Below are 277,246 nucleotides of genomic sequence, written 5' to 3'. Positions count from 1 at the left end.
CAGGTTGGGTTGACCTCTCTCTTGTGTGTCCGGTTGCTTTGTCATGTCGTTGGTATGCAGCCCGCTGTCGACTTTTGTTGCTACTTGGAACCACTCAGAGAGTTGATTTGGGATGTCTCAGTATGCAGTTACTTGGGCAATTTGCTTGTCCAGGCTTGTTCTGAAAAAATGCACCAGCTGCCACTCTGGTAAAGGGGGTAGCCTTCCTATAATCCTCCTAAATTCATGGATGTGCTCTTTGACGGGGCTGCCCCTCTGCTTTAGATTGCTGAGTTCCTCATCTGCATATGGGTCCTCCTTCTCCACCTCCTCAAACCTGGCCTCTAGCAGTTGCAGGAAGTCATCTATGTCTTGTAGTTGCAGGACTCTCCTCTGTTGGAGGGCTGTTAGCCATTCTCTTGCTTCTCCCTCTAGACCCTCTGCGATGGCATTCACCATGGCTCTGGGGGATGTGTAGAGGTGCCCATAGCATTCTAGGTGGATATCAGCTGAATCAAGGAATAGGGCTAGCTGGTCTGAGTCTCCATCAAACTTTCCCCTGATGGGGTAGGTCATTCAGCCCTAATCCCCCAGCCTCCTGTCGGCCTTGGTATGCTTGCACGTGATATGGCTGGTCTTCTTCACCCCTAGTTCAGAGAGAGGGAGGGGGTTGCCTGCTCTTGGCAGCCTGCCTGCTGCGTGGGAGAGGCATTGGTTGCCATTTTGGGCTCCTTCTCCTTCTATTAGGAGGGGGAGGGGGGCTGCGCTCCAGTCTGCATCTCCTCCCTTCAACAGGATCAGATGTCCCTCCCCTCTCTTTTGGGCAGCATGATCATGAAGGGTGGCTTGGTAAAAATCCTCCCTCTGTTGCTTTTTTGCACTCCCTTGGGATTCCATCTGGGGCTTTGGGAGCCTGACTTGTTGTCAGTCCCACCTCCAGTCCACCCTTGCCAGTTTGATTGAGACCCTTCCCTGTATCTGGGGACTAGGGCAAGGGAATTTCCACCAGTACTTATCTTCTCTTGCTTCTGCTTCTTAGAAAGGTATGCTTGGCATTGCCGCATACCTCCAGCTGCAATCAATCTCTTGTTGCCTGATATTCCCTCCAAACAGCCCAAACATTAGGGGAGTGCTCAAAGAGCCTGGGCTTCAGGAAACCTAGATTTTTTTAAAAGATAGTTTCGGCTATCTGTGAAGTTTCCAAGAGTTTGCCTAATTAATTTACAAGCCTCGAGACAAAGTTAAAAAAAAACAACCACATTAATTTATTAGGACTAACATGTTGGCACAGACTTCTGTGTAGACACTTAATGGTGTCTGACCTTTACCCCTGTGCCCCCTCCCCTCTGGCTGAGGTCATCAGTCACATTCTCCAACAGGACGTTACGGCAGGGTTCTGGACATGCACATTCACATCCCAGTACAGAAATATGAGACTTTTACTCTGGCCAAAAGTATGCATGGCATTCCCCCCCCCCTTCTCAAGTTGATAGTAGTCATGAAAACGCTTTAGGCGTTGACAATCTGCCCAAGAACTTGTTTCAATTTCAAGTTCCTGTACCTTACAAATCAGTTCTGTTGTGGCTCACATCATGTCAATTCTGGAATATGATAAATATATATTTAAATAAAAAGTACCAGTATATTGTTTTTAGTAGGATTTCTTTCCCTCCAAATATCTCTAAGATTTATTTCATCTGTCATATTGCAATTAAAAGTATTTTCTTCGAATTCTCCATAATTTCCAACATCAAGATTCTTCCCTCGCCATCTGTATAAATTTGTTTTGCTGGAATTATATCTTTAACATAGAAAATCACTCCTCTTTTCTTACAGCTTGCCAATGCTGTAAATAATTTCCCCAATTTTGATTGCACCAATAAATGTTCATGCTGTTTTGAATATGAATTTCTTGTAAACAGATTATATCCAATTTTAATTTTTCTAATTTATGAAATATTTTTCTACTTTTAATTGCAGAGTTAAGTCCATTTATATTAATTGAGATCATTTTTTTCTCTTCCATATCTATATTTTATAATTAGGATTTATAGCTCTAATTGATCTCTGTTCTTGTTGTTCTCTAATGTCAATGCCACCTGTAGCTCCCACATCTGAATCCCACCTACTGCACCTTCAGGTTTCTCGATCTCAACTGCACATGCCTCTTGCAAGTCTACCAGTAGATCTTCTCTTCTGGTCTCAGCCTTCTCAGCCTTTCCTCTCAGATGTTCATTGAGAAATGCTTCTGCCTTATTGGTTGTGTCTATTCTATATCTTTGTCCTTGCCATGTAAATATTAATCCTTCTGATATAAGCCATCTGTAATTAACACCTTTCTTAAGTAGAATCTTAGTGAAGAATTTATATGTTCTTCTCATCTCTCTCACTCTTATTGGAATTTGTTTCAACACTACAATCTCCTTCCCTTTATATTCCAATTTTCTATCTCTTGTTTTCTGTAGAATTTGTGATTTAATTATTTTCTTAGTAAATCTTACATGGACTTTCCTCGGGAGTCCATTTCTCGCTGCATATCTCGTGTAGCTCAAAACACCTCGCCTATGCCATCAATCATATTCTCTTGGGTTATCTCTAACATATCTTTCAATAATTCTGATATTATTTGTACCAAGTCCTCATCTTTTTCTTCTTCTATGTTTTGAAATCTTAAAAAGAATTCTGACCGATCAATTTCCCATCCCAGTATTCCGCTATTGTCTTTTTCCACTGTATTCAATCTACTATCAATATTCTCAATTTTCTTCTCTCTTTCTTCATCCCTTTCTTCAATTTTTATAGTCTGTCTTCATATTATATCATTCACTGTTGAATAGTTTCAATTTTTCTTCTGTTTTACTTGTCTTTTGTTCAATATTTTCTAACCTCTTTTCGATATTCTCCGATCTCTTCTCAATACTCTCTCCTCTTGCTTTTAGTTTTTGTATTCCTTGCATAATTGCCTCTAATGTTACACCCTTGTCCTTTCCCTTTTCCTGTTGAAGCATCATCTGTATTGATCTCTGCCCTCCTGCAGGTGAAGAGGAGGGGGTTGTTGTTGCAGAGTCAACAGTTGCTATTTTTCTGCTCATCTTCCTTTTTGTATTTTGGTTTTTAACCATGAAGGGACAAAGAGAAAAAAAAATAAAGCAGTAACTAATAGTTAAGGCAACAATAAAAGAAGCCAAGGGGAGAGAAAAAAAAGGGGGGGATGGGAAAGATATGCAAAACCAAAAACCAGAAAGATAAGAAGGAAAAAAAATTCTTTAATCTCTTCTATGCAAAAAGTTATAAAAAGAAAAAAGGGAAGGAGAAGGTAATAAAAAAGGATTTTAAAAATTTTTTCCCTTAGTCCAGCACCCTTGAACACTCCAACAAAGAGGAAAAAAGGGGAGAAAAGTCAAAGTCAAAACAAAAGAAGTAGACAGAGTGAAACCACAGCATCCAAAACAAGGTAAGATAAACACTGCCACCAAAAGGGAACAACAACAAAAAAAAGAAATAGTTCAAATTCTTTAAAGGGTGAAAACCTTTCCAAGGTCACTCTAAGCTTCCCCCTTTAAAAGGAAAAAAATTGTTTATTCTTTCAGAGAAAGAAAATTTTCTCAGCTGCTGATAGATTCCAAGAAACAGCTGTGTTCCACTCACTATCATATCTAACTGAACAGCCTTGTACAGCTTCTCTCCAAACATTCACACCAAAAACAAAGCAATGTTCCAAAACCACAAGGTTTCAATCTCAATCCTTGTTACACTGTTACACTCTGCTTTTAACTTTCCCTTAAAAAAAGGAAGTGATTAATAAAAAGGGAAAGGATTGTAGGTCAATTCCAACTTAATTGTCCAAAAGATCCAACAAAATAAGTAAGAAGAAAAGCACAATAAGCTAGTCAAAGTCAAAGTCAAAATCCAAGTAAAAATCCAAGTCAAAATCAGATCGCTTTTTAATTCCAGTCAGGTTTCCGGCATTAAAAAGGGAAAAGAAAAAAGGAAACCTTCAATTAACTATTTCTTACATCCACCACTTATTTTCTTATCAGTCTTTTTTTCTTTAAGTAAAGTCACCAAGTTTTAGAGTATTCTCCCTCCAACCAAAAACACACACAAAAAATTAAAATTCTCACCAAACCGACTTGCTTCTCTCCAGCGCTTGCTTTCAGGGCCGTCAGCAGTTTCAGCAGCCAAGAGGGGCTGACTCTTAGTCGCCGGCAAGAGGGGCTTTTCCCGGATCACCAGAGACTTTGCTGGTGTCACTGGGATCAGCAGGACATACCCCTACCTGTCACCATCTCTATGGGTTGGTTTAGGTCCGAATAGACCATCTGGGCGACCAGAATTCAGCGGCGATCCCAGGATGCCAGGAAAGTCTGACAGTTCTACCGCGATGCCATGCAAGTTCCCCACCCTGGTTTTTTTTTTTTTTTACCTCTTAGAGGTCAACTTTTTCATAGCTGTGGCCCATTTTAAATAAGGCAAAGTGAATGGCTGGCTAGTTTTGCAAGATTGCTATTCTTGGATATTTTTGCTGCTCATTTAAGAGAGTTGAGGTGTTTGAAGTCTTATGTATACATTCTGCAACTATAAAAGCCATATTTTTATATCTCTGACATTTAACATTCCTATGAGGAAATCATAGCTAGTGTGAAGTAGTGAGCTCTCAGTGGGATACCAACTTGGACTTGTGATAAATGTAGTTTTGGACAGCTGGAACTGCATGAAATTTAGTTACATTCCCAATTACTGATGGAACTCCTGAAGCTGGAAAGTATGAACTGACAGTTTACACACAATAAATACCATGTCTTTGGTAACTACAGGGGAGTTGGAACAGCCAGGTTCAATATGATGGACCACCAGCTGAAGCAGAGGGGGCACCTCTAGGAGAAATAAAAAGGCATTCCAATGTGGAGTCAATTTGAAGGAGGAAGGTCCACATTCAGACCCTTAGAAAAACGAAATGCACAGGTACAATATAGGTAGTATATTGCTCAATAGAAGTAACTGTGAGAGGGATCTTGGAGTCCAAGTGGATGAATCACTTAAACATGAGCCAGCCATGTTCAGCAGCTGCCAAAAAAGCCAACACAGTTCTAGGCTGCATAAATAGAGGGATAGAATCAAGATCACGTGAAGGGTTAATACCACTTTATAAGGCCTTGGTAAGGCCACACTTGGAATACGGCATTCAGTTTTGGTCACCACAATGTAGAAAAGATGTGGAGACTATAGAAAGAGTGCAGAGAAGAGCAGCAAAGAGGATTAGGTGACTGGAGACTAAAACATATGAAGAATGGTTGCAGGAACTGGTTATGTCTAGTTTAATGAAAAGAAGGACTAGGGGAGACATGATAGCAGTGTTCCAATATCTCAGGGGTTGCCACAAAGAAGAGGGAATCAAACTATTCTTCAAAGCACCTGAGGGCAGGACAAGAAGCAATGGATGGAAACTAATCAAGGAGAGAAGCAACTTAGAACTGAGGAGAAAATTCCTGACAGTGAGAACAATTAATCAGTGGAACAGCTTGCCTCCAGAAGCTGTGAATGCCCCAACACTGGAAGTCTTTAAGAAGATGTTGGATAGCCATTTGTCTGAAATGGTATAGGATTTCCTGCCTAAGCAGGGGTTGGACTAGAAGACCTCCAAGGTCCCTTCCAACTCTGCTATTAGATTGTATTGTATTGGATAATATATGAAACCTGATGTTTTTTTTCCTAAAGCCGTTATTGCATCTAACCATTGGTACAATTGTTCACACTTCCTAAGGTACAGCTCACTGCCACCATACCCCATTAGCACACATTCTATCTGAACATACTATGGCACAGGCCAAACTCCATCTTGTCTGCAAGTATTCACTTTCAGGTAGTTCAAAAAGTCAACTTCACTTTGATTCCCAAGTCCATCAGCTCTGTGGATTAGCACTAAGAGGCACAAATATGTTTTTCCCTGTCTGGTGTGCAAACAACATCCATTGCCCAACAGATAGGACAATTGCTTTCCCCTCCAATTATTAGAAGAACAGTCATTCTTAATGTATCCCCTGTGGATTTCAACCCATAGAAATCTTCCAGGGTTAAACCTGCTTTAAAAAATATTCTCTGAGTTCTCCCTGTGTTGGAGGACTTTGCCTTGTCTTCCAAAGAGCTAACTGGGAGGTTTGGTGAGACTCTGCTGGCCTTTGTGTCAAAATCCAAACATAGGTAAGAGAAAGCATGATTGATATAATAGTAGTTTATTGAGGGATTAGTCTTGCAGCCTTATCATTAGAATAAAATAAAATAAAATACAGAACCTAATCTAACTTTAGAAAAGGAACTAAAGTGATAAAATTCAAATGTGTTAAAGCAAAGAGACATCAGATAAATTTGTCCTGAGGCCACCCAGAAGGCACCAAAGCTGGCTATTGTGCTAAAGCTCTTATGGTATTTCAAATACTCCCTGCAGTTCAGCTTCTGCATAAACCTTGATTTCTGATCTAGGAGGGAAGGTGAGAAGAATGGCTGGGCTGCCTCTCCTGCTGCTGCTGCTGCTCTTCTGGCTTCTTCCTTTAGTTACTGCTAAGAAGATTCAAACCATGTGTTCCTTGCCAAAACGTGTACGTCAGTGGGAATTTTACATGTCTGGTGATCTGATTATTGGAGGGAATCTGCCCCTGACAACTTTTGTAGAGTCCAAATCACCAGATTTTCAAGGGGACCCATTGCGGCTTATTAATGACATGACGTAAGTTTTACCTGGAGGGGAAAAATGTAGTTGATTGTTTTCTTTTCTTTGGATTCAGGGCCTCTTTTAAGAAATAATTATTCTAGGGATCTTCAGATCTTTGTCCTTTTCTCAATAGAGGCAAATTCAAGACATGGGCTAGAATTCCCTGTCTTTCCAGAATTGTTCCTGAGGACAGAGAACAACAACAGTTTATACATAAATTAAATGCGGGGGAATGATTGTCTTTCCAGACATTTTCATCAGGATGATTATCAGCCATGTAAAAGTAGGTGTAAAGCCAAGCCTCACCCCCTTGTTCAAGAAAGTGAAGACTTTTGAAACTTGGTATTTCAAAAGGAACCTTTTATTGAAAAGAGGTGACAACAGGGCAAATGCTCAGGGCATACAGATAGAATAAAGAAATTAGAGACCCCTCCCAACAGTCCAATATGGATTTAACCAATCCGCAGGTGAGAAGATGAAAATATGAAATGGATACAAATAAAAAGGAACATTTTTTTCTTCCTGTTTTAGGCCCAGGACTCTTCAACATCTTCATCAATGATTTTGATGAGGGGATAAATGGGGAACTCATCAAATTTGCAGATGATACCAAGCTGGCAGGAACAGCCAACACCCCAGAAGATAGGCTTAAGATACAGAAGGATCTTGACAAACCTGAACATTGGGCACTATCTAACAAAATGAAATTTAATGGTGAAAAAAGGAAGGTTCTACATTTAGGCAACAAAAACAAAACGCACAAGTATAGTATAGGTGGTGCCTTGCTCAATATTAGTAACTGTGAGAGGGATCTTGGAGTCCTAATGGACAAACATTTAAATATGAGCCAGCAGTGTGCAGCAGCTGCCAAAAAAGCTAACACATTTCTAGACTGCATAAACAGAGGGATAGAATCAAGATCACATGAAGTGTTAATACCACTTTATACTGCCGTGGTAAGGCCACACTTGAAAAATTGCATTCAGTTTTGGTCGCCACAATGTATAAAAGATGTGGAGACTCTAGAAAGAATGCAGAGAAGAGCAACAAAGATGATTAGGGGACTGGAAACTAAAACATGAAGAATGCTTGCAGGAACTGGGTATGTCTAGTTTAGTGAAAAAGAAGGACTAGGGGAGACATGATAGCAGTGTTCCAATATCTCAGGGGTTGCCACAAAGAAGAGGGAGTCAAGCTATTCTCCAAAGCACCTGATGGCAGGACAAGAAGCAATGGGTGGAAACTAATCAAGGAGAGAAGCAACCTAGAACTGAGGAGAAATTTTCTGACAGTTAGAACAATGAATCAGTGGAACAGAAGTTGCCTCCAGAAGTTGTCAATGCCCTAACACTGGAAGTCTTTAAGAAGATATTGGATAGCCATTTGTCTGAAATGGTGTAGGGTTTCCTGCCTAGGCAGGGGTTGGACTAGAAGACCTCCAAGGTCCCTTCCAACTCTGCTATTCTATTCTATTAGGACAGGGACGGAAGGGCACATTGGTGCGCTTGTGCACACCCCTTACAGACCTCTTAGGAATGGGGTGAGGTCGACAGTAGACAGTCTAAGGTTAAAGTTTTGCAGGTTTGGGGAAGAAACCTCAGGGTCAGGTAGTGTATTCCAGGCGTTGACCACTCTGTTGCTGAAGTCATATTTTCTGCAATTGAGTTTGGAGCAGTTTACCTTCAATTTGTATCTATTGTGTGTTCATATATTGATGTGATTGAAGCTGAAGTAGTCATTGATAGTTAGGACATTGTAGTTAATAACTTTGTGTACTACGCTTAGGTCAGGCCAAAAGTGGCATAGTTCTAAATTGTCTAAGCCCAACTTTTCAAGTCTGATGGCATAAGGTATTCTGTTGCAAGCAGAAGAGTGCTCGCCACAGAATAAAAAAAGCCAAAAGAGCACAATGAAACTTGTGACTTCCTGCTGCAAGAACACACACAAAAGGCAAGGCCAACTCCACTAGAACACAAGATCTTTCCTATAATGTTCCCCAATCTGTTTCTCACTATAGACCCCTAATGAAAAACTACCATCAGTTCCTGGCCTTGATGTTTGCTGTCATGGAGGTGAACAGGGATCTGCTTCTCCTCCCCAACATCACCCTGGGCTTCAGCATCTATGAAAATCAGAAGATGGAGAGCAAGATTTTCTCACAAAGCCTCTCCCTGCTCTCCACATGGAACCGAATGTTTCCAGGTTACAAATGTGACAAAAAGGACCTTCTGCTATCTGTCATTGGAGGTCACAACTCCAAATCTTCAAGGCTGATGTCCTCCATTTTCAGCATCTTCAAGGTCCCACAGGTAAGGGGGCTGCACTGGATACAGTATGGAGTACACAAACACATGAAGCACACACAGTATCAAAGGATGAAAACAAAGTTGTTGTTGGGGACACAAAATAGGGGTATATGACTTAGATAATCCATCTTAAAGTTGAATTGATTTTTGTTTGTTGTATGTCAAGATACATTTTTAAATAATTACAAAAAGATATTGATGTAATTCTGACAGGCTGTATTTGCCAAGAGCCTTTATTACTTCCTGAGTTTCATAAAAGTTTATCATCTTTCTGCACCTTTGAGTCCGGTTTATTCTCTATATCAGGTTGTTCCTTTGACTTCTGATCTATGACAACTGGGCAAAACAGGGAACTGGTGACTCTTCCTAAGAAGGGAGGGAGATGAAGCTTGTGAGTCACCTTCACTGGTGGGGCATTAACTAGACAATGCTGAGCTTTAAAATCAACATAAAACTAAACTTTCTTTTTTAAAGACATTTCTCATTTTTCTCCAGCTCGGTGTTGGCTTTGAGTTCTCTCAGGGAGAGAGAAGAGTTCATCCTTCCTTTTTCAGGATTAATCCCAGTGAAACTGCTCAGTATGAGGGTCTAGTCCAGCTTCTCCTGCATTTCCAGTGGAACTGGGTCGGGGTGGTGGCCAACAAAGATGATGGTGGGGAACATTTCGTCTCTTCTCTGATGCCAATGCTCAAGGAGAAGGAGATCTGTCTGGCCTTCACTGAAATAATGAAATTTGATGTTTACACTCTTGAAGATACAAATTTATATCATATTTTCAACACTTTGTCTAAAGGTGAAGTGATTATTTTTTGGGGAGACTACAGTAGTTTTACACATGCACAGATAGTTTTGTTTGCTTTTGAAAAAGAGATATATGCATCATTACTGAAAGTTTGGATCTTTACATCCAATTGGAAACTTAATGTGATGAACTCTGAATCTACATTGCTTGTTATAAAGCACTACCATGGGGCTTTGCATTTTAGGGACCACACCAGAGAAGTCCCAGAATTCAACCATTTTCTCCTGTCTTTAGACCCTCTGAACCCACGAGGGAATTTCTTTCTCCCTCTATGGTGGGGAATGAACTTTGCCTGCAGGATTCTCAAACCAGGAGAGATCCTTCAAAAGGATGAAAAACCATGTACAGGAAAGGAGAATTTACAGAGTCTGCCGACTTACCTGTTTGAAACAAGCATGACAGGTGAAAGTTACAATATCTACAATGCTATTTATGCTGTGGCACATGCATTTCATGCAATGCATGGATCAGGAGCTCGATCAGCTATGATGAGACATGGAAAAAAGATCTTAGATGTCCAGTCATGGCAGGTAATCTCTGTGTTTTTTTTTTAATCCAGTCCACAGCTCCTTAGAGCCAACATAGAGAGGAAGTGTCCCATGTGTAGAATGTAGAATAATGGAGTTGGAAAGAACCTCGGAGATCTTCTAACTCAACCCCCTGCTCAATCAGGAGACTCTATGTCATTTCAGATGAATGGTTGTCCAGCCTCTTTCTGAAAGTCTCCAGTGATGTAGCACCCACAACTTCTGAAGGCAAGCTATTGATTGATTTCTCTCACTGTTAGGAAATTTCTTCTTAATTTCAAGTTCCTTCTCTCCTTGGTTCATTTCCAACCAGTGTTTCTTGTCTTGCCTTTTGGTGTTTTGGAAAATAATTTGAACCCCCATCTTTGTAGAAGCCTTTCAAGTATGGGAACACTGTTATCTTATCACCCATGTTTCTTCTTTTCATTGGACTAGGCATACCAAATTCCTGTAACCATTCTTCTTATGTCTTAGCCTCCAGTCTCCTAATCATTTTGTTGCTCTTCTCTGCAATCTTTCTATAGTCTCAGCATCTTTTTAATGTTGGGTGACCAGAACTGGATGCAGTATTCCAAGTGTGGCCTTACTAAGGTTTTGTAAAGTGGTATTAGAACTTCATGTGATTTTGATTCTATCCAACTTCTAATAAAAGCTATGATTGCATTGGCTTTTCTTCACTGCTGCCACACAATGTTGTTGCTTCCATGTAGATGTAGTTCTGTGGAGGAGTACTTGTTGAATACAATTTGTCAGCCAGTAAAAAACCACCTGGTGGTTGTGCTGTCTATCTCACATATTACTAGCTTGCCAAGAAATAGGTTGTGGTCTACTTTACCAAATCCTTTATTGAAATCAAAATATGTTATATCCACAGCATTTTGTTGACCTACTAATTTGAACACTTTGTCAAACAATGAAATAGAATTTGTTTGGCATGATCTACTTGTTATGAACCCATGTTGGCTTCTGGTTATAACCTTGTCCATTCTAGGTGTTTGCAGGTTTGTTACTTGATTATCTTTTCCAAGATCTTCCCAGGTATTGAAGTCAGGCTGATTGGTCTGTAATTGCCAAAATCTGTTTTTCCCCTCTTCTTTTCTGAAAAAGGGAACCACAGCTCTTTTCCAGTCCTCAGATAGTCCCCTGGTGATCAAAGAACCTTGAAAGATGAATTTCAAAGGTTCTGAAATCATGTCTGCCAGTTCCTTCAGAACTCTGGGATGTAGTCCATCAGAACCTGGTGATTTGAATCTTTCTAGAGCTGACAAGTGTTCTGTTACCTTATTTTTGCATAGTTTAATGTTCATTCCTAATCAGTCTTTATGGTTCTGTTTTTGGTAAGCTGCATACTGTATAGGTTCTGTCAGGTTACACTAAACGAATTAAGCAGTTCCTCTTTCTCCCTGTGCTCGTTGCCTCCTTGCCATCTTCTCCCTTTAGTGGACCGATTGCTTCTTTTACTTTTTTCTTATTTTTTTGTGAAAATTGTTTTTGACATTTGTTGCAAGTCTTACTTTGTTCAAAGTCTTAGGTTTCTTAACTTAATCTTTGCAGGTTCAAGCTATTTTGGGTATTCTGCCTTAATTATGTCCCCCTCTTTCTAGTTTTTGTACTTGTCCTTTTTTCCTTCAGTTAGTTTGAGAGTTCTTTGTGCCACCATGCTAGATTTTTCTTGGTTTTCTTTTTTAGTGGTATTGAACTAAACAGGATATTTATAACTGTATTTTTCAGTTTCCCAAGCTTCTTGAGTTGATTTGCCCTTTACATTTTTCATCCATTCTTCACACACTCTCTTTGTGTTTGTTAAAATCAGATCTTTTAAAGTCTAAAACATTGATTTGATTATGTTGTGTTCGGTGGCCTGTAGTATATGCCTATGACAATGTCATTCTTTTTTTCCTTTTCTGTTGACCCATAAGCATTCTACGAGACTTTCATCCTTGGTTGTGATGAAACAGAGGATGTGATCTCTAACTTATAATGCAATTCCACCTCTCCTTTTGTTAGGTCTCTTTCTTTGAATAGTTTGTATCCTTCCATCACTACATTCCAGTCATGAGTTTAATCCCACCAAGTACACCTCATGTACTAGTATTTCAAGTTCAACCTCTTTTTCTTTTTTTTCTCTCTCTCTCTTTACTCCCTACATCCTTATATGATAGGATATCTAATGGTTTTTACTTGGAATTAAATTATAAAAGTCATGAAAATCAATCCCTTCCCCATTCAATTTTAGCCTAAAGCACTTGTGATAAAAGGAACCACTAATTTTCCGTATATTTTCTTTCCCTTTCTTGTGAGCTGCAGTTCATCCCTTGCCAGGAGCCTTTCATGTAGGTAATGCAGACCATGGTCTCTGAAACCATTTTCTTGATGACACCAGTTTTAAGCTTTAAATCCTTTCTAAAATCCTTAGCTCCCTCATTGGATGTTGGCCTTTTGTTGGAAGTATAGATGAAAACACCATCTGTGTTCTTAATTCTTTAACTTGTTTCCCTAGCTTGTTATTGTTTTTAGATTATTTGTTGTATTATTGGTCCCCTGCATGTAAAACAAGGGCAAGAAATGTGCAATAATCCATGGGGTTGATTATTTTAGCAAGGTTCTCAGTGGTATCTTTGATTTTTGCTCCAACATACCTGCCTAGATTCATTGTTCGGTCTGTAGACTATAGTTTCTAGCTTATTCTCTTCCCTAAGAATTTTCAGGGAAAAGTATCTCTTGAATTATTGGTTAAATACCAGTATGGTATTATATCATTGCATCTCAAAGAATATTAAAGCAGAACTATTTTTAAAAAACAACAATAACACAGATTAAGTATAGTGTTTGATTCAATAGGGGTAGAAGGGGGAAGGAGAAATAAAACAAACTAATTGTAGCTAAGATTCATGGATGTATGACCTTTCCAAAAGTTTTTAGAAGTATTCAAAGGTTGTGTGACTTTCATGGAGTGGCCATTGCATAGAGGGATCCAGAGCAAGATGACAATTTTGCCAGGTACTTCAGCAGGTCAACTGAAGTCCTAGTAGGCATATTTGCAGAACCACCTCCGTTTCCTTCATGTTGTAGCCTAAATCCAATTATAGAAAGACACTTGACTGAACTCATTGTAAACCTGATTAATGTTACTGTGGCTTAGCATGCTGTGTGATCCCATCCCATGTGTTTTGTTTGCCATTTGTTGCACTTGAACTGCTTGTTGTGTGAAACCAGCCTTGGTCAATTTAGCACACAGAACAGGACTCAATGTATTCATATTTGTTAGTTTGTCAAACATGTACAAGATAGCAGGTATAAATATTAACATGGACATGGATGAAAGAAATTAATACAAATAAATGTCGTCTGAAAATCATGAAATTGTCTTTTTGTTCTGCATCAAAGCATAAAGAATGGACCACTATGACCACTGAAGTCACAAATCAGGGCAGGCACTGTGAGGAAAACAAATTCTTAGAGGTGTGGAAAGTATTAGCAATTTCTGAAGGTCTCTTTTCATTCAGCTTCTTCCCTATTTGAGGAATGTCCACTTCAACAACAGTGCTGGGGATGAAATCTATTTCTCAGAAAATGGACTCGGATCTTCTCGTTATGATCTTTTCAACTGGGTTCTCTTCCCCAATGAATCTTTTTTCCCTGTGAAAGTTGGACGAATAGATCCCAGGGCTCCTGTAGGACAAGATTTCACCATTAACTCGGATGCAATTGTCTGGGCAAAAAAGGTGAGCTGGAAGGTAAAATAAATACAGCAAAACAGTCATTCTCTTCTGGGGATTCAAAACATCTCCCTTCTGGAGAATGGGTTACGGAATCAAAAATTTGGCAACCATTTGATGGAAAAGCTATTTTGGTTGTAACATACTTGAGGTATGATTTGTGACATATCAAAAATTCTGCTTGAAACCCAGGATGCAGATGGAGCAGCCAATAGTGGTTTCCATGGACCATTCCCCTTCAGTTGGATCTCCATCACTGATTCCTTCAGAAAAGCTATAGCTCAATTCAGGACCCTTCTTTTGCATGCCAAGCCCTAGTTCCAATCTCCAGAATCCATTGGTGGTTAAGAATGGCACTAGATTTAATCCCCCAGGAGCTTTTCCTGGTTTGTGCTACACTTGGATTAACCATTGCCTTTGAAGATATTCTAATCATGGAAAGAGAAATATAAAGGAATGAATAAGTGAAGTATTAATGGAGACATCTACAGTATTTCTTTTTTTCTTTTTTAGAAGGTGCCCTTTGCTAGGTGTGGCATGAAGAGGTGCCATGCAGGAGAGAGGAGAAGAGTTCCAGAGGGAGAGCTGGTTTGCTGCTACCAATGTGCCCCTTGTCCAGAAGGGACCATCTCTAATCAGACAGGTAGAGCAAACTTTCTGTGTAGATCTTCCAGGATTGAGGAAGCCATTCAGTAGAAAGAAATATCATATTTTGGTCATTTTGAGTAGATTAACCTTCTTCAACACATTCATGCTTTTCAACAGAACCTCTGTTCAGGGATCTAAATTGGCCTTTTCCCATCATCAGGCCACCTTTCCTGCTCCTCAGCAATTCAATGCAGGATAGTTTCAGGGCACAATTTATGAGTTCCTTACTAGACTTTCTAGTCTTACTCTTACATCTAACTACATCCAGGAAAACCAGATACCAAACTTTTCATGAAGCAGTGGGATGTGAGGTTGAACCTTTGATTTTCATTATTTAGGGTGTTTTTTCCGTCAGGGCTATCAGTCTCCCAAGAGCTTGACAGACCTGTTGGGGAAGAGGGAGATCTATCTAACCCAGTCTTCCTGCCCTTCCCTGCAATAAATGAATAAATATCTGAGTTGATGCAAAATACAGAGAACTTGATCCCAAAAGGTGGAAACATCCTTGTCTCAAACTAACCTATTCCCAAAATAATCAATATTGAAGAATGATTTGTTCTTTTTGATATTCCATAATATTGCAAAGTACCCTTGATTTCAGATTCTGCAAGCTGTGATCCCTGCCCAGAAGACCAATATCCCAACATGAACAAGGACCACTGCATTGCCAAGAAGCTCCATTTCCTTGCCTATCAAGAGCCTCTGGGATACGTTCTATCTTCTCTCACACTTTCTCTCTCTATGATCACATTGGCAGTTCTGGCAATTTTTCTTAAACATCACAATACACCAATTGTCAAGGCCAACAACCGAGATCTCACCTACATCCTCCTGGTCTCCCTCCTGCTCTGCTTCCTCTGCTCCTTCCTTTTCATTGGTCGACCTGGGAAAGTCACTTGTCTCTTCCGACAAACTGCCTTTGCCATTCTATTTTCCCTTGCGGTTTCCTCTGTGTTGGCGAAAACTGTCATGGTGGTTCTAGCCTTCATGGCTACCAAGCCAGGGAACAGGGCACGAAAATTCTTAGGAAAACCCCTGGCCAACTCCATTGTTGCATCCTGTCCCCTGGTTCAAGCAGTTCTTTGTGCTACCTGGCTGGTAACCTCCCCTCCTTTTCCCAACTTGGACTTCCAAGCCTTGACTGGAGAGACCATTTTGGAATGTCAGGAAGGTTCAGCTTCAATGTTTTATGCTGTCCTCACCTACCTGGGTTTCCTGGCCCTCGTCAGTTTCACTGTGGCCTTTCTGGCCAGGAAATTGCCTGATAGCTTTAATGAAGCCAAGTTCATTACATTTAGCATGCTGGTCTTTTGCAGTGTTTGGATCACCTTCCTCCCCACTTACCTGAGCACCAAAGGGAAGTCCATGGTGGCTGTGGAGATCTTCTCCATTTTGGTCTCTGGGGCTGGTCTCTTGGCTTGCATCTTTTCCCCCAAATGTTACATTATCCTACTTAGGCCCCACCTGAATTGCAGAGAGAATATAATGAGGCACAAGAATCTCTGATTTGTCCTGGGATTGGAAATTTTTACTTCTGTTGGAGCATTTTTGCACTTATCCCTAGTAAGATTCCAATGATCATCTGGGTAATATACATCGATATCAAAGTTGTGGATATTGATTAATTAAACAAATTTGTCTAGCCACCCAACTCACACTCAGGTGACTCTGGGCAGCTGAAATTTTTTTTTGTAAAAATCCATCATATAATAAATCCATGATATTAAAGAAAACCCGTAACCCATCAATTTACAGCAGGGAAGTTTCCCACTTTAATCACAAAAGGACTGATTGCTAATTTTTTTAAAAAAGAGTCAATGTAATTGTAAATTGTGAATATCTTCAAGTAGTGCAGAAATTAAGTCTGCAGTAAAATATAATTACCTGTGTTTATATAGTGTATATAAAAATATTTAAATATAAAACACTATTTCCTATGATAGAACATCAGTGGAGCTTGTTATGAGCTCTCTTTTAAGTTGTATTTGATTAGATTGTCCTGGACTCAAGAGATCAGCAAAAGCACTGTACCCTGGACTGGTGGACGTTTATAAATTCCTATAAGGGTTGGGAGATGCTTCATTTTGATAAAAAATATCTAAGATACAAGAGTGAACGATTAAGTTGTGAGTTCTTTCTATGTATGTGTGAAGTTTCCAAGAGCTGACCTAATTAATTTTTGAGTCTCGAGACAAAGTTAAAAAAAACCCATTCATTTATTAGGACTAACATCTTGGCACGTACTTCTGTGGAGCCAAAACTAAATCCCACTTAATGGCATCTGAACTTTATCCCTGTGTCCCCTCCCCTCTGCCTGAAGTCATCAATCACATTCTCCAACAGGACGTTACGGCAGGGTTCTGGGCATGCACATTCACATCCCAGTTACAGAAATATGAGACTTTTTACTCTGGCCAAAAGTATGCATGGCATTCCCCCCACCCCTTCTCAAGTTGATAGTAGTCATGGAAACGCTTTAGACATTGTCAATATGTTTTCTTACATTTCTATCACTATTGAATAATATATATTACATATATATTACATATATATATATATATATATATATATATATATATATATATATATATATATATATATATATATATATATATATATATATATATATATATATATATATATATATATATATATATATAAATATGTCTATTACTAGTATATAATTGCTACACCACCACCACCACCACCACCACCACCACCACCACCACCACCACTACTACTACTACTACTACTACTACTACTACTACTACTACTATTTATATACAACAGTGTTTTCACTCAGGTCCGTCCTCTCTCTCCAAAGAGGAACTTTAGGGGCATTATATTAGTGTGTTCCCCCCAAAATAAGATCCAACCAGAAAATGAGCCCTAACATGATTTTTCAGGATGCCTGTAATATAAGCCCTACCCCCAAAATAAGTCCCAGTTAAGATCCTCAGCCAGATGGATGCATTTAGCACTGTATTTCTCTGAAAATAAGACCTAATCGGAAAATAAGCCCTAATACATCTTTGGAGAAAAAATTAATACAAGGCCGTGTCTTACTTTGGGGGAAACACAGGTAATTATGGCACAGTGTACAAATTGTTCCTGGAATTTAGAGCCAAATGTGCTGACTGCTGCTAGACAAAGCAGATGCAAGCTAAGCATTATCGATAAACAATGATAAAGTCATAGGTTGATCTCAAAAAGATGGCTTCCAGAGAAGTATGTATAAACACTGTACTGTTGAAGGAGCCCCTTTGCACAGGCCCAATGGGAATGATCCCTCTACGTCTTTTCTCCCATGCAGAATAAAACTTTTTAAAATCTCCATCTCAGTGTGTGTTTCATTGAGCATTGCATGCTAGACAGAACCAGCTTTCTGGGACTACACTGGAAAACCACTGACCACCTCTATCAGGGTTGATGGTACTCTTCCCCCACCAGCTGACAGCAGACAAATTCCCCAGCCTTTAACCAGTTCTAAGGCAACATTCCAGCAGAGTTTAAATTGGCCATACCTCTCAAGTACCTCACCTCATGTCAGGTCCCAGTCAGGTCCCTAAAGGGATCCTGGAATTTTAGTGGGAGGAAGGTGGGAGGAATGGAGTGGCCTGTATATGAAGTTTATGTTTCTTCTATTACTGTGTTAATCTCTATATGGAGTTTCTTTTCCCTGCAATGCTGTTGTGTGGGACGGGTTTGATTAGCATTGCTTTTTTTTTTTAAACAAAGTTTTATTGGTTTTTGGATGTTTTGCAAAAGGAAATGGTATGGGGAAGGTTACAAATTGTGGCAGCCACAAACTGCGGTAGGTATACGCCCCCTCCAGACTCATTGTGTACATTTGCATAGCATTCAAATATTACATAATATAACATATAGTCAGTGTGATAAATTCAAAAATAATTTCAATCAATTTGTATCCTGTGGATTTTCTTACTTATTTGTGTGATCTGAGCTTTCTTGATGTCGCCCCATCTCCCCCCTTTGGCAGTGCTCCGGCCCCTCCCGTGTCTTGTGTATCTACTGGAATGTCTTCTGGTTTTTCTAGTAATTTATTTTTTTCCATAAAGGCCTGCGCCTCTATGGGTGTGTTAATTCTGACCCTTGTCTCCTCCCAGAATATTAACATACCTTCAGGCAGCAACCAACGAAACCACACCCCCTTCTGGTATAATTTATTCGCCAATTGCAAATAATATTTTCTTTTCTCCCTCACTTTCTTGGGGATCTGTTTCAGTATGGTTATCTCCTTATCTTTGTATATCAGGGCTTGTCCCCTTTGTGTATTCAGAATTTCATCTCTTGTGCTTTTCCTAAGAAATTTAATGTGCACCTCCCTGGGGACATTGTGTGTTCTAGCATATGTGGAGTTCACTCTATAGACCAGGTCTATTTCCCACCCCATCTGTTGTTTTTCTTTCTGGGTATACTCAGCCAAGATGGTTGTCATGATGTCCCTAATGTTTTCATCATCTGTCTCCATCACATTCTGAAATCTAAGATAAAAGGACATTCTCTCAAACTCTATTTTCATTTGTTGGGTGTCAAGCTCTTTGTTTCCCCTTTGCACGCCTTCCACCCCACCCCCTCATCTCAGCCACCCCCTGCTCCAAGTGATCCAATCTCTGTGAGTTCTTATCAATTTTTTCCTGGTTTCCTCTAATTTCTTCTTTCATCTCCTTCAGCTGTTTCTTAATTTCCTCTAGTCCCTGTAGAATTTGTTGAAACATTTGGTGAAGTCCAAGTCCGTAGTTTTAACTTGTTTAAAAGCTGTCAATGTTGATTGCATGCTCGGACTTGAGGTTGCAGATGTCGGGGCAGAGGCAGCAAAGCTGGACTTTCCAGGAGGTGGTCTTTTAGATGTCATTGTTAGTAATAAAGAGTCCAGACAGTATAGAGAAGAATCAGTCAGAGTGGTAGAGCAGCCAAGGGAGTTCGGGGGGGTAGAGAGACCAGGCAAAAGGGAACTCTCTATCACCCTGGCAGGGAACAGATGTTTTTCACTCCAGAAAGTTCAAAAGCAAACAATCCACAAGAGGAGTATCCAAATAACACGGAGACAAAGACCGGAAGCCTGAAGTTAAAAGGTGGAGTCAAGTTCAGCTTTCATGAAGACAACGGAAGTGTGCCATCTTGCCCTGCCAACTTCGAGAACTGAGGCAACAAATAAAGTTTTCAAGATTCAAAGTTCCCAAAGATCACATTTTCTTGAAAGGGTTAAGTCTGAAGATCCATTTAGTTGGAGTGTGACCTCATTGGTTTGGCTCTCCCCCTCCTCCTTCCCTGGGGCTACGAGCACTTTTGTTTCTAGCCGCTTGTCCAAGGGGGGGGGAAATCCCCCTCCCCTCCAGCCGCACTTCTCCAAGTTAAACAAAAGTTCCAATTAACACCACTGACAAGTTTTAGAATTGATAATAGGTATGAAGGGAGTCTACACCTCACCGCACCGCCGCTGCATTCTTCAAGTAGCTTTTTTTTTTCCGGACAGCCTCACAGCGAAGACGCTTCAGCGCTCCTCCCCTTCGTGCTCCTCGGTGCCTGGAGCGAAGCGGGAGCCCCCCGACGGCCGCTGCCGATGCAGGGGTCCTCCCGCCGTGCCGCTCCTCTGGCAGAACGCCTCTCCGGGGCGTCCTGTGCCCCCCAAGGGGTGGGGAGCCCACTGGGGATGCGCGGGGCGAGCAGTCTCTGCCCGTCGCCGTCAGCCACCGGAACCGGACGTCTGATTAGCATTTCTTTAAATAGCTCGTTTTAAGAGAGAAGCTTCGGTTCTTGCCTTGATTTCTTGTTATCACAAACCTTCTAATAAAAGCTCTTTTTGGAATCACTGCAGTTTCATGAGTCCTGCTTTCTTGGGAAGATTGGAGAGGCAGGACCTTACACCTCACGGAGAAATGGGCATCCAATTTCATCTCTTACCATACAAGAATAAATACACCAGTTCTTCCACACAAACACCTACACTATCGCTCACTCTTAGATGGCTACAACGGATCACTAGAACCTTGCCCTTCACTCTAGTTGAACAATCTATGGTAAAGACTCCATCTTGGGTGCAGGGGCTCATTTTCAGGTAGGCTGAACTCTAACTACACCCTGATCCTCAACTCCAACTTCTGTTTTGGTGAACAGCAAGGAAAACAAACATGTTTTTCACCTTCTGGTTGTATGAAGAGATGCTATTGCTAAGTGGGTAGGATGTTATTCTTCCTTGCAATTATTGTCGGACCTTTTCCCCCCATTTTTAAAGCATTTTTTTACTACTGGTTCCGGTGAATACGTAGTAAAAAAATGCTTTTAAAAGTGGGAAAAAAAGTTCTGACAATTCCGTGGCACAGATGAGTGTCCCAGAACCTTTTCTTCACTTATTAAAACATTTTTTTACTATCTATTCACCGGAACCGGCAGGAAAAAAATGCTGGCAGTTCCACCCATCCAATTCTGGTCAGGTGTAGAGGTGCAAAGACAAAGGATGACCTTGGCTTTTGAGAAAGAATTTTGTTATGGCTACATATCATCTAACTCCTTACATTCCCCCCTCCCATTTTCCCACAATAGAAAATGCATAGTAGAGTAATAGAAAGTGTGGCATGCCAAAGATCCAAAAGACAAGATGGCTGCAGGCCTGGCATAGGGTAAAATTGATTCTCATGGACCACACCATGCCTCATAACACTCACACTTTCTGAAGAAACTATGCCAAAGGCCAAACTCCATCTTGTGTACAGGTGCTGCGTTTCATGTAGGTCAAATACACAACTACACAATTGTGATTCTCAGCTCCCTCTGCTCTGTTGCTGACAAGAGACATAAACATGATTTTCCCCTTCTGGTGCACAAACAAAATCTAATGCTAAATGGGTAGGCTATTGCATCTCCTTGCAATTAGCAAAAGAATAGTAATTCTCAGTGTATACCTTTGTAGATTTCTACCCCCCAAAACCTTCCAAGATAAACCCTGCTTTAGAAAATATGCACTGAGTTTCCCTATTGCAGCAGGACACGTCATGTTACTTTGTCTTGCAAGCAGCTAATTCCTTGGTTTAGTGTGACTCATCTAGACTTTCTTTTCTCTTTGGCCAAAGCACAAACAAAGGAAAAACATGGTTGATATAAATCTCCCCTAAGACCTTCCAGGTTGCATGGCCAGGCTGTATTCTGCTGAAGCTCCAGTGAGAGTCCAAGTTCTACCTGCAATTCTGCTTCTGCCCAAACCTTAATTTCTCACCTAGGAGGGAAGGTGACCAGAATGGCTGGGCTGCCTCTCCTGCTCTTCTGGCTCCTGCCTCCAACTTCTGCCAAGAGGATTCCAATCATATGTGTGTTGGCCAACACTTTCCAGAGTCAGCAAGACTATCACATGCCTGGTGATTTCACGATTGGTGGGAGTTTGTTCCTGACAAACATTCTTGACTTCAAGCACACCGACTTTAAAAACAAACCATCCATGATTTCTCATACACTGGCGTAAGTTTCACCTGGGATGGAAAGAGATAGATGACTATTTGCTTTGTTTTAGTTCCAAGGTCCCCTTTTCAGAGTTACTTGTCTCAGTGGCCTTTGAAAGTCCTAGTGTAGCTCAGATCTTTGTGCTTTTCACAATAAAGTTGTCACCTTGATAGTGAGGTGGATGACATGTAAATGTAGTTAATAAATTTTAAAAAAATAGTCTACAATTCCTGATCTTTTCAGAACTCATCATCTTCCTGATGATAAACCATAACTGGGGAGAGGGGGGGAACAGAACTGAAACTGTGCTGGCCTTGAGAAGAAGCTGAGCTGTAGTATTAATGGAGACAGAAAGTCATGGTGGAAAACTGAAATAAAAGCTCATTCCTTTTCCAGTGTGGGACACCGAAAAGAATAAAACTCAGTTTTAGAATCAGCAGTGCTCTGGTCTGATCGCCTTCTGTAAATCTATGCTGTCACAAACACACACACACATCAGAAGAAATATCCATCTGGTTCTGTTCCAAGCTGGGAGAAAGACACTGGAAACATGGAGGCTGATTGGAAAGATGGTTTAATGATGGACAGAACCCTCAGCATTTATGGTTCTAGTGCAGCTGACCAGTTTTTTTGACGAGTACATGGATTTTTGTACAGTTTGTTCTACAGCATTTCTGTAATTTGGAGGCTTGTTTTGTGTACGTTGTTATTTGATTTTAACAACATTGTCTCGCAAAGAACGCTGGCAATGAGTCTAAAGTGCCGGCTTCCTTGGATTTCTAATCGGTTAACAAGTGCAATTATTAATTCTAGATGCTGGTTTCCTTGGGTTTTTAATCCTGTCTTGAATGGATTACCAAATTTGCATTTCTAAAAAAAGAAGTTGCCTCCTCAGTTTCTGCTTGGGGGGCAAGGAGACTTGGGGGCTGCTTCCTGCCTCTAAAAAAACACATGTTTCTCCATTTCTCATTTAGGAAAATATAATATTCTGTCTTTTTAATATTTCTCAAAATATTTCATTCTTCTAGGTGGGAGGTTGACTGAACACACACACACGCACACACACAAATGCACATTGGAGTTTTGTGTTCAGCAGGCGTGAAGAAGCTGCTCGAAGACACAACCAAGTTGATTTGGGCCGTAGAAGAGCAGCTGGGAAGGATTAGAGTCACTGGAGGAAAGGGACGAGGGAGGGATGATAGAGGGGTATACAGGCTTCTCTCCTTTCTTGCAAAGCCATCCAAGGGCTTTCATTTATTTATTTTTAAAATGCTAACCTAAGGAAACATGGGACTTTCTGGTCTAAAGATGAGCAAAGTAAGGCAAGGCAAACTCTATCACACATAGAAATTGTTTAATAGTGTTTCCCCAATGATTGTCTCACTACAGGCCTCTAAGCAAGAACTACCAGCATTTCCTGACCTTGAAGTTTGCAGTCACAGAGGTGAACAGGAATCTGATTCTGCTCCCAAACATCACCCTTGTCCTCTACATGTATGACAATGATGACACTGAGAGGAATATTTATCTCTTCAGCCTATCCTTGCTCTCCACACGAAGCCAAACGGTTCCAAGTTATCAATGTGGCAGGCAGGACCCTCTGCTCTCTGTCATTGGTGGTGACAACCCCAAATCCTCAAGGCAGATGGCCTCCATCTTCAGCATCTTCAGGGTCCCACAGGTAAGGGGCCTCCTCTGGATACAGCATGAGGTAGACAAACAACACAAACACTGTTGTTGATGAAGATAAAGCCAAAGGTGTTTGGTGGTGGGATGGGCACTTCATGGATATAACATGTAGAGACTCCATACTGTAGCTGAATTCAGGTTTATATGTTTATATTCTATATATGCATTTTTATATTATCCCAAGACTGAAATGCTGTACTTGCCCAGATTTCATAAAAGTGTAGCCACTCTTTCAGTGAAGTTTAGATTGAAATTCAGAGAGAATCACCCCGATTGGTGCACTAACCACAAAACTGTAATTCCCTAAATCACCATAAAACATTACTTTGCTTTGAAAAAAAAACTCACTTTATCCAGCTCGGTGTTGTCTTTGAGTTCTCTCAGGGAGACAGAAGAATTTATCCTTCCTTCTTCCGGATCAATCCCAGTGAATCTGCTCAATATGAGGGTTTAGTCCAGATGCTCTTGTATTTCCAGTGGAACTGGGTTGGGTTGGTGGCCTCTAAAGATAACAGTGGAGAACAGTTCATCTCATCTCTGCTGCCAATGCTGAAGGAGAAGGAGATCTGCCTGGCCTTCCCTGAAATATTCAGTTCTGATATTAAGGAGTTGGGAATACAACTTATTTTCAAAGTTTTGATTGAAGTTGAAGTGATTGTCCTGTTTGGAGACTCCCATACTATTATGTTGGTAGGGTTCACTCTATTTCGTTATACAAAATCCATATCACTTCAGAAAGTTTGGATTCTACCTTCCTATTGTGAACTTAGTGTGTTGGAATCTAAAGGAATATTGCCATTTAGAAAGCCCTTCCATGGGACTTTGCATGTTAGGGACCAAACCAGGGATGTCTCAGGATTCAGCCATTTTGTCTTTAGACCCTTTGAACCCAGAAGGAGATGACTTACTGCCACTTTGGTGAGAAAAAATATTTGGCTGCAAGATCCACAAACCAGGAGTGAACCCTAAAGAGCAGTAAAAGCAATGTACGGGAAAAGAGAATGTACAGGACCTGCCGTCTTACGTTTTTGAAACAAGCATGACAGGTGAAAATTACAATATCTACAATGCCGTTTATGCCGTGGCACATGCATTGCATGAACTGCATGGATCCAGAGGGCAACCAGCCATGATGAGGCTTGGTAGGAGGATCTCAAATGTCCAATCATAGCAGGTAATCTCCGGGACTTTTTATTCAGGCCATAGATCCATGTAGAGGAAGCTTCCCATATGCATTTCTTGAATTACTGATTAAATATCTCTATGCTACCAAATCAATGAATCTAAAACACATGAAAACAGCATTTATTTAAAACAAATGAATGTAATATAACTATTAGTTGGGAAGGAATAGAGTAAGGGCTGAAATTGGTATTAATGGAGCAAAACCGTACAATAAAATTTCATACGTGACATTAAAATTTTTGTAGATAGGTATTATTATCATAAACCTGGAGTTGAAGTAGCCATGGTACAAATTTTCCAAAATAAATAGAAACTGTTGTTGTGTTGGGGAAGAAGTCAAATATTTGGTGTTGTTCCTGATTGCTCAGGTATCAACCAAGAAAACTCCTGCAGCTTTTCAGATATACAACTATCTCTGAAAATGATGGCCAACATACAATGATAGAAGCCTTGATGTCTCATTTGTGACTTTCAGTCAATTATTCCAATTTCTGAAGGTCTCTTTTCATTCAGATTCATCCCAATTTGAAGAAGGTCCAGTTCAACAACAGTGCTGGAGATGAAATCTCTCAGAAAATGGACTGGGATCTGCTCGCTATGACCTTCTCAACTGGGTTCTCCTACCCAATCAATCATTCCTCCCCATGAAAGTTGGTCAAATAGATCTGAGGGCTCCTGCAGGCCAGGATTTCACCATTAAGTCTGATGTAACCAACTGGGCCTCAGAGGTGAGCTGAAACATGGAGTTAAGTGTTTTCTTTCTTGGTTGCTGGTGGAGGCTGCCATGACAATATTGCATGCAGTTATGACATATTTTGCTCATCCACCTCAGGAAAATTCTGCCTGAGGAAGTGTAGCGGATCTGGATGTGAAGGGGATTTATACTCTACCATTTTAAAAATAATGGAATAGTGGTAGGCAATTCAATAAAGCCTCAGATATCTAAGGAAACAACCATATTTGCTTAAAAACACTAATACTGAACACATCCCCTTAAAAATACAAACTTAAAACATGAACTAAATTAAAGGAAAAAATGAGAAAATTTCTTCCGTAAAAATAAACACATCTTTATGAACAAGGTTTCCATCAAATCAGAGCACAGGACATCACTGAGGACATTTTGAAAACATAATAAGCAAAGACTGGATGATAATTGCTGACCATAAGTAAAGTATAACCAGTTGCAGCACTTGGTAAGGAATTCATTAATATACAGGTTCCTCCTTCATGTCATTTTTTAAAAATTAACACATTCTAAACATGCCTCACAGACAAATATAAATGAGTGCAGTCCATAGATTAGTTAGAAATTCTTGTTCCTTACTATATTTTCTCTACAATTCAAGTCAGGCCTCAGTAGAATAATGTAGCATTTGGGGAAAAAGATACAAGTCAAGAGAGCACCTCCAGAGGCCAAAATGGAGAAGATCTCCACAGCCACCATGGACTTCCCTTTGATGCTCAGGTAGGTGGGGAGGAAAGTGATCCAAACACTGCAAAAGACCAGCATGCTAAAAGTAATGAACTTGGCTTCATTAAAGCTATCAGGCAATTTCCTAGCTAGAAATGCCACTGTGAAACTGATGAAGGCCAAAAAACCTAGGTAGGCAAGGACAATGTAAAACATACTAGCTGATCCTTCCTTACATTCCAAGATGATTTCTCCAAACACGGAGTGAGAATCCCAGCTATGAAATGGAGGAGAGGTTACCAACCAGGTGGCACAAAGAAGGGCTTGGACCAGAGGACAGGCTATGACAATGGAGTTGGTCAGTGGTTTTCCCAAGAGTTTCCTTGTCTTGTTCCCTGGCTTGGTGGCCATGAAAGCCAGAACCACCACGACAGTTTTTGCCAACACAGAGGAAACTGCCAGGGAAAAGAGAATGGCAAAGGCAGATTGTTGGAAGAGACAGGTGACCTTCCTTGGCTGACCAATGAAAAGGAAAGAGCATAGGAAGCAGAGCAGGAGGGAGACCAGGAGGATGTAAGTGAGATCTCGGTTGTTGGCCTTGACGATCGGTGTGTCGTAATGTTTATAGAAAATCACCAGGACTGCTGAAGTGATGACAGAGAGAAATAGAGCAAGAATAACTAAAATGTATCCCAGGGTGTCTTGATAGGCAAGGAAGTGGATCTTCTTGGCAATGCAGTGGTCCTTGTCCTTGTTGGGATATTGGTCTTCTAGGCAGGGGTCACAGTGAGCTGCATCTGAAATCAAAAGTCTTTGTCTAAGGATTTCTTGAGCAACTACCATGCACATTATCCCTCCTGCAAAGATGATACACATGTTGCCTTTCTACTGTTGACCTACACACATAGGGAATGATGAAATAACCCATGTGCACAGGGGTGAAATTCAGCAGGTTCTGACAAGTTCTGGAGAACCGGTAATGGATATTTTGAGTGGTTCAGAAAACCACCAAATACCACCTCTTGCTGACCCCAGAGTGGACTGGGAATGGAGATTTTGCAATATCCTTCCCCTGCCATGTCCACCAAGCCATGCCCACAGAACCTGTACTAAAAAAAATTGAATTTCCCCACTGCATGTGCAATTTATGAGGCATCAAAAAGACCAAATTATCCTTCATTTATGATCAAGGAGATATATCAGTCAGAGACAATCCCCCCTCCCAGGCTTGAAGGCCCAATGTAAAAGTTCTGACACTCTGCTTTTTACCTCGAATCTGTTCAATTAGACTTTTTCCCCTCCCTTCTGCTCTATCAAAGAGACATAGATAGATGAATATCCTCTTTCCCGGGCAGATCTATTTCCTCAGCAGTTGTTAGTGCTGATGGAAAAAGCATATTCTGATTAATAAAAATTAAAGCTTGGACCGCACACCCCACTTCCTCAGGAAAGATTGGAAGGCGGTTTTTTGCAATTGGAGGTTAGAGTAGCAGTGGAATTCCTAGTTAGACATTCATAACTTCTACCCTAAAGCTATCCTGCCTGGAACTGCTAAGGATCGGGAACGGTGGCCTCTGTGGACAGGGCGGTTTATATCTGTAACCTGAAAGATTTTGCTGAAAAATATGATTTCATGTCAATCTTATAAAAAATGACAACAATAACCAAAAAATGACTTAATGAATGTCTTCTTTGATCCTGAAAGATTAACAATTGAAGTCTGATCTACCTGTCTGGTTAGAAATGGTCCCTTCTGGACAAGGGTCACATTGGTAGCAGCAAACGGGCTTGCCCTCTGGAACTCTTCTCCTCTCTCCTGCCTGGCACCTCTTCATTCCACACCTGGCAAAGGGCACCTTCTAAAAGAGAAATACTTGAGATGACCCAAGCAATGAACCTACTGCATTTGTGCTTTTCCCCACTCCTATTTCCCTTCCTCATTTTTACTTCTATGATCAGAATCTCTTCTAAAGAAATATATTTCCACCGTCTATCAGAAATCAGGAACAGTCCCTGAGGTAATCAGGCCAATGGCATTCCTGACACTCCCATGGATGTGGGAGATTGGATCTGGAGTCTCAGCCTGCAGAGAAAGGCTTGTGATGAGTTGAGAGCATTTCTAAAAGAAAGAACTGTGAGGATACAACTAAGTGGAAATGGACCATGGAAATCATTGTTACTTGATGCAATTGCATCCTATGTTTCAAGCAGGAGTCATTCCAAAGCCTAACCATTTGTGGAATGACACAGATCAGATATATCATGGCCATGATTGCCATAATTTTTGACTCAATTGATTATTTTTCAAGTTGGAAAGTTTTTCTTCATCTCAGAAAGAAAATGAATCTTTATCTCAACTTATAGTATTTCCCTGCAGTTCACCTTTGTGGCCCAAATGATTCCATCAGAGTTAATGGTGAAATCCTGGCCTCGGGGAGCCTCAGGATTTACTTGTCCAACTTTTATGGGGACAAAAGATTGATTGGGAAGGAGAACCCAGTTGAGAAGATCATAACGAGCAGATCCCAGTCCATCTTCTGAGAAGGAGACCTCATCTCCAGCACTGTTGTTGAACTGCACATTCCTCAAATAGGCAAGAATCTGAAAGAAAGGAGATTTTCAGAAATTGGAGAATTTGGGCTAGAGCTACAAATGAGACATCATGGCTTCTATCATCACATAATGGCCATCTTGAGAAGAAGGATTTCTATTTGAGAAGCCAGTTCCATCTCTTGGTGCTGATCTGAGGAGTCAGGTATATTTAACTCTGAAACTAAAAGTTTTCCCTTTATCACTGGGCATGGTTTCCAACTCGAATTTCACCAAAACACAAAAATTTTAGTTCCACAATGTGTCAGAATATTCATGAACTGGCAGAGACATGGTAACAAGGTCAGCCAATGAATAAGGCATAGCAACTACCGTAAGCTCTTTGGGAGCTGAGACAGGCAGCGTCTGTGGAATGAAGTAAAACTAGTCTGGATATGTCTGTCAGCTCTGCTGAAATGAAACTAACTGTTCTCTTCTGTTTGGTTTTTTTCTTGTACTCTCTACCACATTGGAAGAACCACCTGTTGGTATTATACATTTACTTATGTTTGATATTGTACATAAAGAGAACTCAATGAATCCTGCTGAATCAATCACCTGTGTGTGCCTTCTGGATTTGATTTTTTGCAAACAAACTCTGACACAATCTAAATTTAATTTTAGGATTTTCCTCATGTGAGACTTGGCTACATGCACTTTCCAATGGTTACTTTAGTCCAAAGTCTTGTTAACCTATTAATGAATGTTTGAAATGAATAAATCATTTATATCAGAACCATAGAAAATTCCATTGGTTTTCTCTAGCTCATTCTCAAAGGCAGAAGACTTCAGGGACCAGGTTTGATCTACTGGGCCACGTGGAAGAAAATATCTGGCTTGGTTGGTCACCTCACTATTCAGAAAGGTCCAACATTTTAGCCTTTGATGTAGGACCACATTGAATCTTGTCATAGAAAGAGAATAGCAGTATCGGAAGGGACAGTGGAGATCTTCCAGTCCAACCCCCTGCTCAAGCAACAGACCCTCTGCAATTTTAGACAAATGGCTATCCTGTCTCTTCTTCAATGACTCCAGCAATGGGGCATCCATGACTTCTAAAGGTAAACCATACCTTAAGAAATTTTCCTTAATCCTTGGTTAGTTTCCATCAATTATTAATCACAAGCTGTTTTCACACAACAAACTGAGTAGCACAATAAATGCTAAACTAAAACAAGGCAGAGTCTCAGAATCATTGGTATGGGAGCATGCCAGGGATGGGTTCCGGTGGGCACTGCTGCCGATTCACTTGTGTGCACGCGGTGTGCGTGCATGCACAGTGCAATAAAAAGTGTTGTGTGCATGCACAGAAGCAAAAAACAAGCTGGCGGCACCCAGAGAACCAGTTCAGGGACATGGCAAACCTGGGTCACTGCCAGTTCCAGCGACCCAGGCCACCAAACCACTGCTGGTTCAGCTGATCCGGTCCAAACCAGTAGGAACATACCAATGGAGCATGCATACATATAATCCGTAACTGATTAGGTTTAGGTTTTATTAAATTTATAGACCGCCCCCTCTCCCCGTAGGGACTCGGGGCGGTGTACAGACCGTTCGTGTAAAAAACAACAAAACATAACATAAAACATCAGACAAGACAATGCAAACATACCGTCTGTATATACAACCCAAACTAATTAAATAATTAAAAACAATTCTAAAACCAATTTAAAACCCCAAAATTTAAAATTTAAAAAGCCATCCAGGAAGGTCAGTAGTGGGTGTTCTCTGTAAGTACAATTACAGTTACAATTAGGCCAAGCCGGCTAGTTGAAACAGGTGGGTCTTGAGTTTCTTGCGGAAGGAGCGGAGGTCCAAGGTGGTTCTAATATCTAATATTATATGCATGAAGGTAAATATAATTGTTCAAAGGATCATTGGTTGCCCTCTCCCCTCTTTGGAAGAGCTCTATAGGTCCTGCTCTGTGGTGAAATCCAAAAATGTTCCCTACCACGGCCAGCCAGCCCTGACATCCTTGCCTCCCTTCCACGCATCCTTCCACTTGCCTGCCTTCGCAATCTGGGCACAGGGGCACCAGAAAGGCCAAGTGGAAGGCAAGCAAGCATGCAAGGGCTGTGGGGAAGGGAGTAGGCTGCTAGCTCCCTTCCCCTGAGCCAGACAGCCCTGACATGCTTGCCTGCCTTCCATGCAGCCTTCTGCTTGCCTGACTTTGCAAGCTCTCCACAGGGAGAGTGGAAAGGCTGTGTGGAAGACAGGCAAGCGTGGCAGGGTTGAAGGCCACAGGGAAGGGAGTAGGGGAGGAAGGCTGGGACGGTGGAAAGAAGAGACTGGGTAGGGCAGGGCAAGCAAGTGGGGGACCAGTTTGGGGGCATTGCCAGCCAGCAGTCCCTACCAGTTTGGCGACCCAGGCCCAATGTCCACTACCGGTTCTCCTGAACCGGTCTGAACTGGTAGGATTTCACTCCTGCTGCCTTAAGAAAGATCAAAACATTCTTAAGTATGCATCTCATCCTGGGTACCCGTTTTTTGAACTATTACCGTCTGGCAGATGGTACAGGAAATAAAAACAAGGACAAATAGGCTCAATAAAAGCTTTTATCCCAGTGCAGTAACTATACTGAATTCTACTGTATAGTGAAATATTAATGCAATACCAGGAGTTTTCAATTCAATTGTATAGAATGTGAAGGATGTGTGTTTTCGTTTTATTTTTATATATAAAATACATTGAAGATATCTTTTAATTTCATTGTACAATTTGAAATGACAATAAAGTAAACTAAACTAATCTGAAGAAATTCATATGGGGAGCTTCTGATCTAAGCTTCTTTGGATTAAGTCAGAACTTACCTCCCATGACTGGACATTTGAGATCCTCTTTCCAAGCCTCATCATGGTCAGCCGGGATCTGGATCCATACATTGCATGTAAAGTGTGTGCCAGAGCATAAACAGCATTGTAGATATTGTAACTTTCAGTTGTCATTCTAGTTTGAAAAGTGTAATTGGGTAGATTCTGCACATTCTCCTTTCCTGTACACTGTTTTCCCCCCTTTGGAGGGATCTTTCCTGATTTATGGATCTTGCAGCCAAAGACTCTTTCCCACCATAGAGGGAGAAATACATCTCCTTGGGGGCTCAAGGGGTCTAAAGACAGGAGGAAGTGGCTGAATTCTGAGACATCCCTGGAGTGGTCCCTAAAATGCAAAACCCCATGGAAAATCCTTATATATTGCAATATGTCCTCAAATTCTTGTATACCAAGTTTCCAATGGGAAGTAAAGATACAAACGTTCCTAAATGATATTTTTCTGTTTATTTCAAAAAAATGTACTGCCACTGTTACAGTGCTAGTAACAGCTGAGTCTGCAAAGAGAATAAACACTTCTGTTTTAGACCAGGTAAGGAAATTGAGAACAAACTTTTTCAGACGTATTTGAACATTATCCAATTCGAGCATTAGAGTGAAGGCCAGGCAGATCTCCTTCTCCTGGAGCATTGGCGTCAGAGCTGAGATGAAACGTTCTCCTCTGTCATCTTCAGGGGCCAGAAGCCCAACCCAGTTCCACTGGAAATACAGGAGCAGCTGGACTAAACCCACATACTGAGGAGATTCCTTGGGATTAATCCGGAAGAAGGAAGGATAAACTTTTCTCTCTTCCTCAGAGAACTCAAAGCCAACACCGAGCTGGAGAAAGTGAGATTCTTTTATCAAAGACAAAGTAAAAGTTGTATGCTGACTTTAGTAGTGACCATTGTGTGGTTGATGGCCCTCTCGGTCAGGCTGACTCACTTTGACTGGCAAACTTAATCTTCTTCCCTTTTTAGTCATTTTTATTGATTGTGTTATATCAGAAGGCAAGAGAATAGATCAACAATCTGATGTAGAGAATAAATGACACCAAAATGATGACTACCCATCATTTAGATAAAGAATTATCTAAGGGTCACAAGTTCATTATCTCCCCCCTCCCCGCAAAAAAACCCTATTTTTAATTTCATTTTAGGCTTCTGTGTGGGCTTTTGATCTTTGTCTATTCCATACTGTATCCAAGAGAGCTCTCTTACCTGTGGGACCTTAAAGATGCTGAAGATGGAGGCCATCAGCCTTGAGGACTTGGCACTGAGACCACCAATGATGGACAGCAGAGTATCTGGATGATCACATTTGTAACCTGGAACCACTTGGCCTCGTGAGGAGAGCATGGAGAGGCTATTCAAGGAAATAAATATCTCCCTCTGGAAATGGCCATAGATGTGGAAGCCAAGGGTGATGTTGGGGAGCAGAAGAAAATCCTTATTGACCTCAGAGACAGCAAACATCAATGCAAGGAACTGCTGGTAGTTACAGGTGTCAAATCTGTAGTGAGAAAATCATTGGAGAACATTACAGGAAAGTTTGTGCATGTCTTCAGAATTTGATTCACTGTTTAAGGGGAATTTGGGGGGCAGAAATTCTGAAATTTCATTGGGTTTGGGTTTTTTATAATCAAGAGTAGAGCTCATCATATATGGTGCCTCTGGAAGTACTGATAGGCTTTATGTTTGCCATCCCATAGGAAGTCAGGCCCCCCATTTGCATACCATGACCTTCCAACGCTAATAGTCTTCTATTTTTAAGTCCTATCCAATCTTTTACCCATGTTAGTGCTGCTGCTTGATAGTATTTTTCCCAATTGGGCAATCTGAACCCTCCTTTTTGCTTGGAATCCTGGAAGAGTTTCAGTTTTATTCTAGGCCTCTTTCCTTGCCAAATAAATTTAGATACCAGTTTGTTTAAATTTCTGAAATATTCTTTCTTCATCTTATTGATATATTTTAAAATAAAAAAAGGATTTTGGGTAAGATGATTATTTTGACTGTTGCTATTCTCCCCATGAAGGAGAGCTGTAAATGTTTCCACCATTCTAAATCCGCCTTAATCTGGTGAAACAGTTTATTGTAATTATCGGCTTTGAGTGTTACACATCTCACCGGTAATTGTATTCCTAAATGTCTCACTTTCTTTACTATTTGAATGTTTATTCTCTTAGCCAATTCTGCCCATTTGTCATATTTTTCACTGATATCTTAGTTTTTTCTTTATTTACCCTCAAGACGGCTGCCTCCCCATATTCTCCCAGGACTTCCATTAGCCTCATACCAGACTGCAATGGTTTTTCCATAAGAAACACCAGGTCGGCTGCAAACACTTGAAGCTTAGATACTTCCTTTTTAATTTCTAGTCCCTTAATTTGCTCATCTTTGGGTTTTTTTTTCAAAGGATTCCCCTTGGCTAAACTTGGATGACTTTCTGAGACAGGAGACAAACCTTCCTATAAATAACATGGACTGTTTTATCCTCTCTATCATCCCTGCCATATTCACTTTGCTGTAGTGGCTGCAATCCTTTCCAACTGCTCCCCTTTCAATGTAGTTATTTAAGGTCTTTCTTGGAGCAGCTTCTTCGGGGGTGGGGGGTGGGGTAAGGATTGCTGAGCACAGGACTACAGTGGGGGTCACCTCAGAGATTTACTGAAGGCCATTAATCATGAGCAATTCTGATTCCAACACCGAGATGAGTTTTTGTAACTCCTGAACACTTGAAGATTGCTGAGCTTTTATTTGTAATTTCTACCAGTTACCATTACTGTTCAGATTAATATTACAATTTGACTTCTTCAATAGGTCAGCATAGCTTCCCTTTTCATTTTTGATTTTTATCATCATTCTGATGAAGAGATTGAGAATTCCAGCCTATTTGAAGAGCTTGCAATTTTACTGAGAAAAGCACAAAACGTTCACTACACCAGGACACTGAAAATACTAGAAGTATTTCTGAAAAAAGTCCCCCAATTTAAAGCAAAAAGAATAATTATCTGCATGTTTCCCCTCCATCTGAAACTTACATAATATCTAAAACAAGATTCACTGTTTTAAAGTCTAGGACAGGAGACTTTGCAATGATTCCCAAGGGCAAATTGCCAGCAATAATGAGATCACCAGGCCTATAGTAGCTTTCATATAGGTCGATATAATCCCTGAACACACATATGGTTTGCAGCCTCTTCGCTGTAGTTGGAGCCAGAAGCCAGAAGAGCATCAGAAGCAGCATGACTCCTGCCCAGTCTTTCATGTCTCCTTCCCTCCTAGAACAGAAATCAAGGTTTTTGCAGAATTTGATTTGAAGGTTGCTCCTGAAAGCTCACTGGAACTTTAGCAGAGCAGACACCACCTGTGCCACCTGGATGGCACCAGGACAAATTTACATCAACCATGCTTCCTCTTACCTGAATTAGGGCTATGACCATGGGGGAAACAAAGGCATTCAAGTCTCCTGAAACCCAAGAATGAGCTTTTTGCCTGGCAGCCTAAGGTGACATCTTCTGCCCCCATCTGAACTACTCAGAGATATTTTTTTAAAGCAGGGTTTATCTTGGAAGATTTTTGTGCCTAGAAATCCACAGGGGATACAAGGACAATTACTGTGCTTATAATAATTGCAAGGGAAAGCAATTGTTCTACTCATATAGCAACAGCTTCTCTTCATGTAGCAGAATGGAAAGAAAACGTGTTTGTGTTTCATGGTGAAGTTGTGAATTTGACCTCCATGAAACTGACCCCCTGGAAATAAGATGGGATTTGATCTGTGCCATAGTTGGTTAGCTAGTATGAGAGTAATGGGGTTTGGTAGAATACAGCTATCAGTTGTACCCTTATAATTGTGAGCAGTCATGCCAGTGCTTGGATGGAATAATCAGTTTTTTAATAACCACATGGCAGGGATGAAATTAGAAACTGGGATGACAAAGAATGGGCATATAGTGTTATGTGAGTCTTTCCTTCATTGGAAAGTGGTTCCATTCAGGGTTGGTTGCTGGAGTGAGATTGAGCCAAATCCATTGACTTTCAGGGTGCATCTGAAAAGCCTGCTCATTTTGAGGTCAGGTATCATTCATATGCTGATAATATTCAGCTGTACAACCACCAATTGACCAAGCAGTGCTATCAAAGTTTTGCCCTAGTGCATGAAGGTTGGATGGGAAGAAACAGTTTGAATCTTAGCAGAAACAAGCAGCTGTGCATGATTGATCCTCCCAGAAGTGGAATTTTTATTTATTTTTGGTTCAGCATGACATTAAACTGTAATGCATAGGACTCTTATTCACTCTAGGATCTACCTGGGCTATAAGTTTCTGCTCAAAGAACATTATGGTACCTAACTCAAGATTTTTGTAAATGTTGTATCACATGCAATGCATTGGAACCAGACGTCATTCGAATTAGACTGATTAATTACTAGTCATACAAACGGGTACTTACTGAACAAATGGTTAGCACTATCTTGGTGTTAGATGAAAATCAATGGAATTCATGAGGGATTGGACTTAGTTCTTTTGTGGCTATGTAGAGACTTCTTTTGACTCCAGATTCTGTCACTCCTCCAATAGATTAAGTTTGTTAGACAGAATAAAATTGAGGTGTAGAGAATCTCAGCATCCATATGAGCAACAGAGAGGATAGAGGCAAGAGTGATGGAAGAGTGGAGGCAGAAAGTCAGGAGTTATTGGGAACAAATCTAAAGTTGAGAGGCACCCAGCATGAATTCATCCCTGAGAGATGGAGTTGTTCACCCACCTATGAAGGATTACTTGGTTTGGCTCGTACTCAAGAAACAATTGCTGGGTCAAACTATAGAGGACAATTTTGGTGGACTTTGGATAAATCCTCATTTCTGTGAAGGTTCAGGACTGATATAGGATGGAAATGGTATTGGTTGCACTTTTAGATGAATGTTGGAAGGAGCAGGATGAAGGCAGTGCATCTATTCTGGATCAACATGACCACTTGGTGGTCTTTAATGTCATCAAGCACCACGCATGGGCAGTCAGGTGTCCAGGCAATACAAATTAAAATAGGCTTATTTCGTGCTGATGCTCTCTAGAAGAATCTGATCTACTAACATCACCACTGTCATCATCAGCCATTCTGTTGTGTCCAACCCTTGGCTGCTCACACCACATAGACCAAAAATCACTGTTGTTGACACCCACTTGAAACCCCACCAGCCATGGGAGATCCAAAGATTTCCACAATACTGCATAGACTGCATGAGAAAAGCAGAATGGATGACAATGTCAAATGGCTGCATGGCACAAGTAGAGAAATGGCCACCATTTTCCAAGTGATCAAAAGACTGCCTGGACACTGGACCTGTCTCGTCCAATGACATTGCCCGTCATTCTGCAAAGGACTCCACCATCAAGCAAATCTTGAACTGGGTGTGTAGGGGGTGGCCCAAGGGGCCTGTTGAGGCCGAATTTAAAATGTTTTTTTTAATGAAACATGATGAGTTGTTTGTTATCAAGGGCTGTTTACTGTGGGGGACAGGGTGGGTGTTCCAAACAAGCTGTGCAAGGCAGTATTGGAAGCGTTACATGTGGGGCATCCTGGAATTGTCAGGATGAAGTCTTTGGCTAGGAGCTACGTGTGGTGGCCTAACATGGACAGGGAGATAGAAAAATGGGTGGCTACCTGCACTCCGTGCCAGGAATACAGACCAGCTCCCCCAGAGGCACCTGCTAAGGAATGGGAGTGCCCTCAAGCACCCTGGTCTAGGGTGCACATTGATTTTGCAGGCCCTATTCATGGCCAAACTTTCCTTGTAGTTATGGACGCGTACTCGAAGTGGTTAGAGGTAGCCCTGATGACCTCCACCATGGCAGAGGCGGTCATCAAAGTGCTGCGGAGACTTTTCTCCATGCACAGCCTGCCCGACGTCTTGGTCTCTGATAATGGGCCCCAATTAATGGCCATGCAATTCGAGACCTACTTAGCAAGTCAGGGAATCAGGCATGCCCTGGTCGCACATTCCATCCGGCTTCCAATGGTCAGGCAGAGAGAATGGTGCGATCTGCAAAAGAGGCCCTCGCTAGGATGGGCCCGGGTGATTGGCAAACACGGGTTGATCACTATTTGTTAATCCAACATATCACGCCAAGTGCCACTACTGGGAGAAGCCCCTTCGAGCTTCTCATGGGTCACCAATTAAGGTCCCACTTAGACCGGCTACACCCAAACTATTCTGCCACATCACCCCCTGACTCCACAAGCAAGATTCAAAACTTTAGTGTAGGGGACTCAGTATACGCCCACAACTATGCCAGGGGACTCTGTGGATCACTGCCACGGTGATAGGCATCACCGGGCCTCGCTCTTATCTGTTAGAACTAGAGGATGGTAGAAATTGGAGGAGGCATATTGACCAACTCTGTGGTCGCTTCTCCCACTCCAATCTTAGAACACCAGACGAAACTCCTGAACAAATCAGCCAAGGCCCTACCCAAAAGGAGCAAACGCTCACTCCTACAGCCAGCTCAAACCTGAGGGTACCAGGAAAGCTATCTGAATTTGTTGCAGACCCACAGCGAGCTCCAAGTGAGCAAATTCTAGAAGCTCCAGCCACAGCGTGGGAAAAGTTCCAGCAGGTTCCACAGAGTGGAGCTGGAGAGCAGACAGGTCCATCCGACCTGCCTGAAGAACCGGTTCCAAATGAACTGCACAGGTCCGGTAGAGTAAGACAAAGACCCACCTACCTACGGAACTTTGTAATCAATAGGAACATCCCAACCAAGAGGAGAGGGGTGTTAGATATTCACTCTAGCTATCAGAGATTCCACTCTGGTCCTCTATTCCGGTGGGAACAGAGGTTTAATCCTATTGGCTAAGAGATCTGACAGCTCCCTATAAAAGGGCTGCTGTCAGACCAAGCAGTTGCTGGATTGTACATACTTGTCTTTCTATAATAAAGAGCTGTTGTTACATTAAGCCGTGTCTGCCTTTTTATTACCCAATCTAACACTGGCCTTCATGGCTACCAAGCCAGGGAATAAGACAAGAAAACACTTAGGGAAACCACTCCATTGTCATAGCCTTCCCCCTAATTCAAGCAATTATTTGCACCTTCTGGCTGGTAACCTCTCCCCGCTTTCCCAACATGGACTTCCACTCCTTTGTAGGACAGACCATCTTGGAATGTAATGAAGGCTCAGCTTCCATGTTTTACACTGTCCTGGCCTACCTGGGATTTTTGGCCCTTGTGAGTTTCACAGTGGCCTTTCTGGCTAGGAAATTACCCGATAGCTTTAATGAAGCCAAGTTCATTACTTTCAGCATGTTGGTCTTTTGCAGTGTTTGGATCTCATTCCTCCCCACCTACCTGAGCACCAAAGGGAAGTCCATGGTGGCCATGGAGATCTTTTCCATTTTGGCCTCTGGGGCTGGTCTCTTGGCTTGTATCTTTTCCCCCAAATGCTACATTATCCTACTTAAACCCAATGTGAATTATAGGGAAAATATAATAAGACACAAGAATTTCTAACAAATTCAAGGTTCACCTTCATTTATATTTGTCTTGGTATCCTTTCACACCAAGGGACAATTCTGATGTCATACTTCACAAGATAAAAATAGTAAACAAACTTTTCCGGCTCCAAGCAGTTATAAGACAACACTCTTGTAAAGTTTAAATTAGCCTAATCCCTCTGAGATCTATTTTTAAAGATCTATGGCAGAAGTCAGTTTCTTATTTCATCCCCTGCTATGGGGTTTAAATAAAACAGTGAATTAATACAAATGTTGGTACGATTGTTCACACTTACTAGGGTACAAGTGATTGTCTTGTGCCATCCTACTTCATTCATACCATCTAAACAAACTATGGGTCAGACTCCATTTTGGGTTCAGGTGCTCAGTTTCAGGTAGGCCAAATTCCACCTGAACTTTGACCCTCAGGTCCATCTGCTCCTTGGATCAACAACAGACTTCTGGTGTATGAAGAGAAGCTATTGCAAAGTTGGTAAAATATTAGTCTTCCCTCAATTATCAGAATAACAGTAATTCTAAAAGTATCCCCCATGGATTTCAACCCAGAAAAACATTCTGAGATAAAATAAGCTTTTAAAAATATGCTCTGAGTTACCTCCTCCTACAAAGGTAACTTCTGGCTTTGGTGAGACTTAGCTGGTCTTGGTTTTCTCTTTGGTTATAGCCCAAGAACAGGTAAGGGGAAACATAGATGGTATAAATTTGCCCTGGGTCCATCGAGGTGGCATGGTCTCTCTCTATGGTGAAGACATTTGGGTGTGAATTCAAGTGCTATCTGCAGTTCAACAGCTGCACATATCGTGATTTCTCATCTAGGAGTAAAGGTGTCAAGAATGGCTGGGCTGCCTCACCTCCTCCTGCTGCTGCTCTTCTGGCTCCTGCCTCCAACTTCTGCTAAGAGGATGCCAGCCAAATGTGTGCTCACAAATCCTTTCCAGAATATGAGAAAATGGGATTATTGCAAGTCTGGTGACCTCGTTATTGGTGGAAATTTGCTCCTGGAAACTATCATTTCATCCAATATCCCAGACTTTAAAAACAACCCATATCAGCTTTCTTTCAAGATTTCGTAAGTTTCTCCTGGTGGGAAAGATGTAAAGAATTCTTTGGTTTGTTTTTGGTTCAGGGTCTCCTTCTAGAAATATTTGTTCTAGTGATACTTATAATCTCCTACTTCTTGCTTTTCTCAATGAAGAGGGAAGCTTCTTCGTCTCTCTGTAACTCTTCATCAGGAAGATAATCAACTGTAGGAAGGGAACTTCACCAAGACAGTGTTGTACCAGGAAGACCAGGCCAGAAACCTCAGAAAGAGTATTGTCACAGCAACCAGACTAGAAATCACTAGAATAGCAATACAAACGTTGACTCACAAATACCCAAGCCAGAGAAATAGATGAACGCATTTTAAAAGAACCTCCTGAGAAGAATTACAAGGTATCAGAATAATTAGAAACAGCTGCAGAGTGCAAAATGATACAAAAAAACTAGGATGTGCAGGAAGAAGTTACCTTTGAAATAGCGGAAGGTCAGAGTGTCAACCAAGAATTGATTAGCTCAGGGCGAAGATTTAATCATAAAACAGTTAAGAGGGAAATACATTGGACAAACGATTAACACACTAGTAGACACTAGGACTCACCCCTGCCCCGTGGAGATTACTTTAGGGCAGAGGAATAACAAATGCAAGACAGAATTAGAACCATTAGCAAGGGCAGACACAAAAGGGAAGTGCACAATAGCACAAAGAAGGTAAAAGGATTTCAAAGAGGAAAATGGTATAAAAATGTACACTTTCTGTAGATCAGTGTCAGCTCAGCCAGAAACGCTGGTCCATGTCACTGTTGGTCTTGCCTTCCTCAAACATAAAGACACCTTGCTTTCAACGCAGCTGCTTCGGTCTTAAATTCCTCCACCTTGCTGGTGACACTCTCCCTGTCAGGAAAACCGAACCCATGAAGGAAACTTTCTTTCCATCCAACAAAACAACATAAAATATAAGCAGGAACAACATCTTAGAAACTGAGGCATCCTTGCTGTTGTCTGAACTTGGAACTTGTTTCATTGGAAATCTTTCATTACCAAAACCAGGCTAAGATCCTGATAATGTGAACTACTTTGGGTAATGAAACATCTGCAAGAAACCAACCAAGCTCTGAGAGTATCAAGGACCCTTCATTTCAACCCTGAGCTACAAATATTCTCCTTTATTGGTACCTGAGAAACTTCAGATTTAATGAAACACAACTTTTAAAAAAAACATTTGTACTTTGGACTTCTTGTTCCACGCAAAATACAAGAAAGGGGGCAAAATACAAGAAATACATCTCTCATACACACCCATCACACACCTATAATGTTTTTCTCCCTTGTAGACCCATACCCAAGAATTATCAGCAGTTCCAGGCTGTGGTGTTTGCTGCCAAGGAGATCAACAAGGATCCGGATCTTTTGCCCAACATCACCCTTAGCTTCTACATCCATGACTATCACCAGATTGAGTGGCAGGTTTCCAGAATCAGCCTCTCCCTGCTGTCCACACAGGGCCAAATGGTTCCAGGTTATAAATGTGGCAGGCAGGACCCTCTGCTCTCTGTCATTGGAGGTGAAAACCCCAAATGCTCAATGCAGATGGCCTCCATCTTCAGCCTCTTCAAGGTCCCTCAGGTAAGGAGGCTCCTTTAGATAGAATTATGGAAGCACAACTAAAGCCAAAGATGGAACCAGAGGTGTTTTGCAGGGTTATATGAGGACTCGAATTCATTTTTATTTTTATATTTTGATATATATAGCTCTAATGAGATAATTCTGAAATGCTGTACTTGCCAAGAGGAATTCCTTCATAATTTACTCTTCATTGAAGTTTAGCAATCCTTCCAGTGCAGTTTATTCTCTGTATCAGGTTGATAGTTTGTTGGCCTTTCACCTCTTCCAACCAGGCAAAATATGAAATTATGGGAAGAAGCTTCAGCTTGTCTCTTGAAGTGGGTCAGCTGGTTGTAGGACAATTAACCACACAATGGTGACCCCTAAAATCACCATAAAACTTTATTTTGTCTTTTAAAGAGGATTCTCACTTTCTCCAGCTTGGTGTCGGCTTTGACTTCACTCATGAAGAAAGAAGAGTTTATCCTTCCTTCTTCCAGATTAATCCCAGGGAATTTCCTGAATATGAGGATTTAGTCCAGCTCCTTCTATATTTCCAATGGAACTGGGTTGGGCTTCTGGCCCCCAATGATGATGATGGAGAACGCTTCCTCTCATCTCTGGTGCCAATGCTCAAGGAGAAGATGTGCCTGGCCTTCACTGAAAAGTACAAATTTGATATTGATGCTGTAACAGATTTGAAAATGTTTCATCTTTTCAAAACTTTTTCTAGCGCTGAAGTGATTATTCTATTTGGAGACTCCCAGAGTATTGCAAATGTACTGGTGGCATTGTATTGTCATGAAGAATTGACAAAGAAACCATTTTTGAAAGTTTGGATCTTAACTTCTCATTGGAAAGTTAATGTGATAGGATGGCAGGGGATAATGAAAGATGTAAAGCGCTTCCATGGGTCTCTGCATTTTAGGGACCGCACGGCTGGTATCCCAGAATTCAGTCATTTTCTCCTGTCTTTAAACCCGTTGAACCCAGAAGGGGACACCTTTCTCCCACTATGGTGGCAATGGGTGTTTGACTGCACTCTCCACCAGATACCAAGGAATGGGAATGTACAGAAAAAACAATGTACAGGAAAGGAGAATTTACAGAATGTGCCACTTTACCTGTTTGAAACAAGAATGACAGGTGAAAGCTACAACATCTACAATGCCGCTTATGCTGTGGCACATGCATTACATGCAAAGTTTGGATCAGGAAGGAAGCCAACTAAGTTGAGGCTTGGAAAGAGGATCTCTAATGTCCAATCATGGCAGGTAATCAAATCCACAGATCTTTATACAGGAAACTTCCCATATGTATTCCCTGAATTACTGATTTGTAATTGTAATATGTGGCTGAATTTGTATTTGCAATTGTGATGTGTTGCTTCCATATGCAAGCATTTCAGAAGAGTTTAAAAGAACAGTTGTTAAAAAACAATATCAATGAAGTGTAAAATTTTGTTGAAAAGGGGTAGAGGAGAGAAGGAGAAAAGGAAACAAAACCAGTTGTCCATAAGCTCTCAAGAGGAAAGATCTTCCTATAAGGTCCTGAATGTTCTTCAGTGGTTACCTGTGTTTGAGAGGGAGAAAAATCCACGCTGGAGGTGTCAGCTCTGAGCAAGATGAAAATCTGGGTGCTTCAACGGGTCAATTGAAGTCCTAGTGAGACATTTGCAGAACCACCTCAGTTTCCCTCATTATGTAGCCTGAATCCAACCTGTAAAATCAGTCATTATCAACCCAATTCCTTTTAATCTTGGTTCATATTTTTATGACTTGGCATTTCACATGACTTCACACCACGTTTAATTTGTCATTTGTTCAATGGCTCTGCTTGTTCATTTGTGGTTTTCATCCAAGTATTCCAATGTCTGAAGGTCTCGTTTCTTTCAGATTCTTCCCCATTTGAGAAAAGTCCAGTTCAACAACAGTGCTGGGAATGAAATCTCCTTCTCAGAAAATGGGCTGGGATCTGGTGGTTATGATCTTCTCAACTGGGTTCTCCTGCCCAATGGATCTTTTGTCCCCATGAAAGTTGGGCAAATAGATCCCGGGGCTCCCTCAGGCCTGGATTTCACCATTAACTCAGATGCAATCATCTGGGCCACAAAGGTCAGCTGGAAGGAAATGTTGTAAATTTATGCAAAGATTCATTCTCTCCGAGACATGCAGAACATCTTTGTACTTGGAAAATAGGTCTCAAGATTGAATCGCTTTGCTTCTTTCAAACCCTAATGCTTCTCAACTTGCCAATGAACTGGAGGGGGGAATGGAATGGGGAATGCCAAGAATGTAAACAGAGATTGAGAGGTCACAATTGCAGGTCTTGAGAAAGAGATGGACTGTTCCCATATCAGAAGAACGTCTCATAATTAGACAATGTGATTACCCAGGAGTGGGGGCAAGAGAATGTTATTGTTTAACTAGACAAGCATTTGTGTGGTAAAACCAGCACTGGTTTTGTTTCTTCAGTCCAAATATGGTGTATCCAATAAAGTTTCACTTTGAGGAATTGAAATCTCCCGAATGTGTTTCCTTGTATTGGGTTAAACTACAAGGACAGCTGACAATAAGTCTATTGAATTAGAAAACATGATAACCACTTGATGAAATGGTTTGTATGTAAAACACTTGAGGTCTGATTTGTGTCAATTCTCAAAGAGTTGGGCTTTGGAAAAACGTCTGCTAAAAAACCAGAATCCAAATAGAGAAGACAACAGTAATTTCCATAGATCGTTCATGTGCAGTTCTATTGTCATGATTCTTTGCCTTAGAAAAGGTGGAGCCCAGTTTCACTAGCCTTCCTTTGCATGCCACAATCCCAATTCCAATCTCAACATCCATCAGTGGGTTGGCTGCTCCTTAGAATTCCCTAGGAGCTGTTCCTGGTAGACCTTAGTGAACCATTATAGAAGATGGACTTAGAATGTGGAAATGAATAAATGAAGCATATTCATTGCTGAGGCCCTCTCAAGCATTTCTCTTTTTCTCTTTCAGAAGGTGCCCTTTGCCAGGTGTGGCATGAAGAGGTGCCAGGCAGGAGAGAGGAGAAAAGTTCCAGAGGGAGAGCTGGTTTGCTGCTACCAATGTGCCCCTTGTCCAGAAAGGACCATTTCTAATCAGACAGGTAGAGCAGATTTCAAAGGATCAAGAAAGACATTCCTTAATTTGTTGTTGTTGTTGTTGTTGTTGTTGTTGTTGTTGTTGTTGTTGTTGTTGTTGTTACGGTCATTTTTTTACAACATTGACATTCATTCAGACTTTTCAGCAAATCACTTCAGTTTATGGATCTAAACTGCCCTGGCCACAGAAGACACCTTTCCTGATCCTCAGCAGATCCATGCAGGATTGTTTTAGGGCAGAATTTATGAATCTCCAACTTGCATTTCCAAGGCTACTCTTACATCTAATTTGGAAAACCAACTTCCAATCTTTTCCTGAGGAAGTGGGGTGTGCAGACCAAGCTTTACTTTTTATCATTTACAATGTGCATTTTCTGTCAGCACTATCAATCCCCTACGTACCAGTCCTGCCAGAGAAAGGGGATATCCATCCATCTGTCTCTTTAGAAAGAGCAGGAGGCAGAAAAAACTTCTAATGAACACATTTGAAATACAAAGCAGAGAAGTTAAGGCAGGGATAATATACTAGAAACCAAACTGCAGCACTCTTGGAATAAAGATCTATCCATTATAAATTGAACACAGGCAGCACAGGGGGGAGGGAACAGGCAACAATCTCAGACTGAAAGCCACATAAACACTGTATGTGCCCCTTGTCCAGAAAGGACCATTTCTAATCAGACAGGAAGAGCTCGTGTCAAATGTATATCTTCTAGGATCAAGGAAGCCATTAAGTAGGAACAAATATTTTGTCATTCTGGTGGATTGATATATTTCAAAATATTCATGATTTCCAGCAGAACCTCTGAGTTGATGGATGTAAACTGTGCTGCCACTCTCCCCCGGCCATCTTTCCTGTTCCTCAGAAATTTTATACAGGGTAGTTTCAGGTCAGAATTCATGGGTTCCTCACTAGACTTTCCACTTCTTCTCTTACTAATCACCAGAAAATCCAGCTGCCAATCTTTTCATGCAGGAGAAGAGTGTGAGCTTCAAGCTGTAATTTCCATTATTTTGGGTGATTCTCGATTTCAGATGCAGCCCACTGTGACCCCTGCCAAGAAGACCAATATCCCAACCAGGACAAAGACTATTGCATTGCAAAGAAAATTCACTTCCTTGCCTATCAAGACAACCTGGGATACATTTTAACATCTCTCACTCTTTCTCTAGCTATGACCACACTGGCTATTTTGGTAATTTTTCTTAAACTTAATGACACACCGATTGTCAAGGCCAACAACCGATATCTCACCTACATCCTCCTGGTCTCCCTCCTGCTCTGCTTCCTCTGCTCCTTCCTCTTCATTGGTCGACCCAGGAAGCTCACCTGCCTCTTTCGACAAACTGCCTTTGCCATTCTCTTTTCTCTTTCCGTTTCCTCTGTGTTGGCAAAAACTATCATGGTGGTTCTGGCCTTTGTGGCAACAAAACCAGGGAACAGGGCAAGGAATCTCTTAGGAAAACCACTGACCAACTCTATTGTTGTGGGCTGTCCCCTGGTCCAAGCAATTCTTTGTGCCAATTGGCTGATAACCACTCCCCCATTTCCCAACTTGGACTCTCATTCCTTGGTAGGAGAGGCCATCTTGGAATGTAATGAAGGTTCAGCTTTGATGTTTTATGCTGCCCTGTCCTACCTGGGTTTCCTGGCCCTTGTGAGTTTCATGATAGCATTTCTGGCTAGGAAATTGCCTGACAGCTTTAATGAGGCCAAGTTCATTACTTTCAGCATGCTGGTCTTTTGCAGTGTTTGGATCTCATTCCTCCCCACCTACCTGAGCACCAAAGGGAAGTCCATGGTGGCTGTGGAGATCTTCTCTATTTTGGCCTCTGGGGCTGGTCTCTTGGCTTGTATCTTTTTCCCCAAATGCTACATTATCCTATTCAGGCCCCATCTGAATTGTCGAGAGAATATTATGAGGCACAAAAATCTCTAACTGAGGCATGTTTATACGTTATGACATTTCTGAAACATGTTGAGAGACAAAGAAGAACATATCCATTAAATGACACCTCATCAAGTGCTGCAGCTGGTTACAATAAGAGTCACTTGTTTGAGGTGGGCAGATATAGAAATTGAATGAATGAGACAATGAATAACTAAATAAATAAACCTGCTATCCGCAACAATCATGCAGCCATTTTCATCCTGTGTCTTCCAGTTGCCCATATTGAGTCCCAGCGCAATAGATAGAAAGCTATCTTCTTGTTAAAGATATGTTTATTATTTGAAGGAGGATATTTTCTCATTTTCCCATGGTGAAACAGTGGTTAGTTTGTGGTACTGCAGGCTATTTCTGCTGCCTGCCAGCTGCCTGCAATTGGCAGTTCAAATATCACCAGATTCAAGGTTGACTCAGCCTTCCATCCTTCCAAGGTTGGTAAAATGAGGACCCAAATTGGTGGGGGCAGTAGGCTGACTCTGTAAACCACTTAGAGAGTGCTATAAAGTGGTATATAAGTCTATTGCTATTTGCCCTATGTAGAAAGAAAGCTTTCTGTTAAACATCTTTGATCTTTGGGCGTTCAGACTCTCCACAGCTCAATCTCATCCTGTTGAACAAACTGAAGCTTTACAAACACCTACCATAACTAACCTCTGCTTTTTGAAGAGGAGATAAATATCCAAAGAGACATTTGGAGTCCTAAGCAAGTCAGTGCAATGTCATGCAGGACCAATGAAGGAAAGTTCCAAGTACTGGGAGGACCAATCATCCACAGCTACTTGATTTTGCTAGCATTAAAACTGAGTTTCTTCCTCCATCCATCAGACCTCAGGCACTAGGACAAAAGCCTGACAGCATTGCTTGCTCAATCAATGATCGTATAATTGAATATTATCAGGGTGATACTTGACCTTGAAATGAGGAAGCCTCTCTAAGATATCTTTCAAATGAGGGGTTTGGGTTCAATGTCTCCCCTCCAGTCAACACTGAATGGAAAGAGCTTCAGATAGTGGAGAGAACACCCATGTACACATTCCTATTAACCCAGTTAGTCCAGAGGTTTTCTATGGGTGATGGTTTCCCTCCCACACCAGTTCACAATATTGAAGACATACTTCACAACACAAACACAGAAGACAAAATTTGTTGGCTTCAGCTAGTTGTTAGACAACCTTTAGATTAGTCTGATACCTTCAGAGATCCTCCTGCCAATTTTTACATTTCATAGGAGAAGTTAGAATCTAATTTCATCACCCACCATATTGGTATCTACAGTATACAGTACTTTTTCCATCTGAGCAGTGGTATGATTGCCTAGGCTATCTAGGGTTAGACACCTGATTGTCAAGTGCCACCATGCCCCATGAACACTATCCGAACAAATATAGCTCCACCTTATTCAACATTTTGTGCACATGCTCAGTTACACACAAATCAAATACCCAACTTCACCTTGATTCTCAACTGCATCTGACTAACAACAGGAGACTCAAACTCATTTTTCTCCATCTGCTGTATGAAAAGTAGCTATTGCTCAGTAAATAAGACAATTGCTTTTCCATGCAATTATCAGAAGAACAGTGATTTCTAATGTATCCCCTATGGATTTCTACACAGAAAAATCTTCCAAGATGAAACCTGCTTTAAATTAGATACTTGGAGTTCTCTTGATGGGAGCAGGACATGTCACCTTGCCTTGTGTTACAAAGATCCAACTCCAGGGTTTTCTGAGACTCACCTGGCCTTAGTATCCTCTTTGGTCATAAACCAAACACAGGTAAAAGAAAGCACAGTTGCACAACAATTGGCCTTGGGATTTCAAGTCCTCCCTGCAATTCAACCTCTTGATTTCTGATCTAGGAGGGAAGGTGAGAAGAATGGCTGGGCTGCCTCTCCTTCTCCTGCTGCTGCTGGCTCCTGACTCCAACTTCTGCTAAGAGGATGCAAACTGGGTGTGTGCTGATAAACACTGGACACACTGCGAGAGACTTTTACAGGCCTGGCGATTTCATTATTGGTGGGCATTTCCCCCTGGGAGCTATCCATAAATTCAACATCCAGTCCTTTAAAAAAAAAAACCCATCTCTACTTCTGGAGAATATTTTGTAAGTTTCACCCAAAGGGAAAAGATGTAAATAATTATTAAGTTTACTTTGTGTTCGGTTACTCTTTTCAGAAATGCTTGTTCTAGTGATGTTTGCAATGCCCTGGCATAGTTCAGATCATTGTGCTTTTCTCAATAAAGAACCAAACTCATGAAATAACCTAGAATTCTCCATCTTTCCTGAACTCTTGATCAGGAAGCAAATGCACCAGCAAAAAGTTGACGTACAATATTAATTTGAACAGAAATTCCTGATGAAAAACTCAATGATGAGGTCAACCCATTTATAGTGTGGAGGAGGAGTAAAAAAATCCATCTGTCTTGTGCTCAACAATGGTTTTCAGACCTAAAAAGCTGCTTCAATAGGGAAACAAATTAATTAGGGTGAAAGAAAACCAATTGGGAAGCATTGCAATCACTGAAGGAAAGTGAAGGGAGGGCGGATGGAGGGGTATAAAATGATCCATGATATGGATAAATAGGGTTTTCTCTTTTCTGTCAAGGCCATTAATCAAGGAACAGCCTTAACAATGAAACAAACCCAATGGAATTTGAAACTTCCTGCTACAAAGAATATTAAAAAAAAAACACACAACAAACTCCACCAGCACACACAAGCTTTGCTTAAAATTTCTCCGATGATTTTCTCACTGTAAAATCATACCCAAGAATTACCAGCAGTTCTTGGCCTTGGTGCTTGCAGTCAGAGAGGTCAACAAGGATCTAGTTCTCCCTTCCAACATCACCCTTGGCTTCCATATCTATAGCAATTCTCAGGTTGAGATGGAAATTTGCTCAAACAGATTCTCCCTGCTCTCCACCCGAGACTGAATGGTTCCGGGTTACAAATGTGACATGAAGGACCCTCTGCTCTCTGTCATTGGAGATCTCAATCCCAGATCCTCAAGGCAGATGGCCTCCATCTTCAGCATCTTCAAGGTCCCACAGGTAAGGGGGCTGCACTGAATACAGTATAGAGTACAAAAACTATTGAAGCCAAAGGTGTTTTGGAGAACATATATTTACCCACCTGTTTCGGCTAGCCGGCCTGGCATAATTCGACAACTTTTCCACCCCTAGGCCATTTTTAATTGTCAATTTTAGTTTTTAAACTATTAATGTTATTGGGGTTTTAACCTTTTTCAGTATTGTAATTATTTATTTATTTTTTACCTCCTCTGTATGACACTGTGCTGACTGTTGCTTGTGTACGTCGCCCCGAGTCCCTGTGGGGAGAGGGGGCGACTAATAAGATTAAAATAAATAAAGAAATAAATAAATAAAAATATTTTTGTGTCAGAATATGTTTTTATAGAATCCCAAAGTGATAGATAATGAGATAATTTTGAAATGTGGTACTTGTCAAGAAAAAATCATTTTTAATCTATTCTTCATAAAAGTGTAGTAGTCTCTGTATTAAGTTGACATATGGTTCCCTTGTCTTCTGACATGTCACCACTAGTCAAAATATGTAATCTCTTCTTCCTAATGCGTAATCCTTCTTCCTAAGGAGGCAAGAAAATTAAACTTGACATTCAAAGTGACTCAACCTCACTGGCGGGACAATAATTTACATAATGGTGACACTAAAATTTACTCTATCAAGAATCTCACTTTCTCCAGCTCGGCATTGGCTTTGAGTTCACTCAAGGAGACAGAATAATTTATCCTTCCTTCTTCCGGATTAATCCCAAGGGATTTGCTCAGTATGAAGGTTTAGTCCAACTTCTCCTGTATTTCCAGTGGAACTGGGTTGGGCTTCTGGCTCCTAAAGATGAGAGGGGAGAGAATAATCTCATCTCTAATGCCAATGCTCAAGGAGAAGGAGATATGCCTGGCCTTCACTGAAATATTCAAATCAGATTTTCTTGGTACTACAATTGTGAAATTACTTCATAGTTTGGAGACTTGGTCTAAAGCTGAAGTGATTATACTATTTGGAGACTCTAATAGTATTACAAAAGTACAGGCAGCAATGAGTCTCCATGAACATTTGAGAAAGACATCATTCTGGAAAGTTTGGATCTTAACTTCCTATTGGAAACTTAGTGTGCTAAAGAATCAAGATACATTGAAAGTAGTAAAGCCCTTCCATGGGGCTCTGCATTTTCGACACCACACTGGGGATGTCTCAGGATTCATCCATTTCCTCCTGTCTTTAGACCCCTTGAAACCACAAGGGGACGTCTTTCTCCTGCAATGTTGGGAATAGTTGTTTGGCTGCATGATGGACAAACCAGGCAGGATCTTTCCAAAGTGGGTAAAACCATGTACAAGAAAGGAGAATTTACAGAATCTACCTTCTTACATTTTTGAAACAAGCATGGAAGGTGAAAGTTACAATATCTACAATGCCATTTATGCTGTGGCACATGCATTACATGCGATGCATGGATCTAGAGGACAACCAACCATGATGAGGCTTAGAAAGAGGATCTCAAGTATCCAGTTGTGGCAGGTAATCTCAGTGAGTTTTATCTGGTCCACAGATGCCTAGGTAGGAAACTCCCTATATGCATTTCTTCAATTACCAATTAAATACCTTTACGTTATCAATATATCTAAGTAGAGATTAAGATAGTACTATTAAAAATATTTTTTCAGAATCTCATTTTTTTCTCAGCCAGTAGCCTGAATTCACTCTATAAAAAGATACTCAATTCATTTCCATGTTACTGTGGCTTAGAATTCTTTGTCACTCCACCTCATTTTTAAATTATGCCATTTCCTCTACTGTTTTTTTGTTGTGTTAATCCTCTGTCAACCTCAGCATATGCAGAAGAAGATTCAATATGTGATCCTAAGGGGTTCCTGATCTGAAATTCTTCAGACTTTTCAACATCAAAGGCTCAATTATTCATGTCTGAACAGGGAAGTGACAAACCAGGGCACAACAAACCTTCCACATGGCTCTCTTGGTCAGATCTCCTCCTTCATTCTGTTCTCTTTGACCATCAGCTAGAGAAAATCAGTGGAATGTTATGACAGAAAGTATTTACCAATAAAGGAGAATATTATAGTTCAGCGTTGAAATAAGGGATCCTTGGTGTTCTTTGAATTTGCTTGTTTTCTTGCAGACTTTTCATGACCCAACTAGGTAGCATCATCAATGCTAGAACTGAATGATATCATTATCAGAGTTACCTAGTTTAGGTCATGAGAGATCTGCAAGAAAACAACAAGGCTCAGAGAGCACCAAGAATCCCCCCAAAGTGATTGAATCATTCCTAAAATGAATTTTGCCATTTACAAAACTAGGAGTCCAAATAAAATAAAAAATGTAACTTCCCGAGTATCACAGAGCAAAACTAAACAATGTAATTTGAATATGGCATTAAAATGTATATAGTTGTAAGACTGGAATTGAAGGAGCCATGATTGAAATGTCCAATAATAAAGAGAATATGTCATCATTTTGGGGATGGATTTGCATATCGGATGTTACTTCTGATTGCTTAGACCTCCATCAAGGGAATTCATTTACCTTCTCAGAAATAGACCTGACTCCTAGGTTGATGGCCATCACATTATGATAGAAACCAGGATGTCTCATTTGTGGTGTTCAGCCAATTAATCCAGGTGTCTTTTCTTTCAGATTCTTCCCTATCCGAGAAACATCCAATTCAACAACAGTGCTGGAGAGGAAGTCTCCTTCTCAGAAAGCGGATTGGTTTCTTCTCATTATGATCTTCTCAACTGGCTTTTCCTTCCCAATCAATCTTTTGTCCCCAGGAAAGTTGGGCAGATTGATTCCAAGGCTTCCCCAGGACAAGATTTCACCATTAACTCTGATGCGATCACCTAGGCCACAAAGGTGAGCTAGAAAGAAAAGTTGTAAATTCAGCAAAGGATTCATTCCTCCAGGGGATGCATAGCACCCTTTTCACTGGGAAACAGTTAAATTCAGGGGTTTGATGAAAAATCACCTTTTGATTTTAACATATTTGAGATTTGACTTCCGAAAAGTCCAAGATGGGGCAAGATTGGGAAGATCTCTTGCTTGAAACCCTGAGTCAGAATTGCCAGTGGCCTGAATCCCTCTGGAGCTTATCCCTCTGGTAAGCCCTGGTAGATCATTTATTTTGAAGACATTCTGGGGAGGGAAACAGGAATATGCAAATAAATAATCGAAGCATGTTCATTGCTTAGGTCATATCAACTATTTCTCTTTCAGAAGGTGCCCTTTGCCAGGTGTGGCATGAAGAGGTGCCATGCAGGAGAGAGGAGAAGAGTTCCAGAGGGCAAGCAGGTTTGCTGCTACCAATGTGCCCCTTGTCCAGAAGGGACCATTTCAAATCAGACAGGTAGAGTATATGGCAAAGGTAGATCTTCCAGGAAGTCATTCAATGGGGAAATATTAGTTTTGCCATCGGTTTTGGTAGGACGCTTTATTTGCTTCAATATATTCATACTTTTCAGCAGAATTCATGAATTAAAACTGTAATAATGGCCATTTTTCTTGCCCCTCAGCAATTTAATATGTGGATGTTTCAGGGCACAATTTTTAGGTTCCCTAGTAGAATTTCTATTCCTACTTTTACATCCCATCAGCAAAACCAGCTACTAATTTTTTGGTGAAAAAATGGGATGTGAGATTTAAGCTTTAATTTTCATTAAGGACCTACTTCTTCTATCACAACTCTCAATGTCCCAGGAAATTCATAGACCTGTTGGAAACAGAGCAGGTCCATCAATCTATGTCTGTTAATCCTTCCCTGCGAAAAAGATTGAATGAGTGGATTTGAAGCATAAAGCAGAGATGATGAGCCAGAAAACAGATCCATTTTTCTAGCTAACGTATTCCCAGCATTGTCAGTATGGATGGAAGGGTTGCCTTTGTTGATCCACCATGAAACTCACACCAACTCTTGATTTCAGATGCAGCTCACTGTGATCCCTGCCCAGAAGATCAATATCTCAACGAGGAGAAGGACCAATGCATTGCCAAGAAGATCCACTTCCTCTCCTATTGAGACCCCCTGGGATACTCTTTAGCATTTCTCACTATTTCTCTCTTTGTGGTCACATTCACTGTCCTGGTGATTTTCCTTGAACATCATGATACACTAATCGTCAAGGCCAACAACCGTGATATCATCTACATCCTCCTGGTCTCCCTCGTACTCTGCTTCCTCTGCTCCTTCCTCTACATTGGTCAACTAGGGAAGATCACCTGACTCTTCCGACAAACATCTTTTGCATTTGTCTTTTCCCTTGCAGTTTCCTCTGTCTTGGCAAAAACTGTCATGGTGGTTCTGGTCTTCATGGCTACAAAACTCGTCTTAGTCTGTCCTCTGGTCCAAGCAGTTATTTGTGCCACCTGGCTGGCCACCTCTCCTCCATTTCTGAACTTGGACTTTCACTGCTTAGAAGGAGAGACTATCGTAGAATATAATGAAAGCTCAGTTTTAATGATTTATGCTGTTCTCACATATTTGGGTTTTCTGGCTGTTGTTAGTTTCACAGTGGCCTTTCTGGCTAGGAAACTGCCTGATATCTTCAAAGAAGCCAAGTTCATTACTTTCAGCAAGTTGGTCTTTTGCAGTGTTTGGATCACCTTCCTCCTACCTACCTGAGCACCAAAGGGAAGTCCATGGTGGCCATGGAGATCGTCTCCATTTTGGCCTCTGGGGCTGGTCTCCTGGCTTGCAACTATTTCCCCAAAAGCTACATTATCCTACTGAAGCCCAATTTGAATTGTAGAGAGAATATAATGAGGCACAAGAGTCTCTGATCATACTATTTATGAAACATAGTTATATTGCCACTGAACGTACACATAGGGGACTCTGGCTGGATTTTAACATTAAAAATCACAACATAAAACCCCATTAAAATACCCCATTACTCCCCCATTTAGGCAAGATTTTGACTTTGGGTAAATTGATTTTGATTGGGGGGGGGAGATATCCTCTTTTCTTCTACAGAATCCAATCTGTTTTTTAATCTTTTTGTGGTTTCTATATTCTATTTCTGTTCTGTCAAAGTCTTTAATTTTCTTTGTTTTTTCTACTTGTTTGCTCCTTCTTCATTCTTCTCCTCTTCCACTCTTGGCTCCATCTGAGGGTAATTACTGGAAGGACTCAAAGGTGCTTTTTCAAGAGGCAACTATACTTTCTGGTTTTTCTTTGAAGACGCTTTGCTTCTCATCCAAGAAGCTTCTTCAGCTGTGACTGGATGGTGGGGAATGGAAGGATTTCAATCCCCACCATCCACTTCCATTCAAATCCTTCCATTCCCCACCATCCAGCTATAACTGAAGAAGCTTCTTGGATGAGAAGTGAAAGGCCTTCAAATAAAAACCAGAAAGTCCAGTGGCCTCCTGAAAAAGCTCCTTTGGGACAACCATGACCTGGATAACTGAGAATCTCCATAGACATTTACTGGAAGGACTTTTCCCTCCTGCAGGTTCTGAGGGGAGGCAATCAATGTCTCCCTTTCCCTGTTTTTCTCAGTGGCTTCCTCCCTCCTGTTTGCCTCTTCTCATCTTTCTCTGACTCCTGGGCTTCAGCTCTGTCCAGCTTCTTCCTTCTGAGGCCTCACAAAGTCTTCTTACTCTATTTTGCATTCTTTGCTGGGTTTGTCTCCCCTTGATCTCCCTCCCTTTGTTCTTTGGTAACAGTTATCTGGATATTAGTTTACAGTGGGACAGTCCCCATTTTATTTCTTTTAATCAAAAGAGCTTTTATAAATGGCTTAAGCTGTGTTTACAGCCAGCATTTTAAGCAAGTTTGTTTACAAAGATCCCTAAGTCTTTGCTGACTTCCCAACTATTTTGTCATTGAGCATTAGAGGGTTGTCATTTTTTAATTATAGTGTCAGGATACCGAGTAATGAACCCAACCAGTCCAGCAATTCTGAGACTCTTAACTTGCTCAAAGAACTGCTTTATTGAGTATATAATTTCGGCACAGTTGAAATAGAAAGCTTTCATTCATGATGGCCATGCCCCGAAGCGAAAAGATATTGGTTGAAAATACAGAATAGGTTGCAGGAGTTAACTAAATGTCAAATAGAATTCACACCAGAAATGTTTCTCCTGGGGATAATTAAGGCAAAGTACAATAGAAACTTAAACTACCTGATGTTACATATAATAACTTTCATGCAGTATCGGAAGAATGATAGTATTCCGCCAGAGGGATTAGTAATCCAAAAACTATACGATTGTGCAGAAATGGACAAACTTACATTAGAGTTAAAGGAAAAAGATAATTCAGAATACTATGCAGAATGGGAGAAATGGTGTGAATGGATAGACAATAGAAATAAGAAATGGAAATGTACATAAGGTCACAATGTTTGGAAATAGAAGGTTTAAGGTTTATTGAATTTATAGACCGCCCCCTCTCCCCGTAGAATGCATATAATGTATTGAATATTGATTCCAGTTGTATGGATAATGTCACAGATCTGCTAATCATGTGATAGACATGTATGGAAAATGTGCAATATGTATGTATGTATGTATGTATGTATGTATGTATGTATGTATGTATGTATGTATGAAAACTAGCTATGGCTATTTCCTGTACTTTCAGTACAATTAAAGATTAGACAGCTCCTTCTGGTCACAGGTCGCATTGTCCAATTAGGTCTCCTTGGTAATCTCTCCCAGTCTCTGGCCAGCACCTGTTGTGGTGACCTGGGTTCTCACGAGAGAGTAAGTTGTGGATGTCTGACCTGAGAGTCCAAGCTCTCCCCCGCCCAAAAAATGTGTCAAGCTGAGAAACGGAGAAAACAGCTGCAACAGACCTGATCTTTTTGAAGTTGACATCTAGAGATTCAATGAACCTTATTCTTTTACTCTTTATGAACTTAGTAGAGAAACATACTTTATTAATAATTAAGATCATGTGAATAAATAAGTTGCATTACTACTACTATTAGTCTTCTCATCCTTCCTATCACCCATCTCCTCCTACTTATGACTGCAGGACTGTAACTTTGGTGCTTTTATCCTTACAATTTATATTGATATTGATTGTTTCTTGATTGCGTTTTTGTACCATGTGACTATCATTAAGTGTTGTACCTTATGATTCCGGATGAATTATTATCTTGCCTTTTTATGTACACTGAGAGCATCTGCTCCAAAGACAAATTCCTTGTGTGCCCAATCACACTTGGCCAATAAAGAATTCTATTCTATCCTATTCCAACTCTGTTAATCTAATCTAATCTAACCAATCATCAGGGCTGCCCCAGTCAATGCTGTGGGAAAGTGGGAGGGGTTTTGCATGAAGTTAGATCTATAGCCATAATAACATTCCTTGTTAATAACATTAACAAGGACATTCAGCCTGCACCTGGAGAGGCGTGACAGGGGATCCTCTCTGGGTGGGATGGTTATTGATTAGGCATGTGATGGACATGTGGGTGCAGGGAAGGTCCAAGGTGGCATCTCCAATAAAATAGAATTCTGAGGAATTGTTGGCTTCAGCATTTCCTTTGGTTGGGGGTCTTAATTGGAACCCTGTCATGTCTATGGAGATTCTCAGTCATCCAGGTCAGGGTTTTCCCAAAGGTGCTTTTTTTTTCAAGAGGAAACTGGACATTCTGGTTTTTCCTTAAAGACGTTTTGCTTCTCATCCAAGAAGCTTCTTGTTAGATATTAGCATATATCGGGATAAGTCTTCCCTCAGGTCCGCTCCTACAGCGGGAAACAGGTATTCCTCTGATTGGTCAATGGGCGTGCCTCATCCCTATAAAAGGGGAACCCTCCGACCACAGAGTAAGCTGGATCACTACTATTACTAATAAAGAGCTGTTAAGTCACGTCGTGTCCGCAGTCTGTCTCTCGTTGCCCAGATCTAACATTGGCGACGAAGGTGGGATTGAGAGACAGATAGGACGAAGAACGCTACTTCAAGAATCTCCGGATTTGATCCAGCCCAGGAATTCGGCAGAAATTCCGGCAGCCATCTCAGATCACCGCAGCGCGGCAAATTCAAACTGAGAAGATGGCGATGCATGCTCCCCCCGCTCCTTTCGACCCAGCAACCGACGAATGGGAAGCCTTCATGATTCGCTTCGAGTGTTTCCTCGAAGCAAATGAGTACACGGGGATCACCGATGCAAGAAAGAAAAATATCTTCCTCGGCTACTGCGGAAAGGAAGTCTTCAATACGGCCAGAGACCTCACCGCGCCTACTCCAATACAAGCAGTACCATGGGCGACGCTGAAACAAGCCTTGGAAACACATTACGCGCCAAAACCGTCCCGCCATGTCAGCCGCAAAGAGTTCAACATGAGGACTCAAAAGGCGGGAGAATCCATTAACCAATTTGTTGCAGCTCTACGAAGAATAGCAGCCCACTGTGAATACAGGGATTTGGAAGAGCATATCTTAGAGCAATTCATCTGTGGGGTAAGAGACATTTCGTTGCAAAAGAAACTGTTAGCCAACCCGAATCTAACCCTACAGTCAGCATTGAACAAAGCAAGAGCGTCGGAATCAGCGGAGAAATCAGCAGTGACCATACAACGAAGGGTCAACGAAACCCAGCCAGCACCGAGACAAACCAGAGTCCACTACGAAGACGCAAGCCCCGACTACGTGGATCCCGAGTTCGAGGACAGTCACCTAATGCAGAGCAGTCACTGGAGGCCTGGGGGGAAACCCGGATCCCGTTTGCCGCCCTGCGCAAGCTGCGGAGGGAATCACCCCAGGTCTACTTGCAGGTTCAGGAACGTTGTTTGTTCGCACTGCAACAAACTTGGGCACATCGCACGAGTGTGCCGGAGCGGAGTCCCTGCCTCACGGCAGCCACCCATGTACCGCCAACAGAAGCCCAACCCAGGGGCTTGGCGAAATCAAAAAGGGCGCCCAGAGAAAAATCCACAAGTGTTTACCCAGAGAGAAACTCCCCAAAGAGCTGAACGAGCGTATTCCCAGAGAGATTACTCACAAGAAAGTGAGCGAGCGTATCCCCAGAGAGAATTCACACAGAGAGCCGAAAGAGCGTTCTACCAAGACGCTCAACGAGAGTATTTTCAGGATATAGACGATGAGATAGAGTTGACCCAGAGAGAGGAGTTGCGAACGTATCTCACCACGATACATCAGGTCCGCCCTAAGCGGCCCAAAAGGCTGAAAGTCACAGTCCTCTTGGAGGGCTCACCCTGCGAGCTGGAGGTTGACACAGGATCAACCCTGACGATCATTTCATGGGCATCCATGAAACAGGCCATTCCCAGCCTCAGAAAGAGCCAACTGCGCGCTCCTGACGTCCTGCTACGAGACTACCAGGGGAACCAAGTCCCCATCGTGGGCCAAGGCACATTCCACATCCAGTTTAAGGACATCGAAGCCCAGCTGCCCGTGACCATCTCCAGCGCGCCATTGCAGAACCTCCTGGGGCTTGATTGGTTTGAAGCCCTGGGATTAGAAGTCACCGGAATCAACGCCGTGAGAAACAGCAGCGCTGAAAAGATCTTTAAGGAGTTCGAGGATGTGTTCAGCTCCGGTCTTGGTAAGTATGTGGGCAAACCAATATCGTTCAATTTAGATCCAAATGTGGCGCCAATCCGGCTTAAACCGAGACGAGTGCCTTTTGCACTCCGCCCAAAAATAGATAAAGAGATAGATAAGTTAGTGGAACAAGGAATCCTGGAGCCGGTAGATCACGCGCGTTGGGAGACACCTATCGTGACCCCAGTTAAGTCAGACGGATCAGTCCGCTTGTGCGCAGACTATAAATGCACAATTAATGTCGCGCTACAACAGAGCGCATATCCGGTGCCCGTAGTACAGCACCTATTGCACTCATTGGGGCCAGGAAAAGTTTTCGCTAAATTAGATATGGCACAAGCTTACCAGCAACTGCCAGTAGATAGCGCCACAGCGGAGGCCCAGACTATAGTGACGCACAGAGGAGCGTTTAAATGCAACCGGCTACAATTCGGCGTAAGTATTGCTCCAGGATTGTTCCAGAGCGTCATGGAACGACTGTTGCAAGGGATACCGGGAGTCGTCCCATATTTTGACGATATCTTGGTGTCCGCTGCAAACGAGGAGCAACTAAACAAAAGAGTCAGATCGGTTTTGGCCAGAATCAGAGAGAAGGGTCTCCGCCTGAAAAAAGAAAAATGCCAAATTAACGTGCCTAGCGTAGAATTCCTGGGTTATAGAATTGATGGTCAGGGAATTCACCCCACTGAAAAGAAAATTAAGGCGATCCAGGACGCCCCCACACCACGAAATCAAACCGAGTTGCAGGCCTTCCTCGGACTACTTAATTTCTACAGCGTTTTTCTGAGACAGAAGGCGACCGTTGCTGAGCCACTACACCGTCTACTCCAGAGGAACGCACCATGGAGATGGGGACGAGCAGAAGCTGCAGCATTCGCCGGGGTAAAGCGCCTGCTCACCACTGACTCACTACTTGTACAATACAGTCAGACCCTCCCGCTGGTATTGACCTGCGACGCATCGCCGTTCGGGGTTGGAGCAGTCCTCAGCCACAGGATGCCCGACGGGAAAGAAGCACCCATTGCTTTCTACTCCAGAACTCTTTCATCGGCCGAAAGGAACTACAGCCAAATGGACAGAGAAGCATTGGCTGCCGTTGCAGGTGTGAAACGTTTCCATGAATACCTCTACGGCCGCGATTTTGAACTCATTACTGATCACAAACCGCTGTTAGGACTTTTGGCGGGAAATCGCCCCACTCCGGTCTCCCTTTCTCCACGTATGACCAGGTGGACTGTTTTCCTGGCTGCGTACTCTTACAAGTTAATTCATCGACCGGGCTCCACTCTAGGGCACGCAGATGCGCTCAGCCGTTGCCCATTACCAGACATTTTGCCAGACCCCACTCCAGAAGTACCGGTATTGCTCATTGACTGTTTGGATTCGGGACCGGTTTCTTCTTACGACGTTGCAAGGTTCTCCTCGAAGGACAATTTAATAAAACAAGTGCAAACTTGGGTATGGAGGGGGTGGCCAAAGGGAAATGTGGGCCCGGAATTCAAAATGTTTTGGTCTAAACGGGACGAACTCTCCGTGTTACAGGGATGTTTGTTGTGGGGGGATCGAGTTGTTATTCCTTTTGCGCTACGAAAAAAGGTATTGAATGCTTTACATATGGGGCATCCGGGGATCGTGAGAATGAAAGCGTTAGCGAGAAGTTATGTGTGGTGGCCCAATATGGACAAAGAAATAGAGGAGTGGGTGGCCACTTGCGATCCATGCCAGGAGTCGAGACCAGCACCCCCGGAAGCGCCCGCCACAGAATGGGAGAAACCCAAGGCACCCTGGTCACGCATTCATATTGATTTTGCAGGGCCATTCCAGGGTCAAACCTTCCTCATAGTTGTAGATGCTTATTCTAAATGGTTGGATGTAGTCCTAATGACATCAACCACGGCAGAGGCAGTTATAAAGGTTCTTAGGCGGCTTTTCGCCACCCATGGTCTACCAGATCTGTTAGTATCGGACAACGGGCCCCAATTCACGGCCATGCAGTTCGAAACATTTTTAGCAGGGTTGGGAATCAGACACGCCCTCATCGCGCCATTCCATCCAGCGTCCAATGGTCAGGCAGAAAGAATGGTGCGGTTCGCGAAAGAGGCCCTCGCCAGGATGGGCCCGGGGGATTGGCAAACACGCATTGACCATTACCTCCTCATTCAACACATTACCCCGAGCGCAACGACGGGTAGAAGCCCCGCTGAACTACTAATGGGTCGCCGCCTACGATCTCACCTGGACAGGCTCCACCCGAATTATTCTACCTCGGCTCCCCCAGACTCTACAAGTAAGGTCAGATCTTTTAGAGAAGGAGACACTGTTTATGCTCAAAATTACACAGGGGGGACATTGTGGATACCGGCAAGGGTCATTGGCATCATGGGCCCTCGATCGTATTTGTTAGAGCTTGAAGATGGGCGGAATTGGAGAAGGCACATCGATCAGCTTCGAGGTCGCCTAGCACACTCCAACTTAAGGGATGAGGGCGAAAGTTTCCTGTCCACAGAAAGACAACCGCAGGGAAACTTCATCCCAGGAAACGACGACACCGGCGAGCTAAGCGGGGGACAGGACATCACGCACGCAGCTGAGCAACCCCCCGTCATCACAGCCGCTGAGCAAACCCCCGTCATCGCAGCCGAACAAGATACCAGGGAAAAGAGCATCGAAAACGCAAGACCTCCAGAAACAGAAAAAGCACCCGATCCTGCAACTACTTCAACCCAACAGGAAACCAATCCTGCAAGTACTTCAACACAACCTGAACTCCGACGTTCCTCCCGAGCAAGACAAACACCCACCTACCTAAAGGACTATGTCACCTACCGCAACGTCCCATCTAGGAGGGGAGGGGTGTTAGATATTAGCATATATCGGGATAAGTCTTCCCTCAGGTCCGCTCCTACAGCGGGAAACAGGTATTCCTCTGATTGGTCAATGGGCGTGCCTCATCCCTATAAAAGGGGAACCCTCCGACCACAGAGTAAGCTGGATCACTACTATTACTAATAAAGAGCTGTTAAGTCACGTCGTGTCCGCAGTCTGTCTCTCGTTGCCCAGATCTAACACTTCTTCAAGCTCTGCCTTAAGGAATCCCCCAAATCGTGTTTCAGGTTCAATATTCACCGACTGGAATCAGCGGTAGAGAAAAAGGAGAGCTATATTGCTTCATGTCCTCCATCTCACTCTAGGCAACAAACCTAGAAGAATATTGTCTTTGATGGTGTTCTTCCCCTACCAATGACAGCAGACAAATTTCCTGGGCTCTAACCAGTTGCTAGGCAACACTCCCACACAGTTTAAGTTATCCTTCACCTCTCTGTTTTTAACTGGCCGAGGAGAAATGAGCTTCTATATCATCCCTAACCAAGCAGGAATATATAATCTATTTCTTCAACACACACACTTGCATTATTGACCACTCTTACAAGGCTACAGCTGATCACCCTGCTTATCCCCCTCCCCCTCCCTATCTGAACAAACTCTGGCTTAGGCTGAACTCCATCTTGGATGCAGGTGCTCAGTTTCAGGTAGACCAAGTGCCACCTGCACCTTGACCCTCAGGTCCACCTGCTCCTTGGATCAACAACAAAAGACACAAACAGGTTTTTCCCTTCTGGTGTATGAAGAGAAGCTATTACTAACTGGGTGGGGTGGCAGTCAGCCTTGCAATTATCAGAAGAACAGTAATTCTTCTTGTATCCTCCATAGATTTCTGCCAAGAATATCTTTCAAGACAAAACCTGCTTAAATGAAGTAAGGTCTGAGCTCTCCCAAGGGGAGCTGGACATGCCACCTTAGGTTGCTTGGCAAAGAAGTCATTTCTTGCAGTCAACAAATCTTAACTGGCCTCAATGTTTTCTCCTGCAACAAGTCAGATAAGAGAAAGCACACTTGATATTAATTTGCCCCCAAAGCCACCCAGGTGCCACAGTCTGCTTCTTCTGTGCTAAAGCCCTGATGATATTCCGTGGGAGGCAGCTCAAGTTCGGCTTCTCAACAAGCATTGATTTTTGGTCAATGGAGGAAGGTGAAAATAATGAAGGGGCTTCCTCTCCTGTTGCTTCTCTTTTGGCTCCTGCCTTCAACAACTCACAATGAAATGCAAACTGTATGTGTACCAAGGAACCCTTTGCGAACTATGGAGGACCACTACAGGCCTGGTGATCTCATTATTGGGGGGAATTTGCTCCTGAAAAAGATGTATGACTATGATGAGTTGAAATTTGACTGTCAGCCATCAAAGACCCAAACTTCAAGCAGGTACGTTTCACCTGGGAGGGGATGGTGTTAGAAGATTATCTGCTTTATTTGGGATTCAGGGATTCTTCTTCTGGTGATGTTTGCAGATTCTGCTGCAGTTCAGCAGCTTTGGTGCTTTGCAAGATAAAGAACCATTTTAATAAAATAGATTACCATGTTTCAGTTTCATCAGGAAGATCATCAGTTTCATCATAAAGTGAGCAAGTCTTGTTAGAAACTGTGTTTACATGTTAGAAACTGTGGTGTGAGTGAAGACATTGACTCATAATATTAATTTGGACAGAAAGTCATGGTGGAAAACTCAAAAGGCTGATTCATTTACAGTGTTTGGTATAGCAAAAAAAAAAAAAAGGAGAAACTGTGCTTTGGAATAATTAATGGTCTTTTGTGATCCTCTTTTGCAACTCTATCTTATAGCCTCCAGTGGAGTCCTGTGAACAGCAGTGGTTCCTAGAGCTGAGAGAGCTTTTCAAAAGGACAAACAAACTGCTAAAGCTTCCTTAGATATTTCTCCCTTGGATGAGCCATGGCTGTTCAGAGCTGCAGAAGGGGTACTTTTGAACCCCTCCCCACACTGACTATAGTTTCAGGGCAATACCATCCACACAACCTCCTTAATCGCATGTTCTTGTCCAAAGGCTCACAACAAATGGATTCACCACTTCAAAGTCCAGGAGAACACACACACAAGCAAACAGATACACACACACACTCAGGAAAAGCAAACTCCACCAGCATACAAAAGGTTCCCTGTAATATTTTGAAATATTTTCCCTTTATAGCGTTACATTCAAGAATTATCAGCTGTTCCGGGCCTTGGGATTTGCAGTAACAAACATCAACCAGGATTTGGTTCTGCTGCCCAACATCACCCTCGGCTTCCATATTTATGACAATAAGGAGACTGTTAGGAGGGTTTCCTGGAACAGCTTCTCTCTTCTGTCTACACGAGGCCAGATGGTTCCAGGTTACAAATGTGACAACGAGGACCCTCTGCTCTCTGTCATCGGAGAACTCAGCTCCCAACCCTCAAGGCAGATGGCCTCCATCTTCAGCACCTTCAAGGTCCCCCAGGTAAGAACAGAACAGAAGCACACACAGAACTCATGCGAGAGTGGCATTTATTTTTATATTTTATGTCTCAGGTTATGTTACTTTATGCTGCCATCCGAAAGTGATAACGTATTTCTGAAATGCTTTCCTGGATGAATTCTTACCTAACTGTAACCAGGCTTCAGTGTGGTTTATTGTGTGAATCAGGTTGATGGTTGTTCTCTTAGCTTCTCACATGCAGAGCCAGGCAAACTATGCCAGTGGTGGCTCTTCATAATAGAATAATAAGAATAATAACAACAACAGAATAACAGAGTTGGAAGGGATCTTTCAGGTTTTCCTGCTCAGGTAGGAAACACTATATAATTTCAAATAATTGGTTGTCCAATCTCTTCTTGAAAACCTCAGTGATGAAACACCTGCAACTTCTGGGTGCAAGTTCTCCCATTGGTTGATTGCTCTAACCATGGAAAGTTCTCCTTAGTTCTAGATTGCATCTCTCCTTGGTTAGTTTCCATCCATTGTCTCTCATCTTGCCTTTAGGTGCTTTGGAAACTAGTTTGACTCCATTTTCTATGTAGGAGGCCCCTCAAATACTGGAAGACTGCTATCATGTCTCCCCTAGTTCTTCTTTTCATTGGACTAGACATACCCAGTTCCTGCAACCGTTCACCGCATGTTTTAGCCTCCAGTCCCCTCATCCTTCTGGTTGCTCTTCTCTGCACTCTTTCTAGAGTCTCCACATCTTTTTTACATCATGGCAACCAAAACTGATGCAATGTTCCAAATGGGGTCTTACTAATGCATTGCAAAGTGTACTAACTCTTACCATGATATTGAGTCTATCCCTCTGTTAATATATCAGTGAGGATTCAATCATCCAGGCCAAAGTGTCTGTCTTGAATCCTGGCAACCGGACCAAACTTTGTTCATCTGAGATGTTTCATTGCTCATCCAAGCAACTTCATCAGTCAGAGCAAAATTAGCTAGGCAGACTCAGAGAATCCCTGGGACGTATCAACTCTTGGCAAACCAACTTGAGAGGTTTCTCTCCCCAAATGCCTTGTAATATGTCAATAAAGATTCAGCATAAAGTATAACCTTGTCATGAAAAAATATCACTTGTAAAACAAGACTCTCTCTTTCTGCAGCTTGGGTTTGACTTCCTCAAGTTCACTCAGGCAGACAGAATTGCTTTTCCTTCTTTTTTCCGGATCAATCCCCATGAATTTCCTCAGTATGAGGGTTTAGTCCAGCTGCTCCTGCACTTCCAGTGGAACTGGGTCGGCCTTATAGCCCCTCAAAGTGATGATGGAGAACGTTTCACCTCAACTCTGATGCCGATGCTGAAGGAGAAGGAGATCTGCCTGGCCTTCACCCAGCTTTTCAAATCTGAACATGCTTCAAGTATAGCAAGGAAATTGATTCCTTCCATTGTAACTTGGTTGAAAGCTGAAGTGATTATTTTGTTTGGAGAACCCAAATCTATTAAATCTATATATACTGCTCTTAAGTATTATGGAAAACGCACTACGAGTCCATTTAGAACTGTTTGGATCCTGACTTCCCATTGGGAAATCAGTGCATCTCCCAAGGTTTTGGGACTTCTAATGCCCTTCCATGGAGCTTTGCATTTCAAGGACCACAGCCATAACGTCCCAGAATTCAGGCAATTGCTCCTGTCTTCAGACCCCTCGTACCCCCAAGGAGACGTCTTTCTCCCTTTATGGTGGGAAAGGCTCTTTCTCTGCAAGTTCCACAAACCAGGAGTGATCCTTGCAAAGGGGGAAAGAGAATGTACTGGAAAGGAGAGTTTGCAGAGTCTGCCTTCTTATATGTTTGAAGCGAGCATGACAGGTGAAAGTCACAATATCTACACTGCCGTTTATGCTGTGGCACACACCCTGCACAACATGTATGGATCAGGAAGGAGACCAGCCGTGATGAGGCTTGGAAAGAGGATCTCCCATATGCAGTCATGGCAGGTAATTCTGAAACTTTCTATCCAGGTTTGTTTTTAGGCTTCCTCATGGATGTTTAAATAATTCCATGCCACCCATGAAGATAAACAAAATGAGCAATTATTAAAGCACAATAAGTATGATGATTTGATTTTTTTAAGAAGGGAATGGTAACCGTACAAATGGTCAGTAAGTTCCAGAATGGAAAGTTCTTCTTACAAGGTCTTCAGTGGTTGCTTGAGTTTTAGGGGATGAATCATCATTCCAGGGAGGAGGAAGATGACAAAATGGGTTCCTTAATGCTTGGTGCTGTTTCAACAGGTCACTAAACCGTCCTTCTGGCCACTTTTGCAGAACCACTAAAGTTTCTTTCAGAATGTAGCCTGAATCCAATCTCTAGCAGGACATTTTATTTTCATTTTATTTTTAATGGTTTAGCATCCTGTGTGAGCAGAGACCATTTGTTTAATTTAGTATTTGTTGTGCTGTTTAGCTTGCTGGCCGAAAGGAGCCTCTGTGAATCTCAGCTCCCACAGAAGGGCCCTTGTGCAAAATGGTTTCTGACCTTCATCAAGGCTTAACCTGAGTTGCTTCTCGGTCATGGAGGGACAAATGCAGTCCAGGTGTTGCTTTCGCCTGACTATGTCATATGTAAGTCAGAGACTCTGCACCGCAGACGACCAGACCCAGATGCTACATTCAGTACTTTTTGAGTATCAGAATAAAAGAGTTGGAAGGGACTTTGGAGGTCCTCTAGTCCAACCCACTGCTCAAGTAGGAAAACCTATACCATTTCAGACAAGTGGCTGTCCTGTCTCTTCTTAAAACCTTCAGTGATGGAGCACCCACAACTTCTGGAGGAAAGTCTTTCCATTGATTAATTGCTCTAACTGCCAGGAAATTTCTCCTAAGTTCTAGGTTGGTTCTCTCCTTGATTAGTTTCCATCCATTGCTCCTTGTCCTGCCTTTGGGTGCTTTGGGGAATAGATGGACCCAGTCTTCTTTAGATCCTTGTTTTCATTAAATTATATATGTCCAGTTCCTGCAACCATTCCTTATATGTTTTAGCCTCCAGTTGCCTAATCATCTTCATTCCTCTTCTCTGCACTCTTTCTAGAGTCTCAACATCAGTTTATATCATGGCAACGAGAACTGGATGTAATATTCCAAATGCAGTCTTAACAAGACATTATAGAGTGTTGCTATTATTTCACGTGATCCTATCCTTTTATTTTTGTAAGAATTATTCTATTGGAATTGGGTGAAGAAACCATGATACAAACACCCCATAATAGAATATTTTTGCAATGGGGGTCACTCTCTCATGCCCCATGATACATTCCTGTGATTTGACATGGCTCCTGATGTCCAGATTCACAGGCTTGCAATTATCTCCTAAAATGATGGTCACCATGGAATGCTAGAAGCCATAGTTTCTCATTTCCAATCACCCCAGTTGCTAAGGATCTATTTTTTCTTTCAGCTTCTTGCCCATTTGAAGAATGTCCGATTCAATGACAGCTTTGGAAATGAAGTCACAATCTCAGAAAATGGACTCGGAACAGCTCAGTATGATCTTCTCAACTGGCTTTTCCTCCGCAATCAGTCTTTTGTCCCCGTGAAAGTCGGACAAAAAAATCCCAGGCTTCCCTCAGGCCAGGATTTTACCATCAATTCTGGTGCAATCACCTGGGCCAGAAAGGTAGGCTAGAAGGAAATGTTATGAATCCAGGAAATGATACATTCTCTCCTAGCAATGCAGAATTTCCTTGTCATTGGGGGGGAAAAGATGGATTGAACCAGAAAAATTGACATGGTGAAAGCTCTTTTCATGAAATGGATTCAAGTCTGATTTGTCCCACAGCCAAGGAGGGTTGGGATTAGGAAAAAATAGCACTAGCACTTATATACTGCTTCACAGTGCTTTCCAGACTTCTGTAAGCGGTTTACAGAGTCAGCCTATTGCACCCAACAATTGGGGTTCTCATCTTACTGACCTCGGAAGGATGGAAGGCAGAGTCAACCAGGAGCCAGTCAAGATTGAACTCCTTGCAGTGGGCAGGATCACCATAGATACCATGAATTCCAAGCACTATGGGTCACCATAGGTCACCATGAATTCCAAGCACTATGGCAGCACAGCCCTCCCTCCCTCCCTCCCTTGTTCCTTCCTTCCTTCCTTCCTTCCTTCCTTCCTTCCTTCCTTCCTTCCTTCCTTCCTTCCTTCCTTCCCACTTAGCACTTAAACTCATGTACCACTTCACAGTGCTTTACAGCCCTCTCTGAGTGGTTTACAGAGTCAGCCTATTGCCCCCAACAATCTGGGTGTTTCTTTTGCCATCTTTGGAAGGACAGTTGGTCAGGATCGAGCTGCTGGCACTTTGCAGAATCAGAATGCATTCTAGCCACTGAGCCACCATGGCTATTTCTTTCTTTCTTCCTTCACTCCCCCCTCCCTCCCTCCCTCCCTCTCTTTGCACTTAGATTTATATACCGTTTCATGGTGCTTTACAGTCCTCTCTAAGCAGTTTACAGAGTCAGCCTCTTGCCCCTAACAATTTAGGTCCTCCTTTTACCAGCCTCAGAAGGATGGAAGGCTGACAATGAGCCAGTCAGGATCAAACTCCTGGCAGTGGAATGCAGAGTTTCCCTATAGTAGTGCATACTAATAACTGTGGCACCATGGCTCTATCTTAGTTGAAACCCTCTTGAATCCTGGTTGAAATGCAGGGTATAATTCCAGAAGGCAACAGAGAAACTCCCTGGATCATTCCTGTTTGATTGCAGCATTATGATTCTTTCTTTTAGAAAAAGCTGCAGCTCAAAGGGAGATTATGCTCTTCCACTTCCAGCTGACCTTCACCATCTTCTTCCTCCCACTGCTGAGGATGCACACACCTGGCCTGCCTAAGTCGCTCATGGGGGTTCACTCAGGAGACCTTGGGAATCAGGACTTGGGTAGCTGCCTTGTGAAGGGCTCATCCTGACATGCCTCATCCATAGCAGGAGGTAAAATATGGTGAAGGTCAGCAGAGGTGATGGAGTCCTGGATGGCAGCAGGTGAAGAGCAGGGCTGTAACTGGGCCTACGTACCATGCTTCTGGGCTGGGAGAGCTGATCCTTCATGCTGTAATGTTTGGACATCTGGGTGCATTATGGCTCTGGGTCTGCTTGACATTCTGCGGCTCAGGGGCCTCTTGGCACACCTAGGCAATGACAGTGCTTTCCCAGATGCATGGCACAAGGTGACACTTCTTTATTACATTAGAAAGCCCAGCATATGGCAGGAAAGACATAATGATTTGCCAAGGAGAACAGGAAGGAAGGTCCATTGTGGCATTAGAACAATGAAACAGTGGAACAACTTGCAGCCAGAAGTTGTGAATGCTCCAACACTGGAAGTTTTTAAGAAGAGATTGGAGAACCATTTGTCTGAAGTGGTGTAGGGTTTCCTGCCTGAGCAGGGGGTTGGACTAGAAGACCCCAAAGGTTCCTTCTAACTCTGTTATTCTCTTATTTTGGAAATTGAATGATCATTGAATGGACCATCTCGAGCATTTCTCTTTTCTGTCTTAGAAGGTGCCCTTTGCCAGGTGTGGCAAGAAGAGGTGCCGGGCAGGAGAGAAAAAAAGTGTTCCAGAAGGCAAGGAGGTTTGCTGCTACCAATGTGCCCCCTGTCCAGAAGGGACCATTTCTAATCAGACAGGTAGAGTGTACATCAAATGTAGATCTTCCAGGATCAAGGAATAAACCCAAGTATGAAGGGATTCTTGGTCATGTGTGGTAGGTATAACCTGCTTCACAACATGGATGGAAATCATTCTGAACCCCTGTCTAATTCTCCATATCTGAGGAATGATAGGCAGAACTGCTCTCCTGACCCAATTTCACACAAGGTGAACTCAAGGCAGACATTTTTCTGATTTCTTACTGCTGTTTCCCATCCTCCTGTCACATACCGGGGGTGGGGGGACGACTCTGATCACTTTTCTGAATGAATGACACAAAGTGGTGGTTGAGTACTCAAATGTTGTTGTAAGGACCCCCCCTCAGCTAGTCCCTCAGGAAAGCAAGGCTCTTGAATCCATTAAGTTGAACGAAAAGAAATTTTACTGAGAGAAAGTGATTGCACAAAAGCAAGGCAAGATCTGAAAAATCCCACACAAAGCACACAGCATTCATTTGTTTCCCCAAACCCAGCCCCCCTGACCAGTCCACCGGCAGCCAATGTGATGTCGCAAGATTGTAACGGAAAGTCTGAGATGTTAGGCAGATAATGGCTCACTCTTAGGGCATGACTGCCTTGACGTCAGGCTGTAAACTGTAATGAGTCACAGTGGGGCAGTGGTTAGAGTGTAGTACTACAGGCTACTTCTGCTGCCTGCCGGCTGCCTGCAATTTGACAGTTTGAACTCACCAGGCTCCAGGTTGACTCAGCCTTCCATTCTTCCAAGGTGGGTAAAATGAGGACCCACATTGTTCGGGACCAGAGGCTGACTCTGTAAACTGCTTAGAGAGGGCTGTAAAGCACTGTAAAGCAGTATATAAGTCTAAGTGCTATTGCTAACTGGCTGGGAGGGGATCTGCTCCATCTCCAAAGACAGTCCCTCTCCCTAATTCCCAAACAATGACAGTCCAAGCAAAAGCAAGTGAAAATGCCAGCAAGCTTCCTCTCCCCCTCTTCCAGCAGAAGGGCAGGACAGGATGGTGAACCTGACAGTTGTGTTACTTATCATGTGCTGCTTCTGTCAGGACTATCAGTCTCTTTGGAAACATTCAGGCCTTTCAGATCTATCTATCTATCTATCTATCTCTTCTCTTCTCTTCTCTTCTCTTCTCTTCTCTTCTCTTCTCTTCTCTTCTCTTCTCCTCTCTCTCTCTCTCTCTCTCTCTCTCTCTCTCTCTCTCTCTCTCTCTCTCTCTCTCTCTCTCTCTCTCTTGCACATATTTGCATCTACTGATGATCTTATAATGCACCAAATGAGTAACTAGTCAACAAAAAGTAGGATTCCAGACTGAGAGGTCAATCTTCTTCAACTTCCACTATAAAGGGGGAAAAAGGTGCCATTCTGACAAAAAAGCCAAAATAACAATGCAAGTGCCCAGATATTGGAGTGGGAGAAATGACAGCCTCTGACAAATGCTGCCCAGGCTTATTTTGAACCAGGAAGATTTGCACTTTTCACGGACACAAGTTGACCAGGGGTCCTTCCACCACTTTCCTTTTGAGTTGGCCTCTATAGATGGGAGTCCCACCTGAGACCCTAAGTGGGAAGGATAAAACTCACTGTGGATGCCCATGAAATACTAGAACAAAGACTCTTGATTTCAGATGCAGCTCGCTGTGACCCCTGCCCACAAGACCAATATCCCAACAAGGACAAGGACCAATGCATTGCCAAGAAGATCCACTTCCTCTCCTATCATGACACCCTGGGATACACTTTAACTTCTCTGGCTCTCTTCCTTTCTCTGATCACATTAGCTGTTTTGGTAATTTTCCTTAAGCAATGCGATACACCGATTGTTAAGGCCAACAACCGAGATCTTTCCTATATCCTCCTGGTCTCCCTCCTGCTCTGCTTCCTCTGCTCCTTCCTATTCGTTGGTCGGCCCATGAAGGTCCTCTGTCTCTTCCGACAAATTACCTTTGCCATTCTCTTTTCCCTTGCAGTTTCCTCTGTGTTGGCAAAAACTGTCATGGTAGTTCTGGCCTTCATGGCTACCAAACCAGGGAACAAGGCAAGGAAACTCTTAGGAAAACCACTGACCAACTCCATTGTCTTAGTCTGTCCTATGATCCAAGCAATTCTTTGTGTCACCTGGCTGATAACCTCTCCCCCATTTCCCAATTTGGACTTCCACTCCTTGGTAGGAGAGGCCATCTTAGAATGTAATGAAGGCTCAGTTTCAATGTTTTACACTGTCCTCGCCTACCTGGGTTTCCTGGCCCTTGTGAGTTTCACAGTGGCCTTTCTGGCAAGGAAATTGCCTGATAGCTTTAACGAAGCAAAGTTCATTACTTTTAGTATGCTGGTCTTTTGCAGTGTTTGGATCAGCTTCCTCCCCACCTACCTGAGCACCAAAGGAAAGTCCATGGTGGCCGTGGAGGTCTTCTCCATCCTAGCCTCTGGGGCTGGTCTCTTGGCTTGTATCTTTTTCCCCAAATGCTTCATTATGCTACTGAGGCCCCATCTTAACTGTAGGGAAAATATGATAAGGAACAAAACTTTCTGATGCACGCAAGGGAGATATTTAAATTTATCTTTAAGGCACATTAACTCACATCCTGTGAGTTTTCTAAAACATGGTGACCATGAAACAGGAACATGTCCATTAAATAATGCCTTATCAATTGCTATAACTGGTTTCAAAAAGAGTTGCTTGTTTGAGGTGCACAGATATAGAGATTGAATGAATAAGTAAATGAATAAATAAACAAATAAACCTCCTATCAACAGCAATAATACAGGCATTTTTATCCCATGCCTTCCAGTTGTCTATGTCTGGGCCCAGTTCCCTATGTAGAAAAATGCTTTCTGTTAAAGATAAGTTCATTATTTCAAAAGGTATATTTTCCATTTTATTCCTTTTAATTAGCTATTCTAGTCTTTTGAAAAGTTAGGTGCCATATCAATGCGTATGTATGTATATTTGTTTCCATAGTCTTCTGACTCTTTATATAATTTCCTGCTTGTATTCCTTTTTTTATAGTAAAATTAAATTTTAAGGAAGCCAAGCTCATTACTTTCAGCATGCTGGTTTCTACAGTGTTTGGATCTCCTTCCTTCCCACCTACCTGAGCACCAAAGGGAAGTCCATGGTGGCCATGGAGGTCTTCTCCATTTTGGCCACTGGGGCTGGTCTCTTGGCTTGCATCTTTTTCCCCAAATGATTCATTATCCTACTGAGGTCCCAACTATAGGGAAAATATGATAAGGAACAAACATCTCTAATACAGGAATAGAAAACATTTATAATTATATTGTGGTATGTTTATTATATCATGATATTTCTAAGAGATAATGACAGAGAAGGAGGAACACATTGATTAAATAATACGTTATAAAGTGCTGTAACAGGTTACAAAATACATATATAGTCACCTCCATCTCCAGATGTCCTCGAATTTTTTAAAATATTTGGCTTTATATTTATTCAGATTTTAATGTATATGTTTTTATATGTATAAGCTACCCAGAGTTACCTTAGCCAAGGTGGCACAGTCATTATACTGCAGTATTTCAGGCTAATTTTGCTGACTGTCAGTTGTTTGATCCTGACCGGCTCAAGGTTGCCTTACCTTTCCATCCTTTTGGGGTTGATAAAATGAGGAGTTAGATTGCTGGGGGAAACATGCTGACTCTGTCAACTGCTTAGAGAAGTCTGCAAAGCACTGTAAGTCTAAGTGTTATTGGTGTTGCTATTGCAAATATATAGGATTGTTGTACTAAGATAATAGTCTGTGGCATTAAGCCTCTAAATCTCTATTTGTTTTAATTTATTGCACTTGACTGAGAAGTGCTATTTGGCACATAACAGATGTACAATTTCCATGGCCATCCTTTGGCCCATTTCCTAGAAGACTTTCAATCAGATGGGACCCTCTTGGGCTTCATCAAAGTGGAAAAGGTCTATCTGTTCTGTGTGACACAGGAAGAGGATGTGTTGCAATTGAGGTGGACATCCAATAATTCAATTTCTGTAGGGTTAGGGTGCAGATGAGTTTTAAAACTCTGTAAGGAAAACAAATACCCAAAGGAAGGGGAGTACATAAATAGAATAGAAATATGGAATGCTGCATGTATAGTGTATCTTTATGTGTCTCTGTGTTTCTGTGCAATTCCAAAGTCTGGCTCCTTATATAATTTGTTGTGTACATTATATGAAACAATTAAAAGGGGAGTAGTTTTTGGGATACCCTGTATATGAAAAAAATAAAATAATTTTGATTTTCTCTTGCTGAAATGGGCAATATTTTTTTGCTAACATCCAGTTAAGTTTCCAAGAGTAGTTCTACTCTTTTCCTTTCCTCCAAATTGATCTTTGTATCCCATCTTCCTTCCTTCCTTCCTTCCTTCCTTCCTTCCTTCCTTCCTTCCTTCCTTCCTTCATTCATTCATTCATTCATTCATTCATATATTCATTCATTTCAGCATCTTATTCAGAACATTTTTTAGGGAACATGCTTATCAATGTGGATAATGAACCCAATTAGAAAAAAATAATTCAGGACTCTTTGGATTAAAATAAATGAAACAAGGAACTGTCCTGTTGGGAACTAATATCCACATATTTAAGACAAAAGTTTACTTTTATTGTTATTACTGGGGCCAGCAAGAAAGAATGAAGAATAAAAGGATGGGTGATTGTTACTGATTAAGTAATATTTTGTGATTAGTCACATCATGTCATCTTCAATTATTTAACGGACCACATTTTCTTGCACAAGAGGCAGGAAGATTTCTCAAGATGTCAGGCTCACTTAAACTCTCCAGGAGAGTTATCCAAAAACTAGTTAGAGCCAGCAATGATTCTCTACTGCATTTTTCTTGTGAAGTGGGTTTTCTTCATTGTTGACTGTTCTGGGAAAGATATAATCACTCATCATAAACCTCTTGATCTGGCAAAGAACGTGTAGTTTTATAGAAATGAATCTATTTTACAATTATATATGCAGCAAATTAGACAGCCAGGCAAACAGGAGCATCATGAGGTAAATCAGGGCACACGGAAGAAAAAAGCAGGACAAAAAGGGAAACTCCCCCTCCACATCAACCAATCACAGCACAGATTGCCTCACGTAGGAGCTGGCACTCTGGTGTCAATCAACCATCACTGTGTTCTGGCTCACTGCAGAACCCCTCACTGCTCCAGCTACTAAATTTAAACATCTTCACAGTATACCCTTTAAATGAGAAAATAAAATACACATATTATTGACCTCTTGATTTTCTCCGGATGAAATGGGGAACATCTAAATGATTTTATGGCTGAGTTCAGTTTCCCAAGTGGTTCTACCCTTTTCTTCCCCTCCAATTTGATCTTCTTATCCCACCTTCAGTCTGTCATTCTTCCACTTCAGCTTCTGTGACATCTGCAATTCTTCTTTTCTCCTGGAGCAGCTTTATATGAATAGATTAAGATGGATGTTTGTGAAGGTTTAATTCCCTTTTAGAAGGAATTTCTGTCCAGCACTGTTGTAAAGTTGGGGGTGACTGTGCTGCAGGATTGTTTTTACCTTTCTCACATCAAGCCTGGTACCTGAAATCCTTTAAAACTCATCACCAACTCCCCCCCCCCCTTTGCATCTGACCCACCTACAGCAAACAACCAGAATTAGAAACTCTGGGAAAAAATCATTTGGCTACAAAAATTGGTGACGTGAGATCATGTCACTTTCCCAACTTTCAACGAGATTTTCAGAACAGACAAATGTGCTTTGTTCTAGGGCTCAAAAAAAGGCCAATCATTCTTCCTTATTAATGACCTCAGGATAGGTTTCCAAGAGACGTGGATCTATTCATCCCCAGTTGGCCTGGTCAGTTTGCTGTGGAAAAAAGGCCCTGTCTATTCACTGGACCCTTGCATGATTACTTTGACTTTCAATGTCAGAGTGACGGATTTCTGCCACTTTATACTGGAACTATAGAAAGACTGAAACATCTATCAGCCAGAAATCTTGCTCTTTTGTATTTGTACATTATCTTTTCATGTGTGCTGAGAATGTCAACAACAATGTAGCAGAGGAAGAAAAAAAAAACATGCACTGAACATCATGAGAGAAAATGGTCACCTTTCCTGATGCAAATTAATTTACAATGAAATCGGTTACAAAGAGAAGGACATAGAATCATGCACCAAGTGTTCTGAATGGGAAAAGTTTCGTGATTTACAGGGGAAAAGGAAAGAAAGAACCAAAGGCACAATGGCACTGAGAGCTTTTTGATGAAATACCAAAATTTGGTTACATTTTCATCAACAGAGAAACCCCTGAGCCAAAATCAGCATCTTCAGGAAGCTGAGCACTGGGGAAAAACTGCACTTCAAATGTATGTCTTAGTTTGTATCCTGCCTTTATTATTTTGATAAAGATATCCTGATGTATCAGATGAGCTGATAACCTCATAGGAGGTAGCTTTGATAATAGTCCTGGGATACCACATAAAGCCCTGAGACTGACATTTTTGGCATGTGGAGAAGCTGCAGATGAGTTTTACAACATTATCAGGGAAATAAATTCTCATAGAAAGGGGAATGTAGCAAGAGAATAGAAACTCTGTGTGTGTGTGTTTGTGTGTTTGTATGTAGCACAAAAGTCAGTCACCATAGGTAATTTATGATATAAACTCCATGACATAATTTATAAGGGGAGGGGCTTTTGGTATATGTCAGGGAATTGCACAGCCGGTGTCCCAATGGAGTCAGAAATGCTGACACAAACTTTTAGTTTATAGAAATGAATATATTTTATGTAAAAGTTCCCTTCACACATATGTGCTAGTCGTTCCTGACTCTAGGGGACGGTGTTGGAGGAAAGAAACAAGGGTCAATGAAAGAAACCAATAAAGCTCAAAAGTAGAAGTTGAGGATTACCATGTATATATGCACTCAAGAGAGTTTAAACTTATTAGAGGTAATCACCCAATATACATGCATGCATACACACACACACACACATTTAAAAAATGGATATATTTTTCAACTATATGTACAGAAAACTAGATATTTAGGCAAACGGGAGCAACTGAGGTAAATCAGGGCCCACAGAAGAAAAAGGCGGGGGGAAAAGGAAACTCCCCCTCCACACCCAGAGCAACCAATCACAGCGCAGATTGCCTCATGTGGGAACCAGCCCTCTGGTGCCAATCAACCATCAGTGTGTGTTCTTGCTCACAGCAGAACCCCATTGCTCCAGCTATTAAATTTAACAGATTAACTGAGTTGGAAGGGACCTTGTAGGTCATCCAGTCCAACCCCCCGCCCAAGCAGGAGACCCTACACCATTTCTGACAAATCATGTGACTGAGGGGCCGTGACCTTGCCCACTCAGTCACAGGACCCCCCACCAAACCACGCCCACTGAACCGTTAGGGGAAAAATGTGAATGTCACCTCTGTTTCTATTCTTTTCCTCAAATCCGACTTTCCTGCCCAAATTAAATCTTTTCTTACATTGTAGGTATGTGAGTTTGTTAGAAACACATTCTTCTTATTCCAATTCTCCTTTTGACTTGAGTTTAGGTTAAGTTTGGCTAAAATATATGGTCTGAATGTAGGTCCATTAGTTTGGTCTCAGCATTATTTCTTTTCTAAAGGAAGTTTCCTGAGCTGACATCTTATTTTAAAGGGCCACCAGGTCTTTCACCAAGATCAAACCAGAAGGATCAAAGTATGGTTTTAAACCTGGCTACACAAACCTTCCTCTTTCTTTAGCATCTTGCAACTATTCATATTCCATATTTTTGTGGCCTTTGCCATGTAAACTTAGAAATAGCCTTTTGCCATTGTTTCAATGAAATATCGGTCACTGGTATTGGTAGTTTCTGGAATAAAAACAACATCTTTGGTAAAAACCTTCATTGTAATTACAGAAATTCTACTCAAAAATGATAATCACAATTTATTTCCCCTTAGTTAGTCTTTTTGCATTTCATTCCATGCAGACACAAAATTATTTTGGAACAGGTTAGAGTTTGCATTTGCAAATGTCACTTTAAGGTATTTGACCTTTTACTTCACCTTAAAATGTGATGTCTTCATCAAAATTTGAAGAGCAACAAATGTGATGAGGGGACTGGAGGCTAAAACATATAAATAAGGTTTGCAGGAACTGGGTATGTCTAGTTTAATGAAAAGAAGGACTAGGGGAGTGTTCCAATATCTCAGGGGCTGCAACAAAGAAGAGGGAGTCAAGCTATTCTCCAAGGCATCTGAGGGCAGGACAAGAAGCAATGGGTGGAAACTAATCAAGGAAAGAACCAACTTAGAACTAAGGAGAAATGTCCTGACAGTTAGAACAATTAACCAGTGGAACAACCTGCCTCCAGAAGTTGTGATTGCTCCAACACTGGAAGTTTTTAAGAAGATGCTGGATAACCATTTGTCTGAAGTGGTGTAGGGTTTCCTGCCTAGACAGGGGGTTGGACTAGAAGACCTCCAAGGTCCCTTCCAACTCTGGTATTCAATTCAATTCTATCTTATCCTATCCTATTCTTATTCTATTCTATTTTTATTCTAATTCTATGCTATGCTATGCTATGCTATGCTATCCTATTCTAAAATTTCATAATCTTTAGTCCTGTTTTAAACCAGCATTTTTCCCTGTGTTTATTTTAAAACTGGATATGTCCCAATATTGGAAGGACCAAGCTTCCACAGATCCCTTGTTTGGGTTTTTGCTAGGATTAAATATGAGAGTTTCTTCACATCCAACAACCTAGGACAAAACCTTCACAACATTGCTTGGACTTCAAAACATAGCAGAACACTTTTTCTAACTCCAATTTTAAATTAGTCCAACTAGTTTCAACTCTTTCCAAAGTCTCAACATCTTTTTTGGGTCACCCCATTTCTGAAAATGTTCAGAAAAGAGCAACAAAGATGATCAGGGGAGTGGAGTTATGCCTGGTCTTCTGAGAGGAAGAATGCCATCATAGTAGGCCTCCAATACTTGAAAGGCTGTGACAAGGAAGAGGGGGACAAATTATTTACCAAAGTAGCAAAAGTCAGGACCAGAAACAATGGATGGAAACTAACCAAGGACAGAAGCAATATAGAACTAAGGACAAATCACTTAACCAGTGGAACAAATTGCTAAAGGCTTTTAAGAACAGCAATCAACAATCAGCCAATGGAAGAGAAGTTGCTTTCAGAGGTTGTGGGAGCTTCATCACTGGAGGCTTTCAAGAAGAGACTGGACTTCTATCTTTCAGAAATGGTGCAAGGTCTCCTGCTTGGGCAGGGGATTGGAGTCAATGACCTACAAGGTCACTTCCAACTCTTAATATGCTAAGAGTCTGGAGAGCAACCCATCAGAAATAGTATAGGTCTCCTACAAGAATAAGGGGTTGGACTAGATGACCTCCAAGGTTCCTTCCTTTCTATTACTCTTAATCTGTTAAATCAGCATAACATCTTGAGAGATCTTCCAATCTACTACTTCTATGGGAGAAATTAATTTCTAATTTTACCTGATAACAAGTATAAGTAAACCAGTTATTTGGAATAAACTTTGGAATGATTGTTCAAATTTACTGGACTATCACTGATTGTCCTGTGCCACTATGGCCCTTTAGCACTCAATGCTATCCAAACAATCTATGGCTCAGACCAAACTCCGCCTTGTTTCCAGGGGTTCCGTTTCATGTAGATCAAATACTCAGCTTCACCTTGACTCTCAAATCCATCTGCATTAGGGATGAACAACCAAAGACACTGTGCTGCCCCACAGTATATAGCAGTGATGGCGAACCTATGGCACACGTGCCACATGTGGCACGCGGAGCCATTTTTCAGGGAATGCGAGGCGCTGCCCTGTCAGCTGGCCAGCGCGCATGCCCTCGCTGGCCAGCTGAGTTCACCTTTCTAAAAGCCATTTTTTGCCCTCCCCAGGCTCCTGAGGCTTTATAGGAGCCTGGGGAGGGCGAAAAGAGCCTCCCCCGCGCCCCCCGGAGGCCCTCCGGAGGCTTCAGGGACCGTCCGGAGGCTTCCCTGACGCCTTCGGAGCACTTCGGAGTGCTTAAAACAACCCTCCGTGCAAACCGGTTTGCTCGGAGGGTCATTTTAAGTGTTCCGAAGGCTTCAGGGAAGCCTCCGGACAGTCCCTGAAGTCTCCGGAGGACCTCCGGGGGGCGGGGGAGGCTCTTTTCACCCTCCCCAGGCTCCTATAAAGCCTCTGGAGCCTGGGGAGGGCGAAAAAAGCATGTAAATTAGGGGGGTCGCATGTTGTGCGCGCATGCGCACTGGGGGGGTGTTGCATTATGGGTGCGGCACGCTCACACACGATCCCCCTGTGCTCCCCCCCTTGTGGCAGGCGAGCCAAAAAAGGTTCGCCATCGCTGGTATATAGGTAGTGTAGGAATTAAGAACTGTATCCTTTAAGAAACTACCTCATGGGAAATGTAGGCAGAGACTGCCTTATGGGAAATGTAGTTCCATGACATGTGATCACATCTCTGTTTATCATCCTCTTTTTACACTACGTGATGGGACAGAGCATGGAAAGTCAGAAGTATCTGAACACTGAACTGTAAGTTTTGCTCTTAAGAATGCCTGATAATAAATTTGATCTGAAAGAGATTCCTAAGTGTGGAATTAACTGCGTGCCCCGAGCAGGCCTAAAACGCTTGAGGCAGAACAGACACAAACATGTTTTTTCCATTCTGGTGTGTAAATAAAATCTATTGCTATGTGGATATGAGAAGTCCTTCCCTTTGCAATTATCATAAGAGTAATTCTTAATGTATCCCTCTGGATTTCCATCCTCAAATTATTCCAGGATAAAACCTACTTTGAAAACCTGTTCCAAAATCTTCCACTAGGGGCAGGATCTGTCAAATTACCTTGCCTTGTCTTGAAGAGAATCATTCTTGGGTTTGTTGAGACTCAGATGTCCTCACTTTTCTCTTTGTTCATGCCTGCAATTCAGCTTCTGCATGAATCTCGGTTTCTGATTTAGGAGGGAGAAGAATGACTGGGCTGCCTCTTTTGCTGCTGCTCTTCTGCCTCTTTCTTCCAATTACTGCTAAGAGGAGGCAATGTGTGTTGAGGAATTTGTTCAAGCCTAAAGGAAAACAGCACTATTACAGGCCTGGTGATCTCATTATTGGTGGGAATTTACCATTGGGAACTCTTATGTCTTCCAGTGTCCCAAATTTTCAGGAGGAACCATTCAGGCTTGGTTTTTATACTTTGTAAGTTTCACCTGGCAGGGAAAGATGCATGAATTATTTGTTGTGTTCTGGATTCAGGACCTCCGTTCAGAAATCCTTGTTCTACTGTTCTAATGTCCTAGTGTAGTTCTTGTCTTTGATCATAACACAGAATGAATTCTCAATTATTTTAAAATTCTATATCAGGAAGATGATAGACCATATAAAAAGTGAGGAAGGAACAACAAACTTGAAATTGTGCTGGCCTAACTGTCTGGTACTGTAATAATACCAGTTTTGTATTGTGGTGACCAGATCTGGTCATCACCTTACAAAAAAGATTTTGAGACTCTGCAAAGAATGCAGAGAAGAGCCACAAAGATGATTAGGGGGCTGGAAGCTAAAACCTACAAAGAACAATTAGAAGAATTGGATATGTCTAGTTTAATGAAAAGGACTAGGGGAGACATGAGAGCAGTCTTCCAGTATCTCAGAGGCTGCCACAAGGAAGATGGAGTCAAGCTCTTCTCCAAAGCTCCTGAGGGCAGGAGAAGCAGCAATGGATGGAAACTTATCAAGGAGAGAAGCAACCTAGAACTGAGGAGAAATTCCCTGACAGTTAGAACAATGAATCAGTGGAACAACTTGCCTCCAGAAGTTGTAAGTGCTCCAACACTATACGTTTTAAGGAAGGGATTAGAAAACCATTTCTCTGAAGTGGTGTAGGGTATCCTGCCTAAGCAGGGGGTTGGATTAGAAGACCTCCTAGATCCCTTCCAACTCTGTTATTCTAGTCTAATGAAATGTAGGGTGGCATGATAGTACTGTTCCAATATTTGAAGGGCTTCTACAAAGACTAGGTGGGCAAACTATTTTCCAAAGCATCAAGATAAGAAACAATGCTGGAAACTAAGAAGGAGAGAAGCAACTTAAAACTAAGGAGAAATTACCTAATGGTGAGAGCAATTAACCAATGGATCAGCTTGCCTTTCTCCTTTGTCACTAAGCCATAAAATTTTAATCAGAGTATATTTTTAAAAAATCTCAATGAAATCTGAGATTTGCTATTCCAAACAACATCAAAAATATGGCTAGGCAAATTTAAACCACATACACATGAACATTTTCCCTGTAATGTACCCAATGTTTTCTTTCCTATAGACCCATACTCAAGAAGTACCAGCAGTTCCTGGCCTTAGTTTTTGCAGTCACACAGATCAACAAAGATTTGGTTCTCCTCCCCAACATCACACTTGGCCTCCACATTTGTAACAATGATCAGTTTGAGAGGAGGATTTCTTTAATCAGCCTCTCCTTTCTCTCCACATGGGGCCAAATGGTTCCAGGTTATAAATGTGACAGGCAGGACCCTCTGCTCTCTGTCATTGGAGGTGACAACCCCAAATCCTCAAAGCAAATGGCCCCCATCTTCAGCATCTACAAGATCCCACAGGTAAGCGGGATCCACAGGATACCTTATGAAATAGACAAAGAACAGAAGCACACAGAAAAATCAAGGATGAAAACAATGTTGTTAAAGGGGATATCCTACAGTTGAATTCATTTTTATATTTCAGGATATATAACCCCAACAGACAGATAATGAAATAATTCTGAAATGCTATAGTTGCCGAGAATAATTAATTTCCAACTTTCATAAAGTTTAGCCACCATTTCACTGCAATTTATTACCTGTATCAGGTTGATAAACTTTTGGCTTCTGACGTGTCACAACCAGACAAAATATATAATTATCAGTTCTTTTAGGAAGAAAAGAAGCTTCTTACTTTAATCAAAGTAAGTCTGCCTGACTGGTAGGTTAAAAAAAGCATGTGATGTTATCTCCTAAAGTCAGCACAAAACTTTACTTTGTCTTTGAAAGAGAAATCTCTCTTTCTCCAGCTCGGTGTTGGCTTTGAGCTTCCTCAGGAATACAGACCAGTTTATCCTTCCTTCTTCCGGATTAATCCCAGTGACTTTCCAGAGTGTGTGGGTTTAGTCCAGCTGCTCCTGCATTTCCAGTGGAACTGGGTTGGGCTTGTGACCTCTGAAGATGACACTGGAGGACAGTTCATCTCGACTCTGATGCCAATGCTGAAGGAGAAGGAGATCTGCCTGGCCTTCACTGAAACCTTGAAATCTGATCAATTTACTGTTTTAATGAACAAATTAATTTACAAAATTTTGTTTAAAGCTGAAGTAATTATTCTATTTGGAGACTCCACTGCTATTGCAAATTTTTTAACAGTTTTGAATTTTTCTGTAAAATATGGGAAGATGCCACTTCAAATTATTTGGATCCTAACTTCTCACTGGAAATTTACTCTGGTTGGGGATCCTTCTGAAGGTTTAAAGAATTTGCATGGAGCTTTGCAGCTTAAGGACCAGACTGGTGATGTCTCAGAATTCAGCCATTTCCTCCTGTCTTTATACCAGTTGATCAAAGAAGGGGCCAGCTTTCTCCTGGATTGGTGGGAAACACTCTTTGATTGCAATATCCCCAAACCAGGCAAGGTCCCTCCAAAAGGGGAACAACAATGTACAGGAAAGGAGAATTTACAGGATCTTCCAGATTTTGTTTTTCAAATGAGCCTGACAGGTGAAAGTTACAACATCTACAATGCCATTTATGCTGTGGCACATTCATTACATGCAATTTATGGATCAGGAGGACGACCAGCCATGCTGAGGCTTGGAAAGAGGATCTCAAATGTCCAGCCATGGCAGGTAATCTCTGCGATATTTTATCCAGCCCACAGATCAAAAGAGAGGAAGCTTCTCATGTATATTTCTTGAATTACTGATGAACGATCTCTATACTGTCTCTATATCATTGCATCTCAGAACAAATTTAAACAGCATTTTTTTTTTAAAAAACATATGAATTAATTATAATGTTTTGTTGAAAGAGGGAGCAAAAGAGAAGTAACCTAAACCAATTATAGATATCAACAGTATTGGAAATATCTTCATATATGGTTCTGAAAGTTCCCTGAGATTCATGGGGTGACCAGGGAGGAAATGTCAGCCTGGAACAAGAGGATAATCTGTGTGCATTTGTGTCAGATGCTTCCAGAACAGTTGAGGTCTTAATGGGCGTATTTGCAGGATCTACTTATTTTCCCTCAGCATTTAATCTGAATCCAACCTGCAAAAAGATACTCAGCTCAGTTAATTTTCACCTTCTTTTATGTTTCTGTGAGTCAGAATCCTATATGACCTCACAAGATTGGTCTTCTACTCCAATCCCCTGCTCAAGCAGAAGACCCCATTCCATTCCAGACAAATGGCTCTCCAATCTTTTCTTTAAAACTTTCAGTGTCGGAGAAACTTGCAACTTCTGGAAGCTAGTCATTCCACTAATTAATTCTTCTCACTCTCGGGAAATTTCTCCAAAAAGAGGAGGGGGTCAATTTATTTTCCAAAGCACCAGAGGACAGTATAAGAAACAATGGATGGAAACTAATCAAGGAGAGAAGCAAGCTGGAATTAAGGAGAAGCTTCCTAACAGTAAGGAAAATTAACCTGTGGAACAGATGGTCTCCAGAGGTTGTGGGTGCTTCATCCCTGGAGGTTTTGAAGAAGAGACTGGACAGCCACTTGTCTGAAATGGTATAGGATCTCCTGCTTCAGCAGGAGCTGGACTAGAAGACCTCCAAGGTCCTTTCCAGCTCTATTCTGATTCTAACTTTTGTTCTATATTGTTTCTCTCCTTGGTTAGTTTCCATCCATTGCTTCTTGTCCTGTGTTCTTGGTGACATCAGCCTTCATCAGCCTTAATCGACAGAAGAGTCTCAAAGTGGACCTAATAGGTTCCTGGTTTGAAATTCCTCAAAATGTCCTGCATTGTTTTGGCTAAACACTGGACCTCTCTAGGCAATGAAGAGAGAATTCAGGCCTGGCAGTTCCTTGCAGTTGTCCTCACTTGGTCACACCTGGTTTCTGCATTATTTTCTCTTGGATACTAGAGAAAGTCAGCAGAATTATGCACTCTTCTGATATAAATTATTTAACCATTCAACAAAATGCAAAGTGGCTTATGCAGAAGCCACTACATGTACATTTAAAAATATACTGTACAGCCAAATATCACATGAGTAAAACCACACAATAAAAATTTGGAATGTGGGCTTAACTTTTTTGTATGTAACTAATTCTAATTTTGGTTAAAACTTGTGGAAGCCAAAATATAAATGCCCAATTATAAAGAGAATCTTGTATTGTTATATCAAAAGAGCCAAATATTTGGTGTTACTCCTGATTGCTCATATCTCAACCAAGGGACCAACTCTTATTTTTTAGATTTATACCTGTTTCCTATGATGATGGCCACCACAAAATCATAGAAGCCATGATGTCTCATTTCTGCCTTTCAGCTAATTGCTCCAATTTCTGAAGATCTCTTTTCTTTCAGATACTTGACAATTTGAGGAATGTCCACTTCAACAACAGTGCTGGAGATGAAGTCTCCTTCTCACAAAATGGACTGAGAACTGCTCGTTATGATATCGTCAACTGGATTGCCCACCCCAACAAAATTTTAGTACCTGTGAAAGTTGGGCAGAAGGATCCCAGGGCTGCCCCAGGCCAGGACTTCTCCGTTAACCCTGATGCGATCATCTGGGCCTCAAAGGTGAGCAGGAAGGAAATGTTGTAAATTCAGGAAAAGAATCACTCTCTCTTGGGGATGCTGAACATCCTTCTTAGATGAAAAGAGGTCTAAATATGTAGGAAAGCACTTTGGTATTTGGTGAATTATTTGCATTTGAGGTTAACAAATTTGAAGTCTAATTTGTGAAAGGTCCAACAATGGGTGGGAGTAGGAAGAACTTCTGTTTAAAGCCAGGATGCTATTAGATCAGGCTGTGATTCCCATGGACTGTTTCTGTTCAGTTGGATTGTCATCATTCTTTCTTTTAGAAAAACCATAGTTCAATGTAGCAACTTTGAAGTTCAAGATCCAAATTTTAGCATCCCTTGGTGTATTACTAACGGCACTGATCCCCCCAGGAGTGTTTCCTTTTCCTTCTTTTTCTATTAGAACTTGGTGAACACATTTTTATGCAGACATTCTCAACAGGAAAATGGGAAAGTGGAAATGAATAAATGAATTGTTTTCATTGCACAAGGCACTTCAAATATTTCTGTTTTCTCTTTCAGAAGGTGCCCTTTGCCAGGTGTGGCAAGAAGAGATGCCAGGCAGGAGAGAGGAAAAGAGTTCCAGAGGGAGAGCCAGTTTGCTGCTACCAATGTCACCCTTGCCCAGAAGGAACCATCTCAAATCAGACAGGTAGAGCACTTTTCAAATGCAGATCTTCCAGGATCAAGGAAACCATTCAATAGAAAAGGTGTTAATTTTTTCATTTTTGTTAGGATTGACCTATTTCAGAGATTTCATACATACCTACATGCCTACATGCCTACATGCCTACATGCATACATACATGCCTACACACACACACACACACACACACACACAGAGAGTCTTGAAGTTACAACAATTCCCAAGATTTCTTTTGTTAAATGAGGCATTTCTTGAGTGTATTTTAATCTGTTTTGTGACCTTTCTTGTCTCAGTTGTTAAATGAATCCCTGCAGTTGTTAAGTTAGTAATCTGGTTGTTAATTGAATCTGGCTTCCCCATTGATTTTGCATATTGGAAAGCCATAAAAGGGGACCATATCACCCTGGGACGCAGCAATGATCCTAAGTATGATCCCATTGCCAAGCGTCTGTATTTTGATCACATGACTATGGGGATTCTGCAAAGGTTGTAACTGTGCAAAAAACGGTCATAAGTCACTTTTTTTCAGTGCAATTGTAACTTTGAATGGTCACTAAATGAACTGTTGTAAGTCGAGGACTACCTTTACTTTTCAGCAGGAAGTTTATGGACCTTGAGCTGTTCTGCCCCGTCAGGCCATTTTTCTGCTCCTCAATAATTTGATGCAGGAAAGGTTTAGGGTAGAGTGTATGGGTCCCCTACCAGCCTTACCTGTTGTCACATCCCATCAGGAAAACCTTCTGCCCATTCTCTGAAAGAGTGGCTTATGAGAGCCAAGGTTTAGCACACATTCTTTAGGGGTCCTTCTTCTGTCTGCATTTTCTGTCTCCCTAACCCTAACCCTGTCAAGCATGAGGAAATCAGGAAATTCAGGAAGTCCAAATAAATATAAAGGATTATTTTAATCTTAAATTCCATCCAAGAATCTGGACTACTAATGGTGAAAGTGAATAGGCGGTGGATAAGAGTCCATGGAATTCAAAGTAGGCTGGACTTGGATCTCTTGTGGGTATGAAGGGACTCAAGACTAATCATGCATTTCATCCCTACCTCAGCCTAACCCTCTCGTCAGAGCCAGAGGAAAGCCAATAAACAATGTGCACACATAAAATACAGCATTCCTGGCTGATAGATCCATTCATCTTCTTGGGGTTCCAATTTAAAGTAGAAAAGAAAAGTTTGCAAAGTCTCTCACACTGAAAGCCACAGCAGTCGTAAGTTAGAAGTGACTGGAGATGACCTTTTCTTTGTCACAAAAACTGACCAGGCCAGTTAGAACGGAACAGTTTCTATTCTCTGGCTTACCTTGCCCTAGAATCATCCTGAATGAAGGATGGTTTCTTTCTTTTCTTTTTCTTTTTTTTTGATGCACCAATTGCACTGTATCACTACCAATATCATTAGTGGGTTGGCCAGAGCAAAAAGGAGACAGTTATGTCAATCCTTGCAGAGGCATAATGATCATGGCAGATGATGCTAAAATCCTTACACAAAAATTCTTATTTTCAGATGCAGCCCACTGTGACCCATGCCCAGAAGACCAATATCCCAATAAGGAGAAGGACCAATGCATTGCAAAGAAGATCCACTTCCTCAGCTATCAAGAGACCCTGGGATATACTTTGACTTCTCTAGCTCTTTTCCTTTCTCTGATTACATCTGCAGTACTGGTGATTTTCCATAAACATCATGACACACCAATAGTCAAGGCCAACAACCGAAATCTCACCTACATCCTCCTGGTCTCCCTCCTGCTCTGCTTCCTCTGCTCCTTTTTCTTCATTGGTCATCCTGAGAAGCTCACTTGTCTCTTCTGACAAACTGCCTTTGCCATTCTCTTTTCCCTTGCAGTTTCCTCTGTGTTGGCAAAAACAGTCATGGTGGTCTTGGCCTTCATGGCCACAAAACCAGGGAACAAGTCAAGGAAACTCTTAGGAAAACCTCTCACCAACTCCATTGTCTTTGCCTGTCCCCTAATCCAAGCAATTCTTTGTGCCATCTGGCTGCTAACATCTCCCCCATTTCCCAACTTTGACTTCCACTCCTTAGTAGGAGAGGCCATCTTGGAATGCAAGGAAGGCTCAGATTTGATGTTTTACACTGTCCTTGCCTACCTAGGTTTTTTGGCCCTTGTCAGTTTCACGGTGGCTTTTCTGGCCAGGAAATTGCCTGACAGCTTTAATGAAGCCAAGTTCATTACTTTTAGCATGCTGGTCTTTTGCAGTGTTTGGATCAGCTTCCTCCCCACCTACCTGAGCACCAAAGGGAAGTCCATGGTGGCTGTGGAGATCTTCTCCATCTTGGCCTCTGGGGCTGGTCTCTTGGCTTGTATCTTTTCCCCCAAATGCTACATTATTCTACTGAGGCCCCATCTGAATTGCCGAGAGAATATAATGAGACACAAGAAACTCTGATTTATATCTCTGATTTGTGTGGGGACAGAGAACCTTATTTTGACTTTGGAATATTGTTATATTTGATGTTATTTCTGATAACAATGTATCTGTTAATCAAAAACAATCACTCACCTTTTCATTTTTCTTAAATAGCAATTGTCACCAGAGAGGTCGAGTGATCAGCTTAGGAAAAAAAAATATTAAAGAAGTGGATATTAGTTTCCAGCATGACTGTTTCTCACTTTATTTATTTGAGCCAAAAGAGTTATTCAAAATTTGTCAGCTTGGCTTCATTGTCAATGTTTTTAAACATGATTGTTTGCATAGATTCCCTCAGGCTTTGCTGAGTTCCCTACTAACTTTTTCATTTAATTGTGTATTACAGTATTCTAAGTTTAAATGAGCCACATTGTTTTATTCTAACAAACTACAGAAACATAAATTATTAATAAATAAGATCACGTGAAATAGATGTCAATGGATATTTTCTTATTGTTGGTATTGTTAATATTTTTATCCATTTCAAATATTATGAAGAAGGAATAATGGACAGAGGGATCAATAGAAGCAAGTGAGCAAGAATGGATAAGAATAAATGGAATAAATCATGATTTGTTCATTAGTAAAAAGGGAGGAAGACACAATTATAGGTTGTTGTCTTGTTGTTTAAGAACTTACAGATAAAATTACAGAAAATGCTTAGACGTTTGTTATTTGGGAAGGCAAATGTCTCTGTACTTCTATAGAAAGATGCCGGTATGTTATCTAAGGACTCAAATAATTCCCACCAATATTCCATAGATTTGATACATACAGACTTTTTAAAATGCATTTGCATATCAAATGACAAGATAATTGTCAAGCCTGAATCTCACCTGGCTGTGGCCGGTTCCATTTTGGTGGGGATTTTGTTTCTGTGGTGGGTTATTCTCACATGGATTCAGGTTGACACACTTTGGAGCTGAAGGCAGAGAGAAGAGGTGGATGGGGTCTTCAGCCTAAACAACATAGCTATCTGATGAGTCAGATACATTCCAATGGCTGACTAGCCAGAGGAGGAGGAGGAGAGAATTCACCTAGCAGTCAGTCATCCCCATTGGACAATGTTTTGGGGAAATGAGAATTTCTTTTACTTTGTGAGGTGGAAAGCACAGGGACCTTTAGTACTGGCTTTTCACCAATTCATGCCAAGGTGATGCATCAAAGTAAGCCTGTTCTTTGAGGAAACGGACTGCCTCAGAGTTCTGTTTGCAATGGGTACATTAATTGGAACCTGACAATAATCATGATTGGCAGAGAAATGGAATGCCCAATAAAGGAGAATATTTGTATCTTCGGGTTGAACTGAAGGGTCCTTGGTGCTCACTGAGCTTGGTTGATTTCATGCAGTCAATTTGTTATCCGAAATAGGTCTCCTCATTAGTGGTACGGTTGATAAGCAAACACTTGACGATGTTACCCAGTCTAGGTAATGAAATCTCTGCAAGAAAACAACCAAGCCCAGAGAGCCACAATGACCCCTCAAGTGGAAGGACCAATTTAGAAGATGTCTTTGTCTGAGAGCTGCACAACAGCCATTCCCAGAGTCTGCCTAGAAAAATTCAGTCCAAGAGTAGGTGGATGACTTTGTGTATCGCGACAGAGGCATAAAGATTGAAAAATGGCTGGAAGAATTAGGAGATGTGAAAACGTATGTAGGAAGTTGATGACTTTTCCTCAAAGAACCTGAATGAAGGAAAGACAATTATTGGAGGTGTATGGATTTCTTGGAAGCAACTCTGCTCTAATGGAAGGAAGGGCAGGGAGAGTGAAACTGAATGGGGCTGTGGAAACTAGTTCTTATCTAGGCAGACTTTGTTCATTCGTAATTCCTCCCTCCCTCTCCTTTTTCCCTCTCTCCCTCTTTTTCCTTCCTTCCTTCCTTCCTTCCTTCTTTCCTTCCTTCTTTCTTGCTTTCTCCCTTCCCTCCCTATTTTTTCCCTTCTCTCTCTCTCTCTCTCTCTCTCTCTCTCTCTCTTTCTTTCTTTCTTTCTCTTTTCTTAATTTCTTCCTTCCTTCTATTTATTTATTTCTCCCTTCCCTCCCTTTTTTCTCCCATACCTCTTCCTTCCTTCCTTCGTTCCTTCCTTCCTTCCTTCTTTCTTTCTCCCTTCCCTCCCTTTTTTTTGTAATGAAGGAGTATATGAATCCATATGAATCAATATTGGCTGTTTGCTTTTATTATGAATTGCTTATGTTACTATATAATTATTACTGATTAAACCAATATTTGCTGTTTGCTTCTAATAGGATATACTGCTAAAAATCGCTTATTAAGAATTAAGCTTTGTTATTGGCTTCTGCTTATATTATTGTATACTGTCAAAAATGAGTTGTTTTCTAGCCTAGCAAACTGTAACCTTAATACTGGATGGCATTACTGCAAATGTTATCTCATTGCTGCCTCTCGCTTCTATTCTTGGCTCTAAAGCTAGGCACATTCTTGAAAACATAGAAGAAATTGTTACACGGGAATGTCAGGCCCCATAGGTAAAGGAACCAAACTAGGGAGTTTTCCTGGCTCATAAATCCTTAAAGCATTCTGCCAAAAAACAACTTGGCAAAGGGAGGCTGCCACCCCCTACACAAGACTATAGGAATCCTCCATAGATAAGGGAGACAGAGACAGGAGCTTGAACAAAAGGACACTTTCAAGATCACGTTGATAACGAATCTTTGTCTCTGATTGGATAAACTTTGCTTCCCTCTGCCTAAAATGTGTATAATACTCTGAGCCCCTTTTGCAGGGGGCGGCTGTTCCTTCCATGCATTTGTTTGTATGTTTTGCATATAGTTTGGTCACCCAGCTTTTGCTATGGGCATCAATAAAAGCTGATATTTTTTAAGCCTCATCTTTGGCATTTCAGTGGCTTTGGGAAACTGCTGGAAACTTATACTCCCGTACCTCTTTCTTTCTTTCCTTCCTTCCTTCCTTCCTTCCTTCCTTCCTTCCTTCCTTCCTTCCTTCTTTCTTTCTTTCTTTCTTTCTTTCTTTCTTTCTTTCTTTCTTTCTTTCTCCCATTCCTCTTTGTTTCTCTTTCTTTCTTTCTTTCTTTCTTTCTTTCTTTCTTTCTTTCTTTCTTTCTTTCTTTCTCCCTTCCCTCCCTTTTTTCTCCCATACCTACCTCTCTCTCTCTCTCTCTCTCTCTCTCTCTCTCTCTCTCTCTCTCTCTCTCTCTCTCTCTTTTGCAGCAAATGGTTTTTGGCCTAGCAGGCCTCAGAGAAGCCTCCTGGGAGCAAAAATGCCCCCCCCCCCCGGTTTTTGGCCTAGCAGGCCTCAGGGAAGCCCTCTTTCTAGTTGTGACTTTGTGGCCATTTGCATAACTTTTTATAGATTGCTAGTCGGAGGTTTTCCTGAATCAGGAGTCCCAGCACTCAGTCACTCTTGCCCTGGTCCTCTTGCCTTTGAATCCATGCAATGTCCTCTCCATAGGGCTCCTTTCGAAGAGCATTTGGAAGCTGGTGCTGAATGAAGGAGGGTGGACAATGTCATCTTCCCCTAGAATAGCCCATGTAACAGCCCTGTTTTACAAGCTGCCTTGGTTTCTGCTTTGCATCCATCTCCAACTGAAGGTTTGGGTGATCACATTGAAAGCCCTCCATGGCCTTGGACCAGGAGAGCTAAGTTACCACTCTGTGTTCAGCTCTTGCGAATGGCCTTCATCCCTGCTTCTTGGCCAAGGGAAACAGTGTTGCCTGAAAACAATTTCCATGGTGATGTGGCCATTATGCCTAGACCCCAAAGGTGCATAGATTTTAGTCTTCCAATATTGGAGGGATTGTCAGAGAGAAGAAGGGATCAGCCTATTCTCCAAGGCGCTTGAAGGAATGACAAGAAGTAATGGCTGGAAACTTATCAAAGAGAGACCCAACCTAGAATGGGGGATTAATTTGCTGAGAGAGAGAATAATTACTAATTTGAAATAGTATATTTTCTCCTTTTAATGTAAGATAATAAAAGAAATAAAAATAAAATAAATAGAATAGAATACCAGAGTTGGGAGGGACCTTGGAGGTCTTCTAGTCCACCCTCCTGCTTAGACAGAAAAACCTACACCACTTCAGACAAATGGTTATCCAATCTCTTCTTAAAAACTTCCAGTGTTGGAGCATTCACAACTTCTGGAGGGAAGTTGTTCCACTGATTAATTGTTCTAACTGTCAGGAAATTTCTCCTCAGTTCCAAGTTTCTTGATTAGTTTCTCTCCTTGATTAGTTTCCCTCCATTGCTTCTTGTCCTGCCTTCAGGTGCTTTGGAGAATAGCTTGACTCCCTCTTCTTTGGGGCAGCCCCTCAAATATTGGAAGACTGCTGTCATGTCATCCCTGGTCCTCCTTTGAGAGTGAATGTGTGGCTGGCTGCCACACGGTGACCTCGTCTGCTTTTGTTGTGGAAATTGAGAACTCAAAGACCAGCTCTTTGCAATGCAAGAAAGTTTATTGCGCAGGTTCAAACAGCTCAAACAGCATAAAGGGGTTTGAACCCCGAACAGTCTCAAACAACAATCTTATATAGTCATTTTGACGTAAGCATATACGCAGGCATACATTTGCTAAATTGATAAAAGGAGAAATGGAAAAGTACAGAAAAAGCCGAGAATAAAAATACGTCAAGGAACATTTAACATCTGCTAGACAAACACGGGACTATCCCCTGTCCTAGACAGATAACAGGATACACCCCTCATGATCTGTCTGAACATAAGATAAAAATATAAATGTCTACAGCCAAAAATATAATGTCATGCCCCAGTGATTTCACCCTGCAACTGTTTGCAACTATCTTTTTCCTTGACCAGTCTTTGCATTGTTATAATGAACCAAAGTTTGAACCAAAATTCGGGGCCTGTCTTCCCTCCTTCCTACTTTGAGTGTGGACCCTTGCAAAGGTGAGCCGGAGCTAGGCATCGAAACCCCTGCAGAGGTGAGCCTGACTGAGCTCGGCTATGGGACCCCAGCTGGGGTGCGCCTAGGTTAGGCGGGCCTGATACTGCCAAGGAAGTACGGACTCCATGATGTGTTGCAACGCATCAACCAGCTCAGTAAGATCAAAAGACCCCGGCTGGCCAATTGAGACGGTATTTATTAAAATCATACAAAAGGTTTCTGTCTTACAGCGTGTTATTACATGATTGGTTAAAACACTTGTTACTGGGCAGGCTTTGTTCACTTGTCACGTATACGTGTTACCTGGCAAGCTTGTTCACATGTTACAAAAAGATGTTACAGAAGACTGTTGCATAGAAATGTTGCAAAGCGAAGAATGTTGCATAGAAATGTTGCGAAGCAAAACCTTGAGCAGGCTTTGTGTAGGCTTAACAAGAATGTGATGCGGTTAGCAACTTTAAACATGATCGCTACATCTCCTCTGTTTTTACTTTATTAAAGCTGAAACCATGGAGCTTTTACGTCCATGGAGGTGAGTGCTATTTCAGGTTGCGTGTTGCCCTCCGACCCCAGGCTTCCTGTGTCCGCACCTACCATTCTTTCAGCGTCATCTTCTGAATCATTATCCGGGGAGAAATGTAGCAAGGGTTGCTTACTTTCATCTGTTGGTATCAACATATACGCATTATTCTCAAGCATCATATTAATTTGTGCAGTAGTTTTTGCTTCAGCAATGGCATTCAAACTACGCTTAATCATGAATACAAAAATAGGCAATAAGCAAGGTAATAGTATACATCCCATAGCAATCATTGCAACAAATATAAAAACGGCTTTTAAACCTGGGAATTTGGGTAAAATACCATCGAACATACCTCCAAAATCAAATCCATTCCATGTTTGCACAGGAACATGGGCAATTTTCATCATTTTGTCAGTAATTTCCTTAATTACTTTACCACTTTCATCAATTTCAATACAACAATTAGTTAAATTGAATTTTCCACATACTCCTCCTTCTTTAGCAAGCAGGTAGTCTAGTGCAAGTCTATTTTGCATTATGTATGTTCTAGATTTTACACTTTCTTTGGCTAATTGTGTCAGGCCTTTGACAGTCTCATTTGTTATTATTTCTACTACAGCCTGTAAACGAATAAGTCGGTTTAATAAGTAGATGGGTGTGCGATATCCATACATACCATCTTCGGCCCATGTGGCAGGGCCGTATACTTGTATGATACGTTCAGCTGGCCATTCATCATTTCCCCATGTGCCTTGGTTCCCTCCCACGACAACTTTACCTATTGAGGAAACAACGTCCTCGCGCTTTCTGCGGTAGTTCCCTATTTCGTCGTAAACGGGGACCCCTAAGACTTGTCGTGTGTTTAGTGGGAGGAGAAAAAACCCAGGTCTAATAATGCCCAAGACACATGTTCCGCACCAATTAGCTGGGAGGTGTCCATAGGCCATTTTTCCACATATCCAATGCAGCCCATCGGGTGCTAACCATGTGAGTGATTGATGTTTGGGTTTGTCAAGAACTTTTTCATGTTTGTGACTTTAAACAAAGCAGTTTCGTCTTGTCCAGCTGAGCTATTTTTTCCTGACCACCATATCCCATTTTCCCATTTCACAGTACAAATTAAGTTCCCTACTTTTGTACATTTGGAACCAACAGGTCTGGAGAAACAAACATTTCCCACAAGATTTGTTGTAAGAGTCCAGTCCCCATCTTTCCCTTTTGTGTATGACACATTACCTAGCCTGTCCATTTCCAATATTTTAGAATAATTCAGTTCTTGGGCTTCCCAGGGCCATTTTCCCCCCATACCACACTCGTCCCTGCGACCTATCCGCTCACACAGGGAGGGGCTCCTCCTGGTGCCGTCCGCTAGGCAATGCCAGCGGGCGACACCTAGGAGTAGGTCCTTCTCTGTGATGGGCCCAACCCTCTGGAACGACCTCCCCCCTGATATTCGAACTACCACCGACCTCCGCTCCTTCCGTCAAAAGTTAAAGACTCACCTATTTCAATCAGCTGGCTTGGCACTTTCTTAGTTTTACCTCCCGGGGATTTATTTTAATTGGGTTTGGGGTTTTAATTGGGATGTTTTTAGGTATTTATTTCTTGTACAGTCTATCTCCCCCTCTAATGTATTTTAAATGTATTTTATTGTTATGTCTGTATTTTATTTGCATTGACTGTACACCGCCCCGAGTCCCTTTCTGGGAGAGGGGGCAGTCTAAAAATCTAAGAAATAAATAAATAAAATAAATAAATGTTGGTTCCCCCACATACAAAACAATTAGTAACATTCAATGTGTTAGCAATGTCCTCTGCTAATTGGACAAAAGTGTTAGTAACATGTTGTGGTATTTCGGGGATATTCAATTTCTCAATTTCCTGATAAAATGACCAAAAAAGTCCTTTAGTTGTTCGCAATTGCCTAGTTTGCATGGTTACTGTCCAGCGTAACGCAATGTGTGGGTCTCTACCATTTGCTTCTATGGCCAAGCCATATTCTACTTCCCATGTTTTGATAGGTGTGCAAGTTATGGTAATTGGGTTGCACGAATTTCTTGGACACTTGCTGTTGGCTATGCCCGTTTCCAACTTGCATTTATGGTTTCCACCAGGTGGATCCCCAGACCACATGCTGACACAGGACCAATATGGACAAAAGCTGTAAGTGTCCCATTCGGAGCAAGTCCCTTTGTTATTGTAGCACATGTATTTTCGTTCAAGCATGAGACTCCTTTCCCATTGTAATGTCCCACAAGTTGATTTCCAACAGTTGCGATTGATTGCTAAACATGCGTCAAAACTGAGGCGGACTTGCGTGTTGAGGGATTTAAACTCAGTTTTGTTGAGTAATTCTTGTCTACCGCATTCAATGGTGTAAACGGACATCACATATGTAGTAACGGTTTTTGCTTCTTTTGGGTTGTAACATTGAATCTTGTTGTTAAGGGTACACATGTGATAAACAGTATTATTAACTCTACAAGTTGATGGATTAGTAATTTGACAATGTTCAGGTTTGATGGTATGATATATCAATGTCTTAGAGACCTTGCCACTGTGTATTGTGGTGGTGATGCAATCACTACAACTTTGATTGTTAGACGCAAGTGATGCAGCACACCGAATTCGTGAGGAATGAGTGGATTGTTTCTGGAACAACAATAAGGTCAATCTGGCAGAAGTGGCAAGTCCTTTAACTATCTTGGTAATTTCACACTGATATGGTCCCAAATCTACTGCCTTAGGGTTTTTGACAGTCAATTGAGTAGTACGGAAATGAAATGTTTGTAAATAATGTTCTGAATCTTCAGGAAGCCATGTGTTGTTAAAAAACCATTGCCAAAAAGTACCTTTTTTCTTGATAGGAGATCGTTGTCGACACGACATGGTGGGAGCATATGGCACTCCTTGTATGAAGGTGTAGCGTACCTGGTGTGTTCGTATGAGGGAATTATATTTTGGAAAGTCAGGTGCGTTTCGGCGAATCCTTGCTCCTGGGAGAGGCTCGCTTACTCCTGGTGCATAGTCTGGAATTTCTTTGGCTTTCCATAAACAAGTATTCACATTGCATGGCTCTGGAAAACAGCATGAAAAATGGCGAAGCAAAGTTCTTGAAGAGGGGTGAGGAGAGGTGCGGACAAGAGTCATCCAAGAAAGAAAAATTGAAGATAATGGAGGATAAACCACAGAGGGTGTTGAGTAGAGATAAACAGTTTGGTTAAAATAGGTGTTATTGTCCGATGCACGAGTAGGAGCCAATAGTTTGAGGAGTTACGTGTAAGGAAAGACGAACTTGACAAGAGTCATGATACAAGTATTGAATTAATATCAAAGGTTTTAAAGAAGGGAAAAGAAATTGGCCCTGATGCTGCAAGGCATAGGGGCAAGCAGTGAGAAGAGTGTCTTTGAACACAAAAGTCACATGAGTGTCAAGAGGTGCAAAAATCACCTGAGGGTGAGCAACAAATCGAGCAGAGGCATAAGATAACAATGAGAGAAAGAGTTTAAAGAAAAAGGAGTGAGATGTCAGGGGGAGAAGAAAAGGCAGGGTCATCTTGATCTTCTTCTGGTATGCGGTGATACGGACGAACACAACGAGCAGGAACCCAGAGAGTCTTGTCATCAATTTGTACCGCTGCGTAGCCTTTTCCCCAAGTAATCAATTGAGCCGGACCTTTCCAGTGTGGATCCGGCAATTGCCTGTAGTAAACAAGAGGTCGGGAGGCAGGGATAGGAGGTTTAGAAAAGTGACGAGAGGCTGCAGAGGAGGCAGGTGTGCCAGTAAGGTTAAGAAAGTTGATAGTATAAAGACAAGTATTTAGAATGTTTTGCAACATCGGGAGATTGGGGGGGTGTAACCCTTTTGACCTCATATGCGGATCAAGAGCTATTTTCAAGGTTTTATTTGCTCGTTCTACAATTGCTTGTCCTTTTGAATTAAAAGGAATTCCAAATTTGTGAATAATGGACCACCTATAACAAAATTCAGCAAAAGCAGAGGAGGTGTAGGCAGGACCATTATCAGTTTTTAAAATTTTTGGACACCCCAATGTTGCGAAAGATCGAATACAGTGATTAATTGTTTGGTATTTTCACCCCTTTGCGGGGTTACCATAATAAAACCCGAAAAAGTGTCCACTGAAACGTGAAGGTATTTCCATAGGGCAAAGGGAGAATACTGAGTGACATCCATTTGCCAAGTTTCACAAGCCTCAGTACCCCTTGGATTTACTCCTTGCGGGATACTATTAGCTTGGAGACTACACGTGGGGCATTGTTGAATAATGGCAGTTGCTTCTGCCATTGATATGCCAAATTGCTTCATCAAGGCTTTTTTGTTTTGATGAAAAAAGGTGTGACTTTCACCTGCTGTCAATGGGGCAGGCTGAGGTGAAACAATAGTTAGAGGCATCATTTTGCAGGCCTCGTCTGCCATGTGATTTCCTTCAGATAGGAACCCAGGCAGATGCTGATGACTACGAATGTGTGCTACAAACAAAGGTTTAGTCCTTGCGTGTAGTACTGTTTGCAATTGTGTAAACAACATCAAAAGGGAAGGTGTTAACGAGGGTGAGATATAGGCATCAAAAATGTGTAAAGTTAATTGAGCAACATACAGACTGTCTGTGATGATATTTAGAGGTTCGGAAGAAAATAATTCCAAAGCTAGAATAAAAGCTGCCAGCTCAGCCTGTTGTGCAGATGTTTGTGTATTAGTCAATTTCTTATGCCATATCTGTTGTGTATTCCAAGTACATGCACCATGATTTTTGGACCCATCTGTGAATACGGTTAAAGCATCTTTGATGGGTTGTGATGTTATTGGTGTATAAAATTGTATCGGAATAACTTGTAGCCTTGGGTCAGCTGGCAGATGACATGAAATTTGACCAGGCCATTCCGTGAGTGCATCTTGGAGAAGGATAGAATTTTAAAAAAGAGGTTCCCATTGAGATAACTTGAAAGGGAGATAAAGCGTAACAAAATCCATTCCCATTAAGGCACGGGTTCTTCTTCGTGCCTTTTCAATGAGCAAAGCCATGTGGGCTACTCTGGGTGTGAGTGAATTATGAGGTGTGTGTGCTAGATGTAACCATTCTAAAATGTAAAGTTTAGGTTTTGGGATTAAATATGTAAAAAGCAAATTTTCCATATATGCCCCCAAGTAATTAAAGGAATCGGTGTTTTGTCTGGTAAAACAGTAAAAATATACCAGAGGGAGAGGCAAACTTGTTTTTTGTTGAAAATGCCTCTGATAAGTGGTCAAATTAGAAAGTGAAAAATTCAATTGATTGAAAGTAAATAAACAAGGATTGGGTTTTGAATCATCCATATGCCAGAGTTCACAAGGCCTCACATACACAAGTCCTCACATATTCATCTTCTTTAAAAACATATCTCTGAAAAAACATATCTCTAACTTTCTTTCACTTTCTGAAATCCTTTCTTGCAATGACCAGTTGCTGTACAAAATGCACGTTGATTTGGTCCCAAAATGACGTCACCAACTGCCAAGCTTCAACTGTCCTTATCAACTTTGCCTTCCATTCAACAAAGCACATATTGTTCTTTTTCCCACGTCCATCCTGACTTCCAATTTAGGTCAGATGCCTTTTACAACATTCTCTTCCCATCTATATACAAAGTAACTTTTTTTTCTGGCTCCAATATCTGATCGTCCCTCAAAATGTCCGTGTGAAACTGATCTGGATTCTAGCAAAAATGTTACTCATTCTTTCTGACTGCATTTTGTATTTTTTAGGTCATCTCTGTTAAGGTTCTAAAAGTGCTACCAGTGCTACCGATAAACAAACAGACAAACAAACAAACAACAGACCAATAAACAATTGAACAAACAGACGTGACATCTGTTAAGCATACAAAGTGCGCGGAAACATAAAAACATAAAAGAGCTTCAAAAATAAAACAAGCAATTAAGATATCACCCTTAACCCCGCCTTTCTGATGCTGGCAGGGAGAGGAGAGAAAAAAAAATGGTGAAAAGAACACAGCCCCCCCTCCTCCTGCCTTCTCACCGGAGGCAAAGAGGGGGGTGAGAGGAAAGGAAAAAATGTTTTGTTAAAACGACAGGCTCTTTTAACACAACACGCTCTGCTTTTTCAGCCAACAAAGCTTACATTTCAAGCGTCCAATACTGACTACATACACACCCATTCACACCTATAGTTACATTTCTTTTGCCACATTAATTTTACACACTATCATTATAGATGCAAAGAACGGTAAGTCAAAGGAAATTAAATGCACAGCGGGGGAGGATTGCAAAAGCAAAAGTCAGGAAAGGGGAAGCGAGAGTTGTATCTTTTTTCCAAGGCAATTTACAATCCATAGATACACAAATCATTTTATACTAGGGCTTTGATCCCTGATGAAAGAGAGGGCGAGATGTTACAGACATGCCCCTCCTTGGATTTTTACACTCCTTTTTAAAATAACACTTTCCTTGAGGTTTGCTGCCTTGTAATAAAGCAGCTACTAACAAATTAGTTTTATAAGAAGATATTCTTATGTCCTGACACACTTTAATCATATCTACCAAATGTATTTTAAAAGGTAAATCAAATTCTTTTTTGATATCACTGGCAGGACTTTCCCATTATTTTTAAAATCAGTCAATTGTTTTTGTTTATTGGTGAGTTTGCCATGATTAAGACAGAAGGTCAATTAATTCTTTGTTTTTCAAATGGGGAAGTGTTTTTCCGCCATTAGAAGAGATTTTAAGGCAGGAGGCGGTTAACTCTCTCATTTCCTTTAGGTGCGAGACCAGATACTGAGAGAGTTTTCCACCTATACTCACGATTATCCAACCGTGTTTCAGGCAGGACGAAGTAGACATGCTCGTAGATTCTTTTAAAACACGCAGTTCAATGTTGGTAAGGACAGGGGGGCTGGGGGCGCCCGGCACAAAGGTAAGAGGATAGGCGGCAGGGAGATCGGAGGAGTCAAGGGAAAAGGAATGAGAACAGAGAAGGGAGGAAACGTGACCGCCCTGGGAGGGAGAGGGGAGGCAAGAGGCAGAAGAAGGAGAAGGGGAGGAGGAGGGTATTCGGGAGCCGTAGGTGAAGGATAGGGAGGGGGAGAATTAACAGTTACAGGAACATACAAAGAGTGTTTTTCAGAGGAGGAAACAGAAGGGGGGGTGTGGGAGAAGGAAGTGAATTATCAGATTTAGAAAGAGGATAGACAGTAGTGCCATTAATTTTTTGCAAATTATTGGCCTTCTTGATTAAAAGTGAAAGTTCATCCCTATCTGAATGAGACTTTGAAAGTGAGGAGCTCATACTCACGATGCGCTTGCCCGCCAGGTGCGTGAGATGAGAATCAAGGCGCCGAACACGTAGACACGGGACTCGGCGTGAGACGTCTGAAAGGCAATTCGGCACGTCGGGGTCACCAGTTGAGAGTGAATGTGTGGCTGGCTGCCACACGGTGACCTCGTCTGCTTTGAGTGTGGACCCTTGCAAAGGTGAGCCGGAGCTAGGCATCGAAACCCCTGCAGAGGTGAGCCTGACTGAGCTCGGCTATGGGACCCCAGCTGGGGTGCGCCTAGGTTAGGCGGGCCTGATACTGCCAAGGAAGTACGGACTCCATGATGTGTTGCAACGCATCAACCAGCTCAGCAAGATCAAAAGACCCCGGCTGGCCGATTGAGACGGTATTTATTAAAATCATACAAAAGGTTTCTGTCTTACAGCGTGTTATTACATGATTGGTTAAAACACTTGTTACTGGGCAGGCTTTGTTCACTTGTCACGTATACGTGTTACCGGGCAAGCTTGTTCACATGTTACAAAAAGATGTTACAGAAGACTGTTGCATAGAAATGTTGCAAAGCGAAGAATGTTGCATAGAAATGTTGCGAAGCAAAACCTTGAGCAGGCTTTGTGTAGGCTTAACAAGAATGTGATGCGGTTAGCAACTTTAAACATGATCGCTACACTCCTTTTCATCAAACTAGACATATCCAGTTCCTACAACCGTTCTTCATTCTTCATACGTTTTAGCCTCCATTCCCCTAATCATCTATGAAATCACTGTTGTTGACTCCCACCTGAAACTTCATCTTTGCTGGAGCTCCAGAGTTTTCTGCAATGCTCCACAAACAGCAAGAGGGAAGCAGAACGAATGACTTTGTCACATGGCCACATGGTGCAATTACAGAAGCGGCCATCATTTTCCATGTGGCAACAGCTGAATTTGTCGAGCCCGAATTTGACATACATGTAGCCATTTTATTTAGCTCTCTATTATATTCATTTATTCCTTTGATTTCTCTTTACTATGAGAGGGGGGTTTTCAGGCTCTCCACATTCTTAAGGTGGGGGGGGAAGGAGCGAATAAATAGTGAGGATTGTTTTGTCTAAATGACCTTCCTTCCTGTGGGAACAGAGGCTGCTCCTGGTGAGAACGGAAGGTGGAGTTTGAAGACACCGGTCAATGTGGATGGAGTGTTTATTGGAGAGAGTGACTTTTGAGGGATGTTTCTAACTTTCAATATTATGTGGTGTCATTCTGGTTTGTCTCAGATCCGGAATTATAACAAACTTTGCCCATTTGATGTCTCCCTAAATAAAAGAAATTTGTTTTCGAAGGTGGACTTTGCACATTTCTTCTTTGAATGGGTTTCATCACTTGGAAACCTGACACCATTGGTGGCTGCCACCAAAATCATGCTGGAAGTGCTTACTAAGCAAATCTTATGGAACAACATCAGTTTTTATGCTTTATAGACCTGAGAACATTGTCAATGTGTAGTCTAGGACCCTTGGCTGCAGCCACTTCATCCCAGCCCCCTCACCCAGCTGACCCATGGCATTCACCCCTCCCGAGCTACTATGGTTCATGCCCCCCTCTTTGCAAAATGGACATGGCAGGAGTGACCGTGCTTGCCTTTTGACTCCCTGTGAGCTGCCCCACTTTGACTGAAGTCCGTAGGGTGAGCATGTAGGCTAGACAGCTTCTGTCCCCACCAAGCAGCAGCCAATCCAGAGCTTCAGTTTGGTGATCAGTTCTGTAGTCTGGGGTGTCCATTTTGCAAAGAGGTGCTTGAAAACTGTAACCTTGTCAATGGAGGGCAGGACTTGCTCTCTGTACAACTATCTGTTGGGGGGGGATTCTCAATCTCTCCTGGAGTGACAGAGCCTCCCATCTAGGAAGCTTCCTCTATGGGTCTCCAGTTGGGACCAAAGGTTGCACAATACCTTTGCTGGCCTTGCTGGCAGACAGAATGTCAGGCCTGTCACAGCTTAGACATTTAGGAAAGAAAAATCCTTGAATCTATTTGTAGAGTTGAGAATACGTTTCCTAAAAGTCAAGTGGTTACAGCATAAGCAAAGCCAGATCTGAAGATTCCTCCATAAACCATGTAATTTTCCCTTCTCCCGGGCGCTCCCCCATATGTCATCTTGTCCAATGAGGTTAAATTTAGCTGTTTTTGTTCCTAAAGTTTGGAGTCTGTTTGATGGCCCTTTGCATTCAGTTCCCATGCCTGTGTCCTTGTATCATTCAATCGTTGTCTCTGATTGGTGCTTCTCTTTCCTGTCATTCCCCCTCCCCTATCTCCCCCCTCTCATCCTTTATGGCAGATCTGACATACAGACTCTTATTGTCTGCAACTCACATGGCCCCTGTCCCTCTTCGCTGAGAGTGGTTCTTGTGTGGAAGGAGATGGAAAAAATGAGGAATGGGCCCCAATTCCAGAAGTCAGTAGAGGAGGAGGAGGTTGGTTCAGTGGGAAGGACCTTATAGGAATAGTTTCTTTCTGGGAACAGTTGAGACACGTAGGGCTAATTGTCTCATAGTGGAAATCTGCAAGAGCAATTTGTACTGCAGTGAATTGCCCTGGTGAGGAAGTGGGGGGGGTGTTGGCTGGGGAATGGTGGTTGGGGAGAATCAGCAGGAGGGGATAATAGGGAGGGGCTATTGGGGAGGGACTGATGGGGAGGGGTGGCCATGGTGGGTTAACTGGGATGGGGAGGCTTGGGTGAGAGGGCCAGGGTGAAGCGACGGCTGCCAATTGTCCTATCCCTGTCAATGTGATGGGTTTCAAAGTTACTATTTCATCATTGCTGCTAAACAAGGACTATCTGTAATATTTATGTAGCTGTTATATCTGCATCAGGCTTCAAATGCAGGACCAAAAAGCAATAATCAAGTCTCACAGCAGTATTGTTTGTTAAGATGATGCCAGGGATAAATTTTCTCCAGAGAATAGTGGGAGGGATGCTTGATAACCAAAGGATGCAGTCATATTCATGCATTTGAGAAAGGAGGAGAAAATGATATATGCACAAGGAGTAGATGATGTAAGCATACCTATTCATAATTTTGAATATCAGTTATTTTCCCACTCTTCTACTGCTCCTTTCAACAAAGAGGTATTTTTTTAAATTAAAAAAACACACAAATCAGTTGTGCTGCCATGGAAATGTTGATAAGCTGATTCAACATGAGAGCTTTTATGTTTGCTATTGTATGGGGCAATTAGCACAGATTCCTTTTGTTTCTTCTTCCCACATGAAAGACCATTTGATGGAAAGGGAGATGTTTTCAAAAATAACTGAATACTGATAGGGATCTCCATAAAGCCTCAGACCTCTAAGGAAACAATCTCACATGCTTAAAACATTGATACTGAACTCAATCCTTTCAAACACTATTTTGAAAGAATAATTAAACGAAAAAGAATAAAATGAGAATAAAAGGATACCTGAAGGATTAGAGCATACACAGAGAGCAACCGAATTCAGCTTTTGTTAAATTGCTGCTGAAAGAAGCTCCATTGTAACCTAACTTGCCAACTTCATAGATAACTTCTAGGTGAATTGCCAAGCTTAGCCTAGCAAAGTATTCTGCCAAGTAAATTGGCTTGTAACTTGAAATATGTGTTCAGCATTCCCTAACAAAGCTCTGACTTATACGACAGAAAATGTATTACCGTATTTTTCGGAGTATAAGACGCACCTTTTTTCCTCAAAAAAGAGGCTGAAAATCTGGGTGGTTCTTATACATCAAATACAGAATTTTTTGCCTCCTGAAGCCTCGCCCCTTCACCAAAATGGCCGTGCATACCCTTATGGAGGCTTTCAGAGAGCTCCTGGGCCAGAGTGCAAAAACTTTTTTTTTTCCCTTTTGGAAAGCTCTTTAGATGATTGATGAAAATTACACTGATCAAGTGCTATGCCAGCAGAAACAAAGTCTTAGGTGCTGCAGATTGTCAGCTATTTCCTTCTCCAGCACATAGATAAATACACCTGGAAACATCTACCTACCCACCTACTCTCTCTCTCCCTACCTACCTTTGTACTGTATTTCCCTCTATTTCTTTCTATTTCTCTCTCTCTATCCCTCTACCTACCTACCTACAAACACTCTCTCTTTCCCTCCCTCCCTACTGTATTTCTCTCTCTTTCTCTCCCTCTCTATCCCTCTACCTACCTACTTTTTTTAAAAAAAATGACTCTTCAAAACCTTGGTGCATTTTATAATCTGAAAATACAGTACTTTTCCTTTGTAAGGTCCATTGTTTTCAGAGTGCTGAGAAAAATCATGAGGTTTGCGTAACATGAAATAATGTTTCTAACACTATGACGATCTGTGCAAGCTGTGTAAGACTATAAGAAGTTTGACAAAAAGTTTTTTTTTCACCATGACGGTGAAGCGCAAGCCTATTATTTTTCTCTCTCTCTGCCTGCTCTGTTAAGGTGGGAGATTAAAATGCCGTCAACTCTTTTTGCTTTCTGCAGAAAATAAAAACTGATTATGAGTAGCATTGTGTTCAGAGTTTCATTGGAATTATCAGATTCTGGGCTGAATTAAAAAACCTTATAAGAAAAATCCCAACTCCTTGAAATAATAAATACACCTTTAAAAACTAGCTTTCCATCCACATAGGACATTGGAGCTCACCAAGATACTTTTGTGACACAATAAAGAAAAGACATGATAAAAAAAAATGTTGGGTGTTTGTTGTTGAAAACAAGTATATTGTAACCAGTTGCAGCATTTTATAAGGAATTCCTTTATGGACAAATTTCTCCTTAATGCCATCATTTCTTAGAACGTTTATCATATTCAAAGATAAATATAAATGAAGCCAATCTTTGCATTAGTTAGAAATTCTTGTTTCTTACTATATTTTCTCTACAATTCAGATCGGGCTTCAACAGAATAATGTAGCATTTGGGAAAAAAGATACAAGCTAAGAGAGCAGCTCCAGAGGCCAAAATGGAGAAGATCTCCACGGCCACCATGGACTTCCCTTTGGTGCTGAGGTAGGTGGGGAGGAAGCTGATCCAAACACTGCAGAAGACCAGCATACTAAAAGTAATGAACTTGGCTTCGTTAAAACTGTCAGGCAATTTCCTTGCCATAAAGGCCACCGTGAAACTGACAAGGGCCAAAAATCCTAGGTAGGCAAGGACAATGTAGAACATTAAAGCTGAGCCTTGCTTACATTCTAAGATGGTATCTCCAAATAAGGAGTGGAAGTCCAAGTTAGGAAATGGGGGAGAGGTGACCAGCCAGATGGCACAAAGAAGGGCTTGAACCAGGGGACAAGCTAAGACAATGGAGTTGGTCAGTGGTTTTCCTAAGAGTTTCCTTGTCTTGTTCCCTGGTTTGGTAGCCATGAAGGCCAGAACCACCATGACAGTTTTTGCCAACACAGAGGAAACCGCAAGGGAAAAGATAATGGCAAAAGCAGATTGTTGTAAGAGACAGGTAAGCTTCCCTGGTTGACCAATGAAGAGGAAGGAACAGAGAAAGCAGAGCAGGAGAGAGACCAGGAGGATGTAGGTGAGATCTCGGTTGTTGGCCTTGACGATCGGTGTGTCATGATGTTTATAGAAAATCACCAGGACTGCAGAAGTGATGAAAGAGAGGAAAAGAGCAAGAAAAACTAAAATGTATCCCAGGGTGTCTTGATAGGCAAGGAAGTGGATCTTCTTGGCAATGCATTGGTCCTTGTCCTTGTTGGGAAATTGGTCTTCTGGGCAGGGGTCACAGGAAGCTGCATCTGAAATAAAAATGTATTTTTTCTAAGTAATTCTTAAGCAACTGGCATTCACATCTCTCCCACAATGGTGACAGGTGTGTTTCCTTTCTGCTGGTGACCCACTAACAAAGGGAATGATGACAGAACCCATGTGCAATTTATGGGGCAGAAATAGAACAAATCATCCTTCACTTATGATGACCCTGGGGATAGATTAGCCAGAGAAAAGGACTGAGTTCCAGCTATCCATTCATTGTGCCTTTCCATAAGTAATACATCTTTCAGCCTGAGATTCTTGTCTATTTTTTCTGCCATTTTATAACGGAACACACAGAAGATCGATGGATCTGTTATCCAGGAATGTTGCTGGATGTTGAATATTGAATGTGGCTGTTTTGTTTCTGAGTACATTATCCCTGCCTTAACCTCTCTGCTTTGTACTTCAAAAGTGTTCATTCAGACCTTTTTTTGCTCCCTCCAACTCTTATCAAAGAAACATAGATCTCCTCTTTCCCTGACAGGTCTATTTCCTCGGAGGTTGATAGAGTTGCCAGAAGAAGTATATTGTAGAATATCAAATAAAAGCTTATACAACACACCCCACTTCCTCAGGAGAAGATTGGAAGTTGGTTTCCCAATTGGATGTAGAAGTAGAAGCAGAAATGGAAGTTGGCATTGATAAATTGTACCCTCAAACTTTCCTTGCTGAGGATTGGGAAATGTGACCTCTGTGGCCAGGGCAGTTTGGACTTATAAACCTCAAGGTTCCTTTGAAAAGTATGAGTGCATGTCAATTTTAAAAAATGACACAATAACAAAATTATACTGATTTAAAGAATGACTTCCTTGATTCTGGAAGATTTAAATTTCATCTCTGCTCTACCTGTCTCATTAGAAATGGTCCCTTCTGGACAAGTGTCACAGTGGTAGCAGCAAACCTGCTTGCCCTCTGGAACTCTTCTCCTCTCTCCTGCATGGCATCTCTTCCTTCCACACCTGGCAATGGGGATTGTCTGAAAGATAAGCATTTGAAATTACTTAAGGAATGAACCTGCTGCATTCATTATTTTCCCTATTCCTGCTTCTATGTTCAGATTCTCTTCTAAAGAGATACATTGCCACCGTCTATCAGAAATATAGAACAACTATATTTCCTGAGGGATTCAGGCCACTTGCATTCCTGAGACATCAATAGATGCTGGAGATTGGAACTGGGGTTTCCTCCTGCAGAGGATGGCTTGGGACTGAACCACAGCATTTCTCAAAGAAAGAACCATGAGGATACAACTGAGTGATAATGGTGCATGGAAATCACTGTTGCTTGCTGTACTTGCATTCTGTTTTTCAAGCAGATGTTGTTCCCAAGCCTAAACCTTTGCGGAATGACACAAATCAGACCTCAAAGGTGTTACATGCAAAGCAGTTTTTTCACCAAATGACTGCCATAATTTCTGACTTAGTTGGTTATTTTTCAAGTTAAGATGTTCTGCATCTCAGAAAGAGAATGAATCTTTCCTTGAACTTACAACATTTCCTTGCAGCTCACCTTTGTCGACCAGATAATTCCATCAGAGTTGATGGTGAAATCCTGGCCTGGGGGAGCCTCTGGATTTACTTGCCCAACCTTCATGGGGACAAAAGATTGATTGGGGAGGAGAACCCAGTTGAGAAGATCAAAACGACCAGATCCTAGTCCATCTTCTGAGAAGGAGACCTCATCTCCAGCACTGTTGTTGAACTGCACATCGCTCAAATAGGGAAGAATCTGGAAGAAAGGAGACCTTCAGAAATAGAGTATTTGGGCTAGAGCTACAAATGAGACATCATGGCTTCTATCATCACATAATGGCCATCCTGAGAAGATGAATTTATATTTTGAGAAGCTACTTCCATCTCTTGGTGGTGATCTGAGGAATGACGTGTAACACCAAATATTTAACTCTGAAACTGAACATTTGCCGTTTATTACCGGGCATGGTTTCCAACTCAAATTTCACCAAGACTCAAGAATTTTAGTTCCACAATCTAAATTTAATTTTAGGATTTTCCTCTTGTGATACTTGGCTACATGTACTTTCCAATAGTTACTTTAGCCAAAGTTCTTGTTAAGTGATAAATGAATGCTTGAAATGAATAAATGATTTCCATCAGAACCATGGAAAATTCAGGAGAGGACTTTCAGTTGAAGTCTTAGTGAAAACAGCTGGAAAATGGTGGAGCTCTACCAGCTCCGTGAAATGCTCAATAGCAACTGCTTCCTGGGAAACCCTATGGGGTTAATCCTTCCTGGAGGGGAGGTGAAGAAAGGAAAGGCCCTTCATCGATCACGAGGAAACTGCAATTTCCTCAATGATCTGAAAAAAGCACTAGCAGGAACGACAGTCATTTTTGGTCAGTCACAAGATGGGAGATCTGAGACACTAAGATCTTGCACTGGAGTGGTGTGTGGACAGAGCACTGAATGAGAAAATTTCCAACAGCTACTTTAGAGAGTTAATTGCAATGGCACTTAGACTTATATACCACTTTACAGTGCTTTACAGCCCTTTCTAAGCGGTTTTATAGAGTCAGCCTCTTTCCCCCAACAATTTGGGTCCCCGTTTTACCCACCTCGAAGGATGGAAGGCTGAGTCAGCCTTGAGCCTGGTGAGATTTGAACTGCCAAATTGCAGGCAGTCAGCACAAGTAGCCTGCAGTACTGCACTCTAACCACTGCGCCACCATGGTTCATAAAACTTTGAACCTAAGTTAAAAGTTCCACCCACAAAATGATCTCCAAATGTTAAAAAAGTGGTGACTGGATTTACGGAGAATGATTAAAAACTAAGAACTAAAGAGGAAGATTAAAGATTCAGAAGAAAAGAAAAACCCTAAAGTATGATTTAAAACATAGAAAACCTGGAAACAATGTTGTGAAAAGTGACTTATTGGGAGAAATTGTTTTTCTTTTTTTAAAATTTAATATTTTTATTTTTAAAATGCAAATAATACAAATAGCAACAAAGCAACAAAGAATTATAAGAATTTGTTGGGAATGTTTATAGTAGTGGCCAAAATTGTGGAAATCTTTTGAGAAGAGTATATTGTTGAGGTTTGATGGCTAATAACACCCCTTTTTTTGGAGTTTCAAGAGAATCATATTCCAGTGCTGGAATGGCCTGGGAATAGGCCAGACCTTAACCCAATTGAACATTTATGGATCGGACTAAAGAAACTTGTTAGTCAAAAGCAACCCAACAATAAAACCCCAGTCAATAGAAGCAATCATTCAATCTTGGTTTCACATTATAGCAGCTGCAGAGCCAAAAGACTTAGTTCATTCCATGGGAAGACGTTGTAAGGCCGTAATTCATGGTAAAGGTTACCCAACTAAGTATTTACCGACACGGTGATAATTTTTGTATATCTCGTTTTTTCTACGTATTTCACTTTTCTTCTTTATACTCTAACTGCTATTCTAATAGCAAATCCATTATAAAATCCATTATAAAAGTTATTGCATTACATTCTTGATTAAAATATCTTTCCATTGATATATATGTTTATGGTACTACTCCAAAGAAAAGTGGTGTTATTAGCTAGTTTTAGAAAATACACTTTTCCCAAAAGGTTTCCACAGTTTTGGCCACAACTGTAAAGATAAAGATGTGAAAGTAGAAGGCTCTCAACAAATGGTGGGAAAAGATGAATATAACATACAGAAGACAGCTGAGGAATTAGAAGGAGTGGTGGAAGGGACAAAGCAAAATAAAATACAAAAAGATAAAAACAGATACAAATACTGAAAAGGCAGCCATAATAGATACTAGAAATCAAATGGACAATACCCGAAAAGCTTATAATAGAATAAAGAGGGGGGTGAAAGGAAGAACTTTCAAAAATAATGAAAGGAACATGGATGGATATTCAAAAGATGCAGCAGTAGGAAAAAAAACGGTAAGACAGAGGGAATAATGAGTTTGTGTAAAAATGCTAGAAAGACATATAGGATTCCAAGAGATAAACATAAAAGAATCTCTAAAAAATTGATAAATGATGAAATCCTAAAAAAGCTGAGAGATGATGGATAGAGAAGTAAGATTTTGCAATATAGTAACAATAGAAATAAGTGAAAAGTTTAAACTGGGAAAATAGTAGTCTATATATAGACATATAATGGAATTTATTATAAATACAGATACATTAAGATTAGGAGATGGAATACTAGGATTAGGTACTGTATATTTAAAGGCATTATTATGATCAATGAACAGGATATATATATGGAATGATTGGTTGTGTGGTTGTATCATGATTGGTAGATTGGTGCTGATTGGTGCAGGTTGTGTGTGCATTGTTGTTTTGTATTTTAACGGCTTGGGTGGTGGGTGGTGTTTGTTTGTTGGCTAGGGCTGGTTTCCAGATGTTTGGTAGGCGGGAGGTATCATCACATTTGTTCATGCTGTGGGGGTGTTTCTCTATTTCGATGGCTTCCATGATTATTCTCTTGTGGAGGTGTTCTGTTTTGGAGATTAACTTGGCTCCTTCAAAGTTGATTTCGTGTCCTGTAGCTTTAAGGTGCTGGAAAAGGGAAGAAGTTTTTTCTTTTTTTCTTACTGCATTTTTGTGTTCTGTGATGCGTGCATTTATTCTCCTGTTTGTTTGTCCTATGTATATTGCTGGGCAGATTTTGCATGGTATTTCGTAGACTCCTTGGTTTTCTAGCTGGATTTTGTCTTTGGGGTTTCTTAAGATGTTGGCTATTTTTTGGTTAGTGGTGAAGGCTGTCCTGATATTGTGCTTATATATAAAGTTGAGATATTGAAAATGTGTTGGAACACCAAGTGATCAATTGGGAAAATAGTATAATATTGATTGATACAGAGAAAAATATATTAGTTTAGTTTAGTTTATTGTCATTGAACCTTGTACAATGAAATTAAATGCGATCTTTAGTGTACAATGACAGTTCAGGTTGTGGTTGTTAAGGAATCATGTGCAGTCATTAAGCACACCATCAGGGGGTGGCTGATTTTCTCATTGACTTGAATTATTGGAAACTGGCAGTGAAGATCATAATTTGCGATGGTGTGACTGTGGGAAGCTGTGACCACTGTAACTGTGTGCCGGTTGCCAAGTGCCCCAGTCATGATCATGTGACTGTTGGGACACTGCGACAGCCACAACTTCAAGGACCAGCTATAAGTCTTCTCGTTGAGCACTGTTATAACTTTGAATGGTTGCTGAAAAAGAAGTCAATAAGGGAGGACTACCTGTATAGTCAAAAGCTCTTCCCTGCCTTTCACGGTTGACAAAGCATAATGATAACCCTGATGACAACAATCGGAGCAACCACTTGGTGGGTGGGGTCTCTGGCCTGTTGGCAAAAACATGTCTTCATGCTTTCTGAAAGAATGTCTTGGGGGGGGGGCAACCTTATTATTTCTTCAAAGATGATATTATACACACACACACATATATATATGCTGTTTTTGTTGTATTCGGGTCTTTTCCCGTGTAGGATTGTCAATCCTACATGGGAAAAGACCCGAATACAACAAAACCAGCATACCTACACCCGTGAAAATCTACGATGTTGCCTTTTTATATTTGTGTTGTATTTGTGCTGATAAATAAATAAAGGGAGACTAGTATAGATCTATTTCAAGCTATTTAGCTCTCATCAGCTAGCCATAAATAGCTTGAAATAGATCTATACTAGTCTCTATTTATTTATCAGCACAAATACAACACAAATATAAAAAGGCAACATTAAAAATAAAAATATGGTTTTCTGCCTGGATGGTTTTCTGTAATGAGCCGAAGGACAGAAAGAGGGAGTAGTGAGCTTCCTCCCATATTTGGGCATACCAGGGGTTGTAACACAAATGCATACCTATTTCCCAGGCTCAGCTGATAAGGAGGAGAGCCTGTGGCTTAGTGGCTGACTCCTGCCTAATATGTAATACAGCCCAGGTTCAAAAATTATGTCTATGTAATTGCAATATTACTGTGAGCACTGTGTGAAAAATATGTCAACCCAATTATTACACTGTCCACAAAAAATGTTCATTATTAAAGAAAAACTAAAATAAAGCATATGCAAAAAAGCCCCATGGAAAATTAAATTGATTGACTGTAGCTCATTGTCAAAGACAGCAGAATGCAGGAAACAAGTTTGATCTACTGGGCCCTGTGGAAGGAAGCATCTGACCTGGTTGGTCACTTCAGTATTCAGAGAGGACCTACATTTTAGCCTTTGATGCAGGAAATTCTGATGACTTTCAGACTGGGAACTTATTAGGACCACTTTGAATCTTGCTCTGTGCAGTGGTTGACATAGAAACAGAATTAAAGTGTTGGGCGTCCTCTAGTCCAATCCCCTGATCAAGCAACAGACCCTCTACAGTTTTAGACAAGTGGCTATCCTGTCTCTTCTTAAATGACTTCAGCAATGGGGCACCCACGACTTCTAAATGTAAACCGTTCATTAAGGAATTTCCCCTTAGTTCTAGGTTGCTTCTCTCCTTGATTAGTTTCCATCCATTATTAATCACACAACAAGCTGAGTAGCACAACAAATGGTAAACTAAAAAAAGGGCAGGATCTCAGATGAATTGGGATGGGAGTATTCAGACATTTAATCAGTAACAAAAGAGATTTATATGGGGATTTTCTGATCTAAGTGGCTGGACTGAGTCAAAAGTCACAGAAATTACCTGCCATGACTGGACAGTTGAGATCCTTTTTCCAAGCCTCATCATGGTCGGTCGGACTCTGGATCCATACATTGCATGTAAAGCATGTGCCAGAGCATAAATAGCATTGTAAATATTGTAACTTTCTCCTGTCATTTTCTTTTCAATAGTGTAGTTGGGCAGATTCTGCACATTCTCCTTTCCTGTACACTGTTTCCTCCCCTTTGGAGGAATATTTCCTGATTCATGGATCTCACAGCGAAAGACCAATTCCCACCATATAGGGAGAAAGACATCTCCTTGAGGGCTCAAGGGGTCCAAAGACAGGAGGAAGTGGCTGAATTCTGAGACATCCCCAGAGTGGTCCCTAAATTGCAAGACCCCATGAAAAAGCTTTATATATGGCAATGTGTATTCAAATTCTTTCACACCAAGTTTCCAATGAGAAGTGAAGATAAAAACTTTCCTAAATGATACTTTTTTGAATTGTTCATAAAAAAGTACTGCCCCTATTAAACTGTCAGTAACAGTTGGGACTGCAAACAGAATAAACACTTCTGCTTTTTTAAACCAGGTACGGAAATTGAGAATTAACTTTTTCATAATGATTTGAATACTATCCAATTTCTGCATTAGAGTGAAGGCCAGGCAGATTTCCTTCTCCTGGAGCATTGGCGTCAGAGTTGAGATGAAACGTTCTCCCTGGTCATCATCAGGGGCCAAAAGCCCAACCCAGTTCCACTGGAAATACAGGAGCAGCCGGACTAAACCCACATACTGAGGAGATTCACTGGGATTAATCCGGAAGAAGGAAGGATAAACTCTTCTCTCTCCCTCAGAGAACTCAAAGCCAACACCGAGCTGGAGAAAAAGAGATTCTTTTTTCAAAGACAAAGTAAAAGTTTTATGCTGACTTTAGTAGTTACCATTGTGTGGTTGATGGCCCTTCAGTCAGACCGACTTTCTTTGACTGGCAAACTTAATCTTCTTCCCTTCTTAACCATTTTTATTGGTTGTCAGAAGACAAGAGAAGGAACCAGCAACCTGATACAGAGAATAAATGGCACTAAATTGATGGTTACCCTTTAATAAAGAATATATTAAGAGTCACAAGCTCATTACATTCCCCCTCCCAAACAAAAATATTTTTAGTTTCATATTTAGCTTCTGTGTGTGCTTTTGATCTTTGTCTGTTCCATACTGTATCCAAGAGAGCTCTCTCACCTGTGGGACCTTAAAAATGCTGAAGATGTTGGCCATCAGCCTTGAGGTTTTGGCATTGAGACCACCAATGATGGACAGCAGAGTGTCCTGCAGGTCACATTTGTAACCTGGAACCATTTTGGATTGTGAGGAGAGCATGGAGAGACTTTTAAAGGAAATATCCATTTCCCTCTGGAAATGGCGGTAGATGTGGAAGCCAAGGGTGATGTTGGGGAGCAGAAGATCATTCTTATTGGCCTCGTAGACAGCAAACATCAATGCAAGGAACTGCTGGTAGTAACTGGTGATGACTCTGTAGTGAGAAAAACATTGGAGGACATTACAGGAAAGCTTCTGCATGGCTGTAGAATTTGCTTCACTGTTTATGGGGGGACTTTGGGGGGAAGAAACTCACAACTTTCATTGGGTTTGGTTTTTTTCAAAGGATTTCCCTTGACTAAACTTGGGTGACTTTGTGAGAAAGGAGAGAAGCCTTTCCATAGATATCATGGGCTGTTTTATATTCTCTATCATCCCTGCCATATTCACTTTGCTGCAGTGGCTGCAATCCTTTCCAACTGCCCCCCTTTCAACATAATTATTTAATGTCTTTCTTGGAGCAGCTTCTTCAGGCGGGGTAAACATTGCTGACCAAAGTGGGGGGGGGTCACCTCAAAGATGCACTGAAGGCCATTGTACATGAGCAATGCTGACTCCAGAACTAAAGAGCTATACTGGTAACTCCTGAACACTTGAAGAGTGTTGAGCTTTTATTTGAATCTTCTACCAGAATTTGTTCTGCAAACTATTCAGATTATTATTACTATTCAACTTGTTCACTAGGCCAGCACAGCTCCCATCTTCATTTCTGTTCTTTATCGTCTTCCTGATGAAGAGATTGAAAATTCCAGCCTATTTTAAGAGCTTGCTATTTTATTGAAAAAAGCACAAAATGTTTACTGCACCAAGACAGTTTAATACACTAGAAGTATTTTTGAGAGGGGTCCCAGAATTTATAGCAAACAGAATAATGATCTACATGTTTCCCCTCCAGTTGAAACTTACGTATCATGTAGAGGATGATTCAATGTATTAAAGTCTTGGACAGGAGAATTGAAAATAATTCCAAAGGGAAAATTCCCACCAATAATGAGATCACCAGGTCTATAGTGGTTTTCATCCTACGTGATATAATCCCTGAGCACACAAATGGTTTGCAGCCTCTTTGCTGTAGTTGGAGCCAGGAGCCAGAAGACCATCAGCATCAGAAGCAGCATGACTCCTGCCTGTCATTCTTGTCACTTTCCTTCCTAGAACAGAAATCAAGGTTTATGCAGAAACTGATTTGAAGGTTGCTCCTGAAATCTCACTGGAACTTTAGCAGATCAGACACCACCTGCTCCACTTGGATGGCACCAGGAGAAATTTACATCAACAATGCTTCCTCTTACCTGTGTTTGTGCCGTGACCATAGAGGAAACAAAGGAATGCAAGTCTCTTCCAACCCAGGAGTGAGCTCTTTGCAAGACAGGCTAAGGTGACATGTCCCCCACCCCAAAGCTGGTAAACCTCAGAGATATTTAAAGCAAGTTTTATCCTGGAAGATCTTTGTGTCTACAAATCCACAGGGGATACATGGACAATTACTGTTCTTCTGATAATTGCAGGGAAAAGCCATTGTCCCATCCTCTTAGCAACAGCTTCTCTTCATGCAGCAAAATGGAAAACATGTTTGGGTCTCTTCTTGTAATTCACAAAGAAGATGGAGTCACGGTGAAGTTGTGACTTTGACCCCCATGAAAGTGACCTCCTGCATACAAGCTGGAGTTTGGCCTTTGTCACAGTTGGTCAGCTAGCATGAATGATAATGGGGTTTGGTGGCACATGAGAATCAGTTATACTCTTGTAACTGTGAACAACGCTTGGTTGGAAATAGTAGTTTATTTGTAACCGCAGGGCAGCAGATGAAATTAGACACTGGAGTAACAGAGAATTTGTGCATCCTGTTATGTGGTTCTCTCCTTCATTTGAAGGTGGATCCATTCAATGTTGGCTGGTGGGAACAGGTTGAGCTCAATCCACCAACTTTCAGGGTGCCTCAATAAGGCCTTCTCAGTTGACATCCTGTATCTTCCTTATGCTGATGATATTCAATTGTATACCCGTGGTCTAACCAAACAATACTGTCAAGATTTTGCCCTGGTGCACGAAGGCTGTTGGATGGGGAGGAACCGTCATCTTTACATCTTTGTCTGCTTTTACAGAGGGATCGAATCAAGACCACGTGAAGTGTTAGTACCACTTTATAATACCTTCTTAAGAACACTCTTGGAATACTGCATCCAGTTTTGCTATGATATAAAAAAGATGTTGAAGCTCTAGAAAGAGTGCAGAGAAGAGCAAGAAAGATGGTTAGATGGCTGGAAGCCAAAAACTAAGATGAACAATTGTAGGAACTCATGTCATAAAGGTGCTTTTTCAAGAAGCAACTGGACTTTCTGGTTTTTCTTTGAAGACGTTTTGCTTCTTTTTTTTTTTAAGAATTTTATTGGTTTTTTTAACATTTATAAGGGAAAAGGTAAATGGAAAGGTATACAAATTTTGGCAGTTGCAAAGTGTGGCAGGCGCCCCCTCCCTCCAATCTCATAGAATACATCTGAGTATAAAACATTAATACATAGTCATATATAATCAGCATATTAATTCTATTGGCATTTTCAATCAGTTTATACATTGTAGTATATAATCCACATATAATTCCATTACTACTTTTGGTCAGTTTATAACAATGAGATTTTCTTATTCATTTTTGTGATCTGAGCTTTCTTGGTATTGCCCCTTCTCCCCCCACTGGCAGAGCTCCGGCCTCTCCCGTGTCCTGCATATCCGTTGTAGGATCTTCTGTTTTTTCTAGGTGTGTTTTGCTTTTTTCCATAAAGGCCTGTGCCTCTATGGGTGTGTTAATTCTAATTCTTGTCTCCTCCCAGAATATCAGCATACCTTCAGGCATCAACCATCTAAACCACACCCCCTTCTGGTATAATTTATTCGCCAATTGCGAATAATTTTTCCTTTTTTCCCTAATTTTCTTGGGGATCTGCTTCAAGATGGTTATTTCCCTATCGTGGTATGTCAGTGCCTGCCCCCTTTGTACACCCAGAATTTCGTCTCTTGTGCTTTTTCTAAGAAATTTAATATGGACCTCCCTGGGTACATTGTGTGTTCTGGCATAAGCTGAGTTCACTCTGTAAACCAGATCTATCTCCCATTCCATCTGTTGTTTTTCTTTGTGTATATATTCAGCCAAAATGTTTGTCATAATGTCCCTTATATTTTCCCCATCTGCTTCTATGACATTTTGAAATCTAAGATAAAGGACATTCTCTTAAATTCTGTTTTCATTTGCTGGGTATCAAGTTCTTTGTTTCCCTTCTGCACCGCTTTTACCCCCCCCCCCTCACCTCCACCACCCCACCCTCCACAAGGTCCAGTCTCTGTGAGTTCTTATAGATTTGGACTTGGTTCTCTTTAATTTCTTCTTTCATTTCCTTTAATTGTTTCTTAATTTCTTCCTGGCCCTGTATAAGTTGCTGAAGCATTTGTTGCAAATCCATCTCTGTGCTCTTAGGTTGCATCAGGTCTGTAATCTTTGACTGTGTGGCAGGACTGGATGTTGCAGATGTCGGGGCAGAGGTAGCAAAGCCAGGTTTTCCAGGGGGTGGTCTTTTAGGAGACATAGTTTATAAAATAAAGAGATCAGTCAGTATGGAGAATGGACATCTGGAGACGCAGAGCAGCCAGATGAGTCCAGGAGGCAGAAGATCCAAGCAGAAGAGAGTTTCTCTAGTCAGTCTGGCAATAGAGAAAGATTTCCTCCCCAGAGAGTTCAAAGAAAAACAATCCACAAGAGATTCTTCTGGGTGGCATGGAGACAAAGACCGGAAGCCTGAATTTTAAAGGTGGAGTCAGGTTTCACAGTTCATGAAGACAACGGAAGTGTGCCATCTTGCCCTGCCAGCTTTGGGCTCAGAGGCATAACAAAGTTTTAAAAGTTCCCAAAGTCCTCAGATCATCAATAAGTTATGGAGCTAGATTCAATGAAAAATCACTTTTGCAAGGGTGAGGCATCATTGGTTGGCTCTCCCCCCTCCTCCTTCCCCTGGGGCTGAGAGCAGAATTGTTCCAAGCCGCTTGTCCAAGGGGGGGGGGAAATCCCCCTCCCTCCAGCCACGCCTCCAGAGAAATCCGAAAGTTAAAGTTTTAAAATGCTGAAAGGTCCTTCAAGTCAAGAAAGGGAATGAAGGGGGGAAGCGCCTCACCACACCGCCGCTGCTTTCTTCTATTTTTTCATTCTCCGATCAGCTTGTTGCGAAGACGCGAAGCGCCCTCCGAAACTGCTCCCCGATGCCTAGAGCGAAGCGGGGGGCCCCCCACCAGCCGCCGCCGATGCTGGGATCCCCCGCGAAGCTGCTCCTCCAGCAGGACGCCTCTCCGAGGTGTCCTGTGCCCCCCAAGAAGTGGGGAAGCCCACCAGGGAGCCGGAGCGGGCAAAGGACTTGTCCGTCGCCGTCAGCCGCCGGAACCGGAAGTGCAAGACGTTTTGCTTCTTATCCAAGAAGCTTCTTCATCTGTGATAAACCTCAAGTTACTTCCCTGAACTTCTACTGTTACTATCACCAAGAAAAGGAATTCTCTTAATAAAAGGAACATATTAATTACATTGCCACAGCCATGTTGATAAGACACTTCAAGGTTGCTTTGAATGTGACAATTGGCAAATATTCCTTCTCTGTTCCTGCTTTGCTAACACTACCTCACTCCTTTAAGGTTTTCTTTTCCTCGCAGTGCCTGCCCCGGTTTGTGACTCCCCTGGCCAGAGAGATCCGTTCTTTAGCCTTGGATGCAGAAAAAAAAGACATCTGATGAATGTTAGTCTAGGTTGAGTCCTCTTGGGTGTGCTGAAGTTGACAGAGGTTGCTTTCACACAACAAGCTGTTCAGTGCAACTCATTGCAAAGTAAAGACATGAAATAGGTTCACCCAGGGTGCTAAGCCATGGAAACATACACCAGGGTCAAAATGAATTGAGTTGAGTACCTCTCTACAATTGGTTTTCGGAGACAACCTGAAGGAAACAGGTGGTTCTGCAAATATGTCTACTAGGACTTCAGTTGACCCATTGAAGCATCTGGCAGAACTGTCCTCTTGCTCTTCCACACATCCTCCCTGCAATGGCCACTCCATGACATTCAGACAACCTTTGACGGTCTTTCTAGGAACCTTTTAGGAAATTCTTACCCACATGAATAATATAGACAACTGGTTTGGTTTATTTCTCTTTTCCCCTTCTACCCCTATCGAACCAAATATTAGACTTAATGTGTGTTGTTCTTTTCCTTTAAATATTTGCTGTTTTAATCTGCTTATGATAATTGCAAGGAAAAGCAAATTCTCCCATCCCCTTAGCACTGGATTTGGTTCACGCACCAGAAGGGGAAAAACATTGTGTCTCTTGTTGTTAATCCACAGTTCATACAGACTTGGAGTGAAGGTGAAGTTGGGTATTTGAACTCCACGACCTCCATACACAAAATGGAGTTTGGCCTGTGCCATATCTAATGGGCTGCCCCAAAGAAGAAGGGGGTCCACTTATTTCCCAGATCACCTGAAGGTAACAGAAGAAGCAATGGATGGAAATTGATTAAAGAAAGAGCCGACCTAGAACTAAGGAGAAATTTCCTAACATTGAGAACCATTAATCAATAGGATGACTTCCCTCCAGAAGCTGTGGGTGCTCCAATGCTGGAGTTTTTAAAAAGAGACTGGACAGCCATTTGCCTGGAATGGTACCCAAGTAATCCAGCTCATTGCAGTTGATTTATTAGAAAGTATATACTGGAGGAGGTGTCCTTGAAAAGAATAATGGGAGACATATCCTGTAGACTAACTGCACTCATGTTGATGCCTTTTAGAACAGAGAGGGAAAATGATGCATGGATACACATTCATAAGTAATAATAGATCTCTGGTTACTTCTTGTCCTTCGTTACTGTCTCCAAAAAAATATCATAATAGAAAGAAACATATCAGTTGTGTTGCCATAGAAAACGCACTGAGCAACCCGGAACTTCAAGGTTGCCCAAACTGAACACACTCCGTCTGTCTTTTTATTTTGTTAATATCTACAATGGACTTCATAGGCAAGATGGAATTTGGCCTGGGCTATAGTTTTTTTTCAGATACTATGATAGTATAATGTGATTGGTGGCATATGACATCGGTTGTATTCTAGTAAGCTTGGCCAATCATGTCAATGCTTGGATGCAATAGATGGTTTATATATACCCACATGGAGGAAGTGGAAGAAGAAACTAAAATGTCCCATAGACCATAAAATAGGGAAGAGGATCCCTCAAGATATCAGGCTGCACAAAAATGTTGTCTAACAACTAATTAGACCCTCAAAATATTGTTTGTTTGTCTTGTGAGGTATGTCTTCAGAATTGCCACCTGGTGTGGGAAGGATACTGTCTCTGCACTTGCTCAATTTTATCAATATTTAAGTGAGGACTCCAGAACTGGACACAGGATTCCAATTCCTTGCAGGTTTTGTCCTCAGTGCCTCCAGGCTGTTGGATGGGAAGGAACCATCTCAGGTTGAATCCTCGCAAACCCAATCAGCTGAGAATGACTTGTCCTCTCAGTATTGGGGCCTTTCCATCTTTGGTCCTGCATGAAATGCAGGAAGAAACATCAGAAGATAAAGAAAGAAACAGGAAAGAAGAACAGAGGCAAGAAAGAGAGAGAGCAGAAAAGGAGGGTGCGAGAGGGAAGAGTCAGATACAAACTAGAAGTAACAAGAAAAACCCCATCTAAAGATGGACCAGGAAATAACAGTTATCTCATTAAACTTGAATGGATTGAATGCACCAAAAAAAAAGAGTGCAGATGTTTAACAAACTGAAGAAACTAAAGGTAGATATAATTTGCATACAGGAAGTGAATATTAAAAGGGACCATAAGAACCTATTGGAAAATAAAAAACTAGGGAAATTATACACAACACTAGCAGAAAAAAAAAGAGGGATAGCAACCTACATAAAGGAAAAAATAAATTCCAAAGAAGTCTACGCTGATGAAGAAGGTAGGATACTAATGATTGAATTAGAGACAACAGAAAAACCGATACTATTAATAGTCATATATGCACCAAATCAGAAACAAGAGGAATTTTATGGGAAACTACACAACAAAATAAATGAATTAGAATATGAAAATATTTGCTTAATTGGGGACTATAATGCAATAGCGGACAAAAAAATGGATTATGAAAGCAAAAAGAAAAACAAAACAAAAAAAATATGCTGCCCAAAGCCTTCTTTGAGATGGCAACCGAATACAAATTACATGATATTTGGAGAGAAAGGCACAAAACAAGAAAGCAATATACCTTCTATTTGAACCCCCATCAGTCACTATCAAGAATTGACATGGTTTGGATCTCATCTGGACTATGCAATCAAGTAGATGAAATTGAAATAGAACCAAATGAGTGGGCAGATCATAATCCAATAAAATTAAGATGGAAAGATGAAAGAAGAAGAAAAAGATGGATGATGAATTCAAGCGTCATAAACGAAACAGAATACACTCAAATGCTGGAGAAAGAACTAAAACATTTTTTTAGAATAAATAAAAGAGAAGATACCTCAATTCAAATCTCTGGGACACTATGAAAGCATACATAAGAGGCCTTACGATTGCCTATATGGCAAGGAAAACTAGAAATCAAAAAAAGCAACAAGAAAGTATGCAAAAGGAACTTATGGAAGCCGAAGATGAACTCCAGAAAGACCCAAAGAATAAAAAGAAAAAAGAAAAAAGAGAGATAATCAAACATAAGCTCAACCTAATAAATCAAAAGGAATTAGCGCAGAAAATTAAAGCAGCCAGACAAAACTATTTTGAACAAGCCAATAAACCCGGACGATGGCTGGCATACAGACTGAAGAATGAAAGAGAAAAACAGATGATATACCAATTGAAAGACAAGAAGGGAACTATTCAATACAAAGCAGAAGAAAAGAAGAAAATTATACATAAATACTTCACAAAATTATACACACAAGACAGTATGGATGAAAATAAAATAAAGCATTACTTAAACAAAGCAAAGATAAACCCAATCTCAAAAGAGCAAAGGGAGGCGATAAACAGGACAATAACATTAGCCGAAGTGGAATCAGCTCTGAAAAACCAGAAAAGTAATAAAACACCAGGACCAGATGGAATACCGGTGGAGCTATACAAAAATAATAAAATAATACTGGAAGAATTAGGGGTAGACATGTTTAATGAAATCTTAGGAAAAGCCAAGATACCGGAAACATGGACAGAAGCAATAATATCGCTAATCCCAAAAGAAGAATCCAGCCAACAAGAAATTCAAAATTACAGACCAATTTCATTATTAAATTCTGACTATAAAATATTTGCAGCAATTATGGCGGGAAGAATCAAACAGGTTTTAAATGAATGAATGCACCCAGACCAAAATGGATTCCTACCTCATAGACACATTAGAAATAATATGAGAATCATCCTAGACATAATAGAATACTATGAGGCGCACCCAGAAAAACAAATGGTACTGATTTTCCTTGATGCACAAAAAGCATTTGACAACGTAATCTGGAAATTTATAATAACAATATTGGATGAGATGAAATTCGGTGAAAAATTTATAAAAATGATAGAAGGATTTTGTAACAATCAGACAGCCAAAGTTCTGATGAATGGAGAATTAACAGAGAAGATCAAAATAAAAAAAAGGAGTCAGACAGGGATGCCCCCTCTCTCCTTTGCTGTTTATATTGACTTTGGAAATTTTATTAAATGAAATTCGGAAGGACCAGGGAATAAAAGGTTTAAGACTCAAAAATGAAGAATATAAGACCCGCCTATGCCGATGACCTAGTATTTGTACTAGAGGACCCATTAGAATCCAGTTGGAAATTAATTGAAAAATTAGAAGAATATGGCGAAGTGGCAGGATTAAAGATCAATAAAAACAAAACAAAAATGATAACCAAGAACATGACAAAAAAGCAAGAAGAGGAACTGGAAGTAACAACCAGAATGCAAATAACTAAGAAAGTGAAATACTTGGGGATCTGGGTGTCGGCAAAATGTTCCACAATTAAAGATGATAACTATAATAAATTAGTGATACAAATAAAGAAAGAGTTAGAAAATTGGAAAAATATTCAACTATCACTCATGGGACGTATAGCGACAATTAAAATGAATATTCTACCAAGAATCTTATTCCTGTTGCAAGCCGCACCTATTAATCCGGGTAAAAAATTCTTTCAAGAATGAAACAAAATAACCGCTAGGTTTATTTGGCAGGGACGAAAAGTGAGGATTAAACTAAAGTCAATGCAAGACAGCAAGGAGAGGGGAGGTTTAGCATTACCAAATTGGGATTTATACGCATCGGCAGTATCAATAACATGGGTGAAGGATTGGATAGAGTTAAAGAATAAAAGAATTTTGACTTTGGAAGGCCAAGATTTGCAAGTAGGCTGGCACACATTCCTATGGGATGATAAAAATAAAACGCACAAATACTTTCAAAATCATTTAATTAGAAGAGCATTATTGCAAAAATGGCTCAAAATAAAAAAAAACCCACTATGTGAAAATTCCGAATTGGCTATCACTGACAGAAAGGACGACTCATCCAAATTTTATAGATTGGAACAAAATGGTAAGATATAGAGACTTAATTGATAGACAGGGAAACTTAAAAACAATTGAAGAATTGGCAGAACAGAACATGAAAGTTGACTGGCTAACTTACCTTCAAATCAAAACTAAATACAATAAAGATACCAAATTATATGACATTGAAACAGAACCACACGAATTGGATAAAATCATTCAAAGCCCAGATAGAAAAATGATAGGGAGAATATATAAATTTCTCTTGAAGTATAAAATGGAAGAGGAAATTGTGAAAGAACAAATGATAAAATGGGTGCAGAACTTTGGATATAATATTGACAAATGGGAAAATATTTGGGGAACAAACTTAAAAATGACACTCTCAGTTGCATACAAGGAAAACCAGTATAAAATGTTTTATAGATGGCACCTGGCACCAACAAGGTTAGCTAAAATATCATCAAATACCTCCCCAAAATGTTGGAAATGCGAATCGATACACGGAATGTATTACCATTTATGGTGGACCTGTGAGGAGGCTAAAAAGTTTTGGAAAAAGATCAAAAATTGGCTCGAGGCAATAACGGGAGTTAAAATAGAATGGAAACTGGAAATCTTCTTATTAGGAATAATGTCTGCGAAATACAAAAAAGAAATCCAGTATTTAATACTACATATAATAACGGCGGCAAGGATTGCCTATTCCCAGAAATGGAAAAACAAACTAACTCCAAGTGAAGATGAAATAATAAGAAAGGTTATGGACTGTGCTGAAATGGACAAACTAACTAACGAAATTCAGGGAAAAGAAGAATCAGAATTCTACCAGATATGGGATAAATGGTATAGGTGGATGGAGGAAAGAAACAAGAATCAATGAAGGAATGTAACAAAACTTAAAAATAATAGTTATGGGTAAAATAAGAAAGTTAAGAATGGTGAAACCCAAATAAAACATAATTGAATGGGGAAAAAAATAAAATAAAAATAAAAATAAAAACTTAGTTAATTCTTGGTGATTAATAAGTAGAACGTTGTAGCTGCTTATAGAATGTTTTTGTTTTTAAAATGTTTATTCGTTAACAGATAACCCATCATGACAATAATAATGAAATAATAACTAACTGGTAAAAACAATTTGGATATAAACTATAATATGGGACCTGGGGAAAAGATTTACTAATTTTATTAATATATTTTTTGTTTAGATTTTGTTATAAAGATGTAATCTCTCCTGGGTACTTATAAATTCTAGCAATAAATTTTTGTCTAGATTTATTATAATATAAATATAAATGATTCTAGACAAAAGCACGTTTAAACAAATATAGTTAAATGAGAATGATGGTATATTGATAGTACAAAGATTTTTGATTTAAAATGTACAATTCAATATGAATGAAATATAAAGAATGATTGTAGTAACACATGAAATTTATTTGTAACCAATCGACATGCTTTCTGGAAGCTATAATAAAGAATGTTTTGTGTGTGTTTTTTGTTTAATTATAACAATAATATATATAAAAGAAACACAACCAGTTGTTTTGCAATAGCAATTTTTGATCATATGTACTGAGAGGCAAGGAGTTCTGGGTCCCAAAAAGCAAACCTTCCTTCTATGCTTCTGACTTGCTAACAGGCTCCCACTCCTCCAACAATGTGCATTCCTCTCAGCTCTCCTCCATTTTGACCTCTTGGAGGGCAAAATATGTGTCTGATAGGACAGGATTTAGCCCCTCTCTCTTCTGGAAACAATGCTTGAAAAGATCTAATGCCAGGCAGAAGAGTTAGGCAATCTAGAGCCATCCTGTCTCAGGTACCCACAAGGAAAGCCATTTTTTCCCCCATATAGTCGCTTTTATTTTCCAGTAATAAACATACATAATTTGTGAACATTGCATTGGCTGAGTCAAATTTTTTGGACAACATTAACAATAATACAAATAGCATTTGAAATTCTTATCTTCCAACTTCGACAATATTTATTTCATTTCATATTTCTTTTATATTTCCCCATTAATTCATTTAAACATAAATAACATTTCTTTGTGCCCTATATTTGTTATCCCTTCCTAGGTATTGTCCTTCAATATTATGAAAATCACTCATTATTCCACCATAGCTTCAATGTTCCAGATGTGTGGGATTACTAATAACACCAATTATTAATATTCAATCCATCATGGGAGTACAATATATTTTAATACACTATTAATATTAATAATATAATTACATTAACTAATCTTAGATTACCACCTACTAATCTGAATTATTGGGATTGTGGTATTTTCCCATGTTATTAATATATTTTCTCATTATCCATCATCTCTTAATCTTTCTAGAATTCCATCATTTATTGATTTTTTTGATCAACCTTTTATCTCTTTTGAGCTCTATTATCTCTTTTTAGTTTTCTGTATCTCCTTTTTTGTATCTATCTTTCCCCCCTGAGTGTCTTTTACCTCTTTTTGTTGAATCATTTGAACACCCAACTCCAAGATTTCCTTTTGTTGTTGTTTTAGCAAGGTTTTTCTCTTTTCTCTCTGCACTGTTATGTACTGGGGAGCTTCTTGCTTCTTATTTCTATTTTCCCCTTCCCCTTACAGCAGGGGCCCCCAAACTGTGGGATGCAGCCCACTACCTGACTGTGGTCTAATTGTCATCGGGTGGCCAGCCATAGCACACAGGTCTGCATTCAAGCACAGCCCCACTCATGTCAGTGTCGCCACAGGTGGTCGCAACCCCACTCACGCAAGGCTCTTCTCAGGTGGCTGCGGCTCCATTCATGCAAGCATCATCACGGGCAGTCAAAGCCCCACTCACACAAGCCTCGTAGTAGGCAATTTTGGCCCCATCAGTCACTAAGAGTGGGCTGGTCAAATAGATCCTGCCTCCCTTCAGAGAGGGGCAGCATAAAAGAATATCAAAGCCATCAGGACATGATCTGGGCAGGACAAAGGGGCCAAGGATAGCTCCTCCTCAGATCACGTTGGAAGTGGTCTGTTTTGAGTTGAGCCAAGAAGGATGGTGGCCATGGTGAGATGCCTCTAAGGCCAGCCCTGGGGATGCCAAATGGACCTCTCTCAAGACCATCAGTCTGGGGAACCCCTCAGTCAACTGTGAAATGCCCTCCAGAGGCTCAGACACGGAGGTTGCTGTGCAGCAGGAAGGCTGGTACGGAAGTAATGATCCCAACTGGTCCTGTCAATGAATCTTCAAGGAAAGAGTTTCAGACCTGGCAATTTGGAGAGGAGCCCCGCAAAAGACCAAAACAATTGCTACCCTTAGGCTAGAGCAACAGAAATTTGTAATTCTTGCCAAAAAATGCAATTAATAACCTGAGATTCTTCCTCAAATTTCATTTCTGCTTTGTGCCTCTATTCCCAAGTAGCCCTCCTGTTATCTGACCAAACTAGGGCAAAGGCCAAAATCCATCTTGTGTCCGGGGGTCACTTTCACCTAGGTCAACTAGACAACTTCCACAGGACTCCATCTGCTCTGTGGATTACAAGAAGAGACACAAACATGTTTTCTATTCTGCCGTATGAAGAGAAGCTGTTGCCAAGGGGATGGGACAATGGCTTTTCCCTGCAATTATCAGAGGAACAGTTATTCTTCATGTATCCCCTGTGGATTCCTAGACACAAAGACCTTCCAAGATGAAAGTTGTTTTTTTAAAAATCTCTGAGTTCACCAGCTGGGAGGAAGAACGTGTCACTTTAGCCTGTCTTGCAAAGAGCTCACTCCTGGGTTGGAAGAGAGTCACATGCCTTTGTTTCCTCTCTGGTCACAGCCCAAACTCAGGTAAGAGGAAATATTGTTGCTATAAATTTGTCCTGGTACCATCCAGGTGGCACAGGAGGTGTCTGCTCTGCTAAAGCTCCAGTGAGATTTCAGGAACCTTCAAATCGGTTTCTGCATAAAACTTTGATTTTTGTTCTAGGAAGGAAGGTGACAAGAATGACCAGGCAGGAGTCATGCTGCTTCTGATGCTGATGCTCTTCTGGCTCCTGGCTCCAACTACAGTGAAGAAGCTGCAAACCATTTGTGTGCTCAGGGATTATATCAACTTAGATGAAAGCTACTATAGGCCTGGTGATCTCATTATTGGTGGGATTTTGCCCTTTGGAACCATTTTAGGGTCTCCTGTTCGAGACTTTAATACACTGAATGTTCCTCTACTGAACACGTAAGTTTCAGCTGAAGGAGAAACACTCCATATAAATCATCTCTTTGCTTTAATTTCTGGAACCCTTTTCAGAAAATCTTCTCCTGGTGTCTTGAACTGTCCTGGTGTAGTGCACACAGGTTGTTCTTTTCTCAATAAATAAGCAAACTCTTAAAATAGGCTGGGATGCTCAGTCTCTTCATCAATAAACAACAAGAATGAATGGTGAAGCTGTGCGGGTCTGGTAAGGAAATCAAATTATAATATTAATCTGAACAGTAACTTCTGGTAGAAAATTCAAATAAAAGCTCAATACTCTTCAAGTGTTCAGGAGTTGCAAACATTCCTCTCAGTTTTGGAAACAGCTTTGCTGGTGAATAAAAGCCTTCTGTAAATCTATGAGGTGACTCCCACTGTAGTCATGTGCTCAACAATCTTTACCCCACCTGAAGAAGCTGCTCCAAGAGAGACCTTAAATAATTACGGTGAAAGGGGGGCAGTTGGAAAGGATTGCAGCCACTGCAGCAAAGTGAATATGGCAGGGATGATAGAGAGGATAAAACAATTCATGGTATCTATGGAAAGGCTTCTCTCCTTTCTCACAAAGTCATTCAAGTTTAACCAAGGGAAATCCTTTGGGGAAAAAAACACCAACTGAATAAAATTTGGACGTTTCTGCCCAAAAAAGTTCCCCCAAACAATGAAGCAAATTCTATAGCCATGCACAAGCTTTCCTGTAATGTTCTCCAATGTATTTCTCACTACAGATTCATCTCCAGTAACTACCAGCAGTTCCTTGCATTGATATTTGGTGTCTCTGAAGTCAATAAGAATGTTCTTCTGCTCCCCAACATCACCCTTGGCTTCCACATCTACGGCCATTTCCAGAGAGAGATATTTATTTCCTTAAACAGCCTCTCCATGCTCTCCTCACGAGCCCAATTGGTTCCAGGTTACAAATGTGACCATCCGGACACTCTGCTGTCCGTCATTGGTGATCTCAATGCCAAATTCTCAAGGCTGATGGCCTCCATCTTCAGCATCTTTAAGGTCCCACAGGTTAGAGAGCTCTCTTGGATACAGAGTGGAATAGACAAAGATCAAAAGATGAAAGTAAAAGTAATTTTTTTAAAGCGGGGAACATAATGAGCTTGTGACTCTTGATTTATTCTTTATTAAATGGTAGCCATAATTTTAGTGCCATTTATTCTCTGTATCAGGTTGTTGGTTCTTGTCTTCTGACAAATCACAACCAATGAAAATGGCTAAGAAGGGAACAAGATTTAAGTTTGACAGTCAAAATGAGTCAGCCTGACTGAGAGGGCCATCAACCACACAATGGTCACTACTAAAGTCAGCATAAAACTTTTACTTTGTCTTTGAAAAAAGAATATCTTTTTCTCCAGCTGGGTGTTGGCTTTGAGTTCTCTCAGGGAGAGAGAAGAGTTTATCCTTCCTTTTTACGGATCAATCCCAGTGAATCTCCTCAGTATGTGGGTTTAGTCCAGCTGCTCCTTTATTTCCAGTGGAACTGGGTTGGGCTTTTGGTCCCTGAAGATGACAGGGGAGAACGTTTCATATCAACTCTGACGCCAATGCTCCAGGAGAAGGAGATCTGCCTGGCCTTCACTGAAACATTGAAATTGGAAGATCTTAAGAATACTATGACAAAATTAGTTAGCATTTTCAAAACTTCTTCCAAAATGGAAGTGTTTATTCTGTTTGGAAACTCCAATAGTTTTACTAATGTACAAATATGTGTGTTTTATCATGAAAAACTCACAAAGACATCATTTCAGAAAGTTTGGCTCTTAACTTCTGACTGGAAAATTAGTATGGTGGGATCTCAGAATACGTTGGAATACATAAAGCCTTTTCATGGGGTCTTGCATTTTAGGGACCACTCTGGGGATATTGCAGAATTCAGCCACTTCCTCCTTTCTTTAGACCCCTTGCACCCCCAAGGAGATGTCTTTCTCCCTATATGGTGGGAAAGTGTCTTTCACTGCAAGATCCATAAACCAGGCAAAATTCCTCCAAAGAGAGAAAAACAATGTACAGGAAAGGAGAATCTGCAGAATTTACCAAATTACACTTTTCAAACAAGCATGACAGGAGAAAGTTACAATATCTACAATGCCATTTATGCTCTGGCACATGCTTTACGTACAATGTATGGATCCAGAGCCCAACCGACCATGATGAGGCTTGGAAAGAGGATCTCAAATGTCCAGTCATGGCAGGTAATTACTATTGCTTGTTACTCAGTCCACAGATGCTTAGAGAGGAAATTCCCCGCATGAATTTCTTCAGCTAAAGATGAAATGTCCACATGCTCCCATATCAATCTATCTCACAGTGTATTAAAACAACAATTATAAAAAGCAGTTAAGAACAATATTTTATTGAAAGAGGATAGAGGGAGGGGGAAGGAGAAATAAACCAAACCAGTGGTCCATAAGTTCCAGAGAGGAAAAACCTTTATAAAGTCCTGAATAACCTTCAACAGTTGCCAGAGTTTCAGAAGGCGACCATTCCAAGGAAGAGGTGTCAGTCCAAAGCAAGATAGCAATCTGGGTGTGTTTGTGCAACACATTTCACCAGGTCAGTTGAAATCTTAGAGGGCGTCTATGCAGGGCAATCTCTGTTTTGCAAGAAATGTCCCCCGAATCCAACTTCTAAATATACACTCAATTCATTTTAATCTTGTATTTTGCTGCCTTTGAGAATAAGCTAGAGAAAATCAGAGGAATATTCCATGGTTCTGATAGAAATCATTTATTCATTTCAAACATTCATCTATCGGCTAACAAGACCTTGGGCCAAAGGAACTATTTGAAAGTGCATGTAGCCAAATATCACAAGGGGGAAAACCCTATAGTTAAATTTGGAATGTGAAACTAATTTTTTGGCATATCTTGTATTTTGATGAAACTGGAGTTGGAAACTATATGCCCAGTAATAAGGGGAAATGTTTGTAGTGTCAGATTCCTAAAAGTGATACTGCCATTCAAGTGGGAGGGGGGGGGGCTTGGAGTCGATTTATTAGCAGTGCCTGTGACAAATGATATTTTACAACTGGTTTCCTGGTGCCGAAGTGCCTTGAGATCCCTTCACCTTTTGGGGAATGTTTATGATGGCCAAGTGGGATGGTTCACTTTAATGTCTAATGGAAGACAGCCATGGGAATGGAGGCTTATCCGGTTCTCAAGGCAGCTGGTGAAGGAACCACCTTCACAGTTTTGTATTGGCTAAAATCTGCATTCTGACTAACGGGAGGGGTCTCTACCGCCTTAATTCTACTTGCCTTGCCTAAGGGGATCCAGACGTTGCTTTGAACTTATTGTTTTCACTTCTGCTTAGTAAAAGCTTCCTTTTGAAATACTTCATTTCAAGAGTCTTCACTTTCTTAAGTTAGGAGGAGAGGCAATCCTTACAGAGTTATCCTTTCAATTGCAATCCTTACAAAATTATCCTTTCAATTGGAATTGGAGTTAGAATTGAAATATGGAATTGTAAGTTATCCTTACAATCCTTTCAGAGCTAAATACTGTATTTTTCGGAGAATAAGACGCACCGTAGTATAAAACGCATCTTCGTTTTTGGGGAGGAAAATAAAGGGGAAAAATCTGCCTACCAGGTATTCATCTTGTCAGCTTCAGCACATAGTCCTCTTTGGGAGAGGGGGCGGTCTAGAAGTGTGAAGAATAAATAAATAAATAAATAAATAAATAATAGTTTTGTGGGCGCTGCTTTTATCCGGGTTGGGGATAAAAAACGACATCTAAAGCACAGCTGATTGTTAGAGAGAGAAGCAATAAGAAAAGGAAGCAAAGCACAGAAGACCGCTTCACTCGGTAGCGCCTCATTAGGGCTGAAGAAGCTTTGAAAAAGCTACATTCAGAGTATAAGATTTTCAGTCTCCTTTGGGGGGGGGGAGATGCATCTTATACTCCGAAAAATACAGTAGCTGGTGTTACTCCTGATTCTTCAAATCTCCACCTCCACCTCTAGTGTCAGGGTTCCCAGTAACATACCCACAGCAAACAAAACTCCAAGGCAGGTAGATTCCTCCAAGAATAGTTTTATTGGATATGTTATATTGGTACAGACTGGTGAAAACTGACTCTAAAGGTTCCCACGGCTTTTACCTAATTAAAAGTGAAGGTTTTCCCTCAACCCCAAACAATCAGTCACATGATCCAATAATAATAATAATAATAAATATTTATTTTTTAGCCGCACCCTCTCCCGAAGGACTCGGGGCGGCGTACAATAAAACATAGGAAATAAATATATAGACAAACGTACATATAACAAAAACGTATACCAAGACATATACATATACAAGGAAATGTATAGGAAATAAATATATAGACAAACATACATATAACAAAAACGTATACCAAGACATATACATATACAAGGAAATGTATAGGAAATAAATATATAGACAAACATACATATAACAAAAACGTATACCAAGACATATACATATACAAGGAAATGTATAGGAAATAAATATATAGACAAACATACATATAACAAAAACGTATACCAAGACATATACATATACAAGGAAATGTATAGGAAATAAATATATAGACAAACATACATATAACAAAAACGTATACCAAGACATATACATATACAAGGAAATGTATAGGAAATAAATATATAGACAAACATACATATAACAAAAACGTATACCAAGACATATACATATACAAGGAAATGTATAGGAAATAAATATATAGACAAACATACATATAACAAAAACGTATACCAAGACATATACATATACAAGGAAATGTATAGGAAATAAATATATAGACAAACATACATATAACAAAAACGTATACCAAGACATATACATATACAAGGAGGAGGTGAACTGATGAATAAAAACAATTAAAAACACAATGTTTAAAAACCCCTAAATAATTGAATACAGTTAAAATACCCCAAATAAAAAACCCGTCAGGAGCGATATAGTTGGATCAAAGTTGAGCCAGGCCAGCTACTTGAAATAGGTGGGTCTTGAGCTTTACACGAAAGGAGCGGAGGTCAGAGGTATTCCTAATATCCGGGGGGAGGTCATTCCACAGGACTGGGCCTGCCACAGAGAAGGCTCTACTCCTAGGCGCCGCCCTCCGGCACTGCCTGGTGGACGGCACCTGGAGGAGACCCTCTCTGTGCGAGCGGATTGGTCGCAGGGATGTATGGGGCAGAATACGATTCCGCAAGTAACTAGGTCCTGAGCCATGGAGCGCTTTGAAGATCGTTATCAAAACCTTGAAACGCACCCGATAGACCACAGGAAGCCAGTGCAGCTCGCGCAGGAACGGTGTCACATGGGAGTACCTAGTACTCCCCATAATTACCCGCGCGGCTGCGTTCTGGACCAACTGTAGCCTCCGGGTGCATTTCAAGGGAAGCCCCATGTAGAGAGCGTTACAGTAGTCCAAGCGAGACGTCACCAGCGCATGAAGATGCAGTCTCATTTCCTGGTGCCCTTACTCCTCCTTCCTCTGGCCAGATATAAGAATGTCCTTGGTTCCCAAGAAAAAAATATTGTATTTTGGCTACAAAGTCCCAGCTATCTCTAATTTCCCCTCCCTATCCCTCAGTTCCAAGATGGCTTCAGTCAGGTCAGATTCAAGGTTGACTTCTAGCTTTTCAGACAAAAAACTCATCTTCTCAAGATTGTAATTTCAAATTACATATTTTGTGTTATTCCTGATTTCTCAGATCTCCACCAAGATCACACATCTAGCTTCTCAGACAGAAATAAAAACATCTTATGAAGCTGGTCACCCTATTCTGATAGAAAACATGATGTCTCATTTGTAGTTCTAGCCCAAATATTCTAATATCTGAAGGTCTCCTGTCTTTCAGATTCTTCCCTATTTGAGCAATGTGCAGTTCAACAACAGTGCTGGGGATGAAGTCTCCTTCTCAGAAGATGGACTGGGATCTGGTCTTTATGATCTTCTCAACTGGGTTCTCCTCCCCAATCTATCTTTTCTCCCCATGAAAGTTGGGCAAGTAAATCCTGAGGCTCCCCCAGGCCAGGATTTCACCATTAACTCTGATGGAATCATCTGGGCCACGAAGGTGAGCAGAAAGGAAATGTTGCAAGTTTGGGGATAGATTCCTTCTCTTCCTGAGATGCATAACATTTTTCTAACTTGAAAAATAATCAATTGAGTCAGAAATTATGGCAGTCATTTGATGAAAAATCTCCTTTGCATGTAACACCTTTGAGCTCTAGTTTGTGTCATTCCACAAAGGGTTAGGCTTGGGAATGACTTCTGCTTGAAAGGCAGGATGCAATTACAGCCCGCAACAGTGATTGACATGTACCATTTCTGCTCAGTTGTGTCCTCATACTTCTTTCTTTTAGCCACACCTTAGTTCAGTCACAATCCTTCCTCTGCAGGCTGAGATCCCAGTTCCAATCTACTGCATTCATTGGATGGAATGTCACTGGCCTGAATCCCTCAGAGCTTTTCCTGATTTCTGATAGACGGTAGCAAACTATTTTTTTAGAAGAGAATCTAAATGTAAAAGTCAGAATAAGGAATGGGGAAAAGAATGAATGCAGCAGGTTCATTGCTTAAGTAGTTTCAAGTATTTCTCTTTCAGGCAATCCACTTTGCCAGGTTCAGCACTATGGTGAACAGGTTATTCTGAAGATCTTTTGAAGATGGAGATGTCAATGTGGAGATTTAATGATACATGATCATTGAATTGACCTTCTGAAGTATTTATCTTTTCTCTTTCAGAAGGTGCCCTTTGCCAGGTGTGGCATGAAGAGGTGCCAGACAGGAGAGAGGAGAAGGGTTCCAGAGGGCAAGCCAAGTTGCTGCTACCAATGTGATGCTTGTCCAGAAGGGACCATTTCTAATCAGACAGGTAGAGCAGACTTCAAATGTAAATCTTCCAGGATCAAGGAAGACATTCATTATTATTTTGTGTTATTGTTGTCATTTTTGATAAGATTGACATGCACTTATATATTTTAGCAGAACTCTTCAGTTTACAGTTCTAAACTGCCCTGGCCACAGAAGTCACCTTTCCCGATCCTCAACAATTCCATGCAGGTTAATTTTTGGGGCATAAGTTATGAATCTCCAACTTGCATTTCCACTCCTACGCAAACATCCAATTGGGAAAACCAACTTCCAATCTTTTCTGAGGAAATCCAAGTTTTAATTTTTTATCATTTAGAGTGTGCTTCTTGAATGGTGGCCTAGAGGTGGAGCTCTTGCCTCACAATCAGGAGGCTGTGAGTTCGATCCTAGGTAGATACAAACATTTCTCTCTCTGGGCACAGTGAGTAAATATCTGCTGCGAACTCTGCATTGGTGACAGGAAGGGCATCTGGCCAGTAAACTCTCAGCTCTATTCATTGCTGTGACTCTACTCACTCCATAATACAAGGGATTACAGGGTCATTAAAGGACACACACACACACAAACATCAGAGTGTGCTTCTTCTGTCAGCTGTATCAAACTCAGAAGAAACAGACCAGCCAGAGAAAGAGGAGATCCATCCATCTATCTCTCTTTGAAAGAGTAGGAGGGAGAAAAAAAAACATCTGAATGAACCGATTTGAAGCACAAAGCAGAGAGGTTAAGGCAGGGTAATGTACATGTACACAAAACAGCAGCTTTGCTGGATAAGAGGTCTATTGATCTTCTGAGGGCTCCATTACAAAGTGGGGTGGGGGAGCAGGCAGCAACCTCAGACAAAAAGCCACATTACTCGTGGAAGAGCACAATGAATGGACAGCTGGAACTCAACAAATCTTTTTCTCTAGCTGCTCTGTTCCCTGGATCATCATGAACAAAGGGTGATTTGCTCTTTCTGATGGTCCATGCATTGCTCAGTGGGTTCTTTCATCACTCCCTTTGCAGGAAGGTCAGCAGCAGAAAGGTAACAGGTGTATCATCCTTGCAGGAGGGATATTGTGCATAATAGTTGCTCAAGAAATCCTTTGACAACAAAGACTTTTGATTTCAGATGCTGCTCAATGTGACCCCTGCCCAGAAGACCAATTTCCCAACAAGGACAAGGACCAATGCATTGCCAAGAAGATCCACTTCCTTGCCTATCAAGACACCCTGGGATACATTTTAGTTTTTCTTGCTCTCTTTTTCTCTGTGATCACTTCTGCAGTCCTGGTGATTTTCTGTAAACATCATGACACACCGATTGTGAAGGCCAACAACCGAGATCTCACCTACATCCTCCTGGTCTCCCTCCTTATCTGCTTTCTCTGCTCCTTCCTCTTCATTGGTCGACCTGGGAAGGTCACCTGTCTCATACGACAAGCTGCCTTTGCCGTTCTCTTTTCTCTTTCAGTTTCCTCTGTGTTGGCAAAAACTGTCATGGTGGTTCTGGCTTTCATGGCCACCAAGCCAGGGAACAGGACTAGGAAGCTCTTAGGTAAACCACTGACCAACTCCATTGTCTTAGCTTGTCCCCTTGTCCAAGCACTTATTTGTGCCACCTGGCTGGGAACCTCTCCTCCATTTCCCAACTTGGACTTTCACTCCTTGTTTGGAGAAATCATCTTGGAATGCAATGAAGGCTCAGTTTTAATGTTTTACATTGTCCTTGCCTACCTAGGTCTTTTGGCCCTCATCAGTTTCACAGTGGCATTTCTAGCTAGGAAATTGCCTGATAGTTTTAATGAAGCCAAGTTCATTACTTTTAGCATGCTGGTCTTTTGCAGTGTTTGGATCACTTTCCTCCCCACCTACCTGAGCACCAAAGGGAAGTCCATGGTGGCTGTGGAGATCTTCTCCATTTTGGCCTCTGGGGCTGGTCTCTTGGCTTGTATCTTTTTCCCCAAATGCTACATTATTGTACTGAGGCCAGATCTGAACTGTAGAGAAAATATTGTAAGGAACAAGAATTTATAACTAATGCACGGATTGCCTCATTTATACTTGTCTTTGAGGCATGTTTAGAATGTGAATATTTTTTTAAAAAAGGTTGACAAATAGGAGGAACTTGTTCATTAAAGAATTCCTTACCAAGTGCTGCAACTGGTTATACTTTACTTATGGTCAGCAACTATCATCCAGTCTTTGTTTATCATGTTTTCAAAATATCCTCAGTGATGTCTAGTGCTTGGAGTTGATGGAAAGCTTGTTCTTAAGTTTATGGATAACCTTGCTAGGAACATATACTAATTAAGGAAATTAGATTGTGATTCTGGGCATCATTTGAATTATTCCTGGGCAGACTATCTATGCACCCAGATCTCATAGAGCATCATGGATTACTAAGAAAGCCAAAGAAATGAAATGTCACAAGAGGTGATAACATACTGCATATAATTATGACATATTTTCCTCATCCAGCTTAGGAAAACTTTGCCAGACATTGACAAGGAAGTATAGCAGATCCGGATGTGAGAGGAATTTAAACTCCGGATGTGAGAGGAATTTAAACTTTTCCAGCAAGCCGGCCTGGCCTGTTAATTTTATCTAATTTTTTAAATGTTAGTGCTCTATTAATTGGGTTTGTTTTTTGGATTGTTTCTAATTTCCTTTTAACTTTTGTATGAGAAGTACAAGCTGGATTGGACAAGATGGATTGACTATATTCAAAACATATACCGGACTAAAAAATTTCAGTTAGCTTATGAATGAAGGCATAAAGGACACTACAATTAATTCAAAGTTAGTTTAATAAAGGGGGAGTTAAAGCACAAGAATAGTAGCATGCTAAAATTAGTTAGCTTATGTTAGCGTATGGTTGTTAAATGTTTATACCATGTACTTTGCTCTGGGAGGTCGGGGGGAGGGAGGTCGGGAAAAAGGAAGGGGTGATAATTGTTAAATTTATTAAAAATTTTAATAAAATAAAAAACAGGGAGATTCATCCCAGCTTCCTAAGTAAAGGAAGCGTGTGCAAATCACCCCGTCCTGTGACCTGTAGTTATTTAAGGGTGATAACCAGCACCTTCAATTGTTCCATGGACGAACTTTGGAGCCACTGCAGCTCATGCAACAGAAGTCTAATATGGATGAACCTGGAAGGGCCCAATATTGTGAACACCTGTTCATTTTGGACCAGATGCATGAAACAGTAGAGAATATTCATAGCTCAGTTTAGATAGTGGCAGTGGTTTCTTCTCCAAGCTTCCCATTTAGCTCTTGGACATTTCATTACCCGGCTATGTAACATCTTCAGTGGGACTTTGTGTAAAGTGTCTTGTTCAGTTTCTTTCTCTTTATATCGGCCTTATGCAGTGTTGTGGTCAGTTGGTTACCTGGCTGGCTGTTTGTGTGGCACAAACCAGTGAGGAATAGGAGCCAGCAGTGTGCAGCAGCTGCCAAAGAAGCCAACACAGTTCTAGGCTGCATAAACAGAGGGATAGAATGAAGACTACGTGAAGTGTTAATGCCACTTTATAATGACTTGGTAAAGCCATACTTGGAATACTGCAGTCAGTTTTGGTCGCCACAATGTAGAAAAGATGTGGAGACTCTAGAAAGAGTGCAGAGAAGAGCAACAAAGAGGATTAGGGGACTGGAGACTAAAACATATGAGGAACGGTTGCAGGAACTGTGTATGTCGAGTTTAATAGAAAGAAGGACTAGGGGAGACATGATAGCAGTCTTCCAATATCTCAGAAGTTGCCACCAAGAAGAGAGAATCAAACTATTCTCCAAAGCACCTGAAGGTAGAACAAGAAGCAATGGGTGGAAACTAATGAAGGAGAGAAGCAACTTAGATCTGAGGAGAACATTCCTGACAGAACAATCAATCACTGGAACGACTTGCCTCCAGAAGTTGTGAATGCCCCAACACTGGAAGTCTTTAAGAAGATGTTGGATAGCCATTTGTCTGAAACGGTATAGGGTTTCCTGCCTAGGCAGGGGGTTGGACTAGAAGACCTCCAAGGCCTGTTCCAACTCTGCTATTGTATTGTATTGTAACCCTATAAGAGAGCTAAAGCAGATGGAAACCAGGGTTGAGGTAGGACATGACACTGCTGAGCCTGATGGAAGGGTCGAATGCTCCATTCACCTCAATTCCCCAAGAAGTCCAGTCCAAATCTGTTGACTATTATTTAGTGGCAAATTTGCTTCCACCATTAGTAGATCGGATTCTTACACATTGGCAACAAAAATCAGAACACCAAATACAAGCTGGGTGGATACGAGCTCGTAGACGACCCTTATTCTGTCAAGGATTTAGGAGTACTCATCTCAAACTTTAACCTTAAACTGCCTACCGTGGACCTCACCCAATTCGTAAGAGGTGTGTAAGGGGGTGTGCATTAGCGCACCAGTGGGCCTATCGTCCCTGTTCTACTGTTCCCATTTATTTATACTCATTTCTTATGTCTATACATATACCTGCTTATACTTATATGTTTATGTGTTATATTCATAAATTTATACTCGTTTTCTCATACATGCTTGACAAACCAAATAAACTAAACAAAAAATAAAATGTGGAAAATATTAGCACGCAATAAACCTATATTCATTTCGGTTGCTTAGACTTCTGATTTCTTGAGCTAGACAGTTGATGACATTAAAGAGTACCAAGAGGTCACATTGAGACAGGATGGATGCACTGCCCTCATTCTGCTCCTTCCAAAGCTCATCTAAACGTGCAACCAATACCATTTCCATCCCACACCCAGTCTTCAATGTTAACAGAAATGAGGTCCAGGGTCCATCAAAAGTATCCAAGTATGATGTGGTCCAGCAATTGTTCCTTGAGTAGGGGTCAGACTGAGTCCTCTTTCAGAAATAGGGGGACAACCCCATCTCTCAAGCATGAATTAATGCTGCCTGCATCTCTACTGTGGGTTTGTTCCCAATAACAGAACACTTTCTACCTCCACTCTTCCACCAGTCCTGCCTCCATCATCTCTGTTGCTATCGTAGACATTCAGAATCTCCACAGTTGAATTTTATTCTGGTTAACAAACTGAAGCTCCAGGAGGAGTGACAGAACCTGGGCATGGAATCAAAAGAGGTATCAGCCTAAACTCTCTACATAGCCATAAATGGATTAAGTCCAATCCCTCTTGAATTCGATTGACCCTTAACAAACACCAAGATAGGACTAACCATTACTTTATTAGTTCCTATGGATAGGCATGACTAGTACTAAATCAGTCTAATTGGGACTTCATGGGTGGTCTCAATGTTTTGCACTTAATGCAACATTTGCAGGCTTTTTTTGAGGTAGCCACCAAACTACTCCTTGAGAAGAAACTCATAGTTCACAAAAAAACCCCAGATTGCACAAGAGTCCTAAGAAGGACAATGAACTCTCAGGCAGAACCAAAGATGAAAAATTCCACTTCTGGGAGGACCAATCATCCACACCTGCTTGGTTTTAACACAATCTTGCATTCTGAAAATGCTTTCCTGTTCTTTGCATTAAAGCAGAATAAGAGAGTTGGAAGGGACCTTGGAGATTTTCTAGTCCAGCCCTCTGCTGAAGCAGGAGACCCCATACCATGTGAGATGAATGGTTGTCCAGTCCCTTCTTAAAAGTCTCCAGTGTTGGAACTTCTGGAGACAAGCCATTCCACTGATTAATTGTCCTCGTTTTCAGGAAAGTTCTCCTTTGTTCTAGTTGGATCGCTCCTTGATAAGCTTCATCCATCCATCCATTGCTTCTTGTCCTGACTTCAGGTGGGTCACTACTGCCTTCGCTTGAGTGCATGTTGCACGCCCATGCACAATGCAATTAAAATTGTTCTGCACATTCGCAGAATCAAAAAACAAGGTGATGGTGCCAATGGTGCCGCCCGGGGAACTGTTTTGGGGGGGTGGCAGGCCTGGGTCACTGCTGGTTCCAGCGACCCAGGCTACCAAACCACGACCGGTTCAGCCAAACCAATCCGAACAGGTAGGAACCCACCACTGCTTCAGGGGCTTTGGAGAATACGTTGACCCCTTTTCACTGTGATACATCCTCAAATATTGGAAGACGGCTATCATGTCCCCCCTCTTAGATTAGACCAGTGGTTCCCAACGGGAATCCCAATAGGGGGGGATTTGATTTTTAATGGGGGCAATTATTAACTGAATGTTTGAAAGCCTGCTAATTGTTGTTATATTATTTATTTATTTATTTATTTATTTATTTATTTATTTATTTATTTATTTATTTATTTATTTATTTGACTTCTTAGTCGCCCCCTCTCCCCCAAGGGACTCGGGGCGACGTACACTAGCAGCGGTCACAACAATACAATATGGAGGAGGTGGAAATAAATAAATAAATTACAATAATTTAAAACAATTAAAAACCCCAATGATAGTTAAAGTTTAAAAATTAAAATTAACAATTAAAAATGCCCAACAGGTGGAGAAGCTCTAAATTAAGCCAGGCCAGCTAGTCGGAACAGGTGGGTCTTAAGTTTCGTGTGGAAGGAGCGGAGGTCAGTTGTTGTCCTAATGTCTGGGGGGAGGTCATTCCAAAGGGTAGGGCCCATCACAGAGAAGGCCCTACTCCTGGGCACCGCCCTCTGACACTCTCTGGAGGACGGCACCCGGAGAAGTCCCTCTCTGTGTGAGCGAATAGGTCGCAGGGATGTGTGGGGCAGAACGCGATCCCGCAGGTAACTAGGCCCTGTGCCATGGAGCGCTTTTAAGATGGTAACTAACACCTTGAAGTGCACCCGGTAGGCCACAGGAAGCCAGTGCAGCTCGCGCAGGAGAGGTGTTATATGGGAGAACTTCGTTCTCCCCATAATTGCCCGCGCGGCTGCATTCTGGACCAACTGCAATCTCCGGGCGCACCTCAAGGGGAGCCCCATGTAGAGAGCATTGCAGTACTCCAGGCGGGACGTCACCAGCGCGTGAGTGACTGTGCGCAGGGCATCCCGGTCCAAAATGGGTCGCAATTGGCACACCAGGCGAACCTGGTGGAACGCCCCTCTCGCCACTGCTGCCACATGGTCATCCATAGCCAGCCGGGCATCTAGGAGGATGCCCAAATTGCGCGCCCATTCCACCGGGGCTAATTGCTCGTCCCCGATGGCCAGAGATGGAATGTACTGGTTGAACCGGGAAGCTGGAAGCCACAGCCACTCTGTCTTGGAGGGGTTGAGCCTGAGCCTGTTGTCCCCCATCCAGACCCGCACGGCTTCCAGACACCGGGACATCACTTCGACGGCCTCATTGGGGTGGTTTGGGGTGGAAATGTACAGCTGCGTGTCGTCAGCGTACAGATGGTATCCCACCCCAAAACCACGGATGATCTCGCCCAGCGGCTTCATATATGTGTTGAACAGGAGAGGTGAGAGGATCGACCCCTGCGGGACCCCACAAGTGAGGGGCCTCGGGGTCGACCTCTGCTCCCCTGTCAACACACATTGCGTCCGGCCAGAGAGGTAGGAGCGGAACCACCGCAGCACGGTGCCTCCTACCCCCAACCCCTCCAGACGGCGCAATAGGATACCATGGTCGATGGTATCGAAAGCCGCAGAGAGGTCTAATAGGACAAGGACAGAGGAGCAACCCCTATCCTTTGCCCTCCAGAGATCATCCACCAACGCGACCAAGGCCGTCTCCGTGCTGTGTCCGGGTCGGAAGCCGGACTGGCGTGGGTCTAGATAATCAGATTCCTCCAGGTGATGTGGGAACTGCTGAGCCACCACACTCTCAACAACCTTCGCTAAGAAAGGAAGGTTGGAGACAGGACAATAATTTGCTAGCTCCGTTGGGTCCAGAGAAGGCTTCTTGAGCAGGGGCCTCATCACCGCCTCTTTCAAGGTGGCTGGTAGAAGGCCCTCACTCAACGAAGCATTCACCAGTCCCAGTAGCCAGCCTCGTGAGCCCTCCCAGGATGCCAGTACAAGCCAGGAGGGACACGGGTCCAATAAACATGTTGTGGCTCGCAGTCGCCTGCGCAACCTGTCCAAATCTTCGGTGACCACAGGGTCAAACTCCTCCCAGTGTGGTCTCTCAAGACTCGCCTCGGACACCCCCCCTGGAGCACTGAAGTGGGTCCATTCCCTCCGGATCTGATCGATTTTATCCTGCAGGTATACCCGAATTCCTCTGCCCTGCCCTGCAAAGGGGGATCCCGCTGCCCCTGTGACAGAAGGGAGCGGGTCACCCGAAACAGGGCGGCAGGGCGGTTCTCTGCAGACGCAATAAGGGTGGCACAATATCGGCATTTGGCCACTCTTATTGCCACAAGGTAGGTCCTTAAGTAGGCTCTTACCTGTGTTCGGTCAGATTCGGAGCGGGAGGATCTCCACTTGCTCTCTAGGCGTCTCCTGTGGCATTTCATCGCCCTTAGCTCCCCGTTAAACCAGGGAGCCTGGGTCGATTGTTGCCACCGAAGAGGCCGCAAAGGCGCAACCCGGTCTAAGGCTCCGGCAGCCGCACTATTCCATGCAGCTACCAGGTTCTCTGCCCGGGAGCGGGACAGGTCTGCAGGAGGTGGCCCAAGCTCCACCTGGAACCTATCTGGTTCCATCAGACGCCTGGGGCGGAACCATCTAGGACAATCTGGTTCCGCCTCCCCGCGGCGGGGGGTAGCGCCAGGGAAGTCCAGCCGGAGAAGTGAGTGATCTGACCATGACAGGGGCGTGATGGCTAAATCCCCTATTCCCAGATCACTCGTCCACTGGTTGGAGACAAAAACAAGGTCCAGTGTGTGGCCTCTCTCGTGTGTGGGGTCCTGAATTACTTGAGTCAGATCCATGGCTGTCATGGAAGCCATGAATTCCCGAGCTACCTCGGATGCTTCTCCCATCGACGGCAGGTTGAAGTCCCCCATCACTAATAGCTTGGGGGTCTCAACCGCCATCTCAGCGATCCGCTCGAGGAGTCCGGGCAGGGCCGTTGATGTATAGCGGGGAGCCAAGTATACTATCAACAGGCCCAACTGTCTCCCTGGACCCCATCTCACGCCCAGAGACTCACACCCAGATATCTGCGACACAGAGAATTCTCTCGGCACCAGATCCTCCCGAATGATTATCGCTACCCCACCGCCCCTACCCTGGGCCCGTGGCTGGTAGAATACACGGTAACCTGGAGGGCACATTTCCCCGAGGGGCAACCCCCCCTCCGGGCCCAACCAGGTTTCCGTTATTCCTGCGAGGTCCGGCTCCCCCTCTGTGATCAAGTCACAGATGAAATTTGTGATGAAAGAGCTGTGTTTCATTTACCTATTGTTGTCTTTGTTAAAGTGCATTTGCTAGGGCCTGGTCTGAAAACAAAGGGAGCAACTGCCAGCCAATGAGATTTGTTCCAACTAAGGATCCTGGGACACACACTCTCTCTCTCTCCCTCCCGCCCTCCCTCCCTTGGCTTTGTTGCTGGGTGGTGGTAGGGAGAGCTGCTCTGTGGGGAGACAGAGTGGATGGTTGCTGGGGGAAGCCCAGCAGTGGGGATACAGAACCAGGATCCAAGTTCGTTCTATTATTTTTCCCTTTCATGGATGCCACGTTCTTTGGAGGCTTGTTTAAACAATGGCCTTTTAAGTGACGTGGTGGCTCAGTGGCTAAGACGCTGAGCTCATCGATCAGAAAGGTTGGCAGTTGGGCAGTTTGAATCCCTATCACCGTGTAACCGAGTGACCTCCCGTTACTTGTCCCAACTTCTGCCAACCTAGCAGTTCGAAAGGACATAAAAATGCAAGTAGAAAGACAGGGACCACCTTTGTGGGAAGGTAACAGCGTTCTGTGTGCCTTCAGCATTTAGTCATGCAGGCCACATGACTACAGAGACCTCTTCGGACAGTGCTGGCTCTTCAGCTTTGAAACAGAGATGAGTACCGCCCCCAGAGTCTGGAACGTCTAGCACATATGTGCAAAGGGAACCTTTAGCTTTACCTTAAAGGCCTTGTAGGCTTCCTACGCATGAGTAGGAGTTTACTTTTTGAACTGTAAGAATTATATGTCACAGGAGGGTGGGCATCAGGATTTTAGAGATGCTTAGGTGGGGCGTAGCCAAAAAAGGGTCGGAAACCACTGGATTAGACATACACAGTTCCTACAATCATTCGTCATAGGTTTCAGTGTCCAGTTGCCTAATCATCTTTCTTGCTCTTCTCTCCACTCTTTCTATGATCAAATCTTTTTTTATAACTGAATGCATGATTCCAAGTCTGGTCTTCCCAAGGCATTATAAAGTGGTTGTCAAGCCTGCAGTTTTCTTTTGGGTCTTTGGCCTGCCACACTTTCTATTATTCTCCTATGCCTTTTGCTATTCTCGGGAAATGGGAGGGGGGATTGTTCGGAGTTACTTACTGGGTAGCCAAAACAAAATTATTTATAGAAAGCCAAGGTCATCCTTTGTCTCTGCACCTGACAGGAGCTTCCAGCATGGCAGTGGAACATTGGACCAAGTGATGGAATTGTGGGTGTGGGGGGAAGATCTTGAACTTTCAACTGGGTGGGGAAAACCTTGAAGCTCTCAGATTTGGATTTCCCCAGATGTGCCAACATGGCTCTCTTAATAAATTGGAACTTTGAGCGACATGTTGCCTTGGACTCTGGTTTATTTTTGGATGCTATTTGGAACCCTGACAGTGGTACTAACACTTCACGTAATCTTCATTCTATCCCTCTGTTAATGCAGCCTAGGATTTAAACCATGACTGCTCCTCCCCATCCAACAGCCTTAAAGCACTAGGGCCAAACTTTGACAGCACTGCTTGGTCAGTCTATGTATATACAACTGATCATCATCAGAATACGAATGATATCTGACTCCAACTTAGAAGGCCTTTTTGATGCCCCCTGAAAGTTGGGTGCAATCTCTTCCCATCAACCAACATTGAATGGAACCATCTTCAGATGAAGGACAGAACCGCATAACAGTATGCACCCATTCTCTTGTTCCTCCAGTTTCTAATTTCATCCACTGCCCTGTGGCTACACATAAACTAGTTCTTCCATCCAAGCATTGGCATGACTGCTGACAGTTACCAGGATACAACTGATTTGTTGTATGGCAGCATGGCCCATTAGCTCTCATACTACCTGATCAACTATGGCAGAGGCCAAACTCCCTCTTATGTGCAAGGGGTAAGTTTCATGGAGGTCAAATTCAGAACTACATCATGACTCCATCTGTTCTACCTAGGTAGAACAATTGTTTTTCCTTGCAATTATCAGAAGTACAGTAATTCATAGTGTATCCCCTGTGGATTTCTAGACACTTAAACGTCGAAGATAAAACCTGCTATAAAAAATATGTCTTGAGTTATCCGGATGGGGGCAGAAGGTGACACCTTACTCTGTCTTACAAACAGCTCAGTTGAGGGTTTGAGGAGACTCGCATGCCTTTGTTTCTTCTATAGTCACAGCCCAAACACAGGTAAGAGGAAATATTGTTGCTATAAATTTGTCCTGGTACCATCCAGGTGGCACAGGTGGTGTCTGCTCTGCTAAAGGTCCAGTGAGATTTCAGGAACCTTCAAATCAGTTTCTGCATAAAACCTTCATTTCTGTTCTAGGAGGGAAGGTGACAAGAATGACCAAGCAGGAGTCATGTCATTCCTGATTCTGATGCTCTTCTGGCTCCTGGCTCCAACTACAGCGAAGAGGCTGCAAACCAAATGTGTGCTCAGGGATTATATCCACTTAGAGGAAAGCCACTATAGGCCTGGTGATCTCATTATTGGTGGGAATTTGCCCATGGGAATCCTTTTCGAGACTCCTGTCCTAGACTTTAATACAGTGTATCTTCCTAGAGATAATGCGTAAGTTTCAGCTGAAGCAACAAATGGAGATAAATCATGTATTTACTTTAAATTTTGGGACTCCCTTCAGAAATACTTCTCCTATTATTTTCCACTGTCCTAGTGTAGTTCACATTATGTGCTTCTCTCAGTAAAGTAACAAGCTCTTAAAATAGGCTGCAATTCTCAATCTCCTCCTCAGGAAGATGATGAAAAAACATGAAGAGTCCAGTAGAAACTGTGCGGGCATAGTGAAAAAGTCAAATTATAATATTAATCTGGACAGTAACTTGGGGTGGAAAATTCAGATAAAAGCCCAATCCTCTTCAAGTATTCAGGAGTTACAAAAATCCCTCTCAAAATTGGTTATCAACATTGCTCGTGTATACAGGTGAAACTCAAAAAATTAGAATATCATGCAAAAGTTCATTTATTTCAGTAATGCAACTTAAAAGGGGAAACTAATATATGAGATAGACTCATTGAAGCAAAATAGTTCATGCCGTGATTTGTCATAATTGTGATGATTATGGCTTACAGCTCATGAAAACCCCAAATCCACAATCTCAGAAAATTAGAATATTGTGAAAAGGTGCAATATTCTAGGCTCAAAGTGTCCCACTCTAATCAGCTAATTAAGCCATAACACCTGCAAAGGGTTCCTGAGCCTTTAAATGGTCTCTCAGTGTGGTTCAGTAGGAATCACAATCATGGGAAAGACTGCTGACCTGACAGTTGTGCAGAAAATCATCATTGACACTCTCTATAAGGAGGGTAAGCCTCAAAAGGTAATTGCAAAAGAAGTTGGATGTTCCCAAAGTGCTGTATCAAAGCACAATTAATAGAAAGTTATGTGGAAGGGAAAAGTGTGGAAGAAAAAGGTGCACAAGCAGCAGGGATGACCGCAGCCTGGAGAGGATTGTCAGGAAAAGGCCATTCAAAAGTGTTTTGGACTTTCACAAGGAGTGGACTGAGGCTGGAGTCAGTGCCTCAAGAGCCACCACACACAGACAGATCCTGGACATGGGCTTCAAATGTCGTATTCCTCTTGTCAAGCCATTCCTGAACAACAAACAACGTCAGAAGCGTCTTACCTGGGCTAAAGAAAAACAGACCTGATCTGTTGCTCAGTGGTCCAAAGTCCTCTTTTCTGATGAGAGAAACTTTTGCATCTCATTTGGAAACCAAGGACACAGAGTATGGAGGAAGAATGGAGAGGCACACACTGCAAGATGCTTGAAGTCCACTATGAAATTTCCATAGTCTGTGTTGATTTGGGGAGCCATGTCATCTCCTGGCATTGGTCCACTGTGCTTCCTTAAGTCCAGGGTCAATGCAGCCATCTACCAGGAGATTTTGGAGCACTTCATGCTTCCTTCCCCAGACAAGCTTTATGGGGATGCTTACTTCATTTCCCAGCAGGACCTGGCACCTGCCCACACTGCCAAAAGCACCAAAACATGGTTCAATGACCATGGGATTACTGTGCTTGATTGGCCACCAAACTCACCTGACCTGAACCCCATAGAGAAGCTATGGGGCATTGCCAAGAGAAGGATAAGAGACATGAGACCGAACAATGCAGAAGAACTGAAGGCCACTATTGAGGCATCCTGGTCTTCCATAACACCTCAGCAGTGCCAAAGGCTGATAGCTTCCATGCCACACCACATTGAGGCAGTAATTGCTGCAAAAGGGGCCCAAACCAAGTACTGAGTACATATGCTTATACTTTTCAGAGATTCGATATTGTTCTATGTACAATCCTTGTTTTACTGATTGCATGTAATATTCTAATTTTTTTAGATTGTGGATTTGGGGTTTTCATGAGCTGTAAGCCATATTCATCACAATTATGACAAATCACAGCTTGAACTATCTTGCTTTTCATGTAATGAGTCTACCTTATATATTAGTTTCACCTTTTAAGTTGCATTACTGAAATAAATGAACTTTTGCATGATATTCTAATTTTTCGAGTTTCACTTGTAATAGCCTTCATTGCATCTGTGAGGGGATCCCCCCCGTAATTCAGTGGTCAGCAACATTTACCACATCTGAAGGAGCTTTTCCAAGAGAGACCCCAAACTACTAGCCTGAAAGAGGAGCAGTTGGGAAGGATTGCAACCAATGGAGCAAAATGAAGATGGGAGGGACTTTAAAGGGCTAGAAAACACTCCACGATATGGATGGAAAGCCTTGTCTCCTTTCTCACAAAGTCCTCCAAGTTTAGATAAGAAAGATCCTTTAAAAAAAACCAATGAAATTTGGCAGTTGCTTCCTCCAAAATCCCCCACCCCCCAAAAAAAACAATGAAGGAAAATCTATCAACACAAACAAGTTTTTTTTATAATGTCTCCTGATGTTTTTCTCACTATAGGTTTATCCCCATTAACTACCAGCAGTTGCTTGCCTTGATGTTTGCTGTCTCTGAGATCAATAAGGATTTTCTTCTGCTCCCCAACATCACCCTTGGCTTCCACATCCATCGCCATTTCCAGAGAGAGATCGACATTTCCTTAAAAAGCCTCTCCATGCTCTCCTCACGAGGCCAAGTGGTTCCAGGTTACAAATGTGACCATCCGGACACTCTGCTGTCCGTCATTGGTGGTCTCAATGCCAAATTCTCAAGGCTGATGGCCTCCATCTTCAGCATCTTTAAGGTCCCACAGGTAAGAGAGCTCCACCAAATACAGCATGGAGTAGACAGAGATCAGAAGGTTACTCTGGAACCAAAGATGAAACCAAAGGTAGTTTTTTTGTAAGTAGCATAACATGAGCTTTAACAATTTATATGTGATAAAAGGGTAGCCATCATTTTAGTGCCATTAATGGTTGATGGTTTCTACCCTTGTTTTCTGAATTACCTCAACCAATCAAAATGGGTAACTTGTAGCTCTTCCTAAGAAGGTTCAGTTTGCCACTCAACTCAGATTGACTGCTGGGGCCATCAATCACACAATGATGACCCCTAAAGTCAACATCAACATTTACTTTGCCTTTGAAAAAAGAATCTCTTTTTCTTCAGCTCGGTGTTGGCTTTGAGTTCTCTCAGGGAGAGAGAAGACTTTATCCTTCCTTCTTCCGGATTAACCCCAAGGAATCTGCTCAGTATGTGGGATTAGTCCAGCTGCTCCTGCATTTCCAGTGGAACTGGGTTGGGCTTTTCGCCCCTGACAATGACAATGGAGAACGTTTCATCTCAACTCTGATGCCAATGCTCCAGGAGAAAGAGATTTGCCTGGCCTTCACCGGAATGCTGAAATTGGATGGTATTTATATTATTGTGAAAAAATTACTTCACATTTTCCAAACATGGTCTAAAATAGATGTGTTTATCCTGTTTGGAGATTCCACTGTTACAAGCAGTGTACAAGGAGCTGTGCTTGGTTATGATAAAATCAAAACCATATCATTTAGGAAAGTTTGGATCTTAACTTCCCATTGGAAACTTAGTATGGAGGAATTTGAACATGTATTGCTATATATAAAGCCTTTCCATGGGGTCTTGAATTTTAGGGACCACTCTGGGGATGTCTCTGAATTCAGCCACTTCCTTCTGTCTTTAGACCCCTTGAACCCCCAAGGAGATGTCTTTCTCCCTCCATGGTGGGAATTTGTCTTTGGCTGCAAGTTCCATCTATCAGGAAGGATCCCTCCAAAGGGGGAAAAACAATGTACAGGAAAGGAGAATCTGCAAAATCTGCCCAATTACATTTTTGAAAGGAGCATGACAGGTGAAAGTTACAATATCTACAATGCCATTTATGCACTGGCACATGCTTTACATGCAATGTATGGATCCAGAGCCCAACCAACCATGATGAGGTTTGGAAAGGGGATCTCAGATGTCCAGTCATGGCAGGTAATTAATGTGACTTTTGACTCAGTCCAAAGATGCTTTGAAAGGAAACTCCCCATATCAATTTCTTCAGTTACTGATTAAATGTCTGCATACTCCCAAATCAATCCATCTCAAATCATATTAAAATATCAATTATTAAAAGTAAAGGTTCCCCTCTCTAGGGGCGGTGCTCATCTCCATTTCAAAGCCGAAGAGCCAGCACTGTCCAAAGATGTCTCCATGGTCATGTGGTCACCACGACTAAACGCTGAAGACTCATGGAGCACTGTTACGTTCACACCAAAGGAGGTTCCTATTTTTCTACTTGCATTTTTACATGCTTTCGAACTGCTAGGTTGGCAGAAGCTGGGACGAGTAACAGGAGCTCACTCCATTATGCAGCACTAGGGGTTCAAACTGCCGACCTTTCTGATCTATAGGCTCAGTGTTTTAGCTATTGAGTCAATTATGAAAATTATTAAAAATTAATAAAAATGGTTTAAACCATGTTTTATTGAAAGAGGGTAGAGGAGGGGGGGAAGTAAATGAAACCAATGGTCCAGAGGATCCACAGAGGAAAGACTTTTATAAAGTCCTGAATCGCCTTCAACAGCTGCCCGAGTTTCAGAAGGTGACCATTCCGAGGAGGAGGAGGAGGGGTCAGCCCAAAGCAAGATAGCAATCTGGGTGTGTTTGTGCCACATACAGCAGGTCGGTTGAAATCTTAGAGGGCATCTATGCAGAACAATCTCAGTTTTGCTCAGAATGGGCCCCGAATTCAACTTGTAAAAATTCACTCAAATCGTTTTAAGCTTGTTTTATGTTTCCATGGTTTAGTAGCCTGTGTGACCCTCTGCCTTTTTTGCTTTGTTTGCCATTTGTTGCACGAGTCAGTTTGTTGTGTGAAAGCAGCCTCTGTCAACCACAGCATACGGCAGGATTCAAAGTGGTCCTAAGGGGATCCTGATTTGAATTTTCAGTACCAATGGCTAACTTTTGGACCTCTCTGGACAGTGAAGTGACCAACCAGGGCAAATGCTTCCTTCTACATGGGCCCACTTGGTCAGACATTCTGGTTCCTGCATTCTGCTGCCTTTCAGTCAGTGGTGGGTTCTGGGCGGTACAGCCTGATACAGGCATAACGGTAGTAGCTGGAAGCAGTGACCATCATACCACCGTACCGGTTGTGACGGGATCCGGAACCCACCACTGCCTTATGTGTGGGGTAGAGAAAGTCAGTGGAATGTGTATGAATATGAGTAGCTGATGTTGGTAGCTAGGCTGTTGTTCTGAGCTCCGAGCTTGGCCATTTTGTTACAAACATTTTGTTACCATTGGAGGAGACATCGTCAGTGTGCTTTGAATTTTGTTGGTCTATCAGAACACTGGCCTTTAAAGTCAATGGAATTTTCCATGGTTGTGATAGAAATTATTCATTTCTAAAATTCATTTCTCAACTAACAAGAGTTGGGCAAATATAACAATTTGAAACTGGGTGTAGCTCAGGGATGAAATGCTACCGGTTCGGGACGGTTCACCTGAAGAGGTAGTAAAAAAAAGTTTTAAAAAAGGTTTCAGGATCAAGCGGCACAGCTGATTGTTGCACAGCTGATCATCGGAACTTTTCTGTAACTTTTTTTAGCATTTTTTTTACTACCGGCTCAAGTGAACCAATAATTACAAAATGCTCTAAAATGTTTTTTAAAAGTCCTGACAATCAGCTGTGTTACAATCGGCTGTGCCACGCAATTTATATTTACACAGCACAGCTGTTCCCTCCCCCTTCACTGTTCTACTTACCTTTGCAGACTCAGAAAAGGCTTCTTAGCACTTGGTGGCCCAAACGAACCGGTATCAGACTTGAGAGGATTTCACCCCTGGCTATAATTAAATTTGGAATATGGAATTAAATTGTTGTTTGTATTGTATTTTGATAAAACTGGAGTTGGAAACCATGCCCTGTGATAAAGGAAACTTTTGTAGTCTCAAATATTTGGTGTTACTCCTGATTCGTCAGATCTCCACCAAGAGAACTCCTCTAGCTTCTCAGACATAATCTCAGGTTCTCAAGATGGCCATTATGTGATGATAGAAGCCACGATGTCTCATTTGCAGCTCTAGTCCCAAAACTCCAATTTCTGAAGGTCTCCTTTCTTTCAGATTCTTCCCTATTTGAAGAACGTCCAGTTCAACAACAGTGCTGGAGAGGAAGTCTCCTTCTCAGAAGGTGGACTGGGATCTGCTCGTTATGATCTTCTCAACTGGGTTCTCTTCCCCAATCGATCTTTTGTCCCCATAAAAGTTGGGCAAGTAAATTCTGAGGCTCCTCCAGGCCAGGATTTCACCATTAAATCTGATGGAATCATCTGGGCCACAAAGGTGAGCTGCAAGGAAATGTTGTAAGTTCAGGGAAAGTTTCATTCCCTTCCTGAGATGCAGAACATCTTCTTAACTTGATAGATAATCAATTGACTCAGAAATAATGGCAATTATTTGGTGAAATGCAGCAGTTTCATTACTTAGGTCATCCCAAGTTTTTTTCTCTTTTCTCTTTCAGAAGGTGCCCTTTGCCAGGTGTGGCAGGAAGAGGTGCCAGGCAGGAGAGAGGAGAAGAGTTCCAGAGGGCAAGCCAGTTTGTTGCTACCACTGTGATGCTTGTCCAGAAGGAACCGTTTCTAATCAGACAGGTAGAGCAGACTTCAAATCTAAATCTTCCAGGATTAGGAAGACATTCATTAAGTCATTTTTGTTATTCTTGACATTTTTGATAAAATTGACATGAAATGATATTTTTCAGCAAAACTACCTTGGCCACATAGGCCACCTTTCCCGACCTGCAGCTGTTCCAGGCAGGGTAGCTTTAGGGCAGAATTTATGAATGTCCAACTAGGATTTCCACTGCTACTCAAAGATACAATTGCAAAAACCACCTTCCAATCTTTCCTGAGGAAGTGGGCTGTGCGCTCCAAGCTTTAATTTTTATGATTCAGAATGTGCTCCTTCCACCAGCTCTATCAACCTCTGAGGAAATAGACCTTCCAGGGAAACAGGACATTCGTCTACTTATGTCACTTTGATAGAGCAGGAGGGAACAAAAAACGTCTGAATGAACAGATTTGAGGTACAAAGCAGAGAGGTTAAGGCAGGGATAATGTACTCACAAATCAAATAGCAGAATTCCTGCATAACAGATCTGCCATTCGCCTGTGCGTTCCATTTGAAAATAAGTGAAAAAACAGACATCAACATCAAACTGAAAGCTACATTACCCCTGGAGGTGCATAGTGAAAGAATAGCTGGAACTCAACAAATCCTTGTCTTTGGCTAGTCTATCCCCAAGATCATCATAAGCGAAGGATGGTTTGCCCTTTTTGATGCCCCATAAATTTTATAGAGAGCCCTTTCATCATTCCCTTTGTGGATAGACCAACAGCAGAAAAAGGAAGTCATATCACCACTATAGGAGGGATAATCCATATGGCAGATACCCCTGAAATTCATAGCCAAATATTCTTAATTTCAGATGCAGCTCACTGTGACCCCTGCCCAGAAGACCAATTTCCCAACAAGGACAAGGACCAATGCATTGACAAGAAGATCCACTTCCTTGCCTATCAAGACACCCTGGGATACATTTTAGTTTTTCTTGCTCTCTTTTTCTCTGTGATCACTTCTGCAGTCCTGGTGATTTTCTATAAACATCATGACACACCGATTGTCAAGGCCAACAACCGAGATCTCACCTACATCCTCCTGGTCTCCCTCCTGCTCTGCTTCCTCTGCTCCTTCCTCTTCATTGGTCAACCTGGGAAGGTCACCTGTCTCATACGACAAGCTGCCTTTGCCGTTCTCTTTTCTCTTTCAATTTCCTCTGTTTTGGCAAAAACTGTCATGGTGGTTCTGGCTTTCATGGCCACCAAGCCAGGGAACAGGACAAGGAAACTCTTGGGTAAACCACTGACCAACTCCATTGTCTTAGCTTGTCCCCTTGTCCAAGCACTTATTTGTGCCACCTGGCTGGGAACCTCTCCTCCATTTCCCAACTTGGACTTTCACTCCTTGTTTGGAGAAATCATATTGGAATGCAATGAAGGCTCAGCTTTAATGTTTTACATCGTCCTTGCCTACCTTGGTCTTTTGGCCCTCATCAGTTTCACAGTGGCATTTCTAGCTAGGAAATTGCCTGATAGTTTTAATGAAGCCAAATTCATTACTTTTAGCATGCTGGTCTTTTGCAGTGTTTGGATCACTTTCCTCCCCACCTACCTGAGCACCAAAGGGAAGTCCATGGTGGCTGTGGAGGTCTTCTCCATTTTGGCCTCTGGGGCTGGTCTCTTGGCTTGCATCTTTTTCCCCAAATGCTACATTATTGTACTGAGGCCAGATCTGAACTGTAGAGAAAATATAGTAAGGAACAACAATTTATAACTAATGCATGGATTGCCTCATTTATACTTGTCTTTGAGGCATGTTTAGAATGTGATTATTATTTTTAAAACAAAGGTTGACAAGAAGGAGGAACTTGTTCATTAAAGAATTCCTTACCAAGTGTTGCACCTGGTTATACTTTACTTATGGTCAACAACTGTCATCCAGTCTTTGTGTATCATGTTTTCAAAATATCCTCAGTGATGTCTAGTGCTTGGAGCCATTTGTCTGAAACGTTATAGGGTTTCCTGCCTAGGCAGGGGGTCGGACTAGAAGACCTCCGAGGTCCCTTCCAACTCTGCTAATGTATTGTATAGTTCTGTCATTCATTAGTCATTTGGGTGGTCCGGTTTCTTATAGGTACATATATTGGTTCTAAGGCAAGATGTTTTTTGATTAACCATTTTGTCGAGTGTCAAGAGTTAAATGAATTTGCCTACATGATGGGTTTGGGCATGAGCAATAATTTTGGCTTTGGCCCAGTCAAACTAATATTGTTCATTTTCAACATGGCTCAAGACCAGGGACCTCTAGTTATGTCCCTTGACTGCCAGCTGGTGTTTACAAATTCTAGTTTTCAGGTGTCGTCCTCTTCATCTAACATAGAACTGGTTGCAGTTGTTGCCATTGATTTTATACATTACGTTGGTGCTCTCTTCATTCCATATTTTGTTTTTTTACCTTTGTTGGTTCTTGTCTGAGTAAATGTAGGTTTGTGAGCTATTGTTATTCCCAGGGGTTGCAGTAGTGTGGCAGATACTTCTGAGGAGAAGCTCAGAGAACAAACCAGTGTCAAACCCACATTGTCCAAATGGGAAGTGACCAAGACACGACTGACTTTATGCAGAACCAGCAGTCCTGGGTAGGGCACAATTGGTATATTGATGATAACATCTCCATTTCCGTCAGGTGGCCTCACATCTGAGAAACAGAAACATAGGAGGAATGCATGTGAATTGGCCCATAGAATAGCAAACTCAAATTCTCCTTTTTTCCATAAGCTTTAACAAAATATCTATGGCAATGTAACTCATCTGTTCTTTTCTTAAGAGAAAACTTCTTTGTTCAAGATAGTAACAGCAGAAGGGTGCGGAAATAACTAGAAGTTTCCTCATTATAAATATGTATGTTTATTTATGCACATATGATTTTCTCCTCTTTTCGGCAATGAATAAATATGAGGGCATCCTTTTGTCTTCAAGAGTTCCTCCTACTAATTTCCAAACAGGATTTATCCAGGTTGCACCCTTAACAATAAAAACTACCATGAGAAATGATTATTGATTATTCTATCCTTTATTTCATTCCAGAGTGAGTTTGGGAGGGAGGGGGGCTGAAGGATTAAGCAGTTGTAATAGCCACACAAACATTACAATTGGTCCTTGTTGAGCAATGATGAAAATGAGGGAAAAGCTACTTTGCAACCTATCCATATTGACAACATTATCTGGTTTGTAAAGCATAGAAAAACTGAAGTCATAATTGTTGCAACAGTTTCACTTAGCAAACATTTTTGCAAGATGTTTAGAAGCAGCCCCCAGCGACCTCATTCAATTGTGATCAGTTGCAAAATGGAGGCCACTTTGGTAACTGCACAATGCAGCCATTTGACAAAGTGATCCATTCTCTTTCCCTCGGGTGATCTATGCAGCGTTGCAGAAAGCTCCCATGGTAGGTGAAGTTTTAGGTGGATGTCAACATCATTGAATTTTGGTCTACGCCACTGCTTCTCATCCAATGGTCCAAAGACCCTGGTGGGGAGAGGGACAACATCATCACCTGGGGTCTGCAAAGGCTTGAAGAAATGTTATGATTTAAGTCTGGAGTTAAGTCTTGGAGATCCATGGCCATAAAAGATAGGGGGCCCATTGGAAAGAAATGTTGAGAACCGCTAATCTACTGGCTTGATATTTGGACTAGGCTAGTAAAGCATTTCAGCATTGTTTAGGTTATCATGCTAAAGAGCATAAGAGAATCTGCAAAATTGTTCATCAGCAACACTAGATCCGTACTTTGTATGCCAGGAGCACATTGTCATGAGCAAATAAGTTTCTTGAATACGTGGAGGCACCTGACCCAAACATTAACAATCATCCAGTGAAGGTCACAGAGAAACTTACATTTGGTATTTGAAGGACCTTTCCAAGTGCTGATGGCCCTAAAATACTTCAAACAAAGTATGGGGCCCTGGGAGGCAGTTGGGCTTGCTGATTGTATACTTGGCTCCTTCCTATGTATCAGCAGCCCTGCCTGAGCTCCTCAAGCTGATTGCAGAGACGGCAGTTGAGACCCCCAAACTTCTGGTTAATGGGGATTTCAACCTGCCATCAACGGGTGAAGCTTCCGAGGTGGCTTGGGAGTTCATGGCTTCCATGACAGCCATGGACCTGACCCAAATAATTCAGGGCCCCACACACAAGGGAGGCCGCACACTGGACCTTGCTTTTGTATCTGGACAGTGGACGAGTGATCTGGGAATAGGGGATTTGGTTATTACACCCTGTCATGGTCAGATCACTCATCTCTCCGGCTTGACTTCCCTGGCGCCACCCCCCACCACGGGGAGGTGGAACCAGATTGTCCTAGATGGTTCCGCCCCAGGCGCCTGATGGAACCGGATAGGTTCCAGACGGAGCTTGGGCCACTTCCTGCAGCCCTGACCCGCTCCCGGATGGAGGACCTGGTGGCCGCATGGAATAGTGCAGCTGCCGGGGCACTGGACCGGGTTGCGCCTTTGCGGCCTCTCCTGCGGCAACGAACCACCCTGGCCCCTTGGTTTACCGAGGAGCTAAGGGTGATGAAATGCCACAAGAGACGCCTAGAGAGCAGATGGAGATCCTCACGCTCTGAATCTGACCGAACACAGGTAAGAGCCTAAGTACAGACCTACCTTGTGGCATTAGGAGCAGCCAAACGTCGACATTGTGCCGCTCTTATTGTGTCCGCAGACAACCGCCCTGCTGCCCTGTTTCGGGTGACCTGCTCCCTCCTGTTACAGAGGCCGCGGGAAGCCCCCTTGCAGGGTAGAGCAGAGGAATTTGGGGAATATCTGCAGGACAAAATCGCTCAAATCCGGAGGGAATGGGTCCCCCTCAGTGGCCTAGGGGAGACATCGGAGGCGAGTCTTGAGGGACCACTCTGGGAGGAGTTTGACTCTGTCACTTCCGATGATATGGACAGGTTACGTGGGCGACTGCGAGCCACTACATGTTTACTGGACCCGTGTCCCTCCTGGCTTATACTGGCATCCTGGGAGGTCACACGAGGCTGGCTCCTGGGACTAGTGAACGCTTCACTGAGTGAGGGATCCTTGCCGGCTTCCTTGAAAGAGGCGGTGGTGAGGCCCTTACTCAAGAAGCCTTCTCTGGACCCAGCTGAGTTAGCTAATTACCGTCCTGTCTCCAACCTTCCGTTTTTAGCGAAGGTTGTAGAGAGTGTGGTCGCACAACAGTTCCCACGTCACCTGGAGGAAATTGATTATCTAGGCCCCCGCCAGTCTGGTTTCCAGCCCGGTCACAGCACGGAGACGGCCTTGGTCACGTTGGTGGATGATCTCTGGAGGGCCAGGGATGGGGGTTGTTCCTCCATCCTGGTCCTATTAGATCTCTCAGCTGCTTTTGATACCATCGACCATGGTATCCTATTGCGCCGTCTGGAGGGGTTGGGGGTGAGGGGCACCGTTTTGCGGTGGTTCTGCTCCTACCTCTCAGGCCGGACGCAATGTGTGTTGGCAGGGGAGCAGCGGTCGACCCTGAGGCCACTCACTTGTGTGGTGCCGCAGGGATCGGTCCTCTTGCCCCTCCTGTTCAACACATATATGAAGCCGCTGGGTGAGATCATTCGTGGTTTCGGGGTCGAATACCATCTGTACGCTGATGATACGCAGCTGTACATTTCCACCCCAAACCACCCCAACGAGGCCGTCGAAGTGATGTCCCGGTGCTTGGAAGCCGTACGGGTCTGGATGGGAAGCAACAGACTCAAACTCAACCCCTCCATGACGGAGTGGCTGTGCCTACCGGCACCCCGGTTCAACCAGTGGGTTCCATCGCTGGCCATTGGGGGCGAGCAACTGGTCCCCGTGGAGCGGGTGCGCAATTTGGGTGTCCTCCTAGATGCCCGGCTGTCGATGGATGACCATGTGGCAGCCGTGGCGAGGGGGGCGTTCCACCAGGTCCACCTGGTGCGCCAATTGCGCCCCCTATTGGACCAGGACGCCCTTCGCACAGTCACTCATGCTCTGGTGACGTCCCGTCTGGACTACTGCAACGCTCTCTACATGGGGCTCCCCTTGCGGTGCACCCGTAGACTGCAGCTGGTCCAGAATGCGGCCGCGCGGGCTATCATGGGGAGTACTAGGTACTCCCACATAACACCTCTCCTGCGTGAGCTGCACTGGCTACCTGTGGTTTTTCGGGTGCGTTTCAAGGTGTTGATCACCATCTTTAAAGCGCTCCATGGCACAGGACCTAGTTACCTGCTGGATCGCATCCTACCCCATACATCCCTGCGACCAATTCGCTCTCACAGGGAGGGACTCCTCTGGGTACCGTTCACCAAGCAATGCCAGCGGGCAGCGCCCAGGAGTAGGGCCTTCTCTGTGATGGGCCCAACCCTCTGGAATGACCTCCCCGACGATATTAGAACCACCACTGATCTCCGCTCCTTCCGCAAGAAACTCAAGACCCACCTGTTCCAATTAGCTGGCCTGGCCCATTCATAGTCCTATTCTTTAATCCTCCTGGCAGTTGTTTTAATTTTGGGGTAGATTTTGGGGTAGATTTTAATGTTGTTTCTAATTTTATTATTATTGTACCGTTTTATATTGCCTCCTCTATGTATATGTATGTATATGTATGTATATGTGTTTTAACTTGACTGTACACTGCCCCGAGTCCCCTCAGGGAGAGGGAGTGGTTTATAAATCTAAATAAAGTAAAGTAAGTAAAGTTGTCATTTCAGTTGCAGCTTGGTGTGATTTCTGCCCAGGGGTGGAATATGACCCGTATGCCTCGGTACAGGCATACCAGTGCCTGCTGGGAGCACCAGGTACTGTTCCAGTACAGTGCTCCGGGGAGGCCACTCAGCCACCCATCCTCCTTACCAGTATTTGAGCCAATCAGAGCTTCTGCGCACACATATGGAGCGTACGGCGCCCGCGCAACACTCCGCCGAGCAGCTGGAGCGTCATGGGTGGTAAGTCCACATGTGTGTGCTGCGCACATGCTGCACACTTGCATGTGGTGGATGCCTGGCCCCATTGCACTGTACCGGTTGCAATGGGATCCAGAACCCACCACTGCTTCTGCCCAATAGTCCACTATTGTAACAAGGAGAATAAACACAGCATTCCGGAGAATCTGCACTCTATGTCCATCTATGGACCCTGGGATACAATTTTGTATCTCTTGTTTTGTCTCAGTATCTCATTTGCAGTCCTGAAAGTCTTCCTTAAGGACTGTCAAACCCTATAAGAGAGCCAAAACAGATGGAAATCAGGGTTGATGTAGGAGATGACACGGCTGAGCCTGATGGAAGGGTCGATATTCTCCATTCACCTCAAGTCCCCGAGAAGTCCAGCCGAAATCTGTTGACTCTTATTTAGTGGCAAATTTGCTTCCACCATTAGTAGATTGGATTCTTACACATTGGCAATAAAAATCAGAACACCAAATACAAGCTAGGTGGATATGACCTCGTAGATGACCCTCACCACTCTGTGAAGGATTTAGGAGTAATCATCTCAAACTTTAACCTTAAACTGCCTACCGTGGACCTCACCCCATTCCTAAGAGGTGTGTAAGGGGGTGTGCATAAGCATACCAGTGGGCCTATTGTCCCTGTTGTACTGTTCCCATTTATTTATACTCATTTCTTATGTATATACATATACCTGCTTATTCTTATATGTTTATGTGTTATATTCATACATTTATACTCGTTTTCTCACATATGCTTGACAAACCAAATAAACTAAATAAAAAATAAAATGTGGAAAACATTAGCACACAATAACCTATATTCATTTCGGTTGCTTAGACTTCTGATTTCCTGAGCTAGACAGTTGATGACATTAAAGAGTATCAAGAGGTCACATTCAGCCAGGATGGACGCACTGCCCTCATTCTGCTACTTTCTACATAGCCATAAATGGATTAAGTCCAATCCCTCTTGAATTCTATGGACCCTTATCAAACACCAAGATAGGACTAACCACTACTTTATTAGCTTCCTATGGATAGGCATGACTAGTACTAAATCAGTCTAATTGGAACTTCATGGGTGGTCTCAATGTTTTGCACCTAATGCAACATTTGCAGCCTTTTTTTGAGGTGGCCACCAAACTGGCCCTTGAGGAGAAACTCATAGTCCACAAAAAACCCAGATTGCACAAGAGTCCTAAGGACAGTGAACTGTTAGGCAGAACCAAAGATGAGAAATTCCACTTCTGGTAGGACCAATCATCCACACCTGCTTGGTTTTAACACAATCTTGCATTCTGAAAATGCCTTCCTGTTCTTCGTGTTAAAGCAGAATAAGAGAGTTGGAAGGGACCTTGGAGATTTTCTAGTCCAACCCTCTGCTGAAGCAGGAGACCCCATACCATGTGAGATGAATGGTTGTCCAGTCCCTTCTTAAAAGTCTCCAGTGTTGGAACTTCTGGAGACAAGCCATTCCACTGATTAGTTCATCCATCCATACATTGCTTCTTCTCCTGACTTCAGGTGGTCCACTACTGCCTTCACGTGTATGCATGTTGCACGCGCATGCACAATGTAATTAAAACTGTTCTGCACATTCGCAGAATCCAAAAACAAGGTGATGGTGCCACCCGGGGAACTGTTTTGGGGGGGTGGCAGGCCTGGGTCACTGCTGGTTCCAGCGACCCAGGCTACCAAACCACTACCGGTTCACCCAAACCAGTCCGAACCGGGAGGAACCCACCACTGCTTCAGGTGCTTTGGAGAATACGTTGACCCCTTTTCTCTGTGACAGATCCTCAAATACTGGAAGACTGCTATCATGTCCCCACTCTTAGAGTAGAATCCCCCGTAGGGGGGTGATTTGATTTTTAATAGGGGCAATTCAAAAATGAGCTCTTAACTGAATGTTTGAAAGCCTGCTAATTGTTCTTATATATTTGTGATGAAAGAGCTGTGTTTCATTTACCTATTGTTGTCTTTGTTAAAGTGCATTAGCTAGGGCCTGGTCTGAAAAGAAAGGGAGCAACTGCCAGCCAATGAGATTTGTTCCCACTAAGGATCCTGGGACTCTCTCTCTCTCTCTCTCTCCCTTCCTTCCTCCCTCCCTCCCTCCCTCCCTTCCTCCCTCCCTGGGCTTTGCTGCTAGGTGGTTGTAGGGAGAGCTTCTCTGTGGGGAGACAGAGTGGATGGCTCTCTGGGGGAAGCCCAGCAGTGGGGACAAATAACCAGGACCCAAGTTTGTTCTATTGTTTTTCGCTTTCATGGATGCCATGTTCTTTGGAGATTTGTTTAAACAATGGCCTTTTAAGGAACGTGGTGGCTCAGTGGCTAAGACGCTGACCTCATCGATCGGAAAGGTCTGTGGTTTGGCAGTTTGAATCCCGAGCGCCGCATAACAGAGTGAGCTCCCGTTACTTGTCCCAGCTTCTGCCAACCTAGCAGTTTGAAAGGATGTAAAAATGCAAGTAGAAAAACAGGGACCACCTTTGGTGGGAAGGGAACAGCGTTCTGTGTGCCTTCGCCATTTAGTCATGCAGGCAACATGATGACGGAGACATCATCGGACAGTGTTGGCTCTTCAGCTTTGAAACTGAGATGAGTACCGCCCCCTAGAGTCAGGAACGACTAGCACATATGTGCAAAAGGAACCTTTACCTTTACCTTAATGGCCTTTTAGGCTTCCTCCGCATGAGTAGGAGTTTACTTTTTGAATAGTAAGAATTATATGTCACGGGGGGGGGGGGATCAGGATTTTAGAGATGCTTAGGTGGGGCGTAGCCAAAAAAAGGTTGGGAACCACTGGATTAGACATACACAGTTCAATCGTTCGTCATAGGTTTCAGTGTCCAGCTGCCTAATCATCTTCCTTGCTCTTCTCTCCACTCTTTCTATGATCACATCTTTTTTACAACTGAATGCACTATTCCAAGTCTGGTCTTCCCAAGGCATTATAAAATGGTTGTCAACCCTCCCGTTTTCTTTTGGATCTTTGGCCAGCCACACTTTCTATTATTCTCCTATGCCTTTTGCTATTGTCAGGAAATGGGAAGGGGGATTGTACTGAATTACTTACTGTGTAGCCAAAACAAAATTATTTCTAGAAAGCCAAGTTCATCCTTTGTCTCTGCACCTGACAGGGACTGCCAGCGTGGCAGTGGGAGATTGGACCATGTGATGGAAATGTGGGTGTGGGGGCAAGATCTTGAACTTTCAACTGGGAGGGGGAAACCTTGAAGCTTTCAGATTTGGGTTTCCCCAGATGTGCCAACATGGTTCTCGTAATAAATTGGAACTTTGAGCAACATGTTGCCTTTGGACTTTGGCGGCTGATGCTTTGCAATGCAAGGTCTGTTACCAACAAGGCCCCCCTCATTAATGAGTTGATCTCAGAGGGGGAGCTAGACCTTGCAGGGATAATGGAGACCTGGTTGGGCCACGAGGGTGGTTTACCCCTCGTGGAAATGTGCCCACCAAGTTTCCGGGCATTCCATCAGCCCCGGGCCCTGGGTAAGGGTGGTGGGGTGGCGGTGGTTATTCGGGAATGTTTAGAGCCGAGGGAGTTCAGTGTCCTTCAGATACCTGGGTGTGAGTCCCTTGGTGTGAACTGGGGCCCAGGGAGGCAGTGGGGCTTGCTGATTGTATACTTGGCTCCTCGCTATGCATCAGCAGCCCTGCCCGAGCTCCTCGAGCTAATCTCAGCGACGGCAGTTGAGACCCCCAGACTCTTGGTCATGGGGGACTTCAACTTGCCGTCGACAGGAGCGGCTTCCGAGGTGGCTCGGGAGTTCATGGCTTCCATGACGGCCATGGACCTGACCCAATTAGTTCAGGTCCCCACTCACGAAGGGGGCCACACACTGGACCTCATTTTTGTATCTGAACAGTGGACGAGTGATCTGGGAATAGGGGACTTAGTCATCACACCCCTGTCATGGTCAGATCACTCATCCCTCCGGCTGGACTTCCCTGGCGCTATCCCCCACCGCAGGAGGCGGAACCAGACTCTACAAGCTGGTACCGCCCCAGGCACCTGATGGAATCGGATAGATTCCAGACGGAGCTTGGGCCAATACCTGTAGCCCTGTCCCGCTCCCGCTCCGAGGACCTAGTGACTGCCTGGAATAGGGCGATGACTGGGGCCTTGGACCGGGTTGCGCCTTTGCGACCTCTCCTGCGGCATCGACCCACCCGGGCTCCTTGGTTTACTGAGGAGCTAAGGGTGATGAAGCGCCACAGGAGATGTCTAGAGAGCAGGTGGAGGTCCTCACGCTCCAAATCTGACCGAACACAGGTAAGAGCCTATTTGCGGACTTAACTTGTGGCAATAAGAGCGGCCAAGCGTAGGCATTGTGCCGCCCTTATTGCGTCCGCGGATAACCGCCCTGCCGCCCTGTTTCGGGTGACCCGCTCCCTTTTATCGCAGGGGACGCGGGGGGCACCCTTACAGGGAAGAGCAGAGGAGTTTGGGGAATATCTGCAGGACAAAATTGCTCAGATCCGGAGCGGATGGACCTCCGTCAGTGGACCAGACGAGCCGCCAACAGCGAGTCTTGAGAGACCATTCTGGGAGGAGTTTGAATCTGTTGCCCCCGAGGATTTGGACAGGTTGCATGGACGGCTGCGGCCCACTACATGTTCAATGGACCCGTGTCCCTCCTGGCTGGTACTGGCAGCCTGGGAGGTGACACGAGGCTGGCTTCTGGGCCTGGTGAACGCCTCATTGGGTGAGGGATACTTACCAACCGCCTTGAAAGAGGCGGTGGTGAGACCCTTGCTCAAGAGGCCTTCGCTCGACCCAATGGAGCTAGCTAATTACCGTCCAGTCTCCAACCTCCCCTTTTTGGCGAAGGTTGTTGAGAATGTGGTGGCGCAGCAGTTTCCACGACACCTGGACGAATCCGATTATCTAGACCCACGCCAGTCCGTCTTCCGACCCGGACACAGCACAGAGACAGCCTTGGTCGCGTTGGTTGATGATCTCTGGAGGGCCAGAGATAGGGGTTGTTCCTCTATCCTGGTCCTATTAGACCTCTCGGCGGCTTTTGATACCATCGACCATGGTATCCTATTGCGCCGGTTAGAGGGGATGGGAGTCGGAGGCACCGTTTTCCGGTGGTTCGGCTCCTACCTCTCCGACCGGAAGCAATGTGTGTTGACAGGGGGGCAGAGGTCGACCCTGAGGCCACTCACTTGTGGGGTGCCACAGGGGTCGGTCCTCTTGCCTCTCCTGTTCAACGCATATGTGAAGCCGCTGGGTGAGATCATCCGTGGTTTTGGGGTTGAGTACCACCTGTACGCTGATGATACTCAGCTGTACATTTCAACCCCAAACCACCCCAACGAGTCTGTCGAAGTGATGTCCCGGTGTTTGGAAGCCGTCGGGGTCTGGATGGGGGACAACAGACTCAAACTCAACCCCTCCAAGACCGAGTGGCTGTGGCTACCGGCACCTCGGTTCAGCCAGCTGACACCTTCGCTGGCCATAGGGGGCGAACAACTGTCCCCTGTGGAACGGGCGCGCAATTTGGGCATCCTCCTTGATGCCCGGCTGTCAATGGAGGACCATGTGGCAGCCGTGGCAAGGGGGGCGTTCCACCGGGTCCGCCTGGTGCGCCAATTGCGCCCCCTACTGGACCGGAGTGCCCTGCGCACGGTCACTCATTCGCTGGTGACGTCTCTCCTGGACTACTGCAATGCCCTCTACATGGGGCTTCCCTTGGGACGCATCCGGAGACTGCAGCTAGTCCAGAACGCAGCCGCGCGGGTCATCATGGGGAGTACACGATACTCCCACATAACACCCCCTCCTGCGCGAGCTGCACTGGCTACCTGTGGCCTTTCGGGTGCGTTTCAAGGTATTGATTACCATCTTTAAAGCGCTCCATGGCATAGGACCTAGTTATCTGCAGGATCGCATCCTACCACACACGTCCCTACGACCAATCTGCTCACACAGGGAGGGACTCCTCCTGGTGCCGTCCGCTAGGCAATGCCAGCGGGTGACACCTAGGAGTAGGTCCTTCTCTGTGATGGGCCCAACCCTCTGGAATGACCTCCCCCCCGACATCAGAACCACCACCGATCTCCGCTCCTTCCGTCAAAAATTAAAGACTCACCTGTTTCAATTAGCTGGCCTGGCACTCTCTTAGTTTTGCCTCCCGGGGATATATTTTAACTGGGTTTGGGTATTTTAATTGGGGATGTTTTTTAGGGTTTTCATAGCATATTTATTTCTTGTACAGTCTCATCTCCTCCACCTAAATGTTTAGTATTCAATTGTTTTATATTATTTATATTGTTATTCATGTATTTTATCTGCATTTTATCTGACTGTACACCGCCCCGAGTCCCTTTTTGGGAGAGGGGGCGGTTTAGAAATCTAAAGAAAGAAATAAATAATAATATTTTTGGATGCTATTTGGAACCCTGACAGTGGTACTAACACTTCACGTAACCTTGATTCTATCCCTCTGTTAATGCAGCCTAGGATTTAAACCATGATTGTTCCTCCCCTCCAACAGCCTTAATGCACTAGGGCCAAACTTTGACAGAACTGCTTGGTCAGTCTATGTATATACAACTGATCATCATCAGAATACGAATGATATATGACTCCCACTGAGAAGGCCTTATTGATGCCCCCTGAAAGTTGGTGTATTGGGTGCAATCTCTTCCCATCAACCAACATTGAATGGAACCATCTTTAGATGAAGGACAGAACCACAAAACAATATGCACCCATTCTCTTCTTTCTCCAGTTTTTAATTTTATCCACTGCCCTTTGGCTACAAATAAACTAGTTCTTCCATCCAAGGATTGGCATGACTGCTGACAGTTACCAGGATACAACTCATTTGTTATATGCCAGCATGACCCATTAACTCTCATACTACCTGATCAACTATGGCAGAGGCCAAACTCCCTCTTATGTGCAAAGGGTAAGTTTCATGGAGGTCAAATTCAGAACTACAAATTCATGACTCCATCTGTTCTACATAGGTAGAACAATTGTATTTCCTTGCAATTATCAGAAGTACAGTAATTCATAGTGTATCCCCTGTGGATTTCTACACACTTAAACGTCGAAGATAAAACCTGCTATAAAAAATATGTCTTGAGTTCTCCGGATGGGGGCAGAAGGGGACACCGTACTCTGTCTTACAAACAGCTCAGTTGTGGGTTTGAGGAGACTCGCATGCCTTTGTTTCTTCTATAGTCACAGCCCAAACACAGGTAAGAGGAAATATTGTTGCTATAAATTTGTCCTGGTACCATCCAGGTGGCACAGGTGGTGTCTGCTTTGCTAAAGGTCCAGTGAGATTTCAGGAACCTTCAAATCAGTTTCTAAATAAAACCTTGATTTCTGTTCTAGGAGGGAAGGTGATAAGAATGACAGGCAGGAGTCATGTCAATCCTGATTCTGATGCTATTCTCCCTCCTGGCTCCAACTACAGCGAAGAGGCTGCAAACCGTTTTTGTGTTCAGGGATTATATCAGTTTACAGAAAAGCTACTATAGGCCTGGTGATCTCATTATTGGTGGGAATTTGCCCATCGGAACCATTTCCAAGAATTCTGTCCTAGACTTTAATACACTGAATCTTCATATACGTAGTATGTAAGTTTCATCTGAAGGAACAAATGCAGATAAATCATGTATTTACTTTAAATTTTAGGACTCCCTTCAGAAATACTTCTTCTACTATTTTCCACTGTCCTAGTGTAGTTCACATTATGTGCTTCTCTCAGTAAAGTAACAAACTCTTAAAATAGGCTACAATTCTCAATCTCTTCCTCAGGAAGATGATAAAAAAAACATGAAGAGGCCAGTAGAAACTGTGCGGGCATAGTGAAAAAGTCAAATTATAATATTAATCTGGACAGTAACTTGGGGTGGAATATTAAGATAGACCAATCCTATTCAGGTATTCAGGAGTTACAAAAATCCCTCTCAAAATTGGTTATCAACATTGCTCGTGTATACAGGTGAATCTTGAAAAATTAGAATATCATGCAAAAGTTCATTTATTTCAGTAATGCAACTTAAAAGGTGAAACTAATATATGAGATACACTCATTAAAGCAAAATAGTTCAAGCTGTGATTTGTCATAATTGTGATGATTATGGTTTACAGCTCATGAAAACCCCTAATCCACAATCTCAGAAAATTAGAATATTGTGAAAAGGTGCAATATTCTAGGCTCAAAATGTCCCACTCTAATCAGCTAATTAAGCCATAACACCTGCAAAGGGTTCCTGAGCCTTTAAATGGTCTCTCAGTCTGGTTCAGTAGGAATCACAATCATGGGAAAGACTGCTGACCTGACAGTTGTGCAGAAAACCATCATTGGCATTCTCTATAAGGAGGGTAAACCTCAAAAGGTAATTGCAAAAGAAGTTGGATGTTCCCAAAGTGCTATATCAAAGCACAATTAATAGAAAGTTATGTGGAAGGGAAAAGTGTGGAAGAAAAAGGTGCACAAGCAGCAGGGATGACCGCAGCCTGGAGAGGATTGTCAGGAAAAGGCCATTCAAAAGTGTTGGGGACTTTCACAAGGAGTGGACTGAGGCTGGAGTCAGTGCCTCAAGAGCCACCACACACAGACGGATCCTGGACATGGGCTTCAAATGTCGTGTTCCTCTTGTCAAGCCATTCCTGAACAACAAACAATGTCAGAAGCGTCTTACCTGGGCTAAAGAAAAACAGACCTGATCTGTTGCTCAGTGGTCCAAAGTCCTCTTTTCTGATGAGAGAAACTTTTGCATCTCATTTGGAAACCAAGGACCCAGACTATGGAGGAAGAATGGAGAGGCACACACTGCAAGATACTTGAAGTCCACTGTGAAGTTTCCACAGTCTGTGTTGATTTGGGGAGCCATGTCATCTGCTGATGTTGGTCTACTGTGCTTCATTAAGTCCAGGGTCAACGCAGCTGTCTACTAGGAGGTTTTGGAGCACTTCATGCTTCCTTCCGCAGACGAGCTTTATGGGGATGCTGACTTCATTTTCCAGCAGGACTTGGCACCTGCCCACACTGCCAAAAGCAACAAAATCTGGTTCAGTGACTATGGGGTTACTGTGCTTGATTGGCCAGCAAACTCACCTGACCTGAAACCCCATAGAGAATCTATGGGGCATTGCCAAGAGAAAGATGAGAGACATGAGACCGAACAATGCAGAAGAGCTGAAGGACCCTATTGAAGCATCCTGGCCTTCCATAACACCTCAGCAGTGCCACAGGCTGATAGCTTCCATGCCACGCTGCATTGAGGCAATAATTGCTGCAAAAGGGGCCCAAACCAAGTACTGAGAACATATGCGTGCTTATACTTTTGAGAAGTCTAATATTGTTCTATGTACAATCCTTGTTTTATTCATTGCATGTAATATTCTAATTTTCTTTTTTTTTAATAATAATAACTTTTTATTATTTTTGTCTTTTCATCACATATTACAATCTTTATATCAACAGTTTGTACAGTGTTACATCGTCATATCTGTATGTTTTCCTCTCTTTACCATTTATTACATCATGTTATCTTATCTATACATTTTTATAATCTTCTACATATTTACCTACTTTTATATACAGTTCTATGTTTATTTATGTATATTGTTTTCGGCTTAATTTTTTTTTCTTATTTTCCATCCATTCATATCGTTTATTCCAAATTTCGTAGTATTCCAATTCTTCTTTGTCCTTTAATTTTAGGGTTAGTTTGTCCATCTCTGCACAATCCAAGGTTTTTTTTAATCACTAATTCATCCGGCGGTATATTATTTTGCTTCCAGCATTGGGCAAAAGCTATTCTAGCTGTGGTTAATATATGTATTAGTAGATATTTAATTTTTTTTGTATAGTTCCCTTTAATTATTCCTAGTAGAAAGATTTCGGGTTTATACTTTATTTGTTCCCCCGTAATTTCTTGTGCCCACTTCCAGATTCTTTTCCAATATTTTTGCGATTCCAGGCAGGTCCACCACATGTGGTAGTAGGTCCCTTGTTCTTTTTTACATTTCCAACAAGTCGGTTTCAGTGTTGGGTACATTTTTGCCAATCTTGTTGGTGGTAGGTGCCAACGATAAAACATTTTGCATATATTTTCTTTCAGTGTTGCTGATCTCATTAATTTATAATTTGTATTCCAGATTTTTTCCCAATCCGCTAGATCTATATTATAACCAAAATTTTTGGCCCATGCTATCATACAGCCTTTAACTATTTCTTCTTCTAAATTTATTTCTAGCAAATATTTATACATTTTCATTATAAATTTGTTCTCTGGGCCAATTAAGATTTTGTCTATTTGTTGTAGTTCTGTATATATTTCACATTCTTTTATGTCTTTTTTGTATCTTGATTGTAATTGGAGGTATGGCCACCAATCTATCTTTATATTATTCTCTTTTAGTTCTTGGTTCGTTTTCAGATTTCCCTGGTTATCCAAAATTTCACTATACCTAACCATTTTTGATAGATCTAGCCTATTGGGGTGTATCATGGCTTCCATGGTGGAAAGCCATGCCGGCATTTTCATATAGTCTTTTGCTTTAATTTTGTTCCAGACCCGAATCAATTCTTCTCTAATATAATGTGTATGGAAATATTCTTTATTCTTTTTACTCTCTTCCCGTAGGAAAAAGTGCCATCCTGTTTGCAGGTCATGGCCTTCTATTGTTAATATCCTTTTGTTTTTTAAATTTATCCAATCTTTAATCCAAATTAGTGCTGCAGCATTATAATAGAGTTCCCAGTCAGGTAGCCCCATACCACCTCTGCTTCTGTCGTCCTGTAATGCTTTCAGTTTTATCCTAGCTTTTTTCCCCTTGCCAGATGAATTTTAGTATTATTTTGTTCAGTTCAGTAAATAATAATAATAATAATAATAATAATAATAATAATAATAATAATAATAATAATAATAATAATAATAATAATAATTATTATTATTATTATTATTATTATTATTATTATTATTATTATTATTATTATTATTATTATTATTATTATTAATCATTTTTATGTGCCGCACCCTCTCCACCAAGGGACTCGGGGCGGCGTACAATTTACTACATAACAAGTGAATGACAAGGAGGAGATATACAAAAAGCATTATACACACACAATAAATAAATAATCAACTAATTAAAAACAGCAAAAGGCAATTAAAAAACAATTAAAACACCCAGAGTCAAACCTAATTTAAAATTGTATCCAGAGGGATTAGAATAGCTATAATTCAAGCCAGTCCGGCTAGTCAGAACAGGTGGGTCTTGAGTTTCATGCGGAAGGAGCGGAGATCGGCTGTTGTCCTGATGTCGGAGGGGAGGTCATTCCAGAGGGCTGGGCCCATCACAGAGAAGGCCCTGCCCCTCGGCGCTGCCCTCTGGCATTGCTTGGTGGACGGCACCCGGAGAAGTCCCTCCCTGTGAGAGCGAATTGGTAGCAGGGATGTATGGGGCAGGATATGATCCCCCAAATAGCTAGGTCCTGTGCCATGGAGCGCTTTAAAGATAGTAATCAAAACCTTGAAACGCACCCGAAAGTCTACAAGGAGCCAGTGCAGCTCGCGCAGGAGTGGTGTCACATGGGAGTACCTCGTACTCCCCATCACTGCCCGCGCAGCCGCGTTCCGGACCAACTGCAGTCCTCAGGTGCATCTCAAGGGAAGCCCCATGTAAAGAGCATTGCAGTAGTCCAGACGAGATGTCACCAGCGCATGAGTGACTGTGCAAAGGGCATCCCGGTCCAATAGGGGGCGCAATTGGCGCACCAGGCGAACCTGGTGGAACGCCCCCCTTGCCACGGCTGCCACATGGTCATCCATGGACAGCCGGGCATCTAGGGGGATGCCCAAGTTGCGCGCCCGTTCCACGGGGGCCAGTTGGTTGCCCCCAATGGCCAGCGTTGGGGTCAGCTGGTTGAACCGAGGGGCCGTTAGCCACAGCCACTCTGTCTTGGAGGGGTTGAGTTTAAATCTGTTGTCTCCCATCCAGACCCGTACGGCTTCCAGACACCGGGACATCACATCAACGGCCTCGTTGGGGTCGTTCGGGTTAAAATGTACAGCTGAGTATCATCAGTGTACAGATGGTAAGCTACCCCAAAACCACGGATGATCTCACCCAGCTGTTTCATATATGTGTTGAACAGGAGAGACGAGAGGACCGACCCCTGTGGCACCCCACAAGTGAGTGGCCTCAGGGTTGACCGCTGCTCCCCTGCCAACGCACATTGCGTCCGGTCGGAGATGTAGGAGCAGAACCACTGTAAAACGGTGCCCCTTACTCCCAGCCCCTCCAGCCGGCGCAATAGGATACCATGGTCGATGGTGTCGAAAGCCGCTGAGAGATCTAACAGAACCAGGATAGAGGAACAACCCCTATCCTTGGCTCTCCAGAGATCATCAACCAACGCGACCAAGGCCGTCTCCGTGCTGTGCCCGGGTCGGAAACCGGACTGGCGTGGGTCTAGATAGTCATATTCCACCAGGTGGCGTGGGAACTGCATAGCCACCACACTCTCTGCAACCTTCGCTAAAAAGGGAAGGTTGGAGACCGGACGATAATTAGCTAGCTCAGTTGGGTCCAGTGAAGGCTTCTTGAGTAAGGGCCTCACAACCGCTTCTTTCAAGGCGGCTGGTAGGAACCCCTCACTCAACGAAGCGTTCACCATTCCCAAGAGCCAGCCTCGTGTGACCTCCCAGGATGCCAGTACAAGCCAGGAGGGACATGGGTCCAATAAACATGTGGTGGCTCGCAGTCACCCACGCAACCTGTCCAAATCATCGGGGGCAACAGAGTCAAACTCCTCCCAGAATGGTCTCTCAAGACTGGCCTCGGACGTCTCCCCTTGAACACTGAGGGAGATCCATTCCCTCCGGATCTGAGCCATTTTATCCTGCAAATATTCCCCAAATTCCTCTGCCCTGCCCTGCAAAGGGGCTTCCCGCGGCCTCTGTGATAGAAGAGAGCGGGTCATGCGAAACAGGGCGGCAGGGCGGTTATCTGCGGATGCAATGAGAGTGGCACAATATCGGCGTTTGGCCACCCTCAATGCCACAAGGTATGTCCTTAACAGTGACGTGCAGTCAGGTGAGGCAGGTGAGGCACTCTCATCATGAAAAAAAAAAGTAAAAGGAAAAAGCTGAGCTAGTTGCTGCCTCACCGTGGATGACTCTGCTTAACCTCACTGGTGCTCTCCCTCCCCAAGTGTAGTGACTTCCTCCCCAGGCCCCCATTCATTTCTCTCTCTCACACACACAGCTGGATAAAACTATATAAAAATCTAGCCCAGCTTCACTGATTGATTACAAGTTTGAAAAGGCAACGTGGCTCCATCTGCAATCAAACTACACTTGGGGAGGGAGAGCACAAGCGAGCACTGAGGAGACCACAGGAGGAGGCAGGAAGCCAGGCAGAGCCATGCTGTAGTACACACACTTCCCCCCAGCCTCTTTCTTTTGGAAGGCTCGGCTCGGCTCCCCTCCGGCTTCTCTGCCTCTCCTCTCACCCCAGCCTGCCAGCAGAAGGTGGTGGGTGGGCTTTATTGTGTTCCAGGCATTTCCCACCCAGACAGCAGGCTGCATTTGCAATGGTGGAGGTGTTTGGGAAAGGCAGCAGAGGAATGGGGGGGGGATGGCAGAGGAGCTGCTTTCAAGCCACTGGAAAAGATATCCAATCCAACTTTTGTGTGTGGGGGGGTTTGTTTGAGAGTGAGTGAGAGAGGGAAGGGGTAGGAGAGATAGTCCAATCCAACTTCTGTGTGTGTGTGTGTGTGTGTGTGTGTGTGTGTTTGAGAGAGGGGGAGGAAGGGAGAGAGGGAGGGGCCTGCGGCTTGCCGGGGCCTGCGGCTGATGCTTTGCAATGCAAGGTCCGTAACCAACAAGGCCCCCCTCATTAATGAGTTGATCTCTGAGGGGGAGCTGGACCTTGCAGGGATAACGGAGACCTGGTTGGGCCACGAGGGTGGTTTACCCCTCGTGGAAATGTGCCCACCAGGTTTCCGTGCATTCCATCAGCCTCGGGCCCTGGGTAAGGGTGGTGGGGTGGCGGTAGTTATACGGGAAGGTCTAGAGCCGAGGGAGTTCACTGTTCCTCAGATATCCGGGTGTGAGTCCCTTGGTGTGAAATGGGGCCCAGGGAGGCAGTTGGGTTTGCTGATTGTATACTTGGCTCCTCGCTATACATCAGCGGCCCTGCCCGAGCTCCTCGAGCTGATCTCTGAGACGGCGGTTGAGATCCCCAAGCTTGTGGTTATGGGGGATTTCAACCTGCCGCCGACGGGAGCAGCATCTGAGGTGGCTCAGGAGTTCATGGCTTCCATGACAGCCATGGGCCTGACCCAATTAATTCAGGGCCCCACACACGAAGGTGGCCACACACTGGACCTTGTTTTTGTATCTGAGCAGTGGACGAGTGATCTGGGTATAGGGGACTTAGTTGTCACACCCCTGTCATGGTCAGATCACTCATGTCTCCGGCTGGACTTCCCTGGCGCTACCCCCCACCGCGAGGAGGCGGGACCAGACGGTCCAAGCTGGTACCGCCCTAAGCACCTGATGGAACCGGATAGGTTCCAGACGGAGCTTGGGCCATTACCTGTAGCCCTGACCCGCGCTCGGTCGGAGGACCTAGCGGCCGCCTGGAATAGGGCGGCGGCTGGGGCCTTGGACCGGGTTGCGCCTTTGCGACCTCTCCTGCGACAGCGACCCACCCGGGCTCCTTGGTATACCGAGGAGCTGAGGGTGATGAAGCGCCATAGGAGACGTCTAGAGAGCAGGTAGAGGTCCTCACGCTCCGAATCTGATCGAACACAGGTAAGAGCCTATTTACGGACCTACCTTGTGGCATTAAGGGCGGCCAAACGTAGATATTGCGCCGCTCTTATTGCGTCCGCGGATAACCGCCCTGCCGCCCTGTTTAGGGTGACCCGCTCCCTCTTGTCACAGAGGACGCGGGGGGCACCCTTGCAGGGCAGAGCAGAGGAGTTTGGGGAATATCTGCAGGACAAAGTCGATCAGATCCGGAGTGGATGGGCCCCCCTCAGTGGACCAGACGGGCCGCCAACAGCGAGTCTTGTGAGACCATCCTGGGAGGAGTTTGATTCTGTTGCCCCCGAGGATTTGGATAGGTTGCGTGGACGGCTGCGACCCACCACATGTTTAATGGACCCGTGTCCCTCCTGGTTGGTACTGGCATCTTGGGAGGTGACCCGAGGCTGGCTTCTGGGCCTGGTGAATGCCTCATTGGGTGAGGGATCCTTGCCAACCGCCTTGAAGGAGGCGGTGGTGAGGCCCTTACTTAAGGGGCCTTCACTTGACCCAACGGAGCTAGCTAATTACCGTCCAGTCTCCAACCTTCCCTTTTTAGCGAAGGTGGTTGAGAATGTGGTGGCGCAGCAGTTTCCATGACACCTTGACGAATCCGATTATCTAGACTCACGCCAGTCCGGCTTCCGACCCGGGCACAGCACGGAGACAGCCTTGGTCGCGTTGGTCGATGATCTCTGGAGGGCCAGAGATAGAGGTTGTTCCTCTATCCTGGTCCTATTAGACCTCTCGGCGGCTTTTGATACCATCGACCATGGTATCCTATTGTGCCGGTTAGAGGGGATAGGAGTCGGAGGTACCGTTCTGCGGTGGTTCGGCTCCTACCTCTCCGACCGGAAGCAATGTGTGTTGACAGGGGGACAGAGGTCGACCCCGAGGCCACTCACTTGTGGAGTGCCACAGGGGTCGGTCCTCTCGCCTCTCCTGTTCAACACATATGTGAAGCCGCTGGGTGAGATCATCCGTGGTTTTGGGGTTGAGTGTCACTTCTACGCTGATGATACCCAGCTGTATATTTCAACCCCAAACCACCCCAACGAGGCTGTCGAAGTGATGTCCCGGTGTTTGGAAGCCGTCGGGGTCTGGATGGGGGACAACAGACTTAAACTCAACCCCTCCAAGACTGAGTGGCTGTGGCTACCGGCACCTCGGTTCAGCCAGCTGATTCCATCGCTGGCCATAGGGGGCGAACAATTGCCCCCTGTGGAACGGGCACGCAATTTGGGCGTCCTCCTTGATGCCCGGCTGTCAATGGATGACCATGTGGCAGCCGTGGCAAGGGGGGCGTTCCACCAGGTTCGCCTGGTGCGCCAATTGCGCCCCCTACTGGACCGGGATGCCCTACGCATGGTCACTCATGCGTTGGTGACGTCCCGCCTGGATTACTGCAACGCTCTCTACATGGGGCTGCCCTTGGGACGCGCCCGGAGACTGCAGTTAGTTCAGAACGCAGCCGCGCGGGCTGTGATGGGGAGTACGAGGTACTCCCACGTAACACCTCTCCTGCGCGAGCTGCACTGGCTACCTGTGGTTTTTCGGGTGCGTTTCAAGGTGCTGATTACCATCTTTAAAGCGCTCCATGGCACGGGACCTAGTTACTTGCGGGATCGCATCCTCCCACATACATCCCTGCGGCCAATTCGCTCACACAGAGAGGGACTTCTCCTGGTGCCGTCCACTAGGCAATGCCAACGGGCGACACCAAGGAATAGGGCCTTCTCTGTGATGGGCCCAACCCTCTGGAATGACCTCCCCCCCGACATTAGAACCACAACTGACCTCCGCTCCTTCCGGCAAAAATTGCAGACTCACCTGTTCCGATTAGCAGGCCTGGCATAATTACAACTGTCCCTCCTGGCAAATGTATTAACTGGTTATTTTAGGGGTATTGTTTTTAACTTATTGTGTGTGTTTTAGGGGTTCAAAATCCTATATTTATATATATTGCTTTGTCCAGTTCTTTTAATTCCATTTTTAACCTCCTCCATTCCAACTGTACATATTCAATTTTTATTGTATTTTGATATATTTTGCATGGACTGTACACCGCCCCGAGTCCCTTTTGGGAGAGGGGGCGGTCTAGAAGCATGAATAATATATATATATATATATATATAATATAAGGAGGGGAAGGAGAAGAAAAAGAAAAAGAAAGAAGGAGCAAAGGAGAAAAACAAATGCTGTCGCTTTAAATTGGAACTGAGCATGCCTGGCTGTGGAATTCTGGGAGTTGAAGTCAACAAGTCTAAAAATATTTGAAACCCAGCACTGTGTCAGTGCCTCACCAGTCATAAACCTCACCGCACGTCACTGGTCCTTAAGTAGGCTCTTACCTGTGTTCGGTCAGATTCGGAATGCGAAGATCTCCATCTGCTCTCTAGGCGTCTCTTTTGGCGTTTCATCACCCTCAGCTCCTCGGTAAACCAAGGGGCCAGGGTGGTTCTTTGCCATAGGAGTGGCCGCAAAGGCGCAACCCGGTCTAGGGCCCCGGCGGCCGCACTATTCCATGCGGCCACCAGGTCCTCCGTCCGGGAGCTGGTCAGGTCGACAGGAAGTGGCCCAAGCTCCGTCTGGAACCTTTCTGGTTCCATCAGGCGCCTGGGGCAGAACCATCTCGGACATTCTGGTTCCGCCTCCCCGCGGTGGGGGGTAGTACCAGGGAAGTCAAGCCGGAGAAGTGAGTGATCTGACCATGACAGGGGTGTGATGGCTAAATCCCCTATTCCCAAATCACTCGCCCACTGGCTAGAGACGAAAACAAGATCCAGAGTGTGACCTCCCTCGTGTGTGGGGCCCTGAATTACTTGAGTCAGGTCCATGGCTGTCATGGAAGCCATGAACTCCCAAACCGCCTCGGATGCTTCTCCCATCGACGGCAAGTTGAAATCCCCGATAACTAACAGTCTGGGGGTCTCAACTTCCATCTCTGTGATCAGCTCGAGGAGTTTGGGCAGGGCCGCTGATGTATAGCGAGGAGCCAAGTATACAATCAGCAGGCCCAGCTGTCTCCCTGGGCCCCACCTCACACTCAGAGATTCACACCCGGATGTCTGTGGCACAGTGAGTTCTCTCGGTTCCAGACTCTCCCGTATGATCACCGCTACCCCACCACCCCTCCCCTGGGCCCGTGGCTGATGGAATACACAGTAGCCTGGTGGGCACATTTCCACGAGGGGCAAGCCACCCTCATGGCCCAACCAGGTCTCCGTTATTCCTGCGAGGTCAGGCTCCCCCTCAGAAATCAGGTCTTTTATGAGGGGGGCCTTATTAACAACAGACCTCGTAAAGAATTTTTTCTCTAGTTTTATGGGGATCGTTTGGAATAAATATAGGACTCTTGGTAGTATGTTCATTTTTATAGTTGCTATTTTCCCTAATAGCGATAGTTGAAATTTCCCCCATAGTTCTAAGTCTTTTTTTATTTGTTGCACTAATTTTGTGTAATTATTGTCATTTATGGTTGAGCACTTTGCAGTTAGCCATATTCCTAAATATTTGAGTTTCTTTACCACCTGGAGTCCTATTGTTTTTTCTAGTTCTTTGTTCTGTTCTTCCTTCAGATTTTTGGTTATTATTTTGGTCTTTTCTTTATTAATTTTTAGTCCAGCCACATCTCCATATTTTTCTAGTTCTTGCATTAACCTGTTCCCTGTTTCTAATGGATCTTCTATAAGAAATACTAAATCATCTGCAAAGGCCTGTATTTTATATTCTTCATTTTTGATTTTGGTTCCTCTTATTTCCTGGTTTTTTCTAATTCGTATCAGAAGGCTTTCTAGCGTCAGAATAAAAAGCAGAGGTGATAGTGGGCAGCCCTGTCTTACTCCTTTTGTTATTTCAAAGGACTCTGTATTTTCCCCATTCAATAGTATATTTGCCTTTTGGGTGGAGTATATTGTTTCTATTAATCTTTCAAATTTATTTCCTAAATTGATATTTTTAATTTGTTGCTTCATGTATTGCCAATTTAAATTATCGAATGCCTTCTGTGCATCCAGGAATACAAGTGCCACTTGTTTCCCTGTATGCACCTCATAATACTCCAAGATATTCGCTATTATTCTGGTATTGTTTCTGATTTGCCTTGTTGGGAGAAATCCATTTTGGTCTGGGTGTATGTATTCATTTAGTAATCTTTTTAGTCTCTCCGCAATTATTGTTGCAAATATTTTATAATCTGCGTTCAGCAACGAGATTGGCCTGTAATTTTGAATTTGGTTTTGGTCTGTACTTTCTTTATGTATTAATGTAATGTATGCTTCCCTCTATGTGTTCGGTATTTTTGCTTTCGTCAATGTTTCGTTATACATCTCCAGCATTAGGGGTTCTATTGATTCATTCAGATCGTTTATCGTTTTGTACCATTCTGCTGGGAATCCATCTGGGCCTGGTGTTTTGTTATTTTTCTGTTTTTGAATTGCCTGTTTCAGTTCAATTTTTGTTATTTGTTTTGTAAGCATTTCTTTCATCTCTTCCGGTATTACTGGGGGTTCTTCTCTGTTTAAATATTCTTGCATTTGTTTGTCATCTATTTGTTCCCCCTTTTCTTTATTTCTTTTTGCTGAGTAAGCTATAATGATTCCTCGTGTATAGGCTTTCATAGTGTCCCATAGGTTTTGTATTAATGTCTATTCTTTTGTATTTTCTTTAAGAAATAGTTCCAACTCATTCTTACATTTTTGGATAAATTCTTTTTCTTTTGATATTTCCAGATTTAGTGTCCATCTTCGTCTAGTTTTTTCCCCTTTCCAGGTTATTTTAATGGGATTATGGTCTGCCCAGGTGTTTGGTAGTATTACAATTTTATGGACTTCTGCCCCAATTTCCCCATTCATCCATGCCATGTCGATCCATGACCATGATTGGTGTGGATTTGAATAGAAGGTAAATTGTTTTTTATTTGGTTCCATTTTTCTCCAAATGTTTATTAAATTTAGTTCTTCCATCATCTCCAAACACGTTGTTTGTAGCATTTTTTTTTGTTTTTAGTTTTTTTGTCACTTACATAGTCTTTATTGCTATCTGCTATGGCATTATAGTCTCCTATTATACAAATGTTTCTCCCTCCAATTTCTCTAATTTTTTCATGTAATTTTTTATAGAAGTTTTTCTGGTCTTCGTTTGGGGTATAAATTGCTACCAGCAATAGTGGTTTTTGGTTTATCCATATTTCTAATATTAATATTCTTCCCCTTCGATCTGCATTGTTTAAACTTGTCTTTATTGTCTCTTTAAGATAAATTGCTAATCCTTTTCTTTTTTCTTCTGACAATGCTGTGTACAGTTTTCCCAATTTCGGACATTCTAAGTATTTTATATCTTGTTGCTTGATATGTGTTTCCTGTAGACATATTATGTCTGCTTTTTGTATTGTTAATTTTGCCCAAATGTGTTTTCTTTTTGTTGGTGAATTTAAACCATTGACATTTACAGATAATAGTTGGATTTCTTCTTCCATTTTCCTAAATCTCTACTTGTCCTTATTTTTATTTGCCTCTAGTTTCTTTTTGACTTCTTGTTTTTGGTCTTACTTCCTCTTTTTTCTGTTGTTCTTCCTCTTCCCTGTTGCGTCCTCCCTGTCTTCCCTCCATTGCCTTTGGTTGTCTTTCCTCCTTTCTTCTACATTATATCTCCTCTTCTGTATTTTGCTTCTCTTCTGAATACATTAATTGCTCGTATAATTCCTGTGCTTTTTCAAGTTTGTCAATTTTGATTCTCTTCTCTTGCCATGTTACTAACATCCCCTCTGGTATTAGCCATCTGAATAGTATCTCCCGCTTAATTAATTGCATCGCCAGGAATTGGTAGTCTCTTCTCTGTTCCCTCACTCTTCATGGGATTTGTTTTAGTATTAGTATCTCCTTCCCCTTGTACATCATCGGTTCGTCCCTTGTCATTTTAAATAGTATGTCTCTCACTTTTTTCCTCACGAACCTGATGTGCACTTCTCTGGGTAGTCGATGTTTCCTCACATAGTTGGTGGTAACTCTGTAGATGTCGTCCAATTCATTTATGATATCTTGCTCATCTCTATTTAAAGTTTCTGCAATTAAGCCAGACATTATCATAGTTAGGTCTTCATCTTTTGCCTCTGTCACATTCTGGAAGCGGAGGTAGAAAGCTGCACGGTCCATCTCCATGTGAATAAGCGATTCCTCTAGATTTTTGTTTGATGCTTTCATTTGTTGTTTAACCTGGTTTATTTTTATTTCTGTCTGTTCTGTTCTTTTTTCTACTTCTTTTATTGATTGTTCATTCTTTCCGAATGCTTGTTTTATGGTTTCCATTTTATCATCTAATTTCTGTATGTCTTCCTTGACTTCGCTTTTCATTTCACACATCTCTGCTTTCATTTCATTCATGTCTATTTTCATTTCATCATTGTTTTTTGTTGCTGTTTCTTGGAGTTTTAGCATAGTTTCTTGAATGGTTTGCAGCACTGTCTGTATGTTTTCAGTATTCGACCCCGCATTTGTTTTTTCTGTTTCATTCATTTCTTCTATTGATCCTTTGGGTGTTGCGGGGGCCGGGGATCCCCTTGTTGTTGGATTTATTGCAGGGTTGATGTTAGTCTTTTTCCCAGTTCTTAGTGCTGTTGACGTTATATTTGCCATATCTCTTATAGTTTTATCTTGTTCTGAAAGTATCTTATATGTTGTCCCAAATTGGCATTCAATCGTTCCCACCCCCAATTTTTTCCCTTGTGTTAGTAAGTCCACAGTAATCTTAATATACTTAATATACTATATAAATTTTAACTAATACAGTATGATAGTACTAATATATATAGATTATACGATAATATCTAAAGGTGTTAGCAGAAGGGGTTATATAGGCAAGGAGAGAAGACAAGGGAGGGTCTCAATGTTTGTTCATATTGACATCTACAATGCTATATTTTAAGTATTTAAATGCTTAGATTGTTCCTTAATAATATTGAATTTTAACTTATTTAAATGATTGTAGCATAGGTACAATATACAATATATCAGTCTATATCACTAGTATCTATCACCGGGTTTCAAGCTTACTTGTTTATGGTTATAACAATGTAACAATAGATATAGGTATAAATAGAGCTATTTATCTTAAATATTGATTAATTTAAATATTTGGTTATAAAGATGGTAACAATTGTATTAGGTATTATTAATATAGACAGTTCATTCACCACTTTTTCCTATGTTTCTTTAAGTTCAACGCTTCTTTAGGTTCTTTACAAGTCCTTTCTTTCAACTTTGCTCAATTATCTGGGCTCTTCTCAGTTGTTACAATGTTGCTATTTCGTCAGCTTTCTTTTCCACCTTGATACTTTGTTGCCCTATAATTAATGGCCGTCCGTTGCTGTTCCCCGGTCTAGCGCGATCTCTCAATGTCTCTTTCTGTCTCATTTCTCCGCTATCCGAGTCCACAGGAACCCCAGCCAGGTCTTATTTTTTTTCCCCTCGTTTCTTCAGGCTCGTTTTAGATTCTAAAGTTGTCGCTCTCACCTCTTCCAGTGGCCTTTTTAGTGGGATTTTCTCGCCCATTCTCTGGAGTCTCCCTGTTTGCCCGTTGTAGTCTGCGGTACGTCTTTCCCAGCCTGTAGCTCTCCACTGTTTTCACTTGTATCAGGCATTGCAACAATGTAGCAAAAGTTGATTCAATTCTCCTCCTTCCTTCTTCTATTTGGTGGTTTGCCGAGGCTTCAGGTCCACCATTCAGTGAAGCAAGCAGCGAACGATTACACGTTGGGTTAAAAAGGGTATCCCCAGTCGTAACGGGCAATCGCCTTCCGCCTTGTTCATTCTGGGGTGTCCCTACTTCTCCACTTCACCCTTCAAGCTCAGCATATCCATCTGGGGGATCCTCCAAGCGTGTATATCAGGGTTCAAAGCTCTGCTTTGTTCCCTGCACTTGCCTCAACGTCCCCACCCGAAGCTCAATATTCTAATTTTCTATGATTGTGGATTTGGGGTTTTCATGAGCTGTAAGCCATAAGCATCACAATTATGACAAATCAGAGCTTGAACTATCTTGCTTTGCATGTAATGAGTCTATCTTATATAGATTAGTTTCACCTTTGAGGTGATCCCACCGTACTTCAGTGCTCAGCAACATTTGCCACACCTGAAGGAGCTTTTCCAAGAGGGACATAAAACTACTAGCCTGAAAGAGGAGCAGTTGGGAAGGATTGCAACCAATGGAGCAAACTGAAGATGGGACGGATGTTAGAGGGCTAGAAAACACTCCACTATGTGGATAGAAAGCCTTGTCTCCTTTCTCACAAAGTCCTCCAAGTTTAGATAAGAAAGATCCTTTTAAAAAAAACCCAATGAAATTTGGCAGTTGCTTCCTCCAAAATTCCCCCCCCCCAAAAAAATGAAGGAAACTCTATCAGCAGAAACAAGTTTTTTTATAATGTTCCCCTGATGTTTTTCTCACTATAGCTTCATGCCCATTAACTACCAGCAGTTCCTTGCCTTGATGTTTGCTGTCTCTGAGATCAATAAGGATTTTCTTTTGCTCCCCAACATCACCCTTGGCTTCCACATCTATAGCCATTTCCAGAGAGAGATTTATATTTCCTTAAACAGCCTCTCCATGCTCTCTGCACAAGGCCAAGTGGTTCCAGGTTACAAATGTGACCATCCAGACACTCTGCTGTCCGTCATTGGTGGTCTCAATGCCAAATTCTCAAGGCTGATGGCCTCCGTCTTCAGCATCTTTAAGGTCCCACAGGTAAGAGAGCTCCACCAAATACAGCATGGAGTAGACAGAGATCAGAAGGTTACTCTGGAACCAAAGATGAAACCAAAGGTAGTTTTTTTGGAGGTAGCATAACATGAGCTTGTAACAATTTATATGGGATAAAAGGGTAGCCAACATTTTAGTGCCATTTATGGTTGATGGTTTCTACCCTTGTTTTCTGAGTTACCTCAACCAATCAAAATGGGTAACTTGTAGCTCTTCGTAAGAAGGTTCAGTTTGCCACTCAACTCAGCTTGACTGCTGGGGCCATAAACCACCCAATTATGACCCCTAAAGTCAACATCAACATTTGCTTTGTCTTGCGAAGACTTCCGGTTCCTGAAGGCGATGGACATATTGTCTGCCACTCGTCTCCCCGGCTCGCTCTGTAAGGAGCACAGGGGGCCCTGAAGGGGTTTCCCTGCTGAAGGGGTTTCCCTCCCGAAAGGCAGCAGCTGGTGGGGGTGCTTTTTAGCCTCGCCTAGGGGCTGGGGAGCAGAGGGGGGGCAAGGAACAGCACTGCGCTGCCCACCTCTTAGCCGAATGGACCTGGAGGAGAAAATGTAATTGGAGAAGTGCGGCAGGATCCTGGTGTTGGGGGGATCCATCCTGAACCCTCTGATCAATCAAAGGAAAAGCAGCAGACTCCTGTAAGTTTTGTGTTCATCCTATTTGAATGGAGATTAGAGGGGGTGTTTCTTTTTTCTAAACCCCCCCCCTCGGAATAAGTGGCATTTGAACAATCTCCCTTCAAAGAGAGACAACAAAGGCTGAGCCGTCACTTGAGCTGGCCAATGTTGGAAGAACTTTATCATGATTGCCAGGAATGACTGTGGAGCCTTTTCCCTTTAAAAACCTGGATGGAGATTTCTGCTTTCTTTCTCCCGGTTGAAAGAGGAGCTAAGATGGCGCCTACCCTTCTTTGTTTGTTTAATCATAAATGAAGTGTGCCTTTTGAAACCACCCTCAGCCTCTCTACGCTCTCTGAGGGAAACTAAGACCCCTTCCTGAAATGTGGTTCTACTGAACTTTGCTTATTAGATACTCTACATCTGGTTTGCCTCGTGCCTTGGAACTGTGAACTGTGAATGGCCGCTTTCGGCTTTGTTTTGTACTTTGGAGACCGGCACAGCTGCGCAATCCTTGGACACCATTTTCTTGGAAAAAGATTGACATCTCTGAACTTTAAATAAATGGGGCCAAAAAAGCCACCGACGGGCAAGTCACTCTCAGCCCCTGCATCTGCCTCTTCCAGTCCCAGTATACAACAGACAAAGATTACATCATTGTTACAGCAGGAGGGGACTGGAGAGGGACCAAAAGAACTATCTGTTACTCAAATGTTTCAAGAACTGATGAGGGGACAGAATGACTTGAAAAAAGAAATGACAGAGCTCAAAGAAGAACTCAGTGACATTAAACACCATATTGCAGAAAATATTTTGGTGTTAGAGGAGGGAGCGGCTGGACTGGGGGGAGAAATTAAAACAATCTGGAAGGGAAATGTAGACTTGGAAAACTTTTGGGCAAAAATAGAATTTGAAAGAATGTCCTTTTTTCTTAGATTCCAGAACCTACCAGAGACAGAAAATGAAAAACTTAAGGATATTATGAGTACCATATTAGCAGACTATATTAAGAGAGAGAAAAATCAATTGTGGTGGGAAATGGATCTAGTCTATAGGATAAATTCAGCATATGCTAGAAGCCATAACGTTCCAAGGGAGGTACATGTTAAATTTCTCAGGAGGACCACATGGGATGAGGTACTTGGGATCCAAAGGGAGAGACCATTGAAATATAAAGATCAAGAAATCACCATTCTTATGCAGATTCCAAAAAAGATAAGAGAGAGAAGGAGGAAAGAAATTATATAATAAAGGAGTCTGATTTAAATGGTTATTGCCAGAAGGAATGTTGATCTTCTGGGAGGGAAATAGGATTAGAATCAATACAGTACAGGAGGCAGCAGCCTTTATCAAAGAAAAATCTCTCCTCCTAGAGGACGAACATAGTGAGGGTGGTGGGAGGAACAGCATGGTGCAGGACAAGAAGGAGGGGGGCCTGAAGGCTCCTCTGGGGACAGGGAGGAAGAAGCAATATCGAAAAGGCTCAGATCGCAAAAATAAAAATATTTGAAATAAATAGCAATTGGTGATACCCTAGAAAGTGACAAAGGAAAATGAATGAACACATGGTTAACATTACAGAATAAGATCTTGTTTTCTGCTTATCTTTTGTATCTTGTCTTTAAGATTGTAAAAACTGTGAGTGCTGCATGGGTTACTAACAGCAGTGTGGGAGCTGCCAACATTTTTTGTATACCTATTTAGCCTTCCCCATATATGTGTAAAAACCAATGAAATATTTTGGAAGAAAAAAAAAACATTTACTTTGTCTTTGAAAAAGGAATGTCTTTTTCTCCAGCTAGGTGTTGACTTTGAGTTCTCTCAGGAGGAGAGAAGAGTTTATCGTTCCTTCTTCCAGATTAATCCCAAGGAATCTGCTCAGTATGTGGGATTACTCCAGCTGCTCCTCTATTTCCAGTGGAACTGGGTTGGGCTTTTGGCCCCTGAAAATGAGAGTGGAGAGCATTTCATCTCAACTCTGATGCCAATGCTCAAGGAGAAAGAGATCTGCCTGGCCTTCACTGGAATATTGAAATTGGATGGTCTTTCTATTATGATGAATAAATTACTTCACATTTTCCAAACATGGTCTAAAATAGATGTGTTTATTCTGTTTGGAGATTCCACTGTTACTATCAGTGTACAAGGAGCTATGTTTTGTTATAATAAAATTGAAATGATATCATTTAGGAAAGTTTGGATCTTAACTTCCCATTGGAAACTTAGTATGGAGGAATCTGAACATGTATTGCTATTTATAAAGCCTTTACATGGGGTCTTGCATTTTAGGGACCATACCGAGGATGTCTCAGGATTCATCCATTTCCTCCTGTCTTTAGACCCCTTGAACCCCCAAGGAGATGTCTTTCTCCCTCCATGGTGGGAATTTGTCTTTGGCTGCAAGATCCATAAACCAGGGAAGATCCCTCCGAAGGGGAAAAAACAATGTACAGGAAAGGAGAATCTGCACAATCTGCCCAATTACACTTTTGAAAGGAGCATGACAGGTGAAAGTTACAATATCTACAATGCCATTTATGCACTGGCACATGCTTTACATGCAATGTATGGATCCAGAGCCCAACCGACCATGATGAGGCTTGGAAAGAGGATCTCAGATGTCCAGTCATGGCAGGTAATTAATGTGACTTTTGACTCAGTCCACCGATGTTTTGAAAGGAAACTCCCCATATCAATTTCTTCAGTTACTGATTAAATGTCTGCAGACTTCCATATCAATCCATCTCAAATCATATTAAAATATCAATTATTAAAAGTAAAGGTTCCCCTCTCTAGGGCACGGTGCTCATCTCCATTTCAAAGCTAAAGAGCCAGCGCAGTCCAAAGGTGTCTCCATGGTCATGTGGTCACCACGACTAAATGCCGAAGGCACATGGAGCACTGTTACATTCACACCAAAGGTGGTTCCTATTTTTCTACTTGCATTTTTACATACTTTCGAACTACTAGGTTGGCAGAAGCTGGGACAAGTAACAGGAACTCACTCCATTATGCAGCACTAGGGATTCAAACTGCCAATGTTTCTGATCTACAAGCTCAGTGTTTTAGCCATTGAGTCAATTATTAAAATTATTAAAAATGGTTAAAACCATGTTTTATTGAAAGAGGGTAGAAGAGGAGGGGGGAAAGGTAAATGAAACCAATGGTCCAGAGGTTCCACAGAGGAAAGACTTTTAGAAAGTCCTGAACGGCCTTCAACAGCTGCCCAAGTTTCAGAAGGTGACCATTCCGAGGAGGAGGAGAGGTCAGCCCAAAGGAAGATAGCAATCTGGGTGTGTTTGTGCCACATACAGCAGGTCGGTTGAAATCTTAGAAGGCATCTATGTAGGACAATCTCAGTTTTGCTCAGAATGGGCCCCGAATTCAACTTGTAAAAATTCACTCAATTCGTTTTAAGCTTGTTTTATGTTTCCATGGTTTAGTATCCTGTGTGACCCTCTGCCTTTTTTGTTTTGTTTACCATTTGTTGCACTAGTCAGCTTGTTGCGTGAAAGAAGCCTCTGTCAACCACAGCACACGGCAGGATTCAAAGTGGTCCTAAGGGGATCCTGATTTGAATTTTCAGTACCAATGAAAATTCATTTTTCAATTAAAAGGACTTGGGCCAAAGTGACTATTTGAAATTCGGTGTAGCCCAGGGATGAAATGCTACCGGTTCACCTGAAGTGGTACTTAAAAAATGCAACCGGTTCACCTGAAGCATAGCTGTTTCCCCCTCCCCCTCACTGTTCTACTTACCTTTGCAGACTCAGAAAAGGCTTCTTAGCACCTGCGGCCCTAAGCAAACCGGTAGGAAACTTCAGAGCATTACACCCCTGGCTATAATTAAATTTGGAATATGGAATGAAATTGTTGTTTGTATTGTATTTTGATAAAACTGGAGTTGGAAACCATGCCCTGTGATAAAGGAAACTTTTGTAGTCTCAAATATTTGGTGTTACTCCTGATTCGTCAGATCTCCACCAAGAGAACTCCTCTAGCTTCTCAGACATAAACTCATGTTCTCAAGATGGCCATCATGTGATGATAGAAGCCACAACGTCTCATTTGCAGCTCTAGCCCCAAAACTCCAATTCCTGAAGGTCTCCTTTCTTTCAGATTCTTCCCTATTTGAAGAACGTCCAGTTCAACAACAGTGCTGGAGAGGAAGTCTCCTTCTCAGAAGGTGGACTGGGATCTGCTCGTTATGATCTTCTCAACTGGATTCTCCTCCCCAATCAATCTTTAGTCCCCATGAAAGTTGGGCAAGTAAATCCTGAGGCTCCCCCAGGCCAGGATTTCACCATTGACTCTGATGGAATCATCTGGGCCCCAAATGTGAGATACAGAACATCTTCTTAACTTGATAAATAATCAATTGACTCAGAAATTATGGCAATTATTTGGTGAAATGCAGCAGTTTCATTACTTAGGTCATCCCAAGTTTTTTTCTCTTTCAGAAGGTGCTCTTCGCCAGGTGTGGCAGGAGGAGATGCCAGGCAGGAGAGAGGAGAAGAGTTCCCGAGGGCGAGCCCGTTTGCTGCTACCACTGTGACCGTTGTCCAGAAGGAACCATTTCTAATCAGACAGGTAGAGGAGACTTCAAATGTAAATCTTCCAGGATCAATGAAGACATTGATTATTATCTTTTGTTATTGTTAGTCTTCTAATTTTTGTTAAAATTGACATGAAATCATATTTTTCAGCAAAACTGCTCTGGCCACATAGGCCACCTTTCCCTATCCTCAGCAGTTCCGGGCAGGGTAGTTTTAGGACAGAATTTATGAATGTCCAACTAGGATTTCCACTGCTACTCAAAGATACAATTGCAAAAACCACCTTCCAATCTTTCCTGAGGAAGGGGTGTGTGCGGTCCAAGCTTTAATTATGATGATTCAGAATGTGCTCCTTCCGCCAGCTCTATCAACCTCTGAGGAAATAGACTTGCCAGGGAAAGAGGACATTCATCTACTTATGTCCCTTTGATAGAGCAGGAGGGAACAAAAAATGTCTGAATGAACAGATTTGAGGTACAAAGCAGAGAGGTGAAGGTAGGGATCATTTACTCAGAAATCAAATAACAGCATTCCTGGATAACAGATCTGCCATTCTCCTGTGGATTCCATTTTAAAATCGGTGAAAAAACAGGCATCAACATCAAACTGAAAGCCACATTACTCCTGGAGGTGCACAGTGAAAGAATAGCTGGAACTGAACAAATCCTTGTCTTTGGCTAGTCTATCCCCAGGATCATCATAAGCGAAGGATGGTTTGCCCTTTTTGATGCCCCATAAATTTTATAGAGAGCCCTTTCATCATTCCCTTTGTGGATAGACCAACAGCAGAAAAATGAAGTCATATCACCACTATAGGAGGGATAATCCATATGGCAGATATCTGTGAAATTCATAGCCAAACATTCTTAATTTCAGATGCTGCTCACTGTGAACCCTGCCCAGAAGACCAATATCCCAACAAGGACAAGAACCAATGCATTGCCAAGAAGATCCACTTCCTTGCCTATCAAGACACCCTGGGATACATTTTAGTTTTTCTTGCTCTTTTCCTCTCTGTGATCACTTCTGCAGTCCTGGTGATTTTCTATAAACATCATGACACACCGATTGTGAAGGCCAACAACCGAGATCTCACCTACATCCTCCTGGTCTCCCTCCTGCTCTGCTTCCTCTGCTCCTTCCTCTTCATTGGTCAACCTGGGAAGGTCACCTGTCTTATACGACAAGCTGCCTTTGCTGTTCTCTTTTCTCTTTCAATTTCCTCTGTTTTGGCAAAAACTGTCATGGTGGTTCTGGCTTTCATGGCCACCAAGCCAGGGAACAGGACAAGGAAGCTCTTAGGTAAACCACTGACCAACTCCATTGTCTCAGCTTGTCCCCTTGTCCAAGCACTTATTTGTGCCACCTGGCTGGGAACCTCTCCTCCATTTCCCAACTTGGACTTTCACTCCTTGTTTGGAGAAATCATCTTGGAATGCAATGAAGGCTCAGCTTTAGTGTTTTACATCGTCCTTGCCTACCTAGGTCTTTTGGCCCTCATCAGTTTCACAGCGGCATTTCTAGCTAGGAAATTGCCTGATAGTTTTAATGAAGCCAAGTTCATTACTTTTAGCATGCTGGTCTTTTGCAGTGTTTGGGTCACTTTCCTCCCCACCTACCTGAGCACCAAAGGGAAGTCCATGGTGGCTGTGGAGGTCTTCTCCATTTTGGCCTCTGGGGCTGGTCTCTTGGCTTGTATCTTTTTCCCAAAATGCTACATTATTGTACTGAGGCCGGATCTGAACTGTAGAGAAAATATAGTAAGGAACAAGAATTTCTAACTAATGCACAGATTGCCTCATTTATACTTGTCTTTGAGGCATGTTTAGAATGTGAATATTTTTTTAAAAAAATGTTGACAAGAAGGAGGAACTTGTTCATTAAAGAATTCCTTACCAAGTGCTGCAACTGGTTATACTTTACTTATGGTCAACAACTGTCATCCAGTCTTTGTTTATCATGTTTTCAAAATATCCTCAGTGATGTCTAGTGCTTGGAGCCATTTGTCTGAAACGTTATAGGATTTCCTGCCTAGGCAGGGGGTCGGACTAGAAGACCTCCAAGGTCCCTTCCAACTCTACTAATGTATTTTATAGTTCTGTCATTCATTAGTCATTAGGGTGGTCCGGTTTCTTATAGGTACATATATTGGTTCTAAGTCAAGGTGTTTTTTGATTAACTGTTTTGTAGAGTGTCAGAGTTAAATGAATTTGCCTACATGATGGGTTTGGGCATGACCAATAATTTTGGCTTTGGCCCAGTCAATCTAATATTGTTCATTTTCGACATGGCTTAAGACCAGGGACCTCCAGTTATGTCCCTTGACTGCCAACTGGTGTTTACAAATTCTAGTTTTCAGGTGTCGTCCTCTTCATCTAACATAGAACTGTTTGCAGTTGTTGCCATTGATTTTATACATTACGTTGGTGCTCTCTTCATTCCATATTTTGTTTTTTTACATTTGTTGGTTCTTGTCTGAGCCATTGTTATTCCCAGGGGTTGCAGTAGCGTGGCAGATACTTCTGAGGAGATGCTCAGAGAACAAACCAGTGTCAAACCCACATTGTCCAAATGGGAAGTGACCAAGACATGACTGACTTTATGCAGAACCACCAGTCCTGGGTAGGGCACAATTGGTATATTGATGATAACATCTCCATTTCCGTCAGGTGGCCCCTCATCTGAGAAATAGAAACATAGGAGGAATGTGTGGGAATTGGCCCATATAATAGCAAACTCAAATTCTCCTTTTTTCAATAAGCTTTAACAAAATATCTATGGCAATGTAACTCATCTGTTCTTTTATGAAGAGAAAACTTCTCTTAATAAGATAGTAACAGCAGAAGGGTGGGGAAATAACTAGAGATTTCCTCATTATAAATATGTATGTTTATTTATGCACATATGATTTTCTCCTCTTTTCTGGAATGAATAAATATGAGGGCATCCTTTTGTCTTCAAGAGTTCCTCCTACTAATTTCCAAACAGGATTTATCCAGGTTGCACCCTTAACAATAAAAACTACTATGAGAAATGATTATTGATTATTCTGTCCTGTATTTTATTCCAGAGGGATTTTGGGAGGGAGGGGGGCTGAAGGATTAAGCAGTTGTAAAAGCCACACAAACATTACAATTGGTCCTTGTTGAGCTATGATGAAAATGAGGGAAAAGCTACTTTGCAACCTATCCACATTGGCAACATTAGCTGGTTTGTAAAGCATAGAAAAACTGAAGTCATAATTGTTGCAGCAGTTTTACTTAGCAAACATTTTTGCAAGATGTTTAGAAGCAGCCCCCAGCGACCTCATTCAATTGTGATCAGTTGCAAAATGGAGGCCACTTTGGTAACTGCACAATGCAGCCATTTGACAAAGTGATCCATTCTGCTTCCCTCGGGTGATCTATGCAGCGTTGCAGAAAGCTCCCATGGTAGGTGAAGTTTTAGGTGGATGTCAACATCATTGAATTTTGGACCACGGCACTGCTTCTCATCCTATGGTCCAAAGACTCTGGTGGGGAAAGGGACAACGTCATCACATGGGGTCTGCGAAGGCTTGAAGAAATCTTGATTTAAGCCTTGGGGATCCATGGCCATAAAAGATATTTCCGGGGACCCGTTGGAAAGAAAATGTTGAGAGCCACTAGTCTACAGGCTTGATATTTGGCATAGGCTAGTACAGTATTTCAGCATTGTTTAAGTTAATATGCTGAAGAGCATAAAGTAATCTGCAAAATTGTTCATCAGCAACCGTAGATCAGTACTTTGTGTGCCAGGAAGACATTGTGATGAGCAAATAAGTTTCTTGAATATATGGAGGCACTTGACCAAACATTAACAATCATTCAGTGAAGGTCACAGAGAAACTTCCATTTGGTATCTGAAGGACATTCCCAATTGCAGATGGCCCTAAAATACTTCAGACAAAGAGTTGTAATTTCAGTTGCAGCTTGGTGTGATTTCTGCCCAAGGATAGACTACGACCCGTACGCCCCAGTACAGGCATACCAGTGCCCGCTGGGAGCACCAGGTACTGTTCCATTACAGTGCTCCAGGGGGCCCACTTGGCCACCCATCCTCCTTACCAGTATTTGAGCTGATCGGAGCTTCTGCGCACATGCATGGAGCATACGGCGCCCACGCAACACTCCGCCGAGCAGCTGGAGCGTCACGGTGGTAAGTCTGCATGTATGCGCTGCACGCATGCTGCACAGTTGCATGTGGTGGATGCCTGGCCCTGTTGCACTGTACCGGTTGCAACAGGATCCAGAACCCACCACTGCTTCTGCCCAGTAGTCCACTATTGTAACAAGGAGAATGAACACAACATTCCAGAGAATCTGCACTTGTTGTCCATCTATGGACCCTGAGATACAATTTTGTATCTCTTGTTTTGTCTCTGTATCTCATCTGCAGTCCTGAAAGTCTTCCTTAAGGACTGTCAAACCCCATAAGAGAGCCAAAACAGATGGAAACCAGGGTTGATGTAGGAGATGACATGGCTGAGCCTGATGGAAGGGTCGAATGCTCCATTCACTTCAAATCCCCAAGAAGTCCAGTCCAAATCTGTTGACTCTTATTTAGTGGCAAATTTGCTTCCACCATTAGTAGATCGGATTCTTACACATTGGCAATAAAAATCAAAACACCAAATACAAGCTGGGTGGATAGGACCTCGTAGACGACCCTCACTCTGTCAAGGACTTAGGAGTACTCATCTCAAACTTTAACCTTAAACATCCTACCGTGGACCTCACCCCATTCCTAAGAGGTGTGTAAGGGGGCGTGCATAAGCACACCAGTGTGTTGCGGCAGACTGTGACAGGAAACCTCAGTCAGCCAAACATAGGACGCGAGACCACAAGGTAAAAGAGAAACAGGTTTTTTAATGATGCATCAGAGTTCAGAGCGTTTAACACTGCAAAGTCTGAACTGTCCTGGGTAGGCCAGAACAGAACTTTAATACCCCTTCAGACGTTCTGGGGGTTCCATAGGCGTGTTTGTCCAAAGGGAAAAAGGAAGGTCAAGGGGAGGTACATTCGGTCAAGGGGAGGTATATTTTAGATTCATCATCATCACAACCTTTACAGTAAAATGTTACAAATATGCTCCTTGACATTTAACAAAAACAGAAGTGAATTTGTTGACTTGCAAGAAAAGAGAAGTTGAAAATGCTAACATTATACAGAAAAACAGAAAAACAGAAATAATGTGTTAGCCTAGGCGATCTCTACATAAAGGTGAGTAAAATGCTAAATGCCACTTCCCTATTTCTTATCTTACCACATCTGTTTTTCTCTGTGCCCTTCCATAAAGCGTTTCTTAAGCTATGTGTCACTAAGATGTGTAATTTCCTATGCCAGCTACAGAAGTCCTTTTAATATGCAGACTTAATCCATGTTTTTATCAAGGAGTTTTATCAAGGAGTCTAGGGGCTCCTATACCCTTTAAATGAGGGGGTTATTTACCTGCTGCCTCAAGTGGGCCTATCGTCCCTGTTCTACTGTTCCCATTTATTTATACTCATTTCTTTTTTTATTATTTTTTTTCAATTTTATTAACACATATAAAATATACACACACAAAACTTAGACGTACAACACATTTACACAATACAATACAAACAGGAGCTTCCTGTTCTTTCTAATAGCAATTATCAATCGATAGCGCTCACCTTATATTATTTCCCATTCAATTGTATTTCATTTGAGTTTCACCATTCTTAACTCTTATTTTACTCATAACTATTATTTTTGAGTTTTGTTACATTCCTTCATTGATCCTTGTTTCTTTCCTCCTAGGGCGTCCTCCTAGATGCCCGGCTGGTAGAATTCTGATTCTTCTTTTCCCTGAATTTCTTTAGTTAGTTTGTCCATTTCAGCACAGTCCATAACCTTTCTTATTATTTCATCTTCGCTTGGAGTTAGTTTGTTTTTCCATTTCTGGGCAAAAGCAATCCTTGCCGCCGTAATTATATGTAGTATTAAATACTGGATTTCTTTTTTGTATTTCACAGACATTATTCCTAATAAAAAAATTTCAGGTTTCCGAGGAGACGACTTCCAGCAACTGAAGGTGCGTCCGCATTTTCGCTGCTCCATTGGGCTCCCCTGAAGTCTAGGGGGAACACAGGGTGCCTTGGAGGGGCACCCTGCCATAGGGGCGGCTTGCTGGGACCCCCTGGAATAGCGGCGGCTGCAGGGGGGTCTCCAGCCTTGCCCCAGGAGCCAGGGAGCGTAGGGAGTGCGCGGAATGCCATCACGTGCTTCGCCGAATGCAGCCTGGAAGGAAACATTTAATTAGAACGAAACAGCTGAAGAGCGGTGAGCCAAGGGATCTCCCTAGGTCTTTTACTATTCTTACTCTTTTGACTATTCTGCAGTTTTCCTTTTGGGACTTTGTTTCAACTTCTGGAGGAGCTTAGATTGGAGGGGGGGAAATTCCACCCACCTTGGAAAAGCGGCACTTGAAAAATCTCTCCCTTTTATGGGGGAGAGAGAAAGTTTGAAAACTACTTTCACTTCCCTTAAATAATGGGGGGATTTTTTTTTTATTGACTACAATAATGGGGTTTGGTTCAGGTGGCTGTTTCCAGAAGGCATGTTGATTTTTTGGGAGGGCAGCAGAGTTAGAATTAACACAGTAGTGGAAGCAGAGGCTTTCACTAAAAAACACAGTGCTCTCTTAGGTGAAATGGGGGATGTTACACAAGATACAAAGGAGGGAGGGGCTCAGGCTCAGCTGGTGGACGGGAGGGAGGACGCAACAACTAGAAGACTCAGATCACAAAAGTGATTTGGAACACTATTGCAATTGTTGTTACAATGTACCTTTATGGAAGTGATACAAAACAAATGATTGAAACATACTGATGATTTTGTGTTAAACTTAAAACTGCTAATACTTATGTAAATGTTGATATTTAAAAGATGCAAGTGTTGATATGTAAAAGATGCAAGACCTGGGGGGGGCTTCTCCCCTCCGCACGATGTAGCTGTCAAAATGTTTTATAACCCTATAACCCCTTTTCCTTGTAAAAATTTTAAAACTAATAAAAATTTGAACAATTTAAAAATAAATTCAGGTTTCCATTGTATTTTAACCCCCGTTATTGCCTCCAGCCAATTTTTGATGTTTTTCCCAAAAAAATTTAGCCTCCTCATAGGTCCACCATAAATGGTAATATGTTCCGTGTATCAATTTGCATTTCCAACATTTTGGGGAGGTATTTATTGATATTTTAGCTAACCTTGTTGGTGCCAGGTGCCATCTATAAAACTGCGGAGTCGAAGCGACCATACATTCACATTATATACAGCTAGTTTCAGCCATTAACAATTCTTCTATTTAATACATTGTCTGTCCTTCTGTCCAATCATAATATATACATTTGTTCCAGTCTTGTCATCTTGCCTTATACCAATCATAAAATCTGTTCCATACTTCAAAATATTCTGAATCCCCTTTATTTTTAAGTTCAAGAGTGAGCCTATCTGCTTCTGCACAGGCCAACACTTTTCTGATTATATCTAGCTTTGATGGTGTATTTTCTTTTTTCCAATACTGTGCATAGGTTATGTGCGCTGCAGTTAGTATATGTATAATTAGATAAAGTGTATCTTTCTTAAACCCCTCCGGTATTATGCCTAGGAAAAAGATTTCTGCTTTAAACATAATTTGTTCTCTCATCATTTGTTCTAACCATGATTGAATCATTTTCCAATATTTTTTGCCTCATTGCACGTCCACCACATAGGAAAGAAAGTGCCTGGTGTTTTTTTACACTTCCAACAGTTTGGAGCCAGATTTTTAAACATTTTGGAAAGCCGTGCTGGAAGGAGATGCCATCTGTAGAACATCTTATAAAGATTTTCTTTATACGCCGTAGCCAATGTTAGTTTCTGATTAAGTATCCAGAGTTTTTCCCACTTAGCCAATTCCACATTATAACCAAAATTTTTCGCCCAGGCGACCATAGTTTCTTTGACATGTTCCTCCTCTAGCTTATATTCCAACAGGAATCTGTACAGCACTTTAATCAATCTGTTTTCTGTCTGTATCAAAAGTTTATCTAATATTGTGTAATCTTTGGCAATACCTTCGTTCTTCCTATCCTGTGCATATCTTGATTGTATCTGTAAATAAGACCACCATTCTACTTGTACTCCTAGTGATGTCAATTCTGATCTAGTTTTGATCTCCCCCTGTCTGTTCAATAACTATATGTGACTATATTTTCCATATAAATTAGATTTGGGTGTATGTATGCTTCCATCGTAGATAGCCAAATAGGTATTTTGGTATAGTGGTCATGTTTAATTTTGTTCCATATTATTAACAGAGATTGTCTAATGTAATGTCTACTAAAATATTTGTGTGCAGATCCTTTTTCATACCAGAGGAAGGCATGCCAGCCTGCTTGGAGGTCATGACCTTCCAATTTGAGTAATCTTTTATTTCTCAGCATTATACATTCCCTTAGCCATGTTAGAGTGGCCGCAGTATAATAAAGTTCCCAATCTGGTAGGCCAAATCCTTTACTTTACTTTTACTTTAATTCATATTTCTAGACCGCCCCCTCTCCCAAAAGGGACTCGGGGCAGTGTACAGTCGATGGAATACATAAAAATACATAAATAAACAAATACTTAAATATTTAAATACTTAAATAATTAAATGCTTACATGGAGGAGGTTATAAAAACTGTACATTCAAGTAAAGCATTTAAAATACAATATTTAAAAAACGACCCCTAAAAATACCCCAAAGAATTAAATTTAAAATAGTTCCCCAGAAATTCCAATTAAAAATATCTGCCAGGAGGTGAATAAAACTATGAGTGTGCCAGGCCAGCTAATCGAAACAGGTGAGTCTTTAGTTTTTGTCGGAAGGAGCGGAAGTCGGTGGTAGTTCTGATGTTGGGGGGGAGGTCATTCCAGAGGGTTGGGCCCATCACAGAGAAGGCTCTACTCCTAGGTGCCGCCCGTTGGCATTGCTTGGTGGACGGCACCAGGATAACTCCCTCCCTGTGAGAGCGGATTGGTCGCAAAGATGTATGCGGCAGGATGCGATCCCGCAGATAGCTAGGTCCTGTGCCATGGAGCGCTTTAAAGATGGTGATCAACACCTTGAAACGCACCCGGAAAAGCACAGGCAGCCAGTGCAGCTCGCGCAGGAGAGGTGTTACGTGGGAGTACCTAGTACTCCCCATGATGGCCCGCGCGGCTGCGTTCTGGACTAGCTGTTGTCTCCGGGCGCATCCCAGGGGAAGCCCCATGTAGAGAGCATTGCAGTAGTCCAGACGAGACGTCACCAGCGCATGAGTGACCGTGCGTAGGGCATCCCGGTCCAGGAGGGGGCTCAATTGGTGCACCAGACGAACCTGGTGGAACGCCCCCCTTGCCACGGCTGCCACATGGTCGTCCATTGACAGCCGGGCACCTAGGAGGATGCCCAAATTGCGCGCCCGTTCCACAGGAGGCAATTGCTCGCCCCCTATGGCCAGCGATGGTGTCAGCTGGCTGAACCTAGGTGCCGGTAACCACAGCCACTCAGTCTTGGAGGGGTTGAGCTTGAGTCTGTTGTTCCCCATCCAGACCCCGACGGCTTCCAAACACCGGGACATCATTTCGACAGCCTCGTTGGGGTGGTTTGGGGTGGAAATGTACAGCTGAGTATCATCAGTGTACAGATGATACTCAATCCCAAAACCACGGATGATCTCCCCCAGTGGCTTCACATATGCGTTGAACAGAAGGGGCGAGAGGACCGACCCCTGTGGCACCCCACAAGTGAGTGGCCTCAGGGTCGACCTCTGCCCCCCTGCCAACACACATTGCGTCCGGTCGGAGAGGTAGGAGTCAAACCACCGCAAAACGATGCCTCCAACTCCCATCCCCTCCAGCTTGCGCAATAGGATACCATGGTCGATGGTATCAAAAGCCGCTGACAGATCTAATAGGACCAGGATAGAGGAACAACCCCTATCTCTGGCCCTCCAGAGATCATCAACCAACGCGACCAAGGCCGTCTCCGTGCTGTGCCCGGGTCGGAATCCTCCTTTTTCCTTAATGTCTTGCATAGCCTTAAGTTTTATTCTTGGTTTTCTTCCCTGCCAAATAAATTTTGAAACCAATTGATTCACATCCTTGAAGACACCTTTTTCTAATTTTTAATGGGAATATTCTGAAATAGGGAAAGAAGTTTTGGTAATACATTAATTTTTATAACTGCGATCCTACCCATCAGGGACAGTTGTAAGTTTTTTCACCTTTCTAGATCTTTCTTAGCTTTATTAATCAAATTAGTATAATTATCTTCTTTGATGGTCACACACCTCGCAGATAAATGTATACCAAGATATTTAACTTTTTTGACAATTTGGATACCCAATTTCTTCGTTAACTCCTCTTTCGCTTTTGATGTCATATTTTTAGTCAGCATTTTGGTCTTTGTCATATTTATCTTTAAACCTGCTATTTTCCCATACTCTGTCAATTCCTCAATGAGTTTCATACCAGACTTTATAGGATCTTCTAACACAAACACTAGGTCGTCCACAAAGGCCTGTAACTTAAATTGCTCCATTTTGATTTCTAGTCCCTTTATCTGTACCTCTTTACGTACATTTCTGGCTAGTACTTCTAGGGTTAATATAAACAGCAGGGGGGATAGGGGACAACCTTGTATTGTACCTTTCTGGATTACAATACTTTGTGTTAATTCACCATTGATTATTACTTTGGCTTTTTGATTGGTATAAATTGCTCTGATCATGTTTATAAATTTATCCCCACAATCCATGTATTCTAATTGTTGGTGCAAAAATTCCCAGTTGACATTATCAAATGCCTTTTGGGCATCGAGAAAGATTAGTGCAACCTGTTTTTCATTGTGCACTATATAATATTCAAGAATGTTCAGCATAATTCTCATATTGTTTTTAATTTGTCTTCTGGGGAGGAATCCGTTTTGATCTGTATGGATGAATGATGTAAGAAATTTTTTCAACCGTTCTGCTATTATTGAAGCAAAAATTTTGTAATCTGCATTTAGCAGTGAGATTGGTCTGTAGTTTTGTATAAACATCTGGTCTGCATCTGCCTTAGGTAATAATACAATATTAGCCTCCGTCCATGATAACGGTGTCTTCGCCTCTTTCAACACAGCGTTATAAACTTCCAACAACTTTGGAGCAAGCATATCCTGGAATTCTTTATATATTTCCTCTGGCAACCCATCCGGCCCTGCAGCTTTATTATCCTTCTGTCTTTGTATGGCCTCGATTATCTCTGATGTTTTAATGTCCTCATTGAGCATGTCCTTAATCTCCTCTGGTACCTTTGGCAGATCTGACTTTTCCAAGTACTGTAATATTCCTTCCTTTGTATGGTCTCGGTTTTCTCTATATAATTGTTCATAGAACTCTTGGGTAATCCTTTTCTTTTCCTCTAGTTGGTAGCAGATCTCGCCTTTTTCACCTTGTAGTTTATTGATCCAATTCTCCTGTTTCTGCTTCCTCAACCTATAGGATAGCCACCACCCCAGTTTATTTTCATTCTCAAAGAAATTTTGTTTTGCTTTTTTATAGATTGTGCCAATTTTGCTTTTTCAAATATAGCCAATTCATGTTTAATAATTCCATATTTCCTTTTATACTTCTGCGGTTTCTTTTGAAGTTCACTTTCTAAATTTCTATACCTTTCTTTCAGCTCTCTTATTTTTAGATTCTCGGTTTTTTTCTTCCTGGCTGTGGCTGATATTGTGACCCCTCTTATAAATGCCTTAGTTGTATCCCATAAGTTTTGTATGGCTGTATCTCCTGGCCCGTTTTCTTTGAAGAAACATCTTAATTCCTGGTTAACTCTTTTGATATATTCCTGATCTTTTAGGATTGATCTATTGAGTAACCAACGATAACTGCCCTTTTGTTTTTTCCATATAATCCTCATGGGATTGTGGTCAGCGCATAGTTTGGGTTCTATATCTATCTCCTTCACTTCCGAGATTAGCTCCATCGGCAGCCAGACCATATCTATCCTTGACCAGGATTCATGTCTATTCGAGTAGAAGGTATATTGCTTTCCCTTTGGACATCTTTCTCGCCATACATCATACAAATTAAGTTCTTCAGCCATTTGGAAGAATGACCTTGGCAAAGTTCTCCTAACTCCTTTTCTCTTCTTTCCACTTTTATAGTCCCATTTCGGGTCAACTATGGCATTGAAGTCACCCAGTAAACAAACATTTTCATTTCCCATCTCTCGAATAATGCTATGTAGTCTATGATAGAAATTTTCCTGGCCTTCATTAGGTGCATATATTACAACCAGTGACACCTTTTTTTGGTTTAACATTATTTCTACGATTAATAGTCTCCCTTCCTCATCATGATAAATTGGTTTAGTCTGGATCGTGTCTTTAACATATAATGCTATTCCTCTTTTCTTTTGATCAGCTAGTGCCGTATAAAGTTTACCCAATCTAGGATATTCTAGGATCTGGATCTGTCTTTTAGTCATATGGACCTCTTGCATTGCAATTATATCATAATTCAAATGTTTTAATTTAATATTGTTTTCCTTTTCTGGGGTAAGTTTAGACCATTTATATTCGTTGATAGAATCTTAATTTCTCCCGACATAATTCTATTTGTATTTAGGTCGTGTGCTTCTTGTTGCCCTTGTTTCTCTCACTTCCTTTGGTTTTTCCCCTTTTTTGTCTAGAACAACTTCTCTTTTCGTATCTCCACTGGTTCCTTTTCTTTTCTTATCTGTGCCCTGAGTCCTTGCCTCCTTGCTCCCGACTGTTCTTCTTCGTCTTTCTCATCCTACTGCCCAACAAGATTATTGTAAAAATATTCCGGTTGTTCTATCGAGTCTATTCTGAATCTTCTGTCTCTCCAAGTTACCAGTACGCCCTCAGGCATCAGCCACCTGAAGTTAATTTCAAATTTGTTCAGGACAGACGTTAAAAATTGATAGGGCCTTCTTAGTTCTCTAATTCTTCTCGGTACCTGTTTTAGAACTGTTAGTTGTCATTGATTGTCAATTATCGGGTTGTCTCTTGTTCTGTTCAGCACCTCGTCACGTATTGATTTTTTTACAAACTTTACATGGACTTCTCTTGGTAGATTATTCTTTTTTGCGTAGTTTGTCTGTTTTCTATATGTCTCGTCGATCTCACTTGCCATCTCATCCTTTTCTATTCCCAAAGCCTTTGCCATAAGGTCTGCCATCGTGTCTGGTAAGTCCTCGCCTTTTTCTTCCTTTACGTTCTGGAACCGTAGGAATTGGGCTGCTTTCTCGGATTCTAACGTGAGGACCGTTAACTCAAGTTCCTTGTTTGTCTGGATCAGCCTAGAACTCAGCTGCTCCATTTTTCCATCCTCCTTTTCCAACCTTCCTTCTATTGCATTTATTCTTTGTTCGTGTTTATTGATCTGTTCCTGGAACTTCTCAAATTTATCGTCCATCTTCTGCATTCTCTCTTTTAATTCTACAGTAGCATTCCTTATTTCTCTAATATCCTTTTTTAATTCTTCATGATTTTTAGCCATTACCTCCTGCATGGTCTGTAATATCATCTGCAATTCCTTAGATGAATTGGATCTTTCTCTCTAGAGCATATCCTCCAAAGATCTTTGGTTCGAAGGACTGGCAGCTGCTAGGGATGGCTGGGATGCTGGCTTCCTCCTCGTGACAATTTTCATTAAATTTGAAATACTTGTCATTTTTTTGGAAGAATTGGATCCCTACTTTAGTTTTTCTCCAGAACTCCCACTTTCTTCTCTCCCTCGTAACATTCTCCAGTCTTTCTTTCTTTCTTTCTTTCTTTCTTTCTTTCTTTCTTTCTTTCTTTCTTTCTTTCTTTCTTTCTTTCTTTCTTCCTTCCTTCCTTCCTTTCTTTCTTTCTTTTTTCATCTTTCTTTCTTTCTTTCTTTCTTTCTTTCTTTCTTCCTTCCTTCCTTCCTTCCTTCCTTCCTTCCTTCCTTCCTGCCTGCCTTCCTGCCTTCCTTCCTCTCCCTCTCCCTCTCCTTCCTTCCCCTCTCCTCTTCCCTCTTCCTCTACTCAATTATCAATTTTAAGTAGTAATAGGGGGTAGTAAACTCTATATATCAATAAGTTTGTATGTCATATGAAAACAACAATGTGTGTGTGTGTGTGTGTGTCACACTTATAATACTCCTAAATTTATATTGATCTATTAATCTATTTTATTAACTTAATAAAATCTGAGAGTAAATTGCTTATAGTTATTACTTATATTGTGATCAAACAATCTCCTAAATTAATCAGTTCTAATGCCAATAATATCGAAAAGAGTTGGGATTAATAATCTTACAGCAATAACAATAACAATAGCAGTATATTCCTTTGATGGTAGTATTATAACATTAATTCCTATTTTTTAAGTTCAACCTTAGATGCGACCCTCCTGTGTTGGATAATTATATGAGAATGTTCTGGGTTCCCCTGCTCTTCTTTCTCTCTCTCCGGTTGTTTCTATTTAGTAATGTCCAAAGATTTGCCTCAATATTCTCTAGTAGTCAGCTCTCTTGTTATCCAGAGAATATAGTCACCAAAATTCCTGTTTTCTCTTAAGGTATTAAGAGGGTGGGGGGGAATTCCAAATTTCGCCAGTAGATGTCACTCTTCCACTCTTCCAGAAGCTAACCAACTACAAACTAACCACAAACATATGTAGCAAAGTTATAGTGCTTCCTTTCCTTCTTCCTTCTTCTTCCTTCAAGCCTTGGATAATTAAATCAATCCCCCTGAAGATATCTATGTAATCAGAGTTATTTACAACCGGCCTTTGTTATGTGGCCCTCTAATTCATGTAGCCTCTTATTCCGGAGGTTCACCCACTCATTTAATCAGGCCAGACAACATGCCAAAAAATACAATTTCAGGTCTGGTAAACCCCAAACCCCTTTTTCCTTAGATATCTTGCAATAGTTTTTATCTAATTTTGGGTTTTCTTCCTTGCCATATGAACTTAGAAATATCTGAAATAATAAACACATTTTTAATAACAAGTTTTCCTTCCATACAGGGCATTGGACCACACTAAGGAGGCTTGGAAAACATGAAGAAAAAACTGACCACAGGAATATTGTAAGCAGTTGCAGAATTTGATAAGGAATTTTTTTATGGACAAAGTCTTCTTTCTCGTCATCATTTATTAGAAATTTTATCACATTCTAAACATAACACAAAGACAAATATAAATGAGGACACTACTTGCATTTGTTAAATTTTTTTGTTTCTTACTATATTTTCTCTGCAATTCAGGTCGGGCCTCAGTAGAATAATGTAGCATTTGGGGAAAAAGATACAAGCCAAGAGAGCAGCCCCAGAGGCCAAAATGGAAAAGATCTCCACGACCACCATGGACTTCCCTTTGGTGCTCAGGTAGGTGGGGAGGAAGGAGATCCAAACACTGCAAAAGACTAGCATGCTAAATGTAATGAACTTGGCTTCATTAAAGCTATCAGGTAATTTCCTAGCTAGAAATGCCACAGTGAAACTGACAAGGGCCAAAAGTCCTAGGTAAGCAAGTACACTATAAAACATTACAGCCGAGCCTTGCTTACATTCCCAGATAATCTCTCCAAACAAGGAGTGGAAGTCCAAGTTAAGAAATGGGGGAGAGGTTCCCAGCCAGGTGGTACAAAGGATTGCTTGGATCAGGGGACAGGCTATGACAATGGAGTTGGTCAGTGGTTTTCTTAAGAGATTTCTTGTCTTGTTCCCTGGCTTGGTGGCCATGAAGGCCAGAACCACCATGACAGTTTTTGCCAACACAGAGGAAACTGCCAGGGAAAAGAGAATGGCAAAGGCAGATTGTTGTAAGAGACAGATGATCTTCCCTGGTTGACCAATGAAGAGGAAGGAGCAGAGGAAGCAGAGCAAGAGACAGACTAGGAGGATGTAGGTGAGATCTCGGTTGTTTGCCTTCACAATCGGTGTGTCATGATGTTTACAGAAAATCACTAGTACTGCAGAAGTAATCATTGAGAGGAAAAGAGCAAGAAAAACTAAAATGCATCCTAAGGTCTCTTGATAGGCAAGGAAGTGGATCTTCTTGGCAATGCATTGGTCCTTGCCCTTGTTGGGAAATTGGTCTTCTGGGCAGGGTTCACAGTGAGCTGCATCTGGAAACAAAAGTCTTTGTCTAAGGATTTCTTGAGCAACTACGATGCACATTATTCCTCTCGCATAAATGATTTGAGGGTTTCCTTTCTGCTGTTGACCTACCTACAAAGGGAGTAATGAAATAATCCCATGTGCTATTTATGGGGCATCACAAAGTGCAAATCATCCTTCAGTTATGATGATCATGGGGATAGATTAGCCGGAGACAAGGATTGAGTTCCAGCTATCCATTCAAGGTGCACTTCCATGACTAATGTGGCTTTCAGTCTGAGATTGCTGCCAGATTTTTTCTCCCATTTTGTAATTGAACGCAGAGAAGACAGACAGATCTGTAATCCAGGAATGCTAAAGTTTTATTTCTGTGTACATTATCCCTGCCTTGATCTCTCTGCTTTGACAGTCAAATGTGTTCATTCCTCCCTCTTGCTCTATCAAAGAGACATAAATACGTGGATCTCCTCTTTCTCTGGCAGGTCTATTTCTGCAGAGTTTGATAGATATGCCAGAAGAAACACACTTTAAATAATCAAATAACAGCTTGGACTACATGCCCCACTTCCTCGGGAGAAGATTGGAAGTTCCCAATTGGATATGAAAATAGAAGCAGAAATGGAAGTTGGGGATTGATAATTTGTGCCCTCAAACTACCCTTGCTAAAGATCAAGAAAGATGGCATCTGTGGCCAGGGCAGTTTAGATCAATAGAAAGGTTCTATTGAAAAGTATGAGTGAATGTCAATCCTATCAAAAATGACACAACGACAAAAATACATTGATTTAATGAATGTCTTCCTTGATACCTGAAGATTTAGATATGAAGTATGTTCTACCTGTATGATTAGAAAAGGTCCCTTCTGGACAAGCATCACACTGGTAGCAGCAAACCTGCTTGCCCTCTGGAACTCTTCTCCTCTCTCCTGCATGGCACCTCTTCCTTCCACACCTGGCAATGGGGATCGTCTAAAAAATAAGTATTTGAAATTACTTAAGGAATGAACCTGCTGCCTTCATTCTTTTCCCCATTCCTACTTCTATGTTCAGATTCTCTTCTAAAGAGATACATTGCCACCGTCTATCAGAAATCAAAAACAGCTCCTGAGAGATTCAGGCCAGTGGCATTCTTGACCCATCGATAGATGCTGAAGATTAGAACTGGGGTTTTATCCTATAGAGGAAGGCTTGTGACTGAACCACAGTATTTCTAAAATAAAGAACCATGAGGATACAACTGAGCATCAAAGGTCCATGCAAAACACGGTTGCTGACTGTAATTGAATCCTGCGTTTCAAGCAGACGATGTTCCCAAGCCTAGCCCTTTGTAGAATGACACAAATCACACCTCAAATGTGTAACACACAAAGCAGATTTTTCACCAAATGACTGTCATAATTTCTGACTCAATTGATTATTTTTCAAGTTAGAAAGATGTTCTGCATCTCAGAAAGAGAATGAATCTTTTCCTGAATTTAAAACTTTTCCTTGCAGCTCACCTTTGGGGCCCAGACAATTCCATCAGAATTAATGGTGAAATCCTGGCCTGGAGGAGCCTCAGGATTTACTTGCCCAACCTTTATGGGGACTAAAGATTGATTAGGGTAGAAAACCCAGTTGAGAAGATCATAACGAGAAGATCCCAGTCCATTTTCTGAGAAGGAGACATCATCTGCAGCACTGTTGTTGAACTGCACATTGCTCAAATAGGGAAGAATCTGAAAGAAAGGAGACCTTCAGAAATAGGAGTATTAGGGTTAGCTCTAAAAATGAGACATCATGACTTCTATTATCACATAATGGCCATCTTGAGAAGATTGGTTTGTTTTTGAGAAGATAGTTCCATCTCTTGGTGGCAATCTGAGGAATCATGTGTAACAGCAAATATTTAACTCTGAAATTATACATTTCCCCTTTATCAGTGGGCATTGTTTCCAACTTGAATATCATCAAAACTCAAGAATTCTCACTGATTTTCTCTGGCTCATTGTCAAAGGCAGCAGGGTGCAGGAAGAAGCTTTGATCCACTGTGCCATGTGGAAGGAAGCATCTGACCTGGTTGGTCACTTCACTATTCAGAGAGGTCCAACACTTTAGCCTTTGATGCAGGAAATTCCGACAAATTTCAGACCAGGAACCCATTAGGACCACTTTGAATCTTGCCCTGTGCTGTGGTTGTCATAGAAACAGAATCAAAGTATTGTAGCACAACAAATGGTAAGCTAAAAAAAGGGCAGGGTCTCAGATGGATTGCTATGGGAGTACACAGACATTTTATCAGCAACTGAAGAAATGCATATTGGGAGCTTCCAATCTAAGTGGACTGAGTCAAAAGCCACAGAAATTACCTGCCATGACTGGACATCTGAGATCCTCTTTCCAAGCCTCATCATGGTCGGTCGGGCTCTGGATCCATACATTGCATGTAAAGCATGTGCCAGAGCATAAATGGCATTGTAGATATTGTAACTTTCACCTGTCATTCTTGTTTCAAAAGTGTAATTGGGCAGATTCTGCACATTCTCCTTTCCTGTACAGTGTTTTTCCCGCTTTAGAGGAATCTTCCCTGATTTATGGATCTTGCAGCCAAAGACAAATTCCCACCATTCAGGGAGAAAGATATCTCCTTGGGGGTTCAAGGGGTCTAAAGACAGGAGGAAGTGGCTGAATTCTGAAACATCCCCGGAATGGTCCCTAAAATGCAAGACCCCATGATAAAACTTTACAAATTGCAATGTGTCTTCATTTTCTTCAGTGCCAAGTTTCCAATGGGAAGTGAAGATACAAACTTTCCTCAATGATATTTGTTTGTATTTTTCAAAAGAATGTATGGCCTCTATTACACTGAGAGTAACAGTTGAGTCTGCAAACAGAATAAATACTTCTATTTTATACCAGGCATTATACCACAAATTGCGAATAAACTTAATCTTTGTCCTTTCAAAATCATCTAATTCCAGCAAGAGAGTGAAGGCCAGGCAGATCTCCTTCTCCTGGAGCATTGGCGTCAGAGTAGAGATGAAATGTTCTCCTCTGTCATCTTCAGGGGCCAAAAGCCCAACCCAGTTCCACTGGAAATACAGGAGCAGCTGGACTAAGCCCACATACTGAGGAGATTCCGTGGGATTGATCCTAAGGAAGGATAAACTCTTCTCTCTCCCTGAGAGAACTCAAAGCCAACACCAAGCTGGAGAAAAAGAGTTTATTTTGTCAAAGGCAAAGTTTTTTTTCAAAGAATTTTTTTATTTTTTTATTCTCTTACATACCATTTTAAGTATACATTCACATAATTGTTATTCTTCTTTATATTTATCATTCTTATACATTTATAATTTCATTTAATAAGTTATAATGTACAGTTTGGGTTGCTTTATTTACCATCCCTTCCTCCTTTTGTAACACCTCCTTGTTTTCCCTTTCTTTTCTCCCCCCTCCCAACATTACTTCCTTCCTTCCTCCTCTCCTTCCCCTTCCTTCTTCCCTTCTTCCTCTTACTCCTGCTCTTCCTCTTCCCCTTCCTACCCTCTCTCCTTCTCTTTCTCTCCCCTCCTCCTCTTCTTGCCTCTTTCTCCTTTCCCCAGTCTTCCTTTCATTCTCTCCTCCTCTCTCCTTTTCTTTTTCTATTATTGTTGGTGTATATTTCAAAACTCAGTTTATGTTTCCTTGGGATGGTATTTCCGCCAACCCAAATTTAATTTAGTATCATTTCTTATTCTTACCTTCTCTAGTCTGCCCTAGTTATGTTTTCCCCCCTTTATCTTGAATATATTCTTATATATTTAATATTTTATTTTCTGTTTTCCCCTTCTTCCCCCCCCCCTTTTTTCCATTTAATAGTGCATCGTCTGAGTTCTCTATCTTCTCCCTACTTTTTTTTCTAGGTTGATTTCTCTAGCCAATCGCAAATCTTCCCCACATCTTGAAGTACTCCGATTCCTCTTATCCTTTATTTTCATTGTCAACCTATTCATCTCTGCACAATCTAACATCTTTTTTATTATCTCTTCGTCTGTTGGTAGCTTATTTAATTTCCAATTTTGGGCAAATACAATTCTTGCTGCTGTGGTTACATGTATAATCAAATTAGTATCCTCTTTCTTGAATTTATCTGGGATAATATCTAGTAAAAATATCTCTGGTCTAAATTCTATTTCTTCTTGTAACATTTTCTTTAAACATACTCTTATCTTAGTCCAATATTTCCTTGCTTCTGCACATGTCCACCACATGTGATAGTATGAACCTATTGCTTTTTGACACTTCCAACATTTCGCTGATTTGTCTTTAAACATCTTTGCTAGTTTTCCCGGTGACATGTGCCATGGACTCTCCCTTTTGGGAGAGGGGGCGATCTATAAGCGCTAAGAATAAATAAATAAATCTGTAAAACATTTTCTATAAGTTTTCTTTGTAAACTGTTGACATGGTTAATTTATAATTCCTTCACCATAGTTGTTGCCACTTTTCTAGTTCAATCATACGGCCAAAATTATTTGTCCAAGTTAACATTGTATCTTTAACCTCTTCTTCTTCTAACATAGTTCTTAATAGGTAGCTATATAGTTCCTTAATTATTCTTTTTTCAGTTCCCATAAGTATCTTATCCAACTCCGAACTTCCTAAGTTAAAACCATACTCCCTTTTATCTTTTTCATATCTTGATTGTATTTGCAGTTGTGAACACCAACTTACATTAACTAAAAGTTTTATGTTGACTTCAGTAGTGACCATTGTGTGATTTATGGCCCTTGCACTCAGGCTGACACTCTTTGACTGATAAATTTAATATTCTTCCCTACTTAGCCATTTTTATTGGTTGTCAGAAGACAAGAGAAGAAACCAACAACCTGATACAAAGAATAAATGGCACTAAAATGATGGCTATCATTTAATAAAGAATAAACTAAAAGTCACAAGCTCATTATATCCCCCATAACAAAAACTAGTTTTAATTTCATCATTGGCTTCTGTCTGTGCTTTTGATCTTTGTCTATTCCACACTGTATCCAGGAGAGCTCTCTTACCTGTGGGACCTTAAAGATGCTGAAGATGGAGGCCAACTGCCTTGAGGATTTGGCATTGAGACCACCAATGACGGACAGCAGAGTGTCCTTCGGATCACATTTGTAACCTGGGACCACTTGGGCTCTTGAGGAGAGCATGGAGAAGCTGTTCAAGGAAATTAACATCTCCCTCTGGTAATGGCCATAGATGTGGAAGCCAAGGGTGATGTTGGGGAGCAGAAGAAAATCCTTATTGATCTGGGAGACAGCAAACATCAATGCAAGGAACTGCTGATAGTAACTGGTGATGTATCTGTAGTGAGAGAAACATTGGAGAACATTACAGGAAAGCTTGTGCATGACTGTAGAATTTGCTTCACTGTTTGGGAGAACTTTTGGGGGCAGAAACTGCCAAATTTCATAGGATTTTTTTTTCTTTTTTTGGAATATATTTTTATTATTTTTACATTTAAAACAATGCAGTACCGCAAAGACGAAGTGACCATACATTCACATTATATACAGCTAGTCTCAACCATTAACTATTAGCCTACTTAATACATTGTCTATCCTTCTGTCCAATCACTTTATACAGTTTGTTCCAGTCTTGTCACCTTGTCTTATACCAATCATAAAATCTGTTCCAGACTTCAAAATATTTTGATTCCCCTTTATTTTTAAGTTCAAGAGTGAACTTATCTGCTTCCGCACAGGCCAACACTTTTCTGATTATATCTAGCTCTGATGGTGTATTTTCTTTTTTCCAACATTGTGCATAAGTTATGCACGCCACAGTTAGTACATGTATAGTTAGATAAAGTGTATCTTTCTTAAACCTCTCCGGTATTATACCTAGGAGAAAAATTTCTGGTTTAAACAAGATTTGGTCTCCCACCGTTTGTTCTAACCATGATTGCATCATTTTCCAATATATTTTCGCCTCATTGCACATCCACCACATATGATAAAAAGTGGTTTTTTTACACTTCCAACAATTTGGGAGCAGATTTTTAAACATTTTGGAGACCCATGCTGGGGGGAGATGCCACCTGTAGAACATCTTTTAAAGATTTTCTTTATACGCCGTAGCCATTGTTAGTTTCTGATTAAGTATCCAAAGTTTTTCCCACTTAGCCAATTCCACATTATAACCGAAATTTTTCGCCCAGGCAACCATGGTTTCTTTGACATGTTCCTCCTCTAGCTTATATTCCAACAAGAATCTAAACAGTACTTTGATCAGTCTGTTTTCTGTCTGTATCAACAGTTTATCTAATATTGTGTAGTCTTTGGCAATACCTTCATTCTTCCTATCCTGTGCATACCTTGATTGTATCTGTAAATAAGACCACCATTCTACTTGTACTCCCAGTGATGTCAATTCTAATCTAGCTTTGACCTATGGTTGGGATTTTTTTTTTCAAAGGATTTCCCTCGCTAAACTTGGATGACTTTTTGAGAAAGGAGACAAGCCTTTCCATAGATATCATGGACTGTTTTATACTCTCTGTCTTATTCAGTGGCTGTAATCCTTTCCAACTGCTCCCCTTTCACCGTAATTATTTAAGGTCTCTGTTGGAGCAGCTTCTTCAGGGGGGGTTAAGATTGCTGAACACAGGACTACATTGGGGGTCACCTCATAGATTTACTGAAGGCCATTATTCACCAGCAATGCTGATTCCAAAACTGAGAGGGATTTTTGTAACTTGGGAATACTTGAAGAGTATTTTATTTGAATTTTCTAGCATAAGTTACTGGTTAGATCAATATTATAATGTGACTTCTTCACTAGGCTAGTATAGCTTCCCTCTTCGTTTTTGTTATTTTTCATCTTCCTGATGAAGAGATTGAGAATTCCATTTTCCATTCCATTTTAAGAGCTTGCTAATTTATCAAGAAAAGCACAAAATGTCCACTACACCAGGAAAGTTCAATACACCAGAAAAAGGAGTTCTGAAAGGGGTCCCAGAATTTAAAGCAAAGTAAACATTTATCTGCATGTTTCCCCTCCAGCTGATATTTACACAATTCTGAAACGAAGAGCCACTGTATTAAAGTCACAGAGAGGAGACTGTCCAATGGTTCCCAAGGGCAAATTCCCACCAATAATGAGATCACCAGGCCTATAGTAGTTTTCATCTACTCCGATATAATCCGTGAGTACACATATGTTTTGCAGCCTCTTCTCTATAGTTGGAGCCAGGAGCCAGAAGAACATCAGCATCAGAAGCAGCATGACTCCTGCCTGGTGATTCTTGTCTTCTTCCCTCCTAGAAGAGAAATCAAGGTTTATGCAGAAACCGATTTTAAGATTGTTCTTGAAATCTCACTGGAACTTTAGCAGAGCAGACACCAACTGTGCCACCTGGATGGCAACAGGACAAATTTATATCAACCATGCTTCCTCTTACCTGTGTTTGGGCTGTGACCATGGAGGAAACTAAGGAACATGAGTCTCTTCCAACCCAGGCGTGAGCTTTTTGCAAGACAGCCAAAGGTGACACGTTCTTCTCTCCGTCTGCTGAATTCAGAGACATTTCTTTAAAGCAAGCTTTATCCTGGAAGATCTTTGTTTGTAGAAATCCCCAGGGGATACTTGAAGAATGCCTGTTCTTCTGATAATTGCCAGGGAAAGCCATATTCCCATCCCCTTAGCAACAGTTTCTCTTCATGCAACAGAATGAAAAACATGTTTGTGTCTCTTCTTGTAATTCACAGAGCAGATGAAGTCACGAGGGAACTTTGTAGTTGACCTACATGAAAGTGACCCCTGCACACAAGATAGATTTTGGCTTATGCCCTAGTTTGGTCAGATAATAGGAGTGCTACTTGGGAATAGAGGTACAAGGTAGAAATGTAATTTGAGGAAGAATCTCAGGATATTAATTGCAAGTTTTTTGGCAAGAGTTGCAAATTTCTGTTTCTGTAGCCTGAGGGTAGCAATTGTCATCCGAGTGTCTCTTTTGGCCTTTTGGGGTGTTGCTCTCCAAATTGCCAGGTCTGAAATTCTTTTCTTGAAGATTCATTCACAGGACCAGTTGGGATCATTACTTCTGTACCAGGCTTCCTGCTGCACAGCAACCTCTGTGTCTGAGCCTCTGGAGGGCATTTCACAGTTGACTGAGGGGTTCCCCAGACTGATGGTCTTGAGAGAGGTCCATTTGCCATCCCCAGGACAGGCCTTAGAGGCATTTCATCATGGGCCCCATCATTCTTGGCTCAACTGAAAACAGGCCACTTCCAACGTGATCTGAGGAGAAGCTCTCCTTGTCCCCTTTGTCCTGGCCAGATCATGGCCTGATGACTTTGAGATTCTTTTATGCTGCCCCTCTCTGCAGGGAGATAGGATCTATTTGACCAGTCCACTCTTACTGACTGATGAGGTTCCAAAGGGAACTGCAGATTATACCCCAGGCTCTGCTCCATGGTCCTGGGCTGGGCTTCCTGGGTTGGGGGAGGCTGAGCATCAGTGGGGCTCCTGCTGGAGGGGTCTGCCACTGCTGGTGCCACTACTTGAAAGTTAGGCAGGGGGTGAGGCAGGGGTGGCCTGGCTGCGGGGTCTTGAAGTATGCTGGTGTAGGACATGTGGGCCACCTCTGGGGCTGGGCTTGGGTGGGGCAGAGTGGGGAGAGGAGTCCCAGCAGCCTCTTGGAGATGGGGGCTTCCCACCCTTTCCATAAACTGGGGGCATTGCAGTGGGCCAGTGGGTGGGAGGCTCATCCAATGTGTTCGGTGCTGTTGGACGAGGAGTTTGGGATGGCATGGGCTCAGCCCCATGGCAGCAACACCAGCAGCAGCTGGAAACAGATGCATGGAGGGAGGCATTAGAATTGGCCTGCAAGGAATTGAAAAAGTGGTAGGACTCAGTGGTGGGTTTCAATTTTTTTTACTACCACTTATGTGGGTGTGGCTTATTTTGTGGGTGTGGCTTGGCAGTCATTTGACCAGGTGGGAGTGGCTTGGTGGTCATGTGACTGGGTGGGCATGGCCAATTTATCTGTCCATTTTGCCAATTTGGCAGTCCATTAAACAATGCACAGCATCTCCCTTTTCTATTCTCTTTAATATTGCATGACGTTTTTGCTCTAGGCTTTTTTTTTACTAGGGGTGGGGTAGAGGCTGTCAATGCCTGGGGATTTCTGGGGATTTCTCCTCTGTGTTAGAGGCACCAAAATTAACAGGATGATATAAGGTCTCCTGTTGGAGCAGGGGGTTGGACTAGATGACCTCTGAGGTCCCTTCCTGCCCTGGATTGCTGTGCTATTTCAAAGCAACCTCTGAAGCTGCGTCTAGTGCCAAGTTTGTGGTCCTTCCTTCTTCTCCTTTTTCTCTCTCTTCCTCCCTCTATCCATCCATCCATCCATATTTCATTCACTTTTCCTTCCCTTCCCTCTTTCTCCCTTCCCTCCCTCCCTCTTTCTTTCTTTTTCTCTTCCTTCCTTTCTTTTTTCTTTCTTTCTTTCTCCCTTCCCTTCCCTCTTTCTCCCTTCCCTCCCTTTCTTTCTTTCTTTCTTTCTTTCTTTCTTTCTTTCTTTCTTTCTTTCTTTCTTTCTTTCTCCCTTCCCTCCCTCCCTTCCTGTGAAGAGCTCCAGAAGGTCTTTCGTAGGAGGAAGAGAAGCCAAATATTTTAAAACTGAGAATATGCCCATAGGTCCAAAAGTCTACTGCGCATGCCCAAGATGGTGTCCTGTCGCGTTTGAGGAGAACTTCGTGGAGATGATTTTCCTTCTTGGGGTATGCAGAGGGTACCCTATCCCATCATCGGTTCCAGGTCCAGCTATGGGAACTTCCTGGGACCTTGGGGGGTACCCTTGACCTGCGATTTCCTGCCCTGTAGCCGGAACGTTGTGAGTGAAATGGGACGGTTGGCGGTGAATTGAGAATGGAGAGCGTTTTTCTGCTGCCGGTGTGGGTGTGGTCGTCGTGGGTGGCGGTGGAGCTCCCTACCTGGGGTTTCTGCTGCCGTCGCTGCCCACGCCATGGTATTATCCTGGTTGCTCCTCCCTGCTTATGGACGTGATAGACTGGATTAGCGGGAGAGTGGCTGAGGCGGCTGGCATGGGCATTGATGCCAGCGGAAGATGGCTTCGGTAGTTGGCGTGGGCGTGGTTGGGGGGGCTCCTCTGTTGTGCCCCCACGCTATCACAGCCATTGCCTGGGCCACTGTGCCATTTGGCCCCTCCCCTTGTGACACTATGGACTGGGTTAACAGAGTGCGGCCCCCGCGACGGATATGAGTGTGGCTGGCATGGACGGCGCTCAGTTGTTGGAGTTGTTGGAGTAGCCATTGCTGCCTCTGCTGTCCTCACTGCCACCATTATTGGCCACTTCACCAATCCGCAATTTATCATCTGCTGTGATTTTGATATTTGACCGTTACCCTTACATATTGTCTTCAACATTGACCATGGCTGATGGACATAAGCCTCCCGCTACCCCCTTGAACACTGTTGGCTGCCCCCCCCCCCCCCGTGGAGATGTCATCTCCGTGTGATGTCACTCTGTTTTGGTTGATGCCACACTCTCCTCTATATTATACTTTTGACAGAACCTTATTCCCTTCGGGAACTCCCCCTTTCCGGGGGATGGCCTCCTTGCTTATCAAGACACTTCCTTAATGACAGGATCCCGAGAGGTGGCATGCAAAGAAGAGGCTTCTTAGGGTTTTTTTTACAGGGTTTTTAAAATCAAATTTTAAGGGTTGGGTGGGAGGGGTTGATTCGAATCGCTCAGACAGGCTTGGGGGAGAGTCTGCCAGGACACAGGCCAGAACTAACTAATGGGTGCGGGTTGGGAGTGCTGGAAAGGGTTGGGATTCCGGGGGAGACATTAAAACATTCCAGTGGGGGGGGGGTTGACATCTCTACTGTTTGTGGGAGGGGCAGATACGGTGGGGCCTAGGGCCAAATTATGTCCAGGGATACGGGTTTGCTGTTTAAGAGCGATCGCACGCTCCGACCCTCATTGCCCCTCTCGCACCCCTGGGTGCTCGGGATTACAGGACCTGGGTCTCCAGCTGCTATTGCTTAACCCCAAGTCCATGGTACATCATCATTTACAACCTCATACAAGAGGGAGAGCGGACCTGGTGTGCATTAAAGAGACCTGGTTGGGCCATGAGGGGGGTGTTCCCATCATTGAATTATGCCCACCAGGCTTCCGAGCATTTCACCAGCCGAGAGGCCAGGGCAGGGGAGGAGAGGTGGTGGTGGTTATTAGGGAAAGTCTTGGACTTCAGGAGGTCACTGTGCCTCAAATAGGTGGGTGTGAGTCCCTTTTTGTGAAGTGGGGCCTTGGAGGTCAGGTGGGCCTTTTTTGTTACGTACCTGTCTCCCTGCTACGTTTCATCGGCCCTGCTGGAGCTGCTGGATGTGTTAGCTGGATTGACGGTTGATTTCCCCAGGCTTATGATCCTGGGGGATTTCAATCTGCCTTCCATTGGCGAGACATCTGAGTCAGCTCGGAGTTCATGGCTTCCATGACAGCTATGGACCTAACTCAGTTCATTCAAGACCCCACCCATAATGGGGGACATACGCTCGACCTGATTTTTGTCCCTGGGCAGTGGTTGAATGATCTAGATTTAGGGGATATTTCTATTCAACCCTTGTCATGGTCTGATCATTTCCTCATCAGGCTTGACTTCCATACTGCTACCGTGCACCGCAGGGAGGCGGAACTAACTAGATGGTTCCGCCCCAGGCGCCTGATGGACACTGAAAGGTTCCTGATGGAACTTGGGACTTTTCCTGAATCCCTTGCTCATAACTCGACCAAAGCCCTAGTGGAAGCCTGGGGTAGGGCGGCCACTGGGGCCTTGGATCGCGTTGTGCCTTTGTGGCCTCTGACCCGGTGTCAATCCCGGATGGCTCCCTGGTTTACCGAAAAGCTCCGGGAGATGAAACACCAGAAAAGAAGCCTAGAGAGTGGTTGGAGGGCCAGCTCGTCCGAATCTGATCGAACACTAGTAAGAATTCATATTAAATCCTACTTAGTGGCGATAAAAGTGGCAAAATGGCAAGATTTTTCCACTCTTATCACGTCCGCAGATAACTGCCCAGCTGCCCTGTTTAGGGTGACCCATTCCTTACTTAACCAAGGAACTGGGAAAGACCCCTTACAAGGTATGGCTGAAGAATTTGTTCAGTATCTGCAGGATAAAATCACTCAGTTCCGGACAAGCTTGGACTCTGACTGGGTAGATTCAGGCGAGTTGATGGGGATGAATCTTGTGGAGACAATCTGGGATGAGTTCGACCCTGTGACCCCCTAGGGCATGGACAGGATTATGGGGAGACTCAGTGCTGCTACTTGTGTGCTGGACCCGTGTCCCTCTTGGTTAGTTTCAGCTTCCCGGGAGGTGACGCGAGGCTGGCTCCAGGCGATTACCAACACTTCATTGAGAGAGGGGTTCTTTCCCACTGCCTTGAAGGAGGCAGTGGTGAGGCCCCTCCTCAAGAAGCCTTCCCTGGACCCAGCTTCTTTAGCCAACTATCTTCTGGTCTCCAACCTTCGCTTTGTAGCAAAGGTTGTCGAGAGTGTGGTAGCACATCAGCTTCCCCAGTACCTGGATGAAACTGTCTACCTGGATCCGTTTCAGTCGGGTTTCAGGCCCGGGTACAGCACGGAGACGGCATTGGTCACGTTGGTTGATGATCTCAGGCGGGCCTGGCACAGGGGCTGCTCCTCTGTCCTGGTCCTATTAGACCTCTTGGCGGCTTTTGATACCATAGACCATGGTATCCTACTGCGACGACTTGGGGGGTTGGGAGTGGGGGGCACCGTTTTACGGTGGTTTTCCTCCTACCTGTCGGATCGGTCACAGTTCGTGTTGACTGGAGGGCAGGGATCGACCCCGAGATGCCTCACTTGTGGGGTGCCACAGGGGTCGGTTCTCTCACCCCTCATGTTCAACATATATATGAAACCGCTGGGCGAGATCATCCATGGTTTTGGTATGCGGTATCATCAATATGCTGATGATACCCAACTTTTCATCTCTACCCCAAACCACCCAAATGATGCCCTTGATGTGATGTCCCGATGCCTGGAGGCTGTGCGGATCTGGATGGGGAGGAACAGGTTCAAGCTCAATCCCTCCAAGACTGAGTGGCTGTGGTTTCCATCATCCCGATTTGTGCATCTTGTTCCATCTTTGATGATAGGGGGAGAAATTTTAGCCCCCTCAGAGAAGGCCCGCAATCTGGGAGTCCTCCTGGACATGCGGCTTAGTTTTAAAGATCACCTGACGGCCGTAACCAGGGGGGCCTTTTACCAGGTTCGCCTGGTACGTCAGTTGCACCCCTTCCTGGATCGGGATGCTCTATGCACAGTCACTCATGCCCTCGTCCTTTCTCGCCTGGACTACTGCAACGCTCTCTACATGGGGCTGCCCTTGAAGAGCACTCGGAGGCTTCAGCTGGTCCAGAATGTGGCTGCCTGGGTTATTATGGGGGTACCTAGGTGCTCCCATGTTACACCCCTTTTAGGCGGCCTGCACTGGTTTTCCAGGTGCGATTCAAGGTACTAATTATGACCTTTAAAGCGCTCCATGGCTTTGGCCTAGGGTACCTGCGAGACCACCTACTGCCACCAGTAGCCTCCCACCGTCCAGTGCGCTCCCACAGAGTTGACCTCCTCAGGGTGCCGTCGGCCAAACAGTGTTGGCTAGCGGCCCCCAGGGGGACAGTCTTCTCTGTGGGAGCGCCTTCCCTCTGGAATGATAAATATAAATCCAATAAAACAAACAAACAAACAACAAACAGGAAACCAACGGAGAGAGCCACAGGAAATGTTTCAGCGATTTACATCAAAGCTATCTACTGCACTCTTTGGGAAACATACATAGTTGCTCTTGCTACTGCATTTTGTATCAGCTGAAGATTCCAGATACTTTTCAAGGACAATCCCATATAGAAAACATCATAATTGTCCAATGAGAAGGAATGAACAGAATTGGCATATAAACAAAGTTGCTTAAAGATCCGCAGAAACATAGGCAATGGCATAGAATAACAGAGTTGAAAGAGACCTTTGAGATCTTCTAGTCCAACCAGTCTCTTCTTAAAAGCCTTCAGTGGTGGAGCACCCACATTATGCACAGGGTCTGTTTGGGGGAGAGGAACCCCATCCAGCTCCAAAGATGCTATAGCGCTAAGAACTATAGGGCCCTAAAACCCAAAGACACCCAGTTTCAGAAGGGTTTATTGGAAGCCTATTATTCCCCCAGCAGACCCTCATAGACACTAAATAGCAGGATAGGACATGCTTAATTCAACAGAATCAAAGACGTACAATTGGGTATCATCAGGATACTGAGGGCATCTCACCACTAGGATGATGGATAACTTAACCAGTGGTTTCATGTAGATATTGAATAGAAGGGGGAACAATGCTGATTCTCTTGGCACACGATATAAAAGGAGTAATGGGTGGGATCTCTTCTTTCCAATCACTATTGACTGCAACCATTCTTCTTTTTTGCTGTGCCCCCAACCTTTGGATGATCTTGCCACCAGAGATGAAGTCCACCTCCATCCTTCTAGCCTCTAGTCAGGCAGTGTAAGACCCTGATGGAGATGCTTCAGGCTGGAAATAGTTGGTGCAATGACAGAAGAAGGACTTGGGCATCCCTACATCATGTGAGCCCTTTACTCTTTTTCTGCATTTAATTCCTGTTTTAACTGTTTCTATATTTTTTGTATTTCTATTTTATTACATTATATTGACTTGTGCCACATCAATTTCTTATTTGCAGAATACAAAATTATATTTGGGGGGGAAAGCCAGATCTTCAAAGCTTTCTGGAAGACTGGGCAGGAAGAAGTTTGCTGAACTTCAGATGGCAATATGTCAAGATATTTCATAAGTCAAGGGCTACCATGGAAAAGATGAGCTTCCCAGTTTCCATAAAATAGTAATATTTAGGGCCTAAAGGGACTGGGGGCATGCTAACCCCACCTAATCTGGTAGGATGGCTAGAGGTCCTTAGGGAAAGGCAGTCCCACAAATAACTGAATCCTATGCCATGTAGGGTTTGAAAGGTGATGGCCAACAGTTAGAAATCCCCAAGAACCATGTGAGGACCAAGGACCAGAAATGGGGGTTGTTCTTTGCATTTTTAGATGTGTTCCCTGAAGAAGGGCTGGAGAAAGCCAAACACCAGAACCAGACGGGAGGCACTTAATCGATCTAACTGGAAACCGATTCCACCAACCTGATGGTCTTTACTAGCTTCATGTTGGAGACCCCCATGCAGGTCTTAATCTTCTAATACAAATGACATTTGTGTTTGTCATCTGTTGACCATGAGTCACTGAAGGCTTCGGCTCAGAATTCTCACTCGAATCACTAATGAGCAGGCGCTAATAATCCTTTATTTTAAAAAATGCTGTCTTCATTTTTTAAATATTTATAAATTACATAGAAACTAATATGACAGGAAAAACAGAAATGAAACAATAGGCAGGATAAAAAGTGATACAAAGAGAAATGGCATAAAACAAATATATAGCAAAGGGGACTTTTCCCAGTGCAGACAGCAATGCAATACAACAACCACTTTCTAAGCATACCACTGATGATGTTTCCTGGTTGGGCAATGAAATGGCTCCACAAAAACTACAAGCTCAGAGAGCACCAAAGACTCCACAACTCAACCCTGAGTTACTCTATGGGGAACCACAGAGAAGATGGTGACCACAAAGAAGACGGTACTTCATTTCATGTCATCCTTTTTCAGAAATATCATCATATACTAAACACAAGAGCTGTGATGGCACAGTGGTTAGAATGCAGTACTGCAGGCTACTTTGGCTGTCTGCTGACTGCCAGCAGTTTGACAGTTCGATTCTCAATGGGTCAAATTTGACTCAGACTTCCATCCTTCTGAGGTAGGTAAAATGAAGACCCAGATTGTTGTGGCCAATATGCTGACTCTGTAAACCACTTAGAGAGAGCTATAAAGCACTGTGAAATAGTATATTAGTCTAACTGCTATGCTATAATTAACACATAAATATAAACATGGTCTATGAATGAAGTAATTGGATATTTTTGTTTCTTATCATATTTTCTCTACAATTCAGATGTGGCCTCAATAGGATAATGTAGCATTTGGGAAAAAAGATACAAGCCAAGAGACCAGCCCCAGAGGCCAAGATGGAGAAGATCTCCACAGCAACCATGGACTTCCCTTTAGTACTCAGATAGGTGGGGAGGAAAGTGATCCAAACGCTGCAAAAGACCAGCATACTAAAAGTAATGAACTTGGCTTCATTAAAGCTGTCAGGCAATTTCCTAGCCAAAAAGGCCACAGTGAAACTGATGAGGGCCAAAAAACCCAGATACGCAAGGACAGTGTAAAACATTGAAGCTGAGCCTTCTTTACATTCTAAGATGATTTCTCCAAACAAGGAGTGGAAGTCCAAGTTGAGAAATGGGGGAGAAGATGCCAGCCAAATGGCACAAAGAAGTGCTTGGATCAGGGGACAGCCTAAGACAATGAAGTTGGTCAGTGATTTTCCTAAGAGTTTCCTTGTCCTGTTCCCTGGCTTGGTGGCCATGAAGGCCAGAACCACCATGACAGTTTTCGCCAACACAGAGGAAACGGAAAGAGAAAAGAGAATGGCAAAGGCAGTTTGTCGAAAGAAACAGGTGAGCTTCCCTGGTTTACCAATGAAAAGGAAGGAGCAGAGGAAGCAGAGCAGGAGGGACACCAGGAGGATGTAGGTGAGGTCTCTGTTATTGGCCTTGACTATTGGTGTGTCATTGTGTCTATGGAAAATTACCAGTACTGCAGATGTGATCATAGAAAGGAAAAGAGCTAGAGAAGTCAAAGTGTATCCCAGGGCCTCTTGATAGGCAAGGAAGTGGATCTTCTTGGCAATGCAGTGGTCCTTCTCCTTGTTGGGATATTGGTCTTCTGGGCAGGAATCACAGTGAGCTGCATCTGAAATCAAGAGTTTGTGTCAAAGGATTTCAGGAATGTTCCACATTGAGCATTATCCTATCCTGACTCTCCTATGACTATTGTGGCCAATCCACATGATAATGATGGATGGATAGATGGATGGATTGATGGACGGATGATCCACTTTGAAATTTATGGTTCATCTTTTTGATGCACATAATCCTTCATTCATGTCAAAGGATTTCAGGAGCATTCCACATTGAACATTAATGTTCCCTGACTGTCCCATTTCTGTTGTAGCCAATCCACATTATTATGATGGATGGATGGATGGATGGATGGATGGACAATCCACTTTCTAATTTATGGTTCATCAAAAAGGACACATCATCCTTCATTCATGAAATAGTTAAGCCAAAGACCACTATCTGTTCAGTCTGAGTTGGACTGGTGAGTTTGCTGTGGACGAAAAAATGACTTCTTCAGTCCCTGGGAATTTAGTGATTACTCTGATTTTCTATCTGAGAGAGTCTGTCAACTGTTCTTTTCCTCAGTTTATACTTTGAACCCTAGTTGACTATTAGATCAGTCATCTCAGAATCCTGCCATTTTGTCTACTTATCTGTTGGTTATCTCTGACTCAACCTCTCTCATTTGTGATTCACATCTGCTTATTGAGACTTTCTTTGCTGGGAGGAGCTAGCAAGACATAGCTAAAGGGATCTCCTCTTTCCCAGACAGTCTATCATAGACAGTCTATTTCCTAGGAGATCAATAGGGTTGAGAAAGAAAGCATTCATAAATAGCTTGAAATACAAACCTTCCGTCTTCACGGAAGAAATAAAAGTTGGTTTTCTCCATTGGATGTGACAATAGAAGTGAAACGGTTAATAGGGAATCAGTAAAATTTATCCAAAAACTGTCCTGAATTAAATGAGACCAGGAAAGATGGAATGGGGAGAGAGGACAGTTGAGATCCACTTAGTGAGACTAAGCTGCACACTAGCAGTGGTCCAATATTTGAGGAACTCCTACAAAGACAAGAGGGTCAAACTATTTTTAAAGCACCAGAAGGCAAGATAAGAAACAATGGATGGAAACAAACCAAGGAGAGGAGCAACATAGAACCAAGGAGGAATTTCCTGACAGCTAGAACAATTAATCAGTAGAACAACTTGATTCCAGAAGTTGTGGGAGTCCGATCACTGGAATTTTTCAAAAAGGGACTGGACAACCATTTGTGTGAAATGGTATGGGGTCCATTGCTAGAGCAGGGGATTGGATTAGAAAACCTCCAAGGTCCCTTTCAACTCTATTAATCTACATTCTATGACTGAAAGGTGCTGCGGAAAGCTGGATATTTTGAAATAAAACCAAAAACCAAAGCAACAACAAATATTTTGATATACTGAATGGCTTCCTCGATCCTAGAAAATCTACATTTGAAGTCTTGTCTACCTGTCTGATTAGAAATGGTCCCTTCTGGACAAGCACCACACTGGTAACAGCAAACCTGCTCTCCCTCTGGAACTCTTCTCCTCTCTCCTGCCTGGCACCTCTTCATGCCACACCTGGCAAAGGGCACCTTCTGAAAGAGAAAAAAACAGTGTTGGCCTAGGTAATGAACATGCTTCTTCTTTTTCTGATTTCCTATTTCCATCTCTAGAATGTCTTCAAAAGAAACCAGAGTCTACCAGAAACCAGGGCAAGATCCCACAGAACTAAAGCCAGTGACACTCCTGGGACACAAGTGGATTTAGGAAATAATAAAATCATGAGGGCCCAAATGAGCAGGAATTGCTCTAATTGCATCTTGGGTTTCAAGCAGGGAGTCCTTCACAGTTCCAGACCATCATGGGACTGCTACAATTTGCACCTCAAATAAATTATGCAAAAAGCAGATCTTTTTAAACCAAATAATGGCTCAATGTTCTGATTCCATAAACTAATTTACCAATTTGAAAGCTGTTCTACATCTTCAGGAGAGGTTGACTCTTTGCCCAAATTTACATTTGCTTCCAGCTCACCTTTGTGACCCAGACAATTGCATCAGAATTAATACTGAAATCCTGGCCTAGTGGAGTTTCAGGATCTATTTGCCCAACTTTCACAGGGACAATTGAATGATTGGGGAAGAGAACCCAGTTGAGAAGATCATAACGAGCAGATCCCAATCCATCTTCTGAGACGGAGATTTCATCTCCAGCACTGTTGTTGAACTGGATCTTCCTCAAATAGGGAAGAATCTGAAAGAAAAGAGACCTTCAGAAATTGAAGCACTTGGCTGAAAGCCACAAATGAGACCTCATGGTCTCTATCATTCCATGATGGCCATCATCTTAGTAGATGGTTGTATCTCTGAGAAGCTAGAAAGTTTCCTTAAGTGGAGATCTGAGCAAGCAAGAGTAACACTAAATAAAAGTGAATGTTTATAGCTGAGGGGTCACCTGAGGAGTCCTTGATGCTCTCTGAGTTGCCTCTCTCAAAGAGAACAAAGGGCGCAGCGTTCCAACAGCTGAGGAAGGACAAGGAGCGGAGGCCTCAGCTGTTGGAAGAAGCACCCGTGGCTGCTTCGTTCTCTTTCAGAGAATGCTTGCTGTGGGGAGAAATCAGAGGGAGGGGGAGGAGAATGCCGAGCTTCTGCTAGGCACGGCTTTCTCCTCCCTCTCCCTCTGATTTCTCCGCAGTCACGCTTGTCTCACGCTGTGGAAAGTGGTGTGTGTGTACGTGTGTGTGTACTTGTGTGTGTGTGTGTGTGTGTAAGGGGGTCTGGAAGGGACAGATCAACTGGAAGGCTGGGAAAGAAGCCTCTGTTTCCCCACTGCTGCGGCTCTCAGAGGAAGGAGGCAGGGATGCTGGCCGGTGCTCGCTTCCCTTACCACTTGTCACCACTCGCTTCCCTTATTACTTGGCACCACTTCTTTCCCTTACCGCTCACCACCGCCGCCCCTGCAGGATAAAACATTACCTGCTGCCTCCCCGCTGGCTGCACCCTGGGCCCCGCCTACCCTGCTTAGCTGGGTGGCTGGCCAGGAAAGTGGTGAGGGGCTGAGTGGCAGTGAGCAGTAAGGGAAGTGAGCGCCGGCCAGCATCCCTGCCTCCTTCCTACGAGAGCAGCGGCAGTGGGGAAACTGCAGTTCTGTGGGCATGGCTAGGGGAGGGGCATGTGACTTCATGTGCGTGAGTGATGTCAAGTAGGCCACTCCCACTCAGTCACATGCCCCCCACCCAGCCAAGCCCACAGAACCAGTAGTAAAAAAAATTAAAACCCATCCCTGAGTTACACCAAATATTTGATTTATTTCCCAATACTGCAATTGTGGATTTTTTAATCATTGGGTATTTCTATTATGACTATTATATAGCCAAGTATCACAGAAGAAAAACCATACAATAAAATTTGGGATGTGGCTTTAAAATTTTTGTATGTAGGCCATTCTGTCTTTTATTTAAAACTGGAGTTGAAAAAATTATAATGTGTAAAATATTTGGTGTTACTCCTGATTACTCAAATTTCCATTAAGGGAAAGCCTCTAGCTTTTTCATACATACCAGTTCCATGCCCATAACAACGTTTGTATATAATATTTATTTTGGCATAGAACAAACAGCTCATGAAATTCATTCAACCTTTTAGGACCTTATATGAAGATCTTTCCTCTATCAATCTTACCGACAACTGATCTTAGTTACTTCTCTCACCCACCATTATATTTCATGCCTAACATTGTTTTTAATTATTGCTGTTTTAATTTGTTGAGATATATTGATATGGTGGTGTGTGTGTGTGTGTATATACCACACAACCAATCATTCCACTTACTGAAACAAAGCCAGCACCCCATCCCCTCCCACCAAGACTTACAGAAAGACGGCAGCTCCGTTCCCATTTTAAGCCCACATTTTGAGGGTCTTTTCCCGTGTAAGGTTGAGATTGTCTTTGCAACGTTTCGGCAGGATCACACCTGCCATCTTCAAGCTGTGGGCTTAAAAAAAGAAGCCCACAGCTTGAAGATGGCAGGTGTGATCCTGCCGAAACGTTGCAAAGACAATCTCAACCTTACACGGGAAAAGACCCGAATACAACAAAACCAGCATACCTACACCCGTGAAAATCTACGAATATATATATATATATATATATATATATATAGATAGATAGATAGATAGATAGATAGATAGATAGATAGATAGATACACACACACACACACACACACACACACACATATATATATGTATTTATGTTACAACCCCTGGTATGACTAGCTGATGAGAGCTAATTAGCTCGAAATAGATCTATCCTAGTCTCCCTAACCCTAACCCTTTATTTATTTATCAGTACAATTACAACACATATATATGTATCTACGAAAACATTATATATATATACACATACATACATACATACATACATACATACATACATACACACACACACACACACACACACACACACACACACACACACTGTATATTTAATCAGTAATTCAAGAAATCCTATACCAGAAGCTTTCTCTATAAGGATCTGTGGACTAGAGAAATTCAGAGAAATTACCTGCCATGACTGTACATTTGAGATCTTCTTTCCAAGCCTCTGTATGGCTGGTCGCATTCCTGATCCATCCATGGCATGTAACGCATGGGCCACAGCATAAATGGCATTGTAGATATTGTAACTCTCACCTGTCATCCTCATTTCAAAAATGAAAGCTGGCAGATTCTGTACATTCTCCTGTCCTGTACATTGTTTTTTCCCTTTTGGAGGGACATTGCCTGGTTTGGGGATATAGCAGTCAAAGACCCTTTCCCACCATTCTGGAAGAAAAGCATCTAGTTGTGAGTTCAAAGGGTCTAAAGACAGGAGGAACTGATTGAATCCTCTGACATCACCAGTGTGGTCTCTAAAATGCAAAGCCCCATGCAGGGCCTTTATGCTTTCCAAAACATCTACAATCACAATAAATTTCCAATGAGAAGATAGGATCCAAACAGTCTGTAGTGATATTGAGCCATGTATTTTTATCAAATGCAGAACTGACACTAAAATTGCAATAGTAGCAGAATCTGCAAACAAAATGATCACTTCAGCTTTAAGCCGCGTTTCAGAAAATAAATCAAATTTCTCCAACATAATATTGGGGTCATTAGATTCCAACATTTCAGCAAAGGCCAGACAGATCTCCTTCTCCTTGAGCATAGGCATCAGAGATGAGATGAAAGATTCTCCATGGAGACTTTCAGAGGCCAAAAGTCCAACCCAGTTCCACTGGAAATGGAGTAGCAGCTGGACTAAAGCAACACACTGAGGAAATTCCTTGTGATTAATCCAGAAGAAGGAAGGATAAATTGTTCTGTCTCCCTGAGTGAACCCAAAGCCAACACCAAGCTGGAGAAAAAGAGATTCTTCTTTCAAAGACAAAGTAAAGTTTTGTGGTGACTTTGGTGGGGTCACCCCTGTGTGATTGATTGCCCTACCAGTCAAGCTGACTCATTTTGAGTGGAAAGTTCAACCTTTTTCTTTTCTTAGGAAGAGTTGCCAGTTACATAGTTTGCCTAGGTGTGACATATCAACAGCCAATATCTATCAACCTGTCAGAGAAAATAACTGTACTGAAAGGTTGGCTATATTTTTATGAAAATTGGAAAGAAAATCAGAAAGCATTCCAGAACTTTCGTATTCTTTCCTTGGGGTTGTATAAAAACATATCTTGAAGCAAAATTAAAAATAGCAATAGCACTTAGACTTATATACCGCTTCATAGTGCTCAGCGGTTAACAGAGTCAGCAAATTGTCCCCAACAATCTGGGTCCTCATTTTACCCACCTCAGAAGGATGGAAGGCTGAGTCAACCTTGAGCCTGGTGACATTTGAATTGCCCAACTGCAGCTAGCAGTCAGCTGAAGTGGCCTGAAATGATGCACTCTAACCACTGCACAACCTCGGCTCTTATGAATATAGAATAATTGACAATGAATTCAATTATAGTAAGTAGGAATTTAGTAATCTTTAGATTGCTTTGTTAAATAAATAGTTGATAATAGTAACAAGGTACATATTTATGTTGGCTGGAGGTGAGGAAGTTGGATATAAGTAGAAAATGATTTTGTTAAGAAATATTAATGATAATAATAATGAAATGATAAGAAATATAGTTAACAACATATATATGTACTGGTTTAATAAAAGGAATTTGGATATCAATTGCAAACAGTGACTTGGACAAAAAGGCTTAGAAATTGTGTTAATCCTTATTTTGAATATGTTATAAAGGTGTAATATTATTGGATATATGAAAGTTGATAATAAAAAATTAACTAAATCTTATAATTAGTAGGTAATAATTTAGTAACTTCTAGATTGTTATGTTAAATAAATAATCAATAATGACAATAAGGTACACATATGTGTTGGTTTGATAAGAAGAAAGTGGATATAAACAGTAAAAGATTTTCATAAATGATTTTGTTAACAAATATTAATGACAACAATAATAATGAAATGATAAGAGATATAGTTAATGAGATTATGTATGTATGTATGTATGTATGTATGTATGTACTGGTTTAACATAAGGAATTTGGATATAAATTGCAAACAGTGATTTGGGAAAAAAGATTTAAAAATTTGCTAATTAATTCTTATTTTGAATATGTTATAAAGGTGTAATGTTATTGGATATATGAAAGTTGCTAACAAAAAATTAACTAAGTTTTATAATTAGTAAGTAGTAATTTAGTAACATTTAGATTGTTAAGTTAAATAAATAATTGATAATGACAATAAGGTACACATTTGTGTTGGTCTGATGAGCAGAAAATGGATATAAACAGTAAAGGATCTTTTGTTAACCAATATTAATTATAACAACTAATAATGGAATGATAATGATAAGGGATACAGTTAATGGTATGTATGTATATGTGCCATAACAAAAGGAACCTGGACACAAATTGTAAAGAGTGACTTGGGGGGGGGGGAAAGGCTTAGAAACTTTGTCAACTAATCTTTATTTAGAATATGTTATAAAGGCTTAAGGTTATTGGGTGATTTTTGTAATAACTAGTGAAATGCCATCAGGTAGTTGTGTTTTTAACTATGGATTATTTTAGGCAAAAGGACACTAAAACAACTTCAGTCAAATGAGAACTATGCTATATTGATAGTAAGACCCATTAAGAATCTTTGACATCTGATATGAATATAAGTAATGACTGTGGAAGAGATGCACGAAAGCTAATTGTAACCAATTGACACACTTTCTACAAGATATAATGTAAGATGATGATTTTTTTTGTGTTGTTTGTTTAATAAAAATAAAAAATTCTTGCAAAAAAAAGGAAAAAAAAACTTTGGGAAATATAACAGGGAAGATTATATGTGCTGTTAGAGTTTGCCTTCCATATGTTGTTGTTGTTTGGAACACCAAGTCCCAGGTTTTATTGAGTTTCTTAATACCCCCCATTGCAGGGCAGGGCAGAGGAATTTGGAGAGTTCCTGCAGGATAAAATCGATCATATCCGGAGAGGTTGGACCCACTCCAGTGCTCCAGTGGGGACGTCCGAGACTAGTCTTGAGAGACCATGCTGGGAGGAGTTTGACCCTGTTGTCATTGAAGATTTGGACAGGTTGCGCGGGCGACTGCGGGCCACCACATGTTTACTGGACCCGTGTCCCTCCTGGTTGGTGCTGGCCTCCTGGGAGGGCTCACAAGGCTGGCTACTGGGACTGGTGAACGCTTCGTTGGGGGAGGGCCTGATGCCGGCCGCCTTGAAAGAGGCGGTGGTCAGGCCCCTGCTCAAGAAGCCTTCTCTGGACCCAAAGGAGCTAGCAAATTATCGTCCTGTCTCCAACCTTCCTTTTTTAGCGAAGGTTGTTGAGAGTGTGGTGGCCTACCAGTTTCCGCGCCACCTGGAGGAAGCTGATTATCTAGACCCGTGCCAGTCCGGCTTCCGACCCGGTCACAGCACGGAGACGGCCTTGGTCGCGTTGGTGGATGATCTCTGGAGGGCAAAGGATGGGGGTTGTTCCTCCATCCTTGTCCTATTAGATCTCTCGGCGGCCTTCGATACCATCGACCATGGTATCCTATTGCGCCGGCTGGAGGGGTTGGGGGTTGGAGGCACCGTGCTATGGTGGTTCCGCTCCTACCTCTCTGGCCAGACGCAATGTGTGTTGACGGGGGAGCAGAGGTCGACCGCAAGGCCCCTCATTTGTGGGGTCCCTCAGGGGTCGATCCTCTCGCCTCTCCTGTTCAACATATATATGAAGCCGCTGGGCGAGATCATCCGTGGTTTTGGGGTGAGTTACCATCTGTACGCTGATGATACTCAGTTGTACATTTCCACCCCAAACCACCCCAACGAGGCTGTCGAAGTGATGGCCCGGTGTCTGGAAGCCGTACGGGTCTGGATGGATGACAACAGGCTCAGGCTCAACCCCTCCCGATTCAATCAGCATACTCCATCGCTGACCATCGGGGATGAGCAATTAGCCCCGGTGGAAGGGGCGCGCAACTTGGGCGTCCTCCTTGATGATCGGCTGACCTTAGAAGATCACGTGGCGGCCCGTGGCAAGGGGGGCGTTCCACCAGGTTCGCCTTGTGCGCCAGTTGCGGCCCCTTTTGGACCGGGAGGCCTTGCGCACAGTCACTCACGCGCTGGTGACGTCCCGCCTGGACTACTGTAACGCTCTCTACATGGGGCTCCCCTTGAGGTGCGCCCGGAGACTGCAGTTGGTCCAGAATGCAGCCGCGCGGGTTATTATGGGGAGATCAAGATTCTCCCATATAACACCTATCCTGCGCGAGCTGCACTGGCTTCCTGTGGCCTACCGGGTGCGCTTCAAGGTACTGGTTACCATCTTCAAAGCGCTCCATGGCACAGGGCCCAGTTACCTGCGGGATCGCGTCCTGCCCCATACATCCCTGCGACCCATTCGCTCACACAGAGAGGGGCTACTCCGGGTGCCGTCCTCTAGAGAGTGCCAGAGGGCGGCGCCCAGGAGTAGGGCCTTCTCTGTGGTGGGCCCTACCCTTTGGAATGACCTCCCCCCAGACATCCGGACAACAACCGACCTTCGCTCCTTCCGTATGAAGCTGAAGACCTACCTGTTTTGTCAAGCCGGCCTGGCATAACGTTACAATCTTGCCACCCCAGGTCATTTTATAATGGGAAATTTTGTTTTTTAAAGTTTTTAGAGTTTAATATTTTTGGGGTTTTAAATTTTGTAAGTACGCTTATTTATGGACTTATTTTTACCTCCTCTGCACGATATATGGTGCTATCTTGATTATTGCTCTGTACGTCGCCCCGAGTCCCTGTGGGGAGAGGGGGCGACTAATAAGTTCAATAAAATAAATAAATAAATAAATAAATATTTCTTAATTAAACATAGATGGCTTAGTGAGAAAGAAGAAAAACTTCTCTATATATTATGGACATGTGATACTCCTTTATCATCCATCCCTTCTACACTTTTTTCAGTTTCAGAAAATAAGGAGGAGAAAATAAGTTCCTCCTCCTTATTTTCAGAAAATAAGGAGGAGGAGCTTCCGGCGATGGCGGTCGCCTCCTGAGCTCCTAAGAACGCCATGGAGCTCCCGACCGGGTAAGGGATTGCTGCCGACCGGGTAAGGGATTGCTGCCGGCCCTCCTAAGAACGCCATGGAGCTCCCGACCGGGTAAGGGATTGCTCCCGACTGGGTAAGGGATTGCTGCCGGCCCTCATGTCATCGGAGGGCCGAGAGTTGGACAGCTCGACCACCCTGGCTTGTTTTGGGCTCGTTTTGGCCCGCCAGGGTGGTCGGGGGAGATTGGAGGAAAAGGAGGAACAGAAGGCTGTAAACGGCCGGGAAACAGCTGGGAAGCAATGGCGGCGGCGCGCGCAGCGCAGCGCAGCATGAGGATTGCGCTGGCGGCGAAAAAAGGCACCGGGGAGAAGAACGAGGCACCGGGGAGGAGAACAAGGCTGGGAGGCAATTGGGAGAGGCAGTTGGAGACGGCTGCGGCAGCGGGACGAGTGGAAAGAGTGGCGCCGCTGCCAGGGACTCCTCTGTGGTATTCTGCCGTATCCTGGCTGCTCCCATGCCCCCCCCCCCGGGTCTTGCTGGCGCCAGCAGAGGACGCCGAATGGTTATTACGATCTTGGAGAATTTTGGAGAACTTTATCCTAAACCGTGGAGAACTTTGGAGCGCCGGGTGGGGGGCCAAGGTGGAGTGTGCCCACCTGGGCGTTCTGGATGGAAACCAGGAGTGAGGGCGAAGGTATAAAACAACGGTTGGGGGTGGCCTGGAACACCGGAGGCCACTGGAGGCCCTGTTTCAGGGCCATGGATAGGCCTGAACAGTTACCTAGGCCAAGAACAACTGGGCCAAGAATGCCCCCCCCCCCATCTGGAACCACCTTGGACTGTCTCCCACCTTTCTGTCATCTCTGCCATCTTTCACCACTTGGGGATATTCGATCATTTCCCGCCCCCCCCCCTCATCCAAGTACTAACTGGACATTGAAGCCTCCTACTTCCTATTGAGACTCTAACCCCCGTTTACCAACTTTTCAGTACCAGCACCCTTACCCCACTGGGTTTTTAACAATCTACTCGAGGTCAGACCTGCTCCGCCTGCGGGAGGCCCCTCTCTCGCAGGCATGGCCCTTGGCTCTCTCAAGGGCCTGCCTTGATGACGGGTTCGTGGACCCCGAGAGGTGCAGGAACCGGAAGCTAAGGGGATTTTTAGTAAAATGTTTTTTATCTTTTTTAGGGGGTCCCAGGGTGGGGGGGAGGGTTAATCAGACCGGGAGGAGGGCCAGAGCCGGACAGACAGGTGAGTCCAGGAAGGACGGGGATGCGGTGGAGGGGGGGAATATAAAGGTCACTAAAGCAGAGGGTTGTCCTATTACAACGGTCGCGGGGAGGAGGGGATGCGAGGACAGGATAAGATCCCAAGGTTGGTTGGGAGACCGCGGCTGTTGGTTACGCCCGGTCGCTTGTACCAACCCCTGCAGTCTAGGTGGACAGGTCCTACAGAGCCAGGGCCTGCGGCTGATGCTTTGCAACGCAAGGTCTGTCACCAACAAGGCCCCCCTCATTAATGAGTTGATCTCAGAGGGGGAGCTAGACCTTGCAGGGATAACGGAGACCTGGTTGGGTCACGAGGGTGGTTTACCCCTTGTGGAAATGTGCCCACCGGGTTTCCGTGCATTCCATCAGCCTCGGGCCCTGGGTAAGGGTGGAGGGGTGGCGGTGGTTATGCGGGAATGTTTAGAGCCAAGGGAGTTCACTGTCCCTCAGATACCCGGGTGTGAGTCCCTTGGTGTGAACTGGGGCCCAGGGAGGCAGTGGGGCTTGCTGATTGTATACTTGGCTCCTCGCTATGCATCAGCAGCCCTGCCCGAGCTCCTCGAGCTAATCTCAGCGACGGCAGTTGAGACTCCCAGACTTTTGGTCATGGGGGACTTCAACTTGCCGTCAACGGGAGCGGCTTCCGAGGTGGCTCGGGAGTTCATGGCTTCCATGACGGCCATGGACCTGACCCAATTAGTGCAGGGCCCCACTCATGAAGGGGGCCACACACTGGACCTCATTTTTGTATCTGAACAGTGGACGAGTGATCTGGGAATAGGGGATTTAGTCATCACGCCCCTGTCATGGTCAGACCACTCATCCCTCCGGCTGGACTTCCCTGGCGCTATCCCCCACCGCGAGGAGGCGGAACCAGACTCTATAAACTGGTACCGCCCCAGGCACCTGATGGAATCTGATAGATTCCATACGGAGCTTGGGCCAATTCCTGTAGCCTTGTCCCGCTCCCGCTCCGAGGACCTAGTGACTGCCTGGAATAGGGCGACGACTGGGGCCTTGGACTGGGTTGCGCCTTTGCGACCTCTCCTGTGGCATCGACCCACCCGGGCTCCTTGGTTTACTGAGGAGCTTAGGGTGATGAAGCGCCACAGGAGACGTCTAGAGAGCAGGTGGAGGTCCTCACGCTCCGAATCTGACCGAACACAGGTAAGAGCCTATTTGCGGACTTACCTTGCGGCAATAAGAGCGGCCAAATGTAGACATTGTGCTGCTCTTATTGCGTCCGCGGATAACCGCCCTGCCGCCCTGTTTAGGGTGACCCGCTCCCTTTTATTGCAGGGGGCGCAGGAGACACCCTTACAGGGTAGAGCAGAGGAGTTTGGAGAATATCTTCAGGACAAAATCGATCAGATCCGGAGCGGGTGGGCCTCCGTCAGTGGACCAGACGAGCTGCCAACAGCGAGTCTTGAGAGACCATTCTGGGAGGAGTTTGACTCTGTTGCCCCCGAGGATTTGGACAGGTTGCGTGGACGGCTGCGACCTACCACATGTTTAACGGACCCGTGCCCCTCCTGGCTGGTACTGGCAGCCTGGGAGGTGACACGAGGCTGGCTCCTGGGCCTGGTGAATGCCTCATTGGGTGAGGGATACTTACCTACCGCCTTGAAAGAGGCGGTGGTGAGACCCTTGCTCAAGAGACCTTCGCTCGACCCAATGGAGCTAGCTAATTATCGTCCAGTCTCCAACCTCCCCTTCTTGGCGAAGGTTGTTGAGAATGTGGTGGCGCAGCAATTTCCACGACACCTAGACGAATCCGACTATCTAGACCCACGCCAGTCCGGCTTCCGACCCGGGCACAGCACTGAGACAGCCTTGGTCGCGTTGGTTGATGATCTCTGGAGGGCCAGAGATAGGGGTTGTTCCTCTATCCTGGTCCTATTAGACCTCTCGGCGGCTTTTGATACCATCGACCATGGTATCCTATTGCGCCGGTTGGAGGGGATGGGAGTCGGAGGCACCGTTTTGCGGTGGTTCGGCTCCTACCTCTCCGACCGGAAGCAGTGTGTGTTGACAGGGGGGCAGAGGTCGTCCCTGAGGCCACTCACTTGTGGGGTGCCACAGGGGTCGGTCCTCTCGCCTCTCCTGTTCAACGCATATGTAAAGCCGCTGGGCGAGATCATCCGTGGTTTTGGGGTTGAGTACCATCTTTACGCTGATGATACTCAGCTGTATATTTCAACCCCAAACCACCCCAACGAGGCTGTCGAAGTGATGTCCCGGTGTTTGGAAGCCGTCGGGGTCTGGATGGGGGACAACAGACTCAAACTCAACCCCTCCAAGACTGAGTGGCTGTGGGTACCGGCGCCTCGGTTCAGCCAGCTGACCCCATCGCTGGCCATAGGGGGCGAACAGCTGTCCCCTGTGGAGCGAGCGCGCAATTTGGGCGTCCTCCTCGATGCCCGGCTGTCAATGGAGGACCATGTGGCAGCCGTGGCAAGGGGGGCGTTCCACCAGGTTCGCCTGGTGCGCCAATTGCGCCCCCTACTGGACCGGAGTGCCCTGCGCACGGTCACTCATGCGCTGGTGACGTCTCGCCTGGACTACTGCAATGCTCTCTACATGGGGCTTCCCTTGGGACGCATCCGGAGACTGCAACTAGTTCAGAACGCAGCCGCGCGGGTTATTATGGGAAGTACTCGTTACTCCCACATAACACCTCTCCTGCGCGAGCTGCACTGGCTACCTGTGGCCTTTCGGGTGCGTTTCAAGGTACTGATTACCATCTTTAAAGCGCTCCATGGCATAGGACCTAGGTATCTGCAGGATCGCATCCTACCACACACGTCCCTGCGACCTATCCGCTCACACAGAGAGGGGCTCCTCCTGGTGCCGTCTGCTAGGCAATGCCAGCGGGCGACACCTAGGAGTAGATCCTTCTCTGTGATGGGCCCAACCCTCTGGAATGACCTCCCCCCAGACATTCGAACTACCACCGACCTCCGTTCCTTCCGGCAAAAGTTAAAGACTCACCTATTTCAATCAGCTGGCCTGGCACTTTCTTAGTTTTACCTCCCGGGGATTTATTCATTTTAATTGGGTTTGGGGTTTTAATAAGCTTTTAATGTACTATATTTATTATTCTATATACAGTCTTGCAACCTCCTCCACCTACGTATTTAATTATTTAACTGTTTTATGTATGTATTTTATAACGCATTTTAGTGACTGTACACCGCCCCGAGTCCCTTTCGGGAGAGGGGGCGGTCTATAAATACGAATAATAAATAAATAAATAAATAAATAAATAAGTTGGCTGTAACCCTTTCATAGATAGATAGATAGATAGATAGATAGATAGATGGATGGATGGATGGATGGATGGATGGATGGATGGATGGATGGATGGATGGATGGATGGATGGAGAGAGAGAGAGAGAGAGATGATAGAGAGCAATATGTTCAAAATCCATATAAAGAACACAATCCTTAGTGAAAACCTGTTATATAATAATTATTCCAAAGATTTAGAAATGATAAAAGCAAAGCCAAAAATTTAAATTTTTTAAAATTTAAATTTTTTAAAATTTAAATTTTTTAAAATTTAAATTTTTAAATTTTTAAATTTTTAAATTTTTAAATTTTTAAATTTTTAAATTTTTAAATTTTTAAATTTTTAAATTTTTAAATTTTTAAATTTTTAAATTTTTAAATTTTTAAATTTTTAAATTTTTAAATTTTTAAATTTTTAAATTTTTAAATTTTTAAATTTTTAAATTTTTAAATTTTTAAATTTTTAAATTTTTAAATTTTTAAATTTTTAAATTTTTAAATTTTTAAATTTTTAAATTTTTAAATTTTTAAATTTTTAAATTTTTAAATTTTTAAATTTTTAAATTTTTAAATTTTTAAATTTTTAAATTTTTAAATTTTTAAATTTTTAAATTTTTAAATTTTTAAATTTTTAAATTTTTAAATTTTTAAATTTTTAAATTTTTAAATTTTTAAATTTTTAAATTTTTAAATTTTTAAATTTTTAAATTTTTAAATTTTTAAATTTTTAAATTTTTAAATTTTTAAATTTTTAAATTTTTAAATTTTTAAATTTTTAAATTTTTAAATTTTTAAATTTTTAAATTTTTAAATTTTTAAATTTTTAAATTTTTAAATTTTTAAATTTTTAAATTTTTAAATTTTTAAATTTTTAAATTTTTAAATTTTTAAATTTTTAAATTTTTAAATTTTTAAATTTTTAAATTTTTAAATTTTTAAATTTTTAAATTTTTAAATTTTTAAATTTTTAAATTTTTAAATTTTTAAATTTTTAAATTTTTAAATTTTTAAATTTTTAAATTTTTAAATTTTTAAATTTTTAAATTTTTAAATTTTTAAATTTTTAAATTTTTAAATTTTTAAATTTTTAAATTTTTAAATTTTTAAATTTTTAAATTTTTAAATTTTTAAATTTTTAAATATGACTGTACCCCGAGTCCCTTCTGGGAGAGGGTGCTGTTTAGAAATCAAATAAAAATTAAAGTTAAAGTTAAAATTACCATGGACGACTCTGCTTAACTGTTTAAAAAAGCCTCTAAAAAGTGCTCTCTACTATGAGGCAGGAGAACTGCATGCCTCACCTAGTCTGACTTTTTAGGCGTTTTATGATCGCTCAGCACGGGCAAAGTTAAGCAGAGGCTTAAAAGCCTAAAAAGTCAGACTAGGTGAGGCACACAGTTCTCCTGCCTTATAGAAGAGGGCACTCATTCTTCTTGTGACTCAGCAGCAGTAGAGTAAATGACAGCCGTTCCACGGAGGCATGGCCATGCCCCCCATACCAGTAAGCTCCCCTGCCCCACAGCCCATTTGAAATGTGCTTCTTAAAGAGAAAGAAGCAAGGGTGGGTCTTCTTTGGAGTACCCGAGGCAAGAGCAGAGTTGAAGTCCTCTTTGAAGCAGCTGGAAAATGTACTTGTGGGTCGGAGGGAGGGGGAGAAATTCAAACTTCATCCTCCTGGTGCTGTGCGGGGCTTTGGGCAAAGGCTGGAGGGAAGGACCCTGGCTCGCAAGTGTAGTTTGATTGCAGCTGGAGCCATGTTGCCTTTTCAAACCTGTAATCAGTGAAGTTGGGCTGGATTTTTACATAGTGGATCCTTCTGGGGTTGGGGGAAAGTGTGTGTGCTACAGCATGGCTCTTTGCCTGGTTTCCTGCCTCCTCCTGTGGTCTCCTCAGTGCTCGCTGTTGCTCTCCTTCCCTATGTGTAGCTACTTCCTCCCCAGGCCCCCATCCATTTCTCTCTCTCACACACAGCTGGATAAAATTATATAAAACTCCAGCCCAGCTTCACTGATTATAAAGTGATTACATTTTGAAAAGGCATCGTGGCTCCGCCTGCAATCAAACTACACTTGAGGAGGGAGAGCACAAGCGAGTACTGAGGAGACCACAGGAGGAGGCAGGAAGCCAGGCAAAGAGCCATGCTGTAGCATACACACTTCCCCCCAGTCTCTTTCTTTTGGAAGGCTCGAATCAGCTCCCCACCGTCTTCTCTGCCTCTCCTCTCACCCCAGCCTGCCAGCAGGAGGTGTGTGAGTGGGCTTTATTGCATTCTAGGCATTTTCCACCCAGACAGCAGGCTTAATTTGCAATGGGGGAAGTGTTTGGGGAAGGCAGTGGGATAATGGGGTGGGGGATGGCAGAGGAGCTGCTTTCAAGCCATTGGAAAAGATATCCAATCCAAGTTTGTGTGTGTGTGTGTGTGTGTGTGTTTGTTTGTTTGAGAGAGAGTAAGTGAAAGAGGGAAGGGGTAGGAGAGATAGTCCAATCCAACTTGTGTGTGTGTGTGTGTGTGTTTGTGTGTGTGTGTGTGTGTGTTTGAGAGAGGGGGAAGGAGGGGAAGGGAGAAGAAAAAGAAAAAGAAAGAAGGAAACCTCTTTTGCAAAGGAGAAAAACAAATGTTGTGCTTTAAATCAGAACTGAGCATGCCTGGCTGTGGAATTCTGGAAGTTAAAGTCCACAAGTCTTAATAATTTTAAATTGAAAAGGTGCAGGAAAGAACAGATTGGTTATATGGTTATACGTTATATGGTTTTATGCTTTTGAAGTTTTGGGGTTTGTGCAATATGAGCATTCTGTTTCTAAAAGGCTTGTGAATGGAGCCAAACTTTCTCTAAGGTCATTATCTCATTATCTCTATCTGGCAGGCATGTGGAATGAGCCTCAGGCAGGTTTCTTTGTTAGCAGAAAGAAAGAAAAACAGCTCAGCAATTTAGGGCTAGAAGTCTACTAGGAGGTCATCTAGTCCAACCCCCTGCTGCAGCAGGAACCTTACATTGTATGGATTATTTTGGTGCCTCTAACAGAGAGGAAAATTGCCAGAAAGGAGAAATAGTTTACTAGGACAAGGCTGCCATGCAGAGGAAAGCAGAGATAGTCCTTGACTTATGACTACAATTGAGCCCAAAATTTTGGTTGCTAATCAAAAGCGTTGTTAAGTGAGCTTCACCACATTTTACCCAATCTATGACATCTCCTGGTGAGTTACATCAAGTTGGCCACTCCCACCCAGTCACGTGACTGCCAAGCCACTCCCACAAAACAGGCCACACCTACAGAATAGGTTCTAAAAAAAATTGAAACACACCACTGCGTCAGTGCATCACCAGCCATAAGCCTCACCGCACATCACTGATTGGGACTAAGTCCTCTTCATGAAATGAAGCCACAGGAGAGGCTGAATATCTGTTATCCCCACAAGGGAAAAGCCATTCTCCCCAGCACACATGCCCCAGAATGAAAGGGAAGAAATGATCGGGGAAACAGAAACATATTTCTTCTTTTTACAATGTCCTTGGAAGTAGTTTAAAGGCCTGAGGATATCACGTAGTTTAGCCTCAGTCACTCCATAAGAAGTTTGAGATAAATGTCCTTGCCTACTCCCTGCTCCCTGGAGGCTTTTTCAAATAAAATTACTTGGACAGTCAAAAGTAAGGACCCCCAAATAAAGTGTCGACATTCTTCCTACAAGGTTAATAGGGCCCTAGATTCTCTTTCTCAACCACTGAGAAAGAAGCCAAGGATACCTAGCAGGATATTTGTCAGCATTCTAAATACCATACATGAAATCAATCAGAGTCCAAGGCAGAATCATCCTTAAAGTTCCAATTTAATCATATAAGCATGTTAGCACATCTGTGGAATCCCAAATCTGAAGAGTTTCCAGGGATTCCACTCAGTTGAAAGTTCATGATCTATCCCCACACCCATCATCCCATCACATGGTCCAATCCTTTTCTTCCACGCTGGCATCTCCACCCAGCTTCTTCCGGTCAAATATCGAGGTGCAGAGACAAAGGATGACCTTGAGCTTCTAGAAAAAATGACAACAACACATTCCACAGTTCTACTCCTTTCTATTCCCCCGCCCCAACTACTACACTAATGAAACAGCATAGGAAAATAATAGAAAGTGTGGCAGGCCAAAGATCCTAAAAGGAACATAATTACAGGCCTGACAGGCAGCCTCTCCTCAGAAGAAAAACGTTTCCTGAAAAGAGAATAACATAAAAGTTAACATAACAAAATTAACCACCTCGTTCCCCCACCCTCAGGGGAACCCTTTGGCTTATTGGGAAACTTCTTATGGAATTGTTCTACTAACTTCTCCACTTTTAAGTTCCCACTTTTCACCCACGTAGCTTCAGACAAAGGATAACCCTTCCAATGCACTACTATAAGGGACCCCTATTCAGCCTGGAGTCTATGATTTTTTCCACCTCAGATTGTGTTTCCCCTTCTATCACTACAGAAGGAGAGTGAGCTTGGGTGGATGCTCTTATGCTAGACCCAAATACTGTTTTCAACAAACTACAATGAAATTCTGGGTCAATTTTCCCTAGACTTCTGGGCAGACCAAGTCGTACTGTAACTGGGTTAACTATCTTCACTATTGGGAATGGACCTAGAAATTTTGCACCAAATTCCTTGCTAGGCATTCTTAATCTTATGCATTTGGTAGATACAAAAACTTTGTCCCCCCACACGGACGGGGTTTTGGAGTGAGCGATGTTGATCAGCTTGCTTCTTGTAGGCTTCTGCCGCATCTGTTAGAGCCTTCTTCGTATTCTCCCATCCTTTCTTTAGCGTGTCCATCCATTCATTCAAAGACATGGAGGAAGGGGGTTCTCTAGGCAGCTCAGGCATGGCAACAAATTCCAGCCACTGGTAATCTGGAAAGGAGTAAATCCAGTGCTGCTATGGACTGCGTCGTTGTACACCACTTCGGCAAAGGGTAGCAAGTCCGACCAGTTGTCTTGCTGATAGTCCACAAAACACTGGATGTATTGTTCCACCACCGCATTGGCTCTCTCTGCTGCGCAGTTCATGCTGGGATGAACCTCTGAGCTCAGTTCTTGTGTGGACCCAATGGATCTCAGGACCTCTCTCCAGAATTTGGCTGTGAACTGGACTCTGCTGTCTGAAATGATCCTCTTGGGCAATTCGTGCAGGCATAAATGTTTTTCACAAACATTTTCGTTAATTTATTTGCCGATGGCAATCCTGAGCAAGCAATGAAGTGCGCCTACTTGGAAACCAAATCAATAACTGTCCAGATTACTCTATTCCCACTGCTGTCTGGGAGTTCCACGATGAATTCCATTACAACCTATTCCCATGGTCAGATAGAGCTCTCTGCTGCAGGTTCTGGGCTCTTGGATTCAATCATCCATGGCTGGCCCTTTTCGTCCTCCAAGGCCTCCCCCTTGGTAGGACTCTTTGTCACCTGAAGTTGGGGATACTCTTCCAGAGGTCGTTTGGGTTTTTCCCCCTCCGAGGCCTCCCCCTTGGTAGGACACTTCATCACCTTAAGTTGGGGATCCTCTTCCAAAGGTTGTTGGCCCAGATGACTCTTCTGTGGTGGCATCTGGGGCCCTCTCTTTACCACAGTGGCGATTGGTACACATGTTTGTTCTTCAGCAATTCCCTCCTCCGAGGCCTCCCTTTTGGTAGGACTCTTTGTCACCTGAAGTTGGGGATACTCTTCCAGAGGTCGTTTGGGCTTTTCCACCTCTGAGGCCTCCCCCTTGGTAGGACACTTCGTCACCTTAAGTTGGGGATCCTCTTCCAGAGGTTGTTGGCCCAGATGACTCTTTTCTGGTGGCATCTGGGGCCTTCTTCTTACTGCTGTGGTGGTTGGTGCGCACGTTTGTGGCATTGGGGCTGGAGCCAAGCACTCTGACGCTCTGTGGCCGAGTTCACAACAATGGTGGCATTTTATTGGCCCCCACGAGGAATGGAACCTGATTACATCTTTAAACTTCAGAACCTCCTCATCACATTGGACTGCTCTCCAATTTGCAGCTTCCCCCTTAGTAAACCCTTCTTCCCTTGTGGAGATTGCTTCTCTGTAGGAAGGTGGGGTAAGAACCTTTGGGGGCATTGCAGATGTACCTTGTCCTGCCTCCCATCCTGCAGGCCTCCCTTTGGTAATACTTTCTTCCCTTTTGGAGATTGCTTCTCTGTAGGAAGGTGCGGTAAGAACCTTTTGGGGCATTGCAAGGGAGACTGGAACTGGTGGGGAGGTCAATCCTTCAGTTGGCCACTGCCCAGTTTTCTGCCATAGTGCCATCTGCTGAGGGAGTGTAGGTGCCCACTAGCATTCCTCCCATCCATGACCTGGGGTTAAAACCCATCCCGGGGTTGCCTGCTTCACAGGTTGCAGCTCAACCAATGATGGCTGGCTGGGGGGGGGGGTTATGTGCCAAGGACCCTCCTGCTGGCTTGGAGGAGTTATGGGCCAAGTAGGTGCCCTCTGCTGGCTTGGAGCATTTTCCCATGTTGATGGCACAGGAGGTGCCCAGTGGCATCTTATCCATCCATACTCTGGGAAGAAAGCCCAATCTGGTGGTGCTTCATTCACTGGTTGCAGCCCAATTTGTGGCTGGCAAGTGAAACATGCTGGCCAAATCCCTTCTTGCTGGCTGGGTTGAAATTCCCATTTTGATAGGGAATCTGTCTCCCACTCAGTTGCAGGGTAATAAGCCATTTCATTTATTGCTGTCTGGAAGGAGTTAAAATCTCCACTCCAGGTTTTTTTCCCAAGCCTTGCTTCCAAGCTGGGGGGAAGGAGGGGGAGCATGCACTCACATTTTGTTGTCTGAAATGGTCTGGGAAGCCTATCAGAGATGATTGCGTGGGGATGGCTTGTATCTACATTCCTTTCATCTTCTAACCGGGTGTAGAAAAAGCCTTTTCCAGCCCCCTCCATCCTCTTGCCAGATGCAATAAATTTTGAAGCAGCATTCCATTGCCTTTGAAGCATTGGCTCTCAGCTTCTTATCACCAAAAGCTTTCTCATTATTTCTTCGCTGATATTTTACACTGTCCCAGTCAACGTTGGGAATTCAGCACCCCCCATCACCAGCCCCCTCCCCCCTTGCGAGGGTGCTGGTGCTGGTGCTTTATTTTAAAGGTAGAGTTGGAATAATGTCAGCGTTCTAAATACCATGCATGAAATCAATCAGAAACCAAGGCAGAATCATCCTTAAAGTTCCAATTTAATCATAGAGGCAAGTTAGCATGTCTATGGAATTCCAACTCTAATGTTCTTCCTGGAATTCCACCCTGTTGAAAGTTCATGATCTATCCCCACACCCCATAATCCATCACATGTTCCAATCATCATCTTCCACACTGGCATCTACACCCCTCTGTGTCACGATGTTAAAAAGTTTGCTAGGCCTGAACTGCCTAAACTGACATTCAAGAGTTAAACTAAGAAAGCTTTATTGCGCAGGTCATAAAACAAAAAGTTCTTATCTGAAAGTGATTTATTGCGCACGCGTTACACATTCCAAAATTCCTCTCTTCTTTGTTCTCCTGCTAACTTGGCAGACGTAGCTTTCATTATCAAAATGTAACCAATTAGTTATTTCTGTTTCATTTACTTTTATTATTTTATTATTAAAGTTTGTTTATTAATTAGAATACTTTTGTAGACTTTTATTTTTCTCAATATCTCAAAAGATATGCAGAAGGGAATCAGCCACGGTCCATTGATCTCAGATTTCCCCAGGGCATTTTTTTCCCCCTGACAACTTGGTAGCAGAGGTTGGCTGTAGCTGAGATGGCTACAATTTATGGCTGTATTTTCCCTTCATGCTATCTAAAGATAACCGACTAAGGCTAATTAGCCATGTCAAAGAAGAGAAAGAAAAGAAAAAAACACGGACATGGAAAGCGCTCGAAAGAATCCATTCCCTCAGACACAGAGGAGCAAAATTCTTCAGGTGCCGAGCCAGATGTGGGGGAAGGAGTTACAGAAGGCAAGATCTACGGACTGAGGTCAGTAAATCTTCCTCATTATCAAGATACAATTAACGAACGGCAAAAGTCTAAACGGCAACTGCCGGCAGAGAAAAAATCCTCCCACGCAGAAAGCAAAGTTTATGAAATCTCCCCAGATGATGAGCAAGAAATGCAAAGCTATCTTGATCAAATAAAGCTGTTTGAAAAATATACTAGGGAGGTGAGAGAGTGCTTTAACGAAATAAAGCGAAGTAGGAGGAGCTCCCCCACTCCCAAAATGTCTGAGGACGCCATCTTGTCTTCAAAACAACAGCCTAAGACACACCCCACAGAGTTCATTGGTCAATTAGAACAAAGAGACATGTACACGTCACCGAGGTCACGTGGTCCCTTTGAGCCCATTGAACTTCCGCATACGTATAGAAAGGTGAGGCAGCCAAAAAGTGAAGCTGCACTGCCATCTGCTGGCGGAGAAAAATTATTACAGCAAAAGATGAAGCAGTTGGACCAGATTTTTAGAGATCTGTCTATGAGTTTTACAGAAGCCCAAACTTTGCCCCCAAAGGATAAGTCTTCAACACCCCCTGGCGGTGCTGAATCCTCCCTAGATGGAAAAGGGCAAAGCGAAAGGCGAATTCGAGGAAGCCAATTTGATGTTGCCACGCAAAGGCCAATGATGCAACCCCAGCATCCCCTGGTTCAACAACCAGATTTGCAACCAGAGCAACAAATTGTTCCTCAGCAGGTATTCACAGTCACCCCCTTGACTGGTGAGTCCAAATTAAAGGAGTCAGGAGAGAATTATAAAGCCTGGGTCAGTGAAATTGCGCTCTTGCTTCAAAGAGAAGGCACATATTCCATGGTTTTTAATCCTCCCCGTCAACCCTGGACACCTGTGATAAGAGACCTCGAAAACAGAGCAATCACGACTTTATTCATGTCAATGGAAAATGAGATCCAAGGTATCTTTCCACCTGATGCAACTGCCCAAGAAATATGGGCTATTTTGGAAGATTGCTACAGGCCCGTTTCAATTGAATCCTCATGTTTGCTCATGTCTGAGTTCCATGGTTCGAAGTTGAAACCTGGTGAACGAATTGGTGGACATTTGACCAAACTGAAAAGAATGAGAAGTGAATTGAGACAAAATGGCCATGTAATCGATGATATCCAAATGATTAGCATCATCATTAACTCATTGAATTATGAATGGAAAGATGCTGTTGCAAAGATTAACTACGTGCCTATTGCTCAACGCACAGTTAACCACGTTTGCAGACTTTTAGTGGAAGACGAAGCTATCAGGTTAGCTACCCCACATCTGCAACGACCTCCAGCGTCAAAGGCTCCAGCCAGACGTCCCTTCCGAGGAAGAGGCTACGCTCCAAGGATGCCAAAATGCTACACCTGCAACCGTGTGGGACATGATACCCGGGATTGTCCCCAACGAGTTCCAGCTCCCGCCACGTACCAGCCCAGAGGAACAGATTCCAGAGGCAGAGGTAGAGGCGGAAGACAAGGTCGTCGTGGTCCAAGGCGTGATTCACAAGCTCCACTTGTGACACTGGCCATAACCAACGTTCCACAACCTGATCCAAACTTCGACAGACGTCTTTTGTGGACTTTAGATAGTAGAGCAGCTGTGCACGTTACCCACAGAAGGGAACTTTTAACAGAGATGGGCGAACCAGAGCCCGAGTATCGAGAACTGTATTCCTTCACCAACCACACTTGCAAGGTCATGGGAAAAGGAACTGTTTACATTGAAGAGCTTGATACACACATCCCTGATGTTTATTATATACCTTCAGCAACCAGTAATTTGCTTAGTCAAAGTCATTTGTCTAGAGATTTAAAGTTCCAGGTTCACCACCTCGAAAAAGCAAGTTACTTAGTTAAAGATGGAGATATTGTTGCTGAAACCATGCTGATTGGTGGTGTTTATTACTTAAAGCCAAAGCCTAAAGGGCAAGCACAGGCAAGTATGCAAACTCCAAAAAGGCACAACGCAGACCCAGAGAGAGTTGTCCCAGAGAGAGAAAGCGTTACTGTGCCAAAGGCTCCTAAAGCCAACAAACAAAGAAAACAGAAACAGATTGCTCAGAGCAAGCCTGAGGGTCCTCATGAAACTGTTAATGTTGAGAATTCACTAACTGGTAAACCTTTGCATTCCAGGTGTATTCACAAGTGGCACAGAAGATTGGGGCATGCCAGTTTCCATGTTCTTAGAAAGATGCCGGAGTTCGCAAAAGGTTTGGATCTAAAGGGGTGTAAGGTGTTTTTGGATTGTGCGGTTTGCAAAAAGGCTAAATCCAAGGCGGCTGCAATTCCCAAACACGCTACACGCCGGTCAACACGCATTTTTGATTTGGTACACACTGACATAGTGGGTCCTTTCCCACCAACACTTGGTGGCAGAAAGTATTTTTTAACAATTGTAGATAATCATTCTAGATATGGATTTGTATATCCTATGAGAGAGAAATCTGAGACCTTTCAGATCTTTAAAGACTTTGCAGCGTTTGTTTCTACACAATACCAAGTTCGCATCGCCAGAATCCAGAGTGACCGTGGTGCAGAATTCATGTCTCAGCGTTTCCAGGACTGGATGCGTAAGAATGGAATTCTTCATCAGACATCTGCTCCATATACACCGGCTCATAACGGAGTCGTAGAAAGAAGACAAGGGGTTCTACAAACCATGATGCGTTGTCTTCTAGAAGATGCCAATCTCAGTAACGCATACTGGGGTGAAGCAATCAAATATGCAAATTACATTGTCAACCGTACTTGGAGCAGTGTAATCAATCAAACTCCTTTCTACATGCTGTATGGCTACAAGCCTGATCTCAAGAACCTCCACATATTTGGTTCGTATGCTATGGTGAACACTCCCTTAAGTCAAAGAAGAAAGGGAGGTACAGTAGCAAAGAGACTGAGATTTATGGGTATTGATGATAATTCAAAATGGTTCAAATTCATCGATACTAAACATGTGATTGTCATTTCACAATCTGCTAATTTCGAGGAAGACATTGACTGGTCCAGGATTCATTCCAATGATCCTGAAGTTTATTTTCCTAGAGATGGTGTTCCAGATGCCACGCAGCCTGATGGCAATTCGCAGGCAGATATTCCTTCTACCAGCTCTTCACAACCTGATGTTCCGTCTTCGCAAGCCGCGGATGCTGATGCTAGCGACGAACGTGAGGACGAGGATGATGATGAAGAAGAAGAAGACTGGACTGATGTTCCTAGACGCTCCAAGAGGACCACAAAAGGAATCCCTCCACAACGTTATTCATGGCAACTGACAAAGTCACCATTACCTTTGATTTGCAACGTTACTCTTCCTCCTGAGACATTCACACAAATCAAACAGCTTCCTGATTCAGAACAAGACAAATGGTATGATGCAATGCAGGATGAAATGGACAGTTTAAAGAAACTTAATGTATTCACACCTGCAAAACCTCCAGCAAATAAGAAAGTCATTGGCACCCGATGGGTCTACAGAATCAAGAAAAACCGAATGGTGAGTCTTTATACAAAGCCAGACTGGTAGCTCAGGGTTTCGCTCAACGTTATCCTGAGGACTACACAAACACTTACTCACCAACAGTCAGAACTGAAAGTGTAAAAATTGCCTTAACCACTGCAACTATTCTTGGTTTAGAAGTTTTCCAATTTGATGTAGACACAGCTTATCTACATGCAGACCTAGATGAAGAGATCTACGTGAGAAGCCCTCCAGGATTCCGAAAGCAAGAAGGGGATACCTGGTTCCTGAACAAAAGTCTTTATGGTCTGAAACAGTCAGGTTTAATGTGGTATTTATGTCTTACTGACAAACTAAATTCAATGGGCTTTATTAAGTCCGAAACTGATGAATGCGTGTTCACAAAAAGATCTAACAATGCATATGAGATAATTCTTGTTTATGTTGATGATATTGTTTATATTGGTCCAAATAAGAAAATGAGTGAGATTTTTGCCAAAAGTTTGCAGAGATACTTCACACTAAAATCTTTAGGACACATTAGCACTTATTTAGGTGTTCAAATTGAAAAGACACAGAAGGGGTTTAGTCTTTCACAAGAGGAGAAAATTGACCACATTCTACATCATTGCAACATGAAAGATGCTAGCACAACAAAGACACCCATGCAAACAGATTTTCACAACTTAACACATGAACCAAGTCCTGAGTTCGAGGATCAAACACTTTATCGTTCAGTCATTGGTTCACTATTATACATTAGTAGTTGGACCAGACCTGACATCGCACTTAGTGTTAATCTTTTATCACGACACGTAGGTAAGGCAACACAATTTCATTGGTCATGCATTAAGAAGTTGTTGAAATACCTGAAACACACTAAACACATGAAGTTATTGCTAGAACCAACACACACTGATCAACCAAAGTTGATTTGTTTTGTTGATTCCGACTGGGCGAGCGACAAGAAGTCACGCAAAAGCACTTCTGGTTACATGATGTTCCTAAATGGTTGTCCTGTTTACTGGCAAGTGAGAAAACAGAGTTTTGTTTCATGTTCATCTACTGAAGCTGAATATGCTTGTGTTTCAGATGCTTGTAATTCTCTAACGTGGTTTGATGCTTTGATCACAGATATCTGGACACGTCCGATTCGACCAATCACCGTGATGGAAGATAATGTATCTGTGGTTTATATTTCTGAGTCACATTTTACAGGTTCTAGGTCCAGACACATTGACATTCGTTATCAAAACACAAAGCAATTAGTTAAGCAAGGTTTTGTTAAATTGCAATATGTTTCTACACATGATCAGATCGCTGACATGCTTAACAAACCACTTGCCGCAAATCAACACGAGTATCTGCGAAAGAAGATGTGCCTTAATTGATGATTTGATGACGTCAGCCCAGACTAGCAAAAGAAGGGGTGTCACGATGTTAAAAAGTTTGCTAGGCCTGAACTGCCTAAACTGACATTCAAGAGTTAAACTAAGAAAGCTTTATTGCGCAGGTCATAAAACAAAAAGTTCTTATCTGAAAGTGATTTATTGCGCACGCGTTACACATTCCAAAATTCCTCTCTTCTTTGTTCGCCTGCTAACTTGGCAGACGTAGCTTTCATTATCAAAATGTAACCAATTAGTTATTTCTGTTTCATTTACTTTTATTATTTTATTATTAAAGTTTGTTTATTAATTAGAATACTTTTGAAGACTTTTATTTTTCTCAATATCTCAAAAGATATGCAGAAGGGAATCAGCCACGGTCCATTGATCTCAGATTTCCCCAGGGCATTTTTTTTCCCCTGACAGTCTGCTTCCGGTCAGGTGTCGAGGTGCAGAGACAAAAGATGACCTTGGCTTCTATAAAAGAATGTCAACAATACATTCCACAATCCTACTCCTTTCTATTCCCCCCTCCCAACTACTACACTAATGAAACAGCATAAGAAATTAATAGAAAGTGTGGCAGGCCAAAGATCCTAAAAAGAACATAACTACAGGCCTGACACACTTTGCATGAGATGTGGGCCATATAAATTTGATCAATCCATCCATTCCATCCCTTGTCTTGTGGATATAACTAAACCAGTTCTTCCATCTGAACACTGGGAAGATTGTTCCCTCTTTCTAGGGTACAGCTGACTGACACCCTGCCCCATCAGCACCCATTCTATCTGAACATATGATGGCAGAGGCCAAACTCCATCTTGTGTGCAGAAGTTCACTTTCAGATAGGTCAAAAAGTTCACTACACTTGGTCCATCTGCTCTATGGATTAGCTGCAAGGGACACAAACATGTTTTTTTCCTATCTCAGGTGCAAACTACATCTATTGCTCAGTGGGTAGGACAATGGCTTGTCCTTGCAATTATCAGAAGATCAGTAATTCTTAATGTATCCTCTGTGGATTTTGACCCACAAAAATCTTTCAAGGTAAAAAAAAGTGCTTCTCCCAGTGGTGGAGGACTTTGCTTTGTCTTCCAAAGAGCTAACTCCAGGTTCAGTGAGATTCAGCTGGTCTTTGTCTCAAAGCCCAAACACAGGTAAGAGAAAGCATGATATTGTTGATTGATTAGCCTTGCAGCCCTTTCCTTAAAATAGAATAAAATACAGGACATGGTCTAATTTCAGAATAAGATAGATAGGAGGACATAAAGTGATCAAATCCAAATGTGTTAATTCAAAGAGAGATCAGATAAATTTGTCCTGAATCAATCTGTGCAGTCTCAACTGTGTAAATCTGGTGAGATTTCCGATGCTCCCTGCAATTCAGCTTCTGCACAAACCTTGATCTCTGATCTAGGAGGGAAGGTGAGAAGAATGGCTGGGCTGCCTCTCCTGCTGCTGCTGTTGATCCTCTGCCTCCAGCCTCCCATTGCTGCTAAGGAGATTCAAACCGTATGTGCATCGCAAAACCATTTAGAGTTTCAAAAACCATGGGAACGTTACAGGCCTGGCGATCTGAATGTTGGGGGGAATTTGCCCCTGTTAACTTGTGTACTATTCAGAATCCCAGATTTTCAAAAGGACCCATTGCATTTTAACAATAAAGTCACGTAAGTTTCACCTGGAGGGAAAAGATGTAGGTGATTGTTTTCTTTCCTTTGGATTCAGGGCCTCTTTTAAGAAATCCTCATTCTGGGGATCTTCAGATCTTAGTCCTTGTCTCAAAAAAGAGGCAAATTCAAGAAATTGGGTAGAATTTCCCATCACTCCAGAACTGTTCATGAGGAAGATGTGAGACAAGATAAAGTTGAGGAGAGACAACACTGTGAGACTCTTAGCTGCCCTAGTGAAGATGTTGACTTAGAATTTTAATTTGGACCTAAAGTTATAGTAATAAAAAAACTCAAAGAAATGTTCAATCTTATCCCAATGTGGGGTATTGCCAAATAAACCCTTTCAGTTTAGGAATCAGCAGTGGTCATGAATAATGGCCCTTACTGAGTCTGTGTTGTGACCCTCACTGGAGTCTTTTGCTCAGACCTGAAGAAGCTGCTCCGAGAGAGGAAGAAAATGATTAGGGAGGAAGAGGAGAAACTGGGAAGGATTTCAGATGAAGGAAGGAGGGAGAACAGAGGGGAGTAAAATGATCTGGGAGAAGGACAGCCAGGACTTTCTCCTTCCTCCAAAATCCCTCCAAGTTGAATCAAAGAACATCCTTTAAAAAATCCAAACAAATGAAATGTGTGACTTTCTGTTCCAAGGGCACACAAAAAAGGCAATGCCAACTTCAACAGCATCCAAAATATAATGCTCCCCCATATTTTCTCACTACAGAATCACACCCCCAAACTACCAGTACTTCCTATCATTGGTGTTTACTGTCATGGAGGTGAACAAGGATCTGGATCTCCTGCCCAACATCACCCTTGGCTTCCACATCTATGAGAATAGCAAGATTCACAGGCAGATTTCCTTACACAGCCTCTTTCTGTTCTCCACACGAGGCCGAATGGTTCCAGGTTATAAATGTGACAGGCAGGACACTCTTCTCTCCGTCATTGGGGGTGAGGGCCCCAAATCCTCAAGGCAGATGGCCTCCATCTTCAGCATCTTCAAGATCCCACAGGTAAGTGGGGATTACAGTATGGAGTAGACAAACGTACAGAAGCCAAGGATGAAAGCAATGTTTTGGTGGGGAGGGGAGAGTATTAGGTGTATATGACTTAAATAATCCAGCCCATATTTGAATTGATTTCTGGATTTTATATATCAAGATACATTTTTATATAACCACAAAGCCATATTGATATAATTCTGAAAGAGGAATTAGTTCCTGACTTTCATATAAGTTTATCATATTTCTGCACCTTTCAGTGCAATGTATTCTCTGTGTCAGATTTAAGATTTGTTCCTTTGATTTCTGATCTATCACTACCAGGAAAAATAAGTAACTGGTGGCTCATCTTAAGAAGGGAGGGAGATGAAGCCTGTCACTCAAAGTGTGTAAACCTGACTGGTGGGGCAATGAACCACACAATGGGGACCCTTGAAGTCAGCATTAAAATGTACTTTGTCTTTTCAAGAAGATTCTCATTTTTCTCAAGCTCGGTGTTGGCTCTGAGTTCACTCAGGGAGACAGAAGAGTTTATCCATCCTTCTTCCGGATTAATCCCAGGGAATTTCCTCAGTACGTGGGTATAGCCCAGCTGCTCCTGCATTTCCAGTGGAACTGGGTTGGGCTGGTGGCCCCTGATGATGACAGTGGAGAACATTTCATTTCCTCTCTGGTGCCAATGCTGAAGGAGAAGGAGATCTGCCTGGCCTTCACTGAAATTATGAAATCTGATTTTATTGCTTCTTCAGATTCGAAATTACATCATATTTTCAATACTTGGTCTATAGGTGAAGTGATCATTTTGTTTGCGGATTCCAATACTGTTATAAATGTACAGGTGGTTACGCGTGTTTATGAAAAAGAGAGACATGCATCATTTCTGAAAGTCTGGATCTTTACATCCGGTTGGAAACTTAATATGCTAAAGTCTCAATATCTATTGCAAGTTATAAAGCCCTTCCATGGAGCTTTGCATTTTAGGGACCACACTAGGGATGTCTCAGAATTCAGCCGTTTTCTCCTGTCTTTAGACCCTTTGAACCCACAAGGGGACATTTTTCTCCCTGTGTGGTGGGAAAAGGTCTTTGGCTGCAAGATCTACAAACCAGGCAGGATCCCTCAAAAGGGGAGAAAACCATGTACAGGGAAGGAGAATTTACAGAATCTGCCATTTTACGTGTTTGAAACAAGCATGACGGGTGAAAGTTATAACATCTACAATGCCATTTATGCTGTGTCACATGCCCTACATACCATGCAGGGGTCTGGCGGACGACCAGCCATGATGAGGATTGGAAAGAGGATCTCAAATGTGCAGTCATGGCAGGTAAGTTCTGTGACTTTCTTTGATCCAGTCCATTCCTTGGACTGGATAAAGGTTTTTAATACAGAATACAGATGCTTAGAGAAGAAGCTCCCCATGTGTATTTCTTGAATTAAACAATTCTATGGCATCATATCACTGCATCAAATCTGCATCAAACCAGATTAAAACAGTAATTATTAACAAAAACACAAATGAGGGGGTCAATTTATATTCCAAAGTAACTGAGAGCAGGACAGGAAGTAACAAATGGAAGATTATCAAGAGTGATCCAATGTCCAGTCATGAAAGATAATTTCTTCAATCATCATCATCAAATAGGAAACTCACAATGTGTATTTCTTTCATCAAATATATGCATGGCATCATATTACTGCATCAAACAAGACTGAAACAGTATTTAAGCAGAAAACAACAGTAACGTGAATTAAACACAATGTTTTGTTGAGAGAGGTGGAGGGGAGAAGAGGAATAAACCAAGCCAGTTGCCCATGAGATTCATGTAGGAAAGACCTTCCTAAAAGTTCTTCAAAGGTCTTCAGAGGTTGTCTGAGTTTCATAAAGTGGTCATCCCAGGGAGGAAGCACCATCCAGGAGCAAGAGAGAACATAGAGCAAGAGGGCAATTTTGCCAGATGCTTCAACAGTCCTAGTGGGCATATTTGCAGAACCACCTCAGTTTTCTTCTGGATGTAGCCTTGATGATGATGATGATGATGATGATGTTATCCTTCATGCCTGACTTTTGATGATTCTGTGGTCCAGATCTCTCCACATTTTCCTATCTTGCACTCCTTTTTAAAAAGATACTAAACTCAGTTGATTTTTAACCTTGGTTTGTGTTTTGATGGCTTAGCATGCTGTGTGACCCTCTTTGTGTCTTTAGTTTGCAATGTGTTGTACTGAACAGCTTGTTGTGTCCAAGCAACCTTTGTCAAATTTACTACACGGAACTGGACTCAACCTAGTCTAAAATCCATCAGATGTTTTTATTTTAGTGAAGCCACGAATCAGGGCAAGCACTGTGTGGAAAACGAACACTTGGAGGAGTGAAGGGAGTATTAGCAAAACAGAAACAAAGAAGGAATGTTTGCTAATTGGCATATTAAAAGGAACTTTTACTTTTACAAAACTTTTACAAAAGTAAAAAAAATAATTAAAAAAAACTTATTTCAACATTTAAAAAAGAAGAAAAAAGTCAAGGAAACAATTGATCCATTAATGGAAGAAAATGGCAAGAAGGGAATAAGCAAGCAGACAATTTGGCATCAAATGCTAAACCTTGGGCCTCTTCTGGACAGTAGAATAACAAACCAGGGCAGGAAATTCCTTCACGTGGCCCCACTTGGTCATATCTTGTTCCCATATTCTGCTTTCCTTGACTTTCAGCTAGAGAAAAATCACTGGGATTCTACACTGATGTGGTAGAAATGATTTAATCATTCCTAAAATGCATTACTCATTTTCAAGACTTTGGGCCAAAGTCCACATTTAATAAGAGCCTAGTATCACAGAAGCAAGATCATAGAAGGAATTTTGAATTTGGCAGTGACATATTTGTATGTAGACACCATTCTGATAAAAACTGCAGCTGAAGAAGCTGTAATCCAAATGGCCAATTCCAAAGAGAAACTTATGTAGGGGAAGTAGTTAAAAAATTGATGTTATTCTAGATTGCTCAGAACTTCGACAAGGAAACTCTTCTAGATTCTCAGATAGATACGAATCCCCTAATATGAGGGCCATCACACAATGATAGAAACCAGTTATTCCATTTTTTTCCATTCAGCTTCTTCCCTATTTGAGGAAGGTCCACTTCAACAACAGTGCTGGGGATGAAATCTCCTTCTCAGAAGGTGGACTGGGATCTGCTCATTATGATCTTCTCAACTGGGTTCTCCTCCCCAATCTATCTTTTGTCCACAGGAAGGTTGGACAGATAGAACCCGAGGCTTCCCCAGGCCAGGATTTCAACATTAACTCTGATGCAATTGTCTGGACAAAAAGGGTGAGCCGGAAGTTAAAATAAATCGAGCAAAAGAGTCATTCTCTTCTTTGGATTCAAAACATCTCCCTTACTGGAGAACAGGTTACTGAATCAAAACTTTAGCAACCATTTGATGACAAAACTACTTTGCATGTAACATATTTGAGGTCTGATTTGTGACAGATCCAAAAGGGTTGAGATTAGGAAGAAATTCTACTTGAAACACAGGGTGCAGATGGAGCAGCCAATAGTGGTTTCCATGGACCATTCCCATTCAGTTGGATCTCCATCAGTGTTTGCTTCAGAAAAGCTATAGCTCAATTCATGACCCTTCTATTGCATGCCAAGCCCCAGTTACAATCTCCAGCATCCATTGGTGGTCTGGAATGGAACGGGCCTTAATCTCCCTGTGCTTTTTCCAGGTTTCTGCTAGAGCCCAGTTAACGATTTCTTTTGAAGACATTTTGATAATGGAAACAGAAATGTACAAATGAATCAGTGAAGCATGTTTGTTGCTTATGCCCTCTCAAGCATCTCCCATTTCTCTTTTAGAAAATGCCGTTTGGCAGGTGTGCCATGAAGAAGTGCCATGCAGGAGAGAAGAGGAGTGTTCCAGAGGGAGAGCAGGTCTGCTGCTATCGATGCGACCCGTGTCCAGAAGGGACCATTTCTAATCAGACAGGTAGAACACACTTTTAATGTAGATCTTCTATGATCCAGGAAACCATTCTGGAGAAGCAAATATCAATGTTGTTATTTTTCGTAAATTGACATTCTTCAACATATTCATCTTTTTCAGCAGAAATTCGAGTTCATGGATCTAAACTGTCCTGCCCACCCCCCACCCCACGCCACCTGTCCTGCTGCTCAACAATTTAATGCAATGTAGTTTGGGACACAATTCATGTGTCAAGGAGTCTTTGGTGCTCTTCATGTGTTTCCTCCTTGACTTTCTATTCCTTCTCTTACAACCCATTGGGAAATCCCACTACAAATCTTTTCACGAAGGAGTGAGAGGTTCAAGTTCTAATATTCATTATCTAGAATATGATTGTTCAGTCCCAGGAACATGATAGACCTGTTGGGGAATGAGAAGTTATATCCATCTATATCTGTGTATTCTCCTCTGCAACAAAATCCTGAAAGCATAAATGCAAAACACAAGGCAGAGAATTTGAGCCAAAGAGGTGAAAACATCCTTGCCTCTAGCTAACCTGTCATCAGGGTTATTAGTAAAAGATGATTAGCCCTTTTTGATACATCATGAAATACAAAATGACTCTTGATTTCAGATGCAGCTCAGTGTGACCCCTGTCCAGAAGACCAGTATCCCAACAAGAACAAGGACCACTGCATTTCCAAGATGCTCCACTTCCTCTCCTATCAAGAGACTCTGGGATACATCTTAGTTTCTCTTGCTATTTTTCTCTCTGTGACCACATCTGCAGTCCTGGTGGTTTTCCGTAAACATCATGACACGCCAATTGTCAAGGCCAACAACCGAGATCTCACCTACATCCTCCTAGTCTCTCTCCTGCTCTGCTTCCTCTGCTCCTTCCTTTTCATTGGTCGACCCCGGATGCTCACCTGTCTCTTCCGACAAACTGCCTTTGCCATTCTCTTTTCCCTTGCGGTTTCCTCTGTCTTGGCAAAAACTATCATGGTGGTTCTGGCCTTCATGGCCACCAAGCCAGGAAACAGGGCTAGCAAATTCTTAGGAAAACCACTGACCAACTCCATTGTATTAGGCTGTCCGCTGATCCAGGCAAGTCTTTGTGCCACCTGGCTGATAACCACTCCCCCATTTCCCAATTTTGATTTCCACTCCTTGACTGGAGAGGCCATCTTGGAATGTAATGAAGGCTCAGCTTCAATGTTTTATGCTGTTATTGCCTACCTAGGTTTTCTGGCCCTTGTGAGTTTCACGGTGGCCTTTCTGGGTAGGAAGTTGCCTGACAGCTTTAATGAAGCCAAGTTCATTACTTTTAGCATGCTGGTCTTCTGCAGTGTTTGGATCTCATTCCTCCCCACCTACCTGAGCACCAAAGGAAAGTCCATGGTGGCTGTGGAGATCTTCTCCATCTTGGCCTCTGGGGCTGGTCTCTTGGCTTGCATCTTTTCCCCCAAATGCTACATTATCCTACTGAGACCCGAACTAAATTGTAGAGAAAACATAATGAGACCCAAGAATCTCTGACTAATGTAGTTTTTGAGAACTTCTTTTTTATTTTTTTATTTTTTTTATTTTATCAGCTTTCTTTAAAATATGAAATGAGGAAAGGGCTTTTCCATGAAATAGTCAGATGATGCAAACCATTACAAAGTATCTGTTAATCTGAAACAGCCACTTATCTTTTGTTTTATTTTATTTATTTTCTCGTCTGAGTCGATCCCCTTGAGTTGATCATCTTGGAAATAAATCTGGATGTTAAAGATGTAAATATTCCTTTCCAAAATGATGGATTTATTTCAATCAAAAGTTTATAAGAAAATATGTTGGGGTGGATTTACTATCATTGTTTTTAAGCACGTTTGTTTCCATAGATCACTGAAAGATTGCTGAATTTCTTATTAATTTTTTTCATTCAACTGATTACTAGTTCTTTTAAAATAAATTATAGAATTCAAATAATCCACATTGTTTTCTCTCTCTATTAATTGAAAAATACTTTATGAAGATATAAGATAATAACAATAGTAGATATTAAAAGTAGATATTAACAATATTTTTGTCCCTGCTAATTGTTACTACTTTTTATGGTTTATTGATGAAGAAGGAAGGACAAAGAGATGAATGGAAGAAAGGAAAGAAGCATGGATGAGAATAAATGTTTTTCTCAGAAGTCAAAACAAATGTTTCCTAGATTTGAAATACATACTTGTTGAATATATTTGCAAATTAATATATCAAATACCAAAACAGTTGTATTTGGCAGAGAAATTGAGCGAACCAATGGTGGGATTCAATTTTTTTACTAGCAGTTCTGTGGGTGTGGCTTGGTGGACATGGCTTGGTGGGTGTGGCAGGAGAAGGATACTGCAAAATCTCCATTTCCATCCCACTCCAGGGCAAAGATAATGTCAAATCTCCATTTCCACCCAACTCCAGGGGAATGATACTGTAAAATCTCCATTTCCATCCCCATTCCAGGGGAAGGATACTGTAAAATCTCCATTCCAGCACCACTCCAGGGGAAGAATAGTGTAAAATCTCCATTTCCACCCAATTCCAGGGGAAGGATACCGTAAAATCCCCATTCCCTCCCCACTCCACCAACCTGCTTTCCAGCTCCATTCTCCTGTGCAAGGCAACATAAGAAGACCCAGCCAATCAGCTGGGACTCAGATCAGCCAGAGGTGGTATTTGCCGGTTCTCCAAACTACTCAAATTTTTCACTACTTGTTCACCAGAAGCGGTCAGAACTGGCTGAATACCACCTCTGGAGCAAACTATTTAGAAGAAGCCCTTGCCAGAGTGTTGCAGAACCTCTGTTCCCATTTGCCATCTGGAACAGAAAGTCATGGATGGCGGAAACTGAGGGGAGCCTCCCAAAAGAACCTGAAAGGAGGAAGGACAATTATTTTATACTGTACAGATTTGGTGGAAACTATGGTGGCCTGAAGGAAGGGAAAGGTATGAAGAGCTATGCTGAGTTAAGCCCTATTTCCTATAAAACCAATGAAATTGGGAACAAGGCTTTAAACACCAAATGCATTCCAGAATAATCCTAACTAAGGGTAATATAATTCAAGGTAAAGAAAAATGGAGATGGAATATGAAATATACCTACAATGGGAAACTATTGTGATAAAAAGACAGAATCACAAATAGGGGACATGTAAGGATTTATAACTATATAAAGATAATCATGAGAATAGCTAGGAAGTGTAACCAGGTCTACAGCTCGGCCAAAATTAGGTTGGGTGGTGGTGGTTAAAAACAATACAATACAATAATACAATACAATAGTAGAGTTGGAAGGGAACTTGGAGGTCTTCTAGTCCAACCCCCTGCCTAGGCAGGAAACCCTATACCGTTTCAGACAAATAGCTATCCAACATCTTCTTAAAGACTTCCAGTGTTGGGGCATTCACAACTTCTGGAGGCAACTTCTGTTCCACTGATTAATTGTTCTCACTGTCAGGAAATTTCTCCTCAGTTCTAAGTTGCTTCTCTCCTTGATTAGTTTCCACCCATTGCTTCTTGTTCTACCCTCAGGTGCTTTGGAGAATAGTTTGACTCCCTCTTCTTTGTGGCAACCTCTGAGATATTGGAACAATGCTATCATGTCTCCCCTAGTCCTTCTTTCTATTAAACTAGACACATCCAGTTCCTGCAACCGTTCTTCATATGTTTTAGTCTCCAGTCCCCTAATCATCTTTGTTGCTCTTCTCTGCACTCTTTCTAGAGTCTCCACATCTTTTTTACATCGTGGCGACCAGAACTGAATGCAGTATTCCAAGTGTGGCCTTACCAAGGCATTATAAAGTGGTATTAACACTTCACGTGATCTTGATTCTATCCCTCTGTTGATGCAGCCTAGGACTGTGTTGGCTTTTTTGGCAGCTGCTGCACACTGCTGGCTCCTATTTAAATGGTTGTCCACTAGGACTCCAAGATCCCTTTCACAGTTACTACTACTGAGCAAGGTATCACCTATACTGTACCTGTGCATTACATTTTTGTTGCTTAAATGTAGAACCTTACTCTTTTCACCATTGAATTTCATTGTGTTAGATAGTGCCCAATGTTCAAGTTTGCCAAGATCCTTCTGTATCTTAAGCCTATCTTCTGGAGGGTTGGCTATTCCTGCCAGCTTGGTATCATCTGCAAATTTGATGAGTTCCCCATTTATTCCCTCATCCAAATCATTGATGAAGACGTTGAAGAGTACTGGGCCTAAAACAGAGCCTTGGGGTACTCCACTGCATACTTCCCTCCATGTAGATGCAGTTCCATTGAGGACTACACGTTGAGTGCGATTGGTCAGCCAGTTACGAATCCATCTGGTGGTGATGCTGTCTAACCCACATTCTTCTACTTTATCTAGTAGTAGGTTATGGTCTACCTTATCAAAAGCCTTACTGAAGTCCAAGTAAACTATATCGACGGCATTCCTCTGGTCCACTAAAACACAATGACTATATATGTATATTTTTCTGTTATATCACTTTTTTACTAAAAAAGAGGAGAAAAATTAAATATGCATATTGAAAAAGAATTATAAATACCATCAACATAAAAGGGAGCTTGCTCAGAAGATGAAATACAAGAAGTAAATGAGATAAAGAATGGGAAGTAGAGGAGAAAGGTAAGGGAAGAAGAGAGGGATAGGAGAGAGTGCAAAAGGGGGGAAGAGGAGGAGAGAAATGAGGAGTAGTAAGGGAAGGGAGGAGGAGAGAGGAAGGGGAAGGAGAGAATAGAAGGACCGAGAGAAGAAAGGAGGGAGGGAGGGAGAGGGAGAGAGAGAAGAAAGTGATGGATAAGATACAAATATGGTGTATGGAGAGCAGAAGAGCCAATAATTGGTTTTTGGGAGTTGTTGGTAAAATGAATTGATGTAAACATTTAACAATGCAATATGATGTTAGTTATGTAATAGTACACATGTGATTATATGTTATGAAAATGGAAAAATTAAAAACTTTAATCAGGAAAACCAATAAAATTGAGAGCAAGTATTTTTTTGCCAGAGCAACCTGGTCTACCCAATTATGGGATGGAGTGTACTGCTTCCATTTTCATTTTTGCCTTTCAGCCCCAATCCAGGGTCCTTCACAGGCAGTCAATTTTGGGACAAACCATTTATGTGTTGAATTTATGTTTTACCAACAAAGATATAAAGGGAGACTAGTACAGATCTATTTCAAGCTATTTAGCTCTCATCAGCTAGCCATACCCTTCCAGGATTCGAACCCGGGCTACTTGCATATTAGATAGATGTATTAACCTCTAAGCCACGGGCTCTCCTTCCTTTGTTGGCTCTACCAGGGAAAAGGTTAAGTGTTTTTTTGTCAGGACAACCTGGTCTACTCAATTATGGGATGGAGTGTATTGCTTCCATTTTCATTTTTGCCTTTCAGCCCCAATCCAGGAGCCTTCACAGAAAGTTGCTTTCATGACAAACTATTTTTGTGTTGAATTTATGTTTTACTGACAAATAAATAAATGGAGATTAGTATAGATTAAGGCAAGGCTTTAAAGACCAAATGCATTCCAGAATAATTCTATTTTTAATAGCTTGTAGGACAGAGAAGCAGATCTCGTTTCTCAGGCAAAGCTGACAGTCTCCTGAAAGGTGGGAGGCTACATAAATATTTTAAATAAATAGACCAAACAAAACCTCCGGAGAACAGGGGCAGCAGCAGAAAAGAATCTGATTCTTGAGCAGGAGCTGAGAGTCAAGTTGGACCCCCATGTCACACCACAAGGCAGTGTAGCATCATGCAGGACCAAAGTGGGAAAGTCCTGAATGGACCAATCATCTACAGTTGCTTAGTTTTGCTAGGATTCAATCTGAGATTGTTCCTCCCCTTCCAACAGCCTTCAAGCACCTGGACAAAAAACTGACTGCATTGCTCTGTCAGTCAATGCTTGTAGAACTGAATATCATCAACCTACAGCTGACCTCTGAGCTAGAAATGAGAAGGCCTCACTGAGCCAACTAAAGAATCAGCAGTTTGGGCTCAGTCTCTCCCTTCCAAGCAACACTGACTGGACCCATCTTCAGATAAAGGAAAGAAGCACATAACAAACACATTGCGCCCATTCTTATTACCCCTGCCAGTCAAGGGGTTTACCATGGGTGATGGAATCCTTCCCACACCAGCTGAAAATGCTGGACACATCTAGCCTTGAGGGTGGAGGTTCATTCTCCAAGCTTGTGGGTTGGTTCCCAGATGTATCATTCCACTGAAGATGTGATGATGTTACTTAGCCTGGTAAAGAAACGTTCGTAAACCAACCCACAAACTCAGAGAACAAATCTCCACCCTCGTCCTGCACTTGAGCTACAGATATTCACCACCATCGCAAACACATATTGCCTCCCAAGACAACCCAGAAGACCAACTTTGCTGGCTCCAACTAGTTGCTAGAATTCAAATTAGCCTAAGATCTTGAGAGAGTATCTTACCTATTTTTAAAATCTATGGGAGAAATTAGTTTTTGGGGGTAGGTGATGAAGAGGATGGCTGTGCAACAGCTTCAGAGGTTTCTGGATAAATTGGAGTATCTAGATCCTTATCAACAGGGGGGGGGGATTCAAATTTTTATACTACCAGTTCTGTGGGTGTGGCATGGTAGGCATGGCATGGATTGGTGAGTGCGGCTTGGTGACTGTGGTTTGGTAAGTATGGCTTGGTGGGCATGGTAGGGGAAGGATACTGCAAAATCCCCATTCCCTACCGATCAGCTGGGACTGGGGAGACAGAGAATAGATGGGGGCAGGGCCAGTCAGAGGTGGTATTCACTGGTTCGCTGAACTACTCAAAATTTCCGCTACTGGTTCTCCAGAACTGGTCAGAACCTGCTGAATGCCACCTCTGCTTATTATTCAGGTTTTAGACCTGGATATATTTCAATACACTACAATACAATGATGGCAGATCTGAAAGCAGGGCTTTCATGGTTTAAACCGACACTCCATTGAACTGGTCCCACCATTTCTCCTTTATCACAAGTCCACCAGAAATGGTAAAAAGGACCTTCTTTAGAATTGAATTTCCCACATAATTCTGAAACACTTATGTACATGATAACAGTTTATCAGCTGTTAAATACCAACACTACATCTTTATGAATGTTTTCCTTCAGATTATAATTCAATGCAAATTTTAAACTATTCATCCACATATTTTCTCATTGCTAGAATATTGTTATATCCAAAGTTTCTTGCCTAATGAATCACACATTGTTTAACATAATTGTTTTCCATATTCAGTTACAACAGCATTTTACAGACCTTGGCAATAAGATGTTCATGGTTAGCAGTTTCAAATTGTTTTTTACAGACTCAAATCCACTAAACTTCTCTGCCTTTATTACATCTTTTCTTACATTGTGAGTCTGTAACAAGAACAGTATTCTTATTCCAATTCTTTTGACTTGAGTTTAGGTTGAGCTGGTTAAAAGATATTATCTGACTATAGTTGCATTAGTTGGTCTCACCATTATTTCTTTCCTAACTGAAGTTTCCTGAGCTGCATTTTTAAGGGCCACTCAGTCTTTCAACCAGAACAAAAAGCAAGGATCAAATAATGATTTTGAATGTGATTACTCAAATCTCCTCTTTTTTTTAGCATCTTGCAACAATTTATATTCCATTATTGTTTTTTGATTCCTTGCCATGTAAACTTGGAAATAGCTGTTTGTTGTTGTTTCATTGAAATATCAGTCACTGATAATATAGCAGGACACATTTTCTGGGTCAAACTAGTTTAAATTACTGTCGCAACTTGAGGATCTTCCTACCTGTTTTTAAGTTCTATGGGAGAAGATAGTGTCTAATTTCACCTCCGGCCAGCTGTAAGTAAAAGAATTGTTTCGTATAAATTTGGGTATGATTGCTCAAACTTACTAGAACACAAGTGATTGCCTTGTGCCACTAGGCCCCATTACCACTCAATACTATCCAAACAAACTATGGCTCAGGCCAAACTCCATTATGTTTCCAGGGGCTCCGTTTCATGTAGGTCAAACACCCAACTTCACCTTGACTCTGGAGTCTATCTGCACTAGGGATTAACAACAAGAGACACAAACATATTTTCCCATTCTGATGTGTAAATAAAATATGTTGCTGAGTGGATAGGAGATTTCCTCTTCTTTGCAATTATCAGAAGAGTGGTTGTTAATGTATCCCTCTGGATTTCTGTCCCCCAAATTATTCCAGGATAAAACCTGCTTTGAAAATATGTTCCAAGGGCTTCCACTAGGGACAGGATCTGTCATCCTGTCTTGAAAAGAGCTCATTCTTGGGTTTGTTGAGACTCAGCTGTCCTCACTTTTCTCTTTGCTCACGCCTGCAATTCAGCCTCTGCACGAAAATTGGTTTTTGATTAAGGAGGGGCAAGAATGACTGGGCTGCCTCTCCTGCTGCTGCTCTTCTGCCTCTTTCTTCCAACCACTGCTAGGAGGAGGCAAACTCTATGTGTGTTGAGGAATTTCTTCAAGCCTACAGGAACAGAGCACTATTACAGGCCTGGTGATCTCATCATTGGTGGGAATTTACCCCTGAACACTTTTATGTCCTCCAGTGTCCCTGATTTTCAGGAGGAACCATTTGGGCTTAAAATGAGTGTTTTGTAAGTTTCACCTGGTGGGGAAAGATGTATGAATTATTTCCTGTGTTCTGGATTCAGGGATTCTGTTCACAAATCCTTGTTCTACTGTTCTATTATTAATATTAATTTGGACAGAACAGCATAGTAAAAACCTCAAAGAACAGGACAATCGTGTTTCATTGTATTGTAGAAAGAACAACTTAGTTTTGGAATCAGCAATGGCTCTCAGTAAATCTATGATGTGGCCCTCACAGGAATCTTGTGCTCAACAAGTACCAAAAGCACCAAACCTGAAAAATCAAATGGATGTGGGTCCTAGAGGCACATTTGGGAAGGATTACAGCCATTGGAGCAAAATGAGGAGGGGGTGGATTGCAGTGTCATATAAAATGGTCCATAATATGGAGAGAGAGTCATTTCTCCTTTGTCACTAAGCCATACAATTCTTATCAAAGAGCATCTATGGGGGGGGGGGGGAAGCCCTCAATGAAATCTGGGAATTGCTATTCTAAAGAACATCAGAAAGATGGCAAGGCAAATTTAAACCGCACACACATTTTCCCCTGTAATGTTCCCAATGTTTTCTGTACTATAGAATCACACCCAAGAAGTACCAGCAGATCCTTGCTTTAGTGTTTGCTGTCACACAGATCAACAAAGATTTGGTTCTTCTTCCCAACATCACACTTGGCTTCCACATTTGGTTCCAGGTTATAAATGTGACAGGCGGGACCCTCTGATCTCTGTCATTGGAGGTGACAACACCAAATCCTCAAGGCAGATGGCCCCCATCTTCAGCATCTACAAGGTCCCACAGGTAAGCAGTTTTCATGGGATATAGTATGGAGTACACAAAGAACAGAAAGACACACAGAGAAGTCAAAGATGTAAATATCTTACAGTTGAATTCATTTATATATTTTATATTTCCCGATATGATTTATATAACCTCATATATACAAATAATGAATTAATTGTGAAATACTGTCCTTGCTGAGAAGAATTCTAACTTTCATAAAAGTGTAGCCACCATTTCACTGCAATAATTTTCTGTATCAGGTTAACAATTTCTTGTCTTCTGACATATCATAACCAGACACATTATGTCACTAGCAGCTCTTCCCAGGAAGAGAAGAAGCTTAAATTTACTTTAATCAGAGTAAGTTTGCCTGACTGGTAGGTTAAAAAAAAAATCATGCAATAAAGTTATCACAAAGCTTTACTTTGTCTTTGAAAGAGGACTCTTTCTTCTTCCAGCTCGGTGTTGGCTTTGAGCTTCCTCAGGAATACAGACCAGTTTATCCTTCCTTCTTCCGGATTAACCCCAGTGACTTTCCAGAGTGTGTGGGTTTAGTCCAGCTGCTCCTGCATTTCCAGTGGAACTGGGTTGGGCTTGTGACCTCTGAAGATGACACTGGAGGACATTTCATCTCATCTCTGATGTCAATGTTCAAGGAGAAGGAGATATGCTTGGCTTTCAGTGAAATGTTGGAGAATGTTGGAGATGTTTATGTGATGATGGTTTTAAAATTATTGATCAAAATTAAAAATAAAGCTGAAGTAATTATTTTATTTGGAGATTCTACTATTATGGCAAACTTATTTACAGGTCAGCATGCTTTTGAAACGTTAGGACACTTACCACTTCTAAATGTTTGGATCCTAACTTCTCACTTGAAATTTACTCTGGTTGGGGATCTTTATCGAGGTTTAAAGATCTTGCATGGGGCTTTGCAGTTTAGGGACCAGACTGGTGATGTCTCGGAATTCAGCCACTTCGTCCTGTTTTTACAACAGTTTATCAAAGAAGGGGATGTCTTTTTCCTGAATTGGTGGGGAATAATCCTTGGCTGCATTTTCCCCAAACAAGGCAAGGTCCCTGCAAAAGGGGGAAAACATTTTACAGGAAAGGAAAATGTGCTGTTTATTTCAGATTTAATTTTTGAAATGAGCATAACAGGTGAAAGTTACTATGTCTACAATGCCATTTATGCTGTGGCACATGCATTGCATGCAAATTATGGACCAGGAGCAAGACCAGCCATGCTGAAGCTTGGAAAGAGGATCTCAAATGTCCAGCCCTGGCAGGTAATCTCTGTGATATTTTATCCAGTCCACAGATCAAAAGAGGGGAAGCTGCTTCTCATGTATATTTCTTGAATTACTGATGAATGATCTCTATACTATCTCTATATCACTGCATCTCAGAACAGACTATTTTTTTAAAAATAAATTAATTATAATGTTTTGTTGAAAGAGGGAGCAAAAGAGAAGTAACCTAAATCGGTTGTACATAACATCAGTAGAGGAAATATCTTCAAATATGGTTCTGAAAGTTCCCTGAGATTCATGGGGTGACCAGGGAGGAAATGTCAGCCTGGAACAAGAGGATAATTTGGGTGCATTTGTGTCAGATGCTTCCAGGACAGTTGAGGTCTTAATGGGCGTATTTGCAGAACCTCCTTATTTTCCCTCAGCATTTAATCTGAATCCAACCTGCAAAAAGATACTCAGCTCAGTTAATTTTCACCTTCTTTTATGTTTCTGTGTGTCCGGATCCTATATGACCTCACAAGATTGGTCTTCTAGTCCAATCCCCTGCTCAAGCAGAGGACCCCATTCCATTTCAGACAAATGGCTGCCCAACCTTTTCTTCAAAACCTTCACTGTTGGAGAAACCCACAACTCCTGGAAAAAAGTCATTCCACTAATTAATTATTCTCACTCTCAGGAAATTTCTCCACAAAGAGGAGGGGGTCAATTTATTTTCCAAAGCACCAGAGGACAGGATAAGAAGCAATTGATGGAAACTAATCAAGGAGAGAAGCAACCTGGAATTAAGGAGAAACTTCCTAACAGTAAAGACAATTAACCTGTGGAACAGATGGTCTCCAGAAGTTGTGGGTGCTTCATCCCTGGAGGTTTTTAAGAAGAGACTGGACAGCCACTTGTCTGAAATGGTATAGGATCTCCTGCTTCAGCAGGGGCTAGACTAGAAGACCTCCAAGATCTCTTCCAGCTCTATTCTGATTCTAACCTTTGTTCTATATTGTTTCTGTCCTTGGTTAGTTTCCATCCATTGCTTCTTGTCCTGTGTTCTTGGTGACATCAGCCTTCATCAACCTTAGTCCACAGAACAGTCTCAAAGTGGACCTAATGGGCAGCTGGTTTGAAATTCCTCAAAATGTCCTGCATTGTTCTGGCTAAACACTGGACCTCTCTAGGCAGTGAAGAGAGAATTCAGGCCTGGCAGTTCCTTGCAGGTGTCCCCACTTGGTCACACCTGGTTTCTGCATTATTTTATCTTGGATACCAGAGAAAGTCAACTGAATTATACACTTTTCTGATATAAATTATTTAGCCATTAAAAAAGTGCAGTTGTCATATAAAAGCCATTGAATGTACATTTAAAAAACCTGTATAGCCAAATATCACGCAAGGAAAACCACAGTACAACAAAAATTTGGAATGTGGGCTTAAAGTTTTTGTATGTAACTAATTCTACCTTTGGTTAAAATGTGGGGAAGCTAAAATAGAAATGCCCAATTATGAAGAGAATCTTGTACTGTTATATCAAAGGAGCCAAATATTTGGTGTTACTCCTGAGTGCTCATATCTGAACCAAGAGACCAACTCTAATTTTGATGGCCACCACAAATTGTTAGAAGCCACGTTGTCTCATTTCTGCCTTTCAGCTAATTGCTCAAATTTCTGAAGTTCTCTTTTCTTTCAGATCCTTGCCAATTTGAGGAATGTCCAATTCAACAACAGTGCCGGAGACGAAGTCTCCTTCTCACAAACTGGACTGAGAACTGCTCGTTATGATATCTTCAACTTGGTTGCCCACCCCAATAAATCTTTAATCTCTGTGAAAGTTGGGCACAAGGATCCCAGGGGTGCACCAGGCCAGGATTTCGCCATTAACTCTGATGAAATCATCTGGGTCACCAAGGTGAGCTGGAAGGAAATGTTGTAAGATCAAGAAGGGAATCACTTTCTCTGGGGATGCTGAACATCCTTCTAAGGTGAAAACAGGTCTAAGCTTGAAACCAGGATGCTATTAGATCAAGCAGAGATTTCCATGGACCATTTCTGTTCAGCTGGTTCATCGTCATCCTCTCTTTTAGAAAAGCTGTAGCTCAATGTAAGAAGCCTTCTTGTGCCTTCTGAGGTTCAAGAACCAAAGGTTAGCATCCGTGAACAATTGGTGAACAATTTTGTATGAGGACATTCTCAACAGGAAAATAGGAATATTGAAATGAATAAAGTATGTTCATTGTGCAGCTCATCTTGAACTATTCTTTTTTTTCTCTTTCAGAAGGTGCCCTTGGCCAGGTGTGGCAGGAAGAGGTGCCAGGCAGGAGAGAGGAGAAGAGTTCCAGAGGGACAGCAGGTTTGCTGCTACCAATGTGGTCCTTGTCCAGAAGGAACCATCTCAAATCAGACAGGTAGGGCACCCTTCAAATGTCAATCTTCCAGGATGAAGGAAACCATTCAATAGAAACAGGGTTAATTATATTATTTTTGTTTGGATGGACCTACTTCAGAGTTTTCAAACAGATAGTCCTCAACTTATGACCCTGATTTAGCTCAATGTTTATGTTGCTCAGTGAGACATTTGTTAAATGAGTTTTGCCCTGTTTCATTACCTTTCTTGTCTCAGTTGTTAAGTGAATCCCTGCAGATGTGAAGTTAATAATCTGGTTGTTAAATGAGTCTGGCTTCCCCATTGACTTTAGTTGTCAGAAGGTCACAAACAAGGGTCACATGACCCAATTTCCAAGCATCTGAATTTCGATCACATGATCAGGGTGAGGCTGCAAAGGTCGTGACTGTGAAAAACGCTCATAGGTCAATTTTTTCAGTCCCGTTGTATTCAGTGCCAAACATTTAGTAACTTTGAATGGTCACTAAATGAACTGTTGTAAATTGAGGACTACCTATACCTTTTAGCAGAAAGTCTCAATGTCAGGTTTCCGACACTAGATCTACCTCAAGGGCTCTGGTGGCTCTGGTTAGAATTGCAGGCTAACTCTGCCAACTGCCAGCAGTTTGAGTCTTACTGGCTTGTTGTCTCAGCCTTCCATCCTTCTGGGATCAACAAAATGAGGACCCAGATTGTTGGGGAAAGAGGCTGACTCTGTAGACTGCTTAGAGAAATCACTGCCAATCACTGTGAAGCAATATCTAAGTCTAAGTGCTGTTGTTGCTGTTAAGGCATCCTTCTTCTGTCCGAACCAGTGTTGGGTTGCCAATTTTTAAAATCCAGTTCAAGTGCGTTCCTGCATCCGCTAACGTGCATGCACGCCACTTCTGTCCAGAAGTGTCTGGGCAGATGAGCAGAGCCTCCTGCCACCACTACTACTGGTTCACCCTATCCAAGCTGAACTGGGAGCAACCCACCTCTGGTCCCATCTATCTGTCCCCAACTGAATTGGTACACTTGTCAGAGAAAGAGGAGTTTCATCTATGTGTGCTAGCTGCCAAGAGCTACCTTATAAGCTAGAGAAAAACTATATAACATATAATAGATAACAATAAATAATAACCCTTAATCTATCTATATATACAGTATATAAGGCAAATACCAATCACTCATCATGACATCTCAGGAACCGTAAAGCCTACAAACTTGAAATTTGGCATTATGTTCCTCTTGGCTTCTAGGTGCTCTCTAAGAAAAGATTTTTCAAAAGGACAATCAGATCATCAGTATTTCTTCTACAGTAATTAACAGGCTCTGATGCTAAGGAGTTAGACATTCTACTCCCCCTCCTCACCTGAAAAGAATTCTGCTCCAACTGCCAGTTCTCTCACGTTCCATTACCTCAGTTAAAACTGGCAGATGTTCCATTCCTTCACTCAGGAGCAGTCTGGGGATCCTTACATTACGAAATGTCGGTACCTCCCCAAAATTTCTGTTCTTGACCTTTGGAACTGCTTCCAGGCTCAAGGCCGTGGGAGCAATATTCCCATATGTGTTTCAGTCACCACCACTGAGCCAATGGATTATGAACCAAAGTTTTCCCGCATAGCCTGATCACATAGTTTCGTCGCAAAGAATGGGTATCCAGCTAGTAAATAATAAGTTTTCTTACCAAAAAAAAAAAAAAAAAGACTGAATGATCAGCCTTTTTGAAATAGAAAGCAGAGAAGCTGAACCATTCAAATATGAGGAAATCGGGAAATTCCAGCATTTAAATGAATATAAAGATTGCTATCTAAATGCAATCTTAAGCTCCCTATAAGAATCTGAACTACTAATGGTCAAAGTGAATTGGCGGTAGATAAGAGTCCATGGAATTTAACGTGGGCTGGACTTAGACCTCTTGTGGGTGTGAGGAGACTCAAGATTGATGATGTGTTTGATCCCTTCAGTCTGGTTCTCTCCTACAGAGCAAGAGGTAACCAACACTGTCCAAAATAAAATAGCAAGATTCATGGCTGATAGATCCATCCATCTTCTGGGGGTTCCAGTTTCAAGTGGAAGAAAAAGCCTCAACAGTCACAAGTTTCCAGTGACTTGACATGTCCTTTTCTTTCCCTAGCCAAACTGACCAGGAACTGAACAGATCCCAGTCTTTAGTTAACCTATCCTCAGGAACATTATGAATGAAGGCTGATTTTCCATTTTTGATGTGCCATAAACTTCCCAGCTTAAAGATTCTATCACTGCCCAAATCATTTGGGGATTGGCCAGAGCAAAAAAGGGACAGTCATGTCAATTATTGGGGAGGGATAATGATCATGGTAGATGCTCCTTAAATTCTTTAACAAAGACTCTTGATTTCAGATGCAGCCCATTGTGAACCCTGCCCGGAAGACCAATATCCCAACAAGGACAAGGACCAATGCATTGCCAAGAAGCTCCACTTCCTTGCCTATCAAGACACCTTGGGATACACCTTGGCTTCTCTGGCTCTTTTCCTTTTTCTGATCACATCTGCAGTACTGGTGATTTTCCATAAACATCATGACACACCAATAGTCAAGGCCAACAACCGAAATCTCACCTACATCCTCCTGATTTCTCTCCTGTTCTGCTTCCTCTGTTCCTTCCTCTTCATTGGGCAACCCAGGAAGGTCACCTGTCTCTTCCGACAAACTGCCTTTGCTATTCTCTTCTCCCTTGCAGTTTCCTCTGTCTTGGCAAAAACTCTCATGGTGGTTCTGGCCTTCATGGCCACCAAACCAGGGAACAAGACAAGGAAATTCTTAGGAAAACCACTGACGAACTCCATTGTCTTTGCCTGTCCCCTGGTCCAAGCAGTTATTTGTGCCACCTGGCTGATAACCTCACCTCCATTTCCCAACTTGGATTTCCATTCCTTGATAGGAGAAACAATCTTGGAATGTGATGAAGGCTCAGATTCAATGTTTTACATTGGCCTTGCCTACCTGGGTTTCCTGGCCCTCATCAGTTTCATGGTAGCCTTCCTGGCTAGGAAATTGCCTGATAGTTTTAACGAAGCTAAGTTCATTACTTTTAGTATGTTGGTCTTTTGCAGTGTTTGGATCACCTTTCTCCCTACCTACCTGAGCACCAAAGGGAAGTCCATGGTGGCTGTGGAGATCTTCTCCATCTTGGCCTCTGGGGCTGGTCTCTTGGCTTGCATCTTTTTCCCCAAATGCTACATTATTCTACTGAGGCCAAATCTGAATTGTCGAGAGAATATAATGAGGCACAAGAATCTCTGAAATTTTTATTTTGGTTCTGGGCCTTTTTGTATTTGATCTGATTTTAAAATATCATGAAATAAGAGGAGCATTTCCATTTAGCAATTGAAAATTGGGTGATGTGATTAATCATAACAGAAGTTAATCAGGAACAATCACACATATTTTTGTTTTTCATTAATTCCATTTTCCCCCATTGAGGTTCTAGTCATGAGCTTGGAAAATACATATAGATATTAAAGATATGTATATTCATTTCCACCAGAACAGTTGGCTACTTTATTTGTTTTCATCAAAGGAATTTATTTGTTTTCATCAAACTTTATTTGTTTTCATCAAAGGAATCAAAGTTAGAACAATTAATCAGTGTAGACGCTCTCTACATGGGGCTGCCCTTGGGACGCGCCCGGAGACTGCAGTTAGTTCAGAACGCAGCCGCGCGGGCTGTGATGGGGAGTACGAGGTACTCCCACGTAACACCTCTCCTGCGCGAGCTGCACTGGCTACCTGTGGTTTTTTGGGTGCGTTTCAAGGTGCTGATTACCATCTTTAAAGCGCTCCATGGCACGGGACCTAGTTACTTGCGGGATCGCATCCTCCCACATACATCCCTGCAGCCAATTCGCTCACACAGGGAGGGACTTCTCCTGGTGCCATCCACTAGGCAATGCCAACGGGCGACACCAAGGAGTAGGGCCTTCTCTGTGATGGGCCCAACCCTCTGGAATGACCTCCCCCCCGACATTAGAACCACTTCTGACCTCCGCTCCTTCCGGCAAAAATTGAAGACTCACCTGTTCTGATTAGCAGGCCTGGCATAATTACAACTGTCCCTCCTGGCAAATGTATTATTATCTGGTTATCTTAGGGGTTTTTTAATTTGTTGTGTCTGTTTTAGGGATTTAAAACTTATATTTATATTAGCTTTGTACAGTTCTTTTAATTGCATTTTAACCTCCTCCAAACTGTACATATTTAACTTTTTTATTGTATTTTGTGATATTCTCTATGGACTGTACACCGCCCCGAGTCCCTTCTGGGAGAGGGGGCGGTCTAGAAGCACCAAATATAAATAAATAAATATAAATAAATAGTGGAACAGCTTGCCTCCAGAAGTTGTGAACGCCCCAACACTGGAAGTCTTTAAGAAGATGTTGGATAGCCATTTGTCTGGAACGGTATAGGGTTTCCTGCCTAGGCAGGGGGTTGGACTAGAAGACCTCCGAGGTCCCTTCCAACTCTACTATTGTATTGTATTGTATTAATTTTTGGCATGTTGAATTTCTTTCACTATCAGTGTTTTTAAGCATGTTCAGTGTTTAGATGCCTGAAGCTTTGCTGATTTTCTACTAACTTTTGTATTCAATCAACTTTTAAACTTTTATTAAAGGTAGAGTTTAAATGAACTACATTATTTTAGTTTCAATTAGTTGAGAGACATACTTTATTATTAAATAAGATCATGTAAAGTAGAAATTGATTCTTTCCTATCCTATCTTGCCATCATAATTTCTATTAAATACCAGGAAACACCAAATGTCAAGCCACGCAACTTTGGAAAAGGTTTGCTTTTGAAATAAACCCCACTGCCTCTTCTACAAAGAAACTGTTAAAATAAGAGCACATGACTATGCCCCCCTCAGATTTTATTCAAGACATCTGATTATCAGATCAGGGGTGTGATGCTACTTTGCTTCCTCATGGTGCAACCTGTAGGGTGTCAGGGTTCCAAGTAAGAGACCCCTGAACGAAAACTCTGAGGCTTCAGTTTCCTCAGAGTTCCATTTTATTAGAAATGCCATATTGGCACATCTGGGAAAATCTGAATCGGAAAGTTTCCAGGATTTCCCCACCTAAATGAATGTTCAGGAGGTTCAGATTATCCTTGACTTACAACAATTCCTTTAGTGATGGCTCAAAGTTACAACAGCACCAGAAAAAAGTGACTTAGGACTGTTTTTCACACTTACAACGCTTGCAGAATCCCCGTGGTCATGTGACCAAAATTTGGATGCTTGGCAACTGACTCCTACTTATGACCGTTGCAGTGTCCCAAGGTCATGTGCAATGTTCCCTCTAATTTTTTTTCAGTGTTAGCAGAAAAGTATAGTGTTTGAGCGGCACATTTTCATGCCTGAGCACCTGAAATTTTTTCACAGATGTCACCTAAGACAACAACGAAATCAATATTATTTGAAACTCAAAGTTATGTTTTTTCAAGGTACCCACTTAATTAAAAGTGTTATATAATATCAGTGTCACTTAACAACGCTCCTGCTTAGCAACCAAAATTTTGGCTCAGGAACTCTGGCATTTGAAGCACGCAAGTATTAAAGCTGTCAAGTTACAAGATCCTTGCACCCCTAACCCTTTAGAAAAAAACCCCAGGGGTCTTCAAGCCTGACAGCTTTAAGACTTGTGGACTTCCTCCTCCAGTCATGTTGCGGCGACATCATCTGCATGGATCTGCTCCATCTTTAGTTTTTTCACTGGGAGCAGGGCTGCCGCTGAAGATGCCGATGAGCCCCCACCGCCACCAGAATAATTGCTGCCGCCTCCTCTTCCTCCTCCTCCAACAGCACCACATTTGCTGCCCGGTGCTGTGGCTGAGGTGAAGCCGCCGAAGCTCCCGCTGGTGCCCCTGCCCGTGGCAGTGGCAGCGGTGCCTCCCCTTCCGCTAAGAGCACCTTAGCTAGGCACCGCGTTACCCCTGTCCCTGCCACCTCCTCCGCCATGCTTTTGAGAAGCCATGAGGCCTTTATTTTCCTGCTCCCGCCCCCTCCGCTACCTTCCTACTGGCTCCCACGGCCCCGTGGCTCCTCAAAAGCACGGAGGAGGAGGAGGGGACAGGGGAAAACCGGGGCCCAGCTCAGGTGCTCTGAGTGGAAGGGGAGGTGCCACTGCCACGGGCGGGGGCACTGGTGGGAGCTTTGGCGGCTTCATCTCAGCCACAGTGTGGGGAGGCAAATCCAGCAGTGCTGTTAGAGGAGGTGGAGGGGGAGGCGGCAGCAGTTATTCCGGTGGCGGCGGGGGCTTTGTGGCTTCACAACTACTGTCAGTCACCCCGTGCTCATCAAAACAAGTCCGGGAAGGTCCTTTGCGGGCGGCCAGTTCAAGCCGCCTGCAAAGGACTTCCCCGCGCTTGCTTTGCTGAACACAGGGCAACTGACGATAGTTTGAGTGGGCGCGGTCGCGCAAACGACCGTCTTTCGCCCCATGCTCATAAAAACAAGTTTGGGAAGGTCCTTTGCAGTGGCCAGTTCTAGCCGCCTGCAAAGGACCTCCCTAGCTTCCGCAGCCCGTGGCAATAGAAATCACCGTGCGGCAGTTGAAAACTGCTGCATGGTGTTTTCTTGCCATGTGCGCGGCTGCGCAGCCGTGCACCTTAGAGGGAATATTGGTCATGTGATCCCTTTTTGCGACCTTCTGAAAAGCAAAGTCAATGGGGAAGACACATTCCCCATTAACTGTATTACTAACTTTCACAACTGCAGTGATTCCCTTAACAACTGTGGCAAGAAAGGTCATAAAATGGGCCAAAACTCACTTAATAACTGTCTGATTTAGCAAAAGAAATTTTGGACTCAATTCTGGACGTAAGTCGAGGAC

General features: G+C 42.5%; 2 protein-coding genes across 2 annotated transcripts; both read left to right on the top strand.

Annotated features, from left to right (window-relative positions):
* Positions 1-38,958: 38,958 nt before the first annotated feature.
* Positions 38,959-73,156, top strand: LOC309385063 (vomeronasal type-2 receptor 26-like; the record flags this gene model as incomplete). Its single annotated transcript, XM_081939135.1, has 7 exons — positions 38,959-39,060; positions 40,012-40,022; positions 41,720-42,011; positions 42,431-42,679; positions 43,886-44,104; positions 70,496-70,625; positions 72,252-73,156. 7 exons carry the CDS (start codon positions 38,959-38,961, stop codon positions 73,154-73,156), a joined length of 1,908 nt encoding a protein of 635 aa, XP_081795261.1.
* Positions 73,157-84,473: 11,317 nt separating this feature from the next.
* Positions 84,474-273,658, top strand: LOC309385061 (vomeronasal type-2 receptor 26-like; the record flags this gene model as incomplete). The annotated part of the gene is made up of 4 exons (XM_081939134.1): positions 84,474-84,518; positions 86,206-86,424; positions 270,279-270,408; positions 272,754-273,658. The coding sequence occupies 4 exons, from the start codon at positions 84,474-84,476 to the stop codon at positions 273,656-273,658; spliced, it is 1,299 nt and encodes a 432-aa protein (XP_081795260.1).
* Positions 273,659-277,246: the final 3,588 nt, after the last annotated feature.

Source organism: Natrix helvetica, assembly GCF_964273705.1.
Source record: "Natrix helvetica genome assembly, chromosome: 1".
NCBI classification, from domain to species: domain Eukaryota; kingdom Metazoa; phylum Chordata; class Lepidosauria; order Squamata; family Natricidae; genus Natrix; species Natrix helvetica.
This window is presented reverse-complemented; position numbering and strand designations above follow the sequence as displayed.